General features: G+C 40.0%; 9 protein-coding genes and 2 long non-coding RNA genes across 16 annotated transcripts; 5 read left to right on the top strand and 6 right to left on the bottom strand.

The window, feature by feature from the left end:
• Positions 1-25,500: 25,500 nt before the first annotated feature.
• On the bottom strand, positions 25,501-58,857 carry LOC134208775 (integrator complex subunit 14). The gene is made up of 4 exons (XM_062684704.1): positions 58,503-58,857; positions 26,814-27,210; positions 26,492-26,748; positions 25,501-26,420 (listed from the first exon to the last, which is right to left on the bottom strand). The coding sequence occupies exons 1-4, from the start codon at positions 58,668-58,670 to the stop codon at positions 25,536-25,538; spliced, it is 1,707 nt and encodes a 568-aa protein (XP_062540688.1). The 5' UTR covers positions 58,671-58,857; the 3' UTR covers positions 25,501-25,535.
• On the bottom strand, positions 42,726-46,311 carry LOC134208774 (dnaJ homolog subfamily C member 2). Its single transcript, XM_062684703.1, has 2 exons — positions 45,553-46,311; positions 42,726-44,710 (listed from the first exon to the last, which is right to left on the bottom strand). The coding sequence occupies exons 1-2, from the start codon at positions 45,888-45,890 to the stop codon at positions 42,943-42,945; spliced, it is 2,106 nt and encodes a 701-aa protein (XP_062540687.1). The 5' UTR covers positions 45,891-46,311; the 3' UTR covers positions 42,726-42,942.
• A 2,255-nt stretch (positions 58,858-61,112) lies between the features above and the next one.
• On the bottom strand, positions 61,113-66,238 carry LOC134208772 (uncharacterized). Its single transcript, XM_062684701.1, has 4 exons — positions 64,859-66,238; positions 62,087-62,553; positions 61,336-61,501; positions 61,113-61,266 (listed from the first exon to the last, which is right to left on the bottom strand). The coding sequence occupies exons 1-4, from the start codon at positions 66,095-66,097 to the stop codon at positions 61,210-61,212; spliced, it is 1,929 nt and encodes a 642-aa protein (XP_062540685.1). The 5' UTR covers positions 66,098-66,238; the 3' UTR covers positions 61,113-61,209.
• Positions 63,350-64,551, top strand: LOC134208773 (vacuolar protein sorting-associated protein VTA1 homolog). The gene has a single exon (XM_062684702.1). It carries the CDS (start codon positions 63,454-63,456, stop codon positions 64,438-64,440), a length of 987 nt encoding a protein of 328 aa, XP_062540686.1. The 5' UTR covers positions 63,350-63,453; the 3' UTR covers positions 64,441-64,551.
• A 5,344-nt stretch (positions 66,239-71,582) lies between the features above and the next one.
• On the bottom strand, positions 71,583-72,703 carry LOC134214471 (uncharacterized). 2 transcript variants are annotated; one of them, XR_009979800.1, is made up of 4 exons: positions 72,603-72,703; positions 72,435-72,531; positions 72,040-72,364; positions 71,583-71,789 (listed from the first exon to the last, which is right to left on the bottom strand). It is a non-coding gene; the product is annotated as an uncharacterized LOC134214471 (long non-coding RNA). The 2 variants fall into 2 exon arrangements; XR_009979801.1 differs by lacking the exon at positions 71,583-71,789 and adding an exon at positions 71,864-71,962.
• Positions 72,704-73,191: 488 nt separating this feature from the next.
• LOC134208770 (chromatin assembly factor 1 subunit B) lies at positions 73,192-76,230 on the top strand. Its single transcript, XM_062684700.1, has 4 exons — positions 73,192-73,461; positions 73,536-73,728; positions 73,815-74,328; positions 74,547-76,230. Exons 1-4 carry the CDS (start codon positions 73,327-73,329, stop codon positions 76,099-76,101), a joined length of 2,397 nt encoding a protein of 798 aa, XP_062540684.1. The 5' UTR covers positions 73,192-73,326; the 3' UTR covers positions 76,102-76,230.
• Positions 76,231-95,144: 18,914 nt separating this feature from the next.
• On the top strand, positions 95,145-193,939 carry LOC134208769 (neurexin-4). 3 transcript variants are annotated; one of them, XM_062684698.1, is made up of 10 exons: positions 95,145-95,495; positions 120,895-121,014; positions 182,252-182,448; positions 188,004-188,145; positions 188,207-188,577; positions 188,636-189,156; positions 190,498-192,047; positions 192,107-192,631; positions 192,701-192,835; positions 192,897-193,939. In XM_062684698.1, the coding sequence occupies exons 1-10, from the start codon at positions 95,429-95,431 to the stop codon at positions 193,085-193,087; spliced, it is 3,819 nt and encodes a 1,272-aa protein (XP_062540682.1). In that variant the 5' UTR covers positions 95,145-95,428; the 3' UTR covers positions 193,088-193,939. The 3 variants fall into 3 exon arrangements, with proteins under 3 accessions (XP_062540682.1, XP_062540681.1, XP_062540683.1); XM_062684697.1 differs by lacking the exon at positions 182,252-182,448 and adding an exon at positions 181,476-181,672; XM_062684699.1 differs by lacking the exons at positions 95,145-95,495; positions 182,252-182,448.
• Positions 139,799-140,966, top strand: LOC134214470 (L-aminoadipate-semialdehyde dehydrogenase-phosphopantetheinyl transferase). Its single transcript, XM_062693834.1, has one exon. The coding sequence runs from the start codon at positions 140,064-140,066 to the stop codon at positions 140,940-140,942; it is 879 nt and encodes a 292-aa protein (XP_062549818.1). The 5' UTR covers positions 139,799-140,063; the 3' UTR covers positions 140,943-140,966.
• LOC134214469 (uncharacterized) lies at positions 154,727-166,614 on the bottom strand. Its single transcript, XM_062693833.1, has 4 exons — positions 166,388-166,614; positions 158,021-158,686; positions 157,453-157,760; positions 154,727-155,829 (listed from the first exon to the last, which is right to left on the bottom strand). The coding sequence occupies exons 2-4, from the start codon at positions 158,673-158,675 to the stop codon at positions 155,245-155,247; spliced, it is 1,548 nt and encodes a 515-aa protein (XP_062549817.1). The 5' UTR covers positions 158,676-158,686; positions 166,388-166,614; the 3' UTR covers positions 154,727-155,244.
• Positions 193,940-206,833: 12,894 nt separating the features above from the next.
• LOC134208768 (uncharacterized) lies at positions 206,834-267,817 on the bottom strand. 3 transcript variants are annotated; one of them, XM_062684695.1, is made up of 6 exons: positions 267,735-267,817; positions 266,750-267,114; positions 211,019-211,217; positions 210,682-210,956; positions 210,452-210,622; positions 206,834-210,387 (listed from the first exon to the last, which is right to left on the bottom strand). In XM_062684695.1, exons 3-6 carry the CDS (start codon positions 211,185-211,187, stop codon positions 210,199-210,201), a joined length of 804 nt encoding a protein of 267 aa, XP_062540679.1. In that variant the 5' UTR covers positions 211,188-211,217; positions 266,750-267,114; positions 267,735-267,817; the 3' UTR covers positions 206,834-210,198. The 3 variants fall into 3 exon arrangements, with proteins under 3 accessions (XP_062540679.1, XP_062540677.1, XP_062540678.1); XM_062684693.1 differs by lacking the exon at positions 267,735-267,817 and adding an exon at positions 267,265-267,679; XM_062684694.1 differs by lacking the exon at positions 267,735-267,817 and adding an exon at positions 267,358-267,679.
• On the top strand, positions 214,024-215,280 carry LOC134214468 (uncharacterized). The gene is made up of 4 exons (XR_009979799.1): positions 214,024-214,096; positions 214,170-214,424; positions 214,493-214,612; positions 214,671-215,280. It is a non-coding gene; the product is annotated as an uncharacterized LOC134214468 (long non-coding RNA).
• Positions 267,818-280,849: the final 13,032 nt, after the last annotated feature.

The following is a 280,849-nucleotide window of genomic DNA, read 5'->3' as shown; positions in this document are numbered from 1 at the left end:
TTCTTCGTTTGTGCCTAGTGTTGTAAAAGATCATCTGCATGTCATTTGACTAATTTGTCTAAAATTGTTTTTTAGAAGCCTAAACAACTTCATAATTTTTAATGAACTTGGTGGTCCTATATTTTTAAGGTACATGTTACCTCCCACGCCTTAGATTACATATTAACAGCAACGTCCTGACACTAAAGCACTATAGTTTCGTTACACCTCATAATTTGATATCGCGCTTCTAAATAAAGATTTGGAGGAATAGATGCCAATGACATTTTATAACACTGCTCGTGCCTGAGCACATTACAGAAATTGAGCCACCATGCGGAATCACGCTTTGTTGCAAATCCGACGATCCACTGCTCGCGATAGATGGATGGTCAATAGACGATGCAATCCCTCCGACTGGGTACCGTCGTACGGGGCTTCCTTTCACAAATTGGAGGCTACTTTGAACATTTTCGCCATTCAGGTGTCTTGTTGATAGTTGGATGGCAACTTTATGTTTCAAACTTGGTATATGATTCGTTAAATTTTTATAAAATCAAAAATCCAAAGTAGCACCCGGAGTCAAAAAAAAAGCCCGCATAACGGTAGCTCATAAGAAGCTAAATCACGCAACTCTCTGCTTTAATATGAACAATGCAGTGATGATAGCTCCATTCATCACTTCATGGACAGCACACCGTATATAGACCAATTTGTTAAACATTCTGCAGTCCTTATAGCCATTTCTATCTGCCTCTGCATCTATTTATCAGAGAGTTCTTTAAGCTTTGTTGGGTAGGATTTTAGGACCTGTCAAAAGAATCATTTGAGAAAAATCGAGTTCTTTGAATTCTAGTCCACTGGGTTTCTAAACAGTTAACACATTTTAAATTATTGCTGTTCAAGATTATTAAGTGCAATGCGATAAAGTTCATGATTAAGGCGATGAAGAATAAGACAATAGAACAGCAAATACTAAAATTAAACAAAATAAAATTATATCACACCCAAGAACAGTATTTCACAACATTTATTCTTCATTAAGGTTTGTGAAGTACTAAGCGTCTCCATATTTATAGAATCCTATCAACCTTTGATGTAATGAAAACAATGAAAAGCAAATTTAACTCCTTTGCGCAAAAGAGGATGAAAGTTCCCCCAAACAAACGCGATGCGACAATCGCTTGGCGACTGCGATTCTGTCGTCGGTGGTATGGAAGTGTAAATGGAACAGCCTGCAGCGATCCAACGATAGAAGCGCGGTGACTAGTTGTCGCCGTCGCGGCTATGAAATCGCTTAGGTCTGGGGGAGCCTTGAAACAATTCAATTTGGGATTATGAGATGAAAATTAGTTCGTGGAATCCTCTGCATCTCTGTTGGCGCCACGGGAAAGGAATAGTTGAGAACGTACTTCATGGGACGTTACATTGGTAACCGACCAAATATTTATTGTGTACGATGTTATTTAAAAACATGAAGACGAAAACCGTGTTCAAATCAATTCGGCCCGAAATCAATGTGCTTCGTTTGATAAGCTACGTGTTGATACTCTACACAATGATCGCCTTGTGGGTTCTCCTTAGCCGTGCGGTAAGACGCGCGGCTGCAAAACAAGACCATGCTGAGGGTGGCTGGGTTCGATTCCCGGTGCCGGTTTTCGGATTGGAAATTGTCTCGACTTCCCTGGGCATAAAAGTATCATCGTGTTGGCCTCATGATATACGAATGCAAAAATGGTAACTTGGCTTAGAAACCTCGCAGTTAAAAACTGTGGAAGTGCTAAATGAACACTAAGCTGCGAGGCGGCAATGTACCAGTAGGGGAATGTAATACCAATAAAAAGAAGAAGAAGAAAAAGAAGGTTTCAATACATGATCGCGCTTCTTCCGACCGAACCAACGAGGAATTTTGAAGTACGGACCATCAAGCAGTTATTATTTAGCTGGCGTTCCCAACAGCGACACGATGAATTACCATTTAAAAAGAGACCTTTGATTGCACGGGCGGACTTAAATCCTGCATTCCAGGGAACTTTTGAATGGCCTAGAATTTAACAATTAGTGTATTAGTGTCATGTCCAGTTTGAGTATATGAATCACAAAGAGCATGTTCCTTTTTTTAAGATTTTTTAGACCATTGGTTAGGCCTAGGGGATGCTTGAATGACCTGAAAAAAAAAACAATTGGCGAATCCATATCCAGTTTGATTCTATGGATCACAAAGAGCTTGTACCAAGAGATTCTGCCGACGAACTTCTACAATAGCTGATCCTAGATTCATTTTTTTAAATATAAATGAAAAACAAATGTGCGAGTTTCTCAATTTTGTAATTTATTGTGGGTCCAAACTTTTCTTTTTTTAAATTAGATGTTTTTACAGTTCCTCTAGATCAGGCCTGCCCAACCTTTTCAAGCCACGGGCCAATTTTTAGAATTCACACTTGCTGGCGGGCCAGAAAATATTCGGTACCAGGGTTTGCAGAAATCGCACTCAATAGATAACGAACAACGATAAAAGAGAGGCAAAAACTGTTCCGAATCATAACAAGCCATGATAACAAATTTATCAAACTTGTATACAAGTGCGAAAAAAACAGAATCGGATAGGCAGCCCCCACAGAAAAATTGTGATTCTCGCTTTGTTTTTGCTCCTTTCGTGTTGATTACTGCACAGGTGTGTAGAACAAGTTGAAATGCATCATCAGAGTCAGTGCTTCCCGCATTTGGAGCTTTCTAAAAGAAATTTTTCATGGGGTGGAGCCTCCCGAATCAGTTCTCTATCATGACAGCTTGCGAAAAAAGTCTCTCGCGGTATGCTAAATATCGTATATGTATACAGAGATGATAAGTGAGAGACTTGTTCTTTCTCTTTAGGATTCAATCCCTGTTCGGTACATAACTTTTTGAATGTTTTCAAAATTATCACTGTTTTTTTTTATTCTCTAAAAACGAAACACGATTTTAATGCTTTCAAACAACCGTTCCTGTTTATTTTTTTCGTCGTTTCATTAGGGATCCATTTGAAACATTTCAGGTAAATTATTCACATCGGTAAACGGCAGGAGGGTGAAACGCCTGTCATCCGCGGTACAATGGCACTCTACCCAACATCATTTTTGGTACCCAGTTTCTGGGTAGTATACCCGAATCCAGCGCTCATTTTGGGTGATTGGTTCGTACGCAGTTAGTGCTAATTATCGGCAATTAACTTCTCCTGGTGAAAACTTGCAATTGGTTGAGGTACATCGAGCCTTTTGTGTTTGTTTGGCTTCTTTATGTCGAAAAACAGCTCGTCGATACTTCCGAAGTTTTGTTATCATGAATCAAACGAAATTAAAACAAAAACATTGTACGCCATATTGAACGAATGGTGGGTAGTTATGAAGACAGCCACCTTTGCCACGTTTTTCACGTCAGTATTTTCATCGTTTGTTTGTGAGAACTTGTACTCATAAACGTGTTCCGCGCAAACTAGTGCTACTAGAAGAGGCTATTTCCTTAGGACACACGATGCACCTAAACAACAACCGAAATGCTTTCTTTAACAAGTTCTTCGTCCTGGAAAGGTTTCACCCGTTATGCCAAAATATTACCAACAGCAAAATTGGCCCGTACTGCATTTTCTGACTTCGTATTCACTGTATCATTTTTTGAATCAATTAATGGAGATTTAAATTGACTGAGCACTCTACCTTTGAAGCTCTACCAACTTTTGTTTTCTACCTGAGCCTTCTCAAATATCATATTTCATAGATTGCTTGGATTCAGATTTTATTCGTTCAATAAAGCAAAAATTTCTGAGCAAGTGAAGCAAACCGGCCTTTCCTTTTTTCAACGTGAACGTAAACTACTCGTGCCAATTTTTAGGGAGCGTCCACAAATTTCGTAACGCTTAGAAGGGGGTGGCCTAAATGTGACGATCCATACAACAATTTCAGATGTTTCATAATTAACGGATCTTCCTCTATTCAAAAAGCGATGTTCTACATCAATCTTTTGTGTCTTGAGATCGCTCTATGCAATCATTTCAAATTGGATGTAATATAATTTTTCGTTTCGAGATTTGATTTAAAACTTACGTATTTAATAATGAATAATAAAAAATAGCTTCCCGAGCCAGCTAGAAAAGCTGACGGGCCGAATCTGAGGTAATTTTTCTTACACGCCGCGGGCCACAAAAAATGGAGCCGAGGGCCGCATCCGACCCGCGGGCCGTACGTTGGGCAGCCCTGCTCTAGATTCTCAAAGCCCTCCCTAACAGCACAGTTCCGACTGCTTTGGTTACAGGAGCTTTTATGTGACTTGATTTGATCGTATATAAGTCACAAAAAGTCGTCTATGACAAGTGTGCTACCTACTTGGGTTTCTTCAAACTCACAAGAGAAAGAGAACGAAGAAATTAATTTCTACAATTAAGATTTTCGAGCGGATGTTAATGTTGTTTCAATATTTTCCGAACCATAGAACCTGCGGTCTAGTCTAGTCAATCTAGTCAAAACATACACAGCCAATTCGTGAAAGTGATAGAATCGACCATACATGTAGTTCAAACATAAAAGCGGCCAAACCTACTGTGCCGCTTTAGAAATACCTGCGAGAATCAATACTTCACTTGATTTCACAATTAAGCCATAGTTTCAATAATTTCCGATCCTTAGAACCTCGGAATCTAATGTTGTTCCACCTCGCGTTTTCAAGGGCACTTTTATCAAAACTGAAGCAACGAGCAGCTGTCATCTTTTTATTCTACGCTTGCTGTGACGCAGCAACCTAAGTTGCTGCCTTGTGGGACACCGGAAGTGTTAGTAAAGTGATACGATTCAGCTGAACCAATTCGCACGCAAAGCTCTCTCTCGATCCACAAGATAATATTTGAACCATCTGGTAAGCACATCTGATCTGCCCAGTTTGTTGAGTTTCGCAATTAGGATTTGGTGGTTCACACGGCCAAAAGCGGCTTTTAAATCGGTATATACGACGTCGACTTGAGCTCCATGTCCCATGCTTCGTAAACATGACGGAATGAACGGTACAAGGTCCGTACAGATAGGTCTCTTCAGATGAAAGCCATGTTGATCTTGAGATGTCTGAGTAAGTTTGACAATTGAAATCCTCTTTGGAGAAGCTGGGAAGCATAGCTTCAAAAGACTGGAATGCGTCCTTTCAAGACGCTTAGAAGCTTCCTTTCAAGAGGCTCGGAAGCACATCGAAGGCCTCCTGCCAGAAGACTAGGAATTCGCCTTTCAAGAGGCTGAGAAGCGTCCTTTCAAGAGACTAAAAAGCGTCCTTTGTAGATGATCAGAAGCCTCATTTCAAACGGCTCGGGAGCTTTCTTCCAAGAGGCTCGGAAGCTTCTTTCAAGAGACTAGTGAGCTCGTTTCAAAAGGCTTAGACGCCTCCTTTGAAGAAGCTGAGAAGCATAATTTCAAAAGACTGAAGACTCAGAAGCCTTGACTGGCTCGGAAGTTTCTCTTCAAGAGGCTCGGAATTCTTCTTTTAGCAGACTTGAAAGCCTCTTTTCAAGAGGTTGAGAAGTGTTTTTCCTAGGTGATCAGAAGGCTCTCTTTAAGAGGCTCGGAAGCCTCATTTCAAGAGGCTCTCGGAAGCCTCCGAAAGTCCTCAAAGTCTTGTAGAAAGCTTGAAGTATAAATATAATTCAAATTGGAAAGTGTCACGGAATATTGAAAACTTCAGCCAACTTTTGGAGAGCCGTTAGTTTTCGTATCCGTTTTTCATATATAAGATAGGCGTAGCTATTTGTATTTACAGCGAAAAAATAGGGGTACCTCAAAAATGCAAAAGTTCGAGGTTGAGAACCGCTGGCGTAGAGGGGCTATACTAAATAATACTCTAGAACAAAAAAAAAATTAGGTTCAGTGCATTGGCGTAACTAGCCACAATGCCTAGGGTGGGGAGGGGGCTATATAGCCCCTTCCTTCATTTATTTCCTCTATTTTAAGCTTCTTTCTCTAACTTTTATTCCATTTTTCGAACATGTTATCACCTCATTAAGTTATCTTAATTGTAATGTGAGGAAATTGTGGATCAATCAAACTCATCCATATTCTCTTTTCTAAAGCACGTGCTTTCTGTTGTTGATAATTGCTACAGCGACTCAAATTGATAGCGTATAGCTATTGCGCCCAAGTGTAGTAGCGCTCGGCTCTGTCCCGCACAATCAAAGGACAATATGTGACGGATCGCTGTCAAGTTCCCACCAGTTCCCGTCGGAATCTCCCATATTTCATAAATATTCTATCCATCTCAAATGAAAAATTCAACAGAAATTCCGACGGGAATTCTCCAAGGATTCCGATGATAATCCTTCAGTGATTCCGGAGGGAATGTTTCAGAGATTCCAATGAAAATCTTCTAGAGATTCCGAATGGGATCCTTCAGAAATACCGACGGTAATATTCCCAGAATTCCGACGAGAATGTTCCAGAGATTCCGCCGGAAATCCTCCAGGAATTCAAACGAGAATCTTCCAGGAATTTCGTAGACAATGCTCCAGGGATATAGAAGCAAATCGTCAAATGATTCCAAAGCAGTTCGTCGAGGGGTCCCGAAGTAAAGGGATTTCAAAGCAAATCATTGAGGGATGCCGAATTAAATATTCAAAGGATTCCGAAGCAAATCGTTAAAGTATTCTGAAACAAATCGTCAATGAATTCCAAGGCAAATCTCTGAACGATTTCGAAACAATTCCTTAAACAACTCCGGAAGAATTCCGAAGCAAATCAACGAGCGATTCTGAAGCAAATCCTCCATGGATTATAAAGGGTATCCCCCACAGATTCCCAAGGGTATCCCATAACGATACCGAAAATAATCCAGTGTGAGTTCTTATGGATTCTGATTGTAATACTTCGATGATTCTGAAAGAAATTCTTTAGAGAATTCAATGAGAATTCGTCTCGGATTCTGATGATAATCCTTCTCGAATGCTGATGGGAATTGTGTTACTGTCAACTCCATTTCGTCACGATTGACCACATGTCTTTGACTGCTGGCGAAGTACCACGATTGCTTTGATCGAAATTTTGGTAGCTCTCCGTTGTTGTTCATATTGAACTTACTTTGATGCTTTCAAATCAATTAGGTATCGCCTTTTCATAATTGCCACTCCAAGTGCCACATAGGAATCTTTCTCACAAATGAAAAACAAGCTCATTTGTCTTTCACTCATTTCATTATGTTAGGGCGAATATGGGAGATAACTCTTTTGTCGTTCATGATATTCTCAATCCAGTTGAAAACCGGAATTGGGGGATAGCGAAGTTGGATTTTTCTCACAATCCGTACGTTAAACCTAACTTCGGAAGTGGTGCGCTGTTTTCATATCGCGAAGCGCTATTCAGCGCACCACTTCCGAAGTTAGGTTTAACGTACGGATTGTGAGAAAAATCCAACTTCGCTAGCACCCAATTTCGGGTTTCAACTGGATTGAGTATAGAGTGATTAAGGTTCGAATGAAAGAGAGTGAGTGCAAAGAACGGTAATTAGATAAACACGACTTTCGTCAACTTTTCGAACAGAGCCGATTGGTATACAATACTATGGGTCTCCGGACCTTCTATAAGAATATAGCCTTTCGGTACACTTAGTGTACAAGAAAGGCAAATATAAAAAAGGGCTTAAAAAAATTGTTCGCAGGTTATTCTGTATTTTTCGTCAACATTATTTACATACCTACCCAGGGCTGACAATAGTCATTCTCGTCGTATGAAGAAAGCGAAAAAAATTTAGTCTTCGTCATAACATTGCACGACGCAACACCTATTCGTTTTCTTCGCGTCGCATGCGTACCACGACGATAGTCGCGCAGCCAAAAGTTATGACGATTTTCGTCGTCACTTCTTCACACAATGGATTGCACGTCATTATAGACGGACTGGTTAAAAACATAATAGCGTCTCAAATAAACAAATAGTAGGAAATTTGGTAACATAAATGTATCGATAACATTCATAACGCTTTCATACGTTGCTTCAAATTCATTATTACAAAGAATTAGTAAAAATCTTTGCAAGGCAGCTGCCGCTTGAAGAATAACGGTATGAAGTCTTCGTTCTTCGATGTCGTCAGGACGATTTGGTTACACGACGAAAGCTAACGTCGTGCGCGTCATTGACGATGTGTAGAGTAGCAATGAAGACAATGCAACTCGTCGCTACTGTGGCATTTCGTGATATGACGATGACGATTGTCAGCCCTGCCTACCATCGAAGTCAGAGCCCGTTTTGTCGAAGATAAAAAGCAATAAGACAAATGAAATGCACTCGTATGAATGGAAATTGCGTTGGTTCACATTGGGGAAACGATGAAAATATGATAATTAATTAATGGGCTATCCTATATCCCCTAGAGCGGCGTGTGCGTAAACGAAACCACCTCCTTCTGCGGAGAGGTAGGGGTTGAGTGCGACAAACGAAGGAAAAACATCATTAACGGGGAAATTTACGCGCCCGGGCGATGATGATGAAGTTGAATTGATTAATATTTATTACAAATAATGAGGTCCCGTCTCCCCCCATTCACTCGTTTGCTTCATTTTTATTTTAATCAGAACAACGACAGCGATCAAGGTTCTTGAGTGGAAAACAAACACACGTAACTTAATTAAAGCGCTGCGAAGGATCGAAAAGAAGGAATTTATTACATGGATAATACTTATTAACATATAGATTTTATATACTTTGAGATGAGGTCCCCGGCGATACGAATATTAATTATCGTATTAAGTCGATAATTGAATGATTATGGTAAGAGTTGATTGACACGCGTCTTTGGAAAAACTACCGATGACTAAACTATGAATGCGCATAGGTCAGTCGGTGAAGCTATGAACCAGTTTATTGGCAGTCAGCCACACAGACAACCTACCAATAACGACAACTCAAGTCAAGCTATGTATACGCTCTGAATAAGAATCGAATGCAAAGAATGTTTTTGTTTTATTCAGGGTTAATTTTAAGAAATAAGATTTCCTTGTTTTACTTTACAAACATGTCAATCCTATGTTAACCAATTAGTGACTACTGAGCAACGGATATACGTAAAAATCGACTAATGTAAGCAAATAGGACATAATGATGAAAGAAATAGTAAGTAAAGGAAGGAAGTGAAGGAAAGCAAAATGAAACAAGAAAATACGATAAAGAATTAAGCCTGTGATAATAGATTTATTTGATTTTCATATCTCTTGCTGAAGAACAAGAAACGGATGCAACAACTACAGCAAAACTAAACCAGTCCATTGAAACTGAACAACAAACTAATAATGCAACAAAAATACGTAAAATTCCTATCTCTGTGTCATAAAACTACACATATAATAATAAAAATAGAGAAAGCCATAAACACAACTATAGAAGGCAAAGTGGAAGTTTGCAAAAGTATACCATTTACATCTAAATATGTTCTCCTTTTAGTAGCTAACCAAGGAAACCGAATGCCAATAATTGTTTGAGATTCCTTCGCGAGACTCAAACTGCTGAACCTGTATACGTAAAAAATGCGAGTCAATGTTTACATTTTAGAAGTTATATTTTTATTTACCATTTTCGTTTTATTTTATCGTAGTTACTACATTGCGCAATAACTTCCAGAAAAAAAAACCTTACTGAACGGCCAGAGTAACAAATGCTGAGAGTGGCGTTAGTCGGCTACCATTGAACATAAACTGTAAATAAACACTTTCAACCTCGAGATTATTTAGAGGAACAAGAAAGTTATTAGAATCGAACTACACATAATTTTGGATCAGGTAAAAAATAATTATTTTTTCAGGTACGATGCAACGCCTACTACAAAATATTAAAAAATGTAATTTTGGATAATTAGTTTGCACCAGGCGTTGTTTATGATTTTCAAAATGAGCATTTCATACTGTTTGGAATTGAAGCTTCATTTGCTTTGAACTAGTTCTTCTGATAACTACAAAATTTAAGGAAATCTAAACTATTGAAACGCTTTAATCTTTCAAAAACTTGTACAAAGTTATAATCATAGAATTCCTACAAAAATTATCTTAAACATAAATAAACGATCTTAAGTTCATGTTTGGATATTGCGTTTCGGACAATTTTTACGAACAGAAACATAAATCCCTGGCTTCCGCGCCATATTGTAAGGAAAGTGTTGGAAATGCACTATGCACAAAAAAAGTAAATCAGAAGCAAACAAAACCGTCTGGAATGAACAACAGAAACTTAGAAATCAGTAAAATCTGATACTGGAAATAGATACCGATACAAAGCCAATAAAATCCAACTAAAATCTATGAATAACTGTTCAGTAAGTTAAACGTGAAGCAGAAGAGAATAACGAAGCTAGAAATGTTAGTAAAACAAACACAACATGTATACAAGAAAATGCAAGAAGTATACTCACTGAAGCCACACACAACTCAGTAAACAAAGTGACTCATTATTGATTATTGAATAATTGAAGAAAAAAACAAGCAACACAGAAGAGGAAGCTTAAAAGTGGAATAAAATTGAACATAACTTTGAAAATAATCAATGATGATTTGGCGCCTTTTCTTATCTATCCGAAATTTCATTCCCAACAAACACTATCTAAGCCGTTAATTCTAAGGTAAGCAACGCTGTGTTCACAGATCACAGACAGTAAAGTGAACACAAATCTGAGCCAATGTGTGAGACCCCAAATGGCCGGAACGAAGTGCGATGACATCAGCTCTCCGTGGGTGCACGCCACGAAGATCTGACAAGAACAGGCCGAGTCATGAAGTGTTATTGTATTAAATCAAACGCTGATGGTAACTCACTCAAAGCCCACACTCCCCTTCTTTTCTCATTAAAAAGGGAAAAAATCCTCTAGCATAGGATGCACGAGACGAAGATGAACAATGAACATGTTGCATTTGAGAAACCGAAACTCCACATTGAACTTATTCTAACATCGTGGTTTTCAATAGCCGAACAACGGTATGGAAGTCAATAGATTATATCGTTTAAATGTTAAACCAAATTGGTATCTAGTGTTATTATGTTGATCGCACAAGAAACATTATAGATCCCAGCAATCTAAATGTCTTATACCGTCCATTTAATCCAACTATCAGCCTCGTGTATATATCGTTGTTGAACTTCCGAACAACCGCCTAGAAAATGATATTGATAAATGATATAATTTTCGCAGACATATCATACTTGAATAAGATATCATACAAACTAATAGCTTTGTGCAAGCTGGCAACGTTTGTAAGCTTCGTTAATTTCGGATATCTGATCCGAAGGGTAATTCCACTATGCCTACTGTGGTAGGGGAAGAGGCCCTGACTGTACTTGCTCGTCTGATAGCCAAGCGGTGGAGAAGCTTAGTACCATGCTTACTTACTATTCATTACTTATACTAGAAGGTGGATTATAGTCACTTGTACTGTCTACCACATCTCCCTTTTAATAAATAGAAAGTTTTCTTTATTTTGTTCGGGATGAACCACTGCGTCCATTTCATTGAACTTTTGTAGTATACCCGTGTCATTTGTTTAGTGCATGTCTTTCTGCTCCATTTCTATTGAGAAGAAATGAAGTAGTCGTTTTTTATTCAGATATTTTCTCGAGCTTAATGTAAGGCCTCTTTGGATTAAGGTACCGCTATTTATACCCTTCCAGAAACGTCTTATACCAACTCTCAAAGGCGCGCCCCTCAATCAGTTTCGGCTCAACAATAAGTGGGATAATACTGATTTTGACCATGCATCGGTACTGCAGTTCAAACATATTTTTGCGTCTTCTTATGAGTTCCGGATTCGTTTTTGTACAGAGATCTGATTTCATTGCGTTTGGCATTTCTGAATCTCACCTTTACACAGAACTCTAATCAGTCAGAGGGTTCAGCAGATCCACCAACTTCGTATCCGCTTCTTTCCTAATTAATCAGCGCTCTGAAGCTTTGAGATTCATGTCATCGGCTTTAAAACCAGCCTTAGATTGAGTTACGTTTTTATAATTTACTCCATTGACTCCATCCAAAAGTGGCAAAAGGTGGGCCATCTAAAAGCAGATTATAGTCGTTCCATACTCTTCCGACCATCACTCATAAGTATTAACAAGAATAGTAAGAACTAGAGCACAGTGTGGTAGATCTTTCTCCGTAATGCAGCACGAAAAAAAGAGTCTACCCAGCATTACAGGCTCCGTTAACTGCCTGGCTAATTGTTTCACCCCCCAGGCCATTCATCCCCTCGGCACGGGTCGCCTGACACCTTGAGATTCGGGGTTAGGGACGTCATATTGTCAGTTTCAGTGTTTAACCGAGCCTGGCGATATGACCGGATTTACACCGTTACGCACTACTTCAGAGTATCCATATCCCAGCGTAACGGGAAAATAGAAAGGTTATTATTAATATTATTTAAGAATATTTGAAAATATATATTGGTAAATATATATATACGTTAGGATCAGAGTTGCCCACGTGCCATCCCATCAGAACGAGCCATCGATCGATGCAACGTAAAAGTGATGACCCAGGGAATTATCCAGCTGAGGTGGCAACGTGCGCAAAGCCAAGCGAACGACAACGGATCGGACGACATCGATGCAGACTTTGACCGGGACCGTTTTGCTGAGTTGATAGATTTAGTTAATAAAAGGTTTAGCGGTAGGAAAATTCAATCAGTTTCGAGTGAGAAGTGAATGATACTTATTGTAACTTATAATTAGTGGAATAAAATTATTTTTTTATTGAACTCTGATCCTTCAGAGCATTTCTTATATATATATATATATATATATATATATATATATATATATATATATGAAACTTAGGATACTCCCTGCTTTAGTAGCATAGTATTTACCTCATCACTACATGTTAATTTGCTTTTTTTGTTTCTGTATTAAGGAGACTTTCAGCCATTGCCTGGCTCACCTCCGAGTTAATTTGCTTACGTGATCTGTCAGAGCGTCGGAGCGCTTTGTCGTCTGGTTTCTCTTCAGTAACCTCGATGTCCTTGGCGTAGTCTGTAAAATCAGCAGTCTTCTTCAAATGCGAAATATTCTGCTAGTACTATTTCCCCGTTTCCAACGAATGGATTCAAACATTCGGACTGGTACGATCGGCGACCGAAAACTTCTCGTAGAGAAAGTTGACCGAGAGGTTGTTGATTGGATGTAGGTTTTTTTTTGCGTGAGTACAACATCACCGATCGCTATATCACTCAGCTTTGGTGGGCGATTGGTATCCTCTCACTGATTTCAAGATGATTTAATTTCTTTATCTAGGTCAGCAAGATCAGTGGAAGTCACTGCTGTGATATTTCGTTCCTATCTTTTTCCACGCTTTGCGCGTTACTTACAAATCTGAAGGAGCCCAGTTGGTATCTTGCCTGTAGTTGAGTGAGGAGTGTTGTTATACATTTCTAGATGCCGATCTTCTTCAGCTCCCCATTTACCGTATATGACATCAACATGGGGCCCTCCTTAGCCGTGCGGTAAGACGCGCGGCTACAAAGCAAGACCATGCTGGCTGGGTTCGATTCCCGGTGCCGGTCTAGGCAATTTTCGGGTTGGAAATTGTCTCGACTTCCCTGGGGATAAAAGTATCATCGTGCTAGCCTCATGATATACGAATGCAAAAATGGTAAATTGGCTTAGAAACCTCGCAGTTAATAACTGTGTAAGTGCTTAATGAACACTAAGCTACGAGGCGGCTCTGTCTCAGTGTGGGGATGTAATGCCAATAAGAAGAAGAAGACATCAACAATCTTCTGTCTTTTTTTGGAAGAGAGCGATTTTTTTCACTCTACCTAAACGTTAGTATGAAACCATTAATGTTGCGTATCGTTCAGAAAGATTCCTTTGGTTTGGCAGTACTCCTCGAATTCAGTTGAAACTGAGTTCCGCAGATACCAAAAAATTTGTCCAACCTTTTTATGATTTGCTTCCAAATTATGATCGTCATTATCTTAAGTTCGCATGCCGACTGGTAAAGTCCTACGCTGCATTGCACTATGGTCCAGGATTCAGATTTACGCGGAAAGATGCATTTTACGCCAAAACTATATTTTTTAGAAAAAACTGTTGTTCTACAAAATTGTTCGAAATAGTGAGGCCATCATTATGGTTTTACCAAAAAATAAGGTGGCCCATCATATAAAAAAAAATAGAAAATATTTTTTTTATATCTCAGAATATTGACATGTTATGTTCTACAATGTCGTAGCGTAGCTCATTCCAATCAATTTTGCTAAAAAAAACTTTTTCTGTAGCTCTTAAGTTGGCTGATTTAGAGCAATTTTACCTAATTGGATTAGGGTGTACCTCAAAAAAACTGTATTTTTGATCTACTTTTTTTGTTTTACATTTCTCGAAAAAGTCGTCTTCAGGTGACTTTTAGAGCTCAAAAAAACGATATTCTTATAGCAAAACACGCGTTTTGAAAAGCCCCAAAAGTCTTCAGAAGATGACATTCGTGAGAAATGGAAAATAAAAAATCTACAGCTTAAACACTTTTTATAAATTTTATCATTATCATCGTATTGCAAGATTTACGAGAAAAGATGCATTTTCGGTCTGAAGCATACTTTTAAGAAACAAAATTTGTTCTACAAAGTTGTTCTGGATACTTGGGCCTTTATTATAAAGTTACTGAAAAATAGGGTGGGCCATTTTATAAAAATGTGAAATTTTATTTTTTTTTATTTTACGGAAAATTGACATAAAATGTTCTACAAAGTTGTAGCGCAGCTTTTTCCCATCAACTTTGCTATATAAACTTTTTATGTAGCTCTCAAGCTCACTTGTTTAGAGTAATTTTACTTTAAATTTACCAGGATTAGGGTGTCCCTCAAAAAAGAATATTTATGATCTGCTCATTTCATTTTTAATTTCTCACGGATGTCACTTTTGAGGCTTTTCAAAACGCCTGTTTTGCTATAAGAATATCGTCTGTATCTTCTTCCGTTGTCGAGTTATATCAATTTATTTAAAAACACATGATTTTAGTAAAATTGGTGAAACTTGAGATAAAAAAATAACATATCCTTAATTTTTTGACATAATAAAGAATATTAATTTCTCTTTCAGATGCCGTGTGAATATATTTTTTTGGTCTGCCCTAACCGGAGATATCAACTTATGAAAAAAATGTAATTTTGACAGAAAAACGATTATAACTTTTGATCGGAAAAAGATATTGAGCGTATTTACCCATCAAAAGTTGCATTCTTTTGAGCTCTAAAAGTTACCTGAAGACGACTTTTTCGAGAAATGTAAAACAAAAAAAGTAGATCAAAAATACAGTGTTTTTGAGGTACACCCTAATCCAATTAGGTAAAATTGCTCTAAATCAGCCAACTTAAGAGCTACAGAAAAAGTTTTTTTAGCAAAATTGATTGGAATAAGCTGCGCTACAACTTTGTAGACCATAACATGTCAATATTCTGAGAAATAAAAAAAATATTTTCTATTTTTTTTATGTTATGGGCCACCCTATTTTTTGGTAGAACCATAATGATGGCCTTACTATTTCGAACAATTTTGTAGAACAACAGTTTTTTCTAAAAAATATAGTTTTGGCGTAAAATGCATCTTTCCGCGTAAATCTGAATCCTGGACCATAGTGCATTGGTTTTGGGAGACCTGGAACTTGTACCAGCCAACAACCTTCACATCATTCGCATATTTCATCAACTTCTTGTCCCATTTCAGGATACCAGCATGTGTCTCGTTACCGTCGCATTATACTAGATTGACCAAAGTATCCTTCATTCCTTCATTTTCACCTAAGTGTCAACCATTAAAGCTCCTCATATAGCCCGTAAATAATTATCATTCTTAGCAGCCTCAATAATTTAAGATATACCTATTGCAACGGTGAATGATATTTCAATGATGTAAATCTGGAAACGTCTATTCTCTAAGTAATGCCCAATGCCTCCTTCTCCATCAACTGATATCGCTGTTCAGCTTTTATCTAAGTACGCGAAGCATAGCTTATGACCCGAGGCTACCCCTCATTTATAAGAACCAGCTAGCACTGCTCCGAACACTACTCCCGAAGCATTCGTCACCGAAATGGCTCTTTCCTTTAAGTCAATATATCGCAGATGTTGAAAACTTGAAATACACAATTGGCAGTGGTTTGAAAGCTTCAGAATCTCATATATTTAACATATGTTAAAAGCCGTAAGAAACTGCGAAAGACTCCCTTGGTTTGTGGTGATCGATATTCAGATATCGATCGGACATTTCCCGTGGAAATAAGTTTCCTGTTGCTTGAACTTGCATTTGCTGACGTTGAGCGATAAACCGTATTTGATCAACGTATTTTTCACTGTTCCATCATGGTAGTTTTTTCTCAGACCAGAATGTCATCGATAAAACCACCATATACGACCTCTATCAGGTTCGTAGGTAGGTTTAACGATGTTGTCCCCACTAGGGTGGTTCAAAAAATCGATTTTGCTCCACAGTGCTCATCTGATTCTTTACCATATTCTGAGTGTCTTCTGAAAATTTGAGCTCATTTGGATTAAAACTGATTTAGCACAAGCCGTTTCAAGTTTGCATGCAAATTAGTATGGGGAAATTTATTTTTCCATTATACTGTTAATGACGCTTCCCCATTATGCGCAGCTTAAAAGAAAACCTACATAGCTAAAAGGAATACTCAACAGCTTTTACCCAACGAAAACCGCATGTTGATTAACAGCCCCAATAATTAGTAATCGATTTTAAGACAGGTTGGGAATCTTTAGTCACGATCGTTAAACTTCTTTGAGGGCATCACTGAAATGTGCAGTGCAACATAGTAGCCTGAATTTGTGTGTGCTATCTTTCGCGCCACGAGCAGCAATGTTGCCTGCTGAAGAGTTACGCAATTAGCTCAAGAAAAGTACGGTTTAGATTAAATTCGATTACTAATTATTGGAACGATTAATTAAGATGCAATTTTCGCTGAGTGAAAGCTCTTGAGTATTCCTTTTAGTTATATAGGTTTTCTTTTAACCTGCGCTTGATGCGGAAGCGTCATTAACAGTATAATGAAAAAATAAATTTCCCCATACTAATTTGCATGCAAACTTGAAACGGCTTGTGCTAAATCAGTTTTAATCCAAATGAGCTCAAATTTTCAGAGGACACTCAGAACATGGTAGAGAATCAGATGAGCGCTGTGGAGCAAAATCAATTTTTTGAACCACCCTAGTCCCCACACACTTACACAGTTAAAAATTCTGAAAATTACTCGTCATGGAAATACTTTAACCCATGTTTTTGTGTTCAATAACCTTTAATTTTACATCCAACTTTTTCTTGTATGCAATATTGAATACAAGCCCCATAGTAATGACAAGCTGTAATTTTAAAAAGTGATGGAAAAATGAGATGAATCGAACGGAGCCTTTTTGTTACATCATATATGCTGTAACATTTTTATACTGTGTAGTTTTTATTTCTGCAGCTCGGCAAAAATCCGCACAGCCGTGCGCCAGCAAAATAAAAAACTGATATTCCGGCAAAAATGATGTTTGTTAGCTGATTTTCGGCAAATTATTTGCTGGTTTCCAGCAATTTTGACAGAAATCTCGGCAAAAAACATGTTTGCTGGGGCACGGCTGTGCGAATCTCGGTAAAAGTTGACTATTTCGCTGATATCCCGGTAAAAAAAAAATAAAGTTTGCAGTTTTGTGGTAATGTGGTAATGTCGCAAGTTCAACCTGATAAAAAGCCTATTTGATGAACCTTGCAAGAAGATTTTCTAAAACTGGCCAACGATGAATAGCTTGGTTTGCTCACATGATATCGTCACACACTCTAATCTTGTCGTTATCTTTCATATCCGACTCTAAGGATAACACCGAGACAGTTGATTTTGTTGCATGTGACCTATTGGTCTAGCTTTGACTTGACCCGATCAAGACTTGTGCATAGCACGTCGACGGAACAGAACGATCAATTGGCAACCTTCCACTAAAAAGAGCTTAATTAATTTTCTTTAATTCGCAAAATCAACAGAAAACTTTTATGTCCATATTGTTGACATTCTTGCCAATCGCACTTGGCGGGGAGACTTGCAAAAACCCCATATTTACCGCTGTTGTTTTCCTTAGCAAAGGCTTTTTAGCACTTTCGATGACATCAAACGTGATCGCTGTTGAAATTGTTTCGGAACCTCAAGAACTCCGTCAAAATCGTCATCAGTTTCAGAGTTTCACTCTCCGGCATTACGTGACGTCATTCAAAAGTGGCAGTTTCCAGGTTGTCAATAAGGGTATACGTGGATCCAGATTCAACGAGCGCATTTATATTTCTCCTACGTAACACTTGATGAATTCGTCCTCCTCATCAGCGATATTGCAGACTGACAACTGCCCCTGGCCCCCTGCTAACCATTGTCTTCCTCACAAGTTTCGACATGTTTCACAATCCTTGACCGCTTGAAATTGGGTTCTCGGTCAGATCTAAACGGCGCATGATTCCGTTGTGTTGAAATTCGATCAACGTTAGACTTGCACTAGACTTAGAAACTGGAAATTACCTTTCATGCGGCAATGATGACAAATTTTATCAGTAGCCGAAAATTCTCAATTTCCCTGATATCTGCCGCAACGCAAGCATCTAGCATTATAAGACAAAATTTCACTGTTTCTATGGTACGGAATGCTTTGCTTTCGGTTGACGGTTGATGTAAAAACTGGATCCAGATTTCATCAAGGATGCTTGTTGTTTGTGCGTTGATGTTTTTCTTAGTTTTCCTTTTAGATTATCTGTTGTATTTTGAATAATCTTACCCATTACTGATTAAAATTTTCTCAATAGGCTCTTCATTACTTTGAACTATATTATCTATGGAACCCAAACAAAAATTTCCAAAAGGAAATTTAAATCAAACCCTTTCTTTAAGAGACACCGCCGTTTCCACGTTGAACTTTGCAACTTTTTATTTAATTCATTGTACCATGTTGTTCAATTATTTACCCTCCTAACTAATCGAAAATCATTAAGAGGTTTACAATGATATGGAAATGCTAATATCATCTTCCAAACTTAGACGTACATGTTCATGATAGAATTAGAGGCGAAAGTATAGAATTGATAGTTCCGTTAGGATACGGCAGGCATGAAAAATGTTTTTATAGAAGTCGATTTGAAAGCGAGCGGAGGGCAATATTTGTGATGGCACATATCACAGGACCTCCTTCCTTTTGCCAAGCTCCCGTATGAAGGGGGAGGGAAGAATATTAGTGTGGAAGCTGATATATCTCCATTAGAACTAGCTTAATTGGTAGTTTCATATTCACTGAAGTACATTTCAAACTAAATTTATTATAATTAAAATTAATGCTTCCAATGCTTCAACCCTTTTCTCGGCAGTTTCCCAAGCGCGCCATGAGGAAATTCCAAACCACAATCCATTTTCTAGCAGCCGTCCAGACACGCTTTGTAGCAATACAAACCACCTTACCTCGAGCCTTGCCTTGTGATTTTTAAAAACCATCAAATATTTTATTCCTCGCACATTAACCACTTGAATTCAGCTCACTTTTTGAAATCAGCCACAGGATACAAAAAACAACCTGGCAGGATCGCCAAAATGTGTGACTTCAAATGGCCGGAACGAAATACGATGACAGCAGCTGTCCGTGGGTGCGTGTGCACGCCACGGAGATCGGATAAGAAGAGAATGAGTCATGGCTTGCTGCTCACCGATCGACACGCTGAGGTGGTAATTTATAATCACACGCTCACTCAAACCCCACACAATGCAAGCACTTGTAAAGACAGACATCCCAACCGTGAACATTCTTAGACACTGTGATAGTCTCCAAAACACAATACGGCAAGAGACATCAATGCATGGTAAGATTAAAGTTACGAACCCAAAATATCAATTTTGCTCAACCGCACTCATTCGATTCTGTCTCGTGATCTGATTTGGACAAAAACTGCTTAGCACAAGCCGTTTCATGTTTGCATGGAAATTGATTTACTGTACTGGTTATAGCTTATAAATCAATAATTAGTAGTAAACAATATTTGCATTGTTCTTCTTCTTCTTCTTATCAATGGCTCTACATTCCAACTTGGCCTGCTTTTCAAAATAGTGTTCTATTAGCATTTCCTCAGTTATTAATTGAACACTTTTTTATGCCCGCCATTGCACGAGTATGTATCTTGTGTGACAAGTAAAATGGATACACTGTGCCCAGGTAGTCGAGAATGTTTCCCACACGAGATCGGATTGAGAATCGAACTCGCCATCTCTGGATTGGCAATCCTACGCCTTTGCTCGCAAAGCTAACTCGAGACCCATTGTTATGGACTTTAAGCACTATGAAGTTTGATACCCGTATTGCTATGTTTAAAAAGGTATAACTATGGCCACTTTGCTCAGAACCGGTTTCACAGAAAAGGCCATAACTCAGATGTTTGTTGATCGATCTGTGACATCAATGTATCAATCAACTCAGGAGAAGGTTTTTTGTTTTATAAATATATAAAAAGAACCAAAATTCCTCACATGTAATGGTACAAGCGACCAAACAAATTGCATTTTTGACATGCTGTCAAACAATTCGGAACTATTCATATATCCGGCGATCTTAACATCAATTTCTATTTTCCAAAACTGGATGAATTTACCCGTCTTGTTTCTATTCTATTCTAGTACGAGACGAGCCAGCCTTAGGCTGAAAGTCTTCCTAATACCTACCAAGATACCTGGTTGGCTACAGCGTCGATACACCTATGCCTTGCGTATTGTAGAGCTCCATAATCGTCGGTCTTGGGCAATGTTCCTCCAGTTTCCCCGAACGTTCAGGATCCCCAGGTCCGATTCCACCGCGTGCAGCCAGCGCGTTCGTGGCCTTTCACGAAGTCGCCGGCCCCTGTCTGGTTCTCTGTTGAATATTGTTTTCGCTATTCTTTCTTCCGACATTCGCACTAAGTGACCAGCCCACTGAAGTCTGCCGTATTTTATCCAATATTTTGCGCTATTAATGGCGCCTAAGTGAGTGCCTTTTTGACATCCAAGAGGTAGAAAATATTTACATATTTCAATCAAAGTATGCCTTGATTCATTGAAAAATATTAGCACTCATCCTGTATCAACAAAAAAGCATATATAGCATATTTTCATAAGAATGAAACCACAATAAATCGACAAATCAATGATGATTATAATCATGGAAAGGAAATTTGCAACCGGACTCATGGGTGAGGCGATAAACAGGTAGTGTGAGGCTGGATTCACTACGCTGGACGCATAGAAATCAACTTCGTTTGCCCTATCCAGCTGCCTCCGGCCCCCATCAAGCAATACTTTAAGGCGACTAGTAAGCATTGCGCTCAAAGCTCTACGTGTTCATCGACACCTCTTGTACTCCCCCTTTTCCCACTGACTATGCACAGTAACGTTCCGGCAGCATCTGTTCCACAATACTTCTTAAGGTCTCTCCTGACAGAATCCAAGTTTCATAGTGCTCGCGTTTTCGGGGGCACACCACTCGATACGGAAGCAACGCACAAAGTGGTGTGCCCCCGAAAATGCCCGAGCACTTTCAAACTTGGATTCTGTCAGGAGTGACCTTAAGTAGAGCAGCTGAAGTATCCTTACAGCTGCTGGCTGACTTTCCAACAATGTCCAATATACTTCCACCTGTAGCAGAACACTATAAGTGTGACACTTAACAAATTACATAAGGCCATTTTTAACCTTAAGTTAGTAATAGCAGGGCTGTTACAAACTAGTTGAATTCCAATCCGCGAAATCCGCGACTGTAGAAACATATCCGCGACAAACAAATATAGTTTCTTACTTCAAAACACATTTTATAAATGCGAAATTTCAATATTTTTGCTTCTAATCTATTGGCATATTCGTCGATAGAAAAGAAAATGAAAGAACAGGTTATTAATTTATGTAATACCCAAAAATAGTTAACGCTTCATACTATGGTTGAATAGTTAACGCTTCAACCATATCACGAGCCACAGAAAATATATGTGCAGTGTTGAACTATGCCCAAAAGAAATTCAATTTTTAATGTTTCCGGGAAACCCTCCATTCTAATCGATGTTGTATAGATGCATTTGGTTATAAGTTTGTTGGGCAGATGGCAGTCTGCTGTCATAGTAAATACCAGTTAGATCGAATGTTATATTTGAATTATATTTTTTAGTACGCTATATAGTTTTTTTCTAATATCTACCATCGTTTAACAAGGGCATGGACGCATCAATATAATCCGTCAGGCTATTTATTGATCATTCATTGGATTTTGTACTTCCATCAATCCGCCAGTTAGGAAATAATAAGACCAATTCCTTCAAAAGCAAGCGACATAGCTCTGCAAAGGCCCAAACAAAGCCTGACGAATCTGATTTAAAAGCACTCAGGCGAAATTACACCAGAGGCGGACAGGAACGGTTCTAAGACCTACGAATTTTAAAAACTTGGATAATGTTCACGATCTGAAAAATGATGTCATCATGACCACTACGTATGAGATAATGGATGGGAATTGCTAAGCTTATATAACACGGCAGACTCGACACGTTGTTCATTTACCGGAAGAGCATCAAACGAAGATAACATGCACTAGAGGTACCAAAAGAGACCGTAGGTAGGCTTCATGGTAGGTCGCGTACACGATAGTGTTTTGCAATTGAAGTAGAGCTGAGGGTACTAAACTTCAGTGCGCCTTTTAGCAATTGGCATACAAAGCGGCAGGAACCCCAGGATTCTAGTCTTCACGGAGAAGCCGTAACCGCGGGAACCCTATCATGGCATTTTTTGTCTATTTTATAAGTGTTTTTGTGTTTTTTCTCTACCAAATTTTATCCTTACAATAATTTTAATGTGACAATTTTAATTCAAAATAACTGGCGAAGCCCTTGGTTGGCTCACAAGGCGGCCCTTTTGGTCCGGCCTCCCTCCTAATTTAAATTGCTATTATATGTACCTTGTTATTAGCGGGACCCAAGGTTGGCTCGCGAAAGGAATCCTTCTGAATCCTTTCCTATTTGGTTTTGAACCTAATATTATAAATCAAAAAAAAACCTAAATAAAAGACAGCTTCGATCAGCTATCAGTTCCGTCCCGGCAGTTGCATGTGTGAATATTAATGCGTTTGATACAACTTTATCGTCAACCCTCTATGCAGTACAAATAATCATAATTGTAATTCCGAAATTAGTGGCACAAAAGTTCTAGGCAATAAAATAAATCATTCTCGGCATTTCAGTAATCTATAAATGCAATTCGACAGACTTTCTATGTGTCCACTTAAACCAAAATCCATACGACTATTGAAAGGTTATTCGAATACCATCTGTTTGGATCTTTGACGCTGGGATCTTGCAAACGCCCAAATAATCGACATGTTGAATTTATCCTAAAATTAAATTGAGGAAATCGCGATTTTCGCGAGAGTGTAGTTATAAATTGGCGATTTTCGCGACAATGTTTGAAGAAACCGCGATTTTCGCGACTGGAAGGGAAAATCCGCGACAAATCCGCGAAATTCTCGAAAAACGCGAAAGTCGCAAAATCCGCGACTGTTGTAACTGCCCTGTAATAGCTGTAAAGACACTTCCGCCGCTCTGGTATAAGAGTATGAACAGATGCCGCCGGAACGCTATTGTGTAGGGGAAGGTGGGGAGACTTGATCACCCCCTGTTTTATCGAGAACTAAAGTAGTTTTGTTCTAGCGTATTTTTTAGTATAGATCCTCTAGACAAATGACCTTTATGTGGTGAGTTATTTTTTGGATTGACAACCTCACTTATTCTGCAGGGCGGTTTGTATGTTTTGACCTTCCTAAAGATTTTTTTATTGGTCACGCAAAATTTGAACAACTTTTCATAACAATGACCAAATGCTTTCGTTTTTTACAGCACAAAGCCATAAATATGCTTAATGGTATGTATTGATGAAAATGTCAACATTCCATCAAAGTTTTAGGATATTTGGATTTGAAGTTATTGCCTCAATATGGGGACACTTGATCCCCCATTAGTCACTAGGGTGGCTCAAAAAACACTTTTTCAAATTTTTAGATAGGCCGCCCTCTTATTTGGTTCTATTCGATGTCCTGATGCTCTGGACAAAATTTCAGCCAAATCGGTCAACGTTTGGACTGTGCTAAACTCGTTGGAAGTTTATATGGAAAAATGTATGCAGAAACATCCAAAAACAGTGATTTGCAGTTGGACGGCACAATTTACGATCTAGAACCATGCTACTCATTCAGTTCTCTTACAATTAAATATAGAATGTTATGCTGAAAACCGCGAGAAGATTAAAGTTTATTAGGCAAAGATATTAGCATTTTACTGGAGTGTTGTAGGGGTGAATTTATTTCCTTTCTAAGGTGAAAGAAACGAAATTTGCTCAAACCCCACTTCAGAGAAATGTAAATAACTTAGCCGGGCAAAATCCAATTTTCTCGCGGTTTTCTGCATAACATTCTGTATTACATTATTCAAGATATGAATGAGTGTCATGATTCTTCATCGTAAGTTGTGTCGTCCAATTGCAATTCACTGTTTTTGGATGTTTCTGCATACATTTTTGCATATAAACTTCAAACCAGTTTAGCACCGCCCGAACGTTGACCGATTTGGCTGAAATTTTGTCCAAAGCATCAGGGTATCAAATAGAACCAAAGAAGAGGGCGGCCCATCAAACAAATTGAAAAAAGTTTTTTCCATACTAACTTGAGCCACCCTATTAGTCACCCAAACAAAAATTTGGCGAAAAAATTCAAAAAATATAAATCTGTTCTCAGGCTTCTAATTTTGTGTAGATTTGAAAGATTTGATGAAGGGTTGGCAGGAAAAATTATATATTACGTAGATATCATAGAAAGGGGATCAAGTCTCCCAAAATTTTAAAATTGCATGTGCTGTCGAATTCAATAACAAAAATCGTTCATGTATACGTACAGCAATTCGAAAATTGCGCGTAAATATTTAAATATTTAATATTTAAAAAATCTGAGGGCACCTTTCTTGGAGAGGGATCAATTTCCCCCGAATATTTTAAAAGTAGATTTTTGACAGCACTCTAAAAAATCGATTGTGTATCAATAACAACAATAATTTAAGGACTGTCATACATCAGTAAAGTTAAATACTATATTCCTTAGAGAGTCTGTGTGGAAATCGCGTATGTTTATTTATTTATGGCTGTGATACATCCGAAATCAGAAAAGGGGATCAAGTCTACCCAGTCTCCCCTACCTTTCAAGAAAAAGGTTGAGAGCCGCCGCCGCCCTAGAGAATGTGTGAATTCAATACAATCATATAGAAATCGATCCCAAGTACCACGATGCAAAGAGCTGATATACGGTTACATTTACTGCCAAACCCCTATGCAACGCAGAGTCCGTTATGCTACTACTAATCCATTACACACAGCCTTACAGCTACGTAGTCCTACGTCGTAAGACCCGATTAGGCTTCATATTTGAGTTTTTTCGCGGTAGGTACATATTTAAAAATACTGAAAAAGAGATGTTCACAACCTAACTAAAACACATTATCTGTTTGGGCACTTTATAATTCATTCATCAATTAAGCAATCTGATTATATTTTGTTGGCAGGGCTTGGATGACCGCTTTCAGATCTCTGTTGCAAGGCTTCCTTAGCTCATTGGCCGCGTGCTTCAACTGAATGCCACTATCGGGACTGGCACTGCCGCCTAAGGTTGCAGCTTCCCGTTCGAATATATGCGCCAACCCTTCCAGCAACTCTACAAACCCGAGAGATAACGCCGCTCGTCGGATCCGATTTAGCTCCTTGTAGAAATGTTGCGTCTTCTCCGGTAGCTTCTTCGCGTGTCGTAGAACCTTTTGTATGTCCGACTGCAATCCAGCCTGTCGAATCCAGACCACAATGTTTTGCGAGTAGCTTCTTTTCTCTGCCTTGATCGGGAAGCTGGGATTTTCGCCCGCAAAAGCATCATCTAGGATACCGAAATTACGGAAATCTCCCAACCACGGTACCACGTCGTTTCCCGGAGGAAGAACGTTCAACATAAGGTTGGATTTCTTTTTGCTGTCAGCGTAGGAGTAAATAAATCCATACCAATTATCATTGAGCAATACGAGAGCAGCCATGTTCTCCACTTTTAAGGCACCATGCAACAAAACACACACAGATTCTCGAGTTGAATCCGCTCCGGTGGATCCGTCGTCATCGTTGTCACCGCCACCGCCTCCGCTGCCGTCAGGCTTGGCATAGAATCCTTTGATGTCACTCTCCAATTTTTCCTCCGTGTTCAAGTTGCCATCTTTCGCCGATAGACGTTTGTCTGCATTGCAACGGGGCAATATGAGGTGTCGACTAATCGACATGGGAGATCCTATATCCGATAAGCTAATAAATCCACAAAGTTCCAACTTTCGAGAGATGATTTTTGTTGTTTCCGCTCCGAAAAGGTCCTTGGATGTGTAGGGCTAGTACGAAAAAAAAAACAAATCAATTAAAGTTATGAATATTAACAACTAGGATAGCACCAAACACTTACCAAGGGAGCCGGCCAAATGATGATCGCTCCTTCCAAACGGAAGTACCCGCCACACCGAAGAGTTGCTTCGAATTGTTTGTAGTTCTGCTCGCACATGTTCTCGAACATTTCCTGAATACATTTACGGTTGAGCTGTTTGCTGAATTCGTCATTGTCGTCCCCAATGGGGTCCTCGATCGAAAGACTTTTCAATTTGGGAATGAATATCTGGCCGTTTTGGCCACTTACGTCCAGGAGCTGCTGATACAGTTTCGTGCCTAGAATGCGAAATGTACAATCTTAGAAAGTATTTTTAATCTACTACACAGGATCACCAAATTACCGAACTTAAACGCCGAATCAGCAAGGTTGCCGAGGCACATAAAAGTCAGCTTGCTAGGGTAAGAAAATCCTACCCACTGATTGTCGGACAGTGGAACCTTTGCTGTCCCAGCACCCGCACTACTGCCAGTGCCACTGCTTTGGGCTTTGTAGTTCTGCAAATTGATGATGGTGTTCTTAAGCGAACTTGGTCCCATTCCGACACCGCAATCGGTGATGAAGATTATCTGGCAGTAGTTCTGGCTACCCCAGTGCGTCTTGAACATATTGTTCACAGCCACCAGGACATTCTCCAGACTGGTTTTGTCGTAGTGATCGATCTTGTGCAGTGCCTGCCGTATTGATTCGTAGTCCCGGGTGAAATCGACGATTACCTCGTACTGTGAGGAGTAAACGATCTGCAGAAAAGATGGGATGTTATAAGGGGCTGTGCATATACCACGTGGACAGATTTTGGTCAGTTTTAGATACCCCCCTCCCCCAGCGTGGACATTTTTTCATATAAATTTTCAAAAAATTGTATGGACCGTGGAAATTTGCCACACACTCCCTCCCCCCTAAACTGTCCACGTGGTATATGGACGGACCCTAAGTGGCTGTTTATAGAATTTTAAAAGAAATATAGTAACCAGACTACCACTTCAGTCAGAGCAGTCGACCAGTGCGGACGTTTTTTTTTTAAGATTTGTCTCTCCGAAAGCTGTGCGCTATCGAGGAGGCGATCTCGGTGGCCCGGGAACAACACGTACCGGCGGCTCGACAGGTAAGCAACACCCTGACCATCGATACACTCACCAAAGATTTGATTCGATTGCGGAATGTCACTCGCAGGCAGTTTCAGCGTACTGGACTGCCTGAGCTTAAGGCACGCTGCAATCGAACCACAAAAATTATCAAGGCCCCAGACTTCGATAGCTTCCTGAATCTCGAGCTCAAACACATGAGTGCTCCGTTCTTTGAGCACCTCTCGCTGATCTTCAATCAGTGTCTCCGGCTCAGCTACTTCCCATTGTCCTGGAAGTCAGCGAAAGTCATCCCCATCCGGAAGCCTGGGAAGGATCCTTCCTCCCCCAAAAGTTAACGTCCCATCAGCCTTCTCTCAGGATTATCCAAGCTATTCGAAAAAGCTATTCATCGCCGGTTACTTGAGTCTGCCGAAAATCTCAACATCTTGCTCGAGGAACAGTTTGGTTTCCGACGCGGTCGGTCAACTGTACACCAACTGACTCGAGTTACCAACGTCCTCAGACGGAACATCCGCCATGGCCTTACTCGATGTTGAGAAGGCATTTGACAATGTATGGCATGATGGCCTGGTGTACAAACTACAAGGCTACAATCTTCCCAGCTACCTGGTGAAAATCATCAACAATTACCTGTCGGCAACACGGCAAATGCTGGGTAAAGCGTACCATTGTTACTTCGCGTACCTGAAGGAATAAAATAGACCCCATCTCGCGGTCCTTAGCCTCTTACCCAGCAACTCCTATCCCTACCTCCTCGTGGTGCTAGCCGGGATACGAGCAATCTTATGGTAGATCGGGTAACGAACCCCGGTGGGAACTATGGTCGTATCCTGACAGGGAAGGGAGGTGGTTCTCCTCTCCGGAATTGCAAATCTTACTGAGCGTCTGTTCTCCATGTCAGGAGCGGCTCACAACAGCGTCTGTTGTCCATGTTAAGGGCAGATGATCATCGTCCAAGTGCCAGCGAGGGACTCTGAGTGAAACTGTGCACCATGGTCCACCGGAAATAAGGAGGAATGGTTCTGCGGAAATTTAGGGGGTTTGGTGTCAGGCCCTGCAAGCCAGCCTTTAAAAAACATACGCAACGAACAATCAACAAGAGAGTACGGACCGGAACCATCGGCAAAGACCTGCGAGACACTGCGACGAAAAGGAACTAACGATTGGAAACTCGGTTCGTTGAACTGCAAATCTCTCAACTTCATCGGGAGCACACGCATACTCGCCGATGTGCTCAAGGACCGTGGATTCGGCATCGTAGCGCTGCAGGAGGTTTGTTGAAAGAGATCAATGGTGCGAACGTTTAGAGGTAATCATACCATCTACCAGAGCTGCGGCAACACACACGAGCTGGGAACAGCTTTCATAGTGATGGGCGACATGCAAAGGCGCGTGATCGGGTGGTGGCCGATCAATGAAAGAATGTGCAGGTTGAGGATCAAAGGCCGGTTCTTCAACTTCAGCATAATCAACGTCCATAGCCCACACTCCGGAAGCACTGATGATGATAAGGACGCATTCTACGCGCAGCTGGAACGTGAGTACGACAGCTGCCCAAGCCACGACGTTAAAATCATCATAGGAGATTTGAACGCTCAGGTTGGCCAAGAGGAGGAGTTTAGACCGACTATTAGAAAGTTCAGCGCTCACCGGCTGACGAACGAAAACGGCCTACGACTAATTGATTTCGCCGCCTCCAAGAATATGGCCATTCGCAGCACCTACTTCCAACACAGCCTCCCGTATCGGTACACCTGGAGATCACCACTGCAGACAGAATCACAAATCGACCACGTTCTGATTGATGGACGGCACTTTTCCGACATTATCGACGTCAGGACATATCGTGGCGCTAAGATCGACTCTGACCATTACCTGGTGATGGTTAAACTGGACCCAAAACTATCCGTCATCAACAATGTTCGGTACCGTCCACCGCCGCGTTACGCATTTTTCAGGAGAAGAAACGCCGCCTGGGAGAAGCGGAGTGCGAGGAGATGGAATAGCTGTGCCTTTGTTAAGAAACACGTAAGTTCTATAAGAAGCTCAACGCATCTCGCAAAGGTTTCGTGCCGCGAGCCGAATTGCGCCGGGATAAGGATGGGAGCAACTTGACGATCAATAAAGATCAATAAAGCAGCTGGTTCATTCATTTCATTTATTTAGTTAGCATCTAAACAGATAACACTGAATCAACAATTTGACGCCACAATGCACGGTTCGAGGCCGCATCTCTCCATCCTCGGATACGCCCCACGCTAGCCAAGTCGTTTTGCACCTGGTCTGCCCATCTCGCTCGCTGCGCTCCACGCCGTCTCGTACCTGCCGGATCGGAAGCGAACACCATCTTTGCAGGGTTGCTGTCCGGCATTCTTGCAACATATCCTGCCCATCGTACCCTTCCGGCTTTAGTTACCTTCTGGATACTGGGTTCGCCGTAGAGTTGGGCGAGCTCATGGTTCATTCTTCGCCGCCACACACCGTCTTCTTGCACACCGCTAAAGATGGTCCTAAGCACCCGTCTCTCGAATACTCCGAGTGCTTGCAAGTCCTCCTCGAGCATTGTCCATGTTTCATGTCCGTAGAGGACAACCGGTCTTATAAGCGTCTTGTACATGACACATTTGGTGCGGTGGCGAATCTTTTTCGACCGCAGTTTCTTCTGGAGCCCGTAGTAGGCCCGACTTCCACAGATGATGCGCCTTCGTATTTCACGACTAACGTTGTTGTCAGCCGTTAGCAAGGATCCGAGGTAGACGAATTCCTCGACCACCTCGAAGGTATCCCCGTCTATCGTAACACTGCTTCCCAAGCAGGCCCTGTCGCGCTCGGTTCCGCCCACAAGCATGTACTTTGTCTTTGACGCATTCACCATCAGTCCAACTTTTGTTGCTTCTCGTTTCAGGCGGGTGTACAGTTCTGCCACCTTTGCAAATGTTCGGCCGACAATGTCCATGTCATCCGCGAAGCAAATAAATTGACTGGATCTGTTGAAAATCGTACTCCGGCTGTTACACCCGGCTCTCCGCATGACACCTTCTAGCGCAATGTTGAACAACAGGCACGAAAGTCCATCACCTTGTCTTAGTCCCCGGCGCGATTCGAACGAACTGGAGTGTTCGCCCGAAATCTTCACACAGTTTTGCACACCATCCACCGTTGCTTTGATCAGTCTGGTTCTGGTAAGCTTCCCAGGGAAGCTGTTCTCGTCCATAATTTTCCATAGCTCTACGCGGTCTATACTGGCGTATGCCGCCTTGAAATCAACGAACAGATGGTGCGTTGGGACCTGATATTCAAGGCATTTTTGAAGGATTTGCCGTACAGTAAAGATCTGGTCCGTTGTCGATCCGCCGCCAACGAAGCCGGCTTGATAACTTCCCACGAACTCGTTCACTAATGGTGACAGACGACGGAAGATGATCTGGGATATCACTTTGTAGGCGGCATTAAGGATGGTGATCGCTCGAAAGTTCTCACACTCCAGTTTGTCGCCTTTCTTGTAGATGGGGCATATAACCCCTTCCTTCCACTCCTCCGGTAGCTGTTCGGTCTCCCAGATTCTGACTATCAGTTTGTGCAGGCAAGTGGCCAGCTTTTGCGGGCCCATCTTGATGAGCTCAGCTCCGATACCATCCTTACCAGCTGCTTTATTGGTCTTTAGCTGTTGAATGGCATCCTTAACTTCCCTCAAGGTGGGGGCTGGTTGGCTTCCATCGTCCGCTGAACTGACGTAGTCATCTCCTCCGCTGCCTTGACTTTCACTGTCTATACTCTCAGCGTCATTCAGATGTTCCTCGTAGTGCTGCTTCCACCTTTCGATCACCACACGTTCGTCCGTCAAGATGCTCCCATCCTTATCCCGGCACATTTCGGCTCGCGGCACGAAGCCTTTGCGGGATGCGTTGAGCTTCTGATAGAACTTGCGTGTTTCTTGAGAACGGCACAGCTGTTCCATCTCCTCGCACTCTGCTTCTTCCAGGCGGCGTTTCTTCTCCTGAAAAAGGCGGGTCTGTTGTAGCTCCGCTTCCGTCTATAATGTTCCACGTTCTGCCGGGTACCTTGCTGCAGCGCGCCCGCCCGCGCTGCGTCCTTCTCCTCCAGAATCTGTCTGCACTCTTCGTCGAACCAATCGTTCCGTCGACTTCGACCCATATACCCGACGTTGTTCTCCGCTGCGTCGTTAATGGCTGTTTTGACTGTATTCCAGCAGTCCTCAAGAGGGGCCCCATCGAGCTCACCCTCTTCCGGCAACGCTTCCTCGAGATGCTGCGCGTATGCAGTGGCGACATCAGGTTGCTTCAGTCGCTCTAGGTTGTACCGCGGCGGTCGTCGGTACCGAACATTGTTGATGACGGATAGTTTTGGGCGCAGTTTAACCATCACCAGATAGTGGTCAGAGTCGATGTTAGCGCCACGATATGTCCTGACGTCGATAATGTCGGAGAAGTGCCGTCCGTCAATCAGAACGTGGTCGATTTGTGATTCTGTCTGCAGTGGTGATCTCCAGGTGTACTGATATGGAAAGCTGTGTTGGAAGTAGGTGCTGCGAATGGCTATATTCTTGGAGGCAGCGAAATCAATCAGTCGTAGGTTTGTTGTTTGTTCGTCAGCCGGTCAGCGCTGAACTTTCCAACAGTCGGTCTAAACTCCTCCTCTTGATCAACCTAAGCGTTCAAATCTCCTATGATGATTTTGTCGTCGTGGCTTGGGCAGCTGTCGTACTCACGTTCCAGCTGCGTGTAAAATGCGTCCTTATCATCATCAGTGCTTCCGGGGTGTGGGCTATGGACATTGATTATGTTGAAGTTGAAGAACCGGCCTTTGATCCTCAACCTGCACATTCTTTCATTGATCGGCCACCACCCGATCACGTGCCTTTGCATATCGCCCATCACTATGAAAGCTGTTCCCAGCTCGTGTGTGTTGCCGCAGCTCTGGTAGATGGTATGATTACCTCTAAACGTTCGCACCATTGATCCCTTCCAACAAACCTCCTGCAGCGTTACGATGCCGAATCCACGGTCCTTGGGCACATCGGCGAGTATGCGTGTGCTCCCGATGAAGTTGAGAGATTTGCAGTTCCACGAACCGAGTTTCCAATCGCTAGTCCCTTTTCGTCGCAGTGGTCTTCACCGATGGTTCCGGTCCGTACTCTCTTGTTGATTGTTCGTTGCGTGAGTTTTTTTTGGCTGGCTTGCAGGGCCTGACCGGAGGACCATTCCTCCTTATTTCCGGTGGACCATGGTGCACAGTTTCACTTAGAGTCCCTCGCTGGCACTCGGACGATGATCAGCCGCCCATAACATGGAGAACAGACGCTGTTGTGAGCCGATCCTGACATGGACAACAGACGCTCAATAAGATTTGCACCTCCGGAGAGGTGCATACCTGTCAGCATACGACCATAGTTCCCACCGGGGTTGGTTACCCGATCTTCCCTAAGGTTGCTCGTATCCCGGCCAGCACCGCGGGGAGGTAGGCTCGACAACGGACCAGATCTTCACTATACGGCAAATCCTTCAAAAATGCCTTGAATACCAGGTCCCAACGCACCTTCTGTTCATTGATTTCAAAGCGGCATACAACAGTATAGACCGCGTAGAGCTACGAAAAATTATGTACGAGAACAGCTTCCCTAGGAAGCTTACCAGACTGATCAAAGCAACGGTGGATGATGTGCAAAATAGACCTGTGCGCCGCCGCGCCACGCCGCCGCCGCCGGTGGTTTTTCTCGCGCCGCCGCCGCCGACGGTTTTGCGTCGGCGCGCCGCCGATCATTATTTTGCCACGCCGATGACTAATCGGGATAAAAAAAATCAATTAACTTAAGTCGAGTCGAGCCAAGCAGGAGACGTTGAAAACGGCCTATAATTGAAGTCGAAATACGTATCTGCGAAGAAATACAGCGTGGTGGAGTTAATAGACAAATCCAAGTAAAAATAAGAAGAAGACAAACGGCGGTGTTAACTTTGACAGATCCTACAGGACAGCATAGGGGGATCATTTTAAAATGCTTATAATAAATTCTAGACAAAATTTAATTAAAATCTGATTGATGTACGGTACGGAAAAAGTTCTGAATTACATATCTGGAAGCTTATCTCAATTTTTTGAATATTTTCCAAAAATGTATCTATCATACAGTTCGGAACTTTTTCCGTACCATACATCAATCAGATTTTAATTACATTTTGTCTAGAATTTATTATAAGCATTTTAAAATGATCCCCCTATGCTGTCCTGTAGGATCTGTCAAAGTTAACACCGTCGTTTGTCTTCTTCTTATTTTTACTTGGATTCGTCTATTGGAATAGTGCTAATCTAGTCGTATGACAGTTCATAAATGTTGTTAAGGTGGATCTCGTAAACATTCAATTTCAAATCTACCTCAAGCGATGTGACGATGATGACGGTGTAGTGACATACATTGACTTGGTTAATTAATAAGTTCAAGCTCTATCTGGTAAAAGGGCGAATGTCGCAAGAGAGAATTCTCTTCGTCGACTTCCCCTCATTTGAATAAACGTGACAAGCAAAGGATTTCTTTGCAGTTTATCACCTCATAATGCAAGTTCGCATTGTTTTCTATCGTTCTGAGGTGATAAACCACAAAGAAATCAGCTGCTTGTCACTTTTATTTAAAAGAGGGGAAGTCGACGAAGAGAATCCTCTCTTGCGACATTCGCCCTTATTCTAGATAGAGCTTGAGTTGGTTGATTAGTGTGAGAGTTTAAATGAGGCTTTATCTAGTATAATAATTCATAAATTGTTAAACTGATCTCTAGAATGCGTTAAGCCAAGGCCTCATTCAGTCGGGTACCTAAATTTGTAGATGACTCGCAAAATGGGTTTATTGTGGTTCATAAGCTTTAGTGGGGCCTAGATACATGCCCAAATCGTCCCCATTCTTGAAGCATCTGGCATTGGTGCAGGTAAATTATTGCAGTTTAGAAATTTCAAGTTAAGTTGCACATTAGCTATTTTGACATTTTTTTATTCATTTAAATCAATTTATTTGATCAGTTTTCTTTGTTTTCAGATTTGTGTTACTAGGACAGATGGCTTATAAGACAAACTGATTTAGCAAAATAATTAAATCTCAACTGTGAACGCTTTACCAATTTTTTTTGTTCCGATTTCCGAGTAAGTAATTTATGTTTTAAAATCAATTTGTGAATATAACTGACAAAACCACTTGCTGAGCATCAGCAAATCAAATATTGCTGAGCAAATATTACGAGCCTCAGCTAAAATGCTTCTTATTTTCTCATTCATAGCCATTGTAACCCAGAAAAGGAGCATTGTCGCCTCGCTGCCTAGTATTTAGTCAAATTATTTAGTTAAAACGTCAGGTATTTTCAAACATTACAAAAATTTAATTTTATTGTGTTGTCTGTAAATTTTTTTAATACTGTATTGTAAAAGCCTTATTGTAAAATTCCTGGAATTTCTGAGAATATTCAAAAAAAGTATCGTTTAAACATTCATTTATGAGTTCCTTCGAAAAATACTCCAGAAATTAGTTTGGAAATAAATCAAAAAATTTATTTGATAATTCCTCCAGATATTCCTCCGAAAGTTTTTTTTTAACCTTAGGAAATAGAAATTTGGGTATTCCTTCGGAGATTCCTTACAAAATTTCTCTGAAAGTTCATCGAGAATTTTCATTACGGATTTCTTCAGAAAATCCTGTACGATTTTTTTCGGAAAATTCTTAAGGAATGCTATCGGACTTTGTTCCACGGATTCTTACATTCTCCTTCGGGGACTCCTCGAGAAATTCCTTTGGAATTTTCTTTAGCAATTCCTGGGGAAATTTCTTAAGGAATTTCTTAAAAAATTCCATTCAATGAGGATGTCTACGGAATTTTTTTGAGATTTTTTCCGAAAAATAATCCTTTTGAAATTGTTTCGGCAATTTTTTCATGAATCGCTGGAAAGAATTCTTCTAGACAAATTGCCTCAAAAAGTTCTACAAAAACGAATTCCAAAAAATTCTTCGGTAATTCTTTCGGATATTCCTTAAAATTTAGCTCAGGAATTACGTCAGAATTTCCTCCACGTATTCCTTTGTTTAAAAAAAATCGAAATTCGTTAAGGTTCGTTCTTTTGGAAATTTCGTACAAAAAAGCTTTATAAAATCCTTTGGGAATTCTTTCGTAATTCCTTTAAAAATTCTTCCGAATATACATTCCGAAAATCATTCGCAAATTCGTTTCAAAATATCGACGGAAAATATTTTAGAATTCCTCTAAAAATTCGTTCAGAAATCCATTTACAGATTCTTCCGGAAATATGTTTAGTCTTTGAAAGTTTGCTTAGGAATTTCTTCGGAAATTAAATTTGGAGGATTATTTTAGGAGTTCCTTCGGATTTTTTTTAGAAAAAAAACGTTGGATTTTTTCAAGAAATTGCTCTAGGAGTTCCTTAGCAAGTTCTTTGGCAACTTGTCCTTAAATTCCCATAGGAATTCTTTCAGAACTACCTTAAGTAATTCCTTGGGAATTTATACGGGTAATCCTTTGAAAATACTTTGGGACCTTAAGGAAAAAGTTCTTGGACATTTCCCTTAGTAATTCCGACACAATATTTTCAATTTTTTTTTATTTTTTCGGGAATCTTTTCAGATATTCATTCAAAGAAATTTCTTCGGAAATTGCTTTTGGGAACCATTCGGAAATTCTTCTAGGAATTCCCTAGAACACTTTTTTGAAATTAACTGGAAAGATTCTTTCTGATTTTTCTGCGTGAATTCCTTCAGTTCCCTAATGGCAAAATTATAAAATATCTATACACATAATAAGCAAGGCCTGCGTGCCCAAACCTTTGTTCCTTATAACGAGTAAACGAGTCTACATTTAGCATGCAAGCAAACAAGCTAGGGTCGGTGTACCAATTGTCGCCATACATAAGAACAACTATTTATAAAAAATAAGTAAAAGGCTTGTGGATGGACTTTATATATCCAGCGAAAGGTTTTACTAAAGGAATTTCCCAATGAGAACTTTAATGGTTTTTGAAAAAATGCCTATATGAGTTTCCGCAGTTTCCATAGGGTTTCGTAGTTTCCTCCGGAAATCCCTTCAGGAACTCCACCAAGAACTTTTTTGTCATATTTTACCAACTTTTGAGGAAAATATTCAATTTGGTTGGTCATCGTGCCTTAGCCTTACTCAGCCAGAGCTCATTTTAGATATGTTGATCATCTATTGAGATTTGTGCATACTAGAACGCAAGGTAGGGAATGAATGTCCTTCCAGGATCCAAGGGTCACAGCAGGTTAACGAACTGCAAATTCTCTAAATATACTAGATATGCAGCCTCTTAAATATTGCCCAATATGCATATGTAACTCAAAGAATAGTAGTTGGAATTTTTCTGAAATTTAGATATAATGAGAATGGAGTTTATCAAAATCAGGTACTTATTAGTTTCGCTAGTAATTTACTATGGAATGTGATATTTGATGATCGACAAACATAGAATATAACAAATTTAATCCGCTGAAGTCGACTTTTATACGGGCGATTCTTACCGTGTGAATTTTTGAAATTGAAAAATGAAAAATTCACGTGAATTCAAAAATCCGCGTTTAAATTGATTTTTTAGCTAATGATTTTTTCATTCACGCCGGTTCACGCCGCCGCCGCCGCCGCCGCCGATAAAAGTTAACGGCGCGCCGCCGTGACGCCGCCGCCGCCGGGGCAGAAGTGACCACTACGCCGCTGCCGCCGATTATATGACCGGCGCACAGGTCTAGTGCAAAACTGTGTGAAGATTTCGGGCGAACACTCCAGTTCGTTCGAATCGCGCCGGGGACTAAGACAAGGTGATGGACTTTCGTGCCTGTTGTTCAACATTGCGCTAGAAGGTGTCATGCGGAGAGCCATGCGGTTGTATCTCTCAAGAATACATCCTAGTGTGCAATGCGAGTCCATCGAAAAACTGGTGAAAGAATGTGTCCAGTGCGAAGATCCCGTTAAGGTTATTCCGCTAGTGAAGAAAATTGCCGATACCAGCAGAATGAGCTTCGTTTCGTTCAAGGTCGGATTGGCCGTAAGACTAAAGGAAGTCGCACTCCACCCAGACACCTGGCCGACAGGAATACTTTTCCGAGAGTTTGAGGACCTCTCAAAAAACCTATGGATACCCCGTGTGAACACGCCGTCTGTCGTCATATCTCCAGACCCGAACGCCTCCCAGTTTCTGACTCCCACTTCCGGACAGGATCCGGCATGTTGATTGAAAACCACTGCGAAACCGCCCAACGTCCTTCCGTACGATGCCAAATCACCTCTCCTGAAGACTCCGCATCACCCAGACGCACAATAGAAAGCTTGTTGGAAGCCCTGATCGCCCCAATCCAGTCCCGCTCTGCTGCCTCTGATCATCATAGCCGTCTGGGTCCTGAGATTGGTGGTAGAAAAGGGGGCTTCCACCATGCTTGCACAGGCAAGTATTCTTCTGATTGTAGTTCTTCTCTGCGTGACGATTTTTCCTCCACCCAGGACCCAGGACATCCACCTTCGTTGCCTCATGCTGCTCAAAATTCCAGCACCTCACCCGGTGGTGATTTCCATCGAGATTCGCATTCCTCTCTGCTGGTCCACAACGCAAGTCAACAAGCTTCCATTGGATCTCCAGGACGCCCCATGAAAAGCATTTTGGGAGAATTTCCCGGTTGCTCTAGTTCAGTCGCGCCTGTTGCAGCCAACGTTCTTCGAAGTCGTCCTGGCCCTGAACTTAGATGTAGATCGGGAGCTCCCAACCTGCTATTGCAGGCAAGTACTCTTACATCCCTGAACCTTCACCGCCTGATGCCGTTCAAACTTCTAGAGCCCCGTTTGTGGATTCCAACCTCGTTTGCGTTGACGAAGTGCTGATATATTATCAGAACGCCGGTGGGATGAACTGTGATGTCGAACAATATCTTCTTGCCACGTCCGATGATTGCTACGATGTGATTGTGTTGGCTGAAACCTGGCTCGACTCCCGTACCCTATCTAGTCAGGTCTTTGGGCCTGGATACGAAGTTTTTCGCTGCGACCGTGGCCCCATGAACAGTCGCAAATCAACTGGAGGAGGCGTCCTAATCGCAGTGAATAAAAAACGAAAAGCAAGAGTTATTTACAACGACTTATGGGGATGTGTCGAGCAAGTATGGGTGCGCCTCCAGCTTTCCCATCGTTCGGTGTTCCTGTGTGCACTATACATACCTCCTGATCGTGTTCGCGATGATACACTGATCGAAGCTCACACACAATCAGTCTTGTCAGTGATAGAAATGACTAATGCTTCGGACGAAATCATCATTATCGGCGATTTCAATCTGCCAGGAATTTCGTGGAGTTCCTCCTGCAACGGGTTCCTTCACATAGATAAGGAACGATCTTCATTACACAGTCACGCCTCCAAACTCCTCGATTACTACAGCACAGGCACGTTACGTCAAATCAATCACGTTACCAACGAAAATAATCGCAGCCTGGATCTGTGTTTTGTTAGCGCTCAGGACGCTGCTCCGCTAATTTTGCATGCTCCATCACCGTTAGTTAAAGTAGTTAACCATCATCATTCGTTGATACTCAAGCTGAACAACACGCGAGCCAATGTTGTTGCATCGATCGAGCCCATAATCTACAATTTCCATAACGCCGATCATCATAGCATTGCTGAGTTCTTTGCTACATTGGACTGGGTTGACATTCTTGGCGGTTGTGATGCAGAGAATGCGGCATTGACTTTATCGCATATTATTGGACACGTGATTGAAAGACATGTTCCTAAGAAAATCGTCGCTCCTTATAGTTGTCCTTGGCAGACCCGTCAGCTTCGTAGAATGAAAACTGCTAAAAGAGCTGCTCTCAAGCGCTATTCCAAACACGGTTACTTATCGTTGCGTGAGCACTACAAAAAATTAAACTCTGCGTACAAGATTGTTAGTCGACTCTGTTTTTCTCAATATCAGCAAAATATACAGCAAAACTTGAGGACCAGGCCTAAAACGTTCTGGAAGTACATAAATGAACAAAGGAAACAAGCTGGGCTCCCTACAACAATGACTCTGGACGAGGAAGTGGCCTCTACACCCCAATCCATCTGTCAGATATTTGCCGACAAGTTTGTGAGCACCTATTGTAACGAAGTCATCTCTGATGTCACAATCGCTGAGGCTGCTAACAACGTTCCTGCAGTCGGGATCACTTGGGCCACGTTTTTCGTTTATGCAGAAATGATCCGTAGAGCTAACTCGCAGTTAAAATCATCCATGAGTCCAGGTCTGGATGGCATTCCGTCTGCGTTCTTGAAAAGGCACATCGAACTTCTGCTCGCTCCCTTTCAATTGATTTTCAACAAATCGCTATCCAGTGGACTTTTTCCGTCCGTGTGGAAAACCGCTACAATGTTTCCCGTGTACAAGAAGGGTGATCGAAAAGAAGTCAACAATTATCGCGGCATCTCATCCTTGTGCGCTGCATCCAAATTATTCGAGCTAGTTATAACAGAACCACTCATATCTCACTGTAAGCAACATCTGAGTGCCGATCAACATGGGTTCATCTCAGGCAGATCTACGACCACTAATCTTTTGTGCCTAACTTCGAGCATTACCGACAGCTTTGTGCAGAAAGCACAAACGGACGTTGTATATACGGACCTATCTGCAGCTTTCGATAAAATTAACCACGCTATCACGGTTGCGAAATTGGAAAGATTTGGCATTGCTGGTTATCTTTTGCGCTGGTTCCATTCATATCTCACCGGACGGAGACTGTCTGTTACGGTAGGCAATTCTCAGTCCACTGAATTGTTGGCAACCTCAGGCATTCCTCAGGGAAGCCATCTTGGCCCTTTGATATTCTTCTTGTATTTCAACGATGTAATCAATGTGCTTCGAGGACCGCGACTGTCGTATGCGGATGATATGAAGCTCTATGCACTAATTCGGTCTATCTCTGACGCAATGGACCTACAACAAGATATTAATTCATTTGCGGCTTGGTGCACATTGAACCGGATGGTTGTCAATCCTAGCAAATGTTACGTGATCTCTTTCACTCGTGTATATCAGCCAATAATTTACAACTATGAGCTCAATGGAATTGTGATGCAACGTGTGAACTGTATAAAGGATCTTGGTGTTATTCTAGATACGCAGCTAACATTCAAGCATCATGTCTCTTACGTGATCGAGAAGGCTTCTAGAACATTAGGATTCATCTTTCGCGTCGCCAAGGGTTTCACCGATGTTTATTGCTTGAAATCATTGTACTGTTCGCTGGTTCGATCTACGCTGGAATATTGTTCCGCTGTATGGCATCCTAATTACCAGAACGGATCAGTAAGAATTGAATCTGTTCAACGCCGCTTCATTCGTTTTGCTCTTCGGTTGCTTCCATGGCGAAACCCATTCCGGTTACCAAGTTATAGCAGCCGTTGTCAATTGATTAATCTTGAAAGCCTACAATTGCGGAGGCACATTGCACGGGCCATGGTCGTTGCTAATACGCTCCAAGGCAGAATCGAGTGCCCTGAAATTCTGGAATCAGTAAACTTGAACGTTCGACCTAGGGCACTGCGAAATAACGGAATGCTGAGGATACATTTTCGAAGAACGAATTACGGACAACGTGGAGCGATGGTGGGTCTACAGCGGGCATTCAACGAGGTTGCCACATGTTTTGATTTTAATCTATCCAGACAGACGATTCGTCGTATTTTTACAAGGGCTTATTCTGCCATGTTTCATAATTAACGATGATTTTATTATAATTATTTTTATTAGTATTGTGATATTCACATTAAAATCTAATATGGTCCGCGAATTAATTATAATTTATTTCGGTTTATTTAGCACTACTTTCAGTACACCGGAGTTTAAACATGTGTCTACGATCCGAACTGTTTTTCAAAACTAAGACTCTCCTCGTTCAAGGCCTACTCTATTTCTAATTCACCACAAGTATTAATTAGGATAAGAATCATTAGGACCTAAGTTGTCTGTTGATGAATCAAACAATAAAGAACATAAAGAACAATAAAGAACCGGGTGTAACAGCCGGGGTACGATTTTCAACAGATCCAGTCAATTTATTGGCTTCGCGGATGACATGGACATTGTCGGCCGAACATTTGCAAAGGTGGCAGAACTGTTCACCCGCCTGAAACGTGAAGCAGCAAAAGATAGACCTTTTGGTGAATGCATCGAAGACAAAGTACATTCTGGTTGGCGGATCTGAGCGCGAAAGGGCCCGCCTGGGAAGCAGTGTTACGATAGACGGGGATACCTTCGAGGTGGTCGAGGAATTCGTCTACCTTGGATCCTTGCTAATGGATGATAACAATGTTAGTCGTGAAATACGAAGGCTCATCATCTGTGGAGCCGGGCCTACTACGGTCAAAAAAGATTCGCCACCGCACCCAATGTGTCATGTCATGATGGTGTTCGCTTCTAATCTGGCAGGTACGAGACGGCGTGGAGCGCAGCGTGCGAGATGGGCAGACCAGGTGCAAAACGACTTGGCGAAATGAATGACTCTGTCTTTGCACAAGTACACCAAGCAAATCCCTGGCAGTGAGAATTAGCCACCGTAATCGAACATATCGGGATGGTCAACTACAATTCCTGGTCGACAGACAATGGTTGATCCGCTAGTACGTGCGGCAGATCCAGAAAGCATGGATTCTACATCGCTTTCCATCATCGTGGACAAGTTCGGGTTATCCGGTCCGCGATCCAGTTCCTACTCCAGAGAGCCCAGCGGTATCCGCTGTATCCGAACGGGATTCTTGCGAATCGGAATACTTCGCTTAGTCCGATTTTTAAGATAAGCCTTGCTGGTAGCAAGAAGATTCTTGCTGGTAGCCGCACTGTTCGCTTCGGTCTGTTGTTGACAGTTGGTTCAGGTATTAACCAACTGTCAACAACAGACCGAAGTGAACAGTGCGGCTACCAGCAAGTTCAAGCAACGGGTACAAGGTCAACCACTGCCCTTGTTTCATTGAGCTAAATGATACATTTATGATAATGTGAGGATTCTAGAGAAATTCCATTTGAATTGCATGGCCGATTAGCGCTAAGATATCCAAAGTACCGTTTTTCACAAAGCGGAAACATTCGATGGTCTGTCATCGCCCCTATAATAACCAACTTTGATTAGGCATTTTTCAGTGTTTATCCTAGCACTCATTTAATGTTTTCTGTATTAAGACATTATGTATTTACAAGACCTAAAAACGTAAAATTATAATCGCAGAGATGTTATAATTGTATGAATCAAACTGGTGAGGTTTCCAACGCAACGAAAGAAGGACAAGAGGGGGCACTAATAGTAATAGATAGTTGCTCTCGCGTTTGCCACTCCGCCACTCGCGGGCGCTTCATTTGCCGGAAACCTGCTGTGCTTCTTTTTTGGCATTTACCAAATCGACCAGTTCCTTCACCCGTCGTAAGCAGTCCTTCTTTGTTCGATTCGGGATGCATTCTGCTATCCGGTCCCACCGATCCGGCGTCGATGTCGAGTAAGTCTTCATGGCCTGCTCCAGAAGAGCCTGTTCTTCCTTGCTCCACACTTTGTTTTCCTTTTTGTCCTTCTTGGTTTCTTTAGGAGCTGGAGCTGGGGCTGGTGCTGGCGCCGCCGCTACTGGAGTTGGCATCTGTGCTGGTACAGGTGTCGGTGCTGCTGCTGGAGGTTCCTTTACCTTCTGTGGCTGTGATTCTTTCTTAGCGATTTTTTGTGGTTTGCTGTTTTCCTTTTCCTCGGATGGTTCGTGGACTCCATTCATCTTTACTTCAGCTGTTCCGTTCATTTTGATCGGATTTGCTTCGTCTTCTTTTTGGCTGATGTCAGCCTTATCCACTTTCTTCAGGTCCTTCTTGGCCTTTTCAAACGACTCGAAAGCTTGCTGATTGACAACCGTTTTGAGATCGCTCTTAGAGAAATCACCGCTTTGCAGTTCTTTGGCCTTGTTCAAAATGTCCTTGGCGTAGAACTTCATATCGCCCAAATTTGTACCGTGTTGGTTGAGATAATTGGCAATGACATCCCAGCGAGAAATCGTCCCAGCCGGAAACAGATTTACGGCCTTGATAAGCAACTGGACGTTATCGTGACTCCAAAGGGCTTTGCGATTCACAACCTTTAAACCGGCATTATTAGGAATAGATTGACTCTGAGAAGATTGAGCACGACGTTCTTCTTCCAATTTTGCCTCCATGTCATCAAGAGCCTTCACAAAAACGTTTCGGCCACCCGAACTTAGCTCTTTGTTGAATTCTTGCAGTTCCAATAGTTTCAGCGATTCACATAATTTCTCGACACCCTCCAGATGTTTCAGACGTTCCGATTCGTCTTTCGTGTAGTAATCGTTGGCCTTGGCTGCATCCCGAAGGATTTTTCGTTCCTTCTTTAAGGCACGTTTCATTTTTTCCTTCTCGATTTGAATATTTTCGATGCGTTTTTGTTCTGCTTCTGCTGCCTTTTGTTTTGCTAGAGCCGCTTCTTTAGCCAATCGATCTTCCTCAGCTTTCTGTGCCTGATAGGCATCCTGCTTGGCTCGCTTTGCTGCCAACTTACGATCCTTGTCCTCTTTCTTAAACTTGACAACACGCGGATCGTTGTTATAAGCCAAGTCAACTAATGTTCGTATTCTCGCTGATTCCTCCTTCTTGCGTTGCAATCTGATAGCCTTGTTCTGCTTCTCAATCCACCGACGTTCGTCACGATCTTGTCCCTTTTCCTTGTCTTCTTCGTCTAAGTAACTAAATTCTCTCCAACTTGAAAAGTTGTACCAAAAATCATAAAAGTTTTCGACCTTGGAACGCTCCGTATTTTCGTCGCCGAGCTGGGGAACTGGCTTTCTCGATTCGCTCCATTGAGAATTCCTCTTGAACACGTTTCTCAATGCTCCGTAGAAATCCTTCTTGACTTCATTCTGCGACGGCAGTGCATCGTCGAACTCCGGATCGACGGAATCGAAAGCGCGACGATTTTTCAACGTTCCCAAAGTTTCGTAGGCCATCGTAATGCAATGGAAGTAATCCTCATCCTGTTTCACCTCCTGGCCGAGAGCTTTTCTCTTGTCTGGATGGTGTTTCAGTACAATCTTACGGTAGGCGCGCTTGATGTCGTCTTCAGTGGCCTCGAATCTGGCAAAGCATTAAGAAATCAAAATCATGCTCATATTGTTCGATTGGAAAACATTGAAATTACGCATATCTTGCTTGGCGAACATAAATATATGTTATTGTAATTCAAGGATTAAATGTAAAAAGCTGTCAAGTCATACACCATTGATACGAGCAAGGAAACAAAAAAAAAATCCTCACCAAGAATCGAACCCGGATCTTCCGGGTGAGAGCCGAATATTATAATAGTACATATGTAGTTAACGAGCTAGTTCAGTCGACTTTTTTTATTTGGTATTGTCTAACTTGTCAAATAGACTATACCGTTCTTTTAATATTGGTAATCTTAAAATTATGGGGCCCTCCTTAGCAAGGCCATGCTGAGGATGGCTGGGTTCGATTCCCGGTGCCGGTCTAGACAATTTTCGGATTGGAAATTGCCTCGACTTCCCTGGGCATAAAAGTATCATCGTGTTAGCCTCATGATATACGAATGCAAAATGGTAGCCTGGCTTAAAAAGCTCGCAGTTAATAACAGTGGAAGTGCTTAATGAACACTAAGGGCGGCGAGGTGGCTCTGTCACAGTATGGGGATGTAATGCCAATAAGAAGAAAAAGAAGAATCTTGAAATTATTCTAAAATCAAACGCTACAAATTATTGAAGTGTTTTTAGAACTGTAACTTCAGTGTGGTATAATACTGATGAATATAAATATGCATAATAAATGGTACCATATTTGGTACAGGTTTGTTTCTGTGGTAGGCATAGAACAGTATGTGACAGTCTTCTAGTGGTACGCATTTATATGCGACAAACAAGAAAGCGTATTTTTAATAACTCTGATCCCAACGCAAACCTTACCTCATCTTCTTCAAACCAAGCACAGCGTAGTGATCCTGATTCTTCCAATCCTTCGGATCCAGACTCTTCAGATAGTCAACGTCCAACTTGAATAGTTTGTCGAACAGCACTCCCGGATCCTGTTTGGATTCTTCTTCCGGCGACTTCTGGCGATCCTCCTGAGTCGGTAATAGTCCAGCAGCTGCTAGTTCTTCCTTCGTCGGTGGACATTCCGGATCTATCGGTTTTGAATCGTGCAGATACAGCAAGCATTCCCACTTTTTGTCGGCAGCCTCCAGCCGGCGGATGTCGTAATTGGTGCGAAGCGCGACCGTCAGTATTCGCTCTCCTGTTGCCATTTCTCCCTATCCTCCAATGCTCTACACTTTATGTAACAACACACGAACGCCTCTTTTACGTTATTTCTGGCCTTTCTGCTGCTACTGCGTTTTCTCTTCGAAAGATCCAATTTTTAATTCTTTTCCCAATCAGAGAAAAGAGTATTCTAACCTCAAACACGTGTCAACATCGGGAGGTTTGTGCTTGGACCCCTTCTGGTGTCCCGTTGAATCCTAAAGCTTTGACCACTGCCGCAGAAGATCCAACACCACAGATTGCACAATTAATGAAACTAACAACCGCGGAATCCGCGAAATTTGTTGCAATTTTTCTTGACGACTTTATGGACGACGATCCTGGCGTGCTGCCAACGCGAGAGCGAAAAAATCTGAATCAGCTGCCTGTCAGAATCGTGGGATCAAAAACGCGAGGAAAGCTGTCAAAAGCGCGCGCGTGCTAAAAAATGGGACCGCGAAGAAAACAACGAAAACATAATTTTTGACAGCTTGAGTAAACAAAGGAAATAGGGATGTCCAAAAATATGAGATTAAACTGCAGAATCCTTTTTAAACGGTAAAGGCAGGTTAAAGGCTAGCTAAAGGCTACTATACACCTCGGGAAAATTTTCCGCCGGATTTTGGTCCCCGTGCATATTAGTGCCGATGCCCACGTAGCGTTTTTTCAACGCTGCGTGCACGTGGCGTTGAAAAAACGCAGGTATGCATCGGTGCGGCGACGCTGCGTTACCGCTTTTTCCCGATGCACACATGCGTCCTTTTAACGCCGTGTGCACGCAGCGATGAAAATACGTTACGTGGGCATCGGGCCTTAAATGGGACCGGGATTTTGGTTTTTCACACATGCACTGCTAAAAGTATTTCAACCTGGGACGGGACTTGCAAAGAGGAAAAAATGTAGCTTCATCTGCAACCAGCAAGCGCTGTCACGAATTGTCAGATGCAACGATAGGATGTAACAACTCAATTGAGACCGCCTTGTTGTTTTTTATTCTATTTTATTTTATTTTTTGCTTATTCGCGACCACAAATAATGTTTATTTCTATAAAATATTATATTATATAGAAATATACATATTATAAATATCTGGGAGCTGCGGATAGAGTCAAAACGATTGTCAAAAAATCTCCAAAGCAATTTGTCAAAAAGTATCCATCGCATCGATAGAGTTTCTGAGCATTCTGACCGCAGCTGAGAGAGTACACGTGTAAATCAAGTCATACTAATTATAGTTCATTTATAACAAAACTCAGTTATTTGGTGTCGTTTCAAATCTATAGAGGAATTTTAATAAGTGAACAACATGATTCAATTTTACGATCGGCACAATAATTTATGCAATGCAGTAAATCGACGAAATCTATGAAATTAATTTTTAAAAGATAAACATAATGATAATTCAATGTGAGAAAATCGTAGCGTGTACATTAAACACTGAGAGGAAATTCGCGGGTTTCAAGCAAAATATCTTGAAAATTCAAATCGATCGAGTCCGCAGCTCCCAGATATATATATATATATATATATATATATATATATATATATATATATATATTATATGTTATTAATAGTGAAGAATGATTATGTGTACGCTTATATACATCATAACTACACATTTAAAATAAATCGCAGATTTTTGTGAAAATCTCACCGAATCTCAAAAGCAGAACTGTTCGGTAAACAATTCGACAGATTTTCGGTGGTTTTGACAGTTGAACAAAAAAAAATACCGGAAATCGATGAATAAGTACCGAACAATTCTGCTGTTGAGATTTCGGTGAAATGAAGCAAAATTGACCGAAATCTGCAAAATGATTGAAGTGTGTAAAATCTTTGGATTTTTTGCCAATAAAAATGTGTGCATTTTTGATAGTGTGTAAAAATACATGCGCCTAATACTCGCACCCGTTTATCTTGCTCTAACAGCCTGTGTAGATTAAGACCTTCATTACGGCCAGGGAATCAGTTTTACTTGTTTGCATGCGCATGCGAAACAAGCGACAAAAGAGAACCAACGACAAAGCTTTGTAATATTCCCTGACTCTCCCTGACTTTCCAGACCATTCCTCGAAAAATTCCAGGAATGAAAAATGTTTTTTTCAATTCCTAGAAGCGCATGAAAAACTCTGCATGTATAAACCCTTGAAGTCCATTGTGAGTTCCTGAGCTACTGGAAGCCTAATCACCACTAGAAATAGAACATTGAGGATTTGAAGAATATCGTAGGCAATTCTAGTCGTTCATAAAGATTCAAGTTAATGCGCAGAACTCCTGAAAAAATTTCATAAATCACATCTTTCCAAAATTGGCTCCAATTAATGTTTTCTAGTGCCTTCATTCACCATTGGGAATTCGCACGGACTCCCTGGTGTCGCAATAGACCTCCAATACTACTGACCGACTTCTTCACATCGTTTTCATTATCTTTCTGGAAATTTATGTGAAATCTTGTATTTTGTGACACGACTTTTGAACTTTTTTCCAAACCATCGTGGAAGCTTTTAGAAATCCTTCTAATGCCGTTAAAAAATCTTACGGATTAGGTGAACATCGAGAAACCTCCATGGCTCTCAAGTATACTTACGAAGTAAGTACCTATTCTTATTCACTCTCTGTGGAGTTTATGGACTTCTAAAAATAGTTAAGGACTGCTTGAAATCTTCCAGATAATCATGAATGCAATGCCTACAAGCTCACATAAATCTTTGCAGCAATTATAGTAAGCCTAGTAAAATATTCTAATCACTGCAATACTTTAAATAACTTGGTTTGAACACAGTTAAATTTTTATCGATTATGGCCTTCGGTTTAAATAAAGCAATGGTCCCATGGAAAAATATCCAAAAAATAGGTGTTTTTTTTTAAAAAGGGCATAACTAGTCTCAAATCAACCGTCTAAGACGAATTAAGTACTGTCCATTTAATTCCACCAGTTAATTTTCGTTATCTTTGCAGATACGTATTTCGACCACAACTGTGTGGTCGTCTTCAGTGTCTTGTACTTGACTCGACTTGTCCAAGTCGTCAAGTGTCCTTAGTTTAATATATTGCTCGAATTAAAACAAAAATCCACTACAAATTTGCAATATTGGCTTTTGTGATTTTTTTCCCTGACCTCAATCTAATTTCCCTGACTTTCCCTGACATTCCAGGTCCAATATGAAATTCCCTGACTTTTCCTGACTTTCCAGGTTTTTCCAGGTAGTCGACACCATGAGTCTCGCTTAACTTTTCAAAAGGACATAAGTAACATTTTTTTCATGATTTAATTTGAGTACTGCAATCAAAATCTTTCATGTTGTTATGTTGATTGCGCTATTCAAATTAATTCATGAAAAAAATGTTACTTAGGTCGTTTTGAAAAATTAAGCGAGGAGTGATGTTTCTTGGAGAAAGGAATGATAAAACTAATAAATAAAGTGGCAATATTAGACATAATTCTACACTACCAAAAATCCACACACTTTTATTGGCAAAAATCCATAGATTTAAGTTATGATGTATATAAGCGCACACATAATTATTCTTCACACAAACCGCTAATAAAATGTATATATAGAAATAATCTTTATGTGTGGTCACGAATAAGCAATAATTTGATTCATGTGTGGTTCCATATCGATTATATTAGGGTGGCGTTATTGCAAAAAATTATAATCACTACACATATTTTATATATAGTTATTTTTGGCAGTGTATTGAAAAGTAAAATATGTTTGAGCAAGATTACCGTGCGCGAGTATTAGCCATTTGGCAGCGCAGTATCATTCAGTATCGGTCGCTACTAAACGCGCTGCTATAACAGTAGCGCGACTGACAGGTGACCAAATTTTGTAGCGCGGTAAGAGCGCAGCTATTTGATAAACTGTCAACTGTCAAACGTCACCGGTACGGAATACAGCAACCAAATTGAGAGCTGAAAATATTGTGCATTTAGACCAAAACTGTTTGTATGACGCTGATCACTACACGGTGTTATCTGTCACAAAACCGAGCTTGTTTTAGAACCAAATTGAAGTTCGGAAGTCAATTTCCGCACTTCCGAACGCTCTCTGACAATATTTTGTTGGCAAACTCAAATTTTGTTCTGACGTTCATGATGTCGGAAATAAACCGTCGGAAGTTGGAATTCAATTTAGTGCTGACGACACAATACACGTAAAAAAATAACCTTATATGTTATGGCAAAAAAACATTCAAAAATACTTATACTCTTCATTATGCCACCTAATGAATGATCCCATATCAAAAAAGCTAATAACATTCATAAGTTAATGAAAAGTATAAGTTTCGAAATCAGTGGCGTAGCCACGTGGTGGTTTTGGACATAACCCTCCCCCCCCCCCAGAGACCAATTTTCTGGCTACGCCACTGTTCGGAATGTATTTGACTAATGCGATGTATAAGTTTTTTCTTGTGACCGATACGGAAACGAGAAAAGACATTTTAGTTACTAGATAAAGATTGTCGCTGTCGTCGCTGTCCGGAACATCTTTTGCTGGCGAGGATAGGGGAGCTAAATGTCAAAGAAGGAAAATCCATACGATTTGACAGCTTGGTACCCAACATGTTTCGGACAGCAGAACAAAGGGAACCGAAGCGACAATCTATATCTAGTAACTAAAATATCTTTTGAAACGAGTGACGAAACTAAGATGAAAGCGTTGTGCGGGTGATTAAAATGCTCGCGACCGATAATGATGCTCCTACACTCAGCGAACTGGACTATCGAAATTCATAATTGGCGCCTTATGAATCTTCGACTGATTATTCCACCAACAGTGCTTCTTATGCGCAGTTACCTTCCCTAGTATTCAAGCGTCGATGGGCGTGTGGTCTACATACCGGCCTCCCGACCCCGACGTCCATGGTTCGAACCCTGTCTGCCACATTTTGCTTTTTTTCAAATGAAAATCATCATTCATAAGGTAACATATTGAAATTCATACCGATTCCTTGTGGCAAATTTTCATAAGGCGTTTGATTGAAAATCATACGTCCATTTTCCTCAGTGTAGCACCACTGCTCCTATGTACACATCAAACCAAAACTAACCTGAATCCGACGGATAACACTTTTAAAAACATAATAATATCAGCAAGCATTTTGACAGCTCGATCCTCTTACTTGCAGGTTGTCTGCAATGCTAATTTTATTTTCAAATCGCAATAAAATGTACCAGAAAAATCAGGTGGAAACAATGTGCAGATTAAATATTTGGAGTGCACCCAAAAAAATCTGCACGTTGTTTCCACCTGAAAAAGTACGTAGATTTTTTTTCACCTGAAATTCACGTAACCTTCACCTGATTTGTCGATAGAATTTCCATTCTACGTGAAAATCAGGTAAGTTCTACCAAAGTTTTGCATAGAATTCACCGGACACGTAAGTTTCACCTGAATTTTCTGAAGCATTTGCAGTTACGTGTGCACGTAAAATGTACCTGAAAATTCAGGTGGAAACAACGTTTAGATTATTTGGAGTGTGCATATAGGTGTGAAGCTGCCTTTAATCCATACTTTTGAAGTACACGGACAGATAAATCAACCCAAACTTTGAGTTCAATATACGCACTATTGAGAATATCGCAGAAAAAATTTACCCAAATTTGGGTAGTTTTCCCTTTCTTTCCCATGATTGCTATCAAAACTAAAGCAAGATGCAAACACCTCACCGAGGTTGCTCAGCCCAATAACCCAAATTTGAGTAAATTCAATATTCTCTATTTTGGGTTGATCAAGGTCCGCTTTGGGATCGTTAAAAAATTACGTCCATCGTTTTTCGGCATTTTCAACCCCCCTCCCCCCCTCCTGTCACAAACTGTCACAAATCATTGACCCCCCCCTCCCCCTGTACGTATACATGTCTCATTTATATTTTAGCGATTACTGTGGTTTATCTTTTTCGTACACTATTTTCACAATAACATAGTGAGTTATGTCCCTTACTAACAGTTTGAATGTGTTTTAAAAATGCAAATTGTTTCTAAAATGCTTTCAGTATTTTTTTCTTGTGGATGGACGTCACATAAGACGAACCTCCCTCCCTTCCCCTGTCACAAACTGTCACAAAACTCTGACCCCCTCCCCCCCTCAAACCTTGGACGTAATTTTTGAACGGCCCCTTTGGATAAATTAAACTCAGCTTTGGGTAAATTGTTTACATGGGATTAAAGGCAAACTACCTAGTGCCAGAAAAGTCATTTTACTCAAATTTGGGTTATTGGCCCAAACCACGATTTTGAGTGCAAACAACCCACTTTTGGGTAGTTTTGGTTTTCAGTGTACACGGTTAGAAAAAGTACCTAATATTAGGTACTTTTCACTCAAATCGGGGGTTCAGTGTGGGAACCCAAAATTAAGTAATTTTTTCTTGAAATTAATTTAAATTCACTCAATATTAAGTAAAATATACTTAATTTTGAATAGAAATTAACCAAAAGTTAGGTAAATTTCACTCAACTTTTGTAAACATGATATTACTCAACGTTGGGTTCCCACACTTTAATGCCCTTGTTGAGTGGTTTTGCTCTTCATTTTATGACAACAAAAGGAAGAGTGAGGGAGATGCAAGAGAAAAAAAGTACCTAAAATTAGGTACTTTTGACGTAGAACTACGTCTGTCTTTTCTATATTGGGGTACACTTTACGATTGCAAAAAATTGAAAATCGTCACGAAAATATGATAGACTTCGATTGTTAATATCTCAGCCGTTTCTCGATGGATTTTCAATTTTCTTGGACCATTCGATCAAGGAAGAGTCAACGCTTCAAACCTGATGTACACTGAAGTCGATTGTTACGCGGTAATTTTTACAGGAATCGTTTTTTATGCGATTTTTTTTCACGCGAGTTTCTGGATTTCCGCGGTTCCTTCAGACATACTTCGGGATTTACACGGTTTTTTACGTTGTTTGAATTTACGCGGCCCATATCTTCCGCGTAAAAACCGACTCTAGTGTGTTACAATATCTATGTATAATAATATTTACTATTAAAAACTTGCTAACAGCTTAGCACTTGGTTTCGGTGAATCAGTCAATCTCGTAAGCGCATCGCAAGCTTCTTCTTCCATAGCACTACATTCCAATTAGAACTTGGCCTGCATTTCAACTTTTATTAGCATTTCTTTAGTTATTCATTGAAAGTTTTTTTATGTCCGCCATTGTAGGGCTTTTAGCTGGTGCAGTTTATTATTATTATTTATTCAGACTAAGGCCGAAGTGGCCTGTGCGGTATATCAGAGTCTTCTCCATTCGGCTCGGTCCATGGCTACACGTCGCCAACCACGCAGTCTACGGAGGGTCCGCAAGTCATCTTCCACCTGATCGATCCACCTTGCCCGCTGCGCACCTCGCCTTCTTGTGCCCGTCGGATCGTTGTCGAGAACCATTTTCACCGGGTTACTGTCCGACATTCTGGCTACGTGCCCGGCCCATCGCAGTCGTCCGATTTTCGCGGTGTGAACGATGGATGGTTCTCCCAACAGCTGATGCAATTCGTGGTTCATTCGCCTCCTCCACGTACCGTCCGCCATCTGCACCCCACCATAGATGGTACGCAGCACTTTCCTTTCAAAACTCCAAGTGCGCGTTGGTCCTCCACGAGCATCGTCCAGGTCTCGTGTCCGTAGAGGACTACCGGTCTAATTAGCGTTTTGTAGATTGTCAGTTTGGTATGGCGGCGAACTCTATTCGATCGGAGCGTCTTGCGGAGTCCAAAGTACGTACGATTTCCAGCCACTATGCGTCTCCGAATTTCTCTGCTGGTGTCATTTTCGGCAGTCACCAGTGAGCCCAAGTACACAAATTCTTCTACCACCTCGATTTCGTCACCACCGATGCAAACTCGCGGTGGGTGGCTCACATTGTCTTCTCTTGAACCTCTGCCTATCATGTACTTCGTCTTCGACGTGTTGATGACTAGTCCGATCCGCTTAGATTCCCTCTTCAGTCTGATGTAGGCTTCCTCCATCTTCTCAAAGTTACGTGCCATAATATCTATGTCGTCGGCGAAACCAAATAGCTGGACGGACTTATTGAAAATTGTACCACTCGTGTTAATCCCTGCTCTTCGTATTACCCCTTCCAAAGCGATGTTGAATAGCAAACACGAAAGACCATCACCTTGCCGTAACCCTCTGCGGGTTTCGAAGGGACTCGAGAATGCCCTGGAAACTCGAACTACGCACATCACCCGATCCATCGTCGCTTTGATCAATCGTGTCAGTTTATCCGGAAAACCGTGTTCGTGCATTAGCTGCCATAGCTGGTCCCGATCGATTGTATCATATGCGGCTTTGAAGTCGATGAATAGATGATGTGTGGGCACGTTGTATTCGCGGCATTTCTGCAGTACTTGGCGAATGGCGAACACCTGGTCCGTGGTGGAGCGTTCGCCCATAAAACCCGCCTGGTACTGCCCCACGAACTCCCTTGCAGTTGGTGCTAGTCGACGGCATAAAATTCGGGAGAGTACCTTGTAGGCGGCGTTCAGCAATGTGATTGCGCGGTAGTTGCTACAATCCAGCTTATCGCCCTTTTTGTAGATGGGACACACGACACCTTCCATCCACTCCTGCGGCAAAACTTCCTCCTCCCAAATCTTGGTAATGACCCAGTGCAGCGCTCTAGCCAGTGCCTCACCACCGTGTTTAAATAGCTCTCCTGGTAGTTGGTCAACCCCAGGGGCTTTGTTGTTCTTCAGCCGGCCAATCTCCTCCTGGATTTCCTGGAGATCCGGAGCCGGTAGAATTATGTCCTGCGCGCGTTCTCCCAGGTCCATCACCATACCGCCATCTTCGTCTGCCACATCGCCATTCAGGTGCTCTTCGTAGTGCTGCCGCCACCTTCGGATCACCTCACGCTCGTTCGTAAGAAGGTTCCCGTTTATGTCCTTACACAGCTGGTGCAGTTTGTTTATGCTAATTTAAGGACATAGTTGGAGGAGTACCACGATGGCAGTCAATATGGCACCGGACCTTCGAAGCGTCAACCCCACACCTCCCGCACTCCTCTCCCACCAACATTCGAATGCATCGAACAGCATCGAACAAAAGTTTAATATTCAGATTACTAACCTGTTCACAGTATATTTATGAACTTCCCGTGATAATTAACATGTTTCTTCAAAGAGTCCTATGTATTTCGGCTCGATATGTGGCATAAACCAGCAGTTTCGTGCCAATTTAACAGCCGTCCGCGGTTTGGTGGGTTTATCACTGCACTCCACTTCTTCTCAAAGGGCATTGAAAAAATCAATTTTTACACACTTCTACGCACATGAGCAACCCGAAATGTTGATGGAATGCTAATTAAACTTCACTTTTTGGATTAAGTCACTTGTTTGAAGCGAAAACTTAATATAAACTGCAATTTTTGCCCGAAGAAAACGATAAAAATCTGATCGCGGAGCGAATGTAAACGCCGGAACCGATAGCAGCAAACTAATAAACAGGGTGGTTCAAAACTGATTTTGCTCCGCCACGCTCAGTCGATTATTCGTTCGCTGTTTTCGGTCGGTTTGAATAAAGGCTTACCGTGCACAGGTCGTTTCAAGTTTGTATGGCAGTTGATATGGCGAGGTTGAATTTTACATTATTCTGCTTGTGGCACTCCGTGATTGGGCGCTGGCGAGGGGAAGACCATATGACTGGATAAAATTCAAGAGCTTCAACTCCTTAGACAATGCGTATTGAATGGACGTTCCAATAGTTGGGAGTCGATTTTAATCGAGGTTACAAACCTTTAGCATGGTAATAAAGCCCCAAATACAATGTCGGCGGAACAGAAACGGCAAATTTGACAGTTAGCCCATATATTTTCTGTCAAATTTGCCGTTTTCGTTCCGCTGACATTGTGTTTGTATATCTATCGCACCAGGAGCAGATACTTCATACAAAAAGTGTGACATGGGGGTGAGCGGAGTATAAAATGCTATTTCAACGGATCTTTCCTAAGTGAAGTCTCAGGAATGTTGCTTTCAGCTATGTGGGTTCTCTTTTTGCCAGCGTTTGGAGGGGAGGCACTGTAGCCAGTGTAATGAAAGGTTTAGTTTCCCATACTAGTTTTCATACAAACTTGAACCGGCTTGCGCTCAACCAGTTTTTGTTCAAATCGGTTTTTAGAGGACACTCGGAGCATGGGACGGAATCGAGTGAGCGTGGTGGTGCTGGGTCGATTTTTGAACCACCCTACTAATATTCTTTGTTTTTTTATAAATACGATACCAGTAGTAGTACAGTATATGACAGTTTTTATTGTACCAATACTTTCAAAGCTTTGTTTTGGTACTCAACCCACCTTCACCTTAAACGTGCGTTTTCCTTGGAAAGCTTGGGGGCGTTTGACGGTAACTTCTTGCTTACGTCTGTTGATGCCGGTATAGGGGCTCGGAATCTTCTTCGCTGTTGTAGTGAAGGGGTTTTAGTAAACTTTCTTTGGCTCGTTTTTGCTGATTCGTAGGTGTCTGCCGGAGTAAACGCTAAGCCCGACGCAATTCACGTGAAGGAATAATTATTATTATCAATAACGCCGTTGACAGCCCAGCTTTCGCAATGGGTTTTTCTGTAATGAGCCACCAGGGGTTTAGACTGACTTAGCGACGGGTGGTAAGTCTCTGTAGCAGTTTGCGTCGGTGATGGTTGCAGCTGTACACTATCAACCAGGCTTGTGCTTTTCAAATTGTGTAATCGATTATCATTTGAAATAATGTAAACCTAATTAATACCAATTTAATGTCAACAATGAAGTTCAATCGGATGTTTGGCATTGTTACCAATGCTTCGAATCGAGATACAATTATCGAATGATTCTTACTCTCTAGCGAGTTTTTATCAATTTGTAATTTGGATATGTGAACGCTTGAGAGTGTTGTTCATCCTCGATTATTTGAAAATTTTATTTTTATCCTCATTTTCAAATGTTGGTCCAAAAATTATATACATCACCAGTTATGCTCACTCAATCTCAGGAGCATAAGATAAACATCGAAAGCAGATTCAGGCTGGGCTTGAAAAACGCTTGCTTGGGTCTCATCGCACAGAATAGTCGAAAACCTGTACATTACATACAGCCCGAATAGAATGATATTATACATCTATTTTTCTAGTTATCGTTTTTTGATTACAGCGAATTATAATGGAATTTTTAATAGAATCATCAAAAGTATCAAACAATAACTATACTACGAATAATATTTATGATAGCGTCTGTAATAATTTGATTTTAGATGATACACTCAATGGGTCGTTAAGTATCGTTACCATTCAAAAAGGCCAATTTTTTCATATATTTTTATTGGGCGATTTTACCAGATATCATTAGTTTATCATCATTTCTTTTTCTTACAATGATTCGGAGTATAATCGATTTTAACAAAGAAGATTAGTAGAATGAGATTTCGTAAAACGAATTCCGGACCAAATAATATTCAGTGTTCAATCCAGATTGAAAAGCGTGTAATAATTATTTAATTATATGATAACCGTATTATAGGATGTATAATATTATTCTACGAACTACGATACTGGATATGATAGTTAAGAAGGTGTTTTCTCAGTTTATAAATAATAAATAAATGATCATCAAACAAGTTTTTATTTATATTTAATTTACCATCTTATATAATTATTATTTACATACCATATTATATTGAAATTATGTTATTATCATCAGTGCCTCTTCGCAGATTTCGATGGTGCTGCATGTTCCTATAAGAAATCAAAGAAAACAATGAATAACAGCTTGAAATCAATCCTGGATGTGTATTTTTCATGCCCCGATTTCTTGATAAGCATGCCCCATGGAATATTTAGAACGCCAGCGCTGATTTTTATATAAAATGGTTATTAAGCCAAGCCCATCATAAATTATTCTCACCTTCGCAAGCGTTTTTTCGCTGCTCAACCACATCCGCATGGCGTAAAGGCGTACTGTTTCCCGGTATGAGGTTGATATTTCTGGAATTAAACAATTAATATATATTATTCATGTTTTGCATAGTTGAGTTTATACTTACATGCATTATAATCCGTTTTTTTTTCTTTCGTACAATCACAATGCACACCGCCATTGACTTCAAAAAAACTTGGATGGAAGTTGGTTCTGTTTCCGATGCGATTGTCACTATCACACTGAAAAAGAAACAACTTCATTTCTGTGTTGGTGAATATCTAAATTATTTATGGTTAGATACGTATACAATAGTATGATATCAAGTAATCCTTATTACAACATGTATAATCTGCAAATTATTATATATGATCGTGGTTTTATTTCTGTCAATTATATAATTGTACAAGTATCATACAGTTTAAAATGATTACAAGTGGAATGGAATGCCAATAATATCAACCATTCGGCGTACCATTTATTTCTATTCGGGAGCTACGTAGTTCAACGTCACCTTTGCGTACAACCCGATTGGGCTGAACCTTTGAGTTTTTTTCTAACCGTGTAGGATTCTGCATCATTTATTCAAAATTATGATGCTGGCCACACTGTACTTTTTGACAACTGACAGCATAACAAAGAAAAACAAATCGAAAATGCTGTCGAAACGTTTCAAATGAAATCCAGATCTTAAAATATATTTTAAATATGTACCACTACTTACCAGAGAAACGAATTCCAACCGCGAATGCTTGGCCAAATAATCCAGTATGTTGTTAACTCCCTGCACGGCCAAATGATGATAAGTCAACCCATCTTCCGTGTTGGACCCAGCCACCGGTATTGGCCGCGTCATCGACAGCGAAACATCAATCGCAATGATCGTTGGCATGATTCCTTCTGCACGTTTTTCCACTCGCGATAGGCACTGTTACACTCCAAGATAGACTCTGAATAATGATACCTTCACTCTTAGTTGAATTTACATGAAAACCTCAGCGATTTTAAGCAGGCCGTTCACGAGCCATAAATCTAACGAAGCACAAAATCAAAACAAACTGACAGCATGCGGTTTGGAAGAGTTTCAAAAACTCAGAAACAGGCCTTTACTGTTAAAAGGAAGAGATGCCAGTTCTAGGCAATTTGAAATCCGCCAAAAATAGCGAAATAAATTAAATATTTCAATCTGTTCAATTGGATAAAATATAGAGACTAATATTTTCTGATAGGTATGTTTTGTATTGCATTCCACTCATTAATTACTGCACCGATGTTAAATTAAAATATATACTTGCTTTGAGCATGCTTAGCGACACACCAGGTGTAAACTTGTTTGAATGAGTATGGACTGAACACAGACAAACAGACATAACACATTGAACATTCACTCATGAAATTCATCGTCGTAAACACCCTAACGACATCTGTTGTTTTCACTAAGTTGGGCAAACCACGAACCAGATGGCGGTAGTGTGCAAACGTCAAACTCGAGCAAATCCGATGCGTGCGCCACGAGTGATCGATTGGCCAACTAATGATAATTTAAATTGACCAGTAAATCAGTGAACGATAAGGATTTCACAAGTGTTATGTCTGTTTGTCTGTGGACTGAACATCTTGTGAAATTTTACAAAATTTAATATGTATTTACTCTGATCAAAATTAAATCGACTCATGCGCTCTTGGTATCTAATACTTTTCAATGTTCTGAAAAACTCGGATGTGAATATGTACATTATGTGAAAGGTTTTGATTTGAAAAATGTATTGGAGGTAACCGCTAGTTGGTTAAAGCGCCAGTCTAGCGTACTGAGGGTCGTGGGTTCAGGTCTTCCACATAATGTACATATTCGCATCTGAGTTTTTCAGAACTTTGTAAATTAATGTCCAAGTTGCGTGGTTTAATACCCGGAACTTGGGCAAGTAATTTTGATTGATTAATACTTTCCTACATAATTTTATATGGCTCTATACATTTCAACTTGATTCTGCTTCCATAAGGTATTGAAACCTTCTCTATGCCTGCCATAGCATGAATGATGAATGTGTCTTGTACTTGACGCAACATCTTCTTCTATTTTTTTTTTGACGTAAACTACGTCTAAGGGGAAGACTCGGATACAGGGTGACAAATGAAAATTTCCAAATTGGGGACCGTCACGAAATCATGTAAGATTTGTAACATTAATAGGTCCTTTATCTTTCAATGGATTTTAATGATTTATATTTCAATCGATTCGCAAACTCTCCACCAATTTGCCAGTAGTATTTAAAATTTTGATTATCAACGCTAAACTATTGAAAATTTTAGTTCTTTCATGCATCATGCATCCCCTATACAGCGTGTTCCAATCCATGGTAATTGCCTACTTTTAGGGTATTATCAATTATGGTATGCGGTGGTCCAGCTGCTAGACAGTGGAGTTCCTACTCCCTTACATAGTGGGAGGGCTGCTAAAACTGGGTAGTAGTGTCGGTGGGATGGTTCCTCCTCTTCTATATAGAGCGGAATGATTTGTTCAGTTTACTGTATTTAGTTTTACGTAGTTTACGTCGAGCGGTCGTATCTTGTATACAACCCCAAGATTTTTATATATATAAAAATGAATTTCTGTCTGTCTGATCCTTATAGACTCGGAAACTACTGAACCGATCGATGTAAAAATTTGTATGAAGAAGTTTTTAGGGGCCGGGAAAGGTTCCTGAGATGGTTCGAGACCCTTCCCCTTTTTGGAAAGGGGGGGGGGCTCCCATTTAAATGAAACACCAATTTCATCATAACTCGAGAATTGGAGTGGAGGTTTTGGAAGGAAAGATATGTTTCTGTGGTGGTTTAAAACCCCTCCCTCTTCTGGGAATTTCTGCATAACTCAAAAACTAATCAGAGAATGAATCAATTTTAGACGAAACGAAGTTCGTCGGGTCTGCTAGTATACAATATTTATGCCCATGAAATTGATAATGATACAAATTTTACAGAAGATACATATTTTAATGAACAAATTACCATTCAAGAGGAAAATAAGATAATAATATCTTTGGAGCAATCATCAGCATGTTGATTGATAGAACAGATAAATTAACTTGATACGCAGTTACACGTAACGATATTTCGACCTACTACTCCTTACGTGTCATGTGAACAGGCCGTAGTATACACATTAATTTGAACAAGTTGCGTTCGCTCAGATATTTTTGTAATAATCTGACCGTACCCTTTCTGCTTTGGAAAAGTTATTAGTTGGGTAGTCCGAGGATCAATAAATTTCATTTAATTCACATACGAAGTAAGCCCAGGATGCATGAAAAGTGTAAGGCACAAAGAAAGATCGAAATCAACGTGGTATTTTTCGTAGTTTAATAAATTCAGTCACAATATGTCCATTCAAATCGAATGATGTACATTTTCAGGTTCTAAAATAATGACCTAACTTAGTATTTATGATTTTTTTCGAAATACTTCATTTTCTCCTCTGGATTCGGCACGATCTGTCGAAAAGAAAAAAAATGTTAGTTTATAATTAGGAAAGCATTTAAGATATTCTGATGCTAGCTTACCGTATCCTGTCCAGGCTTCCATCCGGCAGGGCAAACTTCTCCGTGCTTATCGGTATACTGGAAGGCTTGCACCAATCGAAGAGTTTCGTCGACTGAACGACCAACTGGCAAATCGTTCATGGTAATTTGTCGCATAATGCCACGATCGTCGATGATGAAGAGACCTCTGCAAACATCATTGACATCAAATTTATTCATATTTATATTTATTTAATATGATATACTAGATTTGCAATGACTTTGTCCGTTTGTACCATATTAGTACCTTCAAACTGTTTATTAAACTTTAAAATTTCGAAATTTTCAAAGTGTAATAGTGCTGGATAAATTTGCTCAAAAGTTTCATTAGTCAATGTTAAATAATGTTGTCGTTTCTAGGAAAAAGCTTGATATTTCCTTAGTGTTCATAAGATTAACTGAATGTATGTATTTGAGAAGTAAAAAAACAATCGCACTCCCTTTAGATTTTAGATTTTTTTGAATTCTGCATGTAAAAGCTGAAAACTTCATTAGCTATGTCTTCAACTTGATGATAACTTACATGGAAATTTTATGCAATTAGATGCAGTATAACTGATCCTTACCTAATTTTTGGATTGCAACAAAATTTATTTAATTTCAATACTTTTATTTTTAAATAGGTAAATGCGGATCTCAAGAATTAAATGATTAAACAACTTGTTCTATGCTTTAATACAGGAGGTACTCGATGGACCATAAATACAGGACGATAGCAAGTTCAAGCACTTACCTCAGCGTATGACCCAAGTCATCCAGGTACACTCCGTAGTCCTTAGCGATGCTGTGCGTGATGTCGCTTACCAGTGGAATGTTAATTTTGCCCAATCCGCCCTCCTTCCGCGGCGTGTTGATCCAGGCCAGATGGGTGAAATGAGAATCGATACTGGCGGCAATTACTTCGGCGTTTAGTTTCTTGAACTCCTTGACCCGATCGGAGAAGGCAAGGATCTCCGTTGGGCAAACGAAGGTGAAGTCCAGTGGATAGAAGAAGAACACAAGATACTTGCCCCGGTAATCCGACAGCTTGATTTTTTTGAATGCTCCATCCACCACGGCGGTCGCTTCGAAACTAGGAGCCGGTCGGGAGATTACTGCTTTGGTCCATTGGAGCTTGTGGTCCGCAGAGCGAACGTCTTCCTGGGGGTACACATGGCCTCCTGCGTACGAGTGGCAGGATCCTTCGTCGTTGGCAACCGTCTGATGAGTTGAAGCGAACAAAGCGCAAACGATACCAATTAGAAACAAGATCCGGTATGGAGTAGCAGGCAGCATTTTTTGCTTGGAACAAACGATGATGACGAGGAGGGAATCCAATTAGCCACGCACACAAAATTCAATCGAACTCAAAGCTTCTGTTATCGCATCGAAAAGATCAAAACGCGAAACAAGTGAATTAGCTGACGACAAACCGCCGGTCGCGACAAACGGCGATAAGCACTCGGAAATTATGATAAGAAAGTGAACGTCCAATTCAGAAGCAGCAAGGGAAAGATTCAAGAAGAGAACTGCGACAGACGCGTTGGCTTTATGATGTTTGATGCACCAAGCCTTCGATTCATGATGATGGCATTTGATGAGAAAAAAGGGGCATAAGTTTATGTTTAGTGAGTTGGGAGGTAGCATTGTTTACATTCTGCATCTGAAGGTGAGCCAACGCAGGTTGTACATGGTGAGTGAACCTTAAAAATGTGGGATGATTATGGATGCCTTCTTGCTGTTTTATTTCTTTGTTTCGTTTCAAGTTGTGGCCTTTTCAATTTATCTTAAGTCTAAAGATTGATTGGGCGTTCATATTAAAATGTCAGAAAGGTCTAAACTACATAATCTTTATAAAATACAGTGTTGACAATAATTAATTTATTGGATACGATCAAATCATAAATTGCTATTTTTTATCATCAGTGAGCAGAAATGAAAACAGTGCAAGAGAATTCACTCATTGTTCACTTTGCTTGTCATAATTTCACAAAAGCGAAAATCAGATCAAAATAAAAGCAGTAGAAACGTCAAAATTTGATTAAGTCGTATTAGTCACTGTTTTGATTATAGATCAAATTTTTCATTTTTTGGCCAGATTCCCGAATCTCCGACAGCATAATGGCCTCTAATCTGCCGGAAGTTCCCGCATCGTTGAAGGCCATCGGACATTATCTGAAAACGGCTCAAGAGCACGACAGCCGCGATCCCATCGTCAGCTACTGGTGCAGGCTGTACGCTTTGCAGCTGGGAATGAAAATCAATAGCCAGGGAACCGAAGAGAGGAAGTTTCTGATCTATGTCATGGATTGGTTGGAAACTACGAAGAAAACGAACGCTGACAACGATTGCATTAATCACGAAGTAGCCGCGCAAGCATATCTGGAAAATTATGCGCTGAAGTTATTTTTATATGCTGATAAACAGGATCGGGCTGGAAATTTTGGAAAGAATGTTGTGAAGGCTTTCTATACCGCTGGGATGCTGTATGATGTGATGCAAACATTCGGAGAGCTGACGGAAGAAGTCACTCAGAATAGAAAGTATGCCAAATGGAAGGCATCTTATATCCACAATTGTTTGAAGAACGGTGAAACACCGGTTCCCGGACCAATGAAAACCGACGAAGACACTGAATTGGATAATGAATTGAACGCTTTGGAACCAGGGCCATCTGGGGCAACAGATGAACCACCGGCTGGTCCGAGCAATGTACAGCCACAGGCGCCCTACCCGTCGATGGGATTTCAAAGCTGGCCGCAACCAGGGCAACAGCCCCCGGCATATATTCCATCCGGTCCACCATCAGGACCGACCAATTTTGTCACCAACGACCCATTCAGCAATGTGAAAGCACCAACACCACCAAGTGAACCGGAAAAGCCCCCGGGTGGATTCCAGGCATACACAGGCCCTGCAGCAACCAGTGGAGATGCTCCGACACCGGTGTTGAATGCTACCGGAGTCCAACTTACTGCCGATCAGTTGACCAAGGCCCAGAAGTATTGCAAGTGGGCCGGAAGTGCCCTTAATTATGAGGATGTTAAAACAGCAATTGATAACCTACAGAAAGCGCTGCGGTTGTTGCAAACCGGCCAGGATAGTTAAGTTACATTGAGGTATTATATTCTACGCTTATCAGCATTCAATGTCATATAGAAATGTAGAATTGTACACGAAATGCTTTTTGACTTCAATAAAGATTATTTACTCACTGAAGACATTTTTTTTTTAATTTTATGTAGAAGTAACTATGCTGCCCCAAATATGTATATCCTCTGCAAAAATGACCAAGAACAAATCGTACGACTATTTGCTGGTTGTTCTCATTACATTTACAAGTCAGGTCAAGAGCTTTGATTAAATTCGAGTTCACTTTCCTTTATCGGGAGTAGAATTTAAAAATTACAAATTACGTACGATTGATCAGAAAGTGTAAGAACGATTCTTTTAGCTGGAAGGCTACTCATAGGAGGGGTGGGCATAAGTACAACATCATCAACATCATCCCTTAATGATTACTCACCTGAGATTCAGCTTCCTTCGTTTTGCATGAAACGGTCGGCGGTGTGCGTTGCTTTTGGACAGGGACTGCAGATGATTGTTGTTTAGGTGATGATTTGGCCGAAGTATTTTGAATCATCCGTGCGGGAGTTCTGGGCAGAGAAGCCGTTTCCGAAACCGATGAGACATCGTCATGCTCAATGGTGTAGTTAACGATTTCAACCATCGTCGACAGTCGTCTCTTGTTCTCTGTTTTGATATTCGGCACGGGAGGAAGCGACGATTGTTGAGGCGCTTTAGGACTGGAATGAGGAGACTTCGAAATCAGCACGACTTTGATTTCTTTGGTGGGGATTTGGTCTTCTGGTTCGATCGACTCTGTCATGGGTCTTTTTCTAACGGATGCCCGTTTCGCCTGCTTCATTTGGTCAACCTGCTCCGTTAACTGTCGGGTTTTCTCCATACGTTGCAGGCACAGGTCCGAACAGAAAATATCACTTTCTGTGGTTTCTTCAGGCACGTCATAGCTTAATACTTTGCCACAATAATTGCAGTTCCGTTCTTCTAGTTCCTCTATTTCTAAATAGCTACTTTCCGTTGGCTGATTGTCTAAATCTTGCTGTAAACCTTGCCTTTCACCATCGTCATCGTATTCCATAGAATCAGCTGCATTTTCTTCCCACTGATGCTCATTGGCAGAATAAACTTGATAGGATTCACCTTGATTCTGAATGATTTCCGTTGGCTCATCCGGAAACTGGTCCTTCTTCATGAACACAGATTTAAGCTTCATGGGAACGTCGCTACATTGCGACAGGATATGATTCCGCATCCGGGTCAAATTTCTTACAGTTGTCCAATGGCAGAAAATACAAGATCTTTTATTATCCTTCACAATTTGAAACAACCCATGAATGTCCTTCTTATTCTCCGCCACAAACACCGAATTTCGTTCCTTCTCTATCGTTGCCTGTTGAATGGCGGCAATCTCTTCCCGCACCGCATCCGGAGCGTTCTGGCATTGATCCACAATATGCTTTACCATCCGGGTGGCATTCATATAGGTTGTCCATTCGCAATGCAAGCACTTGAATTGCGTTTCGGCCGTTTGGGCAAACTCTCTCCGCACCGGATGTTGATCCTTCCGTTTCAGCTTACTCGCAGAGCTGCTGGCATTGACCCTGCTGCCAAAATCACTTTCACTACGTTCCGGTGAAGCAGTAATTAGATTCTGCCACACGATCTTCTCCGGCCGATCCATTATCGAGCGCGCGCGGAAAAGATTAAAACTTCGATTTCAACGTTGAAATACTGAAATATTTCAGAAAAATATTATTACGAGAAACCCGAGAAGCACATCAACATCACACTGACAAAGCGGAGCGGCGACGAACAAACTTTGCAAAACAAAAACCAAAACGCCTACCGAAATGAATTTCTGACAAAAATGAATATATACCGGGAGCCATGGTGAAAATTACATTTGTCAACAAATAATGAGCGAAAATTCACTCACCTCAGTGCAGTGAATTTCAATTTAGAAATTGCTAAACATTTCAAAAAGACCTTTCCTAGAAAATGCCGTCCGTTAAAACCGAGCCTGTGACAAGCGCGGTGTCATCATCATCAATAGACATAGCCCGCTGTCATCATTGAAAAGCAATATGAAAAAATATTAGTGCCCGGGACATCCTGGCTACGATCTGCCGATGGACTAAACAATAGGATGTCAGTAGCCTGGTTAAAACAAAGAATGCAAAAATGGTAACTTGACTTAGATACCTCGCAGTTAATAACTGTGGAAGTGCTTAATGAACACTAAGCTGCGAGGCGGCTTTGTCCCAGTGTGGGGATGAAATGCCAATAAGAAGAAGAAACTTGTCAAAAATATATCGATTACTTGGTAAAACTCAGTGCATTCTACTGAGCACACTGTAAAATAAATACCGAAATACAAGTGGCCTCTGTTCAGTGCGCAGAAATAACTTAATGTTGTACCGGTGTATTCATACTTTAGGATAGTTCAAACATTTTGTTAGATTATTGTTTGGTAACTAATGTTTTTCAAATTTCAGGCAAACAACAATGCTCTCGCGCCCGAGTAGCTCGCGCCCTTATATTGCTACACGCTTATTTTTTTTCGCCGAGGACGGCAAAATAAATTTCCGAGAATCCAACAGCTGATATCTCGGTAAAAATCTCGGTGAAAGTTCAAATTACCGATTGGTCGTAAAATGTTAGACACCCACCACCCAACTGTCAAAATTTACCATACCGTTCGGTAATGCGTTGCCGAATCGATCGGGAAAATGCTTTGCCGAAATTCAGTAAATAACTATTTTTATCAGGCCTATGCTAAGAGCTCATGTTTAGCGTAGCCAACACCAACACCAACGCCGAGCAACGTACGTCAAATCTAAAAAAAACCTTAACATCATAAAACATCCAAACTAAGCTTTCTTCAATATGCAACTTTAATCGGGAATATTCATTAAATATGACTAATGAGTTTAATAGATTCAAAACTTATCTACATGATCAATATTGATTTTACTAACATGGAGAACAACAATTTGTCTTTTATTTCACCGTGAAAAGCTTTAGCAGAATTTAAAAACAAATCCTGCTCTTTTATTGTTGTGGATATTTTTAATTATCAAGCTACAATCATTGGTGTTGTTGACGATTGTTGACATCTCATGCAACTGACAGCGGTCTATCTGCACACTGTGCCCGGGACATGGTGGCTATTTTTAGGCTAAGGGAGTTAGATAGGGATGTCTATAGCCTGATTTTTATTGATATTCAGACGAATCAAAACAAAAATTAAAAGCATTAATTAATATGAAAAAAGAATATATTTTCGTAGCTTTTTGCAGTTGTATACATTGTTAAACTTCAGAAATGATACAAGCAATGCGATCATAGATATTCTCAATCCAGTTGAAAACCGGAATTGGGGGATAGCGAAATTGGATTTTCTCACTATCCGTACGTTAAACCTAACTTCGGAAGTGGTACGCTGTTTTCATATAGCGAAGCGCTATTTAGCGCACCACTTCCGAAGTTAGGTTTAACGTACGGATTGTGAGAAAAATCCAACTTCGCTAGCCTCCAATTTCGGGTTTCAACTAAATTGTACATATTAACACTTTTCATAAGTAATTCTGTTGGTTGGAACGGGAACAGAAGGTAATGCCCAAATCCTCTTTTTTCTTAATAGGCTAATGTTCCAACAATATAATATGCTTGTTCTGTCTCCTTCCCGCGAGTAAGCGTACCATTTTTGTGGCGTGAGCAACCTTGTGAACAACAGCTGGAGCTGAAATTAAATAAATTCATAAATTTTATTACTTACAATGTTGAAATCAGTGTAAAATGTAATTGAAATTTAAACAGATTAGTATCGTGTCCGGAAAGAATATTAAATCAGATTGAATACTTACCAGATAATACCAGGTAAAATTTTTATTTTTCCTTTCCTTTTTACTTTTTCACATGCAGCACGCTTGAGTTTATACGTTTGACAGATGGATTTGCTGAATCTCGGTTAAACTTTGAATTACCGACCATTATGGCAAACTTGACTGCCGAGTTTGAGTAACTTGTATAAACGTCACATTTATTTACGAGATATGATAAAGTTGAATACTATTCACGAAGTTATCTTGAAAGTGACGAAAACCGAAATGGGACTGATATGCGAGTAGCGGCAGTGTATACTGTCATAGGGTGAAATGCCCAATAATGGACCCCCTAGTAGCGGAATTTTGCTCTTCCTGTCAAAAGGAATAGGTATTTTCAACATATTTATTCTGTTTGATGTCTAATACCAAGTTCTGCATCTCCTCTTTACGATACATACATAAAATACTTAAATACACGACGAAAATCGTGAAATAAAAATTTCAAAGGCTGATTGAATTCGCCCTATAGTAGACCCCCTGGGGGTCCATAATAGGAATTTGTTTCCCTATAGTCGACACTTCATTTGATTTTCATGTTCCGTTTCGGGATGTTCTGCTTCCCTATTATGGACCCCCCAAAATATTCCTACAATGGACACTCTCGTGTTAATTTATAAAAAGAATTGTAAAGAAATCATCTAATTTTACTTTCCATAGCATTTCCAATGCATGTAATCAAATCATAGAACTGTAAGGTACACGCTTAGTTCAGTTCACCCAAATATGGGTGAAGAGTACACTGAAAACAGCATTGTGGTAAAAAATACCATATTGATAGTTTAAATTAAATGCACAACACCAATTGATTTGTGCAGACTACATGCTGCATTAAATTCAAACGAATTGTGTAGTAATTTTTACCATGGTTGCAAAATAAACAAACAAATGTCAAAAATACTACAAGGCATAGTTATCTTGACCAAAATAAATTGTTAAAGAAACAAACATTTTTTGCATTTAAAAAGATAATTGTGTAGTAAATTTAACTGCATTAGTTCGTTTTTTATAGAATTTTCTACTTAGCAATAATAAATGCAATACTCAAATATTTATTAAACATATTGTATTTATAATATAAACGTTTGAAGAAATATCTCGTAGAAAATGGAACTTTTCGCCGAGCTTTTTCCCATAACTGCGCAGCTTCCTCCATTTCGCTGCGGAAAAAATATCTGCCTGGACCATTCCACCAATGACCGCAAGATAAATATTGCTCCGTTACATCATGTCCTGCATTGAAAAGCTCATTTGTATTAATCACAAAACTAGTACCAAAACATTCTTACCTTTCAAAATAAAATAAACTGAAGAATCCAGTTCCAATTATCGGTCATATATTGGAGCTTCGACTTTTTACATTACGGGCTGCAAAAAGAAACAACGTTTTACGATATATGTTTTTACCCATGGATACCACAAATACAAACCACGAACTAGCGCTGCTTCCACAACTGAATCTTGACAGCAATTTCTAACATTTAACTACCGTTTTGTGCACTCACTTTGAAATAAAATTTATCGAATAACAAAAAAAATAAAATTGTTTACACTTTCCGGGCCGGAAAAGATGACGTGTATTCTTGGAAAAAAGTAGAACTAGTGAACAGGAACAAATATTGTTATTTTAACCATGTTCATGGTTAGATTTACAATGGCAGCATAGTGTTTTTGACAATAATGTTGTTATTTTGACAACACTAGAAGTTGTTATTTTTACTACACGATCATAGTTGAATTTACTACATACTTGATTTCAGTGTACCTAAAATCGCCAAAAAGTGCACACTCAGAAATAAATAAATGCTAAATAGATTAAAAGTCATACTAACTGGCTATTCGCCTGGTTGACCCCGCATTAGTTTAAACTTGAACAATACTGAGATAGTATAACTTTAATTTATTAGCGCATAGTATAACTTTCCGGTATATAAAAATAGTATAACGTTGCTTTAATGATTTTGGTTTAGTTTTGAACTGTCAAAAGCAATAAACAACAAAATGTCCAATTTCTTTATAAAATTTCAGTTTAATTATAATTTATTGATACACGAGCATAAATTAATAAATTACAGAAAATTTCAACGGAAGTACTTTATATTGATCGGCAAACTCGATGATGGTTTCCACGGCAAATTCTCTGGCTCGCAGCAATAATTCGAAGATGGCAGTCCCATGCTGAACCCGTTTCGCAACGACGACATTCACCGCATCTTAATCATATTCTTGTAATAGCTAATAGCGAACAATTATACGTGCACTTAAAAGGCATAGTAATGCGGCTCCTCGAACTGTTTCGAGTCCGCACTTCGCAGAATTTCCACCTGCTCCGGTATTCATGGTTGGTCAGGATTTCCTCCTCCGTCGCAATTATTGGTGCAACTGAACGGCATCTATCAACTAGTCGCAAGTGACGATACCGTTCCAACACCTAGGTAAATCGCTTCAGATACCCGGTTTCCTTGGATCGATGTCGTGGACGTTTTCACCAGGAGCCATCTTCCTTGAATACAGCGCGTATAGAAGTTTTCCCGTTCTGGTCCGGCTCCAGTGTTGTCTGTTTGGGAGTACATTCTAAGTTTCCTTGAATCTCTGCCAGAACAAGGTTTTGCGTTCGTTCGTTTAATATGTTCCGACACCTTTTTTCCATTTGCCACTTGTTGAATATCTCTGCGTTGGTCACGGTGGAAGTCATAGTTGTCGTAGTTTAATTACTGCAATACGGTCATTTCCTGTTCCATCATTTATCGCAACTCGTTTGGTGATAACTTTGACCTATGGAAGAACCAGCAAAATTGATTTAGGTACTCAATAAAAATCGTTCGCAACAGAATTATTTCGATAAACTTACGTTTTTTTTATATATCATTCACCATTCGCTGCAGAACTTCAATTTGCTTAAACTGACAGAAAACATGTCTCTTCAAACTTTTCAGAGAAAACATAATACATTTCTAAATTTTTAAGCACAAATCGGACTTAGTATAAATTTTAATGTATAATAATATTCTTTTTATACTAGGCTATGTTTTAATCTGATAAATCACTAAAATGATTTGGTTTTAAACTATACTTGTTTAACCTCAATTCTGAGTGCACATACGCAGATATGGGTGAAATGATCTTCACCTATTTATGAGTAAACCTATAGTTTACCCATATATAGGTAGTTGAATGGAGAAGATTTATTGGTAAACTTTACCCAAATTTGGGTGATTTTCTTTTATTTGGAAAATTCTTTATTTTTCTAATACATCCTACTTTAAAAAATAATCAAAAATCTTAAACAATATAGCATTTTATTACAACAAATAAGTAAAATTTAGAAGAATATAAATGTAATAGCACAATAATACTTGGTCTGCACCAAAATAAGATCGGCATCTAACAGCAGGTTCCGGGGACTACGCCGCAGTTGACATGCTTCCAGGTATTTGCGTTTGCTGCTTGGAGATGGGTCGCATTTTCATTCTCGGATGTCGCAGTGGTCTTGTTAAGAGTGAAAAAATACGAATTATTGTAAAAGTAGAGTTGTGGACCCAACACTCAATTGAAATCCGGAACCTTTAAGTGGCGAAGTTTTTTTTGTCTCATGCTTCATTTCGAAAGTGGTGCGCGTATTCCTTAATGGCTTCTCCGGATTGGAACTATTTCCGACGAGACTTTCGAAGTGAAATTTCAAATACAGATTGTAAAAAAGCTTCCGGTTTTCCATCGAGAATAATGTATTGAAACTTACCTCAACCTGGTGGACACGGGTCGGTGGCTAACTTTACAATCTACTGTTTCGCCGCTCCGTGAGCTGATGTCAAAGAGTTATAGGTGGGCTGCTGGATGGTGGTATTGTGAATTCTCCCGTTCACTCGGGAGGACACTGGCTGTGGTATCATCTTGCGATATTCCGATTGAGTTGTCAGGGAACGGCACAGGATCTCCCCACCTTTGTCCAATATTCCTACTGCCGATGCAAGATAAGTCGTCCGTGGCCAGGTGTTCAATTGTTGCGGAGGCCGCAGCGGCAGAATTTGTTTGTGACATGGTAGAAAAGATCTGTTTCCGCGCGGCTGGAAGGGAAAGGCGGAATATTAAATGTTTTACAGTATCACTGTGGCATAGATAACTAAATTGACTTACAGGTTGTGTTGCGGGTTCGGTTGTTGATTCACAGGGTTGATCCTTCTATTCCTCCTGTGAGGTACCGCTCCTGGTCCGTGGCCTCTTGTCTCGGAACCTATCAAATACAAAATGTAGAATAAGTACCAATGTGGATATCCATTATTCAATAAGTCTGTATTCACTTACCATTTATTAGTTAAGCCAGTCAACAGAAATAGAAATATTTATTTCACACTTGTTGTACAACAGAAGTTCATTTTTACGGAAAACCGGTGGAAATAAGAACGCTCAAATCTTTTCACCCAAATATGGGTAAACTTATTTACCCATAAATGAGTAAAGCCACTTTATTAATAATTTGAGTGAAATTTACTGATAAACTTAGTACATTTTACCCATAATATAAGTAAATTTTGCTATACCCAAATATGGGTGAATAAGGTACCCATAAATAGGTAAATTGATCTAAGCGTGTAGGTTCTCCCGATGGAATTTCATAGCCAAATGTTTACATTGTGCTGTAATAATGCAAAAATGGCTGGAGGGTCCACTATTGGTTGGGGGTCCACTATTGGGCACTTTACCCTACTTGCCAAACTCCATATGAAAAAAAATCCGTTGTCGTCCCTCTGATTGGAAACGTCCATATTTCTGTGTTCATTCTGTCTTTTTTCCTTTCCCTAAATACGGGCCTGCTGACTGTTTTCGAAAAGTTCATCGCAAAAAAAAAACTCGTGAGTTCACGGAGTTCACTTGCCCGAAAACGTCAAGTTTACGCGCTCAAAGCATCCTTGATTATCGCCGACGGAAGGTGGAGGCGTAGAAGTATCGATTCAAATTCTTTTCTTTCTCGAATTAGAAGTAATTTTGGGTGTTGGAATACAAAAAGGGTGCTAAAACCATTACAAACATGAAGTGCCAAATACCTGAAATTTCGTGGCACAACCGCGATCCAGTTTTGAGTGTGGACATTCAACCACGGCCGGCGGGCGACAAAGGGGACTTCTACCGACTGGCTTCGGGAGGAACCGACTCTCATGTTTTGGTAAGTTTGATGAGGAGTTGCCTCTACCTGTAAACGAATGCCATGAAAAGTAAGAATGATGTTTTCTGTTGAAGATTTGGTACATGACTCAGAATGCCGAATGCGGAACAATATCTTTAGACGTGGTGGCGGATTTGGCTCGCCATCAACGAGCGGTCAACGCAGTGCGGTGGTCCCCAAATGGGGAACTACTGGCTTCTGGTGATGATGAGAGTGTGATTTTCATCTGGAAGCTGAAAGGAGACACCGAGGTGGTCAATATTTTGGGTGAGCTACCAGTTTTCCTATTGTAGTTCTAGTTGGACTCCGACTGTATCCTTTATAATAAAAATGCTAATGTAAATAACCTTCAGACGCGACCAACGATCAGGATAAGGAAATTTGGCTGACAATGAAGATTCTCCGCGGGCACATGGAAGATGTGTACGATCTGTCCTGGTCGCCAAATTCGATGTTTCTGATTAGTGGCTCGGTCGATAACACGGCTATGGTTTGGGACATCAACAAGGGAAAATCGATACACATCTATTCTGACCACAAGGGATTTGTTCAAGGAGTTGCGTGGGATCCCAAAAATCAATATTTGGCCACTCTGAGTACGGACCGGTACTTCAGAGTATTTGATTTGCATACAAAAAAGGTGCTAACCAGGAACAACAAATGTGTGTTACCCGTTCCTAAAGATTCTCCGCTGCATGGCAAAACGGTGCGCTTATACCATGACGATACGCTGCAGACGTTTTTCAGGCGATTAAGTTTTAGCCCCGATGGTAATCTGATAGTTACTCCTTGTGGGGTGGCGGAAATTGACGGCGTTCCGAAGCCGCTAAATACAACCTACATCTATACGAGGAACTCTCTGAAACAGTAAGTAAACAGATGCTTTTCCCATTATAACATTTATATTTATGCTAGCGATTAATTCGTTTTGCTTGGATAACTCTTCTGGTTCAAAGTTCCTATATCCATGCTATAAAGAATAATTCAAATCTTCCATTTCCAAGATAAAGAATGGAACAGTTAATTTAGAATAGAACAGTTTATCCACCATGAACTTACTTTAAACTGAATTTTGCATCTTTCAGACCCGCCATTACGTTACCTTCGCCGGATCAGTGTACGGTTGCGGTACGCTTCTGTCCTCAATATTTCAAACTGCGTCCGCATCTGGACAATAAAACGCCCGTTATCCCATTGCCTTATCGGATGATTTTTGCAGTTGCTACCAAGAGTTCCGTATACCTGTACGACACTCAACAGAAGACGCCCTTCGCTTTGGTTTCCAACATTCACTACACTCGATTAACGGATATATCTTGGTCCGCGGATGGAAAGATTTTAATAGTTTCGTCGACGGATGGATTTTGTTCGTTGATTTCGTTCAGCGCTGGTGAATTGGGAGAGCTTTACGTGATGGAAGTGGATGAGACAGCTGGTGCTGAAAAGGAAAATACCCCAGTAAAGAAAGCCACTTCGAACCGAAAGAAGTCAAAAGATGGGAAAGACGATGAGAAAAAGGAAGTCAATAAGTTGGAATCAGTTCCCGAGGAGCCCCAAAAGGAGGAAAAAATTGCAAAACCGATTGCATTCAGAAGAAAACCTAAGGAGTTGAACCCCATGGAAGCAGATCAATTGAAGAAGGAAGATAAAAACGATGAACAAATTGCTTCGGCGGGTATATCAAAGAAACTTGAAGAGAAAGATGATTCAAATGTTAAGGAACAAATGAAACCTACTCCTATTGAGATCCGCCGGAAGCCTCGTGAGGAAGACAAGTCTGCTCAACCGATCGCAATAAAGCGAAAACCTAAAGACTCCTTAGAAGATCCAAATACTAAATCAGAGCCACAGAACGATGAATCTCGGAAGCGTCCTCGTTCCAACAGCTCCGACAAGGAATTAATCGCGGGTGAAACAAATCCCGCTGCCGTGCGTTTGATTTCGTTGGACTCAACAGATTCAAAAGCGGGAGTGATGATCAAAGAAGTGCTTCCCAAGAACTCAACAACAGACGATAAAATTGTCCAACCCGCTAAAGAAATTATCATTGAAACGGAAAAGATCATCAGCAGTGACGAAAAGTTTGACAGTCCTTCGAGGAAAAATCGTCCAGTCACACCCATTGCTGTGCGGCGCCATCCGCGCACTCCGGACGTGACTCCATCTTCGGAAAATGACCGTGATGCAACTCCGAAAGCTAGCCAGAAGAAAGCGGCAACTCCAATTGCCGTTCGTCGTCAGCCACGAAGTTTGGCTAGCTCTGAAGGCAAAAAGACCGAGTCTTCCGAAAAACCGAAACCCACTTTCGAAGAAGATGCGGTCGATACATGGCCTATCGATCAGCCAAAACCTGTCGCCAAGTCAACGGTAGTGGCCGAGAACAGCTCCCTGGGTATTAGCGAACAAACGGAGGACTTCAAACTGGTTATTTCGGACGACGAAGAACAACCGCCGGTAAAGGCTCCGACTGATGAAAAGACAGAACCCACGACGGAGAAAAGCGTTAGTGTCGATAGCAATGATGACAAGACCTCTGCCGATCAGTCGACTCCGGGGTCGACGGTGACCACACCGAAAACCCCTCGGCGAGTAGAATTCCGAACGTTGTCGACACCCAAGTCGAAGAAAAAGTTGCTGTGAAACCATGAAACACAGCGGTCGGTTCATTTTTTGTGTGCTACGGTTTAAGTTTAGCATCTTTTAGGATAAAATATAATCGATTTAATTTACATTGGGTGAAAATACATCCGAAATTCCTAGCTCACCAAATATTTGTGTAATTGATCTGATGGATAGAAGCATAATGTCTCGGAAAGTAAATTTATTCTGATACTGAAGTCGTTTAATTTAGTTTTAACCAGGGTTGGGAAAAATCAAATTTTCAAAAAATCGAGAATGATCAAACTCACCCGTGATTTTACTTTTAAATTATCAAGTGATTAAAACTCGCCAGCGATTAAGAATCGTTTGAAAATCGTATCTTGATTTGAAGCATTTACCGTTACATTTTGAACTCTTTTTCCTCACTAGCATTATTGCAGAGCAAAAGACTAACACAACTTGTTAGGTTGAACACTTACAATGGAATGAAATTTTTTATTGAAACCTTAGCTACTAATAACAAGTCCATAGCGACGCGAATTACTGAACTACTATGATCACAACACTCCTCCCTAATCCGCGACGCCTATCATCTTCCGAAATTCCTGCTGCTTCTGTATGGTTATCGGTTTGGTGAAACCATCGGCGGGCTGTTCCGTTGTTGATATGTAGTTTAGCTTCACGACGCCTTGTTGCAAACTGTCATGCACGAAATGGTATCGTATGCTGATGTGCTTTGTTCGAGGGTTGTACGATCCATTGTTTGCTATGCTGATTGCCGATTGATTATCGCAGTGTACGGAAATAGACTGAACATCGAAGAACTGCGATTGAAGATTTTTCCACCACATGGCCTCCTGAATAGTGCGAGACATGGCCATGTATTCCGCTTCGCAGGATGAGAGAGCTACTGTAGGCTGCTTCTTGACGTTCCATGAGATTGCCCCTCCTTGCATCATGAAAACATAACCAGTTGTAGATTTCCGGTCGTCCATATCTCCTCCCCAATCGGCATCGCTGTAACCAATTATTTCCGCTGGACGCTTTCCGAATATTCGAGTTTTTTGCGATAGTGCCTTTTAGATAACGTATTATCCGTTTCACCGCATCCCAGTGAGGACGTCCGGGTTGGCACTGTACTGGCTCACAACGTTCACTGCGAATGCGATATCGGGCCGGGTAACTTGAGCTGCAAACGATAAGCAGCCGACTGCTTCTTTATATGGAATTAACTTCATTTCTTCCGTTTCAGATTTTGTCTTCGGTTCCATCGATCTATTCAATTTGTTGCTTGGATCTGCTGGTGTTGCCACTGGATGGGCATCGGCCAAACCGAATCGATGAATGATTTCTTCTATGTAGGCTTGTTGATCCAACCAAAGCTTGCCGTCTTCACGCCTTCTTGTGATTCTGATACCGAGGCATTGTTGCGCCTCGCCAAGGTCTTTCATTTGGAAACGATTCTGAAGATGGGCTTTCAACTTCTTTTTCAGCTTCCTGTCGTTTGTAAAGATTAAAAAATCGTCAACGTAGATGGTTACAAACATAATTTTTCCGCGTATGTACCAATACAAGCAGGGGTCGACGCTTGACCTCTTCAGTCCAAACTCTTGCAGCACTACATCCAGCTGAGCATTCCACACTCGACTGGACTGCTTGAGACCGTAAAGAGCTTTCTTTAACCTGCACACCTTTCCGTTAGGCACAACGAACCCCTCCGGTTGGAGCATGTATATTTCCTCTTCCTCTAGTTCGCTCTGAAGGAATGCTCTAATAGCTACCATTTGATCAATGTCCAAGTTGTAATGCACCGCCAGTGCCATCAAATACCGTACGGTTGTGTACCGCACAATAGAGAATACACTTCGTCATAGTCCAGGCCAGGTCGTTGAGAGCCCCCTTTACAACTAGGCGAGCCTGGTACCTATCAATGTTTTCATCAGGTACGAAACACCCATTTTTTCCTAATTACTTTCCGCCCCTCGGGCAAATCAGGGAAGGTCCAAGTGCTGTTTTCGCTCAGTGACATGATTTCTTCTCGCATCGCAGCCATCCAACATTCTCGGTCGGGCCGCCGCAGAACCTCTTCGTAACTTATCGGATCATCCATTTCGTCATTGTAGGTCTTGTTTGAGGGAAACTGAGGAGAATGGATACCACCAGAAAAGGAACCGTAACTAATAAAATCTTTATACTTGCCTGGACAACGGCGCTCCCGACCGCTGCGCCTTGACTCTTGCTGCATTTCATCAGCTGGTCTATTGAGTTGCGGTGGGAGCGCAAAATCGGCACAGGCGTCTTCAAAAGCTTCTTCTTCACTAATCGATCTATCAAAACCGACGGCTCCCTCCTCTACCTCAGCAGTATTAGGGTTGTCATTCATTTGGTTGAAAGTTTCTTCTTGCTCGATAGCATCAGGAAGTGGATAAGTGAATTCTTCCCAACATAGCTCCATGAACTCCACCGGCTTGATTAGGCACCCTTCTACACACGTAGCGATACCTTCATTCAACACTACGACATCTCTGCTAACATTGAAACGACCGTTCACAGGATTGTACACTCGGTGGCCTTTCGTATCTTCACAATAGCCAACAAAGATTCCCTTTTCGGATTTAGCATCAAACTTCTTCCTTTTAGTTTTCGGTATTAAGGTCATTACACTAGAACCAAAAATCTTGAGGTTTTCCAGGTTTGGCTTTTTTCCAGTCCACGCTTCTTCTGGTGTTTTGTCTTTCAGTGAACGTGTAGGACATCGATTCACCACATAGGCAGAGGTTGAAATAGCTTCTGCCCAAAATTTCTTATCTAGCTTCGCATCGTTCAGCATGCACCGCGCCTTTTCCACCAGTGTGCGGTTCATCCGCTCTGCTGCTCCGTTTTGCTCGGGCGTGTACGGGCATGATACTTGATGACGAATTCCTTCCGACTCCAGAAGCTTCCGAAAATCTGCGTTCACATATTCCGTTCCGTTGTCTGTACGCAAGATTTTTAGCTTTTTACCACTTTGTCTCTCTGCTTTGGCCTTGAATGACTTAAACGCTTCGAGTGCTTGATTTTTATGCTTCAGAAAATAAACCATCACCCGCCTGCTTGCATCGTCTAGGAACGTAATAAAATAACGGCTTCCTCCCAACGATGGAACCTCTACTGGACCGCAGAGGTCGGAGTGTACCAGCTCCAAAAGCTCTTCAGCTCTTGATTCGCTGCTTGAGAACGAACGCCTCACATGTTTACCTTCCAGACAAGCAATACAATCAGCTAGAGACCCGTTCTGAAAATCGATTCCATTCGCAATATCTTTCAACTTCTTTAGGCCGCCTTCATGAAGATGTCCCAAACGTCGATGCCAAAGCTCTATGCTGCCGGCCAAAAACGATTTTTCTGGACGATTCACTTTGTATAAGCCATCTATTTCGACACCGCTGACGACCAGATCACCATCATCATCCCAAACTTCGCATTTCTCCTTAGTGAAAATGACAGTATTTCCCTTTTTGCAGATTGCACTCACTGATAGCAAGTTGGTGACTAGATCGTGGATTTATAAAACTTCACTGATATCGATCCGACCATCATTGCTATCCAGCACAACGGAACCCTTTGCTACAGCCTTCATACTGGTGTTGTTCGCTGTTCCAACCTTGTGTTCCATTCGCATTTCACCAATGAACTTTTGATCCGGCCGTGTCATGTGGCAAGTATGGTACCGAAATCAAAATACCATTCACTGATGTTCACGTTTCCCATGTGGCAAAAATAGAACAAAATACCTTTGTGCTTCTTTGGCTTCGTTTGCGGCTGCTTCTCCGGGCACTTTGCAGCGAAATGTCCCGGTTTTTTGCAGTTGAAACACGTTTTCTCGGTGACTTTATGCTTTGTTGCCATTGACTTACCGGATTTTGGTACATGCTTGCTGTAGAACGCCTCTTCTTTGCTGCAACTGATAGCGCCTCGTTCGATCTTCACATCTTGCAGTATTTTGGATTTCAGCCGTTAGTGCAACGCCAGACGCCTCGAGGCCCATTATCATAGGCTCATAATTTTCCGGCAAACCCATCAGAAGCATTGCGGCCAACCAGGAATCATCCACTTTAAATCCTACCGACGCTAGCTTGTGGCTCGTACTCATCAGCTCATCGACGTAGGCCTCGACACTTGGACTGTTGACAAGACGTATCGAAGTGAATTTTCTTAGCAACCCAATTTTTCTGTTCAGGCCGCTGTCTTGGAATGCCGATTCCAGTTTCTTCCACGCACCTCGTGCATCGCTCGCATCCAGCACCAAGCTATAGTTATAGCTCTCCAAACTCAAACAGATTGTTGCCAGCGCACGTTGCTTCAAATCGTCCGGTACTGCAGCTTGAGCTGCTACGGTTCCCGCATTCATGGCTTCCCAGCATCCTTCACGGATCAAAATCATCCGCATCGCAAACGCCCATGTCGTATAATTCTCCCTACCTCGTAACTTCTCGATTGCCGGCAATCCAATGGAACCTCCGCCAACACGAACGCTTCTTGCTTCAGCTGCGGTCCTTCCATTCTGCTGGACTTCGTTGTCAGGGTGCGACATCTCAGCTTCAGTTTGCGAATACTTCAATTTGATAAAGTTTCTTGATGAGTTTCTTTATTTTAAATTAAACTTTTTTTAAAACGGCTCCGGTCATGGTCCAATTGCTGGGCCCATAACCTATTGCAGAGCAAAAGACTAACACAACTTGTTAGGTTGAACACTTACAATGGAATGAAATTTTTTATTGAAACCTTAGCTACTAATAACAAGTCCATAGCGACGCGAATTACTGAACTACTATGATCACAACAAGCATGAAGCTATAACGCCAAATAGAAGATATAACGGGACTGTTAACAATTAGCTATTATTAGTATTAATGATTGAATGAAAATTCTGTGTTTATTATTGTTTGAGTACAAAATTTGAGAAGTTGTCGCCGGTGACAACTCGCCTACTGTTTTCACGTGAGAAGTTTTCACATGAAAATTGCAATCATGATCGTCTGATAATGATTAAGCACAACACTGGTTTTAACGTAAGTTTAGTTACGATTCGAGGGATCTATTTACTTGGTGGTATGCAAGAGAACGAGCTCACCCAACTCTATGGCACACCCAATAATTAGAAGGTTACTAAAGCATGCGTGTTGGACAGGGCATGTTGCAAAAATGCCGAGGAGCAACAAAATCTACTCGTCCCTAATTCCGTTATATGGGTTTGCTGTCGGAGGCGTTTTAAAAGCTTTTTAGGCAGCAGATAACACATCACTAGTAACAATTTGCTGACGGAATTTCAAGCTGGTTTCCGTGAAGCTCGAGGCGTCAAAACTGCGGTACTTCGTGTATACGACAACGACGACAACTTAGGAGTCATTGTCGATAGGAAAGGAACAGGAATTTTGTTACTACTAGATTTTTCAAAAGCTTTCGATACCATCTCTCATAAGCAGAGGCGCATCCACGTTCCAAGTCGTGGGTAGTAGAAATACTAGAATAAGAGATCGGCGAAGACGCCATCTTGTTTCCAATCGAACCGTCAAAAGCGGTTCCAATTCGACTTGTTTACTTTTTGCTTCCATAAGAAGCAAGCAAAAAGTTCAAGTGCTGCCACTATAATTTAAACGATTTCATGCATTTTCATACGTTGCCATTTCGTCAGTTTTTCACTCCGCCGGTCTCTGGTTATAGGGTTGCTAGTGGGTAGTACAAATAGGAGAAATATCAATAGTAGTGTTGAGAAATCGATGCACATTTTACACATTCACCCATATTCTTGTTTACGTACAAACGCGCTTACCAAAGAAAGTTGATGCGCATTCTCGTTTACGCCAGCAAAATCGAATGGGGAAATGGTTCGACCGAATCGCATTCGTTCGAAAGTTTCGTTCGACCGTAAACAAGAATAGGGGTGATAACCTTTCTAAATATAAAAAAAAATCTGGACTTCTGTCTGGTCCTTCCGGACAGGATCCTCACATAATTTATAAAATTTTCTTCGATTTTCTGGACACATGCTGCATTTACAATTACCATGCTTGTACATTTCGTAGTTGTTAATTGTGATTAATGAATCGCCTGCTTTGAGCGTGCTTACAGCGGCACACTAGGAGTTAACTTTTGGAAATCAGTATGGCGAAAGGCATCTAATGGTTAATATCTCGAAAATAGGCACCCTAATCGAAAAAATATTTGGTAGGCGTAGTAGCGGACACCTTCCTACATAACTGGTACCAAATAGTTTTTCACGAAAAGTTCCTACTGGTGAGAAAACCCGCGTTAGATGTCTTTCGCCATACAAATTTCTGGTGATTAACTCATGCTGGCTATTTTGCGCATATACTATAGCGTTTGGATGTGACAGCGGCGGGTAGAAAATCAGCCACTGCCAATAATTCATTAAAACAGTGGAGATCACAGTGAATGCAGAATAAGGAGAGTCAAATTAATTCGAGAATCGTTGGTACAAGATACCGAGCAATTCTCTGCTTCTCCATGATTGCCGTTGAGAAAGAATTGTGGGTTAGCGATCAATGTTCTTGATACGTGAGGCAGAAATGGAGGAAATTTACTGGAAGAGAACTGGCCTGAACCGCTAGCTGCTGGTCTAACAACGGCAGACCTTTGGGGTGGGCATTGAAGGCCTTTTGGTCCCAGCTATCATGGCGTAAGGCGTGAGGAAACTTCTATAACGTGACAAACTACAGTTATAATTATGTACCTAAACTATGGTTAAAACGGTGGTTAATAACGGATATTATACGGTTTTTAATTGTGGTTTATTAAATTCAAAGTTAATTGCCTATATGCCGGGTATTAAGCTACCCGGAGTGGAAATTAATTACTATGTCTGAAACTCGATTATGCATATTGTAGTATCGGATGCGAAAGTAAAACACTTGTCCTCGTTACTAAAGACAATCACCCAAGCCACCGTTTCTATCATGCCTACTATGATTGTATAATATTTAAATCCTCTATACATATGCACAGAGAACAGACGTTGAAGCTGCAAACGCCATGTTGTGATAACTTTTTACTGTTCATTTTGAATAACTTTGGAATGTCGACGTTATCCCGTGTATATGTTGAAGAAGGTGAACAGGTACACAGTGGGATTGCGTCAGAACGCGGAAAAATAACTCGGGAAATTCGGAAAAACTCACGGGAGAAAAACACGAACGTGCCGAACACAAATATCTATTGTCGTATACTAAAAAAGATGGTTACTATATACACTACTGCAATGTTTAGAATGTGCGCAAAGAGAATTGAATATGCGCATAGGTGTCGGCTAACTGGTCGAATGTATTTGGTTGAGGCTACCGTTGTTTTACGCTAACACTCCTCCTCAACGGTTATCACTCAACCTTTTATGAACCCCAATAGCTCGGTAAAACGGTCATGCTTCAATGTTCCAAGTAGGGATCCTATAATGAGAGATATGCAAATACTTTTTCAGACGATTTAGCAACGCTGTTACTCTTGTTAGCAAACGCTTCCAGCACTTGCCGCAGCGCAAAATGTTGAGGCTTGCATATGACTTTGCATTTGATAACAATTTGGAATATGTTTGTCTGTCCACTAACAGTGTTTAAATAAGCATTATCACTAAAATAAAAGTGCAATACAAATAGGCGAAACACGATACATAAACTAGATTACTTCTACTCGCGAAAGTAAAACAAATTGTTTATTCGATGGAACTTCTCTTAAAATCTATCTCAATACCTTTCAATCTCGTCTCATTCTGCAACAATAACAATGTTCATTTGGCTCACGTTTTGACAGTTCTCAATGCTCGATTGGCTTACAATGGCCGCTTTCGCATATCTCTCATTATAGGATCCCTAGTTCCAAGCGCCTTCGTTAAGATGTCTGCCTTCATTTCATCTGTGGGGCAATACCGCAAACTTATTAGCCCACGATTGCTGAGATCCCTGATGAAACACTCCTTAGTCTCGATATGCTTAGTCCTCTTACTGGCTCTTTCTGACTTGACGAAGCATATGCAGCCTTGGTTATCTTCGTGCACTGTTGTGGCACTCTTTTGCTCCTCTCCCATGTCACTCAACAATCTCCGCAGCCATAGCACATCTTGACAAGTTTCTCCAAGCGCTACATATTCGGCCTCCATAGAAGAAAGACTCACGCAACTCTGCCTTCTGCTTGCCCATGAAACCGCTCCTCCTGCGAAAAACACCACAAAACCAGTCGTAGATTTGCGCGTCTCCGGATCACCTGCCCAGTCAGAATCTGAATACGCCTCCAGCAACTTGCCATCTGTGTCACCCAACTTCAGCTTCCAGTCTTTAGTCGCCTTGAGGTAGCGTACGACACGTTTCGCCGCCGTCCAATCTATTTCCGTGGGAGCACAGAACTTTCGCCCCAATATAGAGGCAGCCGTCGCAATATCCGGACGTGCTGTGACCGCAATGTACATTAATGCACCAACAATACTTCGGTACATCGATGCATCCTTCAGGTTTTCGCTGGTCGTCTTATCCTTCACGTATCCTTGATCCATCGGCGTCTTCGCTACTCTTGCATCCTCGAGTCCAAGTTTGACGATAAGTTTCTCGATATATGCCTTCACGCTCATGCTGTAGAATCCGCTTTTCTCCTTTTTCAGTTCAAGTCCCAGGAAGTACCTTGCGTCACCCAGCCAACAAATTTCGAATTCCTTGCAAAGTTCGTCATACACGTTGGATATTTCTGCTTCAGATGCACAGCCGACTAAAAGATCATCCACGTACACGATTAGGTACACTTTCTTGCCATTCCTTTCAGCCACGTACATACATGGATCCGCGTTGCTTGCCTTAAATCCCATCTTCAGTAGAACGTCAGATAACTTCCGGTTCCAACACCTTGCCGATTGTTTTAGGCCGTATATGCTGCGCCTCAACCGACAAACTTTTTGCTCCTGTCCGCGAACAGCACATCCAGGTGGCTGAAACATGTACACCTCCTCGTCAATACTACCGTAAAGATAGGCGGTCTTAACGTCAAGATGTTTCAAAAATAGTTGATCCTTGCCAGCCAGCGCCAATAATATTCGCAACGTAGCATACTTCGTAACTGGTGCGAATACTTCGTCAAAATCAACTCCATAGCGCTGTGCGTACCCCTGTGCTACTAGCCGGGCTTTGTACCGAACAACAGCTCCAGTTTCGTCTTGCTTGATTTTATAAACCCAACGGCTTCCGATAACGCGCTTCCCAACTGGAGGATCCACCAGCTCCCACGTGCCGTTCCGCAAGTGGGACTCTAGCTCATCATTCATCGCTTCTCGCCAAGCGTTCCCGTCAACACCTTTAACTGCTTCGTTATACGTCACTGGATCCTTTAATTGCTGCGTCGCAACTCCCACAACGTAGTCCAAGTAACGATCTGGCAATTTCCCTCTGTTTCTACGGCTTGATGCACTGCTCCCAGGCTCATTCATAGTTTCTTCTGCATTTTGCGGTTCTTCTTCAACTGCTAGCGGATCCCCGGAAAACGAAGAGCTTAAATAAAAAAACGTTCGTCCTCACTATGTTCGTCGCCAAGCTCCTCAATAGCAGGATCCTCGCTTTGCATTTGCCTTCCATTTTCCTCTTCCAATGCTCCTGCTGACGGCCTATCGTTTTTGTATTCTTCCCATGGCAGCACAGTGATACTTTCTTCCGCCACCTGGTCAATGGCCATCTCCTCCTGACGTTCATCTTCTTCCAATTCCAAAAACTTTGCGTCTCTGCTGATGGTTACCCTTTCCGTTAACAGATCGACAAACCGATACCCTTTGTGCTGCTCAGAGTACCCTATAAAAGTCAACTTCTGTGCCTTGCTGTCGAATTTGCCTCGTTTTCCATCAGGCACGTGCACCCATGCCTTACAGCCGTACACTCGCAAATGCTTCAAATTCGGCTTCCTGCCGTACCACTTCTCAAATGGTGTAACTTCAACTGATCTCGACGGTAAACGGTTTTGAATGTACGCTGCTGTAACAATAGCTTCTCCCCAATACTTCTTCTCAAGTTTCGCGTCCAGCAGCATCGTTGTCGCCATTTCTTGCAGGTATCGATTCCGTCGCTCTGCGACACCATTCTGCTGCGGTGTGTACGCCGTTGTATATTGGCACTTGATACCTTCACTTTTGAAGAAGTTCTGTAGCCGCTCATTAACATATTCGCCCCCACCGTCAGAGCGCACGATTTTTGGTTTACGATTGAAAAGAGTTTCAACGTACCTGACGTATTCTATCATTCGATCAGTAGCCTCCGACTTCCGTTGCAGCAGATAAACCACAGTGTACCGACTAAAATCATCAATCACCGTCATCAGGTACCTGCTCCCACTCGGTGTAGACGTTCTTGTCGGCCCGCACAGATCTGTGTGCACTAAGTCCAGCACCTGTGATGATTTACGCTCAGCTTGTCGAGGAAACGGAGCACGAGACATCTTTCCTTCCATGCAGGTTTCACACACTAGCCGAATTCCGCAATCCTTCACCTGTACACCGTCAACTAGATTCTCTTTTTGAATTTTACTCAGTACCGCCGGGTCTCTGTGGCCAAATTTGCGGTGCCACTGATGTTGGCAGTACTCGATATGATGCTTGTTCTCGACCTTCAGTGCTTCAACAGCCAATCTCAGCTGATACAGATTACCACATCTATCTCCCTTTGCAATCACTTTGCCTGCTTTATCTGTGATGTCGCAGCCGTTCTCCCGAAACACCACAAGGAATCCCTTTGCTGTAAGTTTGGTTACTGATACCAGCCCACTGTTTAGCGAAGGAACATACAAAGTCTTCTCTAGGGTCACGTCAACCGTTCCACCAGTCCCATTCGCTGCAGTAATCATCGCGTTGCCACATCCAGCTGACATTACGGATCGTCCGTCAGCTAGAACCACTTCCTGTACGTCCTCTTCGTCAATTGACTTGAAAAATGTCTTGTCATTACACATATGAACACTAGCACCGCTATCGACAATCCAGCCACTTGACCGGATCCCATTCACCAGAAACAAAACGGCACTCCTATCTTTCGCTGCAGCCTGCTTCGCTGACGTCGATTCACTTTTCTTCTTCTTTTCATTCTTCTGCTTTTGCTCTTGCAGAGCCGGACAATCATTTCGTAGATGTCCCTTCTTCTTGCAGAAGAAACACACTCGATCCGAAAAATTTCGCTTGCTGAAACTCTTCAGCGCTTTTACTTCACCAGAACGGCCACTGTAGCCAGGAACAGAACGCTCCTTTCGACGCTCAAACTCGTCGAGAAGCTTAGATCGCACTAACGTAACTGTGAGATCTGCATCTGGCCTGCTTTCGAGTGCAGTGACTAAACCAGAATATGAGTCCGGTAGGCTCCTCAAAATCATCGCTACTTTTAGCGAATCGCCAAGTTCTTGTCCAGCTTGCGTCAAGCGATCAAACAGATCTTCCACTTCGAACAGATGGCACTCGATATCGCCACCATCCCGCAGATTCAGACTACACAACCGTTTCAATAATGAGACGCGAGAGGTAACAGTAACTTTTTCGTGGTATCCTTTTAAACTGTTCCAGAAGTCACTAGCACTCGCTGCTGTTTTAATCAGCCCATATTGACTTTCTTCGACGCACAGTCCCATCGTCGCCCGCGCCTTCTTATCGTCTTTTTCCCACTGATCGGCATCTTCTTCTGGTTTCGGGGTATCAATCACATACCACAAGTCCTCTCTAGTAAGGAGCATCTCCATGCGGAATTTCCAAGTCTGCCAATTGTGATTGTTCAGGCGGACAAACTTGTTTAACGCCTCCATGTTTGGTCTGAGCTGCTGCAGCACACAAAACAATACACGCGAACGCGAACGATATACCTTCGATCGACCGGCACCTTCTCGACCGTTTTCCGAAGCGGTTAAACGATTTTCCGCGCAAATTCCACTCGGCCCATAACCTGTTGAAGAAGGTGAACAGGTACACAGTGGGATTGCGTCAGAACGCGGAAAAATAACTCGGGAAATTCGGAAAAACTCACGGGAGAAAAACACGAACGTGCCGAACACAAATATCTATTGTCGTATACTAAAAAAGATGGTTACTATATACACTACTGCAATGTTTAGAATGTGCGCAAAGAGAATTGAATATGCGCATAGGTGTCGGCTAACTGGTCGAATGTATTTGGTTGAGGCTACCGTTGTTTTACGCTAACAGTATAATCAGCGCTAGCGGCATCAAAAATGCCACTGTGCGCTAGTGTCGTTATGCATGCAAGAGCATACCAGCGCCATGGTGTTGTCAAAATGAGATTGTGAGTTGCAATGTCGACGTCGATGGCGTTGAGGTTCGGTGTGTTTATTTACACATGTTTTGCAAGAAATTTTGTTCGAGCCTCCATGTCTGTCCTCTGTGACTCAGTCATGCAGCCATATAACGATCTGGTATGCTTGAGATACCTGCTTGAATATAGGGACTCGAAAAAGAATTTATTTGCAGTAACTACTTACTTGATACTTGATGGGCTGCAGCTCTTCGATGAACCTACGCCGAATGGAGTATCCTTCTCCACTGGACTCGATCCTGGGCCAATCGCTTCCAGTCGCCCTGAACATTGAGCGCCCTCAGGTCCTCTTCAACTGCAAAAAAGCCATCGTGTACGCGGCCTTCCACGAAGCCTGCGGCCTCTTCCGGGTTCTCTACTAAATATACTAAGGATGCTAAGCCCTATTTGCAGCTGCAATACGCCTTTTCACCTCGCGGGTAACATCGATATCGCACGTCACTAATGTTCCAAGATACACAAATTCTTCTACCACTTCAAAATTTTCACCATCCAGCACTATTTCGCTACCACCACCACTAATGAACCCACGTTGATTGCCAGCGACCATGTACTTCGTTTGCTGGTATTGATCGTGAGTCCAATCCTCGCTGTCTCCCTCTTAAAAGGCACAAAAGCCTCTTCCACGGCACGGCGATCAATCCCGATAATATCGATATCGTCCGCAAATCCCAGGAGCAGATTTCGATCCGTCCAACGTTATACGAATCAGCCGTATCAGTTTCGCCGGAAAACCATATTCAAGCATGATTTGCCATAATTCATTCCGTTTCACTGAATCGTACGCCGCCTTGAAATCAATAAACAGATGATGTGTCTGCAAGTTGTACTCCCGGAATTTATCAAGGATTTGTCTCAGGGTAAACATTTGACCCGTCGTTGATCGGCCCTCACGAAAACCTGCTTGGTATTCGCCGACGAAGGACTCTTCAAGCGGTCTCAATCTGTTGAACAGAATACGGGACATAATTTTGTACGCCGAATTAAGGAGGGTTATTCCTCGGTAATTGGCGCACTCCAGTCTGTGCACTTTCTTAAAGAGAGGGCAAATGAGGCCGTCCAACCAGCTAGCAGGCATTTCCTCATCTTCCCATATTTTCGACATAATATGGTGCAAAACTTCATAAAGCTGCTCACTGCCATGTTTGAGAAGTTCAGCCGAGAGCTGGTCCTTCCCCGCAGCCTTATTGTTTTTCAGCTCTTTGACAGCTTTTTTAACCTCATCTAGTGTAGGTGACTCCATAGCTTGTCCATCGTCGCTAATATTTATTCTGTTCACCGATGCACCGTCACTTCCTCCATTCAACAAAGTCTTGAAGTGTTGCTTCCACCTGGCAGCCACTTCAGTTTTATCTGTCAGCAAATTCCCTTGTTGGTCGTTGCACATGACGGAAGATGGCGCTGTCTTTCTCCGCACGCCATTGACAGACTCATAAAACCTCCGCATATCGTTCTGCTCCATTTTTTCCTGCGCCTCACTAATAACTTGTTCTTCGTACTCTTTTTTCTTCCTGCGGTGGGTTCGTTTTTCGGCTGCCCTTGCTTCCTTGTACCGATCTCTATTCGATCGGGTACCTGACACCAACATCCGGCTTCTGGCAACGTTCTTCTCGTCTGTCACTCTCTGACACTTCACATCGAACCACCCCGTCCTGGGTCGCCTCTGTGCAGTGCCTACCACTTCTCGTGCTGTTGTGCTCACCGCTCCATGGATCGACTCCCATAAATCGTTGATGTTGTCACTTATCCGTTCGTCGAGCTTCTGGCAGTACTCAGCCGATACTCCTTCCGCCGACAATCGCGGGATATTGTAACGCATCGTTCGCTGTGATCTTTCGTTCGATACAGTTGACAACCGTGATCGAATTTTACTGACAACGAGGTAGTGATCAGAGTCAATGTTCGGACCTCTGGATGTCCGCACATCGATAACATCCGAGAAATGGCGCCCATCCACCAGAATATGGTCTATCTGGTTGCAAGTTTCACCATTTGGGTGTCTCCAGGTGTGCTTTCGGATGTTCTTTCGTGCAAAGTAGGTGCTACTGATGGCCATCCCTCTGGCAACAGCAAAATTTACTAGTCGTAGGCCGTTGTCATTGGTAGCGGAGTGAAGGCTCCCCCTACCGATTATGGGACGGAAAAAGTCCTCTCTACCGACCTGAGCGTTAGCCCCAAGAAACAATTCAGAGCCATAAATCAACAAGCTTGTTGAACAATTGTTGTATAGAAGCGATGGTAGTTGAACAATAAAGCATGTTTGAGAAGTTGTTTAATAAATGTTATACTAATTGAAATCACCGCATTAGTTCCCTGTTTTGTTGTTATTTGAATAAAGCATAGAATAAACGTTTAACAAATGTTGCCCTAAAATTTCCCTGGCAGGGTGGAGTACAGTTGTATTATTCACTGTAAATCCTGCTGTAAATATACTTTATTCCACCAAAGTAAATCCTATTTTCTGTAATCAAGTTGATATTGAATAACATGTTTATGTGATGCTTAATAACATTTGTTAGAATTTGTTATTCAACAGCGCTCCCGAAGTTGTACAATTCAATGAAGTAATGTGTCTTATATTAGATTGAAAACCTTTGAATGTTTGGTTAATTGTCAAATAAGTTTACTGTATGATAACTGTTAATTATAGTGATGTTCTTTCAAATGTTGTTCAATGTATCTGCCTGTGCGGATGTCACTGTGCATTGATTTTTTTGTGAAAATGGATAAATCTTTCTAAAAGTTCAAAAAGAGTGGTACATATCATATCAGTGGTTAGTGATAAACACCGGTTGTTGTGTAGGACAAGTACAACGCTACAAGTACAACACAAAACAGTGGAAAATGCAGCGACATTCGCAAAACTCAAAGCTGTACCAGATCATACGAATGGTATAAAGCTTGTTTCTGCTTAATATCATAAAATTATACTAAAAAGCATAAATTCAGACCGAAACTGTTTGTTGTTGCTGTTTTCACAGTGATAGGAAACGGATGCGCGCACGGATTGACTATTGGAGGCAGATTGTTTCAGAATTCATTATTCAACGATTCTTAACTGCAATCGGGGCAACTACATTCGATGCTCATCTGAATTTGTATAAACGTTGCTGTGCAAACGTTTTCAACAATATTGTTGTCATATACATTCTACTGAATAAACATATTCAAATGTTGTTTATGCAATGTTTGTGCAATAAATTGTTCAATTTGGTGTTAAATAATTTATAACTACATTTTAACATAGTCGATTTATATGACCTTGCATGGAGCAGCGGAAGAACAAGCGGATGTCAATCGAAGGGTCCTGGGTTCGAGCCTCACATTGTTCGAGATTGTGATAACTTTAGTAATGACTAGTTGATGTAAAAAAACAAGTCACTGTTCTATAAATTATTTAGTTGAAAGATAAAATAATATCAAGATAAAAATTATCCGTAAGAATTAGTACTCTTTTAAATTTTTTATAAAAAAAATGCTTGTTGTGGAAACTTGTAATAAGCTTTATTTGAGATATTCCTTACAACAATTTAGATGCCACCAAAACCAACGTTATTCAACTTGTATACAGGACTTTTTCTCAAACTAATGTTGAATAATAGCTTCCTCCAATCTTCTATGTTACACAAACAACAGTATATCAACCAGCCTTATTTGTAAAACATTGAACAAAAGCTTTATTAGTTCGTGTTGAATTAATGTTGTTGTAGCTCTTTTATTGTTTTTGCAGTTGAACAATCGAGGCAAGGTGATAGCTCAAACATTTATTTCAACATGCTTATAGAACTGCTGTTGTTGAATAGATTCTCCATTTTTGGGCGAACAAGGTTGGTATACATAGTAGTATCAAATGCAATAAACCAATCATAATTAAACATACAGCTGAATAGCGTAGCTGTAAGAGACATTTCTTCAAACAACAATTGTTTCTTGAGGCGTCTCCTATAACAATTTTCACGTCATGCTTTGGGCACTCTCCATAGGCTTTATCAAGACATTCATAAAACGTGTCTTTCACGTCATCGGATTTATCGTTTGTCGGTGCGTATACGTTGATTAGGCTGTAATTGAAGAATTTGCCCCGTATCCTCAACACACAGATTCGTTCGCTAATGGGTTTCCACAAAAGATATTTTAGTTACTAGATAAAGATTGTCGCTTCGGTTCCCTTTGTTCTGCTGTCCGAAACATGTGTGGTATATACCTGTCAAATCGTATGGATTTTCCTTCTTTGACATTTAACTCCCCTATCCTCGCCAGCAAAAGATGTTCCGGACAGCGACGACAGCGACAATCTTTATCTAGTAACTAAAATATCTTTTGTTTCCACCGCATCACTCGCTTCATCTGCTTGCCCATCACTACGAAACCAACTCCATGCTCTGCTTTTTCACCGCCGCTGTGATAGATGTTATACTTGAATGCAGTATTGGTCGTGGGGTCCACGGCTCGGAATTCCCGGAAGGAATTTGCAGTAACTAACCGAATATAAATATGTGCGCATTAACGATTGCGCCCTCCTAACACCGGTTCTAAGCTTTGATGCAGAGTACACGAGCTTTGTTCGCCAGTGACAGGCGTATAAGGCCCTTGATTAGACCAATAATTGCTTACCTGATTGATGACATTTTGACAAATTGACTGACTGACTGACTGACGAATGAGCACAAAACATATTTTTTTCGCCTACTTTTTCGATTGCATTAAATTGTCAAAATTACTTTGGTAATTTGATCAAATTTTCCTTGACCATTTTCCTTGAGAACTGCGTACTAGGCTTAAAGCGTAGTATGCAGATCTCAAGGAAAATGGTTAAGGAAAATTTTGCATTATTACCAAAGGAATTTTGAAAATAAAAAACAGTAGGCGAAGAACAAAATATTTTCTGTGCTCGTTCGTTATACTAATGACACACTGATGGTATTCGTACCATGGTACAAGTTGTACCACAGGTGTGTCACCTTGTACCATGCTGGTACAACGTGGAAAACCATGGTACAATATGTACTAGGGTACATAACCGTGGTATACCACGGTCCTTGTACCACCAGTGTGTCTTTAGTATTAGTCGATTTTGTCTAGAGAATCTATACTAAAAAATACGCTAAAACAAAACTACTTTCAAGTTCGGGATCAAGTCTCCCCACCTTCCCCTACAGAGCATCTGTATTGAATAATTGAATATTATTTGTTCAGCTCGAATAACATAATAAACAAATCACCGACCAATGTTTTATTTGTTTCTTGACGACCTTAAGTCCAAAGGCGACCATCGACCAGCCCACTCCAAAGTTGGATTTTACTGACTCCTCTAGTTCCAGCAATGCTTTCTTACTATATCGACAAACTCACTCCGGTTTTTTTGACTCAATTATGCCTCCAACTTCTCAGACCCAAATGGAAAAATGGAGTCCACGCTACGGCTACCACTCATTCTCATAATATTATCGATTGTGACTGTTCAATACGAATATTTATTTAATTAGAAAATTAAAAAAAAAAACATTCAGTTTGTCCTTCCGGATAAACTTCTGGGAGAAATTTTGTATTAATAATTTTAGAAGGAACCGGTGTTGAACTTAGTCTGTAGATTATAAAAACACCTTAATAAAAACTAAAAAAAAATAAAAATTTAGAAGGAATTCCTGGAAATATTCCCGAAGACATTTCGGAAATAATTGTTGGCGACATGATCGCGAAACTTCCTGGGGGCATTCCTGGAGAAATTCCCGCAGGAGTTCCTGGAGGAATTCCTGGATGAATCCTTGAAGGAATTACTGGAGGAATTTCGGGAAGAATTCCTGAGGAGGTCCTGGAGGAACTCCTAGAGAAGTACTGGAGGATTTCTTGAGGCGATTAGTGGAGAATTTCCTGAAGTAATTAGTAGACCTATTCCTGGAGGAGTTATCAGGTCAGTATCAGGTTCTTCACATTTGTAGTGAAACATCAGGTAAATAGGGTAAATTGACCAATAGTGGACCCCTAACTAATAGTGGACCCTCCAGCCATTTTTGCATTATTACTGCACAATGTCAACATTTTGCTATGATATTCTATCGGGAAAACCTACCTTACAGTCCTATGATTTGATTACATGCATTGGAAATGCTATGGAAAGTCAAATTAGATGATTTTTTACAATTCTATAAAAAATAAACACGAGAGTGTCCATTATAGGAATATTTTGGGGGGTCCATTATAGGGAAGAAGAACGTCCCGAAACGGGACATGAAAATCAAATGAAGTGTCGACTATAGGGAAGCAATTTCCTATTATGGACCCCAAGGGGTCTACTATAGGGCGAATTCAGTTAGACTTTAAAATGTTAATTTCAACGAATAACGTCGTATATTTGGGTGTTTTATGTATGTATCGTAAAGAGGGGATGCAGAGCTTGTTGTTGAATATCAAGCAGAGTTAATATGTTGAACATTTCTAAGCCTTATGACAGGAAGAGCAAAATTCCGCTACTAGGGGGTCCACTATTGGGCATTTTACCCTAAGCACTGGATCTTCAGATGGATCTGCTACGAATGTTTATTAAATTTAATCTAAAGTGCCGTTTTAAGAGCTGTATAGAACCAACGGAGGACCATGTGCGTTGATTTTATAAAACTAATTTGTAACGTATTTTGTTCTGTCATGAGTAGCTCTCTTGAAAAGCGCTATACTCTCTTCGCCCGCTCGCACACAGATCCCTCGTTCGTTACATTCTGTTCAACACCATTCATACATTCTGTTCATCATTCAGTTTGAGATCGGACGCCGCGGCGGTTGGAAGTGTTTTGCGCGACTACCTGCTAAAGGGATTTAAACGTTGTGTTCGGGAGCTCTACAACACACATTCCACAGTGGAAAACCTGAATTGTATGAGTGCGCGTTTGTGTACCGTACATTTGCGGTGTGCGTGAGTTTCGTCGTTTGGGGCAGCGGTGGCAGAGTGCTTTATTTTTAATTCTGAAGCGCTGCTTCCAGGAGTTATTTGGCCAAACCATTTTCAGTAATGTGTATCGCGTAAAGAATACAACAAGTGGTCCAAGATGCATCTAGTGATAGGATTTATGTTAGCATTATGCATCGGCAGCGGGTTGCGGCCAGCGAATGCAGGTTAGAAAAATCGTCGTCATCAGGGAGGAGTGAAATCGGTCGAGGGCCAAGCCCTGCCCTGTCTCGCTGTATCCGTGAGTCTGTCTGTGATGGTAGTGACATTCCAAATCCCAAACACCGTTTCTTTCGTTGATGTGATTTGTTTTAACAATTTTGGCGAGCCACTTGAATGGTCTGTTTGTAAATATAACGGAGATTGATAAGAGCTCTGCTCATAAAGGTAGACAATCTGGCGGGTTTCTTATCAACTCGCGTGACTGGAACGTGCCCTCGGCAGAATGGGTGTGTTCCCTCGTTTGGTAAAGCTGCAATCTGTGTCTATTTCATTACGAAATACCTTCGTGTGAAGTGTCCACTCCAGCGGTAGTGGTGACGGACTGTGATGTCATGAATTAATCAAGAAGTAATCATCCAATGTGACTCAACACTGGATAAAAAAACTATTTGAACAATAATTTCCATCATAACCTTACAGAAAATGTAGATATGAAAAATCACCTGCTTACAAAGACTACTAGAGGAAAAGAAACTGTTCTCCCAAGATGGTGGCGAAAGGGAGGTGGCAACAGAAGTAACAGCAAACGAGCTCCGTCAGTCAGAGCGTAGCGTACATACATGAATAACCGTTTCTGATGTTGCGGATGGATGAGTCAACCGAAGACAACCTGTCAAGTCGGGCGATAATGAAGAGTGCCACTCCTTAACTGCAGCAACGACAACAACCACCAAAACATAAGAACCAAAACTTAGAGGAATAGACACATTGTGTCTAATGGATTTTAAATGGCTTGAATGGTGGATGATGTAGTGCACTTTTTTTTTCTTGATTTGCACGTGGCCGGTGTCTGCCAGGGCCAGACAGTACCGGTGCGATCTATAGAGATGGTGCCGTACCGGAGGGTGAGCAGAAGAACTGCGCATTGCGCCAATAGGATGCTGGATAACGCGGGGTATGCGATATTGTGACCAGTGATGTGTTTTACTTGCCCGATTCTTTTGAAGTCTATTCTATTACGTAGCGATAGAAATTCAGTATTGCATTTAGTGTTTTTTCTTGGTAAAGTGTTAATTTGAAATGTTCTGAAAATAAAAAAATATTTTCGAATGGATTATATTTATATCAATAATCATCTAGCAAAGAAGCTTTGCCTTTGTGCTGTGGAAACTGTTTTTATTCTGCATGCCATGAGCCACGTAGTCGAAGGAAGGTCTTCAAACTAATTTTTCCCAAATGATTCACCATGGTTGCTGCGCACCTCGCCTTCTTATTTCCGGATTACTATCGAATGCCATTTTACTGTCACCCATGAGTCCTGATCAAACTATTTATGTCACCTTTGTTGTAGCCAAACAAAATGATCATCCGAATCTACTTGCGTCGGACGCAGAAATCCAACTTACGTGTTAACGCTCCACAACCTTGATAGCAGTTTCTGCGTAAGCCATGTCCCTTTGACCGCTTCCATGTATTCTTTAGTTAAGGAGTTGTACAGCTTTGCAGCTGTTGTCACTCGGCGAACAATCGAAATATTTGATTTACCATAACGCTGAACGGTATTCATAAATTTATTACGTTTAGGTTTGTAGTTTCCTGATCCAAATTTATTATCCAATCTAGCAAGGGCATGAAACTAATCACAATCCTCTGCTTTTTTCATGATTTTACTTATTTCGGTTGAGCAAAGTTGTCTTATAATGAACATTTATGTTAGCAGCGCGTCCACGTTCCAAGTCAAAAAATAGTTCATTAAATAGGAGAAATCCAGAATTGGAGGACAGTTCTGCTACACAGAAGGACTGTTTTTCTTTCAGTTTTCAGACCACAGACGTAAAGAACTACCAGGAAATCGTATAGTCGTCCGAGAATCTTTGGGGGTGTTTGGAACCTTATTCTACTAACTATAATCTAACAGTCTATGAATTGTTATACCTAAAACTTATTATTTTCGGCTTCAGTAACATTGATTAATTGACAGCGTACTTCCAGAAAACTTTCAACAATTTTACAAAATGGGAGAAACACTTGCATATCAGCCACAATTATCCATCTGATTCTTCTTTCAACTTAAATGGTAGAGAACACACGATTCTCGCACTAATTTGTATTACCAACTATTTAAGCACGAAGGTCGTGTTCGGTAGCATGTTCGCTAAGATGTTTTGGATTCAGGGGTGTTTATGCCCGTTTCTCTGGAATGTGAAAATGAAGCAGACAGAGTTAGACAGGACAAGGATGGGTTTCCTGGGCGGGTAGGTGACTTCAGCCGAGAAGATGCTGCACATATCCGGGAGGCTGTCAGAGACGGTTTCACTGTCCAGGGTCCAGGTGACCCCAATTCCAACTCCACAGCCCGGAACCGATCCAACCGTTAGCATGTGTTCGTGGTTATGAAAATCTCTGTTTAGGAGCTCGGCCACCGACCCTCTAAAAGCCATGGAATTGTTACCCCTGCGGAAGTTGCAAGCTATAGAGCTATTTATAATGGCTGATAAGGAGTGCCAGCTCCTCGCTCCATGCCAGTGGACTCGCTCCACTGGGGGGAGACCGAAGTCGGCCATCGAGCGCAGAATTCGGTCCTCTTCAGTGAGAAGAGGGACTCTGTATTCTCCAGAGGTGGCTGCGGCGAACGTGGCGGCTTTGCGGCAGATGGCCAACTCGGCTGGTGTTGAGGGTAATAGTCCTGAAGCGGCTCGAACGTAGGAATTAAAAGTCGGTGACAGAGTTTCGACGAGGTGACGGTGGGCGATACAGGTCAGTTCGAGGACGTAGAGTAGGCGGCTATCAATAACAGCATGCCCGATCTTTAACCGGAGCCTTTTGTTGTTGGTTCGATGAGGCTTAGACAAGGTCCGAACTAGGTTGACTCTAGTCCGACAGTTGACTTTAACTTCGCGGAAGTGAGGAAGGAACGAGAGGCTCCGGTCAATGGAGACTCCGAAAACTTTTACAATCTTTTTGTTGGGGATGGGCTGGTCACCCAACTTGATGCTCGGTCCGGACAGCTGATGGCTCCAACCATAACCAGCAGAATCCCATCTGCGTATACACAAGAGGTTAGTGAAATAGGCCGGTACTATTGAGAACGCTAACGCCTATGCTAACGCACTTGACGTCAATACACACAGCATCGACTTCAAGGGTGGCTACCTCACCACCCGTCGATCGCAAGCTATGATAGTAACCTAACGGTCCGTATCATAATCTCACGTTGGAGACGAGCACTCCGACAACAACCACCGCGCGTGAACCGCAATGGCCTCTATATCTACATACTGAGGTCCCCGCAGCCCACCCGCGGCATGTTGGTTGTCGGGGTGAACAAAGTGCTCACTGCATCACAGGTGCCCCTACTGCACTCGTTGGTTTTGTTCAAGACGCCACCACCGCTGCAGTTTCGACATAATCTGTTGAGATGCTGTGTTCACCGCATTCCATATAGCTTCTTCCCGGCACATCCTCTCGACGAGGTTGTCCGGGGTTGTATCCATACCACTAATAAGCAGCATGGTATTGCGTTCTACCTCGAATCGCGGGCATGCGAACATCACATGCTCTGCCGATTCTACCTCACCAACACATTCAGGACACTCCGCAGAATCTGCGAAGCCAAACCTGTGTAGGAATTTCTTAAAGCAGCCATGTTCAGACAACACCTGTGTTAGGTGGAAGTTGACTTGACCATGTTTCCTATCAACCCAGTTGGACACATCTGGAATTAGTCTGTGGGTCCAACGACATTTAACTGCGGTGTCCCATGCTCTTTGCCATTTGAGCAACGAAGCTGCTCTCTTGACACGTCGCACTTGCACCGAGTCCCTTTCGTTGTAGCACTCCACATCCTCCTCTAAGAGTGTGTCGATCGGCATCATTCCAGCTATAACGCACACCGCCTCATATGATATGGTGCGATATGCGCTCGCGACACGTAAGCACATCAGCCGGTGTACTCTGATCAATTTCTTTACATTGTACTCGGCTTTTAATGCTACGGCCCATGCCGGCACGCCATAACGGATGATAGACAATGCTACGCCAGCTATCAGCCTACGCGCTTGACTATGCACCGCCGATCTGTTGGACATCATTCGTGATAAAGATTTTATCGCCAATGAAGCTCGCTGACATGCATAATCGACGTGGCTCGTAAAACTGAGCTTATCATCGATCATCACGCCCAGATGCTTGAGAGACCTCACGGAGTTAACTGTGCAGGTCCCTACTCTTATCCTAGCCTGTTGCAACCCATGACGGTTATGCACTACCACGACTTCCGTCTTGTGGTGTGCAAGGGATTACCGTCTCGAGTTGAGCCATTCCTCCACTCTGCCAATCGCGTATGAAGCCTTCAATCTAACTTCGTCGAGAGTGTCACCTGCTACTTCTTGTTGGTGTGTTTTGTTTAAATTCGCGTCGAAGGTGGTGGTCATATGCCTCCCAGTCGGCAGCGACGTAGTGCCATCTTGGCCTCCGGGTGAAGTCTGGGGCGAAGCGTGGACAGTGACCGAAATCGGATAATGATTGCTCCCGAATAGGTCGGAGGACACTTCCCATTAGACATTAGACAAAAGGGGAAGCCTCCCTTAGGAGATCCGATTCGATGGGGAGGGGAGAAGAGTTTTCAACGACAAAATTAGGGTGAGGGATGAGAGGTTGGAGAGAAGGTGCTTTGATAAGGAAGGGGAAACTTTTGAAGGGGAGCAATGATTTGCGTAGGAAGGAAAGGTCCCGTACAGGCGAGGTACTAACCTGAAGGAGAGAAGGGAGGTCAAATATCCTGGCTCCACTAGCTTCCGCGGGGAAGCACCAGCTGTAACGAACAAAGTACGGTAACCCCGTGGATTCACAAATAAAACACTAAAATAACACAATCGAACGGATAACAATATGTAAATTAATCGACCAGCGATGTAAAAAGCGTCCGCACTTGAACGATGCTAGACTCTAGTGATACTAGTGAAAAAAACACACATTCATGTTGACATTTGTCCAATAAGAGTGAGAAGAATAAAATTGTTCTATTTGGTCATATTCAGAAGGGATATTGGATAAAAAGGACTTGTGTTGGAGCACAAGTAAGTATTGGAACCGAACGGTTACAATGATCCGGAAATTCCTCGGGAAACTCTTTAGATTTTTTTCAAAATTTCCTCTGAAAGCGCTTCAAAATTTCCCTGGAGAACTCTTCGGAGTTTCATTGGGAAATGCATTGAAATTTCTCGGAATTTCCTTTGGAACCGCTTGTGAATTTCTTCGAGAGTCTTCGGAATTTTCGAAAACGTTCCAAAATTTCCTCGGATTTTGTTGGTAAAAGCTTAAAAATTTCATCGGACAACTTTCCTCGAGAAATGATTCGAATTTTTTTCGGGAAACTTCGAATTTTCCTCGGGAAATGCTTCCTCGAGAAACTGTTCGAAATTTCCCAAGGAAACGCTTCGAAATTTTCCTTGGGAATCACTTCAAAATTTCTTTGGAGAACTTTTCGAAATTTCTTTTGGAAACGCTTTGTAGTTTCCTCTGGAAAAGCTTCGGAATGTCCTGTAGGAACTCTTCGGAATAACCTTGGAAAACGCTTCGATTTTTCCTCGAACAACAATTCTAAATTGTTCATGGAAACTCTAAGGATTTTTTTCAAGAAACTCTTCCGTTTTTACTTGGGAAACGATTCGAAATTTCTTCTGGAAAATTTCGAAAAACTCTTCGGGAACGCTTCAAAATTTTCTCGGGAAACTCTTTGAAATTAACTTCAGAAACTATTCGGAATTTCCTTGAAAATCGCTTCAAAATTTCCTCTGAAAACGCCTAGGATCTTCCTACTATTCGGAAATTCCCCGTAAAATTTTAGAATTTTTTTCGGAATTTCCTTGAAGAACTCTTCGTATTTTTTTCGGGAAAAGCTTCAAAATCTCATCGGAAAATTTTTTAGAATTTCTTTGGGAGATGATTCGAAATTTCTTCGGGAAACTTTTCGATTTTTTCTCGCTAAATGCTTCTGTTCCAAATTTCTTAAGGGATCGCTTTGAAATTTTCCTTGGGAATTTTTCTTCAAAATTTCTAAATTTTCTCTAGAAACATTCGTAGTTTCCTCTGGAAAAGATTCGGAATTTCCTCTGGAAACTCTTCGGAATTACTTTGGAAAACGCTTCAAAATTCCCTCGAAGAACAGTTCTAGATTTTTCATGGAAACTCTTCGGATTTTTTTCAAGAAACTCTCCCGAATTTTCTTGGGAAACGATTCAAAATTTCTTCTGGAAACTTTCGGATTTTCCTCGGAAAACTCTTTCGTATATTCTTGAAATTTCCTCTGGAAACGCTTCAAAATTTTTGCGAGACACTTTGGAATTTGTTTCAGAACTCTTGGAATTTATTTCAGAAACTCTTCGGAATTTCGTTGAAAATTGTATCAAAGTTTCCTCGGAGAACTCTTCGGAATTTTCTTAGGAAACTCTTCGTAAATTCCCCGGAAAATGATTCGTATTTTTGTCGGGAAACTCTTCAGAAGTTCTTTGGAAAACTTTTCGGAATTTCCTCCGAACATCCTTTGAAATTAAAAAATATCCTTCTGATTTTTTAACAGGCGCGTGGCAGATTTTGAACAGCGGCGCGCCGTTAAAAACATATCTGTGGCGGCATGACGTCAAAAACTGTTTTCGGTGCAGCACCTTAAAGGTTCCCCCAAACATATTCGACGCGATTTTATCGCTTGACGACTGCGATGGAATTGCGGAACGACAGAATTGCGGCAACTAGTTGTTGCCATCACGGCAATGAAATCGCTTAGGTCTGGGGGAGCCTTTACTCTGAAGTGGGTGTCGTCAATGGTTGCAGACGCCCTTCCATTTACTTCATATTTGATAATATTTATGAAATTTTCCAACTGTAAATCCTTTGGAAAGTCCACAAGAGTTCGGTTTGGAGGAGAGGGACAGAAGGAATAATTCCGTTTGGATACCCAAAGAACGGAACGGACGTCTTTTGGGTTTACAAAAGGAGAACCTTTGGTTTTTCGAACTTTTTAGGGCTTCCGAACGTAACTCTTTTTGGACTTTTGAACCAATCAATACCTTTTGCGCTTTCGAACAAAATCCTTTTGGCTTCTGGTAATTGGTATTTCTTGTACAGAAACAGAAAAAAATCCATTCAGAGGGCCAGATGGCTCCACTCGGTATTCCAAAAGTATTCCTTTAGAAAGTCTAAAAGGACTCCGTTTGAAAGTAAAGTCCAAACTAATATCGCTCGGTAGGCTACCAAGGTTAGTTCGGAAACCCAAAAGAATTCTGTTTTGGAAGCTCAAAAGAATTTCGTTCAGAAATATAATAGAACTCCTATCAAGAGCTTGTTTTGAGTTTACGTACGGAGATTTTTTGCTTTTCTGAAAGGAGCTCTTTTTTGGATTTCGGATGGCACTCTCACTGAGTTTTCTAATCGTTAGGAGATCCCATAAGTATTCTGATCGGAATCCATTGTCTAGAAGCAGAAAAAGATTCCGTTCAGAAGCCCAGAACGCTCTAATCGAAAGTCCAAATGTATTACTTTCGAAAGTCCCAAAGGATTCCGTTCGGAAGCCTAAAAGTATTCTGTTCGGAATTCTAGTATGATTTTGTTCAGAATCCCATCATAATTCCTTTTGGAAATCCAGAAGGATATCTTTGAGAAGCTCAGATTGATTAATTTCGAAAGTCCAAAAGAATTTCGTTCAGAAGCTCGAAGGGATTCGGTTAGTAAACCCAGAAGCATTACATTCGGAATGGATATCCGAATGGATTTATTTCGAGCTCCTGAATGTAATTTGGCCTTCCTAAAGGAATCAAAGAATCTTTCCGTTTGGAATTCTAAAAGGACTGTGTTTGAAAACCCAAAGTAATTCAATTGGAAAGCCAACAGAATTATGTATGAAAGCTCAAAGTTTTCTAAATCAACAAATGTCTGTATAAGTCTGTAACATTAATCAAAAGTCTGTATAATGTCTGTAATTTGTATGATGTCTGTATCAGTGGCGTTGGATCAAGACAACTCTGGAGTGAATTGGTCGGTGGTTTGATAATTATTTAAAGATGTCCTGGAAATCCGTAAGTAATTCTGTAATAAGAATATAATTGTTGATAAAGTAATCATGCTTGGTGGTCAGCCACGCAGGTGGTAGTGGGTTCAATCCCAGGCCCGTTCCATTCCTCGTACTTTGTATCTTTTCATATATTTCTCATGTTCTAGCAATCGCTAGAACTGGAAATGGGCTTTCATACCGTTTCCATCTTCTATCCATATACCTACCTATACAAACTTAATTAGTTCTAGCAGGTAGGTAACTGTTAGAATTCGAAATGAGCGAAAAAGCTCGTTTCGGCATCCAATTAGAATATACCACCCTTTCATTTCTATCACATTGGCAACCCGTTAACCAAGACGAACCTCTGCCATAGAACCTAACCCCCAGATTCCAACAAAATTCCGCAGGAACTCGTGTCGAGTGCAGAGGTACTGAAGCGAGTAACTGCATCATCAATTCCTTCCCATCCCCGAAGACCGTGAGGACGTGGCCAGCGCTGTTATCGACCATCCAAAAATACTAGAGCTCTCGGACTGTGCACATTGAGGTTGGAGAGCAAGTTCCATGCTTCCATCCATTGGTTCCCTGTGCAATTGCGATTGTTCTGGTCGATCACGGAGTAGTAACTACGAAATGTACGGTCATCATGCTCAATAAGAATATAATTGTTGATAAAATTCAGTGGTATTAGTAATGAACACTGACAGTTCTAAAGAACATTCTTATTCATTCAATCTATGTCCTAATAAATGACTATTTTTCCGTGCGAATGTTTGGTGAACACTAGAAACAATAATGTTGATGCAGATTTTCTTATTAGGAAAATCCTATCAAATGATGGGTGCCATCAATGCAAATACGCTCTCTTGTTATAAACTTTCTCAACTCGTACACTGGGGTCGCTTTTTACGCGGATGGTTTTATCAAATTCTCGGCGTACCTCAATTTCCAAATCTTTGCAAATACCATCTGATCTACGCTTTTGTTTTGATAAATCCAAAGGACAGAAATAGCAAAAAAACAAACCGAATAAAGTACGAGTATAGATCGAGTAAAAAGGTCAAGTTAGTCTCATAATGATCTGGGCTCAATGAGTATGCAAAATCTAAGAGTAAAATGTTCCGAATTGCCGCATCCCCTCAAGGATAACATAAAAGTGGCGGTTATGCTACAGCATTGTGAGATGTGAATAGCGTTTGTATATGTATAAGTGAATGTTTTATTCGGAACAAGAGATTTTCCGGGTCCGGAAAATCGATACGCCGGTCAGCAGTACATACGTCTGCAATGCATGAAAAAAAACTTAAGTTGATGCAATACCGGGGAAAAGTTGAAACAGAAGTACCTCTACACTCTACAAGTTCAACTCAAATTGATTTATGGCGACTCGTCTGTGGGAGTCGCGTGGCGATAAAAGGCTGTGATAAAATGTGATGCTGGGAGGATGGACATTTGCGATTCTCGCACGATGTTCGCCCAGGCGTTTTCTTTTGAGAATCGACTCCTAGAGAAGCCATGCACGTGCTAAAGTAGGATTGAAAAAAAAGTTTACATAATACGTGGCAATACATCTGTAAGAAGCATTAAAAATTCAGTAGTGGCAGAACTCACTGGACACCTTTTGTGAATATTACCATCATCATACAATTGACTAGTTTGGTACAAGTTTGATACACCACAATATTTGTCACTGACTGAAAAATTACCATCTTCATGAGATAAGCGGGCATCAGAATAACAGAGCACCAATCAATATCACCGAAAACAAACACACATTTTGTTGGCAATTTGCTGTCCTGAAACAACGCACGTCTATGAATATTGTATTGAATATCATCTCGTCCCTAGCGCTTCGAAGATCAGATTTTAACTGCCAAATGTGACCCGGCCGTGGCAAACACACCCGACTAAAAGGCGCCTAGATAACGCTCGTAAACGTAATCCATGCGGGCTCATATTTATCTTTCGATGTTGTCCTTTTCGCCTCCTTCACACGTGGTTACATATTAGAGATTAGTGCGCGGTCGGTGTACACTTGAACAGGATTAAATTACAACGGCACGCGCGATCGCTGAAAGTGTGGTTGATGTTCACTTTTTGGCGGTGCCGCCGATATTCCGGGGCCACAATTAGAACCAGCACGTTTTGGTTTAAGGAAGACTGAGATTTTCTAAACGGTAAACGTAATTGACGCATTATGTGCGGGTACGGTGCCTTTAAAAGATTAGAATTTGAATTGCCGCTTTTGGTTCATTTTCCGGAATTAAATTACTTTAGAGGAAAGGGACCGTGCTTGTCGGGAATTAAGCATGAAACCGACCATGAAATGAGCAATCATTTTTCCCTGTTGAGAGTCCTTCTGCATTATAATAAAACTAGTCGTGGTAGGGGTTTATGGAACAGGAAAATTGACTTTTAATAGCCTGGTCAATCTTGTCAATAAATTTCCGCTTCCATAGCTGCTGTCACTTTTAGTTTATCTCCTGCAACAGCAACTGAACTGCAGTACCCTTGTGAGGCTTCAATGAGCATCCGAAAAGAGCAAAAATCAATTTCAAACCGCTTGGGATGGATTTGGAAATCGCCAGCTATAGATAAACGAGGCACCCTTTCCTCTCTATTTACATTCATTATCGATTTTGTTTACGAGTTCGGCAAATGTTGGAAGAGTTTTGAAAACAAGGGAAAAGCCAATAAAAATCACAATATTTTCGGATCCACTCTACCCTCCTGTATTTATGTTTCTTTTTGCCCTTTCTTGTCGGTGCATGGAAACCGCCGAGCCCTCAGCTCTTCTGCAGAATGATCGATTTCGATGGCGACGACGATAGGCGATTCAACGCAGCGCAACGTGCCAAGGACGAGTGAGTGCGAGTGGTCCCTTCTGTCGCTGACGTTCTGGTGGTGGTCCGTTGGCCAAGAGAAAGCATTCCTCACGTATAATGGTCAATACGAGAGGGGTAGAGTTGGCAATTGCAAATCATGACGACCAACCCTCATCAGCTACTTACGGAAGCGGTTCCCAATGTCGATAGAACTAGGGATTGATTCGAAGTTTAATGATATTATTTTATTAGAAACTAGGTAGCTGAAGTGACCTTGCTTTGCTGGGGTTTGGTAAGCTATCTTCGTGATTCAAATGCCATCAGGATATTTGAATCATTTGTTTGAGAAACTGCATATATCCATTTTGCTCAATTTCAAGAAAACAACAAAAGTTTTTAAACACCGAATCTTTCGATTTCTTCGATACAGATCAATAGTTTTTGGCAAAACTCAACACCCTGGGCACTTCAAGTGCGGAAACTGTAAGCAGTACTCTTCTTCTTCTTCTTCTTCTTCCTTCTCATTCGATGTGACGGCTGTCACATCTGTTTATGGCACAGCTAGGTAGCTATAACGCCAGTCAGTTTTTATGTCACATTATGGTACGGTTGTTGTCTATGATTTAGGTTAAAGTCTTTATACTTGTAGTTTTAGTTCTTTAAGAAAATTAATTAGCCTTTTTAAATTTGCAACATCTTTGGTCTCAAATACATCTTGTATTTTAAAGAAAGAATCCAGTTTGTGTTTGTCTCGGAGATGCAAGTGTTTAATACAATTTAGTATAATGTGCTCTGAGGTGTTCGGGGTTTGGCACAGCTCGCAGTACATCTCATCTTTGATGTGCATGATGCTTAGCCAGTATGGTGAGTAGTCATGACCCGCAATCAATCTATTTAGTGTTCTAACTTCGGAGTTGGTTAGTGATAGATTTTGATGCCATGGTTTAGGGTTGATTCAGTCTGAAACTGGAAAACTTCCGTCCTTTTCCTTCCTCTTGGGTGTAATTCACGTACCACTCTTGGACTTCTTCCGTTACCATTTCCTTGCACTTGTTTATAGCGTCGTGTGGAAATATCTTGTTAGATGCTTCGTTAGTTTGATTCAGTCCTAATTTTGCTAACGCGTCTGCCGTCTCATTTCCTTGCACGTTTACGTGTCCGGAATCCACTGGATCTTTGACTTCATCATCGCAGCCTTACTTATTATCGCATGGATAATTTCATCCTGCTCGTTATTGTCCATTTGATGTTTAATCAGTTCACATCCTGATTTTGAATCCGTCAGAATAACTGCATTGTAGATTTGCCTTTTTCAACATATTGTAACGCCACGTATATGGCCTCCAGCTCTGCCGACATACTGCATGCTGTGTTTTGTAGTTTCAAATTCAGTCGATAATTGTTGGTTTCGTCGAAAATGCCTATCCCACATCTGTCTTCCGCCTTGGAGCCGTCGGTGTAGATTTTGGTGCATTTCCGATATTTCCCCATCCGCCATCCCAGTTTAGCCTGCTTCAATACTCTATCCGGTGGTTTGTTTTTCCCCCCTACGGGGTTTTTCAGTTCGGTCTTTTCCTCGGTGGCTTTTTTTTTTCTTTACTCGGACAGTTTTGGAAATTAGAAAAAGTAATTTCTTGTTCTTCACAAATATTGATTCCAGATAAGAAAGAGTTTTATCCTGTAGGTCATCGCTGCTCATGGCTTCTAGCTGCGACCAGACCGGGCTATCAAACTGCACATGTCGAATGATTTCTTTAGCTGCTACTAGTTCTCTCCTATGTTCCAGAGGTGTTTGGCTAGCGATCGCGTAGAGCGTGTTGATTGGTGTGGTTTTAGAGCAACCTGTTACCTTTCTTAATCCAGCGTTGCTGGCAACTGTAATCGCTTGAAGGTTTGTCTTTCTGGCATTAGCATATACCGTCGATCCATAATCTAAATAGCCTCGTATTAAACCGTTGTAGATTGTCCCCATCGTTTGGGGTGACCGCCTGTCCTATTGCTGCTGATTACTTTTAGCATATTCATGCGGTCGGTCATTTTCTTTTGACTTCTCTGACGTGAGCACCGAAGTTGAATCCTCTATCGAATTTTAGACCAAGGTACTTATGCGCGTTCACGGCTTCGATGTTCAATCCATTGATTTTTATGTCTAGAGTTTTTTTGTTCATTTGGAATAAAAGTGTTTTTGTTTTTTCAGAGTTGATGCTCAGATTGAGTTCATTGGCCTTTGCAGCTAGTTCATTCACGTACTTCTGTGCTCTTTGGTTGACCATTTCTAGAGAATCTCCTTCGATGACAGCCGAAAAATCATCTGCAAATTGAACCAATTCAGTTCCCTCTACGTCTATATCATGTAATGCCATTGTGTAGACGTTAAACAACGTCGGTGATAACACATCCCCCTGGGGTAGGCCATCATTTACCGTGCGTGTTACCGTTCCTGTTGTTGACTGTAGCTGTACTTGTCTATCGATAAGGAATGAATATATCCAGGCGCATATCTCTGGTGGCATACCGATGCTATGTAGAATTCCTTCTAGCGTGCTGGTTATAACTGAGTTGTATGCATTACTCAGATCTAGAAATATGATTGCAACGATTTTTTTGCTACGTTTGATGTTGGCTATTTTGTTCGTTATGTAGCTTAGAGCTGTAGCTGTAGATCGATGTTTCCGGAATCCGAAAGAGTTTTGGGGCAAGATTTCGTTGTTACTAAGGAATGTTTCAATTTCTCCTAGTACCGCTGTGTTGATCACTTTGAGTATACAGTTGAGCATTGCGATTGGCCTCAGATTATCGATGACGTCTGGGTCGCGTCCGGGTTTGGGTACCGGTACTATCTTGATCAGTTTCAGCGAATCATTTATTTTCCCTTTCTTCCACATATCATTCAACTCCGTTATAATCATATCACGTACATCCGTTTTGACGTTTCTGAGCATTTCGTATGTTATTCCATCCGTGCCGGGTGCTGATGGTTTTTCCTCCGATCCAGTATTCGGTTCCAGTTTTCTGTGTCCAGGATGTTCTCTGTTATTGGTATTAGTTGTTGTGCTGGGTAGTTCTCCCTCTCGGGAAGTGCTTATCTAGGAACTCTTCTGCTGATGCCCGATCCAATGGCGCAGTTGTGTTGCTGAATTTCCTTGTTTTTCCTGTAAGTGATCCGATTTTTCGCCACAAGAGTTTAGAACTAGTGCTAGGATCTATACTTGCCGCAAATTCCTGGAATTTACTCTTCATTGGCTCGTTTTTTTTGTTGTTGAATATGCATTCTTTTTTCTTCATATCAACAAGGTCTTGCAATGCTCCTGTATGGTTGAACTTCTTCCTGGCTTCGTTCTTGTTCTTCCATGCCTCCTCTACCTGAGCGCTCCACCAGTATTTGGGTTGGTATCTGTTTATCTGTTTGCAGGTCCTAATGATCTTCTTTGTCACGTCCTGTAGTTCCTTCAAGTTGGTTGCTTTTGTTGTATCCAGTGTGCGAATCTCTTGCAGTAGTTTCTTTTTGTTGATGATTTTGCCCTCGGTGATTCTTGCATTCGTGTCTATAGTTGTTTTTATCGCCATGTGTCTGCTACCGATCCCATAGTCCAAAACCAGTATTGTTGTTTGTTGGTAGATCGCTGGGGAACACAAAACCAGATCTATGGTTGACGGTCGCTTGTTTAGTTCCGCAGGGAAAAAAGTGGGTTTCTTATCGTTGAGAAGAATCACATTTTCATTTGTAATGATCTCGTGCAACGCTTCACCTTTGTTATCCGCGTGATGTTCATCCCAAAGCTTACTATGTGCGTTCATGTCTCCGCCAATCACGAAGTTTTTGAAGACACTGACCTTTCGAATAATATCCTGCATTCCGTTCTTGAATTCAGCGATGGTGGCTCCCGTAGATGCGTAGATCGATATTACTGCCAAATCCAGGCCCGTCACCAATCTTCCTACTGCTTGTATATTCTTCGTATTCTTCAACTCGATGTTTTGCTTCTCAGCGACCTGTGTAGAATCAGCATAGCTCTTCCGTATCCGCCGTCTCGTGAACTGTAGTAGTTGTTGTAGTTTGGCATCCTGTATTTGTTATTTTCCAACTCCTTCTGTGTCCAGCACTCCGAAATTAATGCTATTTTATATTGTTCTTGTATTAACACTCGCGTTAGTTCATTTTGTTTTTCGATATACTTTGTATGTTACATTGAAAAAGTTTAACTGATTCCATAGGCTAATTATTTATTTTCAGACTCTTATCATAGCTTTTCCGTATTAGTGTTTTTTGTGACAACTGACTGGCTTACCTGCGAGCAATCGTTGTTCAGATCCATCTCTGCGTTTTCGCTTCCTTGCAGCGTTTGTGCTGGTTGTTCCGTTTGTTGCTGCATCTGGTTGATCTTCCATTGTAGTTTCTCCAACTCGTTTACTCGGTAGCGGTTGAAAAGCGCCACTCCGTCCTCTTGCTGGTTTTTCCGTTTCTTGTTTTCGTTGTAGATAGGTATCATTTCTCCAATGTTGACTTCCTCTGATGTTCGTTTCGTGGTATGGGATGTTCTTGCTCTGTTTGTTTGCGGTTTAGTTCTTGTTTTGCTCAGACTTACTTCGGCGTACGTCTCCGGTAGAGTGGGGTAATCTTCAATGTTCTCCAGCACGTCGTATTGGTTCTCTGTGTAGATTGGGTACATTTCTCTGGCTTCCTGCATCGTCAGGTTGGTTTTTGATAGGATGATTTTTAGGTTGTTTTGTCGCTTCCTTTCCGGACAGGCAAAGTCTCCGGTTCGGTGGTTCCCTTCTGTTTTGCAGTGCAGGCACTTCACTGAGTTCTGGCATTCTTCAAAACCTTCTTCGTCGTGGGACAGAGTACAGCTTGTGCACCGTTGTCGTGATCTGCAATTCTGCGTGCGATGGTTGTACCTTAGGCATTTTCACAGAAAACAGCCTTGCTTACGAATGGCTGTACCGTGTTTGTGCAACAGAAAATCCTTACTTCTTTCGGTATTTGGTTACTGCGGAAGGTAACCCCAATCCGAGTGGCCGGTATTTTCACTTGATTGTCATAGCGATGTAGTCTCGTCACTTCCAGTATTGGGACCGTGCTGCTAATGTTGTTCATGATTTCCTCCGGTGTCATCTCAACTGGTACTCCAGAAACCACTCCAGATACTGTTAGAAAATGCTTCGGAATGTACGACGTGTAATTTTTGCTTCAGCGATTCGTCTGCCTGTAACAGATTGGCCGATTGGGCTGTCTTCATCAGTACCATCAACTTCCTGCGACCTAGTGGTTTGACGTTGATCACATTTTGCTTGTAGTCTGCTTTCTTGCACAGGATTTTTCCCAGCGATAGCTTGTTGATGTAGAGGTTTCCATCGTTGTTATTCGTGAGCTCTACCAACACTCGATAGGGCCCGCTGTCCGTGTTGTTGTATGTGTATATAGTTCTTGGTTTCGGACCGTTTTGATTCCCTCCGCCTCCGGGAGGGTCATCGTCGGCCGGCATCCTTACTCCTTCTTCTTCACTTCACTCGAGGCACTTAAACCTTTCTTTACAAACTCTACCGATAAATATTTACTGTTATTTAGCGTTTTTTATCGAATTTTCACCGCGCTTCTAAAAATAGCGTGCTAACTCTTCAAGATGGCCGCGATCCGCGATCCGCGCAGTACTCCATAATCGCTCTTTAAAGTGTGTGCACTTCTCTAATAAACGAATTTTTGACACTTCCTTGGGAAGTGTCTATAATTTCACTTTGTATGCGTTATGCAGGTGTGTTACGTATTAATCTATCAAGAAATCTCGTGAATTATTAAATAAAATGTATGGTATTTTAAACAAAATCACTTTGACATTGAAAATATATTTATAACAAATGATATGACATGGAATTATGCCTATTTTTCTGATTTGTTTCAAAGAAACAAATGATTTTAATTGAGGAACATATAGAAGCATGTACAAAAAAGTCTTCTCAGAAAAGCAAAAACGTAAAAATTGAAAGGGATTTAAAAAATTTCTTCAGTGGAAGCTAGATAGCAAATGTGAGCATGTTTTGAGACACTAATAGATCACTTGTATGCATGTATGTGTGCGTATGTGGGCAAATTCTGAAATTTACTATCATAAAAATCTCGCTCATTTTTAAGGTATTGAACAAGCTTAGTTTTACCAAATTAGGCATCCATAAGGCGAAATATATGTTATTATTGAACGCTATTGAGTTTCGCTCAGATCAATGACTGATTTAGTTAGTTCTGGATTAATTAATATCGAGGTCTCTGGAAATTACGAGTACAATATATGCAACCAGCGTTACGATTGTTACTAACTATGTCACAATAGTTTTTCAATCCGACGAGCGCCTTATAGATAGGCAGCATGAAGTACAGTACGTTATCATTCGTTGAGTTGTCATTCAACCCATTCAACCCATGATATCCGCCTTTGGGTAGGCAATTATTTTGTCACTTAAACGGTAAATCGCAGTGGGAAGCTGATTAGTTATATCTCGTTTTAAATACTGGAGTCTGGAAAAAAATTTCTTATAAATAAGGAAGGGTCAAAATCTCACTGTAGGTGGATTAATCTGGGTTTTTTTATACATTCCTGAACAAAAAAAAGTTCGTAATTTTTGCCAGAATACGTATTTTTGGATAAGGATTCAGAACATATACAAATCTCATTTAGGTCAAAAATTTTACATGTGCATTTTCTCAAACAAACGGTTTGTTTGTAGCACCGCACTCTAGATCGATTTTTGAACGATAGTTTTCGTTCTTTTCTTCTCCTACCTATAAACACTGCGGAGCTTGGCAAGCCGAACAAAGCAGTCTTCTAAATTGGCTGAACCTGTCTTGAGTTAAATAACTTTTATTTGCAATACTGGCACAGCTCCAAATTTTTTTTACCAAATTTTACCAAAACTAAAAACGCTTACTACATCCAAAAAATAAATCCTACAATTATTGTATAACATTTTGGAAATACAATCCTGCAAGTTTTTAATACAAGAAATGTAAACTTTTTTATACAGGTACTGAATTAAACTAATAAAAATCTGTAAGATTTCAATACAACAATTGTATTAAAATCTTTCGAAATTATATATGCCAAATTATTATACAGTTTCGTTAAGTTCTGTAAAGAATATTGAGCGAATGAGTTCAGCACCGCCACCGAGCGTCAGACAGAATAAATATAAGAGAGCAGTCCATAAAAAAGTGGTTTTTAAGCCACCACAGACATCCCTTCAAATCGTCGAGCTGAGTCGATTGATGTACACTGGATTCTGTTTTTACACGATTTAAATTTTCTCAATTTTCCACTCATCCTAAATGTTTAACGTATATAAATTATTTATTATTATTATGATTTTTCTTCGATTTATTCTGGATTTTTTGAAACATTGCGAAGAGTTTGGAGGGAATCGTCTCGGGAAGTTGTGTACTTGAAATTTCTCTACGCGTATTTCTTGGTACAAATTTTGTCATCTGAAGTTTAAGTTTCAAACTCAAAATTACACAAAAGCAAGACGACTGTCTCCAATTCCGCATTGCAAATGTACCCGATGTCAATTCGACAAAAGAAGTCATACTCAGATCGGTGTCAAGAATCAAGCTTTTCGGTATGCGGTTAATACACGAAAATGCAAGGCTGAAGCAACGCTTGTTGGACCTCTTGGTGTGTGAGCGTACTTAGACTGAGTAGCGAGTTCTTATGTCCACATCGAAACGATAGTATATCTGGTCTCGGAAGCATATCAACTTAGTATCTCTGGGAGGAATGGACGAGGAAGAAAATCGATACGCAACGCGAGCAACGACCTGAGAGAAAAGGAATCTAGTTCAAGAAGCTGCGAAAGAAAGGGTATACTATAACAGCGATTACGGATGATGGAGAGTTCTTGGATATAAAACAATGCCAACAACATGGTTCTAGTAGCGCTAAGGCATGCGTCCGATCATCCACCGGAGCCGTTGTGTAATAATATCAATCTCGAGGTAATACACAAACAGGTACAGTTAACTGACCCACAAACCAATGTCACTTCCTCGGTAAGTACACTACATTTATCCGCTTTTCAAGAGATTCAGTAAATGCCACCTCTGAAGTTGTCTCAGCTACTCGTCAATCTTCAAATTAACAGATACACTTTCGATGTCTTTTCGAAGTGGGGATCGGTCTCAGTATAGTAAACCCATCGCAACAGCCAAAGTCAATTATCATCCGTCAGAATGACTTTACCAATATTATATTTCCCCCTTTTATCCACTTTCCACAATGATAAGGCCACAATGATTGTGACCGAGCTTGGTATAACATATAAACATAAAATGATGGATTAAAGACGTGGATAAGATTTGGTCTGATGGTGCAGAATAGCTACGCGTAGTTGCAGAGGCTTAACGGGATACTACCATTTTTAACTGTGTGCTTTATCAACAAAGGCTTCCGATATTTAATGGAAACATGGATCATCAGCGTAGCATCAGCGTTTTGAACGTACTATAGCCTAGCACGTAGATCTTTTGGGAAAATGGAAATTATTGCGTGTTTAAAAATTACTTCTGGTTTTGTAATACAAATATGTTACAGGTAGAAAGGATAGGCCAATAATGAACCTTTTATCCAAATTATTCCTTAATTACATATAGAGCATCCGATTGAGGCAAATAAGTTGGAAGAGTGGAATTGCCAACTCTTTGGTATAACTTTTTGCTTGATCAAACACTAGCTGAAAGAAGTCAACTTCTTCATCTTTTTCTTCTTCTTCATGATAGTGCGTATTTTAATACTTACACTTGTATATTCTAAAGTTCCATGATTTTTCAAAATAATTTCAAGGTATGTGTTCTTAGAATATAAGGTCACACATTCCAAACCACCCTGGAATGCTGGTCCTGGTTATTAATTTGTTCTAAAATTTAGCTTGCGATTTTTTAAAGTTCATCTTCGTTGCTGATTAAATTCGTAATAATACGCGATCAAGGTATGTAAATTATGCTTTATGATTTTATTTTATGTTATTTTATTTTATTTTAATTTTATCTCGTTTCAGAGAGCGAATAATGGCGGTTTAGCCTAGGCATAAATGCCAGGACATATAGGAGAAATACCTGTGTCCCATCCCTGGAAGTTGGATCAGCAAGGAGGGACACTAATCTTCTTAGCAATGTCATTCCCAACGTCATCTTTCAATAAACCCCTGAATATGAAACAGTTGGTACGGCTGTCCCTGTTTCTTCCTTTCGTAGATTCAAAACACTTCATTGATCATGTTGTTCATTACGAAATAACCTGATTGCCGGAGAGTTATGAATTATCTCCCAATTTCAAGCCTGCACGGTGGGCCTGGCCGTTTTAATATTTGTGTTATATTTATGATATGCTGCAAATATTAATGCTGACAAGAAAATGATCGGAAATACAACCGACTTTCCAGGATGCTTTTCAATTCTGGCTGTGCATGTGCTAAGACAAGACAAGACATGTTGCGAAGAGTTTGGAGGCAAATTGAAGTCACACGATTAAAAATACGAGCGAAAAAAAATCGTGTGAAAACAAAATCCTGTGTACAACACTATCTATTGAAAATTCGTTTTCGCATGATCCTATAGCTTTTACGTTATATTTACTTTGAATACGAGAAAGGCAAAAATCAGCGGAAACGAAAAATGACAAATACGCTGAAAAGGCATAACATAGATCACGCGCAAAGCCTACTTTGATCTACTTAAAATTTGGCTTAAAGTTTTGAGTAACAAAAATCCCACTGACAATAACAGAACAAAATGTGCCTAAACCATCATCTGATCTATAAAGCGGTGATTATTTATAAAAAAAAATGATGACTGCTTAGCTCTTGTTTACTTAATCTCGGTGCTTCTAACGATGCATACACCCATCTAGAATGGTTGGAATACTAACTGAGATTTTTGTTGTTGTTGCAATTTAGTACAACAATGGGCAACAGGATTTAAGCATATAATATGTGATTGTACAAATCGTGGGTGGCTATACAATGCTCTAAATGAGCAATCAACTGTATATTGTCGCAAATTGGTACTTGGTATTAGTACCTTTTCCTATACAGTAGCAGTTGTATACCTGGTCACGTCCTTACAATCACGGAAGGAAGGGAAGGAATGTTAGTTCAACACATACTAGTGAAGATGCAGGGAACCCATACTACCTTCATAGATGTCTCGGGAAGAAAAATTATTGTTAGAGGGTAAGGTGAATAATAAGGAGCTCTATTCGGCCATATAGAGCGTTTGTCAATAACAGTATATGCTGAAAAATTATTAATATATATTCATCAATTTACTTACGAACCCTCCAAAGCAGGACACAATATAACCAAGATCTTACAAATGTTTCGTATCATATACAAAACATGTTCAACCGCACACTTATTCACCGAACGTTAAAAACAGAGCCAAAAACTCGGATTTTACGAATGTTCTGCATCCTACCTAAAACACGTCCGATCGCGCACTAATTATTTACTCACTCGACCTCGAAAACTATCTTCTTACTGAACAGAAACACGACAAACATTTCGACCGCATAGAACTAACAAAATCGGACCGCGCGAACTATTTGTTTACTGAGCAGAAACACGACAAAACAGGCACTGATTGGTTTTCATTTCGACCGCACAGAACAAGCAAAATCGGCCCGCGCAAACTATCTGCTACTGAGCAGGAACACGACAAAACAGGCACTCACAATGAACAACAGGATTTAAAAGCAAAAATTATTATAGTGCAAAAAAGATAGTATTTTATAAAATACACGAAGAGAAATCCGCAAACAAAATTGTGATAACAGAAATTGATGATTCGCGCTTGTTTTACTTGAATTTAGTTTTTTAGAAAATGCCAAGGATTTGGCACTACTACAGGAGCCGTCATCGCTCTCCTTATTTTGTATACATTTTTTTCTCAAGTGCTAGTTTATCGTAGCACCCCAAAGGTGGTTTCTATTTTGGGTTTAGCGACTTCATTATTATATTGTGTTCTCATCTTTCTGTCCAACAAAAATAGTAGGGGAGGAGGTTCGGTTGTGGGCACCGGTCAATAATGGGCACCCCTATGTATCTTTTGACAGATAAGAGTTGTTTCATTCTGACAACCGTCATTTGTTTGCTATAATAGCATGATGTTTTGTGCTCAATATCAAACCGGATGGGCATCTCTACTTTGAACTAGAAATAAATAAATTTTTTGTGCAAGAAAAACAACACGAAAGTTTTTTTTGCATTTTTCAAAGTGTTGTAAATTGAAATGATTTAATTCAAATAGTGAGTTCTAATGCGTCAACACAGTCAATTTAATCTATTTTGAGGCCCAATGTCGATTGCCATCAAAAATTTAGCGCGAATTTTTTTTTCATCACATTCCAAAAAGGCTGCGAAATTCGGTTGTGGGCACCTTTATTGGTTCGATTATGGTCCCTCATTTGATTTATAAATCATTCAATATCGTTTTAGTTGTCCCTTAGCTTATTTTTAATAACGTTTTTATGCAGTTTATATAATTATTTTGACATAATTGTTCGAAATAATGAGTTTATTTAATATTTTTGTTCCTTGGGCATGTATAGTTATTATACACAAACTTTTTGGAACAAAGCGTTGACCGATTTGTTTGCAACAAGTTGCATTCGACGGGGAATGCTTTCCCATTGTTTCCCATCAAAAATTGGTCAGATCGGACTATGGAATCAAAATTCATGGCCAAAATATTATTTTTTGAAATGAACGAGAAAGACACTATTGCCGCTAGGGTGATTAATCAGGATTTTTTGACTGTGATACATACCAATAAAACGTAAATGAATGAAAAATTGAAACCCATTTACCTAAAGTGCTATTTTAGACCTTTTATATGTTATTTTGTTCAACATCCTCCTTAATGCACCGAAGGAGGCATCATCACTGCTAGGTTAATTGATTTGAGTTTTTTAGTGTCTCCTGGCTTTTAGAATGAATAAACTATTCCTTGTCTTTAAATCTGATTCGTTTTTATTCATGATTCTTCTTCTATTTTTAACTAAGTTTTCAAGTGTGCCCACATCCGAACCACAAAATGAAAATGTCCAAAATTGTCAAATGTTCTAAATTGTCAATTTTTTTTCCTATTCGATGAAATCATACTAATTTCTTTGCTAGTAGTAAGGTTATACGTTTAGCTTTCCATTGCTATGCAAATGTCGAAATAAGATCAACCAGGGCCAAAGTTAAGGACCAAACAAAAAAGGGTGCCCGCAACCGAACCTCCTCCACTACTTAAAACATGCGGCATAATTCTTGGAGTTCTTCTTGAATTTTCGTCAAGAATATATTCTAAAATTCTAGGAATTTCATGCAAGAATTTTAACTTGTATTTCAAGGAATTTCCTCCATGATTCTTTCACAATGTTTTTCTGCAGGATCTCCAGGAGAAGTTTGAGGAAGCACTTTATGAGAACTTTGTATATGCAAATAGCAAGAAAACATTAACGATAGGCTGTGTCTGTCAAAATAATTGTCAGTGATGGTATTCTTAGCTAATCTAAGAACTACATCTCAACCGATTAGCATGATTTTATGTCGAGTAGATCAGTCACTACGAACTTTTCCAACTTTTCCCAGATCTGTATTACTGCTATGGAGAACAAGGCTCAAGTCGACCTTATCTACACCGGCTTTCGACAAGATCGACCACAACATCTTGATTTCCAAACATTCGCGTCTCAGAGCAACTCACTTCGTGGCTTGGTTCTTACCTAACACAAGGAAGCCACCTGGGCTCACTACTCACTACTACAGAGGATCTGAAAACTTATTTAATGGTTCGATCAGTTGGTGTTTAAAGTTTAAACACCGTATTAATGGAACCACGCTTCAAAGAATTACGGAGGTTACGGATCTCGGAGCTGTGTTGGATCCCAAGTTAACGTTTAACAAACTGCCAGCTGCCAATCTCAAGTTGCGAAGGATTTCACCGATCCGCACTGCTTGAAGTCATTGTACTGTGCGCTGCACCGACCTATCGTGGAAACCGCTTATATCGTTTGGACTCTGAATGAAGTGATATGGAATCTACCCGATCAGGAATGCATAACAAAATTATAACTCAATTCTATCAATTCTCGCTTAACTTTTCAAAAGGACCTAAGTAACATTTTTTTCATGAATTAATTTGAGTACTGCAATCAAAAGCTGTCATGTTTTTCTGTTGATTGCACTATTCAAATTAATTCATGAAAAAAATGTTACTTAGGTCCTTTTGAAAAGTTAAGCGAGAATTGTTGTTATTTAAAACAACGTGTGTTATAATTAGAAGATTGGATAAAAATGTGTCTTCGACCAGTTTTGTTTCATATCAAAATCATAACAACATTAGTTATGTATATTTTCACAAAATAATTGCCTACATTTTTTGTAGACATCGGAAAAAATAGGAGTTAATCACCTTCAGTATAACTTGGACCCGCTCGATATTGATACCTGAATTCGTGGACTAACAAGTTCATGATGAATTTTGAGTCGCGGAACAACAATTACGTTTCCTGGATGGGTTCTAGAAAACGTGACTGGTGTTCCCGAGTCCATGACTTTAATCACGATGTATTTTCATTGGGGATCGCTTTTATTGCGTTTGGATATTTGTGCCATTCAACGACCTCTTCGCAACGATCACTGCTTCAGAATCGATTTCATCGTACGTTATTTGGACAATGATCAGAAAAGCTCAAAGACTAATTCTTCTAAGCTATCTAAGTTATCTGTATTAGGTCGAAAATTAGGTTTCTTTTAACATTTGAACAAGTTGGGAAGTACTGAGTGTGTCTTCCACTGAATGCGGTTAGCTCAACCAGGAACAAGGGCGCTATACAGAAACCTTACACATGATTTTTCACGCAACGGTTTCGGTTCTTACAAATGAGTGCACTAAATCTTATACACTTTCGAGTCTATACAATCGCCCTACTCGCTCCGCTCGGCACACTCCCGAAGGATCTTATCCTGAAAGAAAACATGATACATTATATTTATGCTTGCACGGCAGCAGAAACCGCACCGCACACAATCGATTTAGTTGATACAGTTTGGTTGACTTGTTTGCACACTTGGGACGTTTTCCACACCCCAATAAAGTGAGGTGAATGAGGGAAAATGTGCAACCTCGGATCTAGGCGGGTGCGTACACATTAATGCATGTTGGCAGTTCAGAAGGCGAAATCATTTTAAGTTTTAGATTGTACAGCTGTCTATTTCTAGGAGTAGCTGTTCTGACATATACCGGTGATTTACACCATCAAATGAATGGTTTATATTCATGTGTTTCGAATAAAACTCTGCGCGGTTGTAGAGCACAACATTTGACTTCATCAACTGAGACGCATTAAAAATGTTATGTCACGCAATTGTGAAAATCAGCACAAGTTGAAAGAACGATCAAACCATCACAGACTGATAACGGAAATAAAACCAATATTGCGATTCTTTGTGATAAATTAATAGCTTTTCAATCGGTTCCAAATTTTCTTCCCTCAGAATACTACCAGAAAAACACCTACTCCGAGTACAACTGCAATGAGCCGCTATTGCAGAGCGCCAAGCTGAGTGCCACATCGCAGCTACGGGAACGAGGGCCGGAAAATGCCCGCTTGAATGGTAAGTAGCTTTATCATGCTTCAAACACCAGAGGAAAATCTCAATCATCAGACCCTTGCCCACTAACTTGTTTGAACCTTGTTGTTTTACTTCTCGAAACGCTCATTTTCTGTGTATTTTGTTTTCCGCCAACTCGGTCGATCTGAGGCGGAATCGGTTTTGTTTTCTCGTGCGTACTGTGGATCCAGTGTGTCTCTTTATGGGTTTGCTATTTCCCTATCCGTTTCCATTGCCACCATTTACTTGTCTACGTCTGTTGTATATGTTTCTGTTTTATACTCTAGCTAGGTCCTAGTCGATCTGTTGTGTCCGTCCATTTTCATACATCGCTTGCATGAGGGGTATCTTCCACGTAATGACTAAATTATATAGCAAAATGGACACTTTCCGAAGAAAAGTCGCCATCATGTAACAGGCTCAAAAGTTCAATAATATCAATAGTAAGAACCTTTTACTGAACGAACATATTAACGATTAGACCATCTATTCTATCATGAGTTTTCTTTTATCGATGGTTTTAGAGTTTGGATGCAAATAGATATTGGTCATTTCGATTAAATACGAAAGCCATTCATACAGCTGATTCCATATGAAACAGCACGTGGTTTTGTTTTTCTTCCGTTTGAGATTCGATCCTCATCATCGCAGTGTTCTGTTTTTGTTTACTCAACCCGATCTTTGCGTATTTATTTGTATAGTTTACATTTCGCTTTCGTTCTCGCCTCCGAGTGTGTTTCTTGGCGCATATAATTGTATCCATTTCCGAATGTAATTACCGATTTTTGTATTGATTTTTCGTAGTTGTTTTTTTTTCACTTCCACCACCGACTATGATTTACGATTTGTTTCTATCGTGTGAAATATATTTCAACTTCTTTCTTTAAGTTTGCGAAATATCTTCCATTGCACAATTGGTCTACGTCAATCAGCGCTCCAGAAGCGATAATTCTGTTAGCACTCCTCTGCTGAAATTCTGCACTGTGGCCTTCTTCGGGCTCTGTAAATACCATGCAATGCACATTCACAGTACTGGCTGCTGAGGGTTCAGATTATGGATATTTTCCTGTGATGGATGATAAGTGTTGCATATTAGCGAATGCATGCAGAGTTCAATAAAAAGGGTCGACGTCATTAGTCGCTTCATCAATTGCTGTGGAATTGTAAGGAAGTTGGTGCAAATGGTCATGTTCCTTTAAATTTGTACCAGGGACCAGGCTGGCACGTGTGCAAAGTTGTTCGTTCGGGGTGGAAAGCCTGCCATATGGTCAACCCCTTTCACGTATTTTCATTCAACGGTGGGTGGGTGAATCTGCAAACATGACGTGCGGTACAGTTCAATTAGACCAGTCTTTAACGATACCAGTATCTTTAAAATGCAAGGTTTTTTATATGTGTAGGTCAGGATATGTGTTGATTAGTTCGGTTGCGCTGCAGAGGGTTCAATTGCATCCAATGCAACCGTTGTCCACATACCATGTTCAAATTGAATTCATAGTTGGATATTGTTGCATCAATCATTTGTGAAGGGATACTTTAATTGCTGGTTTCATCATTTTTCGGTAACTGTTACCCCATGAATACTTAAATATATTTGGATATTTAAGTTGTCTCTTCATGTGTCTGCGTGGGTCTCAATTCAATAGACATTGAGCTTTTTTGTTTGTAAATCTCCAGAAGCGGATGATATAGGGACACGGCAGGTATTTCCCTCCATCGTCATAGGGTCTAAAACCAATGAAAGCAACGTACATTTGCTAGAACTCCACTATAGCTGAACGTTTCTCCTGAGCTTACGATTTGGTACGTATGAGTTTTACAAAAAAGCGTCTCTTTTATTGGTTTTCGAGACTATGACGAACAGACGAAAATACCTGCCGTGTCCCTATTATTAGAAAATAACAAACAGAAAGCGGCTTTAGTCTTTTAATTGCGACGATTTTCATTGGTGCACCCAAACAGCCTTTTTTTGAATTCGGTATAAAACAGTTAAATTTTTAAAAATCATGTAGAATTGAAAGAGTCTTATACATTATTTGTATAAATATACCAACTGGTATTTTCCAGGTTATCTTTTCTTCTGGAATTACAAAATGGCGCCAATTGATTTCTGGCTTCTACTTATCGAGCCCATTCCGCAAATACCCACATTGTATAGAGATTTTAGCTTAGTGTTGAACTTAATGTTTTAATTTAAAAAACACGTTAAAAAAGCTTAAAAAAGAGTTAGGAGCACTGCAGAATGATTGATCCCACATCCATACAATTATTCTGGGTGTAACCGGAATACAAGATGGGCGACTTTCGGTTTGTGGACCTGGTTAGTAGAAGTAGACCTCGCGTCACGCTGCCACCGCCGAAAATAATTTAGTGAGCAGCCGAATGAGAATCGGCCATGGAATATTTTTACTACACCGATGGCTATGAAAGGACCATTGCAGAAATTTAGGTTATTGGATTTCGTACACTTTTCAATAAGATCATTTATATAGTTGAGTTCGGTTTTGGTAAGATTCTTATCATTATCAAGAATTGGAAATATAAATATTTATGCCAGCTCAAGTGACAATTACCTACAATTATGCCCTATTTATTATCATACCGATAAAGACTATGAATATAAATCATTGGCTGAAGTTATACATTTAGTTTTTTCGCCTTCGGATACATTACACCTATTCTATAAGCATTCTAAGTAGTTGAAACAGCGACCCATTCTCACCCCCATTTGACCCATTGTCACCCCCGATGACGGTATTTCAAAAGGAACTGCTGAAAAAACTCTGGGTTTTCCTTTATTATTGTGATTTTTTCCTTTGATTATCCGGAGTGTTGAAACAAATTTCACTACAACTCTTCGGATTATCGAGCCATTTTTTTGTTGCTGAAAATATAACTTTTGTTCAAATAATCTTTATTCCAGTAACATGAAGGCGTAGAAAATATCCCGTTCACAGTGGGGAAAATGCGACCCAAAAAGGTACCTATTTATTGCGGCTACTTGCTGCGCCGGAAAAATACCATTCCAGAAGGGAAAATCCACGACAAATCGAATGGTACTATTTTCATGCGCCGGAAATTATGGGAACTGGCCGTTTTGCCCCATTTACCCCTAAAAATCATATTTTTTCTATGACAGCTACAATTTAAAATCGATTGCGGCTAACCATTTCTATGTTTTCTGATGCTAAGCATGTAGAAAATACTAATGGTATTTATTCCGACCTTATACCATGACCGGAAGTGGCCGTTTTGCCCCCATTTACCCCTGAAATCGTCACTTGTCATAAGACGAGTTTATACAATCCCATTGAATTCCACCACTTAATTGTATCTTGACAGATACGTATTTCGACCTCAAGAGTAAGGCCGTCTTTGAGGTCGAAATACATATCTGTCAAGATACAATTAAGTGATGGAATTCAATGGGATTGTATAAACTCGTCTTATGACAAGTGAAGACATTCCACTAAAAAGCTCAAAATAATTTTCTTATCCTGAAATCGTATTTTTCTATGACAGCTACAATTTAAAATCATATTCGGCTGTCTATTTTATTGTTTTCTATGCTAGTTTAGTAGAAAATACAAATAGTATAAATTCCGGCCATGAAAAATGACTGGAAGTGGCTATTTTGCCCCATTTACCCACGAAAATCGATTTTTTCTATGACAATTTAAAATCGATTTCGACTAACTGTTTCTATGTTTTCTGATGCTAATTTAGTAGAAAAATAGTGTAAACTATTCCGACCTTATACCATGACAGGAAGTGGCCGTTTTGCCTCATTTACCCCTGGAATTGTATTTTTCTATGACAGCTACCATTTAAAATCAAATGCGGCTGATTATTTCTATGTTTTTTTAAGTTTAGTGGAAAATACGAATGGTATAAATTTCGACCTTGGAAAATGACTGGATTTTTGGAGTTGCCATTTTGCCCCATTTACCTTTGATTTTTTGTTTCTGGAAGTTACAATTTAAAATTGATTGTGGCTAAATATTTCTATGTTTTCTGATGCTAATTTCGGCCTTGAATCATGACTGGAAGTGGCCGAGTAGAATCTATTCTGACCTTATACCACGACTGGAAGTGGTCGTTTTGCCCTTTTTACCCCCTGGAATCGTATTTTTTATGACAACTACAATTTGAAATTGATTTAAGCTAACGATTTCTTTGTTTTCTGATGCTAATTTGAAAGAAAATACAATTGTCATATATTTAGGCCTTTAATCATGACTGGAAGTGGCCGTTTTCCCTCATTTACTTCTTAAAATCTATTGCGGCTAGCTAATTCTATGTTTTCTGATGCTTAAAGTAGCCTCACACCTCAGGAAGATTTTCCGCTCTTCTCAATAATTAAAATGGAAATAGTAAGGCGCAATCGATTTCAAATAGTAGCTGTGCTAGAAAAAATATTTTTTAGAGGCAAATGGGGCAGAATGGCCACTTGCAGGCTTGATCCAAGGCTGGAATATGTAACAACCGTATTTTCTTACTAATTAGCATTAGAAAAAATAAAAATACCTAACCGCAATTGATTTTAAATCGTGGCGGTCATACAAAAAAATGATTTTTTTTTTTAAATACGGCAGGTCATTTTTAGTCACGATTTCCGGTTTGTAGTACCTACTGAATTGGCATTGAGAATCATGGAAATAATTGGCCAAAATCGATTTTAAGTCTTAGCGATCATATGATAAATTTACTTTTAGAGGTTAAGAGGGCAAAACAGCCATGGCTAATGACAGTCCAAGGCCGGATTATATACAATTTAGACCATTCGTATTTTCTACTAAATTAGCATCAGAAAACATGGAAATAGTCAGCCGCAATTCATTTTAAATTTAAAATTAAATTAAATCATAGAAAAATCGATGTCAGGGGTAACTGGGGCGAAACGGTCACTTCCAGTCATGGTATAAGGTCGGAATAGATACCCTTCGTATTTTCTACTGACTAAGCATCAGAAAACATAGAAATAGTTAGCCGAAATTGTTTTTAAATTGTAGTTGTCATAGAAAAACTACGATTTTCGTGGGTAAATATGGCAAAATAGCCACTTCCAGTCAATTTTCAAGGCCGGAATTCATACCATTCGTATTTTCTACTGACTAAGTATCAGAAAACATAGAAATAGACAGCCGCAATTTATTTTAAATCGGACCTGTCATAGAAAAAATACGATTCCGGGGGTAAATGGGGCAAAACAGCCACTTCCAGTCATGCTTTAAGGTCGGAATAGATACCACTCGTATTTTCTACTTAATTAGCATCAGAAAACATAGAGATAGTTAGCCACGATTGAATTTAAATTGTAGCTGTCATCGAAAAAATATGATTTTAGGGGTAAGTGGGGCAAAACGTCCATTTCCCATAATTTCCGGCGTATGAAAATAGCACCATTCGATTTGTCGTGGATTTTCCCTTTAAGAAAGGTATTTTTCCGGCGCAGCAAGTAGCCGCAATAAATAGGTACCTTTTTGGGTCGGATTTTCCCCACTGTGCGTTGTTTCGTGCATGGGCTATGAAGTTTGTGACCACCGTTAGAGGTGTGCGCCGGTCCGTTTGTCATAATTTTGATCGGCGGCGTGAATCGGCGTGGCGATTTTTTCTATTGCGTTTGTTACCTAAAGATTTTTCAGAATTTGTTTGAGACATGAGTTCAGATCTTCTTTGAAATTTCAACAGAAATGTTTTCGATAGATCCGCTGAAAAGGAGTTCTTTAAGATCACAAGAAATTCTTTAAAATTTTCACAATTTAGAATTTCTAAAAAAAAATCTATGAGAATTTCCTAGGAATTGAGTCTCCGCGGAAAATTGGTCGAAGTGTAGATTTCAACAAGAAATTCTTTGGATTTCATCGGAAAATTGTTCAGAGTTTTCTTACGAAAATTCTTCAGAAGTTTCATAGGAAACTGTTCGGAATTTACATAGGAATTTTACAGATTTTTTGGATTTTTTTTGGGAAGTTGCCCAGAATTTCCAGTATGAGTTTTTCGGAAATTCCACTATTTTTTAACAGAACTTCTACGTAAGATTTTTAAGTTTCACAAAAATTGCTTCCAACGGAATTTCAACATCGTCGATTGACAAAAGCCATTCGGTGGACATCCTTTTTTCAAATGCCACTTAGCCGAATAACATGTTAAGCTGAGAGTTATCTAGCCAAATTCCATTTTGGGCGAAACGGCTATAGAGGTCGAAAACGGTTTGTCCAAAAATGTCATTTGGCTGGCGAAGTGATCATACGGTCGAACTGCTAATTTGGTCGAGAAAGTTGTTTTCCCCAACAGATCATTTGTCCGAAAATGGCGTTTAGCCGAAAATGTCGTCTGCCCTATAATCATATGGACAAAACTGTCACTTAGTTCGACTAAATGGCCCTTTAAGCTAAATGAGCATTTCGATCAAGCGGCTTTTTTGGGGTTGATGAACTATTCGCACAAACGAATTGTCCGGCAATATGAGCAGTTCGGCCAATCAACACTCTCGGTCAAATAACATTTTCGGCCAAATGTGCTAATGACTATTTTGTCCAAACGGCGTTTTCGGCTAAATGACTTAGTACACCAGACTACTTGTTCGGTCAAATGACCTGTTCTGCCGAACGACATTATCAGACGAGTTTCGGTCTAATAATGATTTGTTCGGCCAAACAGCTTTGGGCTTTGTGGATTCCGACCAAACGGCCTTTCCCCGTCAAAAAATTTGATTTCAAAGTGAAATGCTTTGGATTTTAATGGGAAATTCTTGAGAATGTTCACAAAAAAAATTAATAAAAGGATTGATCTGTCTTTCAATATAAGTCTGACACATTTTGGGTACGTTACGGCTGCGTTTGCCTTGATTTTGTGTTGTGTTGTGCCAAATACGGCTAATATTGTCTATCCGGAATAAAGTTAGTACGCTTTTTATACCGAAGTTGGATATTTCTCCAGATACAGGCAACTTACTTCCGAGTCGAGTCATGTACGAGACACTGAAGACGACCTTACTGTTGAGGTCGATATACGTATCTGTCAAGGTACAATTAAGTGGTGGAATTAAATAGGATTGTACAAATTCGTTTTATGACAAGTGAAGACATTCCACTAAAAAGCTTAAAATAATTTTCTTAACAATTCGGAAGAAAGTTCGGTTCGGAAGTCTCGACTTCCGTATTTTACTTTGGTGCTATGCCGACAATATTTTTATCTTTGTATGATGGGTAAAAATATGACTCCGGATATTCGAGCCATTTTCTTCGGATAATCGAGTCTGCATTGCTTTGAATGTTAACGAAACTTTGTTTCAAATTTTCAGGAAAATCCTTTTGAATTACGACTTCAAATTCTTTTAAAATTCTATGAAAACCTTTTGATTTTTAGGGGATTATTTCTTCAATTTAAACGGAAAAAACCCAAATTTATCCACCGGTGGTGATGATGCCTTTCTCGATTCAATATGTTGAATTCGATTTAATGTTGTAAATGCAGTGCTTATTGCCTACATTTCGGCGGTAAAAAGATTTGGTGCAATTCTAGTACGTTGCTTAAAAATTACTTACCGTGGGTTACCCTGGGTTGCGCCACGGCTAAAATGATTAATGATTCATTGTGCATTTGTGTTTTTGTTGATTAAAAAATAAAAATATAATCCAAACTGCTTGATTTATTAAAAAACAAAAACAATAGTGTCCAACTAGGAAATTTGCTCCGTCGAATGAAACCAGTTGCACTCGAATCTGTCAAGCCCTTCCATATGAAACGCGTTTAACAAAAAAAATATTTATGGGCTACACACATACACACTTTTGGAGTGAAATTATAGTCTTCTGGTACAACTTTGTTGTACGAGAAAGGCAAAAATATATTCATTAATTTTAACTGAATTCATTATCTACTGGAAATGCTGTCAGCAATCTAGGATTTTTGTTTAACTTTTTAAGGAAATTATTTCTATTCCATGAAAAGTTCTCTGATCGGAAACTGGAAATTTCTTCAGTATCTACTTACGAAAAATTCTATCTTTCACAAAATTCGATAAAAATTAAATCCTGAAAAAGCCTTGGAATATTTCCTGACATTTAAATGCAATAAAATATTGTCATGCGAATAAAATATTGCCGAGCAAATTCACGACCCACGCGCGCCACCGACGATGATCTTTGGACCGGCACATACTTCTATCAGTGATCTATTCATAGATCAGTTGCAATCCTGGTTAGAATTGAGAAATTGTAACACAAAAGTTAAGCATGTCTTCGACATCATTCTACTATGAACTAATCTTATTCACATGGTGATCAATTTGGTTTAGCATTATTTGACATGGTGGCGCTTGCGCCTTTTATATTCTTCTAGATATTGTACCGCTCATAATAAAATCTACTCCTCCGCTCATTTTTAGTCACAAAGAAAAATAAGCGCCAGATAGTCGCCTAAGAAAAACATAGGGGAAATGACGGCTTTGGCAGGTTTTGTTCTATTATTGGCAGGGGGTTTTTATGACTGATTATGCTCAAATTTGGCCTAAAAATTCTTTACGTATCAAAGAATATTGTGGCTAAATTTCATAAAATTTGGTCGACGAAAACCCCCCTGCCAATAATAGAACTAAACCTGCCAAAGCCGTCTTTTCCCCTACCTCCAGAAATAAGCTACTTTGATATTTTTGAAAATCTGGCCGCCACGTGATGGATTCTGGCGGTGACTGCTTTGATAGCATGTGATTTTTGCACTGCGGATACATTTTACACATCTATGAGAGCTTTGAAAAATGATCACAAAAGTTGTCATTTTGTTGAAAGGCACAATAAAATCATCATGTAATAAATATCTGTATAAATAAAAATAAAAAAATAATGCAAATTATAAAATAATAATTATGTATTATATTTTTATATGATTTCTTTAGTAAATTTGTTCTCAGAGATTTGACCTATAAGAAATTAATTATAAAAATCGGCTTTTCCCCGCTAGGTGCCACCACTATTGATTCTATTCCCATGTTCTCAAAATATTTTGCTACATCCTAGGACCCTTACCAAATAGGTACTTGCTGCCATCGGCAAAGGTCGTGACTGTTTTAGATCTGACCATAGTAGTTCATATTTAATATGTATAATAACACTGTGAATCAGGATGTATCAATGGATCCTCACTATTTAGATTTAGGGGTTTTGGCCTAGCTCGTGATGGTGATTATATAGGTCTTCAGTGATCAGTTGAGGGTCGTAAAGACTATGGGTATGATTTACGAATAAAGTATGTCCAAACCTGGTGTTTCATGCTCTTCAAATTGTTCTGGAGTTCAGATCAATTGATCTACCAAGTTAACTACGTCTGAAACAGAATCGATAGCAACAGATTCATAGAGTCCATGCATTATGATTATTCGAAGATTATTCGTAAAAATAATCCAGAAAACTTCGTTAATTATTTTACGGAAACACAAGAACATTTGGGATTTAAAGTTCATGGAATAGTTCCGGAAGAAAGTTTTGCAATGCACTTGGGCTACAGAATAGTTGGCAACTGGAACGGTGATCCTGAAACTAGTTCCCTTGAGGCCTATGAAAGTGGCCACAAACTCTTTCAGAAGAAAAGCTGGCAATATAAGTGTCACTTAAGTAACACTTTTTGAATGGTTTCAGCAACAAGCTTCCAAAAACAGTTGGGCCAAAGAATCGTTTGCCATTGGAAAGGTGCACCGGTCGCGACCTGGAAACAGGCTCCGGTGGGCCTGAAGTGACCACAAACTTGTTTATTAGGAACCCTGACAATTTTGATTGTGATTATTTTTTATATTTTCCAAGTCATTAGTCAAACCGCACAAAAAATCGTGTGTACTCAAAGTAGGGACCTTATCTTGGGCCGTAGGCCTTAACTGTCAAGGAGATTTTCCCTCAAGGCCAGCCGAACGCACCAGAGGGGGGAAATACCTGCCCACCTGACCACCCGAATAGTCATCCTGGAACAGGTTTATGTGCGGCCTAAAGGGACGACAAACTTACTCACCACAAGCCGTGGCAATATTCCCTATTCGGTTCCTTGAGAATCTATTCCAGAATGACCGTTCCTATGGCAAATCATCCTTTCGCTTCGCTATTCAACTGAATAAGATTGTGGCAGCTTTAAGTCCCACGAGATGACTCTTTTTTGACCCAACTAATTATGAAATAATGTTTCCGAAACAAATCCAGGAATTTTTCATCTATATTGCCAGAATTTCGTTTGTATAAGTGTGTGGCCATTTTAAGCCCCACTGGAATTTGTTTCCTGGATGACCGTTCCGATGTCAAGTCATCCTATGGCCTAATTATTATATTTATAAAATCGTGTTTTCTAAATAATTCTAAGAATTTTGTTACCAAATTTGTCAGAGCTCCGTAATAGTTTGTGGCTATTTGTTGCCAGGTTAACCGTTCCGATGGTAAACCATTGCCCAACAACTTATCAAAACATGTTTCCAAGAATTTTGAAGAACACATTGCTGGGTTGAATAAGTTTGTGACCATTGTACGCATCACGGGAACCTGTTTCCGGAATGACCGTTCCGAGATCAGATCATCAGATGGTCCTGTAGCATTGATAAATCTTAACCTTCAAATATTAAAAAAAATCATTGGTCAATATGCAAGGAATCAGCAAATGGAATCGTCAAAGTTAGCTGGAAATTGACACAATGATTGAAATGTAAGTGCAGTATCTGCAAGCTGTAATAAAAGTTTTGAATTTAAATACATAATAAGATCTGACTCGCAATAATACCTGGTCTGCAGTGAAGTAGACCTTGAAGTTGAACCACTAAAGACGGCCTCACTGTTGAGATCGAAATACGTATCTGTCAAAGGTACATTCAAGTGGTGGAAAGAAATGGAATTGTACAAACTCGTCTTATGACAAGTAGTATCACAGACAAACAGACATAACACTCGTCAAATTCACATCGTTCGCTGATTTACTGGTCGATTCAAGTAATCATTAGTTGACCAATCGATCACTCGTGGCGCGCACATCGGATTTGCTCTAGTTTGACGTTTGCTTACTACTGCCATCTGGTTTGTGATTTGCCCAACTAACTGAGATCAACAGATGTCGTTAGTGTTTGTACGACGATGAGTTTGATGAGTGAATGTTCAATGTGTTATGTCTGTTTGTCTGTGGTAGTATATTTTGAATTGTTTCGACTAGCTGTTCTATGTTGCATATTCCAATCCTTATTTAAATATCTTCGATTTCAATTGCTTTGTAAATACGTTGTTTGTAGTGCAATTATTTTCACGCCATCTATGTACGTACAATCATGCGTATTTTTGTGGATGGTTTGCGGCTGGTAAACGGACACAGAAACTATTGCAGCACGTTGAATTTGGAACAAATTGACCACTTATAGGCTTCACGTCTGTGCGGTCAACTGAGTCAGTCAACAAGACGTATGCGTTGTTAAATCTGGGTTTGAATTCTGCTCCAATAAAAAGGTGAATCGCACTTGTCCACTGAGAGTCTTGTCTATGTCCGTTATCTAAACCTACTACACCAGGTGATAAGTGGTCAACCCATTCGAACTCTGATCGAACACGTTGAATCTAAATAATATCGCCTTTCACATTAATATTCCCATTTCATAGTTCTAGACCTGACAAATTCTGGAAATCGAGAATAAAAAGGAGTATAGGGCATGTAGTTTTCGTCACGTTGAATTCTTCTGAACGCTCTGATCAGTCTACCTTTAAATATCATTTGTGGACAGAGAGGACAGTGTGCCTAACAAATTGAACAGCTTGCAAACTATAGACACTATAGGTTCCATAGACGAGCTGAGGCGAAGGCGAGTGTAGCCAAACGAACTGTCAGTTAGTGTAGCCAAACGAGCATGACGTAATAATTGCAATCCATACTTGACTTGACTGAAGATGTTTTTGGCTTAAGGTTAGTTGGCGAATGTTTGATCGACCACGTTGAAAATCAAACTGTTCTTGTGCAAGGTTTTTATTTTTTCAAAAAGTTCGATGTTTTTTAGCCTTTCCGTTAAAAACTCCTTTTGGAAAAATCATTTTGACTGTAACTTTTTTACCTAACAACATTTTTTTTCACAAATCTGACCAACAATAAGCGTTTTATTCTTGTTTCATAATCTTTATTGTATAATAGGATTGTCTACATGGTTCCGGATTTAAAATGGATGTTGGATTTTCTAGAACGCATACTTCGGGAATGATTATTTTATATATTTTGAATGGAAACATCGCATAAACTATGCCAAATTTTATCAGGTATTTGATTGAAACACCCAAAATATGGTCTGTACTCCGGATTCCACACGTTCCGCCAGAACCAGTTACGGGGTCACTTTACGGAAAATGGCGAATACCATCATGCGACATATCGAACTTCATGATATCAAAAGTTCTTCTACGGTAGTTTTGTACCTCCTAAACCATATTTGAACCAATTAGAACCGGTAGACGGGTTTATCGAGTACTGGTTCAGGGATCAATTTTGGGAAATTATCAAACCATGCGGCATATCAAATTTAATAATTTTAAAGGTTGGTAGGTTCGTTCTTCTTTGGGTGAAATTTGCGATACAAAATGTTGAAAGACACAAATGTTACAGCCAAAATGATTTTCATTTTCGTTATCAAAAGAGGGGTTGGTAACGGAAGGGTTAAGAAACTTCGATATCTCTGAGTGAAGACTGATTGTCCTATTTCTTACCTATGCGGAAGGAGATGTCGTATTTCTTGATTGAAATTTAGCTTTCTGGATTGAAATTTAGCTTTCTGGTGAAGGAAGAGCCTAAGTAAGGAAATTACGGCAAGATGATCGAAGAACCGCACATCAGTGTGGTGGAGTTCTAAGTTAAAGATGTTGTCAACAATTGACCTTTCCCGTTAAAAATTGTATCTCGTTTTATTGTCTCAGTCGATTCTTTGGCTTATTTAAGGTAAATTTTTCCCAAAGAACCCATATTTTTTTAAGCCTGAAAAAGTGCTGCACGTGTGAACCGGCCTGAAAAATGAATTAAAATCGGGCAAATCCTTAAAAAACAGCACTTTTTCGATTTTTGTTTTAAACTTTAAAACTGCTTAGAGGCGTCAAAAAATATGGGTTCTTTGGGAAAGTTGACTTTAAATAAGCCAAAAAATTCGGTTGAGCGAATTAGAGTCTTTATATTTTTGGGGATTTCAGTGAAGTTCAACAGTTCTCCAGATGCTATAACCAACTTATTTAAAAGATTGTATTGCATTTAGAGCCGTAGCGTGGACTCCCAGCGCCCTTGCAAAACTGTTATTAGACGCCCTTAACTTTTTTCTTTTTGCATGTTTGAAACTTAGAGCGATATAAGAGCGGAGATTTAAAATTCTTCTTGCCTGTTGAACTTTATTTCCATGGATTTTTGCGCCTCTATGACCTGCATATGTTCGAATAGGTAGGAAGTAAGCACCGCTAACTAGCGGTCGGCGGTTGGATCGATATCGGACCTAGTCGCATAAAAAAGGAGACCTATTTATGAAGAGTGAATAGATAGAAGGTATAGAAGAATAGTGTTTTTACCAAGTCTTATCAAGACAAGAATCAACTCCGGATCTATTCGGATCAAGATATATAAATTTCTGGAGTGGGTCTGTCGGTAGTTGTGGTTTGATGACCGGTTGATGAGGGCCGTCATTTCAAATACTCGTCATTGGTTCATTGATTAAAGCTTTACTATCAATGCTCATCGTTTCTGTTTCTGTTTTGATAGAATCAAAAATGTAAGTGGATTAAATTCGATCGTAATGGTCCGTTTTCGGATCTGAAATAGTTTGTCTGCATAGAATGAGAAAATATATCTCAAATTCACTCAAACTTCTTTTTACTACTTTCGTGTATCTATCATTTGAAAATGGTTTGGATTTCTCAGGCGCCAACAAAACTATTTATAGGCTTTCATGGATTTGATTTACGCGTTTTTACAGTCTACTCTGTGTTTCGCCTTTGACGAAATGAAGTTCTCTAGTGCTTCTTTCCCAGAAACTTGTTCCATGCGTCATTCATTGCTCCTTTCTATAGAGCTTGCTGACGTTTGATCATCTTTCTCTTCAACGCGCACAGAATAAATAGGATTTGTTTTCATCGGGAAACGCTTCGGAAGCATTTACCGATGAAAACAAATCCTATCCCCTTCGTGCGCGTGCAAGAGAAAGATGATTAACGTCAGCAAGCTCTATTTTTTCACTCCCACTGTAGTCAGGTAAATGATGAAAAAGACAGGGAAGGCGACCTTTGTAGGACATGTGTGCTGCTAGGGATATTGATTCAACATTCCGATAAATTGCACGGATCATTCTAGAGCAACATTTGAAAAGGGCGGAACAGCCAAAATGTAAACATTGCAGTTTTTCGTTTGAATGCATAGAATATGGTACAAACTAGCTCATAGTAATGAAAAAAAAAAAAAAAATAATATTTTATATCAGTCAAAGGTATTTTGAGATACTTGAAAAATGGCGGATTTCCATCCTGGTTATATTCACCAAACATGGTTCTTACGCTATTCTTACAAAAGCATAGGAGCTTAGCGAAATTTGTGTGAATAAGGTAGGTTTTACTCTATCCTTCATATTGAGTCACAATTTATTGCATTTTCACTAATATTTGCTGTAATAATGAATATTTTAATGAGAAATACGAAACAAGGATTTCCTACCTTTTGCTGTAGCTGTTGCTGTTACGACGCGTAAATCAGCCTGTTGAAAGGTTTATAGTGGAAATACGCCTTTCTAAAATAATCAGATGCAAGCTCCCGCGAGAGCTCTGTACCTTTAAATTTTTGTTCAATGTGTACACTGGAATAGCATAGAAGTGATCAGATACCACGTTTGTTTCCATTAAACCCTAATAATGCATAAAAATCAGAATTAAATAGATTTTATTAATTTCTTTTTTGGTTCCTTACTGGAAACCTAACAAAAGCGTTTTCGTTATGAAACCTAAAACCCAGATTAATCCACCTAGCGGTGATGGTGCCTTTCTCGCGCAAAAAGGCCTTTTTTGTTTTTTTTCCTTTTTTTTGTGTCTTTATTAAGGAGACTTTCAGCCCGAGGCTGGCTCATCTCTGGCGCGCAAAAAGGTAATAAATGTAACCTTTACGCTTACACCTCGATGATGTACAAGAAAGGCAAAACAGTTACACCGTCTAATGTTATGATAGAAAATTTACACTAGTAGACGACAGATGGCGCTGCCAAAAGTTTCTCGAATTTCCTATGTTCGAATTTTGACTTTCGGACAATTTCATAGTACTATGAAACTGAACGAAGAGCATACTTACGCCTAAATGCGTGCAACACGAGCATCTTTATAGTACGATGGAACTCTTAATGGGAGCAAGCCACGGATAAACTTTAAAAATATTCATAGATGCAAGGCATTTTTCATAACACATTATTGTTCTATGTGACTATGTCTCATCACTATTTTAATATTATCTATTTTTTGCAATTCGCAATTATTATGAAATTCAATAGTGATCAACAGCGTTTCAGTCTCTGTCGTATGCAACTTGTTGCAAGAAAATTGGTTAAGAGTTTCTATGTGAAAATTTGGCTAATGTTTTTTATGGCATTTTGTGCACACACACACGCACACACATACACACACACACGCACACACGGACAGACAGACATTTGTTCAGCTCATCGAGCTGAGTCAAATGGTATATAACACTATGGGTCTCCGGGACTTCTATCAAAAGTTCGAATTTGGTGTGAAATGATAGCCTTTCGGTACAACTTAGTTGTACGAGAAAGGCAAACATGTATATTAATAGCTGTTTTGCGCATATGTAACATGAAACTATTTGGAAGCAAATCTACTTCAGTCAGGCCATTGAAAATGAAACATTAGCATCATTACTAATGCCTTTCAGTGAGTGGATCAGTAGCTATACCGAGTTGAGGCAAGCTTTAAGACCAATTATTTGAGAGACGTTCTTTAAGAATCAGTCACCCCTAGAAGTGATTCACCATATGCTGTTTATATTAGTTTAATTTGAATTAGTAGAATCGATTGTAAAAAGATATAAAAACTCAAAGATGCAGCCCAATGGGATTGTACGCAAAGGTGATGCAGAACCATGTATGTAATGAGTGTTATTTGTATTTTAGTTTGTGTGTCTTTAGTACAATGATATTTTACTCTTCTCAAAGTCTCAACATTAACCCTCGGTATCGTTGCGTTTAAATTTTCTACAACACCCACTTCCAACAACCGTAATCAATGCTGAAGGTTTACGGCTGCAAACTGAGGATTAGAACTAAACTTATTGTTGCATTAATTTGACTTCAAGGCGATGCACTTATAGGTTTGGTTGATTTATCGAAACCCCCTGTTAGAAAATTATCAATAGTAAATAATTATCAATATATTTTGGATATTGACTCTTCCTTGATCGAATGGTCCAAGAAAATAGAGAATCCATCGAGAAACGCCTGAGATATTAACGTTCAAGTCTATCATATTTAAAGTGATGTTTTTCAATTTTTCGCAATCGTAAAATGTACCCCAATATAGAAAAAACAGACGTGGCCCCAAATCAAACCTGTTTTTCTCTTTATCTATGACGAAAAGCTTGGAAATTAATGTTTTAATTGGTTTATTTCTTGAGAACAACGTGCTACGCTGTTCAAGCTGTACAGAAATAACCTAAAAGTAGGCAATTTATCGGTGAAACGTTGGGCGGAACAACACAGGCAGTTGGTAACAGGACTAATTTCCATGGCGTATTTCCAGTGAGACTTTGATTTTGGGCGTAGTGCATGTAATTTCCATTTCTGAAGCTAATATACACTTAGCTGCATATTTTGGCATAGCACATCGAAGAGAAAGGTAGTTTTCATCTATAATATGCAAAAAGTTCAATTTTTATTGAATATTCACTAAATAGGAATTGATTTACAAGCTCGAAACTTGGAGAGCAATTTTCTCGGTTTCATGTTAATGGAATTCCGCCCTTTTCAAATGTTGGTCTAGCATTATAATACTGACTGATGCACTCCAGCATCCGTTTGTAAAATTTGTAAAACAGGATTTGTAAAAGAATGAGCTCTCGACATTACTGCATGTCAACCAATATAAGAGCCACAGTTCAAGTGCTTAATCTACGCTGTATTCTTCAGTAGCTGCTAATTCGTATTATAAGCTGGTATCATTTCAAAGTGTGAAATGTGGAACCGATACTATCATTAGCCGCTTCCTTCTTCAAGCATTTAATTAGATTGCAAATTATGCAAACAAGCTAGATTACGGATTACGGTTGCCATAATAACACCATTTGCACGATTCCATATGCTCCGATCGATGCCAACCCTATCCAGGTGGAAATCCTCCTTTACGAAATTATGTATCACTTTCCGGTCCATCCTCCCACATCTTCTGAGCTGTTGGAAATAGACAGCATCTTTGCTTCAATGGAGCAGTGCACGGCTGGTTATCCAATTCAGTGGCGGTTGGTGGAAAAGAGGCGAACGTTTTTCACAAGTGTGAGGGATTTCTGTTTACCACTCTCTCAACGCCGAGTGATTTATGCGGCCTGTTCGGCCTGCACGCTTAAAGTAAATTACACATCGCATGAATAATTTTCACACATGACGACGATGACACGAGAGAATAGCAATCTGTGTGAAAATTATGTGTAAGACATGCAGAGTCGCTGTGTAATGTATTTTATTCTTTTAATATGTGTAAGAAACTTTGCTTCGAACTGTCAAGTCCATTTTGATCGCCATGATGGCGGTTGCGTCCGGCATGCACCGCAACGAAAATTACTTTTTCTGTGGATTTTCGTTATGTTTCGATACGATACAACTAAAATGTGCGACTATAAACATCGCACTTTAGTTTGGTCATATCGAAACAAATGGGGACGCCTCTGGAATAGTATAAAAATGTTGCGATAATTTTCAATTTACATGAAAAAAATATAATTGAGGTTAGGTCCGTTTTCCGACCGCTCTCTCACTGTGTGAAATGAACTCATCAGAAATCGTTCACCGTCAATTACACAAAAATGAGTAACATGGCAGTTACTCATAATATGTGTTGTTCCAGGTTAGGCCCGTTTTGTGTGAACGAAACACAAAATTGTGTGAATGACTTTAAGCGTGTGCAGAATCTTGTACGACACTGGCGTTAACTAACAGGCTATCTTGTTGAATGGGGACGCCTCTGGAATAGTATAAAAATGTTGCGATAATGTTCAATTTACATGAAAAAATATAATTGAGGTTAGGTCCGTTTTCCGACCGCTCTCTCACTGTGTGAAATGAACTCATCAGAAATCGTTCACCGTCAATTACACAAAAATGAGTAACATGGCAGTTACTCATAATATGTGTTGTTCCAGGTTAGGCCCGTTTTGTGTGAACGAAACACAAAATTGTGTGAATGACTTTAAGCGTGTGCAGAATCTTGTACGACACTGGCGTAATTAGATTATGTTGACCTGGTCAAATTGACCTTTCATTCTTTAGTTTACTTTCTTCTCAATGTATATAAGAGTGAAACGTACGAATGAGGTTACACTCGTGTATGCAAACTGCTCTATTTCTTAGCCAATTTTTTCGTTACGTTGATTGTGTAGAAAAAATGTCCCACTAGCCTTCGCGGTTTATTTCTACTGTCTTATGACACTGGCTGCTTCCCCATTTCATATGTTTATGTTTTCGCCCGCTCTTCGCTTTTCTGTTCTCAAATTCTCACAAAACGCACACTAGCGTAAATGGGGCTTCATTTGTATTTGTTCCCAGCGAAATTTCAAAGTTATACAGTTGGCAGCTCTAGCAGCTGTCAAACAGGTTTCCATTCATTATCAGAGTTCTCACCTAATCATCGGTCGGTGTGTCATTTATACGATTGTGTATATTTCCAATTACCCAGCATTTCACGTTTGTTTTTTCCCCTCGCTGGGATGTTTACAAACTAATCTGCCAACGTCGCGATTCACCTTGCTTTCGGGAAGCATCCATCGCCGTACCGTTGCAGTACTAGAACAACGCAATAAGTCGGATGTAAAACGACACCATGTCGCTCCGCAATGGTGTTCACGTACGCTGGGCCTTTGACCTAGCTAGTTGGCGACCGAGCTTGACGGATATGCTGCTGGCGACGGCATGCATCCAGCCGGAGGAGAAGGCCCGGCTGGCGAAATTTGTATTTCGCGATGATTTCAACGCTTCGCTGATCGGGCGGTTGATGATGCGCCGGTTCGTCCATCTGGCTACTGGGCTGCAGTACGATGAGATCCAGTTCGATCGAGATCTGAAGGGCAAACCGTTCCTGAAGAACGAAGGCTACGTGATCGATTTCAACGTGTCACATCAGGGGCGTTATTCGGTGCTGGCAGGGCTGGTGACAGCTGGGGATGGGTTGACAGATGGACGGGTGGCAAAGATAGGTGTTGATGTGATGAAAATTGAGTACAGCGGAGGAAAACCGTTGGGGGAGTTCTTCAGGCTGATGAATCGAAACTTTTCCGATGACGAGTGGCGGTATATAAAGGGGCAATCGAGCGAATCGGAACAGTTGCAGGCATTTATGCGAAATTGGTGTTTGAAGGAGAGCTATGTTAAAAACATTGGCGTTGGGATTACGGTTGATTTGAGGAAGATAAGCTTCTCGATCGGAGGCAAGGTGCTAGATACAACGAAAGTTGTCTGTGATAGTAAGCTGACGCTGAATGATGAGCTGCTAAGGAACTGGCGTTTCGAAGAATCTCTGATCGATAAAGATCACTGCGTGGCGGTTGCTTTGGAGAATTTTGCTCTCGATACCGATCTGACAGAGAACTGTTTCGAAATTATTGGTTTTGACACACTGGTGGAAGGGCATAAGCCGCTTTTGGCAATCGACGAAAACTACTGTGGTGGTATTATTAATAAGGAATATAAGAGAGCTAAATAAAGATGATTTATATAACATTCTATATGCACATAAAGTTTGTCTTGTTCATTCGATTGATGACGGTTATTGATTAAACTAGCGAACGCGGTTACCCATAAACCACTAAATCCAACATGGGATTAACGGTTCGCAATCACGAAAAGTCATCACGACAACTTACAGGCAATGCTATGATTCATATCGGGGCCAAACATTTTTTTTTGGCAAACATCCTACTAATGGCAACAAACAAGAGTGAGCTTAGTTTGTTTGATCTATACTCAAATTACACTATTTCTGTAGGTACCTTATCCAGCTCTTTTCGTTTCGTATACCGTTGGTTGTAGGACAGGTGTAAAGTTTTTGCACGACAACACTTTGCGGCTGTCTCGTTGCCCTCGTCGTCGCCAATCGGTCTTGTAGAAGTCAAATGGCTTTAGCAGTGGTAACGTTTTTCGCGACCCATCATCGTCGGCGGGCAACGCCTGTCGGCAAAGTTTATCAAATTACGCTAAAAGCCACATCGCTACCGTGTGGCCTGCAGGATGCCACACTCTTTTGGTTAATTTCCTGCTGTCACGCAACAATCGTGTTTTATCAGTTTTCGAGGCAATGGGGCACATGGTAGACAAGCTATGAGTGAGATTTGTTCGACTACGATTTGGAACCTGTCCCGGAGGAGGACTCCACTCGGCTATTAGAAGTGAAGTTTTTTTTATGGATTATCTCATGGGAATATCTTATACTGACGGTTAGGTGTCTGGGCAAATTTGGTATACGTAGCACATGGAGCCATTTGATAGAAGTTCGTTTTAATGAATGCTCACATCGCAGGCGATAGTCATGGGTGGAAATATAACAATATAACATTCTCTCGACTACCAAAATATCCCATAGTCGCTAATGTTTTGCGTACATTTTCCTGGCACTTTGGATTTCGAATGGCTGACTCTCAACTGGCAACTGCTAACTGCATTTAAGCATTTTTCTCTTACTATTTTTTTCTCATTTATCTGAACAATTTAAATTCTACGAATATCTAATGCAAAGATATAAGATTCTTCGCATCTGGTAGTGAGAATCGAATTTTTTGAGTTGAGATTATTAGATCTAGGCTGTCCTATCAACAAGAAATAGCTTAGTAGTTGAGTCAATGTTATTTCCTTAAATAATTTTCCTCACTTGATCAGTACAGTTGCTGATGAAGAATGTGTGTAGCCGCCAGAGACTCTAAATACTGTTGGCTTGAGAAATGGGTTATGAGTGATTTGACTATGCGTCCAATTTGGGAATCTCGAGCTCATTCACTAGCCGCTAGGTTGCGAAGGCCGACGGAGGTCCTTCGTAGTTTAGTTGGTTAAAGCACCAGCACCAGAAGGGAAAGTGGTTACCTCCATTATATTTTTCAAATCATTTTCTTCCACTTAATGTACATTTTAACATTATTTTTTTTCATAACATTGTAAATTTATGTTAAGCCAGGTGGTATTAGAATATTGATACATATATTTGTTTCGATATACGATATTTTTTTAATGATATTTTGCTTTCAATATATCCACCATTGTGGGTTTTGAGTAAGTTACCATCAGCGTGTGATTATATATTAATACCTCATCGTGTCAATCGGTGAGCAGCAAGCCATGACACGGCATCTTCTTGTCACATCTCTGTGGCGTGCACACGCACCCACGGAGAGCTGCTGTTATCGCATTTCGCATCGACCATTTGGGGTCACACATCTTGGCGATCCTGTGGCCTGCCAGGAGTTTTTTTTTATCCTGACGCTGATTTGGAAGGTCAGTGGAATTAGAGTGGTTAATGTGTGAAGAATAAATTTGTAAATAAAAAAATTACAAGGCAAGGTGGTTTGTATTGCGTTCAGCGGATTCACAGCGGATATCCAAAATTCTCTTCAGATATCGGAAATTCACGAAGTTAAAAAACGTGGCTTTCACAAAGCTTTTATTTTGGAGTTATTGGCTAGTAGTACTAATTTACATAAATCTAACATTTAAGTATGCTAACTCATTCAAGTATGATATCTCTGCGAAATTTTAGATAAATATCATTTTCTAGGCAGTTCAACATCGATACGTTGGAGGTCTGCTTGATGGTGTTACTATGATGTTTCTTCAGAGATCAGTATTATAACACTAGGCAATAATTTAGTTTAACATTTAAACGATAAAATCTATTGACTTCCATATCGTTGATCTGCGATTGAAAACCACGCAGTGAAGACAAGTTTATTTTGGAGTTCGGTTTAAAAGGAATTAATCAATTATCAATAATATTTATGTTAGTTAGTTAGTTAACTTCGATATCGGGATGATTGTTTCAGGTTGAAAATGCTTCGTTTTAGCCTGTAGACTCGATCTTTCTTCCTGCGAACACCAGGGCCATGTTTATGAACATCTACTTCTCAACCTTCCCGTAAAGGTACGCGGTTTTGCAATTAAAATGTAATGAGTCATGTAACTATTCTAATGGTTTTCCCCATTATCTTCTCTAGGCCCACGTCAACCGATATATAGGTTGCCATTTTCAACAGCGACCGATTCGTCTGCTCGGCAGCTTATTGTGGTCCTTAGCCTCTGACTTCTCATTCAGCACATAAACTGGGGATCACGTTGTTGAAGGGTCGCAATAGTCGGAATGCGCGTCCAAAATTCTTCAACTTTCGCTCCGTGACATTGAAGAGTGGCTTTTGCTTTCCCTCAAATGTGCGATTCCTTGAATTACTGCCGCGGAGGCCGAACAGCCGGTGTCACAGATACTGATCCAGCTGATTTAAGCTCTTCCATGATCTTCAATCTCCAGCGACGACTTTACATCGACGACTCATCCGTGTTAGTCGAAATGCATCAGGGAACTTTTTTTTCCATTTCGTTGCTCAGTTGTGTGTGTCACCAAATTGTATTATTTAGTTACAAAAAATATTTTCCCAAACTGTATTAATGCAAAGATGGCAAGAAGCAACAAGATACCCGACTTCTATGATTCTACGGAGACACGATAAGCGCCCCAAGTGAACAAAAACAGAACTAGTACACGGTTAATTATAATCGATCATCTTTTGAAGAAATGTCAATAAAATAAAACAATAACAACTGAGCACCTTGCAAACAACTCATAAAAGACGATAGCCTAAAACAGTTTCTTTAAAAGTGAATTAGCAAGATGTTTACCAATCTTATTTCCATTTAATGAAGTGCGTATAATAATAAATTATGTTTAAGGAAGTGAGACCCTGGACCGAGTTTTGTTAAAACCAGGGTATCAATAAGAGCAGTCATATCTGCTCGATGCATTTCGCTAACTCGATGCAACTCGCTAAATCCATTTTAGCTTTAGCCATCGTTTTTCCCAGTTAATCCTGCAGCAGTAATATCTACACTAAATTAATGATTTCGTGTGTGTTACTTCTACGTGAAGTTAAACGATTTACAATGATATGGAAATGCTAATATCATCTTCCAAACTTGGACGTACATGTTCATGATAGCATTAGAGGCGAAAGTATAGAATTGATAGTTCCGTTAGGATACGGCAGGCATGAAGAATGTTTTTATAGAAGTCGATTTGAAAGCGAGCGGAGGGCAATATTTGTGATGGCACATATCGCACGACCTTCCTTCTGCCAAGCTCCCGTATGAAGGGGGAGGGAAGAATATCAGTGTGGAAGCTGATATATCTCCACTGGCAAAAGGAAGGTGGTTTGACTTGCTCATATGTGTGCCTTTCTCTGCTTTGTTCTCTCCGAGGCAGCCAAGTTGGTTGCGACGAGACGGACGCAATGAGAAAACAGAACTGTGCAATAAAAATCCTATTCGACTAAATGCTGATGTCATATTAGAAATTTGGGGACAGTACTCGTCGATAGCAAATCCTTCCGCACGCGATGGCATATGAGCAAGTCAAACCACCTTCCTTTTGCCAGTGGAGATATATCAGCTTCCACACTGATATTCTTCCCTCCCCCTTCATACGGGAGCTTGGCAGAATTAAGGTCGTGCGATATGTGCCATCACAAATATTGCCCTCCGCTCGCTTTCAAATCGACTTCTATAAAACATTCTTCATGCCTGCCGTATCCTAACGGAACTATCAATTCTATACTTTCGCCTCTAATGCTATCATGAACATGTACGTCCAAGTTTGGAAGATGATATTAGCATTTCCATATCATAGTAATATCTACTTCGATTGCAATATATGTTTCATCGAACGAAGAAGCAACTTAGATGAATTTAGGCCACGAATATGAGGATAACGGAATTGATGTTGCTAGAGAAGTTGAATTGGGAAATGTTGACATCGATCAGGAAGCACACCATACTAACGAAAATACAAGGAAAGCACGCGATAATTATTTGGTCCATGATCATGATTACGCATTGGATGTTGAACGAGTTATTAAATCTATTGAGCGACTTGTTATTGTAGAGAAGGAGTACAGAGTTTTAAAGAAAAAAGTAAGGAGCTATCAGAAAAATATGTCTAAACAGAAATCACGAATCAATCTCGTTGCAGAAACAAAAAACACAGATGGTGTTGCCGTGCAACTGACGTTTGTGTTCTTTTTTTATATTTACATTCTCGATACACGATAAACAAAAACCTTCAAAAATAGTATTAATGTTTGAGTTTTTGTGCAACAGATGGAAGCACTTTCATTGATTTCAGTGTCTCCGTGAAATATATGAAAAGTTTTGAACTCGGTTGTGAGTTTTGACTTTAAATGTCAGTTTACTTGTCACAGTTATGCTGATACCAAAAAGGGAACTTAGCCCTAATGGGAGGAGGCCAAAGATGCCACCTTTAGGTCCAGCCCAGCTTGGTTTTGAAATAAAAAAAAACAGATGGAACTTAATACTAATTACTACACGCAAAAAAATGTTGCGGTCGAAACTACCATTCCGAGGGTTAATTTAAGAATACGCACCGACGATTTTCAGCAGACAACAAACCCGTTTGATTTTACCATGCGTGCAGTAAAAATCAACTTTGGTCCTGGATAGACCTGTGCGCCGCCGCGCCACGCCGCCGCCGCCGACACTTATTGACGTACGCCGACGCCGGTCAAGGTGTCGGCGGCGCGCCATACGCCGATTGGCTCCACGCCGCCGAGTTTCGTATTTCACGCCGATGATTGGCCAACACAAAAATCACAATATGTATTGCGTTTGCATCTACCGGACCAAGGCAACCTATCAGGCATTGATTAAATAGCTGTTATACCTTTAGCAGATTTGTTTTTATCTCTGTCACTTTTACCGGCATTGGCGTGTTAAATGCTAGGTCATCCAAGAACTTCTTGGCAACAGACCTACAAATCAACGAGCGTAGCGATGAACTTCTAATCTCATATGTAACTTCATGTGGAGTAACCTCATTCTGGTCGCATTAGGTGGTTCATCATCTTTTTAAAGGTTTGAATGTTACATATCTTAATTGGTCTAGTGCTTACATTTGCGGCTACAAGTCAACTCTATGAAAGTTGGATTTGGATTCCCAGTCTGGTAGGATTTTTTTAAACTTTCCTCAGCATGGAGTATCATTGTGATAGCCTCGTGATATGCGAATGCAAAAAATGGTGGCTTGGCTTCTGGAGCTGGAGCACGATGGGACACGTGACCCATCAAATTGAACATTTCCTTCACTCCTTGTACTTAAATTGCCAGAATTGTTCTGAAAAACGGGTTCAATTTATTTTTATAAAAAATCCCAAAGAAATTTTTTGGATTTCCTGAAATAATGTCCGAAGGACATCCTGGAGGAAATTCTGAAGGAATAATTGAAGAAAATTCTTAGAGTTATTTTGGAATTCGTACGGAGATATCCGAAATTTCGTCCTAGAATTTTGGAAGCAAATGGTGGAGAAAATTCCGAAGGAAATTCTAGATGAATATCCGAGGCAGAGTAGAGACACTTACGCGAAGATAGAGAAAATCTCCTTTCAACAGTGTAATCCAACAGACTAATAAATAAATACGCAATACTTTATTTTGATAAACAATTTCTGGGTTTTCTTGAAATATTTTCCAAAGGAAGTCCTGGAGAAAGTTCTGAAGGAATGAAGCTAAGGAAATTGCTTAGAGTCTTGAGGAATTTCTGGATCTATCTTCGTAGTAATTTTTGGAGGATTTTCTGAATTTCAGAAATTCAGAAGGAATTCTTGGAGGAATGTCCAAAAAAATTCTTGAAGGAATTCCTTTGGAAATTATATCTGATATCTGAAAATTCGTCCTAGAATTTTGGAAGGAAATGGCGGAGGAAGTTCTGAAAGAATTACTAGATGAATTTTCGAGGGAATGGAGTGTCTTATGGAATACCCGGAAAAGTTTCAGAGAAATTGTTAAAATAATTTCCGAAGGAATTTTTCAAAAGTATGTGTTTCGTGTACAGTTATCCATCATTCTGGCTTGAGTCTTGCTCTGCATACGGCGCCGCCCAATATTACAGTCGAATTTAAATACCATTCTACTTTCAATGCACTGCTGTACGAAGAGCAAAAAACGGAGGCAGCAGACCCGTAAGCAGAGACACTTACGTGAAGATCGCTGGATCTCCTCTCAACAGTGTAATCAAACAGACTAATAAATAGATTCACAATCCTTTTTGAGCTTTTCGAGTGGTGGCTTCTTTGAGGAAGGGCGCGTCAAATCCATTACAACTGTTTCCAAAAAGAATTGTTGAAGGAATTCCTGATGGAATTGTCAAAATTAATCTTAGAAGATTTTTTATAAGAATTTCCAGAACAATTCCTTAAGATATTTCCTAAGGAAAATTTCAAAGAAAAAGCTGGTTTCATTTGTGGACGTTTTTGAAGGAATTCCTGAAGAAATTCCCGATGAAATTCCTGACAGAATTTTTGAAGGTATACTAGAATGAGTTTCTTGATGTCTTACCGAATTAATTCCTGAATATATTTTCTAGGGAATTATTTAAGGTATTTTCGAGAAAATCTGTACAAATTTTCGACGGAACTCCTGCAGTAAATTCCCAGGGAATTCTTGAGAATATCCGAATATCCGCAATCTCGATATTTTGGGAGTTTTTCTTGGCATGTAGTCTTGATTCTAGAGTCAAAACTGAATTTGTTTCACTACTGTCCAGATTTTCGAAGAAATTCTTAGAGAAATATAGGAATTTCTATTTAAATTTCAATAGCTATTTGTTTGAAACATCCACTAAAAAATCCTTCATTTAAAATTCTGTTCGAAAATCTTTTCAGGTTCTCTTTTGAATATTCCTTCAATAATAGAGTCGGAAGTTCCTCCAGGAATTTCTTCGAAAATCTCTTTAGAGAGGCCACAGGAATTAATATGGACTTTCATCCAGGGATTCCATCAGAAAATTTTCCGGAAAGGCCTTTTATTTATTTTCCGGACATTCCTCTGGAACTTCCTCCAGGAGGTCCTTAGAAAATTCCTTCAGTAAGCTATATATAAATATTAAAGAAAATTTTCGGAGATCTACAGGAATTTCTGGAAAAGTCGCTAAAGGAATTTCAGGAGGAATGTCCGAAGGAATTCCTAAAGGAAATTTGGAAAAAAAATCCTGGAGAAAGTTCTAAATAAATTCCAGAGGAAAATTTCGAGAGAATACCCTAGAGTTTCAAAAGAAATTGTTAAGGAGTTATTGAAAGAATTTTTATTAGAAAAATCCGAAAACAAATTCCTGAAGGAATTTCTAAGAAAAAAATCCTAAGTCTAATTCCAAAGACTTTTTCCCAAAGGGATTTCCGATTGTATTCCTAAAACAGTGTACGTAGGCATTTCTATAGAAGTTCTTGAAAGATTTTCCATGCGAATTTTCTAAGGAATTCTTAAAGGAATTTTCAAAGGAACTCCTGAAAAAGTTATCCAATGAATTTCTAAAGAAATTCCCAAAAGACTCCGTAAAGGAATTTCCGAAGCAATCCCTTTAAAGTAATTTGTATGGAAATTCCTGAAGAAACTTTTGAAGAAATTTCGGAACGAATTTCCGAAGAAATACCCAAATTTTCAAAGGAATTCTTAGAGGAAGTTCTGAAGGAATTCATTAGGGAACATCTTAATTAATTCTTAGAATTCCTTTTTCGAATTTTCTGAGGAATATCTTGAGGAATTTCCAAACGAATTTCTGGATTTGTATCCAAATTACTTTCCAATGAACTTATGTGCTGTGATGCGGCAATGTCCTAGTGGAGGATGTGATGTAAACTTTTGCTGTGGACATACAAGCTACACCTATTAGGATGTTCACCCCATTAGTCTGACAGTAGCTAGTAATTGTACAAAAAAAATAATAAAAAGCATCATATGCCTTGCTGTGTGATACTTTTTTTCTCTGCTCAAAATTCTTCACGCCGATTCACGCCGCCGCCGCCGAACATTGCTTACGGCGTGACGCCGCCGACGCCGCCGCCGCCGGTGTAAAAAAAGGCCTCACGCCGCCGCCGTTCACAAATACTTCGGCGCACAGGTCTAGTCCTGGTGGAATGTTGTTGCATGAACTGAATCAGTGGTGAATTTGTCCGAATCCGTGGTTAATTTAACTGAAAATTTGTGGTTGTTTTAAAAACATGGCGTAGTCTACAAAATAGTAACCGTTACCATGGAATTTTTTTCTGTGTATAACATTGGATAAAATTTGGTCCATTAGGGAACTGGTCTAAACATCAAAAGGAACATCAGACGAAACGAAGTTATGTGAAAACCGTCTAACCAGGGAGCAATCCATCTTTCGATTGAAATTCTGCCAATCTGTTAATGTTGGTGCAGTTAGATAATAATTGCGATACTAACTCTTGTTTCATGCAAGCGCAAAAAAAAATTGGCCAACTTTCCTCTGGTCATGCGAAACAATTCGGGGCTTCCAGGCGTACCGTTTTGTAACAATGCAGAGTAGAAGAAGTGGAAGGAGACTTAAGGCCTGAATTGTGGTTCTCGGGCTGTCTGCTCACTGGGGGAAGGGAGATTACAGCCTTGGATAAAGCCTCTGATACTGGGTTTTACAGGAGAACTACTCAGCCCAACAGGCAGCTGTGTCTAGGCTGGCTGAGGCTGGCGATACTGGTGGTATCATCTGCAAGAACGTTCTGATACTTATGGAGTATCCCATACGCTTTCCTGTGTGTTTGGTATTTTGGACTCTGGCAGAAGTAGTGTTCAACCAAGTTAGAAGTTAGGAACATCGCAGTCTTCACAGGGTGTTAGGAAGCTAATGCCCAAAGTTGTGGAAGACCCTGGTGTGACCGATTTTCGGCCGGGGGTGACCTACTGATCACCCATATTGTGGAGGTCTGTCCAGGAAGAGGTGATGCTTTTTACATACCGGAGTTGCGTGTTAGTGGATGTTCTCCAACTGCGGTTCCAGTCTTTCAACAATCCATTTTTGTAACCGGGATCCGACTCCACGGCCCGAAAACGATCCATCCGGCGAGAGAGGAAGCTTTGACGCAGATTTCTGCCTGCAAACGATGGCAAGATGCCAGCATCTACTGATGTGGATGGTAGTAACCCAGAAACGGCTCTAATGTTCTGCTTGAAGGTAGGCGGCAGAGTATCGATGAGTTTACAATGGGATAAGCAGCCTGACCATTTCGTAGCCGAAGCGCTCTGTTGTTGGTCCTGTGTGGTTTGGACCAAGTTCGAACTAAATTAACTCTAGTTCTGCAGCTGAACTTGACTCCACAGAATCACGGCAGCAAAGTGAGGTCACGATCTATGGAGACTCCGAGTACCTTAACTATTTTCCGGTTAAAGATGGAGTATTCCCTCAACTTTATTCTTAGTCCGGATAGCTGAAACCTTCATACATGCCCACGGAAGCACTTTCTGGCGGACTTGGAAAAACCCGCTAAGGTATCCCAGCGGAGGACGGCACTAGCTAACGGCGTAGAAGTAATGTTTTATAGATATGTTACACATTGTACATAATTATGCATGTTACTACAAAAAGCGACGATTGGGGGCCAATAGATCCCTTTCTACTCAAAATATTGTTGGCCAAATATAAAGATACTTTTCTGAAAATGGGGGAATTGTTCTTCAGGAAACTAAGGTATTGCTCCTAAAACACCCCCAGAAATTCCTACCAGAATATCTTCCGTATTTAAGTCTGAAATTATTTCAAAACTTTATTTGAAATTTGTTTAGAATTTCAAAAATATTTCACTTTAAAAATTCCTTATGCACTTCATTTGGAAAAAAAAACTTATTTGAGTTTCTCCTAGATTTGTTTCAGATACTATTAAAATTTATCAAAAAAAACCCTCCTGGGATTCAAACCATGAACTCCATCGCGAGTTTCCTCAGGAACTACTCTAGGAAACTAGTTTATTTGTGGACGCTGTAGCGCCCGCAGCGGTTTTTTTTATATATAAATAAATGGTTCATTAATTCATGCATTAAAAAAATCAAAATTTTCAACGTCTGTTGTCTGTGATTTTTTTTTATCAAAAGCTGTGTCTGGTTATCTAAAGTTGTCACTGGTTTTGTTTTCTGCATCTGATAGTAAAAAAGAATTGAAGTGTCGAATATTTTGTTTTTTTGTGATTTTTTTTGTTCCCCGCGTGCTGCGTCTGATTGGCTAGTCACCGGACAGACAAACAGGGCTTTTATATATAGTATTCTCCAGGAAATCCGTTGGGAACTCCTTCGGGTACTCCCACAAAAATTCGAAGAATGTCACAAAAATGGTTTTGAGTGTAAAAAGCGAAACGCGTTGGCATGGCGGCGAGGAAAAGCTTAACAGGTCCTTGTGGTACGCCAGTTTCGTCCTGGTAGGTCCTCGAAGCTTGATTTAGTGATTTCCCATGAGCACTTGGAAGGGCGCCCGTTTGGGAATGCCAAGATGTTGCCGGAAATCTCCACTCACTCAGCTGCTAGAGAAGGCGTCCATGTCCTGTTGAACGCTTTTGGAATTTCGAATCTTTAGAGCCAGCGAAGTAGGAGCACGTTTCATAGCATGGGCGGAAGGCATGCTGCTGAAAACTGAATCTGCCATCTGCTTCGAGTTTTTCTCCTAGCCGGTGGTTCACCAACCTTACGACGATCTTCAACATGAACGAAGTCAGCGAGATTGGCCGGCATTTCTTAACGTCCCGGGATGAAACACTGGTTTTTGGGGTTGGCATTACACCACTCATCTGGTAAGATTTGGCTGGACCAGGCCTGGTTGACCGAATCGAAAAAGAGTACTTTAGCATGGGGTATCCTATCCCATCTGGACCAGAGGACTTTTCCACTACTCTTAGAAAGGGTGAAAGATAATTCAGCAGATGTGGAAGGCTGGTTTGATGGGGATTTCGGTATGTTCGCTGATCCTTATATCTGGAGGCGATAGTTTATCGGAACTCATGTGGATATTTGCTCACCGAATGTTTCGAATTATTCCCCCAGTGCGTTAGACAAAGCAGGGGAATCGGAGATGGTACAGCAGATTTGCGCTTGCCATTGAGTCGGGGTAACAGAATCGTGGTAGTCTTTCCGTTGGTTCCTCTTGACCTCTTGAATGGGTGACCAGCATTCATAATGTTTCCCTTTGTACAACTTTCATTCTGGCCGGTAACTGGTTCGTGGGATTTTGGCACCGGCAGGTTTTGGCACATATGAAAAAAGCCATGATTTCACTTACGGTGGAAATGTTTACAAAACAAATATAAAAATGATCAATGCACCCTCGGATTGCGGTACAAACTATAGGTCAATATATTGTCACAATTTTTATTGTGCCTTATAACAAAATGACAACTATTGTAATCATTTTCCAAGGCTACCAAAGATGTGCAAAATTTATCCGCAGTACAAAAAGCACGTGCTATCAAAGCCAGTGTTGGTAAAAAATCAAAATCTCAAAACTCAGAGCTGAATTAAATCGAACACGATTTTTTACGATTGAAATCCCGCTAAGACTAATTCGCGCTTGATGCGCTCTTCTTCTGAGTTGTAAATCACACAATCACAATCTTACAATTCATTGCTGATTATTATCATTCTGACTCAACTTCTCATTGTTTTGATTTGAAAATGCTTTGAAATCATTAGTGAGTTAAAGAACGATTCAATCTCTCACGAATTAATCAACTCTGAAACCAAAATTCATTTATGGGTGAACCAAGTGAGCGGAGTGAACTCGACCCTCTGACGGATGGAATCAACATGACAGTTCACTATTATTGTTGTTGTTTTTTGTCCCAAATCAAAATTTCAGTTGTTTAGACAAAGCAAATTGCTTCACGTTCGTCTTGGACAGCAGTTTAAAGAAGTGATAGTGGAGTGAATTCGTTGAATTTTGTGTATATTTTCTGACTTTAAGCTTTGTGAAATTCAAAGAAAATATAGAGATCTAAGCCTTTTACCATAATTGTGTTTCAGTTAGGAAGAAATGAAAAATTTCACACCAAACAACAACACACTAAGGAAAGCGAAGAGGATGACTTTGTTTGTCGATCTATGATAGGAATGATACGCCGATGCTTGGATGTTTAGGGAATGTTTGAAACCCAAAGTGGTCAAAGTTATCTCAAACGGGCGAAAATGTCTGATGCGGGACTGAGAATGTCACCAAAAATAGAGGGAATTTATCTGAGGACATCAAAATTAAAATAGAAGAGACCTCTTCCGACGATTTTGTTATCTGACTTCCATACTGTCTCTTAAAGTGCGATGACCCATTCTCACTCCCGAATCCATTGTTACCTTCGATGACTGTAGGATTGATGCAATAAAGGTTTCTGAAAAAATAAGAGGTTGACAGTATTCTGCAAGATTCAAGAATCTCTTGGTTGACGGTTTCATAAATGTTGGATGCTCGTCAAACATTCGATGCATTCAGATAGTTATCAATCGATTCGTTAAAGTCTCGCCTTTCTGGATAGCTTTGGACGCGTATTGGTCATTTTACCTATAATCTTTGTCACATCGTCTGACATTTGTCATTATTCGGTTAGGATTATTAACGTTATGATTCGCTACCTGGATTTGAATCCACTTAAAAAAAACAATTTGATTATTCCTGAAACAAATTACAAATAGGGTAGAGAACCATTTGGGCAGCACCCCCTATTCCCGTCAGCAACGTTCATCACTCGAGCGCATTACAACCGAATTACTTGTTTTTAGTACATGGTTAGTTTCTGTCGATATCTAGAAATGTACAAACAATCAAGCCATTTGGTTGGAACGCGATCGAGTTATTAACGTTGCGGACGGGAATAGGGGGTGATGCCCAAATAGTCCCACTCTCTATAGAGATTCAAATCATAATTTATTTGTCATTATACTACTTAGTACTATCCTATTCAATTCCAACGACATATTGCGTCAAGTACGATACACTTCGATACGTCTTCCTGTTGAGGTTGAAATACGTATCTGTAAAATAACAATCAAAAGATGGAATTAAATGAAATAGTACTAACTCATCTTATGACAAGTGAAAAGTAAAATACTCCTTATTCATGCCATTGTTTTTTTAAGCCAGCAAAATCATATAAGAAAATAATTTAAATAATCGGATGCTTTTGAAAGTATTAACGCATTTGCCCAAAAGTACACGCGGGGCTCCCCACAGTAAACGACGTTCCTTTCCGCGTGGAATTTTGTTTATTGTCAGTACCCTACAATATTGGTTCTCCGTAAACAAGATTACGATTCTACATACCTCACCCTTTAAGAAACGAATTCAAATCGCTTTTCACTTCCCACTTCCACTTAGCGTGTGTGAATTTCCTGAAATCCATCTTATTTTGTTAAACGAACATCAGATTGAGAATAACAAAAATTAAAAAAAAAAACAGTTTCATTCTAGCTTACAAGTTTGACATGACGCATTTGACATTTATTGTTCGAAATTTGCACTTTTTACTTTACTTATTTTAATCATTGGATTCACACAAAGCTTACCGAGTAGGTTAACGTTTTCCGAATCTAGATTGCTTATTCAAGCTTAACTGCTTTATTACATTATATCATTCAACCTTAGTTTTAGTCTTGTTAAAACATGTATTTATCATGAAAGGTAGCATGTACATATCATATTGAGATACGCGTACAAAAATTAGTTGTATATTTCTAACAATAATATACGAAAATATGAATGTCTCAAAATAAAATTGAAATCGCGAAAAAAAAATTTAAACTCAAGTGAAAAAGATCAGTTTATATATAAAAAATAACGTTATTTCGATTAATTCTACATTTCGAGAGGCTTCGTTTTAGTCGATCTTCGATATTCTTTTTAAGGTGTATTCTGTTATGAGTTTTTGAGTTATGAGTTATTTTTAGACAAGCAGAATGCTTGTACTAGTCCTGAGAGTTTTGTGTTACGTTCACTCTAATTCTGCCACATACGCTTCCATATCTAAATTCAACTGCTTAGCAACATCAGGGAGCAATTCTGGATTAAGTTTCAAGACCATAATATCTTGAATTCTTCTATCGCTGAGGCGTTGACGGTGATCTGTGAGAATCAGTTTGAGTGCGCTGAATGCTCGCTCTACACTCACCTGAGTGGAGGGTGCTGAATAAATAACAACGGCGAGACGAAACATCTGTGGGTTCCGGACCTCCTCTGCAATCCAATACCGTAGTATATCAAATGGCTCCTTCTTGGATGTTGGCATCATTGAGACTTTCGTCGACGATGTAGATGGTTCACTAATACTACTAGTAGGTTTGAAGTGAGCCGGGGTGATTATTGGAACCTTTGGACGTAGCTCTAGCTCTTTCAGCAATTGGTAAACTTTACTATTTTCAGATGGTGTTGTTTCTTCTTCAACGCATGGTGAATCCTTCTGAAAATAGTTATTTAGATAGCTTTCCAATACTTCGTCCTCACCATCGTATGTTTCTTCTTGCGATTCTGAACGTCCGTCCAATACATTCAGACGATGCCACAGCTTCAGCAAAAAACGCTTTAAAGATAAAAATGTTATTACACTGTGCCGGCAAAGTACTCTTTAATGGGTGAAAAAGTACCCATTATGAAGTTAAATAGTTCAACTCATTAAAAGAGTAAACAGCGTTTACTCATTAATGGGTAAACGGCTTGTACGTCAAAATCAAGGGTAAATTTTACTCTTTATCGGAAATTTCTTATTCGGAAAAAGGAGTAAATAATACCCATTTTGGCATTACGACGAGGGACTATTTGGATTTTTGTTTTCTTTGAATTTGCATGTAATAAATAGGATGGAGACTTTAGGATTTTTTCCTGGAATGTTCAAATTTTTATTTCAATATATTTAGATTATTAAAAATATAGGTACAACAAACTCAAGATGTCAGATGCATTCATGTTGATTTGAAGTAAACCGATCAGACCCATGGGTGAGATCAGACCCGTAAGTGGCCGTCCGCCAAGGTTTCTGCTAAGCTGCATATACGCGGAGCACGAAGCAACTGAAGTTTGGTTTGAGGCGATCTGTGCAGAGCCACATCCATGAGTGGCCTCCAGCCGGGCCTTTCCGGGAAGATTTCTCCATCCTGCAAATACGAGGAGCAGCTGAAGTTTGATTTGAAGCAAGCGCCCAGTCCCAGATTCGTAAGTGGCCGTCCACCAAGGCCTCTGCTTCCAGGAAATACGTCTAAATGTCGTCGTGTTGTAATCCGCTGTGTCCGTCGAGGTGAATTCCCGCGGGGGTACATTTTCGCCAAGATTTTATGTAGGCGATTGAGCGATAATTAGCTAACACTGTAATAACGAAACAAAAAAGCAAATAGATTATAAGCATTCTTATTAATATAACTAACTGACTTACGTTTTGTTTAACCAAGAATTTGTCGAAATAACGCCTGCCACTTCTGCTTCCGAAACATAAGCATAATGAAATCACAAACAGCTTAATTCGGTTTTCACCCATTAATGGGTAAATGCTTGGAGTATGAAAATGGGCACAATTCACGCATTATACAAAATTTCAAAATACCCATTATTTTGACAGCTTCATATGTCATCAAAAAATGTGTATTTTTTGCACATTAATGAGTAATGCCGAGTTTACAGTGTAGGTTTTAGACTAAAAAGCGCAGATATAGTTTTAATATAAAATGTGATCTATAGAAATGTTTACAAGATGTCGGTGGTAATGATGATCAAGATGTTATACACAGTATATAATATAATAAATTTCTACTGTTCTAAATTATCCAAGGTATTCTGGGGAAGTTCAGAAAAAAATCCACTTGAACACTAATTTTTTTTAAATTATTTAAAAAAATCCGGGTCGAGAATGTTTCAGATGTATTAAAAGAAGCATTTCCATAACAAGTTCAGATTTGTTTCCTGGAAAAAGTTCTGTAAAATCCTGAAAGCTTCTCCTAAGGGAAATTGAAAATAATTTTCCGGGCAAAATTCAGAAATTGCCCCTTGAAAATTCCGTACTGTCTTTGATTTTCGGATCAGTGCTCACCTTTACTTGCAAATTATTTAGCTGAGAACACCGCGTATTTTTAATATCGTGATATCAAATCACCAGTGTTTTTATTAAGTTGGTATTACAAATAAATTCATTTATTGTATTTTAGTTTACTCTCACCTGAGCCGCTTCTTTGTCGCTAATAGAAATCCGGTTTGATCCTATGTAATTAAAACGAGGGTCCAAGTAGAGCGAAGCCTTAAATTGAATCGTTCCAATCAACTTAGAAAGGCGCTTCTCCATGGCTTTCAGCAATTTTAAGGCAACCGAATTATCTTTCATTGCATTCAAATGTGCTTGACATATCAGCCATTGGGTATAAAACTCCGACAATGGCACGTGCTTCTGTTGAAGAGATACGCTGAGGAAGAACAAAGGTTCTAAGGCTCTGCTGAATTTGTCGATAAAGTTCCAGTGTTTTGAAAATCCTATAAAAAAAATCTTAATTAGAAAACAATAGTTTGTATTAAGGTTTACTAACAGACAACCAGGTGAAAAAAAATGTTTTGAAAGTTTTTCTAATATAGGAAACTGAAGATAAAGTTCTAATTTCTATCCGAATCTGTTGTTTAAATAATAGAGAAAGTAATGCCCCTTTGTTGAAGAATAAATTTTATGAAAAATAATCTAGTGTTACATATGTTTATCTGTTGTTCAGTATTCGATAGCATGAATGTATGATACTTACGAAGTTCAGGAAACTTATTTTCCAGCATCAGGTAAAAAGGCTTTTGCTCTCGGAGAGCCTTGAGCATCAAATATACCGCATTCCAACGTGTAGCATTTGAAATCGGCGCGAAACTAGCCTTATGCTCTACGAACATCTCCTTGTATTTCGATTGGCGTGTCATTTTAACGAGCTTCTTAACGACGTTGATACCCGCCTCGTGCTTTTTCAAAACGTCCCACACCGCAAGCTGACAAGTGTGAGCCGCACATCGAGTACCTTCAAGCATCAATTCTTCTGAATCATCTAGTATATCCTCAGATTCGTTTTCTTCTGAGTCGCAATCAATACCGGACTCATCTTCTACAGATAGATCGTTATCAGCACTCTCGTTGTTGTTTTCATTATCATCCATGGCTTCATCCATTGCTGCCAAGTCAATACGGCGGTATGATTCCGTGACTTGATAAACAGCCTCAACAGCACGAATTTCGTCCTGCATGAATGGTTTTTCGTCCTCCGTCAAACTGTCACGCAATCTTGCCACCGACGCAATCATATTGCTTCCGTTGTCGTGTGTAACCGTCAATATTTGCTCCGGTTGGATTCCGTACACCTTAAGAACTTCTTGCTCAATCGTCTCTTTCAACTTGGCAGCGGTTTGGCTGCCTATCATCTCTTTGATTACTGAAAGAAAGGGTGTACCGATCAAAAATTGTATAATTTCTACTTAACACATTTTTCACACCGTGCCCTATTTTTAATTGAGCTATGTATGTAGCGTCATGACGATTCTTTAATTTTCATATTAATGGTTTCTTCAGAAACCGTCGCTTGGTGTCGCGCATTGCGAAAATAAATAAATAAATAAATCATCTTCAAACACCAATCAAATTCTGGAGGCCATAAAACCAACGAAAAGAGTGGCCAACTGTTTTAAGCTGAACCCCAACCACTCCGTTTGAGATGTCGAAATAATTTGGGAGTATCATATGAATCATGCGAGATGGACAGCGCACTCACAAAAAGGTGACTCCAAACCGTGACGATAAGCAAAACAAGTCGGCTAGACTACGATCGCAGAAGCATTTCCCCAACTAACTAATCCGATTAGTAGTCTCATGTACATTGGCGCAAGGCACGGCAAATGCTGGGTAAAACGTACCGTTGGTACTTCGCGTACCTAAAGGAATCAAATAGACCCCACCTCGCGGTCCTTAGCCTCCCAACAACTCCTATCACTACCTCCATTGTGGCGCTGGACGGGATAAGAACAACCGTAGGGAAGATCTGGTAACCAACCCCGGTGGAAGCTATGGTTGTATGCTGACAGGAAAGTTGTAGGGGTGGAGGTTTTGCTCCTCTTTGGCGGTGCAAATCTTACTGAGCGTCTGCTTTCCATGTTATCGACCACGTTCTGATTAATGGACGGCACTAACCGTTCTGATTGATGGACGGCTTAAATCTTACTTACTTAAATCAACAATATTCGGTACCGACGGCCGCCGCGGTATGACCTAGAGCGGCTGAAGCAACCTGATGTCGCCACTGCATACGCGCAGCATCTCGAGGCAGCGTTTCCGGAAGAGAGTGAGCTTGAGGACGGCTGGAATACAGTTAAAGCAGCCGTTAACGACGCAGCGGAGAACAACGTCGGGTATATACATATACCCGATGGGAATGGGACGAAGTCGACGGAACGATTGGTTCGACGAAGAGTGCAAACAGATTTTGGAGAAGGACGCAGCGGCCGCGCTGCTGCAAGGGACCCGGTAGAAAGTGGATCGTTATAGACGGAAGTAGAAACAGCATACCCGCCTCTTTCTGGAGAAGATACACCGCCTGGAAGAAGCGGAGTGCGAGGAGATGGAACACCTGTGCCGTTCTCAAGAATCACGCAAGTTCTATCAGAAGCTCAAAGCATGCCACAAAAATTTTGTTCGCCGCGATCCGAGATGTGCCGGGATAAGGATGGGAGCATCTTGACGGACGAACGTGTGGTGATCGAAAGGTGGAAGCAGCACTACGAGGAACATTTAAATGGCGCTAAGAGTCCAGGCAGGCAGTGAATGTCAAGGCAGCGGAGGAGATTACTACGTCAGTTCAGCGGACAATGGACCACCTTGAGAGAAGTGAAGGTTGCCATCCATCAGCTAAAGACCAACAAAGCAGCTGGTAAGGATGGTATCGGAACTAAACTCATCAAGATGGGCCCGGAAAAGCTGGTCACTTGCCTGCACAAACTACATTTTCAGAATCTGGGAAAGGTCATTCTCGAGTCCCTTCGAAACGTGCAGAAGGTCACAACATGGTGATGGTTTTTCGTGCTTGCTATTCAGCATCGCTTTGGATGGAGTAATACGAAGGGCAGTGATTGACTAACTAAGTTGTACCGAAAGGCTATCATTTCACTCCAAATTCGAACTTTTGATAGAAGTCCCGGAGACCCATAGTGTTATATACCATTCGACTCAGCTCGATGAGCTGAACAAATGTCTGTCTGTCCGTGTGTGCGTGTGTGTGTGTATGTGTGTGCGTGTGTGTGTGCACAAAATGCCATAAAAACATTAGCCAAATTTTCACATAGAAACTCTTAACCGATTTTCTTGCAACAAGTTGCATCCGACAGAGACTAAAATGCTGTTGATCACTATTGAATTTCATAATAATTGCAAATTGCAAAAAATAGATAATATGAAAATAGTGATGAGACATAGTCACATAAAACAATAATGTGTTATGAAAAATGCCTTGCATCTATGAATATTTTATCCGTGGCTTCCCATTAAGAATTTCATCGCACTATAAAGATGCTCGTGTTGCACGCATTTAGGCGTAAGTATGCTCTTCGTTCAGTTTCATAGTACTATGAAATTGTCCGAAAGTCAAAATTCGAACATAGGAAATTCGAGAAACTTTTGACAGCGCCATCTGTCGTCTAGTAGTGTAAATTTTCTATCATAACATTAGACGGTGTAACTGTTTTGCCTTTCTTGTACAACATCGAGGTGTAAGCGTAAAGGCTACATTTATTAACTTTTTGCGCGAGAAAGGCGCCATCACCGTTAGGTGGATTAATCTGTGATGAAGTCGGTTCCTAGCTCGATGGTAGTGCCACAGATTTGGTAGAAGGTAGTAACTCGATGCACGCTTTTGCACACTTTCTTTCCTGTCCAGAAGATTTCTTGCAACGCTAAGACGTCGAAGTTGCGTCGTTAGCGTCTTACCTAACACCAGGATGGGCTTGTGCGAGCTGTATTCTCTTTCTCAGTAGTTTAAATGAGGTGGTGAGGCACTGGCTAGAACGCTGCACTGTGTAACTACTAAGGTTTTGGAAGATGATGTTCTACCGCAGAAGTGGAAGGAAGGTGTTGTGTGTCCCATCTGCAAAAAGGGCGATAAGCTGGATTGTACTACTGCGCAATCACATTGCTGAACACCGCCTACAAGGTACTCTCCCAAATGTTATGCTGCCGACTAACACCAATTGCAAGAGAGTTCGTGGGGCAGTACCAGGCGGGATTTATGGGTGAACGCTCTACCACAGATCAGGTGTTCGCCGTACGTTGGGTATTGCAGATATGCCGCGAATACAACGTGACCACAGATCTATTCATTGACTTCAAATCCGCATATGATACAATCGATCGGGACTAGAGGCAGCTAATGCACGAAAACGGATTTCCGGACAACGTATACCACTGGTGACGAAATCGAGGTGGTTGAAGAATTCGTGTACTTGGGCTCACTGTTGACCTCCGTTAACGATACCAGCAGAGATATTCGGAGACGTATCATGGCAGGAAATCGTACGTACTTGGACGCTCTGATCGAATAGAGTTCGCCGCCGTACCAAACTGACTATCTACAAATCGCTTATTAGACCGGTAGTTCTCTACGGACACGAGACCTGGACGATGCTCGTGGAGGACCAATGTGCACTGGGTGTTTTCGAAAAAAACAAACGAAAGGAGGAGATCTAGCACCACAAGTCAGGCAAATCTGGTTGCAGCAACTCGATTGCGACTAAATCTGGTCACATATGAGTTGCTGTAACCTATGTGGAATCTGTGTGCTGCTAGGGAGGCGAATGAACCACGAGATGTTGGGAGAACCATCCATCGTTCACACTGCGAAAATCGTTTTCGGAGAATTCGGTGAGCCGGGCACGTAGCCAGAATGTCGGACAGTAATCCGGTGAAAATGGTTCTCGACAACGATCCGACGGGAACAAAAAGGCGCGATGCATACCGAGCAAGGTGGGTCAATAATGTGGAGGACGATTTGCGGACCCTCCGCAGACTGTGTGATTGGTGATGGACCATGGATTTTCTACAAATAAACGTCAAATTAAACGGAGGACGTTGAATCAACGTCAAGGCCAACGATGATTACATCGTTGATTTTCGCCCAGGAGTGATACATTTTCAAAGGCGTTGTCATGGCCAACAGGATTGTCAACAGGTGAAAACTTTACGAGCTACGCATAAGGTACACACTTATGTCGTTTTCGTTTTTAAGGTGTAGCAACACCGTTTAGTGCAACATTTGCACGGCAATAACGAACGTTTTGAGTGCAGTTGGGTTTGTTTGTTATGGATACCTGTTGGATACCATAAAAAGAAAACAATAACAACGGGAGAAACTTGACAACAAACTACACTACACGGCACACTCTGATTTTTTCTGGTGCTACACTGCTTGTTTCAGTGCAAGAAAAATGCTACACTGGTGTAGCACGAAAATCAAAAACCAACATTTTCGGTGCAAAAGTGTAGCACGAGTGTAGCTACACCGCAAAAACGAAAACGACATTAGATTCAAATTCACTGTTCGGTAAAAAAATTGACGAAATACTTCGGTAAACATAGGAAATTACAATTCTTTCGGTAAACAGGATTTAATTTACCGTAGTTTTGTAAAGCATTGTTAAACGATCTGTCATTTCTTACCGTATTTGGTAAATAAAATACAAATCGTACGGCAAAAACAAATAATCGCCGTAAACGGTAAACAAACTACCGAACAGAATATATAATTACGTTTGAATTACCGAAGTTCGGTAAACTAAAAGGAACTGTCAAATAAGTAGCCATTTTTTAAATCAATCCGTTTGAGGTTCACGTTTGGAGGAGTTTTGTGTGTTTGGAGTGTTTGGGATTTTTTTCGAGGTTTTCTTGGGGGAGTAACCTCGAATGAACCCGGAGTGTGACGATGGAAAAAGGTAAGCGACTAAAGCATTATTCCTAATCGCTTGCATTCTCGTAAGACAAAGTTTCTACTTAACATTTTATGTTATCTATCTACAGGGGAAGACGCGCACTGTGCAGCATCCAGTGCTACCGGTTGCACCATTCGTTACCGGATCCGATAGTTTAGTGCTTTCGACATGCTTGTAGGCGAAAATGCAAATCAAACACACAGGCTATTAAATTTCATTTTCATATTTGAATTAAAAATAAACGTTTGAAAATTAATATATCTACGAACTTTAAAATGAACAAAATTCCGAAAAAGTGAGGTTATTAAAAACAAAATACTGAATAGGTACAGCACCTATACTACTCCAATTACCGAAGAGTACGGTAGTTTTAATATTTGACGAAAATTCCATTACTGAACCGTACGGTAATTTTTGACAGCTTATCAAAAATATCAAGTACCGAACGTTCGGTAGTTGTTTACATTACCGAACAGATTACCGAACGTTCAGCTGTTGAAAGTTCGGTAAAAAATTACCGTATACTGTAAAAATTTCTAAGTGTGTAAGTTAAACTTTTTTCTATATTTTTAGGTATGTAGCTATACCAAGAAAGTGTTTGAAGTATATAAACTAAGCTGCTGACAATTATCTTGGTGAAAATTGTGTAATCCACTTGAGGTGATTTGAATTTAGATGTAGTACAAACCATCTAGAATTGTAACTCCTGTTAAATCAACGCTGGACGTTAACATTAATGAACGAGATACGTTAACCAGGGACTGCAACGGACGAACGGAGTATGCGTTGAACGTTGAAGTCAACGATTCAACGTAACGCCGTTAATCGTTGATTAACGTTAACATCCTTGTCAGCAATCATGATTTTCTATATTACAATACAGCAGTTTTTTTCTGAACATTCCTACGAAGAAAGAAAGGCTCTTCGAAAAATATTTTTTTTCTAACTGAAATGTATTAGAGCGCCATTATTACCAAAAATAAAGAGCGTTAAATGCGCATTGGCCATCTAAAAACAATAAAACGGTTTTTAGGACCACTAAGTTGTCAAATCAAATCAAAATCATATTGAATGACGAAAATCAGTTTAAAATTTCAGAAAATTTGATAATACAGATTGTACAGATTTGCTATGCAATCATAATTGTAGCTTGTGGAAAAGAGTTTTAGTATTTTGTGTATTATTTGATTTTTTTTTAAATGGGGTGCTCATCTTGCCTCATTTGAGATAAATTATTCATATCTTTTTAAGCATGATCAAACATTTCACTGTGAATGTTTTAAATTGCCCTAAAATATTCTTTGAAGTCATATAACAATGTGTAATTGGTCAAGATTTCCATTAACAAATGTTTACGGTTTTAAAAAACTTTATTTTCTAAAGCTGATTTCTTATAAGAAAACCCAAGTTTCCATCAACTTTTGCTAATTTATCTGTTCACATTCATTTTATTTTTATAATATTTTTTAGTGTCAAGTCGTTTGTTGGACTATAGTTTAACAGTGCGCGGGGTTAATCAAAGAGAAAGAGGCATACTAGCGGTAAAATTAAGGGGGGCTCTTCTTGCCCCCCCCCCTCCCTTATGTGTATCGCTGTAGCCAACCAGGTATCCATCCAGGTGACACCTACGTAGAAGATTTCTATTTTCTTACCTTTATTATACAAAGAGATACATACTTGTTTTAAACTTCTATACAACTTTGAAGACGGCACGGCAATTATATTAAACTCATAATTCTACTGGTAGTCTCATAGACACTAGAACCTCTTAACTGAAAGATTTCAAATCAAACTGTTTTGCGACATATTATCACAGACAAAAAGATGTGACAATTAAAAGATGTTCTTGAAAAATGTATCGCTTAGTTGTGGGATACAGGGGATACACGAAACAAAATATAGCACGACAATGTAAACAGAGCGAACTAGTGTTAAATGGTAATCATTAAAGATAGTGGAATAAATAGATGAGCGAAGATAAATCCTCTGTCTCCAAACGAACTGTCAAACGCGTCTCCAAACGAGCATGACGTCACGATTTCAATGAAAATATTAAGCGGTGTGATGTCATATGCGTCTGGTACACGGTCAAAAAACGAACCCAACCATGCTTTCGCTCATCTATAGATTCTACTATCTAAAGTAAACATGAACGAATACCATGAACAAGCTTTTCAACTCACGGTTGTTAAATTCAAATTCGATGGGAATTACTCCAGTGTTATGTATGTATAATACTGTGATATTGTTTTTGAACTTTCGAACGACTTCATAGAAGACTACAATTTTACTCAAACTCAATATGACGAAGTATACCCAATAGGTAGTCTCCTGTGCACTAACGGCACTACTAGGTGTCACAATAAACTACTTAACAACATACTGATTTTGAACACCGGACAACAACAACCGAAGAAGACGTCAACTTTTTCATACCTCATGATTCATATTCCGAAAGCATTTGCTACAGACATCAACTTCTTCATACCGACAAATTTAAAAAAGCAACGTTTAGTAGACACAACTTCCTCAAACTCGCAGATTCTGAACTATTTAACGCGATTAGTTTTAGTCTTGTGTACACTGGCGTCGCACGACTGCTGGATTTCAAACTGAACGGTTTTTGGTTTTGAGCTGCCGAACAACTTTATAGAAAAAGGCAACTTTCTTAAACTCAAAGATTTCGAAGCATCTAACTCAATAATATTTCCAGCATATCATAGATATGACACAAATATTAAAATGGCCAGGCAATCAGATTATTCAGTAATGATTAAAATTATCAACGAAAAGTTTTGAATCCACGAAAGAAGAAACGGGGACAGCCGTAGCAACCGTTTCACATTCAGGGGTATATAGTTTCGTTGGGAGTGACATTGCTAAGAAGATTAGTGTCATAGAGTTTTTTATTTCCTTATGCTCCATATAAATAGAAAATGATTTATATGAAGAAATTGTGCTTTTCTTAGCCCTGTAAGATGCGCAGCCCCATTCTATAGGGAGTTTTCGGGTTGAAAATTTCTTCGACCACCCTCGACATAAAAGTATTATCGTGTCAGCCTCATGATATACTAATGCAAAAACGTTCACAAATCAACGAGTCTAAATTGTGAACTACGATCTACTTGCAGTTTTTAACTAAATCTACATTTATTGGATTTTCATACCTGATTTATTACAGTACTGCAACGCTTCACTGGACACTAAATAAATCAAAACAGCGCAGGATTCGATGGTACAATTTTATCCGGTGAAATAACGGTGGCTTCTGGAATTTAAAGTAATTTGATACTAGAAATAACACAAAGGTTGTACACACAGAGCTGGGAACATAAATCACGACCAGCTGTTTATCCCGTTTATGACGTTTATGAATCGAAACTATAACTACCCTACTATAGTCTGGCGGATGGTACATATGATTCAACAAAATATTAAAATTAAGTTTATGATGGTATAGTGTTGGGTGGCTGTTAGAATAAACATAATCGTGAGATAATTATGGAAAATAAATCACATTTATTGTCTATTAATTGTTGAATACAACTGTGACGTTTACTCTGGGGCAATGAAGAATGGCGTGATAGTTTTGATATTTCTCCTATGTAGGTTTTTAGCACTGTTCTATTGATACCATCAAACAACAATAGGTCTATTCGAAAATTACGTAACCCTAGAGGGTGCGAATGGAACTGCCTGAGTATTCCGTTGAACTTCATTTCTGAAGCTTTCTATACAAAAAAACGGTACGATGAGGTGTGTTGGGCTTTTAAATTACAAATTTAGCATAACGTTATTTGCGAATGAACCCTTCTTCATTGTAACTGATGCGCATTCCATGTATGGTAAAAAATCGGAAATTTGTTTTCAATGAAAGTAAAATATCTGCAGTTATCAGCCGTCGCAACTTATTTAAATTAGTGCGCATGATAGTGTATCCATGTGTGCATGATGCGCACTACTTAATTTGAATTGTCGCGACTTGTGGTGCATCGCAAGTGCTTAAATGCGCGGTCCTGTTTGGTGGCGGCCCAACAATATTAAAAAAAAAACACTTGACTTGCATCGACTGTTCCATTGATCCGCCGGGCTACAGCAAAATGAGAATGAATACTTATATGCTAAGTATAGGCGCCTGTAATAAGATATTTAGCTGTCTTGATGGCAGTTCCTTTGTCTGTAGTTTGAATTGTGTCCGAGAGTTATGCTACGTATTGACAGGGCATAATAATTATTAAGTGAATTATTCATTAGCAAATATCGAACCTAGGTTTAACTAGCTGTTGAACCTTTTTTTTTCGTTCAAGCGCGTTCAAGTGTTTTGAATTAAAGTGTTTAGACATTCTGTTCGTGTTCAATTCACGCATTTAGCTCAGTTTACTTCCAAACTTAATGCGATTAACACTTTTTCTTTGCTTTCTCTTTCTTTTTTGAGAAGATTTTAGCAATTTTGGGAGAATTAGTAGAATTAATCGGAAAAACTTTCTAGCACAGAAGATGCAGTTGAGAAAAAGTATTTGTTAATGAGTAATTTGTCCCAAAAACAGAGTAGGAAAACTACCTAGCTTTTGCTAAGCAAAAACTTAGGATTTAGGTATATTTTACACGGGATTACACGAGAAAAAAACAACTCAAAATTGGTTTTCCCCAACAACTGTCCAAATCAAGTTGTTTAGACTTAATTTTGAATGGAGATGTCAAAATTATTTTCTAAACAATCGGCTTATCGATACTACACAGAGAGCAAAAAAAGGTACAACTTTGTTGTACAATAAAAGCAAAGCTAAACTTACCCAAGCAGCGGCAAACAACTTTTCCCTCGCTGAAATATTGAACCATCACGCCAAAAGAATGATGGTTTCGGCGTGAGGCACTATCAATCTTTAAATTGATCATGTGACCCTTGACTTCAGCAGTTATGTTGGCCCTAATTATTGTTGCAGCCTTGGAGTACAACTCAGTGAGAATTTTTCTGTTCATGTTTATTCGGAACGCTCTCCACAATGGTTCCACCAGGTTTTCGAAACCAATCCATTCCGGGAAGCTATATGGTAGCGCATTTATTGTCCCCATCTGTAGTGTTCCAAGTAGAACCCGTTCGCGACTTGTTTCTACGGCAACTTTTGGAACCTTTTTGATTTTTTTTGGCGGTGGGGTATTTTCTTCGTCAGACTGGGATTTCACTGGAGTTGGTGGTAGACCTATTATCTCCAACTTCGCCACATGTTGGGTACGGATGTGACGCAGAAAATTTCCATGGTTGAAGTTACCCAACTGGACATAGCCACAGTTGGTATCTGCCGAACACCTGAACTGTTGCCCATCCTCGCTTACTGTGACAACTTTCAAAATTTTTTCGCGCGTTGATCCCGTTCGGCCCATTTTTATAAATTCGCGTTCCGATCTTCCGACACTATTTATCACTTCACTAGCCTTTCCGACGAGTTGGATTTTCAGCTTTCAACTTTAACAACCGAGTTGACGCAACATATTGTCTATCCGGAATAAATTTATACCGCTTTTTATACCGAAGTTGGATTTTTCTCCAGATACAGGCAACTTTCCCAACTTCGGAAGTAGTGCGCTGGATTCGCCTAAAGATGCGCTAAACAACGCATCAATTAGTTTGACAAATAAAACTTCGGAAGAAAGTTCGGTTCGGAAGTCCCGACTTCCGAATTCTAACTTGGTGCTACGCCGACAATACTTTGTTGAGACGCGAAAGAAAACTAAACCATGTAAACATAATGAAAGGTTCATCAATGTGTCATTAGAATGCGTCAAACGGCGAGAATGAATGTGATGCTCAATGAATTCATGCGCAAATTATCTCTCATAAATTTATTGCTCTGCTCAGTTTCGCTACACTTTTCTCACTCGAATTCAATCATGAGGTATTATGAACAGAGTACGGTTGAATTCATTGATGAGTTTTTGATTCGTCTATTGCATTCGAATTCTCACTATGATTTTATGATGATGTGTTCAAATGTGAGTTGATCATTTATATTCAAATGTGAGTTTTTACGCTAATGAGACATCATTGAGCTATTAATTGAGATGAGTTTACCAACACTGATCAAAGCATTCACTGGTCACAACTCATAACCCACCGCGTGGCGGCCAAAAATATCAAAGTAGCTTTGTTTCTGGAGGTATGTTTTTCTTAGGCGACTATCTGGCGCGTATTTTTCGTATTATAAAAATGAGTTGAAGAGTAGATTTTATTATGAGCGGTACAATACTTTAGTCAACTCAAATTTTACCAGAATGTCACTTACACCTAGAGGTGTGTGCCGGTCCGAAAATCGGCGGCGGCGTTTACCAGAATTTTGGTCGGCGGCGGCGGCGTTTTCGGCGTCACGCCGAAAGCCATTTTAGCCGGCGTGAATCGGCGTGGAGTTTTTTTTTTACGTTTTCTGAAGATTTTTTCTGCATTTTTTCAGAATGTTTTTAAGACTTCAACGCAAGAATCTTCTGAATTTCTACGGAATAATCTGATGGACGGAAATTCTTTGATTATTTTCCATGGGTACTACTTTGAAGTTTTGAGAATTCTTTGGAATTATCAAGGAAGCACTTTGGAATTTCTAAGGAAAATTGTTTCAAGTTTCCACAGGGAAATGCTCGGAAAATCCATGGAAAGTTTCTGTCAAGTGTTCTTCGAAATTGGTCAAAATGTGGACATTAACATAAAAATTGGATTTTAACTGCCGTTGAAATTGGTCGAAATTTTCATAGGAAATTCATTGGAATTTACATGGGATTTTTTTTATTTGCTATGAAAAAATCTTCGGAAACGGTTATATTCACAGATAGAAAAAGTTGTTGAAATTTACACGAAAGTAATGCACATAAAGGGAATGCCAAAAAGAGTGTAAATTTAAACGATATTTTCGCATGAATGTTTGCAATTTCTGTTGCATTATGCCACTTTTCATATGAATTATGCTATAGCAATTGACATAATGCTATAGAAATTGCATATATTTAGGGCGAACTTGTTGGAAAAGAACAGAATAGTGTAATTTTCCGCGTCTTTATTTTTACGTGCTAATTAGTTTTCATATTTTTTTCTGTGTTGCAATTTGCAACGAAAATTAGCGTTGCAGACAACCTGCAAGCAACTTGCACAGAAACGAGCTGTCAAAACGCATTCTGATGTGTCCATTTTCAGCGTGTTTGGTCGAATAGGTTAAAAGGACGAAAATGTCGTTCGGTCGAAATGGTTGTTTGACAGAAACGGTCATTTGGTCTAAAATGTTATTTGGTCATTTGTTGATTACTGAACGTGTAATATGGTCAAAAATATCCACCGGTTTGGCCAAATAACATTTTCGACTAAATGGCTTTTCTGACAAACGACAATTTCGGCAAAACTACTTTTTGACCAAACGACTTTTGCGGCCAAATGGCCAGTCGGCCGAACGACATTTTCGGCCGTATGTCCATTTCAGCTAAATAAAATTGTCGGCCAAATGAGTTTTGGCCTAATGGTTTGTTCGTCCAAATGACATTCGGCCAAACACCTGTCGGCCTTGTGTCTATCGGCCAAATGGCCCTATCTGTCGTTTGGCCGAAAGTCAAGAATAACAGATTAGGCCAAAAGTCATCTAGCCAAATTCCATTAGACCGAATTAAACGTTTGTCCGAAACGGTATTAGTTCGAAATAGTTTGACCGAAAATAACAATTAGCGGAGAGCGACAAACAGCCGAAAGGCTCATTCGGCCGAATTGGGTCCTAAAATGAAGAATAGATATTCGATTTTCTTTCAGGGAACGACGAAGCTAATCATCCTGAACGCGTTAGTTTTTCTTCCGATCCAAAAATCGAAAAGAACATTGTTTGATTTGAAATTTAAAAATAGATGAAAAATGTTTCCTCGACATTTTCGGTCTTGTTTGACGTACGGAATAATATGATTCAAACGCACTTGCAAAACACCGCAGGGCACTTGACTCAACCTTTGACAGTTAATATATTGAGATGAGTGACGTTTAGCGCTCGCACACTAATGTGCAATTCTCGCTTAACTTTTCAAAAGGTCCTAAGTAACATTTTTTTCATGAATTAATTTGAGTATTGCAATCAAAAGCTTTCATGTTGTTCTGTTGATTGCACTATTCAAATTAATTCATTAAAAAATGTTACTTAAGTGCTTTCGAAAAGTTAAGCGAGAATTCGTCATGTGTAAAAACATGTTTGTTTTCCTTCTGCTCATAACCTCAAAAATGATCGGGTCATCACAATGATATCAAAAGAGTCAAAAAATATATGGAAATATACTCATTTTTACCCAATCTTTGCTGAGTTGCACCATCTAGGAGTGTTTGTTTTCCTTTTATCGCCACTCAAACATTCGGACGTGAGAATCTCAATGGGCCTGACCAGAGTGTATGTAATTAAGAGTGGCGACATGTGCCGCATTTGACAGGTCTCGTGCTCGTTTGGAACACGATTTTGTGTGGGAATGACAGATGAATTTTGTTCCAATTCTGACAGTGTCGCCACTCTAAATTACATACACTCTGGGCCTGACGTTTTGGGCTGATGGTTCATTCGTTCTGAAATGTTGCACAGCCCAAAATTTGTCTTAAAATGTTTTAAACACAAAAATATTATTTTTACTGATTTAGAATTTTACCAGAATTTTTATAACATCGGTTTAAGTATTCTTGACCGATGCACTATCGTTTGCAATCATAAACAAGGTAGGGCTTTAGGACCCAATTGGTAATTTGACCGATAAAGTTGTTTGCCCTAACAGTTTATTTGGCTGAAATTGTAATTTGGCCGAAAATGCCGTTTGGTAGAAATGGTCGTTTGGCAAAACGTCATTTGGCTCTGCAAAACAAACATTGCAGCCAAACGCCTTTTTCTGCCAAATAAACCTATTCAGCTAAACGGCTTTTTTTTGGCAAAGTAACCAATTCAGCCGAGCGACACTTGCCAAATGACCAAATTGACAAAAGGGGGGGAGCTTACCTCTTCCTTGAAAAACAAAAAATAGCCCCCCCTAGGATATGAAAAGTAATTAGCAGAGAGCTACTAAAATATCAATCAAAGCAAACGTGATACTGCCAGCAGCAGGGTTCGTAATGCTCATTCAATCTCAGGAGCACAGGATGCTCCCTCCGGGAAAGAAAAACAGTCTGGAGAGTGATAACCATTTTTCGCTCACTTTGATTGCCGTGGAAAATTGGTTTACTCGTTTTCTTTCATATATAGGGTATTTTCGGTGCCATCACCAATGCAAACGGTAGTAGCAAAGACTAATTAAGACGTTCATGTCCCATACAAGAGCCCACTTTTTTTGTGCTCATGGAGTACCAGAGTAGAGATTCGGACAACCGCATTATGCCACCACCTTGGTTCAAGTACAGATCTGAGTAACTAGTACTTCTTCATGTGTTGCTACGGCGACTCTCCATGTGTTATTTAGTTCAAAACATTGAAAAAAATAATAGGTAAATTTGTAGCTGTGTATTATGTTTCTTAATGTTTCTTTCATTTTAGAAGAGTTTTCAATCTAGAATCTAATAAAGCTCAGTATCGGCATCATTCATTCCAAATTGAATGACAATAATTGCCCATAATGCATGTTTCCTTGGCTACACCGGTCAAAAGGTCTATTCGGAAAAACATGTAAAACGGGTTGCCTAACCAAAGCGGACGACAGGAAGCTGTTCAATAATGCGGCCAACGGAGATTGAAGTGGCCGTTGGTCTCTCGGACGGTGCGGAAACCAACAAACGGCTAGCGGGCGATAGATTTGCCGCCGGATAGTCGGACGATTATGTAGCCGACGCTTTCCCAGCCAGTGATGTCCAAAACGGGATAATCATGCGACGAACGAGTGGCAAAACGGCGTGGTCGCCAACGGGTGCTTGGTCGATAAGATGGCCGACTAGTCGTCGGACGATGAGACGACGGGCGGCTTGTCGGTGATGCAGCTAACGAGCGTTCGGGCATCAAAGCCACCGGTGGGAGCCAGACGATAATGCAGCCATCTCGTGGCCGAATGATGGTGCTACCAAAAAGTTATCGGCAGCCTGGTTACCGTATAAGCAATGGCGTCCGACCGGTGGCCGAGCGGAGATTCGATCAAGCTATCAAGGTTTCAGCACTACAATATTCTTCCTATTATGCTTTCGGGTTCTCAATTCATGCTTCCAATTTAACTTCAATTTCTTGACCGTCACGATTTAACTTTTAGAATTTCTTAAAAATATCATAGAATCTTCTGAAATAAAGCTGGTTATCAACAGTAGCAGCTGCAGTGGTTTTGTATTCAAATCTGCCAAAGGGTTTATCTACCGACTTACGTTCGTTTTGAGATTCGAAAAATTTTCCTCTACAAAATACTTTCTCAACATATAAAAAACAGGGGAAATCACAAGGGAAATCGTCTAATGCTGAACGGCAAATTTTTTCGCCTTTTGTTGAACGCCCATAAGAAATGCACGTGAGTTCAACAATAGGCGAAAAAATTTGCCGTTCATCATTTGGCGAATAATCCAATATGTTTCAAGGATGATTTCAATAATTTAGAGAGAGCATTAGCATTCAACAGGGGCAAATTCCAGTTGATCACTATTGAATTTGGTAACAGTCGGCTAAGTGCGAGAAAGGCAGTAACAATACTCGATGATTTAAGTTGGGTTTTTTGTATAAACTCATCAAGTCTTGCTAGGGGATCGTACACTAATAACGTAAGCTCTTATGGAGGGAAGGGGGGTCTGTCATTTTATTACGCTCCATATAAATAAAAAATGATTTGCATGGGAAAAATCTTACATGGGGGGAGTGGGGGTTGAAAAACCCAGAAAAATTGCTCACGTAATTAGTGTACGGCCCCTAGAGTATATTACTTTATATCGTACTATGAGACAAGCCAGCCTCGGGCTGAAAGTCTCGGTAATAAAGAATAAAAAAAATATCGCACTACAACAGACATAAGTTTGACCATTAATAGATATAACAGTAGATGAGTATTCATCTGCATCTATATAAATTTCCTGTACATTTCGAGTTGATATTCTTATGTGGAACATACCAACAACCAAAACAATCGCAACTGTCTCGTTCCAAACTTTGTCACGTTGCCATTGATACTGCAGAGCAAAGTCGATAAAAGGCGAGGTATTCAATAAAACTTCAAACTTGGGTACCGAGGGACCAAATGCAGTACCAGAAGTGGTCCCTCAAAAGAGCCCGAGAGTGACGTCTTAATTAGTCTTTGGTAGTAGCCTTTGTGGAACAAATAACCTGATACCTACATGCAGATAGCGTGGTGGTGTGGCTAGAGTGAGCGCATCCCTATGGCTATTATTGTTGATATGCTGGGTTCGAGTCCCATCGTAGCCATACAGTACAGCCATACAGTTCTGCGATAATTCTCGCGAAAAGTGAGTGAGAGATAAAAGTGATGAAACGATTCACCTAATAGGCACGATTTTCGTTTATCCTCCAAAGCTAGTTCCAGAGAAAAGATTGGTGGGTGAATGATGTTTCTCACTATAAACAACGAAAATGGATTCTCCCTGTGCCCGAAAAACGCTTGCTTCGGTTTCATTGAAACGAAAAGTCGGAACCCTGGCCAGCAGTCAAAGACATGTGGTGAACCATCACGGACTGGAGTGACAGTTTTCCAGCATACTTCCGCTTGCATAACAGCATGATTATTTCCACAGATCCCATCAGTATCCGAGAAAAATTCTCATAGCAATCTCTAAAGAGTTCCTTTGAGAATCATCCGGAATCCCGAAGAATTCACACTGGATTCCTTTCGGTATCGTTAAGGGATACCCTTGGGAATCTGTGGGAGATACCCTTCATAATCCATGGAGGATTTGTTTCAGAATCTCTCGTTAATTTGCTTCGGAATTCCTCCGGAGTCGTTCGAAGATCTGTTTCGAAATTGTTCGGAGATTTGCTTCGAAATTCCTTGACGATTTGTTTCAGAATACTTCAACGATTTGCTTCAGAATTCCTTGAATATTTATTTTGGAGTCTCTCGACGTTTTGGCTACTAATCCTTGAATGATTTGCTTCGAAATCCCTCTGACGATTTGCTTTGGTATCCCTCGACGAATTGCTTCGGAATTATTCGACAATTCGCTTTGAAATACTTCGACGGTTTGCATCGGAATTTTTAGAAGAATAATTTCGGATTCCCTCGCCGATTTACTTCGGAATCCCTCGAAGATTTGCTTCGGAATCCTTCAACGATTTGCTTAAACATGGAGGGCTCCCTTCGGAATCGCTGGAGAATTCTTTACGGAATCTGTGGAGGATTGATTCGGAGTCCCTTTACGATTTTCTTCGGGATCCCTCTACATATTGCTTCGGTATCATTCGACGATTTGCTTTTACATTCATGGAACATTGCCTACGAAATCCCTGAATATTCTCGTCTGAATTCCTGGAGGATTCTATTCGGAATCCCAAGAAGATTCTCATTGGAATTCCTGAAACGTCGGATTCACTAGAACATTCCCGTTCAAATTCCTGGAATATTCCTGGAAGTCGAAATTCCTAGATGGTGGAGGATGTTCATAAGATTCTCATTGGAAGCCCTGGAACATTCCTGTCGGAATCCCTGGTGGATTGCCTTCAGAATCCCTGGAGGAATGTCGCTTTTTTCTTCATTTGAGATAGATAGTATATTTATGAAATATGTAATAATTTCCACTGCCTACCGGCGTGACATATTGTCCTTTTAGTGTGCAGGAAAAACCGAGCGCTACTACACTTAGATGCAAAGCCGTACGCTATCAACTTGAGTCGTTGTAGCAATCATCGGCTGGTAAACAAACATACTTCCATACTTCGATATTATGGGCTACAGCTGAAAGCACATAGGGGCACGGTTCGGCACTTCATCCCATAGCTCCTATTTCCATAGCATCAAAAGCAAAGCAATGAAAGAGAATTTGGCTGGTTTTTATTTTTGTGATTTTTTTCACCAGTGAGCATGCGTGTCAGCAAAAAGAAGCTACGATATTGGTGCTGTATTTCATTGCTTTGTGATGAGATGAATATATGTTCAGTGAGATGAAAAACGAAACAGTTCCCCTACTTGAGAAAAATGAATATGGATGGGTGTGATTGATCCGAAATTACTTTAGGTGGTTGGACCGTATTATCACATTATCAATAAGAAAGCTTAATGAGGTGGGAAAATGTTAGTTCGAGAATTAAAAAAAAAGCTCAAACTAGAGAAAAACCCAGATTAATCCACCTAGCGGTGATGGTGCCTTTCTCGTTCGTTCAAAAGGTTTGGAAAAATCTAAAATAACACCAATATGTGGATTGGTCTTATTTTTCATATTTGTTTATATGCATAAAAACCCAGATTAATCCACCTAGCGGTGATGGTGCCTTTCTCGTTCGTTCAAAAGGTTTGGAAAAATCTAAAATAACACCAATATGTGGATTGGTCTTATTTTTTATATTTGTTTATATGCATAAAAAAAAATTCTTGCCAAACGCAATTTGTTGCAAACAAATCGGATGAGCATAAGAGCAAAAAACGGCATTTTATTTTGTAGTTTTAAAATTAGTATTTTCGCCATAACTTTTGACCCAATTGTACGATCCGGCCAAGTTTCTATAGGAAACAATGGGACAAGATTCTGCGTCGAATGCAATCTGATACGATGCGAGAGACCTGAGAAGCACACATATTGCACATCAATCACAGTAACTTATATATGACCGGATTCAGTCACAATATGGTTACTGCAACCAGATTTGTTGAACTTGTGTTGCTTGGGGAATAGATGCCCAAGTAGCACACGCAACATCTTCCTAAAAGCACCTTGTTTCTATTCAGTTTCATTAAAGGCATTGGAAAAACATCAAAGCACGAAAAAGTTGCATCAAGATGTCAAAAACGTTCGAGTGATCAATGTTTCATTAAAATTGCAATGCAGTACGTGTTTGACATTTGGAAACAAACAAACAAACAAAAAATACTGCACTTCATGTTGCAAACACGAAACAAAATCATTAAGGTGCATATTTTTTACCATGTAACTTCAATGCGTCTTTCAAAATTTAATTGTTTGTTTAAATTAAATTGCAGATAAGTTTAATGTATCTTCATGTTTAATTTAGCATCGTTCAACGTTTTGACAACTCACATTTTTCCTGTGATGGGGCAATCAAGTAACAGGAAACCCGAGTACAAAACTTCATAATCATATGGTTTTTATTGTGAGTCAACATGCAGTCCCTTCGAAGTGTTGAATGCTGCTGTGGTAGAGTGGAGGACTATCAATCACAAGATCCATAAATCGAATCCAGTTTTATATTTTTATTTTATTTTTTTCCGCTGTAGTATTTTGCAACATTATTGCAATTTTACTGCAATCGAAGGATGTTTCCGTAGGCTCCACCTTTTGCGCTTTTTAGATTGCAATAGAGTTATATTTGATTTCACATACACAAAGATTGTTTCTTTCCGAATAGTTGCAACACAGTGAAATCTTCAGTAGTGCAATAATTTGTGCTGCTTGGGTGAAGTCCAAGTGCTAAAAAAGTGAGCTAGACTTTTTTGAACTCTTTTTCACAATAAATAGTAATTTTACCATAACTTCTAAGCCCATAGTCCGATCTGGCCAATTTTCAATAAGAATCAATGAGACATTCTGCGTCGAATGCAATTTAATGCGAGCAAATCGGTTGAGGAAAAGTACCTGAAAAATGAGGAAAAATGGTAAAATTTTCGATCCCATAGTCCGATATGGCCAATTTTCAATAGGAAACAACGGGACAGGATTCTACGTCGAATGCAACTTGTTGCGAGCAAATCGGTTGAAGATAAGTGCCCGAAAAATGAGTGACATTTTTTACGCGATTTTTTCGTACGAATTTGTATTTTGGCCATAACTTTCGATCCCATAGTCCGATCTGGCCAATTTCAAATAGGAAACAATGGGACAGGATTCTGCGTCGAATGCAACTTGTTGCGAGCAAATCGGTTGAGGATAAGTGCCCGAAAAATGAGTGACATTTTTTACGCGATTTTTTTGTACGAATTTGTATTTTGGCCATAACTTTCGATCCCATAGTCCGATCTGGCCAATTTCAAATAGGAAACAATGGGACAGGATTCTGCGTCGAATGCAACTTGTTGCGAGCAAATCGGTTGAGGATAAGTGCCCGAAAAATGAGTGACATTTTTTACGCGATTTTTTCGTACGAATTTGTATTTTGGCCATAACTTTCGATCCCATAGTCCGATCTGGCCAATTTCAAATAGGAAACAATGGGACAGGATTCTGCGTCGAATGCAACTTGTTGCGAGCAAATCGGTTGAAGATAAGTGCCCGAAAAATGAGTGACATTTTTTACGCGATTTTTTCGTACGAATTTGTATTTTGGCCATAACTTTCGATCCCATAGTCCGATCTGGCTAATTTCAAATAGGAAACAATGGGACAGGATTCTGCGTCGAATGCAACTTGTTGCGAGCAAATCGGTTGAGGATAAGTGCCCGAAAAATGAGTGACATTTTTTACGCGATTTTTTCGTATGAATTTGTATTTTGGCCATAACTTTCGATCCCATAGTCCGATCTGGCCAATTTCAAATAGGAGACAATGGGACAGGATTCTGCGTCGAATGCAACTTGTTGCGAGCAAATCGGTTGAGGATAAGTGCCCGAAAAATGAGTGACATTTTTTGAGTAGTTTTGCGCACACACACACACACACACACACACACACACACACACACACACACACACACACAGACATCACCTCAATTCGTCGAACTGAGTCGATTGGTATATAACACTATGGGTCTCCGGGCCTTCTATAAAAAGTTTGTTTTCGGAGCGATCATATAGCCTTTACCGTATACTTAGTATACGAGAAAGGCAAAAAGATGAAGGGGCTATAGTCCCCCCTAAGCATTGGGGCTAGTTACGCCAATGCGGAAAAATCTACGGAAATTTCAATAAACGCCCTATTTTTAACGGAAAATTCTGCGGACTTCTTTAATTTTAAATCGGCGTGGAAAATTATAGACCAACGGCGTGACGAATTTCAAACGGCGGCGCGCCGATGCAAAAATGATGATGGAGGCGGCGCACACCTCTACTACCTCGGCTTCTAACCCTCTCATATGCATGTACTTATATTATTTTGATTGAGATTGAATTTATCTAAAACTAGCTGATCTGCCGAACTTTGTCTCGCCAAAAATTGTTTAATTTTGTGATAAAGTTTTTTGCACACTCAATTTATTTAAAAAACAAATCGGTTTTCCAGAATAATTTTTAGTTTTTTTTACAGTTTCATGGTATAACATTTTTCCTATTATAAATAAAAAAATCAAAAGTTGGCACAAATCGAGTTATGAAATTTGAAAGTTGGATGCAAATTTTAAAATAATAGGATTTTTTTCTAGACTAAAAACTAAAAACCATTTCATCGAAAAGATAGAATTTTGATTTTCAAAGTAATGTTTCATCATATTATTTTTTTAAAATGGAAGAAGAAAGCGGATATAAATGAGCAAAAATAGGACTGTCTATTCTTGAGTGATGCATTTATACGCCAATTTTGTTTTATATACAGATAAGAACGCAGACTGTCTGTGATAAGAATATATTGTCCTATTATTTACATTTAAGGATAAGGTCAACATAGCTAATATTCTTCATTGCTTCGTTTTGCAAGATTATTTAGCCAATTGACAATGCCATTGGAATAATTTCCGCAAGGCAAATCAATATTCTGTCGCCTGTGTTCGCATTTGGGTCAACACAACGCCGCATATGAGCCACGCATAGTTGCTGCCAAATTTCATTCATTTATCGCCAAGCTGTCTTGCGCTTAACAATAAGTACCTAATAGCATCGTTTCCATTTGCCTTACATTTGCAGCGAATGGGGAAAAAAACTTGGCAATAACATAAGAAGGAATGCGGTGCATAGACCCATAAAAGTCAAACAAACCTGTACTACATATTATAGATCGCTGTATGCTGCTATTACATTGGTTGATGATCCGTGACAGGCACATAACAACCGACCCGGAAACCAAATTAAGGATAACCACACAAAGCAATTCCTCGCCGGATTGTCACACGTTTATTGGATAGAATTTCGGTTCAGGCTATTGTTGCAAGGGTAATAGTCCCTTGGTGCGTTCGCCCTGCAATTAATTGTTTTGTTATTTCACTATCGTTTACATTTACAGGATTATTAATTTCGGTATCATTCCGTGCACATGGAAACAACCCTTTGAATAAATTAGGTCGTGGAAAGATACGTTGCATTCAATACGAGGTATTTAGTTGTTCGGCTTGAATTGAGAGGTTAATTATTTATTGTAGGAAAAAGGGTGTCGAACGATTTCATTCGAACATAAACAAATTTGCGAAATAGGCAAATAATCTAGATGATTGAATAAAGTGCGTCAAGTATGCTCAACGTGGATACATTTTAAGTGTTATTCTTGATCCCTTTTGCAGCGGGATTGCATCAGATTTTCCCCTGCTCCGATCGGAAAACAATAAGTTCTCATAGTTTTTTTTTTATATTTCGTCAAGACTGTTCCAATCGACGTTTCCCTATCTGATACCCTCAAAGTCTCACGAGTGTGGCATGATGATTATTATTATTACTTCATAAATAAATGCTTTCGAGGAGTGAATTTTTTTTCAGGGGTTTGGTGTATGTTCTAGAAAAGGGGCGCTAGGTCACGAGTGTTTTCATCTTTCATGTAGTATTTTCAAGTATAGATGGGGAAGCGTGGTCTGAAATGTACTTTTACTGTCATTCGAGATCAAATTTTGCCACTCATTGGAAAAAATGGCTCGTTCACACATTTTCTTCCACCCTTATCCTCTCAATCCGCATACTCGCTGACCGACTGAAAACATTCAATTGTCAAAAATATTTTAAAACATAATTATTTTAGAGAGTACTTCAGCCCATTTCTTCATGTTCGTTAAAAAATCCCATAAGTCATTCTTCTATTCGTCGTTAGGGATAGCTCCATTGAGGGGTGCATATTTTCTTTGAGACTCTCCACAGGTGCCGTCATCTCTACCCCTCCCGGGTTTGGTCCTGCGTATGTTCTCCATGCATTTGTCTAACCGCATTGCGATTCGCTACGGTTGATCTAGTTTTTGAATTGTTCGACCCGCCGCTTTTGCTAACCGTTTCCCGCGCTCTGCCATTGATCGAACCTTTATTTTCAAACGAATTCCGCATGTTATCTTTCCGGTTCTTTAGCCGGCAGTGCCTGGACCGCTCAGCAGTCAGACTTCGAGCAGCAGCTCATGATCGATCTGGGATCGGTGCGCAACGTGACTCGAATCGAAATCCAGGGCCGTCCGCACAGTAACGAGTACGTCACCGAGTTCAGTATCAGCTACGGCTTCAATGGACAGGATTATATCGACTACAAAGAACCCGGTGGCAATACGAAGGTAACAAAGGCATTAAGACCCCTTCTTATAGCGGGGCGTCAACAACGAATGAACCATCAATCAACAGCTGCTCCATTCACGCTGCCACTTCACAGTTTCCTGTAAATATGCATTTAGTACAAAAGCCGTAACAAAGTCACCCTGGTTTCCGGTGATTCGCGCCTTTCACAACTAGTCACTGTCTACTGAGATTTGCATAACACAAACCTTTTAATTCACCCATCCTCTCTTCGCTTACTTGGACTTGACACGGTGATGGGTCTACGCAATGGTGTTGGCTGATTAATTTAGTTTTGATTTTGTATTTTTCCAAACTCGAATATTTCAACTTTAGTTTTATAGGCAATCCGTAAAATATCATATTAAGATAGATTGGCAATCATACTAATAATAAAATTTTTGACACTCATTTTCTCTCTTCATAACGCTGCCGCTAAACCGGAAATACAAATCGATACAAAAATCGTGTTGATGCGGCTCTCAACTAATCCACAAATCGAAACATCCGGGAATTGCTTCACCAAACTAACCTAAACTTCACACCAAATACCCAATAATACCCACTAACAAAAAACGAAGCCCGCTCGGCGTGGACACCGGTCGAGAACACCTACTTCCACTTCCTGACCGTCGACCTGGGCGGGCGCAAGATGGTCCGGAAGATAGCGACGGCCGGCCGGGACGGCACCAGTGAGTGCGTCACCGAGTACATCGTGCAGTACTCGGACGACGGCGAAATGTGGAAGTCGTTCACCGACAGCGACGGGGAGGAGCAGGTAAATCCAGAGCGAATGTTACTTTCCCCTATTTATGTGTTCAGTGTTTCTAAGTGCACACAGTATTCGATGGATTAGATGTGGTTTAGCTGGAGCTGTATGTGATTAATTTATGACTAAAATAAAAAAAATACTCACGAAAATTAGATGTTTTGAATGGAAAATTTGTAAACTGCAAAAAAAAAGTCAATCAGCGTAGAAGGAAAATTGCAAAAATGAATGGAAAAAATCCATAAGCACATGAGAGGGCAATAATTTTTCGAGCCCTGAATGCTCATCAATATATTTTTATTATGGGTCGTTTTTTACATAGAAAAGCGCGTGTTAAATCAATTAAAAAACTTTTGATCAATTGTACCACCGGCCGCCATATAGCCATGTTGGAACACTTTAATAATAAGAATTCTGTTCCATTCAAGCAAAATTTTTGTTTTCCCATAAAGTCTGTCCCACATTAATAGGTACACCCCATTTTTTAGGATAACGTTTTCGCTCCAAAACAAACTTTTGATTTGCCTTTCTCGTACTCTAAGTACGAGTATTTTTTTGTGTAGCACCAATTTTTTTGAGTTGAATCAAGGGTTGAATTACCAATGTTTAGCCAAGTTTAGCCAGCTTATTTCTCACTTCTCACTGTGAAAAGTGAATAGTGCGGAGTGAGTAGTGAGACGTCTCACGGCTAAATGACCTATTCGGCCAAATGTCCTATTCGGCCAAATGACCCATTCGTCCAAACGACCCTTTCAGCCAAACGACCCTGTCGGCCAATCGACCCTTTCGGCCAAATGACCCTTTCGGCCAAATGACCCTTTCGGCCAAATGACCCTTTCGGCCAAATGACCCATTCGGCCAAACGGCCCTCTCGGCCAAATGACCCGTTCGGTTCTCCATCTTTTGTAATTTAAACTTATTGACCTTCGATATTTTGCCGTACAACCGATGGTATTTTATACTCTTAAGTATGTATTGATCCGGGCAAATGAGGGTTTAGAAGTGAAAGCTAATATTAGGGCAAGGCCATTTGATCAAGGTGGATCATGATCGGCATAATGCCCATTTGGCTGTTCTTCAGTGACGTTTATTATGCCCAACAGACGACGTATATTATAAATTCTGTGTCTAAAGTACGAATTAGTCCAGAAAAATGCGAAGAGAAAATGATCTCTTCTGCAAACTTATTTCGATAAAAATAGTTGTGTATGTGCGTGCCATTGAAAAAGGAACCAAATTCCCATGTGGTTTATCCCGGACAAATGCGAATTAAGATGGAATAAGCAATCATTCACGTTTTGTATGATGCCAATCGAAGATCAACTTAACTTGACAAACGATTGGTTCGGGAATTTGATGCATTTGGGCCATTGGTCCATTTGGGTAAACGGTCTTTTCGGGCGAATTGAATTCGAGCGTTTGTGATAGAACCGCATGTAGGCGTTTGGCCGAATAGTTAAAATTGTTTCCTTATTTTGTGTCGATCGAAGTGAAAAGTGAGAACTTAGAAGTGAGAAATAAGATGTTAGAAGTGAATACTGAGTAGTGAATGTGCGCAATAATAAGAGTGAGAAATGTGAAATGAAAAGTAAGATGTGAAGTGAGAAGTAGGAGATGGGGAGTGAGGAAGTAGGAGTGAGGAAAACAGAAGCGGAAACTGAGAAGTAAGAGATGGTAATTGAGAAGTGATAGGCAAGATGTTGAGAGTTGAGAAGTGGGAGGTGAGATAATTCTCACTTGTAACATCTCACTTTTCATTTCTCAATTCTCACTTCTCACTCCTTGGTCCTAATTTCTCAAATCTAACTTGTAGGATCTCACTTCTCACTTCTCATTTCTCACTTCTAACCTCTCACTTTTCACTTATCACTACGCAGTTCTCATTACTCACTTTTTACTACTCGCAACTATTCGGCCAAATGACCTGTTCGGACAAACGGCGTTCGGCAAACACCGTGTGTGTGAACTGTTTCTGACAACGTGAAAATAAAGGGTGTCCACGATGAAATTGCCACACACAAAATTGATTCGCAAAATTCGAGTTTTCATCCGATTGCCATCAAATTTTCAGGGATTGAAAAATAACTATTAAACTTCATTTTACCATTTTACTCGTATTTTATTTACAGTCCATACGCAAATGCCCGCACCTTGGCCTTAACCCTAGCCATAAGATTCTGCACAACCTGTGAATCAACCGTTTTTTGCATGTAAACCCATACTTTCTTCAGTTCCTCGACTGTCTTCACTACCTTAGGTCGTTTAAGAAGGTGCTGCTTCATAATCGCCCAGTACTTCTCGATGGGGAGGAGCTCCGGAGTGTTGGGAGGGTTGAACATTTTCGGCACGAAATTGACCTTATTGTCCGCATACCACTTCAGGACGTCTTTGGAGTAGTGGCATGAGGCCAAATTCGGCCAGAAGATTGTTGGGACGTTGTGGAGGCACTCCCTGCTTCTGGAGGCACTCTTTCATGTACACCTGTCTGTTCATCGTGTCCTGGGTCACGAAAGGTGCACTCCGTTTCCCGCACGTGCAGATGGCTTGCCAAACCAGGATTTTTTTTCGCAAATTTAGACATCTTCTGAGTGCGGACATGCTCCGGAACGCTGAACTTATCCTTGGCCGTGAAAAACAGGTTGCCGGGGATCTGTTTGAAGTCGGCCTTAGCGATGGAACGATGCGAGAGATCCTTGTTCTCGTGATGAATGCGCAAGATTTTATCACGCACGAGCTGTTCTTTCGACTCCATTTCCGCGAGTTTTGATCACAGGACTTTAAAACTTGCAGGATGTAAATAATGCACTATGAACTAAATCCACCCAAATTTTCATTAAATTCTACCCAACGGTTAAAAAGTTAGAGCAATTTCATAGTGTGGCAATTTCATCGTGGACACCCTTTACGTTGGAAAGTTAATTCGACTTCGAATATCGAGTAACGGAAGTATCGTCTTTCGAAGGGAAGACAGTACCTATGCTAGATTCCAAAGATTTTAAACTTCATCGAGTAAAGGAAAATATCGAGTTCCAGGACATCGAGTTTAGGAGAGTTCACTGTATATGATTAGAAAAATGATAATTTTTGTTTAGTTGTTTCATCTCTCGTGACAAATTTGGAAAACAAAATCAAATCACATTTTTGTTAAGCGTATCTATCAATCTGAGATAATTTTTTCACAAATTTATTTTCTAATAAATAATAAATAGACAAATAAAGTAGGCTGGCCAAACTTTGCTAAACATTGCCAATTCAACCCTTGAATCCGCATCTAAATCTGGTGAAGATCAATGCAACAGAAAAAAATTATCCTAAAAAAATGGAGTTTACCAAATAATGTGGGACAGACTGTATATGATTCGTTTGTTTGAATAAAAAATAGAACAATGTTTGACGTGTTTGACGGCCATAGTTCTGCTTCTTAGGAGCAGAGTGATCAAAAACAAAAGTCGATATGTTTTTTTTTCTATTGGATGGTTACTATTTCTACCGTATGTACTATAAATAATCCATACTCTTAAAATCGTGAATCATTTTCATGATTTTATTCTATGATTTCATTATTTTAAATTGATCTTGGTCGTCAAAAAAGGAACACGTTTTTCGGCTCTAGCGATTCCTTAACTTATTTATATATAAAAATATATTCTGACGCCTCTAACTACATCAATACCGTCTTTCGGGGTGACATTGGGCCTAGGGGGTAAGATTGGGCCAAAAACGAAAAATGTTTCAACTCCTAATATCTCAGAAACTGTTACGAATTTCGATGAAAACTTCAAACGGTTCGAAATTATATTAAAATTCACGTCTAGGAAATCACAAAACAAATTCCAAGAACTAATTGTGCTCGTACGATAATGCTTGGAATTTGAATGTAAAACTATTGAGCAAATGAACCCGTATTAAAATAGTGTCAGTAATGTCCCACAAATCTATTAAATAACTAGTTTTTAGATCAATGGATACCTGGTTATCATGTTACGATAATCTGTTGTTGTTTTATAGAATTTTATTAATATTTATATAACGGTTCTGGTTTTTCGTAGCAACGAGCAATGCACACAAAAAAGGGGTGAGATTGGACCAAGCCTTCAGTTGATTTGCCATTCATAGTTGGTAAGAGCCGTAATGTAGGCAATTATTTTGAATGAACGATTGAATCGTTCCATCGTCACCGCTGAACTATTTCATTTGGCCCAATGTCACCCCCTGTGCGGGGTGAGAATGGGCCCATTTTGAACAACATATAACTTTGAAGAATTTCCTTAATTCATTTTTTTTTCCCACACAGCGGTAAATTTATTATTCAAGCATGTACCAAACTAATTAAAACTTGATTCCAATGTTAACTACTAGAGCTTTGTAACATTTACTTGGAGCGTGCCACATTTTGGCCCAATGACACCCCCGTTGGCGGTAATTGAAAATAAAACATCCAAAAGTTTCCCTCTCTTATTCCGTTCTGACATTCGCTTGGTTTCGGACTGAATCAAACTTTTTATAAAAGTGGTTCACACCACAGCACTTTTTTTTTAAATTGTGCATTCATAGGTATTATGTTTTAACTATATAAAGTTCTTAAATTTTAAATCAATTTTAAAGTTTGAAAATGGATTAAGAAATTGATTTTATTAAGACAACAAAACGGGTTTTTTTGTTTCAAACAGAAATGGCAATCTTGTAATGAGAGTGCAGCTACGATATCGCTCTTTTCAAATAGTTTTGAAAAGATCGCTGAATTCCTCACAAACTTTTTCAAATTCAAATAAAATTATTATTTTTTGCGATATTTTTTTGTGTTTGGAAAGTATTAATTTTTTATTATGGGGTTGTTGTTGCCATTAGTGCTGTCCAATGAGCAGCTCGAAGTAGCTCGAAGTTGTTCTTGTCACGTTCATGCCCGTTTGTTGACAAAAAAGAACGAGCAAAATGGGAACAACTTCGAGCTACTTCGAGCTGCTCATTGGACAGCATTATTAGTGCTGTCCAATGAGAACTTGAAGTAGCTCGAAGTTTCTCCCTGTCCTGCTCATGCCCATTTGTTGACAAAAAAGAACGAGCAGGACGGGAACAACTTCGAGCTACTTCGAGCTACTTCGAGCTGCTCATTGGACAGCACTAATAATGCTGTCCAATGAGCAGCTCGAAGTTGTTCCCGTCCTGCTCGTTCTTTTTTGTCAACAAACGGGCATGAGCGTGACAGGAACAACTTCGAGCTACTTCGAGCTGCTCATTGGACAGCATTAATAATTGAACTGCCCCGGGTGAAATTCACGTAAATAAAGGAAAAAAAAGACTGCTCCAAAGACATATCAAATATTCAAGACTAATTGAATTCAAAAGTAGGACGTTAGCTAATATTGTTTTTAACACAGCATGTTTTAACAAGTATTTAACAGTCATTTCCATTAGATAATCATCATAACTTGCCATTTCCAGTTCCCAAATAGCAGTAGAGCAATATGTATTTCTGTTTTAGGTTCATTTCGTTGTGTTGTCCAATTTCTGACTTTCGGAAATATTTTACTCAATTCGACTAACCGTATTTCTATCGATTAAAGCTTTTCAAAGGCAACAAAGACGGTAACTCCATTCGCCACAACTCATTCGAAGTGCCAATCATTGCCCAGTGGATCCGCATCAATCCCACTCGCTGGCAGAATCGCATCTCCCTGCGTGTCGAACTGTACGGATGTTACTATGGTACGTACTGCACGTTGGACTTTTCCGATGGCCCTTAATCGTAACGCGTTTTGTTTTCCAGAATCCGAAAACGTCTACCTCAACGGAACGGGCCTTATCCGGTACGACTTGCTGCGGGTACCGATTGCCGCCACACGGGAAACCATTCGGTTCCGTTTCAAAACGGCCCAGGCCAACGGAATCCTGCTGTATTCGAGAGGAACCCAAGGCGATTACTTAGCGTTGCAGATCAAGAACAATCGAATGGTTTTGAACTTGGACTTGGGGTCGAAGATCATGACCTCGCTGTCGGTGGGCAGCCTGCTGGACGACAACATCTGGCACGATGTGGTAATTTCGAGAAACCGACGGGATATCATGTTCAGTGTCGATCGGGTGATCGTGGAGAAGAAAATCAAAGGAGAGTTTGACAAACTGAATTTGAACAGGGCGGTGAGTGCTATACTGATTCAAACTGTTTCAATCCACATTCATAAATCTTTCTTTGCAGTTCTACATCGGAGGTGTTCCAAATCTGCAGGAAGGTTTGATCGTGCAACAGAATTTCACCGGTTGCATCGAGAATCTGTATCTCAATGCGACCAACTTTATTCGAGACATGAAGGAAGCATTTTACGAGGGGGAACACTTGCGCTATCTCAAAGTGAATGTCAACTACAACTGTCCGGAGCCTCCGATTAGTCCGGTGACGTTCCTCACCCGTGGGTCCCACGCACGTTTGAAGGGATACTACAGCGTGAAGCAGCTGAACGTGAGCTTCTCGTTCCGGACGTACGAGGAGAAGGGTTTGATGTTGCACCACGATTTCCTGAAGGGGTCGGTCAAGGTGTACCTGGAGGATGGAAAGGTGAAGGTCGGACTGAAGACTGAGAATGAAGAGAGGGCACCTATGACCGTGTTGGATAACTACGATGTGCAGTTCAACGATGGAAATTGGCACTCGCTGATGTTGGCGATTAAGAAAAACAGCTTGGTGCTGAGCATTGATGAACGTCCGATGGAGACGACTAAGTAAGTTGATGAAGAGATTCTTTGAAGAATGATTTAACAGTAAAAAAGGCGCAACAATGGATTTTTTTATACAAAATGTAGGAGCAAATGACTCGCTTATTAATGTGGGTATTAGAAATATGAAACTGCGAATTATTTTGGAACCAAAAGAATTCAAACATAGCCTTTTATTGTTTCACCTTGTGATTTTGAAGGCACTATGCTCAAATTATCTTTAGTTTTCGAAGATCATTTTTCAAAAAGATCACGAAGATCATGCGTCACAAACTAAAATGGAATAAAAAATTGACAATTTATCGTTGCTCTTTTTTGAGAATGGTGCCTTCAAAAATGCGAGATGAGAGATGCAAGGATGTTATTAGTTTGGGTTCAGGATAATTAACATTTAGGATCAAGCGAAATTCAGCGAGAAATAGTTCTTCGTCCACTATGATCTTCAAATCTGATCTTCGTAAATGCTCTGTATGACCAAAATCCAATCCAACCAATCCAAAACCAATCCAAATCCAATCCAAACCAATCCAAACCAATCCAAACCAATCCAAACCAAACCAATCCAACCAATCCAAACCAATCCAAACCAATCCAAACCAATCCAAACCAACCAAACCAATGCAAACCAATGCAAACCAATGCAACCAATCCAAACCAATCCAAACCAATCCAAACCAATCCAAATCCAATCCAAATCCAATCCAAACCCAAATCCAATCCAATCCAAATCCAATCCAAATCCAATCCAAATCCAATCCAAATCCAATCCAAATCCAATCCAAATCCAATCCAAATCCAATCCAAATCCAATCCAAATCCAATCCAAATCCAATCCAAATCCAATCCAAATCCAATCCAAATTCAATCCAAATTCAATCCAAATTCAATCCAAATTCAATCCAAATTCAATCCAAATTCAATCCAAATCCAATCCAAATCCAATCCAAATCCAATCCAAATCCAATCCAAATCCAATCCAAATCCAATCCAAATCCAAATCCAATCCAAATCCAATCCAAATCCAATCCAAATATAATCCAAATCCAATCCAAATGTTGTCAGCTCACACCTTTCAAATTTTCCACAATTTCAATGAGAAGCTGTTGAAGGATTTCTATTGACTAAATATTTATTAACTATGCAGGAATGTAAAAAATGGCGATCTTAGATCATTAATCAGGTAACAAATTGTTCAAAAAGGTTTTTCAAATAATGCGTGCGTTAGAATTTTTGTACTAAGCTAAAAAGTGTGTAGAGTGGCTCTAATTAATACCCGGTGCTTATTGATTTAATTATGCTTTCTTGATTCAAATCGCGGTTCACCTAACTTTGTATTTACTTTCACAGACAATTGGACATCAATACCGGCGAACTGTATTACATCGGCGGAGGCAAAACCAAGGACGGTTTCGTCGGTTGCATGCGAACCATCATTATCGACGGTAACATTCGACCTCCGTCGGACTGGAAGGAAGAAGAGTACTGCTGCAAGGGAGAAATGCTGTTCGACGCCTGCCATATGATCGACCGATGTAATCCGAACCCGTGCAAGCACAACGGAGTTTGCAAGCAGAACTCGTTGGAGTTCACTTGCGATTGTTCGGGAACGGGATACGCCGGAGCCGTGTGTCATACCTCGTTGAACCCACTGTCCTGCCAGGCGTATAAAAACGTAAATGTAGTGCAGTCACGGACTACGATCAACATCGATGTGGACGGAAGTGGTCCGCTAGCGCCGTTCCCAGTAACTTGTGAGTTCTACTCGGACGGTCGAGTAATTACGGTATTGAGTCACAGCTCGGAACATACGACTAGGGTGGATGGATTTGCCGAGCCGGGATCCTTCGAGCAGAATATCATCTACGAGGCAGATTTGCCGCAAATTGAGGCACTGCTGAATCGATCGCAGTCCTGTTGGCAGCGATTGAACTACGCTTGCCGATCGTCCAGATTGTTCAACTCACCTTCGGAAGTGGAAACGTTCCGACCTTACTCATGGTGGGTTTCGCGGCACAATCAGCCGATGGATTATTGGGCGGGTGCCTTGCCAGGATCGAGAAAATGCGAGTGTGGTATTTTGGGGACGTGTGTTGATCCAACGAAGTGGTGTAACTGCGATGCGAACAGCTTAGAGTGGCAAGAGGATGGCGGAGAGATTCGCGAGAAGGAGTATCTACCGGTGAAGGCATTGAGGTTTGGTGATACGGGAACTCCGGTCGATGAGAAGCTGGGCCGCTATACTTTAGGACCTCTAAAATGTGAAGGTGACGATCTGTTCAATAACGTTGTGACATTCCGTATTAAGGACGCTACGATCAATCTACCGCCGTTCGACATGAGTCACTCGGGAGACATTTACTTTGAGTTCAAGACCACAACCGGGGATGCGGTAATTTTGAATGCGAAAGGACCTACAGATTTTATTCGTTTGAACATCGTTGGAGGTACGAAGTTGCTTTTCGAATACCAGGCTGGAACGGGAACTCAGAAGGTTTATGTGGAAACAAGCTATCGGCTAAGCGATAACCGTTGGCACTCGGTGAGTGTTGAGCGTAATCGCAAGGAAGCTCGACTGGTAGTTGATGGATCTATCCGCGCTGAAGTCAGGGAACCTCCAGGTCCGGTTCGGGCACTGTATTTGACTTCCGAACTAGTGTTGGGAGCTACTATTGATTACCGGGACGGATTTGTTGGATGTATTCGGGCGTTCCTATTGAATGGAAACCACGTAGATCTGAAGCGTTATGCTGAAAAGAAGTTGTACGGCGTTACTCCAGGATGCGTAGGACGTTGCGAATCCAATCCTTGTTTGAACAATGGAACCTGTACGGAACGTTACGACAACTTTTTGTGTGATTGCCGTTGGAGTGCTTTTAAGGGTCCGATTTGCGCTGATGGTGAGTTGGTTTTATTTTTGGATTACGACAAACTTAATTCAACGTAATTTATTTTACAGAAATTGGAGTCAACATGAAGGCCAGTTCGATGATCAAGTACGATTTCCAGGGTGCTTTCCGTTCAACACTACATGAGCGTATTCGTGTCGGTTTCACAACAACTCAACCGAAGGGTTTCTTGCTAGGATTCTTCTCAAACCAATCGAAAGAATATTTAACGATCATGGTTTCCAACTCTGGGCATCTTCGAGTGGTGTTCGATTTTGGTTTCGAAAGGCAGGAGTTGATTTATCCAACAAAGAACTTTGGTCTCGGTCAGTACCATAACGTGCGGTTTTCGAGAAAGAATGGTGGGGCAACTGCAGTTTTGGAAATTGATGATTATGAACCTCAGGAGTACCATTTTGACATCAAGGATTCGGCTGATTCTCAATTCAACAATATTGAGTACATGTACATCGGGAAGAACGAAACAATGAAGGATGGTTTTATTGGATGTATCTCGAGGGTAGAGTTTGACGATATCTATCCGTTGAAGTTCCTTTTCCAGGAGAACCCACCTCCAAATGTAAAATCTTTGGGAAGTAAGTATCGATGTTAGTTTTTCAACGATAACAGATTTTAATCATGAAATCTATTGTTTCGATTATCAGCTCCCTTGACGGAAGATTTCTGCGGAGTCGAACCCGTCACACACCCTCCAATCGAGATTGAAACTCGTCCTCCACCAGTAGTTGATGAGGACAGACTACGCGATGCTTATGGTCCGGACACCGCTATACTGGGTGGTAAGTACTACACTTGAAAAGAAAGGAGTATTCAAGTTTGTAACATTTCATCAATTCTTAGGTGTTCTGGCCGTACTTTTCTTACTACTTATTATTATGGCCATTTTAATAAGCCGCTACATGAATCGCCACAAGGGTGAATATCTGACGCAAGAAGACAAGGGAGCGGATGCGGCTCTCGATCCGGACGATGCCGTCGTGCAATCGACGACTGGCCATCAAGTGACAAAACGGAAAGAATGGTTTATTTAATGATCTAAACTGCAGAAACAAGCTTTGGTTTCAGATAAGAATCTGATACGGGCATTTTGACTCCGTGAAAAGGGAATGCAAACATCAAATCAACAAATTAACAGCAGCTGTAAATAATGTGTTCAACACGCGTATCTACGAAGATCTTCCGTTCAGAAGTTGATGGGTTTTCGTCCGTATCGTTCGTTAGCTTTTTCTATTTATCCATCATCTACCTACCACCAATTGTGGCAGTCATTCACGAGTACATCACTTCGAAGACTCAAATGACACGAGAGTGAAAATTGGGCCTTGAAACAAAAATACGAACACAAAAGTAAAAAAAAAATACAAACCGAAACGGAAGCAGCATTTCGATTAGTCCTAGATTGTTTTGATTTTTATTTTTAAGGCGATAGATTTTTTATTACAATTGATTTTACCCGTCCATTATCGTACTTTATTTTTTTAATTTTTAACAGTAAGTGATTAAATTCTAACAATCGAATGATGATAATCTGAATTGTAATTGTTAAGAACGTAATTAAGTTCGAAATCCAACCACAATGCAAAATAGAAGCATCTGAAAGCTGGCATGGAAGTGTTAAAAAAAAGTTTTCAGTAGGTTTAGTGAAACGAGATTTGTTGTGTTTAGAATCTCATTTTTTTAGAATGAAAAGGATGAGTAGAATCATCATTAGCATTTCAGAGAAGGAAAAAGTCTCCCAGCAAAACAAATTAACTAAGAAAAACTACAGAGGCGACTTTAATTTTTTGTAGAAGGCTGATTTTCAGTCAAGTTTACAGCTGAAGCCATGTCTGATGTGTAAATAGTTTTTCAAAATACAAATACATTTCAAAACACAAAAACAAGCGCCTAGTTTTTTCATCGAAAGAAACAATATTTCATCATTTATTTAATCTACAAAAAGATATTTTAGTTACCAGATAAAGATTGTCGCTGTCGTCGCTGTCCGGAACATCTTTTGCTGGCGAGTAGGGATCCTACATTCAGAGATTACGAAAGCGGCCATCTTGAGCCAATCGAGCATTGAGAGCTGCCGGATCGGAAGCGAACACCATCTTTGCAGGGTTGCTGTCCGGCATTTTTGCAACATGCCCTGTCCATCGTACCCTTCCGACTTAAGCTGCCTTCTGGAAACTGGGTTCGCCACAGAGCTGGGCGAGCTCATGGTTCATTCTTCGCCGCCACACACCGTCTTCTTGCATACCGCCAAAGATGGTCCTAAGCACCCGTCTCTCGAATACTCCGAGTGCTTGCAAGTCCTCCTCGAGCATTGTCCATGTTTCATGTCCGTAGAGGACAACCGGTCTTATTGGCGTCTTGTACATAGGGGTTCCATTCCCGGAAACGATTTCCCGGGAAATAATTTTTCCCGGGATTCCCGATTCCCGGGATGCACACTTTAGTTTCCCGAATTTCCCGGGAAATTTTTTTTTTTAAGTATTTACTAATTTTTGGAGACGACTGTGATCTATGGTTAAAGTATTTGGAAATCCTTTTCTTATTTTGCAAATTAATTTAGCGAGTATCAATTATATTTGACTAACTAAATTTATTTTTAAGACTTTCAATACTTTTTGATTCATATTCCGATACGTTTTCCAAACAGACTTATGGTCTGGATATGTCAGAGTACAAAAGTTAACATTTTTAGGTCTTTACTAGGGATCCTATATTAAGAGATGTGCGAATACTTTTCCAGACGATTTAGTGACGCTGTACTTTCGTAAACAAACGCTGCCAATGTTGGAGCTCGAACATATTGCATATGATGGTACCTTTCGATTTTGTTATCTAACGTCCAACAATGCATTATCACTAAAATAAATGTGCAATACAATAATACCATTCATAAACTAGACTACTTCTACTTGCCATTGTAAAACAAATTGTTTATTCGACAAAACTTTTCGTACAATCTTTTTCATTACAATCGCAATACCTCTCAATCCGCAACGATAACAATGTTCATTTGGCTCAGATTCTGACATCTCTCAATGTTCGATTGGCTCAAGATGGCCGCTTTCGCATATCTCTGAATGTAGGATCCCTAGTCTTTACTATAAGGTCATTACAACAGTTTAATAACAAAAACTCACCAAACTTATTCCATTTTATGCGTTTCTGATGCTGCTCGGAATTTCAAACAAAGTTTGAAAGAAATAATCATTTATTATTGATAGTTAGGATTTTTAAGGTACGACCATAAAACGCTCGTCTTAAAGTATTTTACCGCTCTTGAAAAAAGTTAATGCTAACACACTTCAAATTCAAAGGCGAAATGTGCTCAAGTGTTCATATTATAAATCAAATTTGACCAGAATATTGTCGAATTCCTCGACCACCTCGAAGATATCCCCGTCTATCGTAACACTGCTTCCCAGGCGGGCCTTGTCGCGCTCGGTTCCGCCCACAAGAATGTACTTTGTCTTTGAGGCATTCACCACCAGTATTACTTTTGTTGCTTCACGTTTCAGGCGGGTGTACAGTTCTGCCACCTTTGCAAATGTTCGGGTGACAATGTCCATGTCATCCGCGAAACAAATAAATTGACTGGATCTGTTGAAAATCGTACCCCGGCTGTTACACCTGGCTCTCCGCATGACACCTTCTAGCGCAATGTTGAACAACAGGCATGAAAGTCCATCACCTTGTCTTAGTCCCCGGCGCGATTCGAACGAACTGGAGTGTTCGCCCGAAATCTTCACACAGTTTTGCACACCATCCACCGTTGCTTTGATTAGTCTGGTTAGCTTCCCAGGGAAGCTGTTCTCGTCCATAAAACAATATTTTTTTTATTCCTTTATTTATTTGTTAGGCACTCTGTGTTATTTAACCGCTACTGTGCCGAGATCTACTGTGGTATTCTGCTCTACAGAACCTACACAGAATCTATTTTTAGATTTCCATTACCATTATTGTTGTCGTTGCCAGTCCATCTCATCGTGTGTCCATTGTGTCCGTTTGTCCATGTCGTGTATTCAATGATCGTTGCATTGTTCGGTTGCCATTAATCCGGGTAACGTTGGAGGAATGCCTCCGAAAAGAACAAGATGTCAGTCGTCATCAGGCAGCCGTGATGATAAGGCGTGTACCCCATACGCCACCGTATGGGCTGCGGATCTGGCGACTGATGAGGGTTTGGTGGAGGGGCTGGGAATCGAACCCATGACCATTCGCTTGTAAGGCGAACGTGTAGCCAACTACGCTACGGGACCCCCCAAAAAACAATATTTATTGAAAATTGTAACGCAACAAATGCCTTTATTTCGCGATTGTTGGATAATCCATTATGGTTTGAACTGAAAAGTAATTTCACCACGGATCTGTCATAAGTAAGATGTTTGCATATCACATTCCCCTTTTTCTCTAACTAAAAAAGGGAATAAAAACCTATTGGTAACGGATTTTCATATTGTTTTGTCGTAAACTACGTCTAAGCGGAAAGCTCAGATGCAGGGTGTAAAATAGAATTTTCAAAATTGAGGACTGTCACGTAATTATATAAGATTTGGAACGGTAATAGAACCTTCATTTTCCGATGAGTTTTAGAGATATATATATCATTTGTTGGGCCCCTCCTTAGCCGTGCGGTAAGACACGCGGCTACAAAGCAAGACCATGCTGAGGGTGGCTGGGTTTGATTCCCGGTGCCGCTCTAGGCAATTTTCGGATTTGAAATTGTCTCGACTTCCCTGAACATAAAAGTAGCATCGTGCTAGCCTCATGATATACGAATGCAAAAATGGTAACTTGGCTTAGAAACCTCGCAGTTAATAGCTGTGGAAGTACTTAATGAACACTAAGCTGCGAAGCGGCTCTGTCCCAGTGAGGGGATGTAATGCCAATAAGAAGAAGAAGAAGAAGAAGAAGATATCATTTGGCACGGCAAATGCTGGATAACGCGTACCATTTGTACTTCGCGTACCTTGAGGAATAAAATAGACCCCATCTCGCGATGCTTAGTCATTTACCTAGCATTAGCTATCCCTACCTCCTGGTGGCACTGGCCGGGATACGAGCAACCTTAGGGAAGATCGGGCAATCAACCCCGGTGGGAACTATGATCGTATGCTGACCTCTCCAGAGGTGCAAATCTTACTGAGCGTCTGTCCTCCATGTTAGCAGCGGCTTAAAACAGCGTCTGTTCTCCATGTTAGGGGCGGCTGATCATCGTCCGAGTGCCAGTAGGAACTCCAAGAGAAACTGTGCACCATTGTCCACCGGAAATAAGGAGAAATGGTCCTCCGGAAATTTAGGGGGTTTGGTGTCAGGCCCTGCAAGCCAGCTTAAAAAAACATACGCAACGAACAATCAACAAGAGAGTACGGACCGGAACAATCGGTGAAGACCACTGCGACGAAAAGGGACTAACTATTGGAAACTCGGTTCGTGGAACTGCAAATCTCTCAACTTCATCGGGAGCACACGCATAGCCGATATGCTCAAGGACCGTGGATTCGGCATCGTAGCGCTGAAGGAGGTTTGTTGGAAGGGATCAATGGTGCGAACGTTAAGAGGTAGTCATACCATCTACCAGAGCTGCGGCAACACACACGAGCTGGGACCAGCTTTTATAGTGATGGGCCATATGGCCCATATGCAAAGGCGCGTGTTTGGGTGGTGGCCGGTCAATAAGAGAATATGCAGGTTGAGATCAAAGGCCGGTTCTTCTTCAGCATAATCAACGTCCATAGCCCACATTCCGAAAGCATTGATTTGAGATTTGAACGCTCAGGTTGACCAAGAGGAGGAGTTTAGAGACTATTGGAAGGTTTAGCGCTCACCAAATGACAAACGAAAACTGCCTACAACCTCCAAGAATATGGCCATTCGCAGCACCTACTTCCAACACAACCTTCCGTATCGGCAAACCTGAAGATCACCTCTGCAGACAGAATCACAAATCGACCACGTTCTGATTGATGGACGGCCCTTTTCCGACATTATCGACGTCTGGACATAGCGTGGCGCCAACATGGACTCTGACCAATATCTGGTGATGGTAAAACTGCGCCCAAAACTATCCGTCGTCAACAATATTCGGCATCGCCGGTCGCCGCGGTACAACCTAAAGTGACTGAAGCAAGCCATACGCGCAGCATCTCGATGGGGCCCCTCTTGAAGACTGCTGGAATACAGTCAAAGCAGCCATTAACGACATAGTGGAGAACAAAGTCGGGTATCTGGGACGATGTCGATGGAACGAGCGATGGGTTCGACGAAGAGTGCAGACAGATTCTGGAGGAGAAGGACGCAGCACGACCGTACATACATACACACATTCACACTTATACTGATCGAGCGTCTGTTCTCCATGTTGGGAGCGGCTAAAAAACGGCGTCTGTTCCCCATGTTAGGGGCGGCTGATCGATCATTGTCCGAGTGCCATCGAGGGACTCTAAGCAAAACTGTGCACACCGCGCTACATCTTGTCAGCATCGAGAAGGCAGCCTCTTCAAACTTCAACGCGATGTAGATAGCGCCACCCTGGTAAAGTAACCTACCGTAGATTCTACAGTTACCAAGAAAGGCAAAAATAGAACAAACGGACTGATTGAACGGCTAAAGATCCGACAACGAATTAAAGACAATTACAGTCCCATCCCGATTTTGGCAACACCCGTTTTTGTCTACCCCCGATTTTGGCAACAACCTCGAAAATATTTTTTTATTACTTTTTGGAGCTAAAACCTTTTTATTAATATGTAATAGGATAAACAAAACCAAAAAAGAATATCATTAGGGTTTATATGCGTATTATGGGCTCTGTACGAATAGTGGGCACTTTTACTGAATTAATGAATCACCAGTCGTATCACCACTCATTGCAAATAGTTTCTATTGAAACTTTTCTGCTGCTTTTTATTCACGTTTTTCATGTCCCTACTCTAATATAACCAGCCCACCGTAAAATGTCGTATATTTTGGCATTCACACTGATTTTGTCGTCGCTGACTCACACCGTTGTAAATAGTACAACACCTTTTAAGCGAAACCAGCTGTTTGCATCACAATGCAACCGATACAGTCCCATCCCGATTTTGGCAACACCCGTTTTTGTCTACCCCCGATTTTGGCAACACCCGTTTTTGGCAACATTTTCTTCCCGATTTTGGCAACAACCTCGAAAATTTTTTTTATTACTTTTTAGAGATAAAACCTTTTTATTAATAGGTAACAGGATAAACAAAACCAAAAATGAATGTCATTAAGGTTTAAATGCGTATTATGGGCTCTGTACGAATAGTGGGCACTTTCACTGAAATAATGAACCACCACTCGTATCACCGAACATTGCAAACAATTTCTATTGAAAATTTTCTGCTTTTTTTATTCACGTTTTCCATGTCCCTATTCACACTACTCTAATCTAACCAGCCCACCGTAGAATGTCGTATTTTTTGGTATTCTCACTGATTTTGTCGTCGAAAAGCTGACTCACACCGTTGTACATAGTACAACACCTATTAAGCGAAGCCTGCTGTTTACATCACAATGCAACTGATGCTGCATGAGTGATCCAGGAGCAAGCAAGCCCCAGTAGGTTTAATTGCTAGTGATTAGCACATTCGATTTTATAAATGCGCTATATAGCCATCAAGTCGTTTTGCTCATTATGTGCCCCTTTTCTGATACCAGCCGAGAAACTGTCATTTTATCATTTTATCCGTCTTTCTGCTGCATCGCCGTGTAGATAATAAGCAACGATTTTATTTCAAAGAGTCTTATTGTTTAAAATTGACGCGAATTTGTCTAGCGATTAATATCAGAACACTTTTGCCTTTTCCAGTTTCATGATGTGTCAATTGTATAACGAGCCTTTTGATTCCAGCATGTTTGCCAACAGGTCAACAGTAATGGTGAGAGTTTGGTAACATGTAACCGTAAGGCTCTCGAGAAGGCATTGAAAAAATCAGATCATGAGAAAAAATCGGGTTAATCTAAACCATCTTGATGCTCTGCGTGGGGCAAGTTATGAGGTTCCTAAGATCTTTGAAATTGGGCGTTCGATGGTTCACCGTTTAAGGTCACTCCTCACGGAAACCAAGTTTCAAAGTGCTGTACGGTACGGCGGCGAACTCTATTCGATCTGAGTGTTTTTGGAGTCAAAAGTACGTACGCTTTCCTGCCACGTTGCGTCTCCGAATTTGTCTGCTGGTATCGTTATGGCCGTTGTCTCTCTTGAGCCTACTTCGTCTTCAACGTGTTAATGACTAGTCCGATCTGCTTTGCTACCCTCTCCAGTCGGATGTAGGATTCACACACTGTCACTCGTAGTTCGAGGTGCACATTGTGCTCATGGATCAATCATTTTTTCCCGTTTTTGGCAACATCCCCATTTTGGCAACATTAAAATCCGGTCGTGTTGCCAAAATCGGGAAGGGACTGTACTGCATGAGTGATCTAAGATAATAAGATAATAAGCAACAATTTATGTTAAAGAGTCTTATTGCTTATACTGCCGCTAACCGCAAGTCGAGCACATCTGTATATGGGGCTCCATAGACAGATGTGCTCGACTTGCGGTTAGCGGCAGTATAATTAACGCAAATTTGTTTAGCGATCAATATCACAACACTGTTGGCTTTTGCAGTTTCCTGATGTATCAATTGTATAACGAGCCTTTTGATTCCAGTATGTTAGCCAACAGTTCAAGAGTAATGGTAAGAGTTTGGTAACATGTAACCGTAAGGCTCTCGAGCATTGAAAAAAAATCAGATCATGAGAAAAAATCGGGTTAATCTAAGCCAATTTGATGCTCTGCCGCGGGACAAGTTATAAGCTTCCTCAGATCTTTGAAATTGGACATTCGATGATTCACCGTTTAATGTTCTTCAACGCTCACCAATGGAAGCCTATTGAGTGAAGCTTGGTAACCCAACAATGAGCGTCGTTACGGTGCGCTATTAGAAGAAGCCATTCAAGCATTCTAAAAATGAAGACCTCTTAGAGTCTGGAACTCTAACATACTGAATGGGAGGCGTTGATACTTTCCCTCGACTATTTTATCACCTTGAAAGAAGAGTGAATAAGCATGATGTGGAAGAATTGTTTGTGTTCATTGTACTAGAGCAAGCGGGGTACGAATGCAAAAATCGTAGGTTACATGAATACCTCACCACGGGTTGGCTTGTTAGACGGTGTTGCTCATTGTTTATCACAGCAACGATCGCCCCTACTCGTTATTTGGCATTCATCTGAACGAGGCAGTTTACTCATTGGCTATAGATGCTACGATTGCAGTAGATCAATGCTCACTCACACTTTCAATACCTGCTCTCGAGTGTTCTGTTTGTGATGGCGAAGTATCAGAAGTACCTCATGTGAAGTTCCCATGAGATCGCTGGTGTAATTCTAGCTGATTCGATAGACGAGTGATGCGGCACATGTGGTTTTATTATTATTTATTCAGCCTAAGGCTGGAGTGGCCTCTGCGGTACATAAGAGTCGTCTCCGTCCACTGCTAGTACGTTACCAGTCACGCAGTACCTCGCCTTCTTGTGCCTGTCGGATCGTTGTAGAGAACCATTTTCGACACTCCGGTTTTCAGGAGTCCAAAGTACGTACGCTTTCCTGCCGTGTTACGTCTCCGAATTTGTCTGCTGGTATCGTTATCGGAGGTCTATTGAGCCCAAGTACACGAATTCTTCAACAACCTTGATTTTGTCGCCATTGATACAAGCTCGTGGTGAATGGCCGTTGTCTTCTCTTGAGCCTACTTCGTCTTCAACGTGTTAATGACTAGTCCGATCTGCTTTGCTACCCACCTCAGTCTGATGTAGGATTCTTCCGTCTTTTCAAAGTTATGAAAATTAAAGTAGTGCATGGAGAACTGTAGTCGAGTGTAGTTAACCCATACTCACACTACATTGAATACGCTTGACGAATGTGCAGAATGCAAATTTCCTTTACCATTTTCTAAAACAATGGAATGTCTTATGCCTTGCGCTCATTTTTTATATAATTTCAGCGAAAATTATGCACAGAACTTTACTCCTAATCACACCGACCACAAGAACGTTTGCCGACAAAAGAAAAGTTTTTTTATCACCACAAATTATTGTAAGGACGTGGCCGACGCTATTGTTAATTTAATTAATATTATTTATTATTCAATTTGTATTATGAAATTGGCTAATTAATTTGTTTGACTACAATCTCCGAGTTATGAATAATATCGCAAAAATGTCAATTATGATGCACGTGCATCATTTAAACACACTCCACATACACTCCACATAATCCGGTCGTGTTGCCAAAATCGGGAAGGGACTGTATTAGAAAGTCGGATCTTGGAACGTGAAAACTTTGAATAACATCGCCCAAGACCGACGATAAAGGAGTTCTACAATACGCCAGGCACATGTGTATGGACGCTGTAGCCAACCTGGTATCCAGATAAGTATACAAATGCAAAAATGGTAACTTGGCTTAGACACCTTTTTTTTACAAGAAGTAATGTATTTTGCACAGACCCAGTAGAAGTTGGTGTGGGGGTGTGGATTAAACCCACTACCACCCCGCTGCCGAAGCAGCTTCTCCAAATGTCAATGTCAATCGCCCATGTGAGTCTTATTTAGTTGCTCACTCTAACACTCCACTGGATGATTAGAGAACAACAAATTTACGAAGCCAATGGCCTTCTTATGTTTGTCAAGTACAGTGACAATTTCTTCCAAAAAACTTTCCAAATCTTACCCAAATGCAATCCAAAACTGAGCGGTGTTGAACTTCATTACTAGGAAGATTCAAGAACAACATAATAAAGATGAGAATCAAATCCAACGCAAATCCAATCCAAATCCAATCCAAATCCAATCCAAATCCAATCCAAATCCAATCCAAATCCAATCCAAATCCAATCCAAATCCAATCCAAATCCAATCCAAATCCAATCCAAATCCAATCCAAATCCAATCCAAATCCAATCCAAACCAATCCAAACCAATCCAAACCAATCCAAACCAATCCAAACCAATCCAAACCAATCCAAACCAATCCAAACCAATCCAAACCAATCCAAACCAATCCAAACCAATCCAAACCAAACCAATCCAAACCAATCCAAACCAATCCAAACCAATCCAAACCAATCCAAACCAATCCGAACCAATCCAAACCAACCAAACCAATCCAAACCAATCCAAACCAATCCAAACCAATCCAAACCAATCCAAACCAATCCAAACCAATCCAAACCAATCCAAACCAATCCAATCCAAACCAATCCAAACCAATCCAAACCAATCCAAACCAACCAAACCAATCCAAACCAATCCAAACCAACCAAACCAATCCAAACCAACCAAACCAATCCAAACCAATCCAAAACCAATCCAAACCAATCCAAACCAACCAATCCAAACCAATCCAAACCAATCCAAACCAACCAAACCAATCCAAACCAATCCAAACCAATCCAAACCAATCCAAACCAATCCAAACCAATCCAAACCAATCCAAACCAATCCAAACCAATCCAAACCAATCCGAACCAATCCAAACCAATCCAAACCAATCCAAACCAACCAAACCAATCCAAACCAATCCAAACCAATCCAAACCAATCCAATCCAAACCAATCCAAACCAATCCAAACCAATCCAAACCAATCCAAACCAATCCAAACCAATCCAATCCAAACCAATCCAAACCAATCCAAACCAATCCAAACCAATCCAAACCAACCAAACCAACCAAACCAATCCAAACCAACCAAACCAATCCAAACCAATCCAACCAACCAAACCAATCCAAACCAATCCAAACCAATCCAAACCAATCCAAACCAATCCAAACCAATCCAAACCAATCCAAACCAATCCAAACCAATCCAAACCAATCCAAACCAACCAAACCAATCCAAACCAACCAAACCAATCCAAACCAATCCAAACCAATCCAAACCAATACAAACCAATCCAAACCAATCCAAACCATTCCAAATTCAATCCAAACCATTCCAAACCAATCCAAACCAATCCAAACCAATCCAAACCAATCCAAACCAATCCAACCAATCCAAACCAATCCAAACCAATCCAAACCAATCCAAACCAATCCAAACCAATCCAAATCCAATCCAAATCCAATCCAAATCCAATCCAAATCCATTCCAAATCCAATCCAAATCCAATCCAAATCCAATCCAAATCCAATCCAAATCCAATCCAAATCCAATCTAAATCCAATCCAAATCCAAATCCAATCCAAATTCAATTCAAAGCCAATCCAAATTCAATTCAAAGCCAATCCAAATCCAAATCCAATCCAATTCTAATCCAAATTCAAACCAAAATCCAATACAAATCCAATTCAAAGCTAATATAAATCCGTACATTTAATCCAACTTTTAGTTTCGCAGCGAACCATTAACCATTTGGCATCAAGTAGTACTGCTAGCCAATAACACCAAACTAATCTTACGCATAATAAATTCGAACTTCCGAATAGCTTTGTAAAATCCGGCAACCATATTAATTTTTCAAATTCCAAGGTAATCCCGCTATGGCTACTAAGTCAGTACATTCCAAGATAAATTTCTAGATAATATAGGGGAAATTACGGCTTTGGCAGGTTTTATTCTATTGTTGTCAGGGGGGTTTTTGTCAACCAAGTTTTATGAAATTTGGCCAAAATATTCTTTGATATGCAAAGAATGTTTAGGCCAAATTTGAGCATAATCAGTCATAAAAAAACCCCTGACTATAATAAAACAAAACCTGCCAAAGCCGTCATTCTCCCTATTTGGCTTTCTCCATTTATCTCAGATTTCGTTATATAATAGCTCAACTTATAGACTCATGTGCATCGCCAAGTGGCTTTATGAAATCTAAATAATATTTTATTATTTATTATGCTTTAATCAAAATCAATGCTCGCTGGCCTTTGGAATTTTCTAGATTGTAAACCATTTTCCGTTAGTCTTCCATACGCACCTTGTAGTTTGACAAACTACAAAACATTTTTTTCGGCCACCTTTTTCAGACACGCCTTCTAGTTCCTCAAACCACAAACCATTTCCACCGATCTTCCAAACGCGCATTGTAATTTTGCAAACCACAAACCAGTTTCTTACGGTCTTCCAAACGAGGCTTTGATGTTCTTCAAACCACAAACCATTTTTCCAGTGGTCTTTGAGATGCGCAACCACAAACCATTTTCCGACGGTCTTCGAGACGCGTCTTGTGATTTAGCTATCACTCGTCACAATTTATCCACTTCAATTTAACTCACCTCACGAAATCAGCGACAGGATCCAAAAAATAGACTGGCAGGATCGCCAAAATGTGTGGCCCTAAATGGCCGGAACAAAGTTATGACAGCGAATCTCCGTGGATGCGTGTGCACGCCACGGAGGTCTGACTAGAAAAGGAAAAGTCATGGCTTGCTGCTCGCTGATTTACACGCTGATGTGTGAATCTATTAACACATGCTGAAGGCATTTTACTCAAAGCCCACAGCCCCTCGACATAGAATAAAAATGTATATGTCAACATTTATTGCATCCCAGTTCTTTTAAGAGCTCCCTGGAGTATATGTCTTGAGTTTATGCCTTAAGGTGTACACGTGTATCCTAATAGTTGTTATCTGTTTTTCAAAATTTACAATGTGCCTTGTAATCTGTAGAATCAAATTGGATATGCCCGCAATAAGTATATTATTCCAGGTCATCTGATAATTTCCTTGAGTATACGCCCTATTGGCTGCTTTTTTTATCCATATAACTAAATTGGATAAGCCTTAAATATGCAGTCAAATTTCTTCTTAGTCTTCCTTAATCATGCGATAAGCTGCGTAGCTACAAAGCAAGACCAAGCTGAAATTTTCGGGTTAGAAATTTTCTCAACTTTCCAAGGAATGGAAGTATTATTGTGTTAGCCTCATAATATACGAATGCAAAAATGGTACCTTGGCTTAGAAACATCGATGTTAACAACTGTGGAAGTGCTTAATGAATACTAAGCTGCGATGCGGTGATGTTCCAGTGAGATAAGTAATTGTCCAAGGGCTTGATGATCCCTTCCCAGGCCATCTGCGAGTTGTGGAGCCTGCCTAGGATGTTGTGGGGTTTGACAGTGGGCTCTGTTAAACTTCTATAAAAAGCTGGATGTATCTGCAAGTAGGCTCCGCCAAAGCGACCGTGTGCCGCTCAAAGCGCACAAGCCCAAGTCCTGGTGTTAGGTGGGACGCTAAACAGGCTTGACACGACGGCCCTCCGACGAGACAGGAGGTTTACGCAGGCCCAGTAAGCCGCCTATAAAAACAACCAAGACGAACGACATAGAAGATAATACGACTCAATACAATCGGCAACGTCCTAGGCGACGAATAAAGGATCACGATTGGAAGCTTGGAACATGGAACTGCAAGTCGCTAGGCTTCGCAGGTTGCGACAGGATAATCTACGATGAATTAAGTCTCCACAACTTCGACGTGTCGTAGCGCTGCAGGAAATCTGCTGGACAGGGCAGAAAGTGTGGAAAAGCGGGCATCGAGCGGCTACCTTCTACAAAGCTGTGGCACCACCAACGAGCTGGGAACCGGCTTCATAGCGCTGGGAAAGATGCGCCAACGCGTGATTGGGTGGCAGCCAATCAACGCAAGGATGTGCAAGCTGAGGATAAAAGGCCGTTTCTTCAACTATAGCATCATCAACGTGCACTGCCCACACGAAGGGAAACCCGAACATAACTCATACAAGGGATTACACATAACAAACTAGTCAATGGTCCATCTATTCAGTTCATATTTATTCTTAATCAATTCGTATAAATCCTTAAACAAAACTAAATTTGAGAATTAAGTGAAAACATAATTGTAACTTAGAATCGAATGATGGTGGGTATTGTTTAACTGGATTTCATTTTCTTGGCTTTGATTTCTTATTTATTATCCTAGCAGCTCCGAATCGGCGATTCCGGAGCCAGCTTCCTAATCATAGTCTCATATTCAAATCTCTACTAAACGGTATCTCTTTTGCGGGGGTTTAACTTTACAACTCTAATGACACATCACTTTTCGCTTGTTTTTTTATATGTATCTCATAGTTTCGTTTCTCTCTCAGGGTAGCTTGCGGAAAGATCAACAACTTGTGGCTCTAAAACCTATCAACATACAATCATGGCTAATAAGTCAATTTGTTTAACGGGGCGTTTCGCTCCGCTAAATTAATTTTTATTTCATTATTCATCTATTCATGCTGGTCACTTGATTTCTTTTCTACATATCATATGCTACTCTTTCGTATAATCAGATCTGGCATTTCATCTATACAATTAGCATTTCGTTATTGTCTACTCTTCTAGATACTTGTTGTTGGTTTTGTTGTGTCCTAAAGTGTGTTCGGCTTAGGGAAGAAGCTACAACTTAGATAGGTTATCTATTACTACTTCTCAATTAGTTTTACGCATGTTAGTCAATATTTCAATACATTTTAGCTTGTAACAGATTTATGGCTCTACTCGATTGAGTTTCATAGAAGATCGTAGCAAGCTATGCGCGCGGATGGTTGCTTTTAAATTTGCTGTCACGGTTTTTGTTCGTTTCCGCAAGAAAAAGATTCGGCTGATGTGTATTTTTTGCATATGTACTAGAAGAAAAAAGTTTAAGTTATCTGAAGTTTGAGATTTACGAGTTTGGTGACTTTTTCTCAAGTGTATTCTTATTTGAGTGCGCGAAATCGTTTGTGTAGTTTGAATACGGGGATGAATTTGGTGAAAACATGTATGAATTTGTGAAAATACCAGGAAAATATGGATCAATAAAGAATTGCTCGGAAGTCGGAATAGCGCTGGAAGAGTAGTGGTTTATTCGTGGACACTCGTTGTAATCTGCTCTTCCTCAGTTATTAATTTGTACGGAATTGGATCCATTTGGTGAGATTGTTTCAATATGTTTCAATATGATTCAAAAACTAAATACGCGCTGGATTTAAAAATCCGGAAGTTTGTTTATGGATCCATTATCCAATTGATAATGGTAGCATAAACAGGCGGGGCTTATTGCAAGTGAAAGTGACCTCGGACTGGACGTGAGTTACCAGGCAGTCTGAAATGGGTCACTGGAGCTGCAGTAGAGCTAACACCTTCTAACTCCCGGGCTAAAGCTGACTTTATTAAAGACAGCTTTCTTCCATAATACCACTGCCGGACAGTGGGGGTTAGATTGAAGATACACAGACACACACAGATACTCGATTGAGTTTCATAGAAAAAGGAAAACCTTGTCTTCTGTTGCCGCTTTGATATGGGAAAAATCTAGGGCAAGATGATTTTGCTCGTTTGATTTTTTTTTGTTCGCTAGGGCAAAACTGGCAAAATAGCAAAGCTGTAACTGCGGCCAGTTTTTCCACAACTTTTTAGACATATGCATTCTCTTATAAGTAGCATACAAAGATATGTTTTTGCCACTACGGATTTGTTTCATTTAGGACTCGTTTGAATTTTTAACCTAATGCTACAACTATTACGACATGGAGCGGAAATGGTAGACTGAGATGAAACTGGAAGTTCACTATTTTGGTATTAATCTCTTTGGTATGGAATAGTGAGGATTGCTTTCAAACCTCCAATATGCAGAGCGAAACCAATTATAGATTAAGGTTCTTTCAATCCAAGTATTACCAACTATTCTTAGAGTATTAATATTATATCAACTGTCTATAAGGCTAGTCAGTACTATTCCATCTAATTCCACTTCTAGATTGATACTCATTCATCATTAACAGAAAAGCTTAAGTGTTTTGTATTCAACTTGGAGTCGATTCCAGTACTTCTTCTTCTTCTTCTTATTGGCATTACATCCCCACACTGGGACAGAGCCGCCTCACAGCTTAGTGTTCATTAAGCACTTCCACAGTTATTAACTGCGAGGTTACTAAGCCTGGTTACCATTTTTGCATTCGTATATCAAGAGGCTAGCACGATGATACTTTTATGTCCAGGGAAGTCGAGACAATTTCCAATACGAAAATTGTCTAGACCGGCACCGGGAATCGAACCCAGCCACCCTCAGCATGGTCTTGCTTTGTAGCCGCGCGTCTTACCGCACGGCTAAGGAGGGCCCCGATTCCAGTACATACAAAACACTAAATAGAACATGTTGATTTCAAAATATGCATGAGAAGTTACATTCGAGTAGTGGAGCTTGGTAGAATAGTACTAAATTATCTTATGATCAGGAAAAGCTAAGAGTAAAACCAAAGCTTAATAACAATTTTTGTTTGATCCATTTTTGTAGATAATATGAAGCCTGGTAGAGCCAGCTCGAGGATTTTTTCGTAAAAGCTCAAAAGAATTTCTTGTGATAATTGGAAAGAATTTCTTGTGGAAATTTAGAACGATTATTTTCTGAATTTCAGAAAATGTCTTATGAAGAATTTCTCATCGCATTTTAGAAGAATTGCGCGACACGATTCTGGTCGACGCCCCGTTGCCATCGGGTGAAATAATTTGAGATTCCTGAACTCCCGTGCAAGTTGGTTCTAATACAACCTAACATGATTTTACTACCACAGAAAACAAAATTCCATTCTATGGTACATTTGTCCTAATTCAATTAATTTGATCTGCAATAGTAAATCTGTTTCTCGGTTCTATGGCCAAGCAGTCTAGCCGATATGGAACTACTATTAAATTTCTTTAACAAGATTTATGCAATGCAGAATAACTCAGTGTACGGGAAAAGTGCTCCGCATATTGAAATAAAATGCAGTACCAAAGCAATCCTTCTCAGTTCGATTCAGTTTTTTAGTTTCCGTTTTTAATCTAAATAAATTACTTCATCTACTTTTACTTACTTACAACAATAAATGTATTCCGTTATTATCTGTCAAATAACCAAATAGCATTTTCTAATACTTAACAGTCTTGCATAGAAGCTAAATTTGGAGACGTCTGGTGTTTGGTGTGCCTTTATCGTTAGTTAAAAACGTTGTGATGGTATCTTTTTGAGCAGGAAGGACGTTTTCATGTCACACAAGTTCCTCTCACTTCTCGTAACCGTAATGATTTACACAACTTTGGAAGAATTCAGGATTAGATCACTATGTACTGGAAATAAAGTTCGATTGAGGCTCTGAAACTTCGTTCGAGGGCCGCACTCACAGGAACGTGCATATGGTAAATAATACTGCTACCATGAAGAACATGAGGACCACGTCCCTCCGGAGGTTCCGGTCCCGGTAGAATGGTCTCGTGCTGAAGCTCTCCTTACGCGTTTGCCGCAGCAGCCACAGCGGAAGCATCAGGTGCATGACGTCCGGTATCATGAAGCCCAGGTCACGAACCACCTGCAAGATTTCGAGACAAAATTGTAATTGAATTATATTCGTTTAAAAAAAAACTTCCAATTACCTGATGAGGATATCCTTCGCCGCGGAACACATTTGATATGAATTGGTCCACTCCGCTGGCCAATATGTGCAAAATGGCGATTCCTACTATCGCCAAAGTTTTACGTGACGTCACAACGTTTTCCACATTAGCCAAATGCAGCACAAAACTGGTTGATATGAGCTCGGTAATCTGTAAGCAATACCTGTGTTAGTAACTCAAACTTGTCACGATACGTTCCGGACCATTACCGTGAAAAACAGCTGATGGTTCCACTGATTATAGTACTCATCATTATAGTAATTAAGATACGCCCACCAGGCGTAATAGTGCGAAAAGATGGACAGCATGAACAGTATGATCATCGTGTAGCGAACCCGGCTCTGAAGCATGAGTTGCATCAGATATTTAGTACATTCGTACAGTGCGATGACTCCGACCACGATCAGCAACCACATCTTCATCGTATTCTGCGTTGCGTTGAAGTACATATGCTTGTACGACGCTATTCCAGATTCGTACGTTCCTGAAACACAATTGCGATTGAATATTATTCCATAGTACTGTAACGTGCATCCGTCAACAAACCTTTGAACACCGTATCCCAGCAGGAGCACGAGCAAAACCGTTTGTCAACGTACCGGGAATAGTTTTGCCAGAAGTACCACAACACTGCGATGTGGGCTGGAGGTATTAAAGCCGGGCCAATACTTCCGCACGCTGCCGGTAGCCACCGGAGGATGTCCATCATCATCATGGTGGCGGTTAATTTCGGGATGGAAGGTTTCTGAAATAATGAGAGACACGTATTTTGGTTATAATATTTTGCTTCTAAAGTGATAGAATTTGTTAATTCAATTTCTTCTAAGCTCGATATATAAAAATGAGTTTGCATTTTTTGTGGCAATATAACTCACGAACGGGAGGACCGATTTGTAAGATTTTCTTACCAATCGATTTATCTTGGACTCTGCTGTGTTTATATAAAAAAGATTGACAAATTTGCTTGGAAATGGAAGGGTGTTTTTCGACTGGATAAGATTTAATACTCGGAAGTTGACTTTCTCAGTCTGGAGAATCAGGACGATGGCCTTTTTCAAAGGGTCGTTCGACTAACACCAATCGCAATAGATTTCATGGGACAGTACCAGGCGGGATTTATGGGTGAACGCTCCACCACAGACCAGGTGTTCGCCGTACGTCCGGCATTGCAGAAATGCCGCGAATACAACGTGCCCACACATCATTTATTTATCGACTTCAAAGCATATGATACAATCGATCGGGACCAGCTATGACAGTTAATGCACGGGTGATCGAGGCGACGATGGATCGGGCGATGTGCGTAGTTCGAGCTTCAGGGACATTCTCGAGTCCCTTCGAAACGCGCAGAGGGCTACGGCTGCTATTCAACATCGTTTTGAAGAAGGTAATACGAAGGTCAGGGATTGACATGAGTAGTACGATTTTCACGAAATTCATCCAGTTATTTGGTTTTGCCGACGACATAGATATTGTGGCACGTAACTTTGAGAAGATGGAGGAAGCCTACATCAGACTGAAAAGCGAAGCTAAACGAATTGGACCAGCCATTAACACGTCGAAGACAAAGTACATGATAGGAAGAGGCTCTAGAGAGGACAACGTAAGCCACCCACCATGAGTTTGTATTGATGGTGTCGAAATCGAGCTGGTGGAGAATTCGTGTACTTGGGCTCACTGGTGACCTCCGATAACGATACCAGCAGATAAATTCGGAGGCGCATCATGGCAGAGAATCGTACGAACTTTGGACTTCACAAAACGCTCCGATCGAATGGAGTTCGCCGCCGTACCAAAGTGGCTATCTACAAAATGTACAATGTTATGAAAACTCACGCAAACTTGAGTTGCGTGCTATTGCCTACGCAATGCGGTCGGGTCTGAGCTTGACGACCGACTGGCAAATAGCTTACACAACCTCACTTGATCAGTACCGTTGCTGATGAAGAATGTGTATAGCCGCCAGACATTCTAAATACTCACGCTCCTCTAATGTGGACGTGTAAAAAACACATGTGGAAGTATTGGCTTGAGAAATGGATTGCGAGTGATTTGACTATGCGTCCAATTTGGGAATCTCGAGCTCGTTCAGTAGCCGCTAGGTTGCGAAGGCCGACGGAGGTCCTTCGTAGCTTAGTTGGTTAAAGCACCAGTCTAGCGTACTGTAGGGTCATGGGTTCGAGTCCCATCGAAGGGAAAGTGGTTACCTCCAATACATTTTCCAAATCAATATCTTCCACAAAACGTACATATTCACATATGAGTTTTCATAACATTGTAAATTAACGTCCAAGTCGGGTGGTTTAATCCCCGGAAATAGGCAATTACCTTTGATTGAACTATCTACAAAATGTTTATTAGACCGGTGGTTCTCTACGGATACGAGACCTGGATGATGCTCGTGGAGGACCAACGCGCACTGGAAGTTTTTAAAAGGAAAGTGCTGCGTACCCACTATCATGGGGTGCAGATGGTGGAGGGTACGTGGAGGAGGCGAATGAACCACTAGTTGCATCAGATGTTGGGAGAACCATCCATCGTTCATACCGTGAAAATCGGAAGACTGCGGTGGGCCGAGCACGTAGCCAGCATGTCGGACAGAAACCCGGTGAAAATGGTTCTTGACAACGATCCGACGGGAACAAGAGGGCGAGGTGCACAGTGAGCAAGGTGGAACGATCAGGTGGAGGGCGATTTGCGGACCCTGGGCGACGTGCAGCCACTGCACATTGGGCCACGCCGGGAGATTAGAAGGAAAAAAATTCACCATGATAATAATATTTTAGGAACAAAGTGTCTTCCAATTTCGCTCAAATTCGCGGAGGACACTCAGAACATGGGACAGAATTGAGTGATCGGTGTGGAGAAAACCCGAATTTTTGAACCACCCTAATATATATTTAGATAAAAATAAAATTAAAAAAATTACGCTTGAAAAACCTAATTTTCCGTACCACCCTAGCGATTTTAAAGTAAAATCGATTGAACGAGTGATGTAAACAACCTACGATTACGGTCTGTTCAGTAAAGTGGTCACGTTGATAAGCGTTGATATTATTGAACATGTTATTCTACCAATCGGTATATTAAGTATCCAGATGCGCTGGAAATATATAAGGAAATTATGATTACCGTCAACTGGGGGGAAGATGATCATTTTTAAGACAAAATATGCAATAACAATGTGTGTTTACATTTTAAATCGATACAAATATTTTCAAAACATGTACTGCTATACGTTGCAATAATCAACAACTTCAGTTTTCTGAAATGCGTTCGCATTTATTAAAATAAATTAAATTATCACACATTTTTGGAGTAATCTGGTTTGGGGTGAAGTTGATCAAGACAGCTCTACTAAAATCATTATGACCTAGTAGTCAAAATACACAAGGTTATTTCACAGCAAAAAAAATATTAATATGCCGTGGCGTAAGTTATCGAAACGTACCAAAAAAGTATATGTAAATACGGATTTGACGTGTTTTTGCGTCATATCGGTGCATTTGTACGTCACTCATCGGAAAATCTGATTGACAGAACTGATTTTTGGAGTACGTAAAAACAACAGATATTTACCCACCCTTTGTGGTATTTGAATACATTTGAAATGCTGCACATCATGTAGGTTTCAAATAATACAAAATATTACATCAAATAATGCTAAATGCCGTTAAATCTACGCAATATTACATAGATTGCATTGCAAGCTGCTGCGAACATTCCAGGAAATAAATCTCAAACCGCAGTCTGTTGACAGTTTTCGCTTGTGTTGTTTGCTTCGTTAGAGGTCAGTGGAAATTCAAAAAAGCTATTTGTCTGCCGAAATGGATAAGATTCAGTAACTGGAGGATTGTCAACTAGGCAAGTAGGTACGAATCATCATAATTCCGGTATTGGTACCACCGTATTGAAGTCCCGCAGCGCCGATTGGAAAAACAAAATCCTGCAGGTAAGTTAGCTTCTGTTCGAAGAAAACGACAATCTCGCCAGTGGATAATCAATTTATTTCGCTTACAGTTTAAATTTCTTGTCAAACCAAGATATGTCATCTGTTGGAGCAGTTGGATGAGATCCAGTACAAGATCCAGAAGATAGGGCACTTCCTATGTCAAAGGCTGGAAAAATGAAACCGTGCTGGTAGGTACCTTCCGATTGAACTGCACTGACCTGGCGGATAAATAAATTATTATTGCAGACAATTACTCCTACTGAACCAAACTTCTAGAATAATCATCCCGGCTGATATCTGTTGGAGGAGGATGCCGATCTAGGAACTGAACCTGATACGTGCAAAGATGTAGTAGTGATGGTGTAGCTACAGAATGTCACAACGAAATAATAAGAAAATACCTGCGGTAAGTTGCCGGAAGACGAACATTGCCGCCACATTCAGAAAAGAATCGCATGGCTGTTTCACACTCAGGGCCGAATTTAGCCGGAAGGGGGGCCGGGCCGACAGCTTGTGGGGCCCAAAATGTATAAAAAAGGTTGGTTTTGATACATAAGATTTGTGGGGGCCCGGGGCCACGGCACCCAACGCCCCCCATAAATCCGGCCCTGAATCACACTGATCAACTAGTAATAAAAAACCTGTCTGCTGTTTCAGAATTAGAACGCAGAATGGAAAATATTCAAATAATTAAATCCAACAACTGGAATTGTAAATAACGAATTCAACCTTCAATTTTCAAACATAATATATGTACACTTTTGAAATCAGTAAATCATAATTGAACACCAATTAAAATTAAAATGTAGAATTAAAATTCAAAAGTTTGATTCCAAATTATAAACTATAATTGAAAAAAAGGAAAAATACGAAATTTTAAACATAAATAGAAATATTAAATAAATATTAAAGAAAATTGAAAAATTAACATTAGAATAAATTTAAAAATTGAATTTAAAAATATAAAATTTAAGATTTAAAATTAAAAAATGATTTTTTTTAATTTAAATTTTAAATTGAAAGTTATAAATTTTAAATTGAAATTTTAAATTTTAAACACTCAATTTAAAATTTTTAAATTTAATTTAATATTTTAAAGTTCGAATAATTTATTTTTAATAATTTTCAATATATTTTCTTCAATTTATTTAATTTTACGTACAACTTATTATTACTTATGTATTCTAAATGATCGGCGGTGGCGTGGCAGCGTCACGCTGATGGTAATTGGCGATAGAAGCGGCGTGATTTGTTCAGAAGTTTTTTCAGGAAATGCTCCTTTGGAAGTTCCGCCAGGAATTCCTCCGGAAGTCCCACCAGGAATTCCTCCGGAAGTTCCGTCAGGAATTCCTCTGTAAGTTCCTCCAGGAATTCCTCCAGAAGTTCCTCCAGGAATTCTTCCGGAAGTTCCTCCAGGAATTTCTCCTTAAGTTCCTCCAAAATTTCCTCCGCAAGTTTCTCCAGGAATTCCTCCGGAAGTTGCTCCAGGAATTCCTCCAGAAGTTCCACCAGGAGTTCCTCCTAAAGTTCCGTCAGGAATTCCTCCGGAAGTTCCGCCAGAAATTCCTCATGTTCAATCATGAATTCTTCCTAAAGTTCCTCCAGGATTCCTCCGGAAGTTTCTCCGAAAGTTCCTCCAGGAAATTCTTCTTAAGTTCCTTCAACAGTCCCTCCCTAAGCATCGCCGGCAATGCCTTCGGAAGTTCCGCCAGGAATTCCTCCGGAAGTCCCGCCAGGAATTCCTCCGGAAGTTCCGCCAGAAATTCCTCCGGAAGTTTCGCCAGGAACTCCTCCGGAAGTTCCTCCAGGAAGTTCTTCTTAAGTTCCTTCAAAATCTCCTCCGGAAGTTCCGCCAGGAATTCCCCCGGAAGTTCCGCCAGTAGTTCCTCCGGAAGTTCCGCCAATATTTTTTCCGGAAGTTCCGCCACGAATTCCTCCAGCAATTCCTCGGGAAGTTTCTCCGGGAGTTCCTCGGGATGTTCCTCCGGAAGTTCCTCCAGGAATTCCCCCGGAATTCCCACGAATTCCTCCAGCAATTCCTCGAGAAGTTTCTCCGGAAGTTCCTCGGGAAGTTCCTCCGGAAGTTTCTCCAGGAATTCCCCCGGAAGTTCCTCCAGGCATTCCTCCGGAAGTTCCTCCAGGAATTCCTCCGAAAGTTTCTCCAGAAATTCCTCCGGAACTTTCTCCAGGAAATCCTCCGGAAGTTCCTCCAGGAATTCCTCCGGAAGTTCCTCCAGGAATTCCTCCGGATGTTCCTCCAGGAATTCCTCCGGAAGTTCCTCCACGAATTCCTCCGGAAGTTCCTCCCCGAATTCCTCCAGAAGTTCCTCCAGGAATTCCTCCGGAAGTTCCTCCAGGAATTTCTCCGGAAGTTTCGCCAGGAGTTCCTCCGGAAGTTCCTCCATGAATTTCTCCTTAAGTTCCTCCAAAATTTCCTCCGCAAGTTCCTCCAGGAATTCCTCCAGAAGTTGCTCCAGGAATTCCTCCGGAAGTTCCGTCAGGAATTCCTCCAGAAGTTCCACCAGGAGTTCCTCCTAAAGTTCCGCCAGGAATTCCTCCGGAAGTTCCGCCAGAAATTCCTCATGTTCAAACATGAATTCTTCCTAAAGTTCCTTCAGGAATTCCTCCGGAAGTTCCTCCAGGAAGTTCTTCTTAAGTTCCTTCAAAAGTTCCTCCGGAAGTTGCGCCAGGAATGCCTTCGGAAGTTCCGCCAGAAATTCCTCCGGAAGTTCCGCCAGGAATTTCTCCAGGAATTTCTCCAGAAGTTCTTCTAGGAATTCCTCCGGAAGTTTCTCCTTAAGTTCCTCAAAAATTTCCTCCGCAAGTTCCTCCAGGAATTCCTCCAAAAGTTTCGCCAGGAATTCCTCCAGGAATTTCTCCAGAAGTTCCTCTAGGAATTCCTCCGGAAGTTCCTCAAAGAATTTCTCCTTAAGTTACTCAAAAATTTCCTCCGCAAGTTCCTCCAGGAATTCCTCCGAAAGTTCCTCCAGGAATTCCTCCGGAAGTTCCGCCAGGAATTCCTCCGGAAGATCGCCAGGAATTCCTCCGGAAATTCGCCAGGAATTCCTCCGGAAGTTCCGCCAGAAATTCCTCATGTTCAATCATGAATTCTTCCTGAAGTTCCTTCAGGAATTCCTCCGGAAGTTCCTCCAGGAATTTCTCCGGAAGTTTCGCCAGGAATTCCTCCGGAAGTTCCTCCAGGAATTTCTCCTTAAGTTCCTCCAAAATTTCCTCCGGAAGTTCCTCCAGGAAGCTCCCCAGGAATTCTTCCGGAAGTTCCGCCAGAAATTCCTCATATTCAATCATGAATTCTTCCTGAAGTTCCTCCAGGAATTCTTCCGGAAGTTCCTCCAGGAATTTTTCCGGAAGTTTCGCCAGGAATTCCTCCGGAAGTTCCTCCAGGATTTTCTCCTTAAGTTCCTCCAAAATTTCCTCCGCAAGTTCCTCCAGGAATTCCTCCGGAAGTTCCGCCAGCAATTCCTTATGTTCAAACATGAATTCTTCCTGAAGTTCCTCCAGAAGTTCCTCCAGGAAGTTCTTCTTAAGTTCCTTCAAAATTTCCTCCGGAAGTTTCGCCAGGAATTCCTCCGCAAGTTCCGCCAGAAATTCCTTATGTTCAAACATGAATTCTTCCTGAAGTTCCTCCAGGAATTCCACCGGAAGTTCCTCCAGGAAGTTCTTCTTAAGTTCCTTCAAAAGTTCCTCCGGAAGTTGCGCCAGGAATGCTTTCGGAAGTTCGGCCAGGAATTCCTCCGGAAGTCCCGCTAGGAATTCCTCCAGAAGTTCCGCCAGGAATTCCTCCGGAAGGTTCGCCAGGAATTCCTCATGTTCAAACATGAATTCTTCGTGAAGTTCCTCCAGGAATTCCTCCGGAAGTTCCTCCAGGAAGTTCTTCTTAAGTTCCTTCAAAAGTTCCTCCGGAAGTTGCGCCAGGAATGCTTTCGGAAGTTCGGCCAGGAATTCCTCCAGTTCCTCCAGGAGTTCCTCCGGAAGTTCCTCCAGGAAGTTCTTCTTAAGTTCCTTCAAAAGTTCCTCAGTAAGTTCCGCCAGGAATTCTTCCGCAAGTTCCGCCAGAAATTCCTCATGTTCAAACATGAATTCTTCCTGAAGTTCCTCCAGGAATTCCTCCGGAAGTTCCTCCAGGAAGTTCTTCTTAAGTTCCTTCAAAAGTTCCTCCGGAAGTTGCGCCAGGTATGCTTTCGGAAGTTCGGCCAGGAATTCCTCCGGAAGTTACGCTAGGAATTCCTCTGGAAGTTCCGCCAGGAATTCCTCCGGAAGTTTCGCCAGGAATTCCTTCGGAAGATCCTCCAGGAAGTTCCCCTTAAGTTCCTTCAAAATCTCCTCCGGAAGTTTCGCCAGGAATGCTTTCGGAAGTTCCGCCAGGAATTCCTCCGGAAGTCCCGCCAGGAATTTCTCCGGAAGTTCCGCCAGTGGTTCCTCCGGAAGTTCCGCCAGGAATTCCTCCGGAAGTTCCGCCAAGAATTTTTCCGGAAGTTCCGCCACGAACTCCTCCGGAAATTCCTCGGAAAGTTCCTCGGGAAGTTCCTCCGGAAGTTCCTCCAGGAATTCCTCCGGAAGTTCCTCCAGGAATTCTTCCGGAAGTTTCTCCACGAATTCGTCCGGAAGTTCCTCCACGAATTCCTCCGGAAGTTCCTCCATGAATTTCTCCGGCAATTCCTCCAGGAGTTCCTTCAGAAGTTTCTCCAGGAATTCCTCCAGAAGTTCTTCCGGATGTTCCTCCAGGAATTTAAAAATCCGAGAAAAATCCGAGAAGTTTTTTGATTTTTTTCATTTTAATATTTATTTTTTATTATAACCCCCCCCCCCCCCCCCTCGACCTTTCGGAGACCAGTAGGATAAAATGTTAATTAAATATTTGTCACGGCCAACCCGCATAATAAAAAACAACATGTTATATGGTCAGAATCATTATTACGATGTAAGATATAGCTTCACAGTTTACGTTGCGGTTATCGAATACTTTTCGATCGATTCAACCATAACTGCTCGACATCATCACTAAATGTCAACATATAACATGCTGTCTCTAAAATGTCCTTTATTTCCTGCATTATATTTCAACATTTTATCATACTGTTGATCGAAAATTTTGCACGTGAAAACAGACGATTTTTTATGGTGACATAACTTAACAACCCATTCAACATATTGTTATTTGTCAAATAACCGTACAACAAACTGTTAAAACTTTATATGAGATTGTTCATTTACAGTTGTCAACAGTAAAGGATACTGTTGTCGACCGCACGGGAAAATATCCATGTACAGTTTGTAATTATGCGGGATATTAAAAGCTAAAAATTAAAAATTGAAAATTAGAAAATAAAAACCTAATAAGGCCGATACAAATATTTTAAAATAATTATGTCTCTCCTTCTCGGATTTTTTTGCCAAGATATAATATTTTGAGGGGGTAACAAAAAAATCGGGTAATTTTGAGAATTTTTAAAACATTCTTTAACAAATCCGATTTTTTTTATTTGTTTTATTTTAATATTAATTTTCTATTATAAAACCCCACCCCACCTCCTTCACCATCAGGAGACTAGTAGGACATAATTTCAATTAAATATCTGTTTCGGCCCAAATTAAAAAATTAAAATTAAAAATTGAAAATTAAAAATTAAAAATAATTGATAAAACTAAAAAATAATGAAGTGAATTTCAAAAAAAATATTTGTTTTATTTGTATTTGTGGATACAATAAAAGTATTTGTTGATACGATGAAAAGCGTTTTGAAAAAATAAAATTTGAATTTGTTGTATTTGAAAATGTATTTTTGTACATGAAAGAAAAAAAATCCGAATACCCCTAAGCCCGCTGCCGAAAGTGGGATTGATCCTGACCTGTTTTTACGTCATTTTTTCAGTTACATCAAAAATATTACGCGGTAAATTAATTACACTGCATTAATTTGAAAACGAAATATCGAGTACGTCAACTTTTTGTTACGTCAATCAGATGTAATAAAACATAATATTTACGACGGCGATGATGTGCATCGAATCTGATGTGATATTACTTTTTATTTTTTACTGTGTTGTATGAGTGTTGAATTTACTACGTAAAGAAGTCTACGAAGTCAATATTTGAAACGAAAATAGCTTCATTTATGACTATCTCTCTTTTTCTTCCAAAAAATACATTTTCATGATTATAATCGAAAAACTCGGATTTCTACCTAGCGGTAACATTACTTGAATAGAAAATATTGTTGACTACCGTTTCATAAAAAAAATTGGCACTTTTGACTGACACATCAAATGATCATCTTCACCTCAATGATCATCTTCCCCCCAGTTGACGGTACTATAAACATTTTGTTTTTGACGAATTGGGCGGAATTTTCGGTTTTGTAACACTTCTAGAACTGATGAGTTTGATTTCCTCGTACATAAAGCCATTCTTTAAATGATGGAAAAACATCAAATTCCCTCAAATTGCCCGATACCAAAATATGCAAAGCAATCCTTAGCCCTTCCTCTGTCTAACCCAGGGAGAAATGGATCCCCCTTTTTCCCCCATTCAAAAATACAGGCATTTGAAAATGGCGGATTTTTTCGAGAAAAACAGTGATATCTCTGCAAACCACCAATGAATTCACTTGGTTGTGTAACCAAAACGTGCATTTTTTATGCTCTAAAACTTTGTAGAAGACGCCGCTTTGATAAAAATTAAAACTAAAAAGTTACCATCAAAATATTGATAATTATTCAAAATTATCATTACAATTGATATAAACGACGTACAACAATGGTTTCTTCAGCAAAGTGCCTCAAAATTAAATAAGGAACAACTTTCTACAACTTCATATAATGCTAAAATTGGAAATATAGAAGTTAAAAATTTTATCTCAAAATATAGTGGGGCCATACTATTGCAAAACACTTCAAAATAAAGCTTAAATAATAAGCTTTGACTTTGCTGAAGACAGTTAGATCCTAAAATATTATCATTATGGTGAAAATATTTTTTTCCTCCTAATATCACGACGTGCCCACTGTGCACTGCACAGGCCACTCCGGCCTCAGTGATAATAAATCAAAAACGACCATTGAAAAGGGCCACAACCCATCGGCAGAAACGTTGGGCAAGTAAAAAAAACCATCGTCCTAATTTTCAAGACTGAGAAAGCCAACTTCCGAGTATTTGCTGGGAAAGCTGAAAAATCATCAAAATATAAACTTTTGAATGTGTTCTGAACAAAGCCATCGAACTCGAAATCGATCTATAGAGTGCGACGTTTAAAAATTGTCTTTGTCTAGTTTAAAAATAAAATAGAATTTAGAATTTTAAAGCGACATTATAATTTTAGGTCCTTATAATATTGCAGGAGTAGGGGGAGCCGCTCTTTGGAATTTTGGACTCACTCAAGCCACTTTGCACGAATAAAAGACAGGAACAACGTCTTCGACCAGAGGTCGTACAGACTGAACACTTAACACCTAGCATAAGACAACGGACAGGGAACAGGACACATAACACCCTTGGCTGAAAGTCTCGATAATAAAGACATAAAAAAAACAACACACAGATTATGAAAAGTTCCCTCCTTGTCGGGGCGGCAATCGAACCCATAGTTCCTAACACATGCTAACTGTACGGCCACGAAGTCCACTAATACGACACAAAATCATTAGAATCTTCTTTTGCTGTTTGGAGACAAATAACGACACTACAAGATTGACATTACTCAGATTTTCCGTATCTGTCAAGTGCCATTTGCGATGCATAGCATGAACGAACCTTCGTCAGCAATTCAGAACCGCGCGCGTTATCTTTTCAAAGAGCTTAAGTCTTTTTTTGTGTGTGGTCAGAAATCATTACGGAAGAGCAAATTAAAATTAACATAATCTTCAATCAAAGAATAAATTAAGTTTTGAAAATACTCAAGAAATCACCAGGCGTAAAATCAGTACTATTCGATCTTGTACTTTCCCTTTTAACTATGGCAAGTTTATTTACTATCACTATTTTCATTGCATTTGTCGCAAGTCTTCCTGCACCTAACCGGCGGTTGTTAGATTTTCCAACCTTTCTGTATAAGAATCTACCAAAACCTGTATAAGAACTGGGCATATGCGAAATTGCTAGATTCTCATACAAATATTGTATAAGAATCTAACAATTTTGTAAGCTTTTAATACATTTTTTGTATAAGAATCTAACAATTTTGCATATGCCCAGCTCTTATACAGGTTTTGGTAGATTCTTATACAGAAATGTTGGAAAATCTAACAACCGCCGGCTGGGTGATGTCTGTCTTCGTAAAGAACTTTTAACAATCGGATGATCCAACCGCTTTTAGTCAGTATTTTAAGAGAGATGGCATTTTTGTATTAATAACACGTACTACAGAACAAAATGATGATGTTTCAAGAATACGTGACAGTACCACATTGATGTATGACCAATGACCATACTAGCCTGGTATGATCACAGTTGTGGTTTTGGTAGTAATCTGGCGACCTCGATGCCTCACAGACCTTTTTTGTTGATACCAAAATAGGCACTGGCAGCTGGTTTTTAAAATCAGAAACAGGATAATTAGATTTAAAACCAACAAAGATATTTTACAATGTTGTGAAAACTCATATGTGAATATGTACAAGTTAAATAGAATGCGGCACGCATTCATAAAAAAATATAATTTATTCCGAAATTGAATTACACTTCGCACTACAGACAAACGATTACAGACTGACTTGATTTTCCCTAGCTGCACTGATTTTATTAACTATTTCTGATATGTCAGCAATAAGCTCTCCACCTGGTTATTGTCCTCCTCGATCGGATGATCGGTTCGATCGATGATGTGTGTCAGCAGTTTGTGCGTTGGCCAAAGTGCACTTCATCGCTGCGTATGCTCGTTCGTCCTATGTACCATGTTGTTGCCGGGTCGCTGTTGCTACCCGCGTGTTGGCATCGGTGTAGTTGCAGAGTTCTGATGCTGAACTCCTCCTAACGTACATTATGTGGAAGATTTTGATTTGGAAAATGTATTGGAGGCAGGCATTGAAAGCGTGAGTGAAGTGGACGAGCATTGATCTATTTGAATCATAGCTTCATATGCCAGTGAGTGAACAGCCTTGCTCAGATGGATGCTAAACAACGATTATGAGCGATCGTTGCTGCGTAAACAACGAGCAACAGAATTCGCCAAGCCAAACATGGTATGGTATCCAGGGAAGCTACGATTGGAGTATTTGTGTTACGCTCGCTCTACTAGAATAAAACCAAAACACATCAGGTGTTCTGCTTTATTCACTCTGTTTTCAAGTAGCTGGGATGGAGGAGAGAAAGTATCAAAGCCTCCCATGCAGTGTATAAGAGTTCCATTCTCGTATCGGACTTAATTTTCCTAATGTCTGAAAAGATTTTTCTAACAGCGTGTGGTAACAGCCCTCATTGTTAGGTTACCAACGAACCAACGAATCAACGAACACCAAATTTCAACGATCTAGAAAGCATCAGCGATTAGTCCGCAGTAGAGCATCAAGTTGGCATGAATTTAGCCGATTTTTATTCATGATCTGATTTTTTTCAATGCCTGATTGGAGGTAACCACTTTCCCCTCGATGGGACTCGAACCCATGACGCTACAGTACGCTAGACTGGTACGCTAGACTAGAGGTGATATTTTGTGTTCCAGGGATGTAGAAGCAAATCGTCGAAGGATTCCGAAGCAATCTGTCGAGGGATCCCGAAGCAAATTATCAAATCCGAATTTGTCCTCCAGAGATTCCGTAAATTTTCCTCAAGCAATTCCGGAGGGAATCCTCCAGGGATATTGAAGCAACTCGTTGGGGGACTCCGAAGCAAATCTCCGAGAGATTCCGAACCACATCATCGAATGATTTTGAAGCAAATCATTGAAGCATTTCGAAGCAATTCGTCGAATGATTATGAAGTAAATTTTAGAGGAAGTCTGAACTAAATCTTCGAAGAATTCCGAAGCAAACCGTGAATGTATTCCGAAGCGAATCGTCGAATATTTCTGAAGCAATTCGTTGAGGGATTTCGAGGCAAAACGTTGAGAGATTCCGAATTAAATATTCAAGGGATCCTAAGCAAATCGTCGAAGTATTCTGAAACAAATCATCAAGGAATTTCAAAGCAAATCTTCGAACGATTCTTTTTTTTTGTCTTCATTAACGAGACTTTCAGCCCAAGGCCGAACGATTCTGAAACACATCTTCGAATGGCTCCGGAGGAAATCCGAAGCAAATTAACAAGAGATTCTGAAGCAAATCCTTCACGGATTATGAAGCGTATCCCCCACCGATTCCCAAGGATACCCTCAACGATATCGAAAGGAATCCAGTGTGAATTCTTCTGGATGTTGGCGACGAGCCAGCCTACGGCTGGAAGTTTCCCTCATAAAGGCAAAACAAAATCTTCTGAATTCCGGTTGGAATACTTCGATGATTCTGAAAGGAATTCTTTAGAGATTAAAATGAGAATTCTTCTCGGATGCTGATGGAAATTGTAGAGATTATCATGCTGCAAGCGCAAGTCTGCTGGAAAACTGTCACTTTAGTCGGTGATGGTTGACCACATGTCTTTGACTGCTGGCAATGTACCACGATTGCTTTGATTGATATTTACATTATTGATTTCAAATCAATTTGATATTGCCTTTTTACTCGCGCTTGCTTTACTTAATACCAGCAATATTTTATTTTTGCACGACTGTTTTTAGGTTAGGCTAATGAGAATTTCTAGGATTTGAAATTAAATTGATTTGGCCTTTCATTAGACTTGAAAGAACCTAAATATGTTCAGCTCATAAAGGGATCAAGTCTCCCGCAAGTTTTGAAAATGCCAAATTTTCTCTCCTTTGGAAAAAATGATTTTTTGAAAATTTTCATGGAAAAATAATTTCTTCCAATTAAAGGTGTGCGCGGCAGTTTTAGGCAGCACGCCGCCGCTGACATTTTTGCATCTGCGCCGCCGTTTCACGCCGCTGATCTATGATTTTCTACGCCGATTCAAATTTGCAGAAGTCCGTCGAATTTCCCGATTGATATCCCCAACACATCCAGTTCAAACTTTTTGTGAATGTGATTCCTTCCAAATTTCAATTCCTGTTGAAATTTCCAAAACTTTCCGTAGAAATTAAGCCGAAAAATTTTTCGCTCAAATCCACAGATTTTTTTTCGGTATTCTAAAAATATATCCGTTCGAATCCCGAAAAAAATTTCCATAAAAATTTGGAAGAATTCTCCGTGGAAATTCTGAAGAATTTAAGTGCACATTCCGGAAAAAAAATTCGAGTAAATTCCGAAGAATTTCCCACGAAAATAAAAAAAAATCGAATCACTTCTTCTGGAGACTCTAAAAAATTTCGTATGAAATTTGCAAAGAATTTTCCGCAGACTCTACCGAGAATTTTTCATTGAATTCTGAGGAATTTCTCGACGAAATCAAATTATTGAATGGAGAAGGGCCGTTTGGCCGAAATTCATTTGGCTGAAGCGCCACAAGGTCGAAAGTTGTTTGGTCATATATGTGATTTGGCTGAAATTATCATTTGGCTGAAATGGATATACGGCCGAAAATGTTGTTTGTCCAAACTGATGATTTTGCCAAAAAAGTTAGGGTAATTCGCCAAATGTTGAACGGTTGATTTCTTCGCCTATTGTTGAACGCACGTGCATTTCTTATGGGAGTTCAACAATAGGCGATGAAATTAGCCGTTCAATATTTGGCGGTTTCCCCTATTTGTCAGAATAGGACAAACGGGTCGACTTTTTTGGCCATATGACCCGTTTGGCATTTTCGGCCGTATGTCGTATTCAGCCAAATGACATTTTTGGGCCAAACTATTTTAGACCTGATAACCGTTTCGGCATAAGGTCCAATTCAGCCAAATGGAACTCAATAATTAGGAAAGCTTTTGATCACCGCGTTTGATCACCGCGTTTGATCACCGCTTTTGATCAACAATGTTTGTTCTCTCATATGGCCCTCTGCTAATCTTTAGTTTCTATTCATTTCACACTTGCCGCTCGCTTGCGGTGTCAATCGAATCTGTATCTTCATTACTTTCACCTACTCCCTTTCGCTTTGAGTAGTATAATTATCACCGAAAAAAGCCAATAAATTAATTTCGACAAATGGAACTCGGCCAAATGACATTCGAATTCGGCAAAATGTCCAAGTAAACGACGGGAAGAGCCATATAGCCGAAGTTGTTAGCCTAATATGTTATTAGACCTTAGAAACTCATCTGGCCAAAAATGTTACAGTCAAACCGCCATGAGTCGATGTTCTATGACTCGGTTACTGTGATTGTCCCTTCAAACAATCTCCCAGGGATTTTCTATTCCACATCTCGATATTTCCATAAGTCGACGGTCCCTTCAATATCGACTCATGGTGATTTGACTGTATTTGGCCGAAATGAACAACTGGTCATTTGGCTGGAAATGCCGTTTGGCAGAAACGGCCATTTGGCTGAAATGGACATATTTACTACCGGAAATGTCGTTCGGCCGAAAAAGTCGTTTTGCAGAAAGAACCACTGTCGTAAATGATTAGAAAGGACCATTTGACTGAAAATGTTGTTATGGAAACTCATATGTGAATATGTACGTTATGTGGAAGATATTGATTTGAAAATGTATTGAGGTAACCACTTTCCCTTCGATGGGACTCGAACCCATGACCCTACAGTACGCTAGACTGGTGCTTTAACCAACTAAGCTACGAAGGACCTCCGTCGGCCTTCGCAACCTAGCGGCTACTGAACGAGCTCGAGATTCCCAAATTGAACGCATAGTCAAATCACTCGCAATCCATTTCTCAAGCCAACACTACCACATGTGTATAGTACACGTTCACATTAGAGGAGCGTGAGTATTTAGAATGTCTGGCGGCTGTACACATTCTTCATCAGCAACTGTACTGATCAAGTGAGGTTGTGTAAGCATTTGCCAGTCGGTCGTCAAGCTCAGACTCGACCGCATTGCGTAGACAAGAGCACGCAACTCAGGTTCAGTTCAATCAAAGTTAATTGCCTATTTCCGGGGATTAAACCACCCGACTTGGACGTTAATTTACAATGTTATGGAAACTCATATGTGAATATGTACGTTATGTGGAAGATATTGATTTGAAAAATGTATTGGAGGTAACCACTTTCCCTTCGATGGTCCCATCGTCGGGTGGTTTAATCCCCGGAAATAGGCAATTACCTTTGATTGAACTGAACTTGAGTTGCGTGCTCTTGCCTACGCAATGCGGTCGGGTCTGAGCTTGACGACCGACTGGCAAATAGCTTACACAACCTCACTTGATCAGTACAGTTGCTGATGAAGAATGTGTGCAGTCGCCAGACATTCTAAATACTCACGCTCCTCTAATGTGGACGTGCACTATACTCATGTGGTAGTGTTGGCTTGAGAAATGGATTGCGAGTGATTTGACTATGCGTCCAATTTGGGAATCTCGAGCTCGTTCAGTAGCCGCTAGGTTGCGAAGGCCGACGGAGGTCCTTCGTAGCTTAGTTGGTTAAAGCACCAGTCTAGCGTACTGTAGGGTCATAAGTTCGAGTCCCATCGAAGGGAAAGTGGTTACCTCCAATACATTTTTCAAATCAATATCTTCCACATAACGTACATATTCACATATGAGTTTCCATAACATTGTAAATTAACGTCCAAGTCGGGTGGCTTAATCCCCGGAAATAGGCAATTAACTTTGATTGAACTTAAAATGTTGTTTGGTCAAACGGGTCAACATTTTTGGCCATATTACCCGTTCTGCAATCCAAATTCTCAGCTGTAGACCAAATGAGCATTTCGGTCAAACGGTATTTGAGGCTACATAACCCATTCGTCCAAACGACCTGTTAAGGCAATGTGCTTTTTCGGATGTATCCCAAGCAACCAGAAGCTCGGATAAGAAGGGCTTATTTAGCTCGCATTGAAAGTAATGTTTTGTATGGTGAGAGCAGAAAAGTGAACTTAGATCTCAATGTGAATCAAAAGTGAACCAATTGGTACGATTAGGAACATATTTTAGTACAATCTGAACTGTTGATTGCTTGGGATGTCTCTTTTGGACAAATAATAATTTTGGCCAAATCGAACTATTAACCATTTCGGCTTAACGTTCAATTTACCAAATAACTTTCGGCCATATGATAATTCTTTTTGAACAATTTCCCGTGGAATTCCCGAAGATTTTTTAATAGACAAACCAATTATTTTCCGTAATTCCTAAAAATTTCCCATAAAAATAAGAAAAAATCGCGAGCAAATTCTAAAGAATTTCCGAAAAAAAATCTTCGAAATGCTGAACAACTTCTCGTTGGAATCCAAGGATTTTTTCCCATATTCTGAACAATTCCTGGGGAGAACTCTAAATATTTCTTGTGGAATTCCCGTAGAATCTTTTACCGAAACCGTCGGATGCAGTAGTAAACTTATTATTGCATGCGTTACAAGACTGCAAAAGCCGAAAACTACACGTTCCGAAGAATTTTATGTGAAAGTTCCAGAAAGTTTTCCGTGAAAACATGTAAGAGTTGCCCGCGGATATTGCAAAAAGGTTTATGTGGATTTCCGAAGAATATCCCTTGCTTATTTCCGCGGAAGATCTAAATATTTTTTTGTTAAAGTTTGGAACAATTTTCCGTGAAAATTCTGAAGAATTTCTCATAGAAATTATAAATAATTTTCTTTGAAATCCCAAAAATTTTCATTTCGAAATTCCAAACAATGTTCCCTGGGATTTTTTGAAAGCTTTCATTGGAAATTCCAGAAATGTCTCCGGAATATTTCAAATGAATTGCTAATGGAGTTCCCGAAAAAATCAGAAGGGTTGTGTACAAGACACTACCGCAAGGTAGACGTTGGACAACGTAAGGGTATTATTGGAGACATTGTAGTTTATTATTTATTTGCTTCAGCAACTCTCTCGATGCTGGGACCGCTATCCGCTCTCCACGACATTTAAAATAAAATGCCACGCGCGCGGGGGAAAGCAGTTTTCTTAACTTCTTCTATATACATAAAAATGAATTTCTGTTTGTCTGAAGCTTATAGAACCGATCGGCGTGAAAATTTGTATGCAGAGGCTTTTGGGGCCGGGGAAGGTTCTTAAGATGGTTCGAGATCCCTCCCCCCTTTGGAAACGGGGACTCCCATACAAATGAAACAGAAATTTCTGCATAATTCGAGAAGTAATCAGATACTAGGCGAAACGAAGTTCGTCGGGTCTGCTAGTAATCAATAAAGAAGGCCCATTAGTCCCGCCTCTCTGTTGATCGGTATGAGTGCAAATATTGTGTAATCGTTGCACTCACCAATGGGGCGTGACTACAGGGTTAACAGGAAATGGCGCGCGCGAGCCATTTCGTTCGAGATGTCGTGAAGAGCAGACCGCGGTCCCACCATTGGCATCGGTGAAGCTCCTACCGGAAATTTTATTCCCGCCGATAGTGTTGGTCGTACGGTTATCGCCGTCGGTATCAGCAGGACTCAGATGCAATTGTCTTGCTACGATGGCGGTTGTGGTGGAACACATTTCTGCAACGGTTGCGTCTTAAGTACCACCGATTGGCTATCATCAGTGAAAGCTCTTAAGCCATAATTTGGGGCAAGACGAATTTTGATCAATGTACAAATTTATCGTTTGGCAGATAGGGTAAAGTGCCCAATAGTGGACCCCCAACCAATAGTGGACCCTCCAGCCATTTTTGCATTATTACTGCACAATGTAAACATTTTGCTATGAAATTCCATCGGGAGAACCTACCTTACAATCTAATGATTTGATTACATGCATTGGAAATGCTATGGAAAGTAAAATTAAATGATTTTTTACAATTCTAGAAAAAATAAACACGAGAGTGTCCATTATAGGAATATTTTGGGGGTCCATAATAGGGAAGAAGAACGTCCCGAAACGGAACATAAAAATCAAATGAAGTGTCAACTATAGGGAAGCAAATTCCTATTATGGACCCTCAGGGGGTCTACTATAGGGCGAATTCAGTCAGACTTTAAAATGTTAATTTCAACGAATAACGTCGTGTATTTGAGTGTTTTGTGTATGTATCGTAAAGAGGAGATGCAGAACTTGGTATTAGATGCCAAGCAGAATTAATATGTTGAAAATTTCTACTCCTTATGACAAAAAGAGCAAAATTTCGCTACTAGGGGGTTCACTATTGGGCATTTTACCCTAGTTTCCGTCGGTAGCGGAATCACGACCGCGCGTCAGAGACTCTTCCCGCTCTCCGTACTACTCACCGTGGATCATCGTACAGAAATGACGCGCGAGTGCGAATCATGGGCCTTTTTATACCCGAAAAAAAAAAAATGAAACGGTGGGTCACAAAGCCCAGAACTTACATCATTCTGATGTCCGTGTTGGGATATATAAATCTTTAAAATCCATCGAAAGATAAAGGCTCCATGGTGCCCCGGTAGACCGTTATTATAGAATAAAAATGTCCATCAACACCACGTACAGGGCTTGATTCCTGTTGTAATTCTGCACCTCCGGACCAATTTTAAAAAAAAATCCCTTTGAAGTTTTTAATTAAGAAATTTCAAAAGAATATATATTTTAATTCAATAATATCCCCAAAATACCTTCAAAGCCGTCCAAAAAGTGGTCCAAGTTGTTTTCAACAAGTTTGCATTTGTTGCCTTTATTGCAATTATAAATTTTTACAACTGATTAAGCTCACCAAACTGACTTAGGTATGTTTTTTGTATGGCTTGAAGCCGTATATCTTCCATATAATCAAGAATCACTCATGAATTCACGTGCAGGCTGCAGATTCTTTGTTGAATGCCATTCAGATTAGAGTGTGTTTTTTTGTATTCACAAATGTATTCGAGCATCAGAAGTAAATATTGGAGTACGGAAAAAATGATGAAAATAACCAACAACTTAAAGATTTGTTTAAAGTAGTGTAGTTGTTTAGCATTATATAACAGGTTAGATCTTCGTCAGATGCTGTAACAATTGAATTGACGGAGCTTTATCAAACTCTGAGATTTCCCAGCAAAGGGATCATCGGACTGGTAATGACTCCAAAGATGGCGGTAAGGAAAAACTACGATTTTCAAAAGTGAGCTCGGCATGTAGAATGAGATCTCGAGAGTTAAGGAAAACATCAGGAAAAATGCACAAGAGAAAGAAAAACATTTACAAACTTTGTGCATATTCTTTTGGGTTTTCGGTTACGACGAAGATAAAATATTCAATTTTTGAACTTTTAAAAACACTTTAATAAAGAAACAAAATGAATCTCCGTCACTACACATCTAGTTCGGAATTGTTAATACGATTTTAAAGTTGCTCGAGAAGCGCCATGTTGAGTAAATTTATGGGTGAACCAAATACAGATGAGGCATCAACAAATTGCATAGAGTTCACTAGAATCCCGATCTTTCGTATTACGTCATTACTCTGCTTAAACATTAACAATTTTCTAATTAATATTTCAATCAGCAGGTTCTGAATGATTTCAGAAAAGTGTACGCAAGATACAGCTCTTTGAAACTCGAGCATGGTTTTGAGGAAGCAATTGATGGCTTTGCTAGCAGCTGGAAAAAACCGCAGCTTCCATTCACGTCAAAGTACCATATCTTGAATTATCATATTTCAGAGTTCTGTAGAGGTACCGGAATAGGTTTTGGCTTACATATCTAACATGCTTTTTCTAGTCCACTGATTAGAACTTTGACGTGATTTGGCAGCAAAGATCGGTTAATAAGTGCTGTGATCGAGTATAACAGCTTCTAACTTCTCTCTCTTACTTCTTACTTCTCTCCATTATGACCATAAACCCAAAATTAAAATTGATTTTTACCTTTCATTCTATTAAACATTGAAAGCAATATTTATACTAAACTGGAGCAAGTTAGCCATACAAAAACATACTTAAGTAAGTTTGGTAAGATAAATCAGTTGTAAATATTTACAGTTCTAATATAGGCAACGCGTGCTTAGGGCCATCTTTGGCATTGTGCAAGAGAATGGTATGAGGCGGCGAAGGATGAAACAAGAGCTCGCCCAGCGCTACGGCGAACCCAGTACCCAGAAGGTAGCTAAAGCTGGAAGGGTACGATGGGCAGGGCATATTTCAAGAATGCCGGACAGCAACCCTACAAAGCTGGTGGTTACTTACGACCGACATGTACAAGAAGAATTGAAGACATCTATCTAGGTGGATTAATCAGGGTTTTTGATGATATTTTTTATTCTTATATGGATTCTTTTGAAATTTCTTAACTTTAAACTTAAAATCAATATTTCTCGAGATTCCTCCTAGGGATTTTTTTTTAAATTGGTCCAGAGGTGCAGAATTACCACAGGAATCGAGCCCTGTACTTGGTTTCGATGGACATTTTTATTTTATAATAACGGTCTACCGGGGCACCGTGGGCTCTATTAACGTTCAAAATCTTACATGATTTCGGGACGGTCCCTAATTTTAGATTCTGATTCGACACCCAGTACCTTCGGGTAAGACGTTGGCCAACGTCAAAATCCAATTGAATATAACGCCGACGATTTTCGGCCGGCACACACCTCTACTTCCAATGATGTTTTTGACAATCTAATTGAATTGTTCATCAAGTCCATTTTAAATCGTATCAACATAAGCATTTTGCATCAAGAAACATCAGAAACAAAAAGTGGAGATCATGTGTGTCCAGTTTTCTCCTAATGCCCATAGTGAAAAAAGCACTATTCAATATTAAAACCCTGTTTCTCAAGATAGGAACAGAGTGCCTAGGGGTTTTAAGTATTCCAAATGTTAAAATGGCCAAAGAACCGATAGTGATGTTATTTTTTTCAATATATTAATTGGGTGAATGCACTTTTTGCACAAAAACTTGAAAATTGGTCATTTGGCAATACTACATCTCAAAAAATACTTTCATTTTCTAAATTCCTTGAAAAATCTCCTTTTGAATGGTTACCATTGATTCATTCTAGACCTCACAGTTGCAGAGATATCCACAAAATAATATGATGGGTTTCATACGTTTGCCCGAAAAGGGAGATGGTCATGGGGGATCATTCTTCACGTCCTGACAAAAGACATAAAAAAAGATTTGATTATAAAAACTTTAAATTACGTGCATGAAACCAAACAAAAATAAAGTGGTAAGCTAATCACCCTTCACGTGATTCAATCAAAAGCACCGTAGCACACCTCATCGTTGTGCTGTACAATCGTCCTTGTTTTCCTTCTCGCCGTCGCCTCTCGCCGTTTCACGTTAGAACAACATAATTTCTAGACCAACATTTGAAAAGGGCGGAACAGCCAAAATGTAAACATTGCAGTTTTTCGTTTGAATGCATAGAATATGGTGTAAACTAGCCCATAGTAATGGAAAAAATAATATTTTCTATCAGTAAAAGTTATTTTGAGATTCTTGAAAAAATGGCGTATTTCCATCCTGATTTTATTCACCAAACATGGTTCTTACGCTATTCTTTCAAAAGCATAGGAACTTAACGAAATTTGCGTGGATAAGATAGTTTTTACTTTATCCTTCATATTGAGTCAATATTTATTGCATTTTCAATGATATTTCTTGTAATAATGAGTATTTTAATGAGAAATACGAAACAAGGATTTCCTACCTTTTACTGGAGCTGTTGCTGTTACGGCGCGTACATCAGCCTGTTGAAAGGTTTAGAGTGGAAATACGCCTTTCGAAAATAATCAGATGCAGGCTCCCGTGAGAGTTCTGTACCTATAAATCTTTGTTCAATGTGTACACTGGAATAGCATAGAAGTGATTAGATACCACGTTTGTTTCCAATAAACCTTAATAATGCATAAAATCATAATTAAATAGATTTTATTAATTTCTTTTTTGGTTCCTTACTGGAAACCTAACAAAAGCGCATTTTTATCACGAAACCTTAAAAATGTATATTAATAGCTGCTTCGCGCACATGTAACATAAAATTATTTGGAAACAAATCTTCTTCAGTCAGGTTATGTAAAATGAATTTTTAACATCGTTTCTAATGCTTTTCAGTGAGTGGATCAGTACGTTGAGGCAAGCTTTACGATCAATTATTTGAGACACGTTCATTAAGAATCAGTCACCCTAAGAAGTGATTCTTTATATGCTTTTTATATCAGTTTAATTTGAATTAGTAACATCAATTGCATAACGATATAAAAATTCAAAGGTGCAACCCAATCGGGTTGTACGCAAAGGTGATGCAGAACCACGTAGCTATATGTAATGGATATTATTTGTAATTTTAGTTTGTGTGTCTTTAGTACAATGATATTTTACTCTTCTCAAAATCTCAGCATTAACCCTCGGTATCGTTGCGTTTGAATTTTCTGCAGCAACCACTTCCAACAACCGTAATCGATGCTGAAGGTTTACGGCTGCAAACTGAGGAATAGAATTAAACTTGCTGTTGCATTAATTTGACTTCAAGGTTGCGATACACTTCTAGGTTTGGTTGATTTACCGAAACCGATTGCGAAACTGTTAGAAAATTATCAATAGTAAATAATTATAGATATTATTCATTACATTGGATGTAAAGCATTGACTCTTCCTTGATCGAATGGTCCAAGAAAATAGAAAATCCATCGAAAATCGCCTGAGATATTAATTCAAGTCTATCATATTTCCGTGACGTTTTTCGATTTTTCGCGAAATGTACCCCAATTTAGAAAATACAGACGTGGTCCCAAATCAAAACTGTTTTCTCCTAATCTATGATGAGAAGCTTTGAAATTAATGTTTTAATTAGTTTATTTCTTGAGAATAACTTGCCACGCAATTCGAGCTGTACAGAAAATACCTAAAAGTAGGCAATTTATCGGTGAAACGTTGGGCGGAACAACACAGGCAGTTGGTAACAGGACTAATTTCCATGGCGTATTTCCAGTGATACTTTGATTTTGGGCGTAAAGCATGTAATTTCCATTTCTGAAGCCAATATGCACTTAGCTGCATATTTTGGCACAGCACATCGAAGAGAAAGGTGGTTTTCATCTATAATATGCAAAAAATTCAATTTTTATTGAATATTCACTAAATAGGAATTGATTTTCAAGCTTAAAATTTGGCAAGCCATTTTCTCGGTTTCAAGTTAATGGAATTCCGCCCTTTTCAAATGTTGGTCTAGAATTTCAGTTTCCATTTGTTTCATGTCCATCCTTCACAACCCGTCCAAACTGTTGCTACTTGTGGATAATGTATCGTGCTCGGTGGCAAACGACCATAATTTGGTTTTCGCGATCCATATTGGCGCTTTGATGTTGCATGAAGAAGAAGAAGCAGAAAGATGATAATCGAAAAAATCACCACGGGAAACCATACGAAGAAGTTTTTAAAACTCTTCTCAAAAATTCTAGAAGCAATTTAATTAAAAACGGTAAGCAGTACGGGGTTGGACTTTTCTTCTACTGTGTATTATGTGTAATATCACAAAATAAAATTCCGAATAAAAATATTGTGTTTATTATACAGTAGAAGAAAAGTCCAACCCCGTACTGCTTACCGTTTTTAATTAAATTGCTTTTAGAATTTTTGAGAAGAGTTTTAAAAACTTCTTCGTATGGTTTCCCGTGGAGATTTTTTCGATTATCATCTTTCTGCTTCTTCTTCTTCATGCAACATCAAAGCGCCAATCGGAAAGCGCTTCGCTCTGCCTGATGTCGTGTGACGGCCGCATCAGACCAGACCGCGCCCGCCGTGTCCATTGCAGCAGGTGGTTTTATGGAAATTCACACCAAAGAACCGTAAAAACAAATTAAGTCGTTTGATTTGTTTTCCCCCGTTTGCACTGTGTTGAAACCAAAGATGAGCGATAAGATCTGGTCAGTGCGAAGTTGAAACTGATTCGTTGAATTAATTTCGTAGCTATACGCTTGATTAACATATCATGGCGCAAAAAAAAAAATCACCTAGGCTCAATTTCAAATAGTTCTTGCTATATTTTCAACTTCAGACAAAAGAGCTCAAGAATTCAATGACACAAAAAGCATAAAATAGTCACGTCCGAAAGCGCCCCCACTTGTACAGCATATTCGTCGGTCGCGAGGGCTTTGGTAAACGTTTCACGTCCACTTATTTCTCCAGTAGATAGGTCTACTAGCCATTTTCCGGTGCACAGTTCGTAGCCGTGGTAGACGTTGCTCGTGCATTAGCAACAGCGGACTGGATCAATGGTTTGTCAATTATTCATGCCGGAAAATTATATGATGCTGTCGTATTCACAGGATGTTCGACTCCCGTTCTTGCAAAACATGTCCGACGGTCAGGTGGCATCACGATGCTTCTCCCCGTCCTTATTTTAATGTTAATTCTATTTTTAGACGCTGAAATTGAGATGTTATTATTTGGAAGTCGATATTTGTTCAACGGAAGAATCAATAATGAATGATATTTTTTGTTGAATTGGTGAGGACTGAGGATATATAGATGCACGTAACTTTGGAAAGATGGAAGAGGCTGCCATCCAGACATGGGTCAAAATATTCAAAAACCTATTCATTATTTTAGGTAGCCGTATGCTGTACTTCAAAAGGCTCTTTGCTAATTGGTAGCAGTGATGCTTAAGCTCATTACATTACAAGTTTGATGGGATACCGATCTTGGATTACTAAACATAGGAAATCGCCAAACCATTACGGTATCTGGTAGAGCAGTGATCCCCGCAGCATGCTTACTATCAAGAGCCGCACAGAAGTTTTAGGATGTTAAAGCGGGCCGCAGTATATTTATTATATTACAAGCAGACCCGACGGAATTCGTTTCGCCTAAAAAAGATTTATTCTCTGCTTAGTTGTCAAGTTCTGCAGAAATATTTGTTTCATTTGTATGGGAGCAAACCTTGTCAGAAAGAGGAGGGGTTTCATGCCACATGCTCCACATGCCAGGTTTTGTTCAATTTGCTTGACTAATTCTTGAGTGATGATGAAAATGGTGTTTCATTTGTATGGGAGCCCCCCTTTCCAAAGATCTTAAGAACATTCCCCGACCCCAAAAACCTCTGCATAAAAATTTTCAGTCAGACAGAAATTCATTTTGATGTAGGTAGGGTAAAACGTCCTATCGTTGTGGTATGTCCTAATGTTGCGGTAGTGTCAAAGTAGTCCATTCTGGATATAATAGCATTAAAAACAATTGTGGATACGCTAAAACTCTTCGGATTAACGACTAGAACAGCCTTTGTTTGACAAAATTCCGTTCAAAATGATGAAAAATCAACATTTTTCGTTAAAAATTTGAATCTTTTGAGCCTATTATTGCGGTAGTGCTAAGGACCTATTGTTGCGGTATCGCTCTCCATAAGAATTACCTGCAATACCGCAACAATAGGACTGACCTTCTAAAAATATCGCAACGATAGGCAACTGCGTCATATTATTGCGGTAGTTTGTTTTTATTGTGATAAAAACAAAGCAACATAAGTTCAGCACAATTGACGTAATATTTACGAAACTATAGTTAACGAGCATCCCATTCAACTACTACAAAATGGAAATCGACCTACAGGTAATTTTTGAAGAATTTTTGAAATCAATTTTGTTTTGACACGGTGCTTAACCCCTCCATAATAGGTCGTTTTACCCTATATAGATTTTTATTTGTTTTTCAGTTTATTTCAGAATATTGAATAGGGGACGGCTTTGTCAGGTTTTGTTCTATTATTGTCAGGGGGGTTTTTGTCGACCAAATTTTATGAAATTTGGCCACAATATTCTTTGATATGCGAAGAATGTTTAGGCAGAATTTGAGCATAATCAATCATAAAAAGTCCCCCTGGCAATAATAGAACAAAACCTGCCAAAGCCATCATTCCCCCTATTTGAACAAAAAATTTTATTCCTGTGAATCTTTTTCAAATAAAATATAAATAAAATTTATCGCCGTAGCTGGCTTTGTCTATACTTAGTGCCGTTTTTGCAGTAGCGGACTTGTCATGAGAAATTGTTTTTTTTTGTCATAGCATCTTTTAGGCACAGTTGGTAGACAATATTCTATGCTATTTTCCCAAATGATCATGAGGCAATAGATTCTATGATTGTTATCTTATGTTTTTCATGCTCGAGGTTTCTTGTTCACTATAACTTTTCGAAGCAAATAGCGGAGGGGTTCTTAAAAAAATCTTCTGGGATTATGAGCAGCATCCGAGATTCTGCGAAAAACTCGTTCGAAATTACAAACAGAAATTATTTGGAATTCGTAACAGAATACTTTTGGGATTCTGAACAGAATACGTTCGAGATTCTGAAAAGAATTCTTTCGGAAATCTGAACAGAGATTACGGGGCAGATTTTTTTTCGGAAAAGGATTGAAATTTTAAATTAGCCCGTTTAGGATGTTTGAGGTTTTTGAAAAGAAACCATACAGAAAGCTTCTGAAAAGAATCTATTCGCAATTATGAAAGGAAGTCGAATGGTATTTTGAGTAGAATCCTTTTTTGATAGTCAACGTAGATTCTGGAGGTAATAATCCACCAAATTTTGGTTCAATTTCTCTAAAACCTAACTTGTTTTGAAAAATAAAAGCATTCTCATTACGGAGCATTGTATGATAACATTATTTTTACCTGTAGTTCCTTGAGTTCCTTTAAATCTGCGATTAAATACAAATTTGTTTTTATTGTAACTATTTCTCGTGTTGAACGCCCGGAATGTAGGCAAAGCACGCTGAAAGTTTACAAGGACTGTCCTATTTATATTTATAGGACGCTGGGATAATATGAGCAAGATACGCTGTAAATTTTTACACCGTAATGGGGTGAAAAAATGCGCAAATATTTTTTTTTGTTTGATTTAATCTTATATATAAAAATGAAATGGTCTGTGTTCGTATCCGCATAACTCGAAAACGGCTGGATGGATTTTGTTCATTTCTTCTGCAGAAACATTCGTTATAGTTTCCGACTGGTTTATACGATATTTTCTAATGCAAAAATTACGAGTAACTAAAATTGTGATTCCTATGCGAACTTTGCATGGGCAGTAGGGTGGTTCAAAAAATCGATTTTGCTCCACAGTGCTCATTTGATTCTTTACCATGTTCTGAGTGTCCTCTGAAAATTTGAGCTCATTTGGATGAAAACTGATTTAGCACAAGCCGTTTCAAGTTTGCATGCAAATTAGTATGGGGAAATTTATTTTATCATTATACTGTTAATGACGTTTCCCCATTAAGCGCAGGTTAAAAGAAAACCAACATAGCTAAAAGGGATACTCAACAGCTTTCACCCAACGAAAACCGCATGTTGGTTAATCGTCCCAATAATTAGTAATCGATTTTAAGACAGGTTGCGAATCTTTAGTCATTATCGTTAAACTTATTTGAGGGCATCACTGAAATGTGCAGTGCAACATAGTAGCCTGAATTTGTGTGTGCTATCTTTCGCGCCACGAGCAGCAATGTTGCCTGTTGATGAGTTATGCAATTAGCTCCAGAAAACCACGGTATAGATTAAATTCGAATACTAATTATTGGAACGATTAATTGAGATGCGGTTTTCACTGAGTGGAAGCTGTTGAGTATTCCTTTTAGCTATGTAGGTTTTCTTTTAATATGCACTTGATGGGGAAACGTCATCAACAGTATAATGAAAAAAATATTTTCCTCATACTAATTTGCATGCAAACTTGAAACGGCTTGTGCTAAATCAGTTTTCATCCAAATGAGCTCAAATTTTCAGAGGACACTCAGAACATGGTAAAGAATCAGATGAGCACTGTGGAGCAAAATTGATTTTTTGAACCACCCTAATGGGCAGTTCGGAACGCACATTCTCGCCTACTATGCAGGACAACGTCTGCCGGGTCAACTAGTTATTAATATTTTTAAGATGACTCGGTTCGAAAATCCCATAAAATTCTTCAGAAATCCTACATGGACTTGAAAAATTACTTCGAGACTTCTAAAGAATTCTTCTGAAAATTCTGAAAAAATCCGAAAATTCCGATAAATTTTTGCTGCATTTTTAGAGCGTTCCTTCTGCCATCTTGAAGAACTTCTTTCTTACATTATAGACAACTTTTCCACGAATCAAGGGCGTTGCCAGTCGGGGGCAGGGGATGGAAAGATTGAACAGGTACTGAAATAATTTCCCACATGAGCACTTTACGATCCAATCTTATTCAGAAATAGGTGGTTGAAATTCAGAAGATTCCCAAAAACTTCCATTATTCATAATATATGAAATTTCCAAACAACTCGAAACTTTTCCAGCTCAAGAATTCTCCTTGAAATATTTGTATTCTGTTTGACATTACCTTATTCAATTGTGAATCAAAACGTGGTATTTATCTGGTCATCTGATCTGGAGATGCGTACATTATGTATAATCCATCCTAATTTTAAATCTTATCTAATAATTATCTTAAGACTTTCTTTTTTTTCTTTTCTTTGTCTTTCATAACACGTTTTATTTTATTTCATCTACTTTGTCGTTTTCTCCTTGAGGATTTCATATACTTGATGTGATATTTTCCTTTTCTCTTCCTCCTACAAAATAATATGATTCAACCAGAAATCCTTCTAGAAGCTCCCCCGGAAACTTTATAAATTCCTCCGGAAAAGTTACCCACCAATCCCTCTGACAATCGTTCGAAATTCCTTCTCATGTAATTGTAATTCCTCCTATAAATATTTATAAACTCCTCACTAATTTTTTAGGAAATTCATGAGGAAATCCTTTGAAGATTTCTTTTCTTCTCTCCAAGTTCTACTTCTAGCCATTTCTTCGGCTATTCTTCAAGAAAAACCTCCGGCATTTCCTTCAGGAATGCATTCGAGAGTTCCTTCAAGAATACATACAGAATTTCCTCCCATATTTCCTCCAGAAATTCAGAAATTCATGACGGAAATTCTCCGATTTCGCTCCATAATTTCACTTGTAAATTTTTTTTATTCCTTTTTTTATTTGTTAGGCACTCTGTGTTACTTAACCGCTACTGTGCCGAGATCTACTGTGGTATTCTGCTGAGCAGAATCCACACAGAATCTATTTTTTTTTTTTTAGATTTCCATTACCATTATTGTTGTCGTTGCCAGTCCATCTCATCGTGAGTCCATTGTGTCCGTTTTGTCCATGTCGTGCATCCAATGTTCGTTGCATTGTTAAGTTGCCATTAAGCCGGGTCCGTTGGAGGAATGCCTCCGAGAAGAACAAGTTGTCAGTCGTCATCAGGCAACCGTGACGGTAAGACGCGTTCCCCAATACGCTACCGCATAGGCTGCGCATCCGGCGACTGACGAGGGTTTGGTGGAGGGGCTGGGAATCGAACCCATGACCATTCGCTTGTAAGGCGAACGTGTAGCCAACTACGCTACGGGACCCCCCTGATCATTTGTTAATCTATAAGAATTTCCTTTGGAAATTCCTCTAGGAACTTCTCCGGGAATTCCTTCAGGAACTCTTCCTTCAATTCCTCCGGGGTAGCTTCCAGGATTTTTTTCCGGGAATACCTCCATAAATTATATAGCGAAATCCTCTAGGATTTCATTCTGGAATTCTTTTTGCAATTACTGCAAAATATCCTTCAAGAATTCTAATAGAAATTTTTCCAGGAATTCGTGCAAGTATTTCCCCGGAAATTCTTACATTTACTCCAGAATTTCAATCGGAAATTAATTTGAGAGTTCCTCCAGGAAATCTTCCAAAACAAACCCCCGGGTATTCATCCGGTAATTTCTTTAGCAATATATTCAGAATACTTTCAAGATTTCATCTAGGAATTTGTCCATTAATTCCTCCTGATATTTTTCCTGAAATTCCTTCTAATATTTCTCCGGAAATTCCTTCAGGAACTTCTACAATAATTATTTCAGGGCTTCCGGGAGCTCCTCCAGGAGTTTTTCCAAGAGTTCCTCCGGGAATCCATCCAGAAGCTTCACAGGGAATTCCTGGGAGATATTTGGCAGGAAATTCACGGGAAATGGGTTTTCGGAAGTTCTTCTAGAAATTCAACTCTGGATATTCCACCAGCCGTTCCTATGAAACTAATCCGGGAGTTCCACCAGTAGTTCCTCCGGGAATTCCTCCGAAAATTCTTTCTGTAGTTTTTCAAGAAATTACTCTAGAAGTTGCACCGGCAGTTTCTCCGAGAATTTCTCCGGAAATCCCCCCCGGAAATTCCTCTGGAAGTTCCTCGGGAAATTACTCTGGCAGTTCTTCCGGGATTTCCTCCTCAGGCGAACACCCGGAGGAACAGCCGGAGAAACTCCCGGACTCTTGGATCTCCAGGAGGATTTTCCGAAAGAACTGCCGGCGGAACTCCCGTAAAAGCTCCCGGAGGAATTTAAGGAGGAACTGTTAGAAGAATTCCTATAGAACCTCCTGAAAGAACTCCAAGAGAAACTATCGGAAGAACTTCGGGAGGAATTTCCAGCAAAATAACTGAAGAAAGCCTGAATGATTTCCTGAAAAAAAAACCTAAATGATTTCCTCGAAGAGCTACTGGTGGAACACCCGGAAGAGTTTGCAGAGGAACACGCTGAGGAACTTCCGGTGGAATACCCGGAGGAACACCCTTAGCAACTCATGAAGAAACTCCCGGATGAATTGCCGGAGGAATTCTCGAAATAACTCCCGGAGGAATTCTGAAGGAATTTCTATATAAATTCCTGAAGAAGCCCAAATGAATTCCAGAAAGAGAGCCTGAATTAATTCCTGGAGGAAAATCTGGAGAAATTCAAAGGAAGCTCCGTAGGAACTGCCGCTAGAACTACAGGAATAATCCTCGGAGGAAATCCTAGAGGAATTCTTCGAGAAACTGCCAGTGGAACTCCTGGAAGAATTCCCGGAGGATCTCCCGGAGGAATTTCCGGAAACGCTGACTTCAACGCCCAGCGCGATGCGACGCGCAACGCGCTATTGTGATCCAGCCTTTACTGTTGGTTGTGGATTTGGTTTCAAAGTTTTTGGAACTTAGAAGGAAATAGTGCCGAGCACTAATATTCATGTGTTTTTATAAAACTACTGAAAAAATAACAATTTAGAAGACCTAAAAAAGTTGCCCCTCCCTACTCGAAATCCTGGCTACGCCCATGCCAGGAATCGTTCCCGCAATTCCGTAGAAATCATCCAGGATATTCTCCGAGAATATCCTCATCAACTTTATCGAGAATTTCTTCTTGATTTCTCCAGGAATACCAGTGACCATACTATTTGTTTCCCTTAAGGTACCTTCAAAAAAATCTTCTGGAATTTCTTTACGATTTTCTCCAGTGATCTCTTAGGAATTTTTCATGAAGTATTTTCATGATTTGTCATGATTAGGACGAACTATGGACGAGAGGGAATGTAATTCTTAGTGAAAATACTGGTGGCTACAGACATAGAGCGGAAGTACAACTTGGTGTAAATCCATTGAATGAATAGTGGATAAAAATGAGCTGCTGAAATCCACTTTTGTTTCGGATTTCATTCTTTCCGTTTAATTCTGTAAGACGCGCGGCTACAAAGCAAGACCATGCTGAGGGTGGCTGGGTTCGATTCCCGGTGCCGGTCTAGGCAATTTTCGGATTGGAAATTGTCTCGACTTCCTTGGGTATAAAAGTATCATCATCTTAGCCGCATGATATACGAATACACAAATGGTAACCTGGCTTAGAAACCTCCCAGTTAATAACTGTGGAAGTGCTTAATGAACATTGAGCTACGAGGCGGCTCTGTCCCAGTGTGGGGAAGCCAATAAGAAGAAGATGGTATAATTTTCGTAAAGCATTTGATTTATTCAAATTTCAGGGACTTTATAGATTTCCACCTTTTTCCGGAGTTATTCCGAATTTAAAATGGGTGTTAGCTTTTGGCCATTTTCCAAAACGCATAGGTACTTCGGCAATGATTATTTCTGGGCCATATTTGAACCGATTGGAATCAGTGAATGGTTTTACCGACTACCGGTTCAAGGGTCAATTTTGGTAAATAACCGAACCCCATCATGCGGTATATCAAAATTCATGATTTCAAAAGTTATGACATTATTCGGTAGTTTTGTTCTTCCTGGCCTATATTTGAACCGATTGGAGACGGTAAATAGATTTACTGAATACTGGTTCAAGGGTTAATTTTGGGAAATAAGCTAACCCATCATGCGACATGGCAAAAGTTATGGCATTATCGGTAAATCCGTTTACCGGTTCCAATCGGTTCAAATACGGTCAAGGAAGTACAAAACTACCATAGAATGCAATAACTTTTTAAATCATGAAGCTTGATAAGCCGCATGGTGGTATTTGCCTATTTCCATAAAGTCATGTTCCGACGAAACGTCCGGAACCCGGAGTACAGGTCATATTTTGGACCGATCAAATTTGGTATAGTTTATGCGTCGTTTCCAATCAAAATATCTAAAATAAACATTTCCGAAGTATGCGTTCTGAGAAAAGGTCAAAAGCTAACACTCATTCCAAATCCGGAATATCTCTGGAACCTAGTGGAATCTTGGAAATTCATAAAACTCCTAAAACTTGAATAAATTTCGTTACTTTTGATAAAAGTTGCGATAAAAAATGTTGAAAGACGAAAAAGTTTCAGTCAAAAAAAAAATAATATTTTCGTTTCAAATAATGTTGCTGCAGAGATCAACCAGATTCCAATTTCTTATTTCATAGCTCGACAAATCATTGCTATTAAAGCATCCATTCCATTGGTATGGATAATTTGCTAAATGTGTACCAAATCATGTTGCTGCAGATATCAATCAGATTCCAATTCCAGTGCCTTATTTCATAGCTCGACAAACCATTGCCATTAAAGCATCCATTTCATTGGTATGGAAAGTAGGCCATTTTATAACTTTTACACGAATTGTGAAAAAAGGTATTATGATCAGGAGCTGCAAGTCTTGCTCACTTTTTTGGACTTATCCTCGACGGATTTACACTCAACAAATTGCATTCGACGGACATTACTGTCCTTTTATTTTAAATTGATAATGGGTCAGATCGAATAATGGGATCGAAAGTTATGACCACAATACTGTTTTCTACAATGCACGAGAAAGGCAATATTACAAAAAAGTGGATTATTCAAGGTCATCTATTTTAAGTACATTGAGAGTTTGATTGTTTCTTATTAACTATTTTGGAGGTTTTGGCTTTTCAGTCTGAATTTGGTTAGAACAGCCGTTGAGGGTCTGTCCAGTAGAAATTTAAAAATTCTACTGATTTTGATTTTTTATTTCAATGTTTAAGAGTTTATGGGATTGATTGATCGTTGCTTATGAATTAAGACCAGTCTTTAAGTCAGTACGAGTTTGTGAAGCATTTTAGAAGGAATAAATTAAAATTGATCTTTAACTTGCAGTAATATGCAAGACCTAGAGTACATATCATAAGTTGCGATTATTTAAGAGTTTATTTTATTACGATTTGTCACAACTTGGAAACCTGCGGGAGTGTTGTATACGAGTTGGTTGCATTCCGGTGCATGGTGGGGCTGGCCGAACCAAGCAGCTGTTCTGCCACGCTCGTTAGCAATTTTAATGATCCCTCTAGTTGTCATGAATGTGGGCAACCAGCAGGTCACTGGCATGCATGCCATTTGCTGCAGCAACCATCAGCTGTGATCACGCCACTCACTCGGTGCAGCTCTTCCGCGATTTATGAAATGCACGCTCGCTTAGTGCAGTGGATTGCATGTGCCAAGAATGGCCGGTGCGTGCGAGACCGGTATTTGCACTTCAACAGACAGTGCTTAAATTTTATTCTATGGATACTAATTCAGTAAATGCCAAAAGTTGTGCATTTGCGACGGCTATCGCTGCCGACTGGTGTTTCGTCGTGTAATCATCATCCTGAAGGGTGGTTTTTATTTTTTTTTCACCTCCTGTTTTCTGGTGATATTGGATGGGCTTCGTGACTTACGCCAATTTAGCACTGGCACGAAAATGGGAGGTTTCTCCCGGTTTGCTGAAGGTGGTCAGACGTAGTGTTAAAGAACACTTTTATAATCAAGTTATTTATAAAATTTCGGTAATTATGTACATGTAACCGGAAAGTAACGCCGAAATGGAACGTGAGTTGGAGCAAGCTCACACTGAATTGCACTACATTTTTGTTAATTCGTGGCGACACGGAAGCACAATTCTAACTTGTTTACGCTGATTCGCTCGAAATTGGCGTCGAGGCTGAAATTCTCAACACGAAAAGTCTGATTCCAACAAAATCTAGAATACTACTTGCACTAGTTTTACAGAGGATTCTACATTGAAGTGTTTATCGGCTATGCAGTCAGATGACCAGCTAAAACGCTATATTAATTCTGATCCGACGATTCGGTACCTTTATTGGTCCTTTTTCAATGGATTCTACAGGTAGTGTATAGTTAGTTATAAATTTTAGTATAATGTTATGTTCTATTGTGTCTTACAAAATCGCTCAGCGTTTCATTGTCATAAGTGTCCTTCGTATAGTCAAATAATTGAGTGTTCTAAACATCAGCTAATCCCTATTGAATATGTGGTTAATTAAATTATTTTTGTTTTTTGTCATTTCTATATCATCTAACTTACGGTATCCGTTATATTATGTGAACTGTTAATTTAAACACCGGATTATTATCACGTCAGGTTTCTACAGATTTTATGAGGAGGGATAAACAGATGCCTAAAATAATTTAATTCATATGTCCATGTACTATAGTGAACTATGACACGTTAAAATCTAGGTTACAGAAATAATCGAAAATTACATGATTCACATAAATCATCTAATCAAATAATATTTATATATATACTCCTGTTTTGAAACAAGCGTATAACACCTTCAAATTTCTGACTATTGTAGGTCTTTTGGAAACCATTTATTTCATGGTGCAACCAGTTTTCAATGTTTCAATTTTAACCAATTTTGAAGCCGATTTCACAGTAGCTTTAAAAATCGCTGCGTCTGTATGTTCAAAATTTCTCAAGAAACCTATCCATTCCCGAGCAGGAAACCGATGGACTGTTTAATCAATAATTCCTGATCCAATTTCACCTTACAACCAACTGCTTGTAATAACAAACTGAAACACATTCCCGCACCATGCTTATTGCCCCTGTTGAAAGGGAGAAAAGTTTATTCAATCAGTCACCATGCTGCTCCACCACTTTGTACACACTTTTCCGGCTCGTGTGGCAAACCGAACCGAGTGAAAGTGAAAAACTACCGCAAGTCAGCCGAACAGTGTGTGTTTTTACACAAATGAAACATCTGTTTCTTCGTCTCTTGTCAGGCCGCCTGTCGCCTGATTACGCTATGGTATGACGACAATGCAATGGCAAACGGCGGGGCACCGTTTAGATCCGTCATCCACCCATGACCTATCCCATTCATGTCGTGAACTTGTGAACGAAGGCGACACTTCATGAAAAGTAGTCGACAAAGCGTACTTTTGTCATGTAAATACAGAGCAAGTCAGAGTTTCCCAACTGTGGTTTTTATTGTTTTGAATGTTTAAAGGTCGAGTTTGCTACCTCCAGCTAGAAGTGAGCGCCTATCTGAAAATCGGTGTCGGAATGAAAGCCATTTGGACCGGTGGCGGAGTGAAATGGTTTGATGTTTTTTATTTTGCTCTAAACTTCTTAGAATATTCGCAGGAAGTTTGTAATAATTTGCTGAAAACGTGGAAGAATTTCTTCAAGAAAATTGGGACTATATTCTCTGTAAATTGGGAAGAAATTCCTTTTAAGTTTCTGAGGAAGTTCCGTAGCAAAAATAAATAGTATTCCCTCGGTTACATTTTATGAAATTGATGCGAAAATTCGGAAGAAATTTCCTATATTTGTAAAAATCTTTAAAATTTCCATTGGAAATTCGTCGGTATTTTTACAGTAAACTCTTTGAAATTTTCACGGATCTTTAGTGTTTATGAAAAATTTATTTAAAATTCACCGAAAATTCTTTGTTATTCCCACCAAAACTCTCTTAAGTATCTACGCAAAATCTTTGTCTTTTTGGAATTCCCACGGATTTTTTTTTATTTTCCGCGAAAAATTCTATAGAACTTACAATGACATTTTTTTACTTGAACAGATTTTTTCTGGGTGTCCACTTGGAATAACGCAATAACCACGTTGACCAATCTGTTTCATCATTTTCCAATTATATCAGCAACTACTAAATCAACCTGGCAGCTCCGTGCAAGGCCGGGTACATACAGCTAGTTCCTCATAAAATACATTTTTTTTTAAATCCTGTGGATAATAAAAACTATTTATTGTATCGTCTAAGACTAGTTAAGTAACTCCATTTAATTCCACCAATTATGTCGATATCTTTGCAGATACGTATTTCGACCACAACTGTGTGGTCGTCTTCAGTGTCTCGTGTCTTGACTCGACTTGTGTGATTTATTGTGCTTGTCATAAGACAAGTTTATACAATCCCATTTAATTCCACCACTTAATTGTATCTTAGATACAGATACGTATTTCGACCTCAACAGTAAGGTCGTATTCAGTGTCTCGTACTTGACGTCGAGTTTTCTCCAAAAAAAATTTTAAAATTTTTTTTTTGTCGTTTATGAGAAACTAGCTTTATATACCCGGCCTTGCAAGGAGTTGGCAGGTTGATTTAGTAGTTGCTGATATAATTGGAAAATGATGAAGCTCTCTTTACTAAAGATAAATGAAAAAAATGATTATGCAGATTGGTCAACGTGGTTATTCCGTTCCTAATATTTAAACACATACCACCACATCTTCTTCTATCTATCTATCTTTCTATATAATAAAAATGAAATGGTCTGTATTCGTATCCGCTTAAATCGAAAACGGCTAGATGGATTTTCTTTATTCCTTCAGCCGAGATGCTTTTTATCGTTTCCCACGGATTTATATGATGTTTCCTCATGCAAATATCACGAATAAGGTTAGGTAAATCGTGAAAAACTATAACTAAGATTAGTAGAAAACTTCGCATGGGCAGTGCAGAACGCGCATTTTTGCCTACTATGCATCTAGATCACACTTTAAATGCATTAATTTCGTAAAATAAAGAAGGGTAAAATATAGGTTGAAGAACATCCAATGATTAACTTTCCTAGTGCATTAAAAAAAGTGACACATTGAGCATTATAGCGGGTCAATAATGACCCCAACTTGAATTCGCTCCCGATTCTCAATCCTTTGGAACCAAATTGAAGGTATGGATTCCGCGGATGACGTTACGGACAATTTTTGCAATGTGGCCTTCCTGGTTCCCATGAGCATAGATTTTTAGATCCATTTTTGGCGTGGTTTCTTGCCTTTCAAAGGGTGCTCATGGAAATGCTCATAAATTTGCGAAGCAATAATCCCAATAGAATGTCGCCATTGTCCATTTCCATGGATCAACACAATTCCTGGTTATTTCACGGTCCGGTGTCCCTCCGAAAGACCCGGAGCGTCTAACCAAAAAGTGGTCAATTCTTGAAAATTATTAAATTACCAAAAGCACCCTTCGAAAGGGAAGAAATCACCCAAAAACATGGCCTAAGAAACTATGTTCCTTCGATTCCTGGGAACCAGAATGGGCAAACTAAAAAAATAATAACGACATCCGTGGAATCCATAACTTCAATTTGGTTCCAAAAGATTGATAACCGGTTAAAAAATGAACTTTTGGGAGCGAATGCAAGTTGGGGTCATTTTTGACCCACTTATGCACAATGTGTCACTTATTTTTGTTGTGGCATTTCTAGAGGTCTCTGAAAGCTGGTTATCCCCCATTTTTTCGTTTCCAAAAGTTAGGAAAGTCAGAAAATTTCAAAACCCTATCTCATTTGGTTACAAAGCTGCAACGTTTTTGAACCATCCCTGGGCAAAATAGACCCCAATGCTCTAGGAAGGTTAATAGAAAGCAGAATTCGCTTTGCATTTAACTATACACTATTTAAGCAAATGTGGTTTTTGGATGAATGTCATTTTCTGGGAAATTTTATTTTTGGAGAAATATTATTTTATTTATTGTTATTTATATGCTATTTTTTGGGAATCTTTCTAATTTGTGGAATTGATTTTTATTTTTATGCCTCACATGTTTATGCAAAACCCCGCACTCTCACCCTCTTACACACTTTCCCTTCACATCAAGAAGCAGTGACCGTTCCACCATTTTTAATATTATTGTAGGATCAGCAAACAAACCTGCCCCAAAATTGACATCGGCTTGCTGTAAAACCAGTACTACTACTGAACTTTCAATAATTCACAATGTACACAATTTGCCCGCCATTATTGTGTCAATGAAATAATCAATAGAGGAATGAAGTACGCATATAGGTAAATATTTTATTTTATCATTGCTGTCTTTATTAAAAATAATGCTTTTTGAATGATATCTACAGGTATTTCGTTGTAAGTAGATTTATCAGTTTCCTGCTGATAGACTTCTTGCTTTGCCGAATGTTGGCTGAATTACGCACAATTGAATAACTTCGCTGTCAGCTATGGCCTGACGCCTCACATTTGCGTGGACAGATCCGAATATGATCTGACGGCTACGGGAATTAATTTTTGGAAGCACAATTGAATTTTCGATCGCATTTCACTTTGCGAGTCTCGTGTCTGGGTTCGGCTATATATTTTAATTCAGTCATGAATGCGGTTTCGGTTCGATATTCTAGGCAATTCGTATCTGCAGCTACAAAATACAGGTAAATTATTTGTATATCTTAGCAGTCACAATTACTCACCCATGATACCAGAAAAATAAATAATTGTTTTCAAATCTTAAAAAAAATGATTTTTCTTTTTTTTCTTTACGTCAACAAAATAGAATTGCGCTATTTTGTGACAGCTTAGTTCATTTACTGTTAACAAGTAGGTTAAAAAATATTTGCTGTCTTCTCAGCAAAATATATTTAATTGGTGGTATTACAGCATTTCATAGTACTGGATACAGCCAGGGATGGGAACGGTTGACATTTCTTTTTATCATTCGTTCTGCCACGCAGTCAAAGAAAAACAAAACCACGGCAGCCGCAGCAGCAGCCACGACCAAGCAGACGACAGGCAGCACATGATTTTAATTTTTTCTCTCTCTCTCTCTCCTCAATTAATGTTTCTGTACGCTCATTCTCCGACGTATGACCGTTTTTGGTGGTAAATGATTATTTTATTACTCCTTGCTCATTTTAGAGGCAAGAACTAATGAATTAGTACCAACGGCTAGCATTCTTTCTTGGCTTTGCGCCACAGGCAATTTGACTCGATTCTGTTCTGTTTGCGCTGTGCACGAACCGAAACAAGTAATCTCATGCAAATGCTGACCACACCGACGGCTCGACTCTCACGCAGCAGCAGGCAGCAGCAAATAAACAGTTTGCCTCATCAGCAAAAAAAATGTCACAATGAGGCGTACATTTTTTTTTGAAAACTGTTTCGGTTTGTGCGGTGCGTGAAATTTGACCGGATAAAATGTAAACATTCGCATAATCACAGTGTTTTACTGTACATTTCCCAACACTGGATACAGCATTAAAAATTTAATGTGTTCATTCCTACTGACCGTCCCACTTCCTCTATAATCATCTGCTTCGGATATGTGTATCAATTTTGGTGAAAATCGCTCAAGGGTGTAAGAGGTTATTTTGAATTGTTCGTTTTATAAACAGCATCCAACCCCAATAACCTCCAGCATTCCAAATGACCCACCCACCCTTGCTATAACCGTTTTCTGCCTGCCACCCAAGTTAATATCGCCTTCTATGGACAGAGAATATGTGTTCCGAGTTTGGAGGGAATCAGTCATGCGGTTACGAAGTTACACTGAATTGATCGATAACTTAACAATACTCCCTTCCCCCCTACCCTCCCACTTTCCAATGACCCTTCCATACTTACTATAATCGTTGCCACTGGACATTGAATGTGTTCCAAGTTTGGTTGAAATCGGTCGACTTCAATCGATAACTATCCCCCTTACAATTGTCTCCTTAAGACAGGAAATATGTATTCCAAATTTGGTTGAAATTGCGCCTCTCCTTCTTTTCCAATAACTCTCCCATCCCATCGACACTTGTCTCCTTAAGACGGGGAATATGTATTCCGAAATCGGTCAAGGGTTTCAAAAGTTAAGCTAAATTGTTCGTTCACTTATGAATTCCCTCCCTTTTGTCGTTTCCTTAAGATGAAGAATGTTTGTTCCAAATTTGGTTGAAATCTGTCAACGGGTTCAGAAGTTATGCTGGAACATACATACAAACATTGAGTTTTATATATAGATATTTTTTGTTATTTCCACAGGAAATTCAATTCTCCTGATTTACGGTACGGTAAACTTTTTTGAATTTTTGGGGAAAATATTCGGATTTCCCAGAAGAAATAACTAAAAATTCGCATGGAAAATACTTAAAAACTTCCATGGATTAAAAAAAATCTGAAAATTCTTCGGAATTTATACGGGAATGAATTTGGAAATTTCACAGAAATTATTTAAAAATTTCTTCGGAAAATTCTTCGGAATATGTATGAGAATTTCTTCAGAACTTATATGGAGAGATGTCCTCATTTTCACACGAAATTTTTCTGATTTTTTTTAACCAAAGTTTTCCACATTTTTGTGAATCTTCATAAGAAAATATTTTGAATCTCTATTGGAAGTTTTTTCGAAGTTGCTTAGAAATTCTTTCAAATTTTCCCATAAATTTCCAAGACAAAACAACTTTCTCGAGCTGCTTCTTTTAACGTTCACGTTGGATTGTCGCAAAGGGGGAAGGGTCGTTTGGCCGAAACCCATTCGGCCGAAAGCCATTTGGCGGAATGCCACTAGGCCGAAAGTTGTTTGGCCGAATATACCATTTGGCCGAACAGACCATCATTTGGCCGAAAGGATCATTAGGCCGAAAGGGTCGTTTGGCCGAAAGGGTTATTAGACCGAAAGGGCCATTAAGCCGAAAGGGTCGTTTGGCCGAAAAGGTCATTTGGCCGAAAGGGCTATTTGGCCGAAATGGCTACTTGCCCGAAAGGGTCGTTTGACCGAAAGGGTCATTTGGCAGAAAAGGATATTTAGCCGAATAGGTCATTTGAAAAGTGAGAAATTAAGAGATAGAAGAGGAACGTCTCAATTCTAATCCTTATTTCTCACTTCTCACTGTAAAAAAATGAGGAGTGCGAAGTGAATAGTGAGCGCTTCTCTCTTTTTACAGCGGAATTGATAAATGAGGAGTGAGAAGTCAGACGTCTCACTTCTCGCTCCTCACTCCTCTCACTGGTAAAAAAAGGAACGCGAAGTGAGTAATGAGACGTCTCACTACTCACTTTGCACTTCTCACTTTTTACAGCAAGAAGTGATAAATAAGGAGTGAGAAGTGAGACGTCTTACTCATCACTCTTTATTTTTCTCTTTTCACTTTTGACAGCGAGAAATGAGAAATGAGGAGTGAGAAGTGAGACGCCTCACTTCTCACTTTTCACTGTGAAAAGTGAGTAGTGAGACGTCTCACTACTTATTTCGCACTTCTCACTTTTTACAGTGAGAAGAGAAAAATTAAGAGTGAGAAGTCAGACCACATCGTGCTTTCGTGCTGTGCGGTTCTTTCTCTCTTTGCGGAAGGAAGTTTTTTAAACTACCCGAAGCTATTTTAATTTCAACGGTGCTTCTTAGCGCTATTTGTACCCACTGATCCCGTTACGATCTTTGCAAGGACCCGTGCCTTCGTTTTACGTTGGACCCGTTTGCGGAAGTAAAATTCCGGCAAGCGGTGGTAATCCTGCAGGGACACCGTTCTGGGAAAAACCTCTAAGGAGGTCACGTCTCCACGCTCAGCAATGAGTATTAATAAAAACAAGAGGAAGGGGAGTCTCTGAATTCTCCCCTTCCTTCAAAGAAACAAGGTTTCCAGACCGTCCTGCCCAAGCGCGGAAAAAATAGAGGAAGCTGGAGACTTCAGATAGTGCTTCTAAATATAAGGTTGACATGATTTCTTCTCCTATTGAGCAGAGCAATCAGTTCGATTTGATTAATAACGAATTTGAGGAAATCGAATCTACGTCTAGCCGAGATGATTCGATTCACGCGAAGAAACAACGGATGCCGACTATAGTGGTATCTGTTGTCGAGTTTTCTGGCATGTGGAATGAAATCTTGAGTAACCTTCGGGGATCAAGGTTTCATTTCAGATTGCTAGGAAGGGTGACTGCCGCGTTTTGCCGGGATCCTTTGACGATCGCAAACGTCTTCTCCAGTATTTAACTGAGAAGCGCCATAAATTCTTCACATACGACGACAAAACTGAGCGATTGTTCAAAGTCGTCTTGAAAGGTCTGCCCAGTGATGACAAATCACTGGATGAGATTAAAATTGAAATTTCTGAATTACTTGGATTTTCACCAGTCCAAGTAATTAAGATGAAAAAGAAATCCCACTCTGGTACTTCCCAGAGGGGCATTTCTCAAGAATTTTATTTAGTTCATTTTAACAAAAGTGAACTAAATAATATGAAAAGTTTGGAAAAGGCCTGTATTATGTCCCATGTCCGTGTTACATGGGAACATTTCCGCAGGCCTGGGGAAATTTCCAAAATCCCACTCAGTGCCGTAAGTGCCAAAAGTGGGGTCACGGAACCAAACATTGCCCCATGGATGCTAAATGCATGATTTGTGGTGGAACCTCTCACGCCAAGGACGCTTGTCCTGTGAGAGAAGATTCCAATAAATTTAAGTGTGCAAATTGTGGGGTAATCATAAATCCAATTTCTGGGAATGCCCTTCACGCAAAAAGTTTTGAATTCCCGTGCAAAATTGATGACGGAAATTCCAATCGGATCCCAGATTCGACGGGTAGAAATTTTTCAAACGCTCAAATTTCGAAACCAGTTACCGGTCGAGCAATTCATACCCACCACAATTCACAAACAAATTTTGCCGCTCGTCAACGGGTAGCAAGCACTTCAGTAAATTCCAATTTTTCGAATGTACCTACGTATGCAAACATCGCTGCTGGTAGACAAAATTTCTCTTCTCAAAATGAGGTTTATACCCATGTCCCAACGGGAAATAATGGTCATGTTGCCGATTCAGGTAGCATGACTGCTTCCGATTTTGATTTTTAACTGAACAATTGCATCACATGATTGATGCAATGTTCAAAGCAAATACCATTCCAGAAGCTGTTCAGGTTGGTATAAAGTACACACAAAAATTGTTATCGGACTCCGTTTCAATGGATCCAAATAATTGTGTGAAAGTTCTAAATTGGAATGCCCGCTCTCTAAAGGGTAAGGAAGATGAATTATTCAACTTCCTAACAGTTCATAATGTGCATATTGCCATTATAACAGAAACCTATTTAAAACCAGGACTCTCCATTAAAAGAGATCCAAATTATTTTATCTACAGAAATGATCGTCTTGACAGCGCCTGTGGTGGGGTCGCCATTGTCATCAATAGACGTATCAAACATAAATTATTTTCTTCATTCAAAACCAAAGTTTTTGAAACCTTGGGAGTTTCTGTTGAAACAAATTTTGAAAAATTTTCCTTCATTGCAGCTTACTTGCCTTTTCAATGCAATGGGCAGCAAAAGAATTTGTTGAAAGCTGATCTTCAAATTCTGACTCGCAACAAATCTAAATTCTTCGTAATTGGTGACTTCAATGCCAAACACCGTTCATGGAATAATGCACAAAGCAATTCCAATGGTAAAATTTTATTTGAAGATTGTTCTGCGGGATATTATACTATTCAATATCCCAATGGACCAACTTGTTTTTCTTCCAGTCGAAATCCTTCTACAATTGATTTAGTTTTAACGGATTCAAGTCAGCTGTGTGGCCAATTGGTAACTCATGCTGACTTTGACTCTGATCACCTTCCTGTGACATTTGAAATCTCACAAGAAGCCATTTATAATCCAATCAGCTCTACTTTTAATTATCATAGAGCTGATTGGGATTTATATAAAACGTATATCGATAGGAATTTTGATGTTGATATTCCTCTCGATACCAAAAGTGATATTGATAATGCTCTCGTATCTTTGACAAATTTAATTGTCGAAGCCAGAGGCATTGCAATTCCTAAATGTGAAATTAAATTCAACTCCATTATTATTGACGACGATCTTCAGCTACTGATCCGTCTTAAAATGTGAGGCGAAGGCAATACCAAAGAACTCGCGATCCTACTTTAAAAGTTATTTGGCGAGATTTGCAAATGAAATTAAAAACGTTTCGCTATTCTGAGAAATACCAACTTTGAGAATAATGTCTCGAAGTTGGATCCCAGTTCGAAACCCTTTTGGAAATTAACGAAAATTCTTAAAAACCTCAAAAGCCAATTCCAGCGCTTAAAGAGGGAAATAAAATTTTATTAACAAATGGCGAAAAGGCTCAAAACTTGCTCAGCAGTTCGAGAGTGCCCATAATTTTAGTCTAGGTCTCACTAGTCCAATTGAGGATCAGGTTACACGAAGCTTCGAAGACATTCTCAACCAAGATAATGTTTTTGACCCTTCGTTGGGAACTAATTTGGATGAAGTGAGATCTATTACTAGAACATTTAAAAATATGAAAGCACTGGGTGATGATGGTATTTTCTACATACTTATCAAAAAACTTCCTGATAGCTCTCTATCCTTTTTGGTTAATTTATTTAACAAATGTTTTCAATTGGCATACTTTCCAGATAAATGGAAAACGCCAAAGTTGTTCCAATTTTGAAGCCGGACAAAATCCAGCTGAGGCTTCTAGTTATCGCTCAATCAGTTTGCTTTCTTCAATAAGCAAACTGTTTGAAAAGATTATTTTAAATAGAATGATGGTTCATATTAATGACAATTCTATTTTTGCTGATGAGCAATTTGGTTTTCGCCATGGGCATTCAACCACTCATCAGTTATTAAGAGTTACGAACTTAATTCGGCTCAACAAATCTGAAGGATATTCGACTGAGCAACTCCTTGCTATAGAGAAAGCATTTGATAGTGTTTGGCATGAAGGTTTGATTGTAAAATTGATGAATTTTAATTTTCCTCTGTACATTATTAAACTGATCCAAAATTATTTATCAGATCGCTCACTGCAGGTAAACTATCAGAATTCTAAATCTGATAGATTACCTGTTAGAGCTGGTGTTCCCCAAGGCAGCATACTGGGGCCCATATTGTATAACATTTTTACTTCTGACTTACCTGATTTACCACCAGGGTGTCAAAAATCTTTGTTTGCAGATGACACAGGTCTCTCAGCCAAAGGGCGAAGCCTTCGTGTCATTTGTAGTAGATTGCAAAAGAGTTTGGATATTTTCTCCACTTACTTGCAAAAATGGAAAATTTCCCCGAATGCTTCCAAAACTCAGCTTATAATTTTCCCACATAAGCCGAGAGCTTCTTATTTGAAACCTTCTAGCAGACATATTGTCACTATGAATGGGGTTCCAATTAATTGGTCTAGCGAAGCTAAATATTTAGGACTTATGCTAGATCAAAAATTAACTTTTAAAAATCACATTGAAGGCCTTCAAGCCAAATGTAACAAATATATTAAGTGCCTATATCCACTTATATAACAGAAAATCAAAACTTTGTCTTAAGAACAAACTTTTGATTTACAAACAAATTTTAGACCAGCCATGTTGTATGCTGTGCCAATATGGACTAGTTGCTGCAATACCAGAAAGAAGGCACTTCAGAGGTTTCAAAATAAAATTTTGAAAATGATTCTGAAGTTGCCTCCGTGGTATAGTACCAATGAACTTCATAGAATTTCTAATATTGAGACATTGCAACAAATGTCCAACAAAATAATTTCCAATTTTAGACGAAAATCGTTGCAATCTTCTATTGCAACGATTAGCTCCTTGTACCTTTAGTATAAATTAGGTTAAGTTTAGTTTAAGTAGAAAACATTGTAATTCCTACATGGTTTAATTCAACCAGAGGAAATATCGTAACTGCCAGAGGCAATTGAAATGTATTAATAATATCTAAAAGCGTAACATAGCAAATAAGGATGATAGTGTTAAGAAAACACGGAACACCTAGTCTAAGAGATAAATGCATGTATTAGATAATTAGCAAATAAAATTAGTTAAAAAAAAAAAAAAAGAGTGAGAAGTGAGACGTCTCTCTTCTCATTTATTATTTCTCTCTTTTCAAATTACCTATTCGGCCAAATGACCCTTTCGGCCAAATAAGCAAAACGTCCTGTAGCTGACCCTTTCGGCCTAATGGCCAAATGGCCTTTTCGGCCTAATGACCAAATGACCCTTTCGGCCAAATTACCCTTTCAGCCAAATTACCCTTTCGACCAAACGACCCTTTCGGCTAAACGACCCTTTCGGCCAAATGACCCTTTCGGCCAGATGGGTTTTTGGCCTAATGGTTTGTTCGGCCAAATGGCTGATCTACCAGATCAACCAAGACTTTTGGAATATCCTCATCGTCAGTACATACTCAATCCGATCCAATAAGCATATTCGCATAATGTTAACTGAATTTTCTTGAACACTAGATGTTCAGGGTACTCCAAAACATGCTAGATCAAACAAGTCTTTGGCAATACTCTTTGGTATTCTCATAATCGTCATATACCCAATCCGGTTCAATAAGCATATGGGCATAATGTAAACTTTTTGTTTTTGAATTCGAGTCGTTCAAGGTACTCCTAAACGTTCTCGAGTTCAGCCCACGTTATCTACCAGATCAACCAAGTCTTTGGCAATATCCTCATTATCGTCATACCCAATCTGGTTTAAAAAGCATATGCACACCATGTAAACTGAATTTTCTTGAATACGAGATGCACAACTTACCGCAACTAAGGCAGGCAGAGTAACCGAGAAAATATTTTTAATATAGAACCATATGCTTCCACGAGTTGACATTGAGTCTTAGAACATCGACTCAGGGAGGATCCACTGAAGCTTGTGAAATGAATGAGTAAAATCCTATCGGCTCAATGGTCCTGATGGAATGTTTTACAATGCACGGATACATCGTTCAAGACTTGGTTGATTGGGTAGATCACATGCTCTGAACTCCAGGATGGTTTTGAAGGATCAAAAAGGTCGGTAGTCTTGTCGGCTAAATAGACCTACTGGGATGTTCAGCGATGCACAGATACATCATTCAAGACTTGGTTGGTCGGGTAGATCCCATGTTCTTAACTCCAGGATGTATTGGAGAGCCATAAAGGACCTGTGCTTGCTTGTAACAGTAATGAGCGCAATCCTTCCGGCTCAACGGACCTGCTGGGAAATTCAGCGATTGACGGATACATCGTTCAGGTTGGTTGATCGAGTAGGTCACATGTTCTGAACTACAGGACGTTTTGGAGAACTTGAAATAGTTTACGGTTATTATGCATCATAATCACATGGTTAGTTTTGGACATACATTTCGGTTTAGGACATTTTGTTTCTGGGCATTTTTTGATGCACTCTAGGATATGTAGAACAGTTTGGACGGCCTAGGACTTCCTAAACAAATATTTCAATGCCTCTTCTGTTCTTTCTAAACCAGTTTTGGCAGGATCCAATGAAAAAACTAGATTTGTACGTCAAATCTGCGTAAAAAAAAGTTAAGCCGTAGTGTTAAGGGTTAAGCCGTAGAAGGCCTTATTCGCAGTAGCAATGCGTCATGTTATATCGCTTGGGTGGTAAATTCTGGGAGAAGTATGCTTCGTGTACATGAAGGAATGAAATAGACTGTATTTCGCAATCCTTAACCTCTTACCCAGCACGCTCTCTACTCTAAGGGTCTGTCTTATTTGGAGAATTAATTTTAAAAGTGACAGTTCGAAAATTAAAAAATCACCCGGTCATAAGAATGGCTGATGCTACCCAGCAATTCCAATATGACATCGATGAAAAATGATTCGATATCTGTCAAAAGTAATCTGCGAGCAGGGTTATTCGATAATTATTGAAATGTCTCTTTTAAGATTAATTTGCGTTCAATTCTCCAAATGAGACAGGCCCTAAATCAACACAACTTCTTAATGAGGCCAGCCGAGGAACGGGCAATTATTACAAGATGGAAAGCCTTCCGCACTGGCCCAGAGCCCGTATTCAGGAGGTTGCTACCCCTTCCACACTGTTGTGCATTGGAGTGCGGGTCTCATTACTTTGAACGGTAGGCTCTTCTTTCATCCAGCATATTTCCCAGGTTGGTGAACTTTCACCATCTTCGTTCTGACTAGCGTCGTTCCGTTTGAACCCTTTACCTCCCTTCGTGAATATTCGCATTGTACTTCAACGTTCGTGATCTGCCTTACCTTTATGGCGACCTGCAGCTGCTCCGTGCTCTAATCTCGTTGTAGGATGTCGGCTATCTTGACCGTCTCTTTTACGATAGCACTTTGACTTCCTTAGGTATAGCATCTCTTCATTGTGCTCTTCTAACTTTTCTCTGCCAACTATCTCAAGCAGTGTTAAAAAATGTCATGGGTCTAATTTCACAATATTATTTTAAAAAGTTATTCACACTTCAGGTTTTTGATGAACCTAAAATGCTTGAAGTATTCTGTGTCCAACAGACCGTGTTCTAAATACAAGGTTTTGGACATGAGAGCAAAATTACCAAAATGTCACGAGTTGCCATGACATTAATGTTATTTAATAAAAATTTGGCCTTTCCGCCGCCAATTTCGGATTTAGGCGCCTGAAATTGACTTATAAATTGTAATACTTAGTATTATACTATGAATGGAAGACAAACTGTTGATGGATTCATCTGATTTTTTTTGTAGATTTTCACTGTTTTCTAGCCGTATCAAAAAAATTTCAGTTGTAGCAGTTGAACAGCTAAAGGTCGTACGAACCCCAACTACACAGTTATCCAATGATTTTCAATTGCCACCCTGCTGTGCCTATGGTCCAACATTTGGGAACGTGTGCAGTGCGGCAAGTGAAAACGATTAAATGAAAATTCCTCGTGCAACAACCTGATCCCGAGGGATGATGGCCAGCCAGTTGTGTTATTTTGACGTGCTTCGATGCTTTGACGCGCGCGTGCAACATGACGGGACCACTACCGACCGTCGTCGTCGGCACATGATCTGAAAATATTGCACTAAAAATAAACAACTTTCAAACGCGCATCAGTAAGCAGGGATCAGACAAAGCCGACGCAGAATCGTGGAAATAAGAACGTAGATTTGCTGTGTGATGCGGTACGTCTGCGAGACAGCTTCACGCGTTGTCACCAGTTTTCCAACTTTTTTTTGTCTTGCTCAAAGGGGTACCGGGACTTGGCAGTTGAGGGACGACGACAACAGCCAGTCAAAAGCGTCATTCACTGTCTATTTATTAATGAGTTGAACAATATGTGCCGGATTCTGTAAGAATGAATGGAATGCAGACGGAAAACAGTAGCTAAGGAATTGTGTAACAATGGTAAATATGTAATCCAACAAATATCAGAATGTCCGCGTGCTTGCATAGTTTCAAGACAGTTGATATTTCATCAACAGTTTACATTAGAAACACTATACTTTGTCATTCAATTTTGAAGTTTAATTTGGCGAATTAACCATCATGCCAAGTTGATTTCTTGTCGATTAATATGATTTGTTGAAAAATGTAAAATCAAACAATATAGATAGCAGCTGTCATCTTAAAGTTGGTGAAATTTTCAATCATATTGATAATATTTACATTTCAAAGCATTGATTTTCTGTTGCCGGAAAACTTATGAAGCAAAACGCCTTTTAGCTGACAGCTCTTAGGGAACGCGTAGTATATTATAGGTTAGTCCCACTAGGGCGTTTTTCCTCGCCAAAGTGTTAAATGTTTCATCGAAATGTGGAAAATTCCTATTTATTATTTAAACATTTTTTTCGCCCAACTTTTAGAATTCTAGGTCAAGTTTTGTTACGTCTATCGAAACCATTATAAATGTTAGGGAATGCCCAAAAGGCATTTTGCCTCTGGGAGGCGTTATGGGGCCTTCCCTCAAATGATATGCGAGGCAACACAGCATCGTGAGACTAGTCTATGTACCATGCGCCTCTACATGTCTTGATCAGTAAGTGAATATTTGTCGTGTTGTATATTGCTGAGAGCAGACTGCCAACAGGATCATGAGATTCCCGGCAAAAAAACTTTACACGAATTCTTCTCGAACTTATTTTTTTTTTCTAAATCTGTTACATTAGATTTCGATTCGTTTAGCGTTACACACGAATCAGTCATATTAGCGTCGCCGGAAAACCAAGCTCCAGTATAATAGTTTATTTCGATTCATTGAAACGTATGCTGCTTTGAAATTATTTACAGATGATGTGTCTGCAAAGTGCAAACAATTCATTTGATCCATCGTGATCGATTCTGAGGGAATCCGGATTTGTATTCTTCGACTTATAATTAATGTCTTCAAGCGGGAGAAGGAATCGGGGTAGTGCTGAGACACACCTAGATTAGGCAAGTTCCTAGCTCGAATCCTCCTAACTCCCCCTCGTTAAGCATTGTCCCGAGGATCAGCATCAGCATCATCTCGGCACGATTTCCTGAAGCAATTGGACTTGTTGACTTTATTCCTTCGTGTGAAGGCCGCTCTAGCTTGACGGAAAATTATCTAACGCTCCACTCGGACCATTCCACATTGCCTTCTGAAAGCGTATTAGCTGGATCCTAGGCAGACCGCATACTGATGGTGCCAGAGGTCTGATATGATGGTGGTACACCAGCAATTTTGGCGTAATCGGTTCATTGATAATGTGGAATCAGCAGTGAGAACTATTTATAATTGGAAGGGTTAAGTAGTTGGGTGATTATTTATTCAGTTAACTTCTTTCATGCTCATTTTGTTTTAAACGCCAGGCAGTTTCAAATTGTTAAGTATTTTATTGGAAAAGCCTTTAGGAGTTGTAAATGCCATTCTAGTCAACCGGGAGCACTTCCGAGACTCCACGAATGCCTCAGGGTTGTTTGTTGTTACCGAAGGACAGGGAATTTTCGCACTCTTCCACTTTTATTTGGCTTCACTCCTTATTCTCCTCCTACTTTCTAAATAGCTAGCAAACCTCAGTCTAAGGCCTCTCGTTCTTCAGCAACCACCACCCGCACAGTTTATGAAGGGATGTGGGACATAAGATCAAAAAGACAAAACAACGAATAAACACATATCAAACATTTTCAATGCCATCAACCTGATCGAATCAAAATGTTACATAAGATGTTAAGAATATGCTTCTGAACAAAAATCTAGAGTTTTGAGTTTTCCGAAAAGCACAGTAGCGTCATTGCAAGAAGCTTGGAAGCCTCCTTTTAAGCGCCTTGGAAGCCTACTGCTCATGCAGCTCGAAAGTTCTAAGAGGCTCCGAAGTCTCATTTCAAGAGATTTCAAGGCTTCTTTTAAGAAGCTCCAAAGCCTACTTTTAGGAGACTCGGAAGCCTCCTTTCAAGAGGCTCGGAAGCCTCCTTTCAAGAGGCTCGGAAGCCTCCTTTCAAGAGGCTCGGAAGCCTCCTTTCAAGAGGCTCGGAAGCCTCCTTTCAAGAGGCTCAGGCCTCCTTTCAAGAGGCTCAGGAAGCCTCCTTTCAAGAGGCCTCAGAAGCCTCCTTTCAAGAGGCCCGGAAGCCTCCTTTCAAGAGGCTCAGAGCCTCCTTTCAAGAGGCTCAGAAGCCTCCTTTCAAGAGGCTCGGAAGCCTCCTTTCAAGAGGCTCAGGAAGCCTCCTTTCAAGAGGCTCAGGAAGCCTCCTTTCAAGAGGCTCAAGCCTCCTTTCAAGAGGCTCAGCCTCCTTTCAAGAGGCTCGGAAGCCTCCTTTCAAGAGGCTCAGAGCCTCCTTTCAAGAGGCTCGGAAGCCTCCTTTCAAGAGGCTCAGAAGCCTCCTTTCAAGAGGCTCAGAAGCCTCTCCTTTCAAGAGGCTTCCTTTCAAGAGCCTCCTTTCAAGAGGCCTGGAAGCCTCCTTTCAAGAGGCTCAGGAAGCCTCCTTTCAAGAGGCCTGGAAGCCTCCTTTCAAGAGGCTCAGAAGCCTCCTTTCAAGAGGCTCAAGCCTCCTTTCAAGAGGCCCGGAAGCCTCCTTTCAAGAGGCTCGGAAGCCTCCTTTCAAGAGGCCCGGAAGCCTCCTTTCAAGAGGCTCAGGCCTCCTTTCAAGAGGCTCAGAAGCCTCCTTTCAAGAGGCTCAAGCCTCCTTTCAAGAGGCTCGGAAGCCTCCTTCAAGAGGCTCAGGAAGCCTCCTTTCAAGAGGCTCAGAGCCTCCTTTCAAGAGGCCTGGAAGCCTCCTTTCAAGAGGCCTGGAAGCCTCCTTTCAAGAGCTCAGGAAGCCTCCTTTCAAGAGGCCTGGAAGCCTCCTTTCAAGAGGCTCAGGAAGCCTCCTTTCAAGAGGCCTGGAAGCCTCCTTTCAAGAGGCTCAGGAAGCCTCCTTTCAAGAGGCCTGGAAGCCTCCTTTCAAGAGGCTCCAAGCCTCCTTTCAAGAGGCTCGGAAGCCTCCTTTCAAGAGGCTCAGAAGCCTCCTTTCAAGAGGCTCAGGAAGCCTCCTTTCAAGAGGCCTGGAAGCCTCCTTTCAAGAGGCTCAAGCCTCCTTTCAAGAGGCCTGGGAGCCTCCTTTCAAGAGGCCTGGAAGCCTCCTTTCAAGAGGCTTGGAAGCCTCCTTTCAAGAGGCTCGGAAGCCTCCTTTCAAGAGGCCTGGAAGCCTCCTTTCAAGAGGCTCGGAAGCCTCCTTTCAAGAGGCTCAGGAAGCCTCCTTTCAAGAGGCCTCGGAAAGCCTCCTTTCAAGAGGCTCAGGAAGCCTCCTTTCAAGAGGCTCGGAAGAGGCTCAGAAGCCTCCTTTCAAGAGCCTGGAAGCCTCCTTTCAAGAGGCTCGGAGCCTCCTTTCAAGAGGCCTGGAAGCCTCCTTTCAAGAGGCTCGGAAGCCTCCTTTCAAGAGGCCTGGAAGCCTCCTTTCAAGAGGCTCGAAGCCTCCTTTCAAGAGGCTCGGAAGCCTCCTTTCAAGAGGCTCAAGCCTCCTTTCAAGAGGCTCAGGAAGCCTCCTTTCAAGAGGCCTGAAAGCCTCCTTTCAAGAGGCTCGGAAGCCTCCTTTCAAGAGGCTCGGAAGCCTCCTTTCAAGAGGCTCGGAAGCCTCCTTTCAAGAGGCTCGGAAGCCTTCCACGTTGAACTTGTTACGAGCAATTTGAATGAGTAGAAGTGCCAAAAAGTGATTTTTTCTATACCTACGAGATTTGACATTCGTATTTTGGCCATAACTTTTGAACACATAGTCTGACCTGGCCAATTTTCAATAGGAATCGTGGAACGAGAAAAAATACTTCGCTAAAAAAAATATTATATGTGTGACGTGCCGCATCGTCCCCTAGTTTACTTACGCCAGTAATTATCAAAATTGGCGGAAAATCAGTTTTTTTGATCAAAACGGTTTTGGCGTATGCAATCTAACTTCAGGGATTTTTTTTTCTTTATTATTGAGGTTTTCAGCCCTGGGTTGGCTCACCTCAGCGAAAAATATTTAATTTAGTGTGTCACGTACTGCACGAACGTTGACAAGTCTTTCGTCTTCCATCTTCGCCCTCTAGTCATTATCTCTTGCCACAACATCGGAGTTCGTCTTCCAACACTATATCGGATTGCTTGATAATTGCTATAGGTCTTCTTGTTCTTCTATGGTTCTACATTCCAACTGGAACTTGACCTGCTTGGTGAATTAGTATTCAAATAGCATTTCCTCAGTTATTAATTGAAAGCTTTTCTATGCCCGCAAGTGCATGAGTATGTATCTTGTATGGCAAGTACATTAGCTACATTATGCCCAGGAAGTCAAGAATGTTTCCAATCGGAAAGCATCCGATAATCGAACTCGCCATCTCCGGATTGGCAATGCTTCGCCATTACACGCAAGGCCAACTGGAGACCCATAAGGTAGGCAATTTTTGCTGATTGTAAAATTCAGACGCTCGCGGCTTCGCAAAGCATAATACACAACTGAGCCTTCAAATAAACAAAACGGAAAAAAATCAGTTTTTTTATTGTTCAATCATTCTTTCACCTTGTTGGCTCTACACAACATGGAGCTTCTCATCTTACTTCTTTGGCCAAACTAGGCTCTGTAAGTCATCCCCATCCCCACTATTAGCAACTACATATAAACAAACAGAGCGGAATCCAACATTGTTGAACATAAACTCATTTCAATTGATATTGTAAAAAAAGATGCATATAAATATATACAAATTGTATAAGTAATTGTATTTTTTCGTAAATAATAACAAAATAATTATGAATTACGAATTCCATATGTTGCGTAATGGAATAATCATGGAACGATAAAAAATATTGAAAATGCTGCGAAATGGAGACACACATCGCACTTCTGAGATTATCTTCTTCATAATGCGAAATATATCCACCCCCATCCTATATAGACCAATTCAGATGCACGTTCGCTCTAGTCATCTTTTAATCTTACCTCGTTGCAGTTTTTTGGTAACCAAATGCTCGCCAGAAGCTTCTCTAATCAGCAATAGAATGGCTTCAATTCAGTTAGACCATAATTTCACTCTTATCCTGGTATGATCACGATGCTACGACTTTCCGTGTGCTTCTTTCACACCGATTACCACCCACAGCTTGATGGGCGATTCGTTATCGTAGTTGTTGCTGGTAAATTTTGGTGAACTAGTTTCCATTCCATATGTTGCTTTCCTTTAGTTACATTATTTGCTCGTGCTTATCCGTTCACGAACGGAATTTTTCAATTTGGTTGTCCGTTCTGGATATTTTCACTCCTCAACTATTCACTAGCGGGTTTACTTTTTTGCACATCTCTCGTTTCTGTATGATGAAAAAATATATTCAACTTCCTTCTGATAACAATTCGGATCACTCAAAGGATGGCCAAAATTTACACATCACTGAAAGAGCACATTCCCTTATCTGGAACATATACGCCAGGCAGCGTCAGCTATTACACAATTACTTCACCTTCATCGATGACGATGGAAATTCCGCTGCATCCCTCGGAATCCATTTTGCAATCAGCATTTCAATTCCTCTAATAAAACATTTATCACTCACCCGTTGACGGTTCTTCTATGGCACAAATTAAAGAATCATATTTTTGCACGGAAAATCCCAGCCAATCACCCACATCCATTCTCACCCTTAACCATTTTGATCCCAGTTAGCAATTTTTTCCCTTGCAACACACTTTTTCCCCACAGCTCGGAAGACCCACGGCGGCGTGTTCCCGTTTGAATAGCTGCGCCCGACTCGAATCCGTCTACTGAACGACCACACGGTCGTCATCGTCGTCGATAGTCGACAAGTCGCCTAGTAGCTCTTCATTTTGTATCCACTGCTGGCTGCTGCTGCTGGTCGGAATCACTCACACTTTCTCCGCCCGACTGACACCATGCGGGAGTTTTGTGTTGAGAGACAAAATTCCTACCCACCGAGTCTGCAAATGATGGAGCCGGGACACGCGCCAACATCGTGGAAAACCGGGGGAGGAAACGCGGGATATTTTTCCCCAAAGCGCAGTCAAAACTGAGCCAGCGTCGTTATGGGTCGGTTATGGAAAACAGAAATGTATACAGTCCATAATAAAGTGGAAGAATTGCAACTTAATGTTGTGTTATTAATGGTTTGAACAGATAAATAAATTTCTGAATCAGTCTTTTTAGTTATTATTTTCCCAGGAATAATTAATTTAATGAACGATTGGATGGTGTCAACTAAAAACAAAAAATAAATGGTAATTACACTGCACTCGTATTAACTATAGATCATTTATATAAATTAAACAAATGAGGTTACTACAAAATTTGCACCAATTTTCAAATTAATCATTTGTTTCAATTCAAGTGTGATCGAGGGAGGGTCAAAGATAATTATTTAAATTAATACATTTTAAAAACACGTGGGGATTAACAGATTATGTTAAAATTTATATACTCCCCCAAGTTGACTTTACTTTTGTAACAAAAAATTGGCCTTATTTTATTATGATAAAAAATAATATTATTACGGGGTGCAAATTTAGCTTCCAGCATTGGGATATCTTGTGGGTGAGAGAGTTTTCTTCTCCGTCTCAGCGTCGTCGTCAACACCCACACACCCGTGTTGAGGAAAATGAGAAAATTTATTTCTCGGTGAGATGCGGGAAAAACAGTTTGTTTGTTTACATTTGTAGCACCCCAGTCTGGCTGTGTTGGTTAGCAGGAGCAGGCGAGGGCAAACTGCGATTACTATGTAGGTATTTATATTTCGAGCCAAGCAGCTGAGAGGCACACGCTGTTGACATGGTGACCTCACTGCTGTGGGTGTTGGTTCGGAAAGTGTCATTTCGGCGAGAAAGTTGTTCTGGAAGTGTTGCTGGATAGTTTGGCCACATTCCAAAAATAGAAAAACAAAACGCAATTTTGTTTGTGATAAACATGAATTCGTGTTTTTAATATGGTTGCAATAAATATTGGAATTATATTTATATTAAAACTAGCGAAAGAAACCCAGCTTTGCTCGGGTGTTGCAAATGTCACAATGATCTATTTGCAGCACCGCACTCTAGATCAACTTCCGTGCATTTATTTTGTTTTCCTCAACAGAGCTGGCCCAAAATTATATTCTATTATTTTTTTATATTTCCGCGTAAAATTCAGCAACTTTTTGTATATACAAACCTTGTGGATCCCAAAACGAATCGATAAAGGAAAAAATCTTGCAAATCGGTCAACCCGTTCGCGAGTTAAATCGTCAGGAAGGAAATCTCAACTCATTTTTATTATATAGATTAATACATTTTAAAAACACGTGGGGATTAACAGATTATGTTAAAATTTATATACTCCCCCAAGTTGACTTTACTTTTGTAACAAAAAATTGGCCTTATTTTATTATGATAAAAAATAATATTATTACGGGGTGCAAATTTAGCTTCCAGCATTGGGATATCTTGTGGGTGAGAGAGTTTTCTTCTCCGTCTCAGCGTCGTCGTCAACACCCACACAGCCGTGTTGAGGAAAATGAGAAAATTTATTTCTCGGTGAGATGCGGGAAAAACAGTTTGTTTGTTTACATTTGTAGCACCCCAGTCTGGCTGTGTTGGTTAGCAGGAGCAGGCGAGGGCAAACTGCGATTACTATGTAGGTATTTATATTTCGAGCCAAGCAGCTGAGAGGCACACGCTGTTGACATGGTGACCTCACTGCTGTGGGTGTTGGTTCGGAAAGTGTCATTTCGGCGAGAAAGTTGTTCTGGAAGTGTTGCTGGATAGTATGGCCACATTCCAAAAATAGAAAAATAAAACGCAATTTCGATTATAATGTGATAAACGTGAATTCGTGTTTTTAATATGGTTGCAATAAATATTGGAATTATATTTATATTAAAACTAGCGAAAGAAACCCAGCTTTGCCCGGGTGTTGCAAATGTCACAATGATCTATTTGCAACACCGCACTCTAGATCAATTTCCGTGCATTTATTTTGTTTTCCTCAACAGCTGGCCAAAAATTACATTCTATTATTTATTTTATATTTCCCCGTTAAATTCAGCAACTTTTTGTATATACAAACCTTGTGGATCACAAATCGAATCGATTGGGGGAAAAATCTTGCAAATCGGTCAACCCGTTCGCGAGTTAAATCGTCAGGAAGGAAATCTCAACTCATTTTTATTATATAGAAGAAGAAGTACGAACACTCCGCCAGCGAATACTTGATTTTTTACAATTCTAACGTTGCAGAAAGAAGGATGGGAGAAAGTAAAAGGAAGAAAGGAGAAAATAGGAAGAAGGAAGAAGAAAGATGAAGAGGAAAGAGGAAGAAATAAAAAACGAAAGAAAGAAGAAGGAGGGATAAAGAGGAAGAAGGAAGAGGTATAAAGAAGGAAGAGGTAGAAAGAAGGAAGAAAGAAGAAGGAATAAGGGAGAGGGAGAAGGATGTGGACGAAGGATGAAAGATAAAACAATGAAAAAGATGAAAAGGCTTCCTAACAAGTGATGTCAATCTCTTCGAAGGCGCACAGGGCTGGCCCCTTGTGTACAGCTCTATGGACGCGTGCGGCTTCAGCGATTCAGAAAACCTAGTACAGCTACAACGCAGTCCGGAAAGGAATTCTTTAAATGCAGTGTGAAACTGGTTGTTGATGCCACAGTCAGTACCCTACGTAATGGAATCTTATGGAGGATGTATGGTTGACCGTAAATCCTAATTCACTCTTTTTTCACCACATGTGGTTCCTCTTCCAAAGTCTGACAACTTGCTGTCGTAAATTACCTCTGCAGTGCCGAACGTTTTGGATTACTTGTTAATAGCCAATCTTGTCGATCATCTGTGGATTCCAACATTGTTGTATGAGTTCGTTGATAAACTTTCGTCTAACTCAAAATGCATTGTCTCATTGAAAAATCAAGTGTCAATATGTCAGCTTGTCGATCTTTAGCACTTCCTTGACCGAGTTAGTGGTGATGAGTTCTGAAGTTACTTCACCAATGCATGGCAAACAAACCGGAAAAGGAAACACTGAAGCTGTAAGTGCACTTAGTGGAAACATCCCGGAAAGTAGTTGTTGTCAATAGCTGAGTAAGACGGGTCGGAGTCTAATGTAAAAATCTATCTGTAGGTACTGTGACAAGGTCAACCACATGATAGCGTGCTGTTCAGTTCAAGGCCCTCGATATCGAAGGTACGAGAACGTTGATGAATAAAAAAATCTGTGCAGAAACTGTATAACATTGCACTGGAAATGGCCATGCTGTACCAAGAAGGAGTGTTGTGTTGACGAGTGCAAATATATTTCCATACACTTTTGAACTCTTCTAGATTCCGTAGCTCAAATAATACAAGAAACATCATCGGAAATCCAAGGGTCGTGGAACACCAGAATCTTCAAGAAAATTATTTAGCTCTTTTTTAGTGGAATGATAAAACGAGTTTAGCACAATTCCATTTAATTCCACCACTTTGTATTACTTTTACAAATACGTATTTTGCTCCATAATCGGATTCACAACCATCACAATCAAAAGATTCAACACTTTGAATATTTGCCATGTGATAGTTTAGTCGGCAGTGCCTGTCAAGGCCTTAACTAAAACACTGCAATTCTGTTTAGTCAGATTAGCTAAATAGTTTGCTACTACCGCAGATGGCTCTCGGATATACAATTTTGTTTGTCGACATGAATCCAAACTACTCCAATACCGTTTGTGCTGAGTGGAAGCCCAAGAGCTAATCAAACGCTTCACCCAACACTTGGATATTGGAATAGCTGGCTCAGGACCAAAAAAGTCTTGTGATGCTCCATTGCGAGCTAACTCATCAGCCAATTCGTTTCCAGCTATGGAAGAATGGCCAGGTACCCATATAAGGTGTAACGTATTAACTGAATTCAGTTCCTCAATTTGAGTTCGACATGCGATTACTAACTTCGACCTTGAGTTGGCCGAAGTGAGGGCTTTGATAGCTGCTTGGCTATCTGAACAGAAGTATATTACTTTGCCCATTATGTGTTTCTGTAGTGCGGATTGCACTCCACACATACTTACTTGATACTTGATGGGCTACAGCTCTTCGATGAACCTACGCCGAATGGAGTATCCTTCTCCACTGGACTCGATCTTGGGCCAATCGCTTCCAGTCGCCCTGAACATTGAGCGCCCTCAGGTCCTCTTCAACTGCAAAAAGCCATCGTGTACGCGGCCTTCCACGAAGCCTGCGGTCTCTTCAGGGTTCTCTACTGAATATTATCTTCGCTTGACGTTCTTCCGGCATACGAACAACGTGCCCAGCCCACTGTAGTCTGCCGTGTTGTATAAGCTGAATAATATCCAGCCCTTTATATACCTGGTACAATTCGTGATTCAGGCGACGCCGCCAGATACCGTTCTCCTGTTTACCGCCGAGTATTATCCGCAGCACCTTACGCTCAAACACTCCGAAAGCTCTCCGATCAGCCTCCTTCAACGTCTATGTTTCACGACCGTATAAAGCCATCGAAAGAATCAGAGTAGTATACAGCGCGAGTTTTGTTTTCGTTTACAGACTACGGGACTTAAGCTGGTTACGAAGTCCGTAATAAGCCCTATTTGCAGCTGCAATACGCCTTTCACCTCGCGGGTAACATCATTATCGCACGTCACTAATGTTCCAAGATACACAAATTCTCCACAACTTAGAATTTTTCACCATCCAGCACTACTTCACTACCACCACCACACCACTAATGAACCCACGTTGATTGCCAGCGACCATATACTTCGTTTTGCTGGAATTGATCGTGAGTCTAATCCACGCTGTCTCCCTCTTAAAAGGCACAAAAGCCTCTTCCACGGCACGGCGATCAATCCCGATAATATCCCGATAATATCGTCCACAAATCCCAGGCGCATATGCGATCTTGTGATAATGGTACCGCTTCTTTGCACACCAGCTCTCCTAATCGCTCCCTCGAGCGCTATATTGAACAGTAGGTTCGAGAGTGCATCACCCTGCTTTAATCCATCTAAGGTAACAAATGACGTCGATATTTCATCCGCAACCCTTACACTTGATTTCGATCCATCCAACGTTATACAAATCAACCGTATCAGTTTCGCCGGAAAACCATGTTCAAGCATAATTTGGTATAATTCATTGCGTTTCACTGAATCGTACGCCGCCTTGAAATCAATAAACAGATGATGTGTCTGCAAGTTGTACTCCCGGAATTCATCAAGGATTTGTCTCAGGATAAACATTTGATCCGTCGTTGATCGGCCCTAACGAAAACTTGCCTGGTATTCGCAGACGAAGGACTCTTCAAGCGGTTCAAGCGGTTGTACGCCAAATTAAGGAGGGTTATTCCTCGATAATTGGCGCACTCCAGTCTGTGCCCTTTCTCAAAGAGAGGGCAGATGAGGTCGCCCAACCAGCTAGCAGGCAATTCCTCGTCTTCCCATATTTTTGACATAATATGGTGCAGAACTTCATAAAGCTGCTCACTGCCATGTTTGAGAAGTTCAGCCGGGAGCTGGTCCTTCCCCGCAGCCTTATTGTTTTTCAGCTCTTTGACAGCTTTTTTAACCTCATCTAGTGTAGGTGACTCCACAGCTTGTCCATCGCCGCTAATATTTATTCTGCTCACCGATGCACCGTCACTTCCTCCATTCAACAAAGTCTCGAAGTGTTGCTTCCACCTGGCAGCCATTTCGGTTTTATCTGTCAGCAAATTCCCTTGTAGGTCGTTGCACATGACGGGAGATGGCGCTGTCTTTCTCCGCACGCCATTGACAGACTCATAGAACCTCCGCATATCGTTCTGCTCCATTTTTTCCTGCGCCTCGCTAATCACTTGTTCTTCATATTCTTTCTTCTTCCTGCGGTGGGTTCATTTTTCGGCTTGCTTCCTTGTACCGATCTCTATTCGATCGGGTACCCGACACCAACATCCGGCTTCTGGCAACGTTTTTCTCGTCTGTCACTCTCTGACACTCCACATCGAACCAACCCGTCCTGGGTTGCCTCTGTGCAGTGCCTACCACTTCTCGTGCTGTTGTGCTCACCGCTCCATGGATCGACTTCCATAGATCGTTGATGTTGTCGCTAACGTTGATTGCACTTATCCGTTCGTCGAGCTTCTGGCGGTACTCAGCCGATACTCCTTCCGCCGACAATCGCTGGATATTGTAACGCATCGTTCGCTGTGATCTTTCGTTCGATACAGTTGACAACCGTGATCGAATTTTACTGACAACAAGGTAGTGATCAGAGTCAACGTTCGGACTTCTTTTGTGCAAAGTAGGTGCTACTGATGGCCATCCCTCTGGCAGCAGCGAAGTTTACTAGCCGTAGGCCGTTGTCGTTGGTAGCGGAGTGAAGGCTCTCCCTACCGAATATGGGACGGAAAAAGTCCTCTCTACTGACCTGAGCGTTAGCGTCTCGGATAACAATTTTCACGTCCTGCTTTGGGCACTCTCCATAGGCTTTATCAAGACATTCATAAAACGTGTCCTTCACGTCGTCGGATTTATCGTTTGTCGGTGCGTAAACGTTGATTAGTCTGTAATTGAAGAATTTGCCCCGTATCCTTAACACACAGATTCGTTCGCTAATGGGTTTCCACCGCATCACTCGCTTCATCTGCTTGTCCATCACTACGAAACCAACTCCATGCTCTGCTTTTCCACCGCCGCTGTGATAGATGTTATACTTGAATGCAGTGTTAACACTGCCACACCAATTGGTCGTGGGGTCCACGGCTCGGAATTCACGTTCTCCGGATCTGGGCAATCGGACTTCTTTTTTTTAAGTTTCATTACGTGATTTTTTTAATTGTAGTTTTTATAAGTTTTTTATATTTTTTTTATAATTTTCGGAACAGGGTAGAACAGTTCATAACGCAACTCCTGGGGCAATTGAGGGTGAGGCCATTGCCTCACTCATATAATTTGTTGTGAGACATTCATGAACGATTATTACCATTACTGTGGGGTTTGAGTAAGTTACCATCAGCGTGTGATTATACATAATACCTCAGCGTGTCGATCAGTGCGCAGCAATCCATGACTCGGCCTCTTCTGGTCAGACCACCGTAGCGTGCACACACACCCACGGAGAGCTGCTGTCATAACATTACGCTCCGGCCATTTTGGGGCCACACAATTACAATTTCAGATTTAGTTGAACTCCATTGCAAAAAATGAGCAAAATCCCTTCATATTCACTCAAATTTAACGATTTGCGATTCTTCCACCTCACCTGTATGATTGTAGTTCAATTCATTAAGAAAAAAACATTGCTACATTATTACAAAAAACAAACAACCATGCGTTCACCATTATTTTACATGCAATAGAGTAAATTTTACACCACGATTCGGGCGTTTTGCCTCAGGACCATTTTTAAAATATTTTTTAAATGCGTTAAAAAGTAATGAAAACCTTTTTGTTTTGAAATGAAATCATTGTAAAATGTAGATGGTTTTGTAAATATGCATCTACGGTTCGGTATTCTTGTTTATATTGTTTATTTATTTATATGAAAACATCGAAAAAGCTTAAGGGGTACATTTTGGACTGTCGTCTATCTCGACAGTGCTGTGTTGGTTACGATCTTACAGTCTACAATATCCTCAATTCGTGGCGTTTCAAGTAGAAGAGATCTTCACTGCAACTAGCCAGAACGATTGGCCCTACGTTCCACCTAATCTCAACAATGCTGATGCAGCTACGAAATGGAAGACTGGACTGGTCCTAGCTTCGATTCAAATAATTCGTGATATAATGCATCAGAATTTCTGTACAAGCCTGCTGGCTTGAGACTGATAGAGCCCTTGCAAAACCGACAGAAGACGGAAATTGAACTTGAAGCTTTAATTCGGCCAAATTTTCACGGAATTTTATTTCATGAAAGCACGGTGTTTCTATGAGAAAAAACCATAATTTCTCAAAAATTAGTACCTCTGAAACACCCACCACGCGAAAGTCTCCCAAGTAGCACACGCAACATCTTCCTAAAAGCACCTTGTTTCTATGCAGTTTCATTAAAGGCATTGGAAAACCAGCAAAGCACGAAAAAGTTGCATCAAGATCTAACTAAAATGTTCTATCGGGGAATCTAGAACAATTTTTATTTTTTTCACTATTTTTCTCAAATCTCGAATGATAGCCAATTTAAACCCCCCATAGAACATACGAACATACATACAAATGCACCTACGTGAAAGAGGAAAACCTATACTTTCGTGTAGTGGCAGTGGGTGTTTTAAAGACACTGTTTTTTTTTTAAATAAACCCCTTCGGATAAAGACACCGTGTAAAGCGCATCAAACTATTGTGAACAAGCTGTTTCTTCTTCAATAATGTTACTTATAACTTGAACATCAGGAACAATCATTTTATCGAATCGTCAACGTTATTTGCACAGAACTATAAAAACTATTTAGAAATTTGGATTTCACAACATAGCAACATTTCCATCATGACTTCCTGTAATGTGACAGGTCACCGCTACATTTTCATTTGGTATCTTGAAAATGAAAATGAAACTGTTTTCGTTTTCACGTGACGGTAACGAAAACTACCAGAATTGATCCCTGTTCTGCAACGAAGCAGCACAAATTCTAGAAGCACAGTACCTACCACTTTTCAAATTGAATATTTTTCCTGAAACTTAGGTACCTATACATAAATACCAAAATTTCCGATAATTTTGATAAATGTTGAGAGAAACATCCGAAACCATTTCGGCAGAATTCCTGAAATTGCTGCCTTCATGTAGAAGTACATTTCCGAAGGAAATCCTGCAGATTTTTTAAAAATTCTTTTCGAAAATCACTTCAAATTCTTCTTCAGAGATTCTTTCAAGAATTCATTCGGAAATTCCTCCTAATATTCTTTTAGGAACTTCTCCAGGAATAATTTTGAAAATTTCGCTTTGAATTTATTTTGTACATTCTTTTGCTTTCTCCAGGAATTCCCTCGAAAGCTCTAAGAAGAAATTCTACGAAATTCTTCGGAATTCCTCTCAAGAATTTCCAAAAAAATATCTACGAAGTAATTCCTTGAAGAATTTCCATAGATATTTGAATATGAATTTTCTAAGAAACTCCTAAAATAATGTTCGAAGGAATTCTCCTAAAACCTAAAGGAATATTTAAAGAAATTCCCAACAGGAAATTCCCTAAGGAATTTGCGAAGCATTTTTCGTTGATATTTAGGAAAGCATTCCTAAACGAATTTAGGAAGAAAAACCCAAAGGACAGGTACGAAAAAATTTCTGAAAAAAATCTTAAAGAAATTTAATATTTTTGTCATAGAATCTTGCAAGGAATTCCTGGAGGAAACTGTGAAAGAACTTCTGAATTTATTCCTAAAACAATTTCCTGAAGATTTTTTAAAGACTGTAGACATTTTCGAAAGAATTTTTGAGAGAAATTCCTGAGGGTAATTTCCATGAAATTTCTGGAGGAATTCCCTACGAAATGTCTAGATTCATTTGCTGAGGATTTTTCCAAGGAATTACTGGAGGAGTTTGGGAATGCATTACTTAAAGGATTTCCGATGAAATATCTACATTGACCCCACATAAATCGGTCACTTTGTAACAATACGTTGTCACTCCACTTCGCATGGTGTTCTATTGGAAATGACTCGTATTAGCATATGACTCTTTATTGTGGGGTCAGTATACATGAAGAAATTTACAGGCTTTCTCAAAAAATTACTAAACAATTTCAAGACGATAAAATACATGTAAAATTTAGTAATATTTGAAACTGACTGACATTTTTTAACTGAGTAACCTCTCCAATCATAGTTTTAACTGCTGACGCCAAATTATCAATTGAGTTTGAGCTTGAGCTTGATTGACTGCTCGTAGTTGCTACTCCATTATGACCAGATCAGCTGTTCTTGCACAGAGAACCAACAGATGTTTGCTTGGGACTAGCACACATCTTCAATGTACAAGTACTGGTGATCTCAATTGTAAGGTCATACCGGCGCCTGCCACGTCAGAATGCAAGTCAATGTAGGGAAGGGGGAGGAAATGATGATGCAGTCACTCGCCCACTGCAAGCCGAATATACCTCTGCACTTGCCACGAGTTCGTGCGGAATTTGTTGGAATTGTTGGGTTAGGTTCGAGAGGCAAAGGTCCGGCTTGGTTAACGAGCTGCCAATGTGATAGATAGGAGAAAGCAACTGATGGAATTTCTAATTGGATGTAGGAAACGAGCTTTACAGTTTATTTCCAATCCTAGCAGGTTACTGTTAGAATGCTCAAGTTGAAGGTATAGGAATAGAAACGGAAACGGTATGGAAGTCCAGTTCTAGCAATTGCTAGAACATGAAGACATATAGAGAAAGATACAAAGTAGGAGAATGGAACGGACCTGGGATTGAACCCACGACCTCCTGCGTATGAGGCAGAAGCAGTATGACTGCCATATGACTACCAAGTCTGCTCGATTACCACAAAATTGCTGGTGTTGTACACAAATTGTATTCTGTGTATTCTGTTTGTTGTAAATATAACCGAACTTTAAATTTGAGCTTGAAGCTGTAATCTTACTTTCAATTTCTCTCTCAAATGTCATTTCTGACTTCTAACTTCTTCTGTGTTTTATGCAGGAACATCACAATTCGCCATTCTTACTTTTCGCTACTTGCAATATACAAATCAAATTAGACTTGACCCGTTTGGCCAAAGGGTGTTCGGCAAAATGCCATTCGACCCAACGGTATTCGACCAATTGGCCTGACACAGTTTTTTAATAACCTGTTAATTGTGTGTTCAGGTTAGACTTTTATTTTTAAGAGTAGATAAGACATAGGAAAAAAGAACATTTCTCATCAAGTCGTCATCAACCTAAGGAATTTTCGGATAAATAACAATACATTTGTCGATTTTTTGACGATTTCAATTTTTCGAAATAATATCGTTATCTAATTCGTTGTGTTATCGCAACGTTATTCTGTACAACAATGCAATCAATTGAGTTAGATTTCCACTAAACGTGTTACACATTGTTGAATTTTCTTTGTTTTCTTATAAGTTCAGGATATTTTGATTCATCGCTGACTAGCTTGAGGTATGGGGGTAACATTTTTTGATGGAATGGATGAAAAAACTGACTTAACTTCTCTACTGATAAACTCTGACAATTAATAACAGTAACCAGCTTAGTTCATCACATTGATCACATATCTGTATTTCAACATACATTTTTTTTTCTCAAACGTGTAATTGTACCACATGTTACGGTATGATAATTTACACCCTAACTAACGTTTCAATCGCGAAAACTGGTAAACAAAATATAACTTGGTGTGATTATGACCATAGAATACTAAAACTTGTGCAGGAGAAATTTTTCTTCATTCAATCTTTTATTCAAAATATAATAGAATTATCCCAGTGAATCGATTGTAGCTTTGCACACCATCAGCAGACTTTTACCGGGGAAGGGATTTTCATTGCATGTGGTGGAAAGCTTCACTCGAGTGGTGGGTCGCGAAAAGCTTTTTTCGCTGTGGAACCGTAGAAAGAACCTTCTTAAAAAACATCGGAAAAATATTTAAATGTTGATAAGAAAAAGAAAAATACCAATTGTTCAATCTTTTCATGACGGCATAGGTCGTGGTTGCATGTTCAACATTGTCATTGAAATTGAAAAATTTATCCTGCTGGTGTAAAGTTGTCGGGTATGGTGTTATTGGTTGGTGTCCCAGGTGAATGGAGAATTACAGTGAGGATCAAAAGCTTTTCATAGGGAAGGTGGGGGTAAAGTTATTTATTGACAATATTTGGCTCATTATCGACAGATTAGCTTGAAGTTTCAACCTTTGGTTTCGTGTCGTATGCTTTTGAATCTAGCTACGCTTTACCGCATACAGGAATGCTAAATGCGAGTATCTTTTTCACATCCACGAAAGTGTGTTGATTTCGATTTCTTATTTTCATTTTAAACAGTTTTATGTGCTTACAATAATGCTAAGTGATTAACAGTAATTCGACCATCGATGTTTTTGCTATTTGATAACAATATTAACTAAATGTGACACATGATCTTCCTAGAAATTGCAAAACGAGCAGCCAATTGTTTCTTAGATCATTATCTGCTATTTTTTGAGTGTGTTTTAACTAAGTGGTTGTTTTTATGGTTTAAATGCATTAGTGAATTAAATTGGTTTTAAGCGAAATTAATTTCGTTGAATAAATTAATTAAATAGTTCAAGTATTAGTTCTTGCGAAGATAAATCCTTAGCTTTGAATATTAATTGCTTATCAGTGAAGCATAGATGAAAACAGATAACTGGCGCATGTTTAGAAAAAAGGAATTTTCATTACCTACGCGTAAGCCAACGGGTCATCTTCACTACACTGTTATAATGTTATATCACAGACAAACAGACATACCATTTACATTTCCAATCAAATTTATCGTCCAGCGAACTATATCGACATGGCTGTTGTTTACACCTTTTTTGGTATATTACGGACCTTATGGCGGAAGTGACTAAATATTAAACTCGAACAAAACCCATTCGCCTGTAAAGCAGAGTACGATGAAACATTCGTGAGTGTTATATCTGCTTGTTTGTGGTTATATCATTGCTTGAATGGATAGTTTTTTAAAGTCCATATTTCTACATCTCCAACCTTTTCCATTTCTAACGACGCTATTTGATAAATAAATATGAGACCAGACGAAGACAGGGTGCATCTAAGAAGAGATAATGTGGTGTGTACACAATGAATCGAGCAGCAGCTTATCATACTCATTTCCCGAGCATCCTTCCAGTTGTTGACATCGTGCTTTCGGAAGTTTGAATTTTATTTGTCGAGACTTCTATATAAAACTTCTATCAAGGAAGTCTGATTCGTTCAGTAATCACGAACGAGACTGTAATATGCCAGCGTGGGACTAAATTTGATTTTTTATCTTCTTCGTTATACATAAAAATGAATTTCTGTCTTTCTGACCCTTTTAGACTCGAAAACTACTGAACCGATCGACGTGATAATTTGTATGCAGAGGTTTTCAGGGCCTGGGAAGGTTTTTAAAATGATTCGAGACCCGTTCCC

Source organism: Armigeres subalbatus, chromosome 2, assembly GCF_024139115.2.
Source record: "Armigeres subalbatus isolate Guangzhou_Male chromosome 2, GZ_Asu_2, whole genome shotgun sequence".
In the NCBI taxonomy this organism is placed as follows: domain Eukaryota; kingdom Metazoa; phylum Arthropoda; class Insecta; order Diptera; family Culicidae; genus Armigeres; species Armigeres subalbatus.
This window is presented reverse-complemented; position numbering and strand designations above follow the sequence as displayed.

Bases quoted from the DNA above. Each gene is read 5' to 3' on its own strand.
- LOC134208770 (XM_062684700.1), top strand. From the start codon at position 73,327: ATGAAGTGCCAAATACCTGAAATTTCGTGGCACAACCGCGATCCAGTT. The intron at 73,462-73,535 runs GTAAGTTTGATG...TTTCTGTTGAAG, and splicing joins GAACCGACTCTCATGTTTTG to ATTTGGTACATGACTCAGAA. The intron at 73,729-73,814 runs GTGAGCTACCAG...AATAACCTTCAG, and splicing joins CGAGGTGGTCAATATTTTGG to ACGCGACCAACGATCAGGAT.
- LOC134208769 (XM_062684698.1), top strand. From the start codon at position 95,429: ATGCATCTAGTGATAGGATTTATGTTAGCATTATGCATCGGCAGCGGG. The intron at 121,015-182,251 runs GTAAGTAGCTTT...CAAAAAACGAAG, and splicing joins GGAAAATGCCCGCTTGAATG to CCCGCTCGGCGTGGACACCG. The intron at 188,578-188,635 runs GTGAGTGCTATA...CTTTCTTTGCAG, and splicing joins AACTGAATTTGAACAGGGCG to TTCTACATCGGAGGTGTTCC.
- LOC134208772 (XM_062684701.1), bottom strand. From the start codon at position 66,097: ATGGATCGGCCGGAGAAGATCGTGTGGCAGAATCTAATTACTGCTTCA. The intron at 62,554-64,858 runs GTGAGTAATCAT...TCAACTCATCAG, and splicing joins CGAAGGAAGCTGAATCTCAG to ACGGTTGCCAACGACGAAGG. The intron at 61,502-62,086 runs GTAAGTGCTTGA...TGATGTTTGCAG, and splicing joins GACTTGGGTCATACGCTGAG to AGGTCTCTTCATCATCGACG.
- LOC134208773 (XM_062684702.1), top strand. From the start codon at position 63,454: ATGGCCTCTAATCTGCCGGAAGTTCCCGCATCGTTGAAGGCCATCGGA.
- LOC134208775 (XM_062684704.1), bottom strand. From the start codon at position 58,670: ATGCCAACGATCATTGCGATTGATGTTTCGCTGTCGATGACGCGGCCA. The intron at 27,211-58,502 runs GTAAGTAGTGGT...TCTTTTCTGCAG, and splicing joins GGTTGGAATTCGTTTCTCTG to ATCGTTTACTCCTCACAGTA. The intron at 26,749-26,813 runs GTAATTTGGTGA...TTCGCATTCTAG, and splicing joins TGATTCGGCGTTTAAGTTCG to GCACGAAACTGTATCAGCAG.
- LOC134208774 (XM_062684703.1), bottom strand. From the start codon at position 45,890: ATGGCAACAGGAGAGCGAATACTGACGGTCGCGCTTCGCACCAATTAC. The intron at 44,711-45,552 runs GTAAGGTTTGCG...ATGCTTTGCCAG, and splicing joins CTTGGTTTGAAGAAGATGAG to ATTCGAGGCCACTGAAGACG.
- LOC134208768 (XM_062684695.1), bottom strand. From the start codon at position 211,187: ATGATGATGATGGACATCCTCCGGTGGCTACCGGCAGCGTGCGGAAGT. The intron at 210,957-211,018 runs GTTTGTTGACGG...ATTGTGTTTCAG, and splicing joins CTGGGATACGGTGTTCAAAG to GAACGTACGAATCTGGAATA. The intron at 210,623-210,681 runs GTAATGGTCCGG...TATTGCTTACAG, and splicing joins ACCATCAGCTGTTTTTCACG to ATTACCGAGCTCATATCAAC.
- LOC134214470 (XM_062693834.1), top strand. From the start codon at position 140,064: ATGTCGCTCCGCAATGGTGTTCACGTACGCTGGGCCTTTGACCTAGCT.
- LOC134214469 (XM_062693833.1), bottom strand. From the start codon at position 158,675: ATGATAGGCAGCCAAACCGCTGCCAAGTTGAAAGAGACGATTGAGCAA. The intron at 157,761-158,020 runs GTAAGTATCATA...TTTTTTTTATAG, and splicing joins AAATAAGTTTCCTGAACTTC to GATTTTCAAAACACTGGAAC. The intron at 155,830-157,452 runs GTGAGAGTAAAC...TTATCTTTAAAG, and splicing joins GCGACAAAGAAGCGGCTCAG to CGTTTTTTGCTGAAGCTGTG.